Source organism: Scyliorhinus torazame, chromosome 12 (assembly GCF_047496885.1).
Source record: "Scyliorhinus torazame isolate Kashiwa2021f chromosome 12, sScyTor2.1, whole genome shotgun sequence".
In the NCBI taxonomy this organism is placed as follows: domain Eukaryota; kingdom Metazoa; phylum Chordata; class Chondrichthyes; order Carcharhiniformes; family Scyliorhinidae; genus Scyliorhinus; species Scyliorhinus torazame.
Window position 1 is genome coordinate 39,180,275 of NC_092718.1, and position 211,127 is coordinate 39,391,401.

General features: G+C 49.8%; 1 protein-coding gene and 1 long non-coding RNA gene across 2 annotated transcripts; both read right to left on the reverse strand.

The window, feature by feature from the left end:
* Window positions 1-12,386: 12,386 nt before the first annotated feature.
* Window positions 12,387-23,295, reverse strand: LOC140387162 (uncharacterized). Its single transcript, XR_011933745.1, has 2 exons — window positions 22,840-23,295; window positions 12,387-12,855 (listed from the first exon to the last, which is right to left on the reverse strand). It is a non-coding gene; the product is annotated as an uncharacterized lncRNA (long non-coding RNA).
* A 2,194-nt stretch (window positions 23,296-25,489) lies between these two features.
* On the reverse strand, window positions 25,490-168,455 carry aqp9b (aquaporin 9b). Its single transcript, XM_072470715.1, has 6 exons — window positions 168,099-168,455; window positions 162,677-162,803; window positions 71,159-71,296; window positions 70,958-71,076; window positions 53,198-53,415; window positions 25,490-27,496 (listed from the first exon to the last, which is right to left on the reverse strand). The coding sequence occupies exons 1-6, from the start codon at window positions 168,201-168,203 to the stop codon at window positions 27,304-27,306; spliced, it is 900 nt and encodes a 299-aa protein (XP_072326816.1). The 5' UTR covers window positions 168,204-168,455; the 3' UTR covers window positions 25,490-27,303.
* Between the last annotated feature and the right edge of the window lie 42,672 nt (window positions 168,456-211,127).

Genomic DNA, 211,127 nt, shown 5'->3' on the forward strand with positions numbered 1-211,127 from the left:
AACGGGAAACAGGCAGACAGAATAGGAACAGGACGAGCCCAGCCCAGGGAGGGGAGCCACCCTACTAGCAGTGAGGGCTAGCACGGGAAGACAAGCAGTAAAGGGGGCCGCGGCACACCTCTCAGGGGAGAGGGAGCATCTGGCCAAGTGGGAGGGGGGGTGCAGGACAGAAAGGGGGGGTGATTACAGAGGGGGACACGGAGGGGGGCATGGATGGGAGAGGAACGGGGGAGACTCACAGAACAGAAAAGGGGCCGAAAGACAGGAAAGGGTTGGCAGCGAGAAAGGCTCAGGCCTCGCCGGGCAGCTTGAACGTAGGGAAAAGTGAAGTGTTCCCAGTCAACGAGCTGGGTTGGAGAGCCAGCCTGGGGTGGGGGGTTACCATTAAAGTTTAGATACCTGGGGCTTCATGTAACGGGAGAGTCTGCGACACTGCATAACTGGAATCTAACAAAGCTGGTCGAGGAGGTTAGGGAGGATCTCGAGAGGTGGGACATGCTGCATCTGACTCTGGCAGGGAGGGCCCAAGTGGTGAAGATGAACATTGTGCCAAGGTTTCTATTCATATTCCAGACACTTCCGAATTATGTACCAAAGACCTTTTTCCTGAAGCTGAATACGACTATCTCAGAGTTTGAATGGGCAGGGAAGGTAAAGAGGGGCATGTTACAGAGACAGAGGCAGAAGGGGGGGTTGGCGTTGCAGATCCTGCTACATTATTATTGGGCGGTGAACGTGGAGATGGTGAGGCGGTGGTGGGAAGGGGCGGGTCAGAATTGGTTAGGATTGAGGGAAAATCCTGCAGGGGGTCCAACTTGAGGGCTATGATGACCGCGGCATTGCTACTGCCACCAAGGAAAACCTAGCAATCTGCAGTGAAGGTCTGGAACGTGTGACTGGTTAAGGTGAGGGATCTGTACCAGTTGATCTTGGCCAGTTGGGATGAGTAAGCACATAATCCTCCTGTAAGGACCCCCAGTGTTAGTGAACTTAAGGGAGGGGAAACCCATTCTGAAAGCTAGAGGTGGTTCTAAGTGGACGATGGCCTAGGCCAGCGCCAGCTCTGTTCTGAGGGCACCTGAGCTGTGAGTGTGTGATCGCTTCTGGCGAAGCTCTGGGACTGACTGCTTCCAGGTCGGGAAGGTCAATGGGTCAGAGGAGATAATGATGGTCAGCCGTGCAACACTAACCTGACTCTCTCTCTCTCTCTCTCATCCCTCGTAGGATTCCGAGTGATATCAGAATGGAACCAGTAGAGTTGGCTATCTTACTAATCACTGCGCTGGAGGAGCAAAGCCTCAGCATGCGGCGGCTCTGAGGGAAGAACCTGCAGAACAAGACCAGGGGGCAGCAGGGCAGGATCAGGGATCTTTGTTCAGGCAGCACAAAGGCCCTGAAGAAGATCATGGGTCTACTGGACTTGTGTGACCTTCCTGGAGCTGTCCAACACCATGTCCTGATGAAGACTCCGTCTTATGAAGGACACCGTGCATCACCTGTGTCATGTCTTTGCGGACTTGGCGCATGTGACGGCAGAGGACAGTCACTCCCTGTGCCTGTCAAGGTCACAGCAGCCCTGAACCCCTTCACCAGGGGGTCTTTGCAAGGCTCCACAGGGGACCTCTGTGATATTTCCAGACATCTGCCCATAAGTGCATCCCTGAGGTCACTGATTTAATAATAATCTTTATTGTCACAAGTAGGCTCACATTAACACTGCAATGAAGTTATTGTGAAAAGCCCCTAGTCGCCACATCCCAGCGCCTGTTCGGGTAATGAGCCGGACAGGAATTGAACCCGCGCTGCTGGCCTTGTTCTGCATTACAAACCAGCTGTCTAGCCCACTGAGCTAAACCAGCTCTTGATTTGGAAATATATCGCTGTTCCTTCACTGTCGCTGGGTCAAGATCCCGAAACTCCCTCTCTAACCTCATTACGAATGTACCTACACCTCATGGACTCCAGCAGTTCAAGAAGACAGCTCACCACCAACTTCTCAAGGGCAATTAGGGATGGACAATAAATGTTGGCCGAGCCAGTAACACAGATATCCATGAAAGAATAACTAAAAAAAAAGCCTTGCTAGGGCCAGTTGGTGTTCCCCAATTGGGGAGTGTGCCCCTCTTTGTCTGATCTTCCTGTATTCCCTGTGGTCTGACCATCCCATAACTTCAGGAGCCAGGAAAGAAAAATCCACTCCGATCATTTAAAAAGAAATTCCAATTAAGGGGCAATTTAGCGTGGCCAATCCACCTACCCTGCACAGCTTTTGGATGTGGGGGTGAGACCCACGCAGACACGGGGAGAATGTGCAAACTCCACACGGACACGGGGGTCCGGGGTCAAGCCCGGGCCCTCGGCGCCATGAGGCAGCAGTGCTAACCACTGCACCACTATGCTGCCAATCCTGATCATTTTAACCACAAAATATGTCAATTGTGGCATGGTTGAGAGAGGGTTCTGGGGAGACAGGGAGGAAGGAAGACATTTGTTTGGCTTATTTTGACACTCTTTTTCTCCCCTGTTGGAAAATGGCGCGGAGTGTCGGAAGGATTCTGCAGGTCGGTTAGCAACCTGCTCTGTGGCGTTTGAGTGTTCGGTCTGTGGACATTGATTCCTGAAGTGCGATCTGAACCTGCCGGCTGCCAGCTCAGAGGCAGGGATGATAAGGAAGGAGAAAAGTGCCCTAGTGCCATCTTTCAGAAACGGAACTTCTCCTATCATCAATTACTTTCAAATGCTTCAATATGTGTTGTTGGCAAAGGCGTCTCTTCACATCGCCTGTGTTCACAAGTTGTGCCATCTTCTCCGCGAAACAGGAGCCAATAATTCAAAGTTAGGGAATCGTTCTGTGTTTATACATGCAGCTTAATGCAGACTTAAAAAAAATAAATTTAGAGCACCCAATTATTTATTTATTTTTCCAATTAAGGGGCAATTTAGCGTGGCCAATCCACCTAACCTGCACACCTTTGGGTTGTGGGGCTGAAACCCACGCACACACAGGGAGAATGTGCAAACTCCACACGGACGGTGACCCAGAGCCAGGATTCGAACCCGGGTCCTCAGCGCCGCAGTCCCAGTGCTAACCACCGTGCTGCCCTCCTTACTGCAGACTTACGTCGAGTGGATCGTGGTTGTGGCTCCTTCCTGGTTTTCCTGATCCCCTGAAGTGCCGCAAATACAATTAGGGCGGCACAAACAATATCTTCCGACATCAGCTGTGTCGCTCTTCTCCTCAGGGTTGCCACAGTTTATGGGCACCAATGTTTCATTTCACACTTCGCTGTGTTTTATTATCACTGGCGATGCAGTTTTTAATCTGCTCCAATCTCACAGTGGTGACTGTGAAAAAAATAAGCAGGTCAGTGATGCTCCATCTCAGTTTAGCAGTGGCTGCTTTGGGCTGATGAGTCTTTTCTTAATCATAACAAATTTCAAGCAATCACCAGGCCTGAAATCACCATAGTAACCATCCATCCCAAGCCAACAACAGGGCTTTGGCCAATCCAATTTCTAACTGTACAAACTTAATTGCAGCAGCGAGTATTTTACCAAACACCCATTGTAACCCCCGCAACGCAAATCCTGCCCCCTCACCCCACCCCCTCACTGACAAGTAGGGCCAACCTCTCTCCCCCCCACCCACAGCATGTATGCATGAGGGTGACCTACTCCCTCCCCATGACCCTCCCATCAGACCCCCCCACCAGAGACCCCATTAGTCCCACCACCAGAAACCCCCACCAGACCCTTCACCAGAAACCCCCATCAGAAATCCCCCCAGCACAGACCCCCACCAGACTCCTATCAGAGACCTCCCCATCAGAGAACCCACACCAGACTCCCCCATCAGAGACCCCTCACCAGAGACTTCCCGGCAGAGACCCTCCCCCCCCACCAGAGACCCCTCCCACCAGAGTACCCTGTTGTGAATCTAATCAAAATGTTTATAAATATCAAGCTATGATTGAAAGCTCCTGACCATATCAAAAGCAGCTAAGTGCTTTCTGCCTAGCAAAGGAAAAAGTGAAAGCACTTAACTCCTCGAAGTTTATAAACATCTGGTTAGGTTCACAGCGGGATACTTGAGTTGCATTAAAGCGTGAAGGGAAATGAAAATAAACAATCCAGACATCTGGCTGTCTGGAAGCTATTACACTGTCAATTGCACACTACTAAACACTATTTATCTTTGAAAGTGAACAGATGCCTTGCTGATCAACGGATCTCAGGGGGTTGTGATATGTTTTGACTTTCTAAAAGCTGCTGCTTTCTAGACATCTGTTTGAGTGTCATTTGAGAGTACCTTTAAAAAATGGGTGTTTATAAATGGGTGTGTATATAAGTATTTGTAGTGAGAGTACCTTTAAGAAATGGGTGTTTATTCCTGCAATGATGTCAGAGATTGGGTGGAGCTGGGCTGTCTGTCAGCTTTTTACTTTCTTTTTAGGCTGTTTGCTGCAGGGTGTGTTTTAGTTTCGTTTTCAGAGCTGGATAGCTGCAGTCACAGCCAGAAGGTGTATTAGAGTCTCTCTCTGTAATCTAAAGAATGTAAATCGATCCTTTGGTGATTTAAAACTAATAGCTGCTCTTAATAGTGACTTTAACTTATGTGCTTCTGCTGAAAGTTTAAAAAAAGTCTTCTGGATGTTAAAAGGACAGCTTAAGAATTACTTAGTGTTGTATTCTTTGGGGGTTGTATTTGAATAAATGGTTGCTAAGATGTTCACTGTATGTTTTAAAAAGGTTAACTTGAGTTCATAGAATAAACATTTTGCTTTAAAAAATACTTTTCCATTTATGCTGTACCACACCTGTAGAGTTGGCCGTGTGCTCCCCATACACAATCTATTAAAAGTTGTAGGTCAGGTGAACTCCATGACACACTTTGGGGTTCTCTAAACCCTGGCCCATAACAGATTGGGGGCTCGAGGCAGATAAAAGTCTATCTATTGGATTGGCTTAGTGAACTTAAAGACAGTGAGGGGTGAGCATATTGAGGTTGCTCTTCAGGTGTGATATTCTAGTTTAAGTAGGGGCTGTGTTGTGGACAATGGCTCATTCAGAGGCTCTGATGTTTTTGAGGGTGGACACGGTCACCTGCAGTACCTTATGGACAGAGACTAAAAGCATACTGTTAGATTTGGCAAAAACATTGCAATTAACATTACCTGGCAAAATGCGGAAAGATGAGGTAATTATGGCGGCGGCTAAGAATTTAAAGTTGCCTGAGATACAGTTTGACTCACTGGACATGGCAAAAATTCAGTTACAAATTAAACAAATGGAACATGAGAAAGAATTAAAGCAGCTTGAATACGAAAGAGAGGGATAAGAAAGAGAAAGAGAGGAAAAAGAGAGAGAGAGAGAGGAAAAAGAAAAGGAGCGAGAAGAAAGGAGAAAAGAAAGAATAGCCCTAGCAGAACAAAAAGAAAGGGAAAGGGAGATACAAATCAGTGAAAAAGATAAAGAGAGAGAGTTTGAACTTCAGAAAATGGCCATGAAACACGACAATCAGTTAAAATTGGCAGACATAAAGGGAAACGTACAGTTGGATGATAGTGATGAGGATAGTGAGAAAGAGCGTCAAAGTTGAAGGCTTGGTGGGAATCTATTTAAATATGTCCAAGCATTGCCAAGGTTTGACGAGAAGGAGGTAGAAGCCTTTTTCATTTCATTTGAGAAGGTAGCTAAACAAATGAAATGGCCACAGGATATGTGGGTATTACTGATTCAAACAAAGCTGGTAGGTAGGGCTAGTGAAGTGTTTGCATCACTACCGGAGGAGGTATCTCGGACGTATGAGGAGATGAATAAATCCATCTCAGGTGCATATGAACTAGTGCCTGAAGCTTACAGACAAAGGTTTAGAAATTTAAGGAAATAATTTGGTCAAACATACATGTAATTTGAAAGGCTCAAACAGAGTGATTTGGATAAGTGGATAACGGCTTTGAAAATACTCCTAACGTATGAAGCTCTCAGAGAAATTATACTTTTGGAAGAGTTTAAAAATTCAATTCCTGATGTAGTGAGAACTCATGTGGGAGAGCAGAGGGTTAAAACTGCGAGATTAGCAGCAGAAATGGCAGATCATTATGAATTAGTTCATAAATCGAAGCTTGGTTTCCGACATCAGTTTCAGCCTATGAGGATAGAAAATGGGGCCATGAGAAATACTCAAGTGAAGGTGATCTGATGGGAGTTAATAAGGAGAATGTACCTCAGATTAAAAAAGAAATCCAGGAGGGTGGAAGGGACATGAAAAGTTTCAAATGTTTTCACTGTAATAAACTAGGCCATGTAAAGTCACAGTGTTGGTGGTTGAAGAAAAGCACTGGGAAGGCTGATGTGGTAAAACAGGATAAGACAGTGGGGTTTGTTAAAGTGGTAAAGGAAAGCCCAAGTGAAGCGAAGGAGGTGCAAAAGATTGTACAGTCTGATCAAGAGGTGATTGATAAGAAGGTGCCAGATCCCTTTAAAGAATTTACTTGTGTGGGTAAAGTTTGTTCATGTGTATCAGGAGGAGCATGTAAAGAAATCACAATTTTATGAGGTATGGGAGCTAGTCAATCTTTAATGGTAAGAGATGAGGAATTATGTAGTTTGGAAAGAATGTTGCCAGAAAAGGTGGTGATATGTGGAATTCAGGGTGAGAGGAGTAGTGTTCAATTATATAAGGTAAGGTTGGAAAGTCCAGTGAAGCGTGGTGAAGTGGTAGTAAGAGTAATAGAGAAACTATCTTGTCCAGGAATACAGTTTATCTTGGTAATGATATAGCTGGATCGCAGGTGGGAGTGATGCCTACTGTGGTTAATAAGCCAGTGGAAAATCAGACAACTGAAGTGTTGAAGGACGAATATCCTGGGATTTTTCCGGATTGTGTCATAACAAGGTCGCAAAGTCACAGGTTAAAACAAGAGGAGAAATCAAAGAGTGAAGATGAAGTTGAAGTGCACTTATCAGAAACGATTTTGATCAGATGGTTGAAAAAGAACAAGAACAGATGGAGGATGAGGCAGATATTTTTAGTTCAGGAAAATTGGCGGAGTTACAACAAAAAGGTGTAGCAATAAAACGGATGCATCAGAAAGCATACACGGAAGAGGAATCTGTGTGTATACCAGAGTGTTATTACCGAAAAAGTAATGTCTTGATGAGAAAATGGAGACCTTTACATATGCAGGCGGATGAAAAGTGGGCAGACGTTCATCAAGTAGTATTGCCGGTAGGGTATAGAAAGGAGATGTTGCGAGTTGCACATGAGGTACAAGTGGGAGATCATTTGGGAATAAGGAAAACTCAAGCTAAAATACAAAAACATTTTTATTGGCCTGGACTACATAAAAAGGTAGTTAAATTTTGTCAATCATGTCACACATGTCAAGTGATAGGGAAACCTCAAGCAGTGATAAAACCAGCACTCTTAATACCCATTCCAGCATTTGAGGAACCTTTTACAAGGGTCCTAATTGATTGCGTAGGACCGCTTCCTAAAACGAAAAGTGGGAATCAATACCTTTTGACTATAATGGATGTGTTTACTCAATTTCCAGAGGCCATTCCAGTTCGTAATATTACAGCTAAAAAGATTGTGGAGGAATTACTTCAATTCTTTAATAGATATGGACTACCCACAGAAATACAATCGGATCAAAGACCAAATTTTACCTCAAAGTTATTCAAAGAAGTTATGGATAGCTTAGGAGTAAAACAATTGAAATCAACTGCGTACCATCCAGAATCGCAGGGAGCATTAGAAAGTTGGCATCAGACATTAAAGACAATGTTGAGGGCTTATTGTCAAGGTTAGCTAGAGGATTGGGATAAAGGAATTCCATTCGTACTGTTTGCAATTAGGGATGCACCTAATGAATCAACCAAATTTAGTCCTTTTGAACTAATTTTTGGTCACGAGGTAAGAGGACCACTTACATTGATTAAGGAAAAATTGGTGAGTGAGAAATTAGATTACGTGTCAAATTTTAGGGATCGATTAAATAGAGCAGGTGAATTGGCTAGACAACATTTAAAAGTTGCACAAAATGTGATGAAACGGGTAGCGGACAAGAAATCCAAAGTTAGTAGTTTTGCCAGTGGGGATAAAGTTTTAGTATTGTTACCAGTGGTAGGTGGACCTTTAAAAGCTAGGTTTTGTGGACCTTATCAGATTAAAAGGAAATTAAGTGAGGTGAATTATGTGGTAAAAACACCAGATAGAAGGAAAACTCACCAAGTGTGTCACGTGAATATGCTTAAAAGGTACTTTGAAAGGGAAGGAGAGAAAAAGGAGGAGGTTTTAATGATTCTAACTGAAAGTGACGAACCAAATCCAGATGACTGTGAATTTGACATACCTCAAATTAAATTGGAAAACGAGGATGTTCTTAGTAATTGGGATAAATTGTTAAGTTACCTTCCAGAGGAAAAACAAACTGACCTGAAAGAGTTATTGATATCACATGGACAAGTTTATGGAGATAAATTGGGAAATACTAAAATGGCTGTACATGATGTAGATGTGGGAAATGCTGTTCCAATCAAACAACATCCATACAGACTTAACCCTTTAAAATTGGCACAGGTTAACAAAGAGATTGAGAGTATGCGTAAAAATGGCTTAATTGAAGTGGGTTGCAGCCAATGGAGCTCACCCATAGTGATGGTACATAAACCAGATGGTACCCACGGTTGTGTGGACGATGGAAAGGTTAATGCAGTTACAAGACTGGACTCTTATTCTATCCCACGTTTGGAGGATTACATTGAGAAAGTGGAACAATCAGCTTTTATTTCCAAACTGGATTTACTTAAAGGTTACTGGCAGGTACCTTTATCTGAAAGGGCAAAGGAGATTTCAGCTTTTGTGACTCCAGATGGTATATACCAATTCAAAGTTATGCCATTTGGCATGAAAAACACCCCAGCCACATTTCAACGGTTAATTAACAATGTCGTTTCAGGATTACCCAATTGTGCGGTATACATTAATGATCTGGTAATTTTCAGCCAGACAGGGAAAGAACATTTAAAACATCTGATGGAGTTCTTCGATCGACTTCAGGAGGCGGGTTTGGTGATAAACCTAGCCAAAAGTGAATTTGGAAAAGCCCAAGTCACTTTCCTTGGCCATACAATTGAACAGGGTTGAATGGTCACACTGGATGTGAAACCAACAGTTATTGAGGAGTTTCCGATACTCTCAAGACGAAAGGAAATAATGCGATTTCTTGGCATGAGTGGATTTGTTCGAACATTGGTGAAAAATCTTTGTAGCGTGATTGCTCCACTGACGGACTTGCTCAAGAAGCGTAACAAATTCCAGTGGACAGCGGAGTTTCAACAGGCATTTGATGGTCTGAAAGCTGTGATAACCAATGCTCCTGTGTTGGAGAATTACAAGGGACTCTGTGATCAGATTGAACTAAAGTATCTGACTTTAAAGAGAAATGCCGAGGTGTAGAGAAATGGACGGATCATACAAGGACTTTATGTTCAAAGAGACAGTCAATCGAGAAGGATTTCAGTTGGAGGAAGAAGAACAAAAAAAAATGGACTATATTATTATACCTGTTTGCGTGTGTTGTTTTTTTAAAACAATAAAGTATATTTACTGTGTGCATTTCTTAAAAGGTGAAAAATCAAACCATCTTGAAGTTGATGGTTTATTTATTTTTTCTTGGGGGGAGGTGTCATGTGAGAGTACCTTTAAGAAATGCGTGTTTATAAATGGGTGTGGATGTAAGTATCTGTAGTGAGAGTACCTTTAAGAAATGGGTGTTTATTACTGCAGTGATGTCAGAGAGTGGGTGGAGCTGGGCTGTCAGCTTTTTACTTTCATTTTAGGCTGTTTGCTGCAGGGTGTGTTTTAGTTTTGTTTTCACAGCTGGATAGCTGCAGTCACAGCCAGAAGGTGTATTAGAGTCTCTCTCTGTAATCTAAAGAATGTAAATCGATCCTTTGGTGATTTAAAACTAATAACTGCTCTTAGTAGTGATTTTAACCTGATGTGCTTCTGCTGAAAGTTTTTTAAAAAAGTCTTCTGAATGTTAAAAGGACAGCTTAAGAATTACATAGTGTTGTATTCTTTGGGGGTTGTATTTGAATTAATGGTTGCTAAGGTGTTCGCTGTATGTTTTAAAAAGGTTAACTTGAGTTCATATAATAAACATTTTGCTTTAAAAAATACTTTTCCATTCCTGCTGTGCCACACCTGTAGAGTGGGCAGTGTGTTCCCCATACCACAATCTATTAAAAGTTGTGGGTCAGGTGAACTCCATGATACACTTTGGGTTTCTCTAATCCCTGGCCCATAACATGAGGCAGCAGGTGTAAGAGCCATTTAGATGCTATTTCACTTTCTGCCTGGAGTGCTCTTTAGCTTCTATGCAGGGGTGACTGATGGGAGGGGGGGGGGGGTGATCTCTGAAATGGAGGTGTGGTCTCTGATGGTGAGATCAGGTGGGACCCCCTGATAGGTGCCTGGTGGGTGTCTCTGATAGGGGTCTGGTGGGTGTCTCTGATAGGGGTCTGGTTGGTGTCTGTGATGGGGGGGTCTGGTGGAGTCTCTGAGGGGGGACGTCTGGCAGGTAGGAATCTGATAAGGGGACTGGTGGGAGGTCTGATGAGGGGGCTGGGGTATGCATGATTCACGTTGTGGGGGGAAGAAGGGTGGCCCACTGATGGACTTTGGGGGCACCTACCTTAAATACTTACCCCCTTGGCCCACCGTGAGATCCAGTGCGTCAGTGCCATGCTGGCAAATACTTGTCCCATTCCATGCCTGTGTGAATCCAGGCCCGGTGTCCAGCCAGTTAATAAGATGCAAATGGTTTCAAATTAGCCATTTTTATCCTCCCACCTGCGCCGAGCGCAAACCTCGATGCCACCGCTAGCGGGGGACTGGTGCATCCCAATGGGTTTGCCGCCCGTCACCAATCCCGTTTTTCCCCCGACATGAGATTCTCCGCCGTATCAGGAACTCCTCCAGCGGCAGCGGAAGGGAGAGAATCCCCATCCCCCCTGTTGGCTGGTTTAGCACATAGGGCTAAATAGCTGGCTTTTAAAGCAAACCAAGGCAGGTCAGCAGCACGGTTCAATTCCCATACCAGCCTCCCCGAACAGGCGCCAGAATGGGGCGACTAGGGGCTTTTCACAGTAACTTCATTTGAAGCCTACTTGTGACAATAAGCGATTTTCATTTAATTTCATTTCATTATTTTTATAAATACTTTTGTTCAAATTGCTATTCCTTTCTCAATTATGTGACTTTGTAAAAGTGACTTGATTACTGCATTGTTATTTAGCTTTTGTGGCAAATCTATTTTTTTGACAGGTGCTGTGGCTGTGGATTCTCTTTGCTACATCACGATCTCTGTGCTTTACCCCCGCGTTGCACTATGCTGCAGAACGGAGTGGCAGTGTTAGCCTCGAGGGAATTCTAGTGTCTTCCCATTGAACTTCTTGACACGAACATTGCGTAAGGTAATTGGACACATTAGGTCAAGGTCAGGGCGAGTGCCATCGATTCACTATCTGACTGCAGGTTAAAAATTAATCAGTAATGGTGAAAAGCATCCTATGCAAGACTAGAAAAAGCAACCAAAGGACAACTCTGACATTTGCCCAAATTTTGCAATAGGAAGACATTTTTAAAAACTTATTTTTCTGTCACTTATCTCTCTCTTATATTTCGATTCCTTTCTTTACCTTCCTTTGCAGGATTGCCAAGTGATTGAACCATTATTTCCTGGTTCAGACTCTGCGTGTCTCAGTCAGGATTCTTTAATCTGATTGGTTAAGGAGATACAGTTGCTTGCCCTGTTTACACAGGTCGCAGAATCCCTGAACTGAAGAGTTTCTCTAATCATGGGCAGGATTTGGGGTTTAGGGCCGGGTCCCCCAATGTCAGGGGGCAAATGGGGTAACTAACCCTGCACTGTGTGGGGAATAGTCACCCTGCAGTGATTTTCCCCGAATTGGGAATTGGCTAATTAGTAGCCAGAGGGCACAATTTACATCCAATTAACGAGAGAGGGCAGGCTCGTGAAGCTGGGGGGCTCAGAGGATGCCGTCCAGCTCAAAAGGAGGTGAGGTCTGCTGTTTCAGGTAAGATTGAGAGAGACGAAGAGGTAGAGAGAGAGAGAAAGAGAGAGAAAGAGAGAGGGAGGTTAGCTCCATCTTCGGATGTCTACGGGGTCTTCTAGACGAATGTTCTGTCCCATAGTAAATTCCACTGGAAAGGCCCATAGAAGCCTGTAGGTGAGTGTAAGGAAAAGAGTAACTGGATTCAACATCTGACCCCATTGTTGTAACAGGTAAACATTTCAAATTGGACATGGCAGCGAGTATTCACTACTCCAGTCACATCCAAACACTTCACGTTTTTAGTTCCAAATTTATTTTTCCGTCTGGGAAATAATTATCGCATACATTTTTGCTTCTTTTTCACTTTGCAGTTATTTGACCCTCGGCCCAGTGGACAATTTATAGCAAAGCACCAGTAATTAAACCATGCTTTAGTTCCACCCCTTCCATGCGTATGAATTGAGGATGCCCATGTCTCTGAGTCTCCCCTGTGGAACTCGCTGCTGGTCGCTGGCCTTTTCTGCTGCCCTGCAGCACAGACGGTCCAGCAGTTGCTGCAGCTTTTCGGGGCTAAGTGCCTTGTGCTTTTGCTCTGATTCTGCCTCCGTCGGCCCGCTGTGCCGCTGGTATCCACAGAGTGGTGCTCTAGCTCCTCTGCCACTGTGCAGCCGCTCCACTGCTTGGTGAATCTCATGCCTTGTCATTTTCTGGTGGCCAAGAGGGAAAGGGGCTGCCGTGATGGAGCCCCATGGCTTTTTTGACATCCTGATGAAACAACGGAAATGTGTTAACCTAATTAAACTCCTGTTCTATTTATAGTTTTGGTATTTAGAAGTTTTTAAACGTCTGGATCTTTCCGGAAAGACTATTTGTGATAAACAGACTGCATCGGACCCAGAATAGTTAGCCATTCTAAGCAGGGTTCCCTCCTATTAGAGGACCATTGGACTATGTTTTAATGATGCAGCAGAAGAGATAACAGACGTTAACCCCGACCTGCATAGGCATTCCTGCATACTTTGTCTGGAAACGTAAGATGCTCTCAGGATGTTATTGGACAATAAAACATTTATAATTTATGTTTCAGTGGGTGACCCACTCAGAACTGATTCAGAAGGTTGTGGGATCAAACCCCATTCCAGGCCCTAATTACGATCTCCGAGACTGATCAACAGATGAAGCACCGGGAGACTCAGGGCTACACCGTAGCACAGTGGTTAGCACAGTTGCTTCACAGTGCCAGGGTCGCAGGTTTGGTTCCCGGCTTGGGTCACTGTCTGTGGGGAGTCTGCACATTCTCTGCGTGTCTGCCTGGATTTCCTCCGGGTGCTCCGGTTTCCCCCCACAAATCCCAAACGACGTGCTTGTTAGGTAAATTGGACATTCTGAATTCTCCCTCAGTGCACCTGAACAGGCGCCTGAGTGTGGCGACTAGGGGATCTCCACAGTAACTTCTTGCATTGTTAATGTAAGCCTGCTTGTGACAATAATAAAGATTATTATTAAACAAAGATTATTATTACACTGCTTTGGAGGAGGAATTAAAACAAGACGCTGTCCGTCTGTTTCTGGTAGTTTACTTGAATGGTTGCACAAGAGCAGTTACTGTGTCCAGTTGTAGAGCTTGCTAGGAAAACGTGACGAGTAGATGTCAGTGTACCTATCTCTGTACCTACAATGGATGGGCTGCTGTTCGTTCTGGCTGGGGTGTAGCAGAAGGCTTCGCAGTCAGAACAGATTCATTCACTTTCGCAGTGGCAGAGAAACTCTAACCAATTAAAGCATTTTATAAAAGTTACTGCTGGAATGCACCCAGTCTTATTTGCAATATGGACCCATAGAATTCCGAGACCGCAGAAGGAAGCCATTCAGCCCATCGAGCCTGTACCGACCCTCTGAAAGAGCACCCTACCCAGGCCCACTCCACCGCCCTATCCCTGTAATCCCACCTCACCTTTGGACATGAAGGGGCAATTTAACATGGCCAATCCACCTAACCTGCACATCTTTGGAGTGTGGTGGGGAACTGGAGCACTCGGAGGAAACCCACGCAGACACGGGGAGAACGTGCAAACTCCATGTCATAATATACACCAGTATATCATGGTGCAGACACACACTGATGGACACACAGTGGGACCAATCAACATACACAACACCGCAGCCAATCACCAGTGAGAGCACAGGCACTATAAAGACAGGGGACATCAGAGTTCCCGCTCATTCGAGTAGCAGCTAGCTAGGAGCACAGAGCTCACAGCCTGCAACACAGACATTCACCATGTGCTGAGTGCATCAACTGGTTAGGACAAGGCAAAGGTCTTTAGTTAAAGCTGGTATCGTATTTACCCACAGTTCAAGTATATTTAAATAGTTAACCTTTTAATAAAATAGTGTTGCACTACTTCAAGTGTTGGTGACCTATATGTGATCCAGAACACCCAACACATCATGATACCAGGAGTGGTTGCATACTAGCTCTTCTTAGACTTACCTGCAAGAGATCTGCCTTTTGCCAGCATTCCGTCATTCTGCAACATGGACAACATCAGCCCGCCGCCACTGCTCCGCATCGCCGGCAACCTCGGGACAAACTGGAAGATTTTCAAACAGCACTTCCAGCTCTACCTCAAAGCCATGGACAGGGAGGGCACCTCGGACACCAGAAAGGTTGCTCTGCCCCTCTCCACGGCCGGGGACCTTGCCATCCACATTTTCAACTCTCTCACCTTTGCAGATAACGAAGACAATAGTTACATAGATACATAGAACATACAGTGCATAAGGAGGCCATTCGGCCCATCGAGTCTGCACCGACCCTCTTAAGACCTCACTTCCTCAAGTTCAAGGCGGTTCTCCTCAAATTTGACACTCACTGCAGCGTAGAGGTGAATGAAAGTTTCGAACGCTACGTGTTCCAGCAGCGTTTGCAGGGAAAGGACAAACCTTTCCAATTCTTTTAATTGCACCTCCGCATCCTTGCACAATCTTGCAGCTACGGGCCCACCTCCGACTCCATGATACACGACCAGATCATTTTCGGTGTTCAGTCGGACCGCCTACGTCAGCAGCTCCCCAAAGTAAAGCAAATCACCCTAGCGACCGCCATCGAGACCTGTGTCCTACATGAAAATGTCACCAGTTGGTACTCCCATATACAAGCGGCTGAAACGGCGCGGCAAGGTCCCCACGAGGCGGAACGGGTCCAAGTGATTGTACTTCTGAAGCTTTATAAAGCATTAGTTAGGCCCCATTTAGAATACTGTGAGCAATTTTGGGCCCCACACCTCAGGAAGGACATACTGGCACTGGAGCGGGTCCAGTGGAGATTCACACGGATGATCCCAGGAATGGTAGGCCTAACATACGATGAACGTCTGAGGATCCTGGGATTATATTCATTGGAGTTTAGGAGGTTGAGGGGAGATCTAATAGAAACTTACAAGATAATGAATGGCTTAGATAGGGTGGACGTAGGGAAGTTGTTTCCATTAGCAGGCGAGACTAGGACCCGGGGGCACAGCCTTAGAATAAAAGGGAGTCACTATAGAACAGAGATGAGGAGAAATTTCTTCAGCCAGAGAATGGTGGATCTGTGGAATTCATTGCCACAGAGGGCGGTGGAGGCCGGGACGTTGAGTGTCTTTAAGACAGAAGTTGATAAATTCTTGATTTCTCGAGGAATTAAGGGCTATGGAGAGAGAGCGGTTAAATGGAGTTGAAATCAGCCATGATTGAATGGTGGAGTGGACTCGATGGGCCGAATGGCCTTACGTCCGCTCCTATGTCTTAGGGTCTTATGGTCTTAACACCTCCAGGGCCTCAGCATTGATGAGGGCAGCCATTTCGCATGCTTTACGCAGACTCCCGCGCTTGTACGCTCCAAACAAGGGGACGGCGACGTGGAGGAATGTAATGAGCAGGTGTGCACCATGCAGGACCGCACCGTGCATGCGCGGTGGCGCAGCGAACGTGCTGACGTCATAACGTGCGGCAACTGTGGCTCCGCCTATTTAAAGTGGCATTGCCCCGCAAAATCTCGACAATGCCTACATAAGAACATAAGAACTAGGAACAGGAGTAGACCATCTGGCCCCTCGAGCCTGCTCCGCCATTCAATGAGATCATGGCTGATCTTTGTGGACTCAGCTCCACTCTCCGGCCCGTACATCATATCCCCGAATCCCTTTATTCTTTAGAAAGGTATCTATCCTTTTCTTAAAAACGATGTGGAAGACTTGGCCATTATGCTGCCTGCTGTCGAGCAGCTCAGCCTTCCATTTCATATCGCTTCAGCCAGCCTCGCAGGAATGTTCGGGCAATTCAACCCACTGTCACCGAGTCCGATTCCGACCTCCCACACAGCAGTGACACCGAGGACCCGAAGGCGCCTTTTCGAGTCGGTGTCATCACGAAAAACAGGCTGTCCCCGAAGCAAAGACACCAGCCGCTGTCGGTATACAGCATCGATCCAGACGATGAGTGGTGTGCCACCCTGACGGTCAACCAGAATTTGTCGCCCACCTCAGAGACTTAATTTGTGAACTTTGCACTAATGGACTTTCTGGTCTGTTCTGTTCTTCCGTTTAATCGTTCAAGTGGTTTGTATATAGTGTTCATCTCGTTATTTGTATGATACACTGTTTTTTCTGCACCAGGCACCTTCCCATGTAAATAGCTTAGTTTTATGTACATAGTCCTGTAAATATTTCGCACACATGTAGTCAGGAACATTCACCACACACTATTTATTGTCACGCAGGCACATTTTTTTCTATAAAAGGGGGGATGTCATAATATACACCAGTATATCATGGTGCAGACACACACTGATGGACACAAAGTGGGACCAATCAACATATACAACACCGCAGCCAATCACCAATGAGAGCACATGCACTATAAAGACAGGGGACATCAGAGTTCCCGCTCATTCGAGTAGCAGCTAGCTAGGAGCACAGAGCTCACAGCCTGCAACACAGACATTCATCATGTGCTGAGTGCACCAACTGGCTAGGACAAGGCAAAGGTCTTTAGTTAAAGCTGGTATCGTATTTACCCACAGTTCAAGTATGTTTAAATAGTTAACCTTTTAATAAAATAGTGTTGCACTACTTCAAGTGTGGGTGACCTGTATGTGATCCAGAACACCCAACACATCACTCCACAATCACCCAAGGCCAGAATTAAACTTGGGTCCCTGGCGCTGTGAGGCAGCAGTACTAGCCACTGTGTCTCCCTTTTTAAAGGATTCCATAGAATTCCTATAGTGCAGAAGGATGCCATTCGACCCATCGAGTCTACACCGATCCTCTGAAAGAGCACTCCATCTAGGGTCACTCCCCTGCCCTATTCCCGTAACCCCATCAACCTGCACATCTTTGGACACTAAGGGGCAATTTAAACATGGCCAATCCACCTAACCTGCACATCTTTGGACACTAAGGGCCATTTAGCATGGCCAATCCATGTAACCTGCACATCTTTGGACACTAAGGGGTAATTTAAGCATGGCCAATCCATCTATCCTGAACATCTTTGGACACTAAGGGAAATTTAGCATGGCCAATCCACCTAACCTGCACATTCCTGGACTATGGGAGGAAACTGGAGCACCCGGAGGAAACCCGCGCAGACACAGAGAAAACGTACAAACTCTGCACAGAGAGTCACCCAAGGCCAGAATAGAACCCACGTCCCTGGCACTATGAGGCAGTTGTGCTCACCACTGTGCTACTTAAAGTGATCCCAGTATAGTTTGCCCTCTGCCTGGAATGCCACAAAGTCCCATTGTATATTTACTTATTTCTCTTCATCTTTGAATCCACACTATTAATTGTATATCGATTGCGTTCATTTTTATGTGGGCGGAGGAAATTAATTGGGGTTTTAAATGAGCACATATAAGGAGAGACTAGAGTACCCAATTCTTTTTTTTTTCCAATTAAGGGGCAATTTAGCATGGCCAATCTACCTACCCTGCACATCTTTGGTTTGTGGGGGTGAGACCCACGCAGACATGGGGAGAATGTGCAAACTCCACACGGACAGTGTCCCAGGACCGGGATCGAACCCGGGTCCTCAGCGCCGTGGGGCAGCAGTGCCAAACACTGCGCCATAAAGCTTCCCATACAAGGAGAGACTTATCAAAACTGTGGTGTGGTTAAGTTAGAAGGTGCCTGCTTGTAATGTTTAAACTCTGTAAATAACACGGAGTAAAAATTGGCTCCAGTTCTACCCTTCACCATCTGGATTTCCAGACTAGAACAACAATGTTCTTGCGTTTCCTGTCTGCCAATTTGAAATCAAATCCTGGGTGGGCCAAGACTTCCTTCAGTTCAATGTTACCAAAGCAAAAACCTTCTGGATCAGCTCCTGTCGGAAAATCCCTACCCCAATTTCCAAGTCCATCTTTCTGATCGTCTGCTTTTAAAAAATCATTTCATCGGATGTGAGCGTGGCTTGGCCAGGGCAGCATTTATTGCCCGTCCCTAATTGCCCTGAACTGAGTTGAGGTTCTTGGCCATTTCAGTGTCAATCACATTGCTGTGGGTTTGGAGTCACGTGTACCCCAGACCAGATAAGGACGGCGGATTTTCTTCCCTAAAGGACACTCGTGAACCAGATGGGTTTTTACCGACATTCACCAATGGTTTCATGATCATCATCAGTCTTTTAATTCCAGGTTTTTATTGGATTCAAATTTCTTTTTTTTTAAAGAAATATTCTTATTCAAATTTTTACATATTTTCAACAAACCCTTACAGAAAAAAAAAGAACACATAAATAAACATCTTACAACTACATCCCGAATTCCCCCAATATACAAACCCCCCATTAAGCAATAATAAACATAGTAGAAAACACAAAGTACACCCCCCCCACCTCTACGCCCCCCCCCCCCCCTCTGGGTTGCTGCTGCTGCTGACCACCTCCTAACCCCCTGCTAGAAAGTTTAGGAACGGTTGCCACCGCCTGAAGAACCCTTGCACAGACCCTCTCAAGGCAAATTTTACCCTCTCCAATTTAATGAACACTGCCATGTCGCTGATCCAGGCTTCCACGCTCGGGGGCCTCGCATCCTTCCACTGTAGCAGAATCCTCCGCCAGGCTACCAGGGATGCAAAGGCCAGAATACCGGCCTCTTTCGCCTCCTGCACTCCCGGCTCATCCGATACCCCAAATAGTGCTAACCCCCAGCTCGGCTTAACCTGGGTGTTCACCACCTTAGACATCGTCCTCGCAATACCCCTCCAGAACCCATCCAGCGCCGGGCACGCCCAGAACATATGTGTATGATTTGCTGTGTTCCCCGAGCACCTCCCACACCTGTCTTCACCCCAAAGAACCTGCTCAGCCTCGCCCCTATCATATGCGCTCTGTGAAGAACCTTAAATTGTATCAGGCTAAGCCTGGCGCAAGAGGAGGAAGAATGAACCCTACCCAGGGCATCCGCCCACGTACCCTCGTCTATCTCCTCCCCAAGCTCCTCCTCCCATTTACCCTTTAGCTCCTCCACCGAGGTCTCCTCCTCCTCCTGCATCTCCTGGTAGATCGCCGAGACCCTGCCCTCTCCAACCCACACCCCCGAGAGCACCCTATCCTGGATCCTGAGTGCTGGAAGCAGCGGGAACTCCCTCACCTGCCGTCTTACAAACGCCCTTACCTGCATGTATCTGAAGGCATTTCCAGGGGGAAGCCCGAATTTTTCCTCCAGCGCCCCAAGGCTCGCAAACGTCCCATCTAAAAACAGGTCCCCCATCCTTCTAATTCCTGCCCTGTGCCAGCTCAGGAACCCTCCATCCATTCTCCCCGGGACGAACATGGTTCTCCCGGATCGGGAACCAAACCGAAGCCTCAACTCACCCCTGTGGCATCTCCACTGCCCCCAAATTTTCAAATTCGCCGCCACCACTGGACCCGTGGTGTACCTCGTCGGCGGGAGCGGCAGCGGTGCTGTCACCAGCGCTTCCAGACTCGCGCCCACACAGGACGCCATCTCCAGCCTCTTCCACGCCACCCCCTATCCCTCCATTACCCACTTGCGTATCATCGCCACATTGGCAGCCGAGTAGTACCCACACAGATTAGGTAACGCTAACCCTCCTCTGTCCCTACCCCGCTCCAGAAACACCCTTCTCACCCTCGGGGTCTTTTTCGCCCATACAAACCCCATGATGCTCCTACTGACCCGCTTAAAAAAGGCCTTAGGGATCAGGATGGGGAGGGACTGGAATATAAAAAGGAACCTCGGGAGCACCGTCATCTTCACCGACTGTACCCTACCCGCCAGGGAGAGTGGCAGCATATCCCACCTTTTAAACTCCTCCTTCATTTGCTCCACCAGCCTCGTCAAGTTGAGCTTGTGTAGGGCCCCCCAGCTCCTGGCCACCTGGATCCCCAGATATCGAAAAGTCCTTTCTGCCCTCTTCAGTGGAAGCTCGTCTATCCCCCTTCCCTGGTCCCCTGGGTGTATCACGAAGAGCTCACTCTTCCCCATGTTGAGCTTATACCCGGAAAAGTCCCCAAACCCCCTGAGGATCCACATCACCTCCGGCATCCCCCCCAGTGGGTCCGCCACATACAGTAACAGGTCATCGGCATACAACAAAACCCGGTGTTCCTCCCCCCCCCACCCCCCCCCACCCCCCCCCCCCACCCCCGGACCAGCCCCCTCCAGTTCCTGGACTCCCTTAGAGCCATAGCCAAAGGCTCAATTGCCAATGCAAATAGCAAGGGGGATAGCGGGCACATCTGCCTCGTCCCCTGGTACAGCCATAAGTATTCCGACCTCCTCCGATTCGTGGCCACACTCGCCACCGGGGCTTCGTAAAGTAGCCTAACCCAACTTATGAACCCCTCCCCGAACCCAAACCTCCTCAACTCTTCCCAGAGGTACCCCCACTCCACTCTATCGAAGGCCTTCTCCGCGTCCATCGCCGCCACTATCTCCGCCTCCCCCTCATGATTATGTTAAGGAGCCTCCGCACATTGGTATTCAGCTGCCTTCCCTAACAAAACCCGTCTGGTCCTCGTGAATCACCCCCGGGACACAGTCTTCAATTCTGGTAGCCAACACCTTCGCGAACAGCTTCGCGTCCACGTTGAGGAGAGAGATTGGCCTATACGACCCACACTGTAATGGGTCCTTGTCCCGCTTCAAGATCAGCGAGATCAGTGTCTCTCGCCTCATTGAAAGTCCTCACTAATAGAGGGCCCAGCAGGTCCATGTACTTCTGGTAAAATTCCACCGGGAACCCATCTGGCCCCGGTGCCTTCCCCGCCTGCATACTCCCCAGCCCCTTAGTCAGCTCCTTCAGCCCTACCGGTGCCCCAAGCCCAGCCATCTGCTCCTCCTCCACCCTCGGGAACCTCAGCCGATCCAAAAATCGACGCATCCCCCCCTCCTCTATCGGGGGCTCAGACCTATACGGCTCCTCATAAAAGCCTCTAAATACCCCATTTATTCCCATCACACTCCGCACCGTGTTCCCCACTTTATCCCTAACTCCCCCAATTTCCCTCGCTGCCTCCCGCTTCCGAAGCTGGTGTGCCAACATCCGGCTAGCCTTCTCCCTGTACTCATACACCGCCCCTTGCGCTTTCCTCCACTGCACCTCTGCCTTCTTGGTGGTCAACAGGTCGAACTCGGCCTGGAGGCTTCGTCGCTCCTTGCATAGTCCCTCCTCGGGGACTTCTGCATACCTCCTATCCACCCTTAAAATCTCTCCCACCAATCTCTCCCTCTCTCTCCTCTCCTTCTTCTCCTTGTGGGCCCTAGTGGAGATTAGCTCCCCCCTAATCACCGCCTTTGGATTCAAATTTCAACATCTGCCATGGTGGGATTCGAACCCGGGTCCCCAGAGCATTATTCTGGGTCTCTGGATTATCCTGTGATAATATCACATTTGCTCCCCTGAAACTGAACTTAATGATGTACCATTTCTGTTGGACCTTCAGCTGAATTCCAAATCCTACATTTCCAGTTCCTGAACATGGTTTCTTCCTGATGCTACTGAAAACCTCAGTGTAGTATAAGGGTCTGGCACACATGAGGTTAACGTGGGACTGAGTACAGTACCACCCAGACTGTGATGTAAGAGAACACATGGCCCACACCTAGAGGTCAGCCTAGTGTTGGATGGATCCCTGTGTACAAGCAAGCATGGAGACACCTCCAACTTGAACCCTTTACTGTTTAAATATACATATTTCTTGTAGTTAACAAATACATAAAGTTACTTACTTAAGACTTCATTAAGACCCATCGAATGGTATTCAACGCCCCTAGAACATGGTGGCAGCGATGACACCCTACAAAACGCATCATTAATGAAATCCCGTGACATGCGCTCATCGCATCAAATCTACATTTGTCCAATGACCTCTTTACCATCCTCCCAAACTTAATCTCAAACAACTCCTACTCACCTAAAATTTTGAAGTCCATATCCTATTTCCACACCAGTCCGCTTCACTATGCTGGTTGACCTCCACTTGTTCCATGTCCTCCAGTACCCCAACCCTACAACCCATCATCGCATCCTCCCCCCCACCCCACCTCCCGCGCTCTCACTCTGCCCAAACTCCCCCACTGTTAGCAGAACCGTCATTCTCCGCTGCTCTGGATTCTCTTCCTTCACCTCTTCGTCTTGTTCCCTCTCTCTTCCCACATTCTTGAAAACAAATTTCCTCGACCACCCCTCTAATTTTGACCCCAACAAAATGCTCTGCAGCTGCTGTTCCCACCTGTAAGGTGATTTTGGACCTTTCAACACACAGTGGAGGTGTAAGTTGTTGGGATATGCCTGGAGTGCTCAGTCCACCACAGAAAGTGACTTTCGCTCGCCTGCTTGTAGCTTTAGTGTGATCTGAGCTTCTTTGTGTTCGACACTGAAGAACTCAGGTTACCTGGGTTGTCCAGATATTATTGTACAACCGACTGGGTTGCTATGCCCTGTCCTCTTCCTCATTGGCTCCAGGGTCTGATTTCTAAGCTAATGGTTATGTTTGTGCAAATATCCCACTGCAGTGCCATTACAATAAACGGAAACACAACCAAACACATCACAGCTTCGACTGAAAATGCATGGAACTTGACCAATATGCTGAAATGAAAAGTAAGCGGATTTTTCAATAACTGTAACTAATCCGATTGAGTCAGCTGGTTGCTAGGTTACATCAAATACAATTGAGCAGGATAGATAGAGCAAGCATGATCAGTGGGCTGCACAAGTGTTCATAGGTGGAGCCATGCCAGTGTCAGGTTACCAGGCAACAAGATAGTAAATAAACCAGCAGTAAAACTTGGCAATACAACATCTTTCAGGAGGAAAATCTCAGTACAGACAGATTCAATAAAGAGCTGGGAGAGGCGAACAATCTTCGATGGATTTGCATCATTGGATCACTGAATTAGCATTGTAAAATGGTAATGCTCCCAAAGCCAGTGTGCAGGGGCCTCTGTAAAATAGTCTCATCGGCTCAGCTGGTAGCCACTTCTGATTGGCTCAGCTGGTAGCCACTTCTGATTGGCACAGCTGGTAGCCACTTCTGATTGGCTCAGCTGGTGGCCACTTCTGATTGGCACTGCTTGTAGCCACTTCTCATTGGCTCAGCTGCTGGCCACTTCTGATTGGCTCAGCTGGTAGCCGCTTCTGATTGTTACAGTTGGTAGCCACTTTTCATTGGCGCAGCTGGTGGCCACTTTTGATTGGCACAGCTGGTAGTCACTGCTCATTGGCTCAGCTGGTGGCCACTTCTGAGCCACGATAGGCTTGATAGGCTAACACTTTAGTGCGTTTGCTCGAGAGTGCTGCATTATCAGAATCGCTGGCTACGGTCATTATTGGCGTGGGATTTCCAAGTACTGGGGAGGATTTCTCGTCATTTGGGCTTTTGTTAATGCTGTGGAGGTTTGATTCTGCAACGTGTAGGTTTTCTTTAACAACAGGATCACAGCCTAGAAGTCCCCAGACCAAATCGTAAAAACCTGAACCCTTATTAGATGGGGAACTCTGTAGCAGACAAGGGCTGGATTCTCCCATTCTGAGGCTATGCCCTCATGCCGGCGTGGGAACAGTGGCGTTTTACGCCCAAACATTTGGCTTAAAACGGCCACCGATCCTCCGTTGGGCCGGGAGCTAGCATGCCGGCAGCGTAGAGCACCTGGCTCTAGTTGCCGATACGGCCCGGAGAATTGCCGGGTCCGTGACTGCGCATGCCCACGGCGGTGGCCTGCAGCGGCCATGTCGTACAACATGGCACCGTCAGCGCAGTGACCCGGCCTGTAAAATAGTGCCCCCCCTTTGGCCGGCTCGCGAGCCCCGGCCCACTCCCCAACAGTGCCCCCAGCCCCTGACAAAGTCCCTCCTGCCCGACTCTGGAAGCGCCGGACCGAGTCCGCAGCCGTCACGCCGCGTTCCCGACGGATGATAGCACACACAACCGACGCCATCAGGAACTCGGCCAGTCGGGGGCGGAGAATTGGGGGTGGGCCTCAGGAACGTCCTGAGGCCGTCGATACGGCGTGCGGCATACTCTGTGAGTACGGCGCTTTGGAGGGGGCGGAACATCGTGAAAGCGGCGCCGCCCCCGATTTCGTCAGGAACGGGTATTCTCCGGCCGATTGCCGAATACGGTTTTGGCGTCGGCGACCGGAGAATCGCGCCCAGGAACAGGTTGGGTTAAAGACTGCAAGGGGCTTGTGGAGTTTGGGGATGATTGAGGAGGTAGATCAACAGCAGAGTAGGGGGGGGTTTTGGTGATAGTGCAGGGAGCCGAAATCGCGGTCGGCGCCGTGGCGGATAATCCAGTTTGGCGTTGTAATTGTGCCCTGTGGCGGTTCGGCAGTTCTCCGGGCACCGAAAATCGCCGTCACCGGGAAGTAAGCCGTGCCGCCGGGGGGCCATTGCCAGAGGCCCGCTCAGCAATCCTCCGCCCCTGACTGGCCGAGTTCCCGACGGCGAGGAACTAACCTGCTATTGCTGGTCGGGATGCTCGCGTGGTGGCTGCGGACTCAGTCCACAGCCGCCCTGGTTGGGGTGGGCGGATCAGAAATCAGGGGGGGGCCTTGTAGGCGACTGGGGATTTAATGTGCGGGGTTTGAAGTCGGGCGCGTGGCCGATCGGGGTGTCTCTTTCTTCGGTCTGGCTCCGCAGTCCGAGTCCGCCATGGAGCATGGCGAGGCCGCCGCCACGCGCATGTGTAGCCTCTGACCCGGACGTGCAGGGCCCCTTTCTGCAGCAACAGCTGCGAGATTCACTCCGGGTCCCTGCTAGCCCTCTACAGGGCTATGAATTTGTTTCACTTTTTTGCAGGAATTTCCGGAGTAAAACTCCACCATTTTGACGCCGATGTGGGGACATAGTCTCAATAATGGCGAATCCAGCACAAGGTGTAAGTTTATTTTAAGCTTTATTTGTGGTTTCTGTATTTGTGTGCCAAGGGCTAGTACATTAGTTTAGCTTCATGTCAAACACAGGTGCCTACAAGTCTTTAGGTTTTAGTTTTACCTTAAACTTAGCCTGCATTGTAATGAAAAGTTTACAACGTAAACGTAATTGCAGGATTTTAAAACTAAGCTGTTGCTTAGCAACCAGAGGCTCGCACTGAAAAGCAGAAGCAGTTGTCTTCAGCCTGGAACCAGGTCACCCAGAAGGAAGACATTTTTCACAGAAGCTGCCAGTGCAGGGTGGGCAGTAAAGTAAGGTGCAGAAATAAATGTGCGCTGTCAGTGTGGCTGGGCACCTGAGAGATTGTGTGGAAGCTTGAATCAAGTATTGATCCAAGAGAGAGGAATGCCGAAAGGAAAGGTTGAAATCCTGGATTTGGATCCTTGGTGAAGGCACTTGAGAGAAAGCTATGTGTGGGATAAAATTCCAAAGTGTGTCCTTCGAGAGCGGAGATTGGAAGCCCTCATATGGAAGCCAGAGTTCCAGTGAGACCAGTTGGACTGGGTGGCATCTGTCACTTGAGTTCAAAGTGTGGTGCGTCTGACCATATTTTGCCTATTGGCTTACTTGGACTGTGTACTTAGCGAGAACATTAGAATATAATAAGAAGTCATGAATCACACAAGCTCCTTCACCTGAGGAAGGAGCAGTGCTCCGAAAGCTAGTGTTTGAAACAAACCTGTTGGATTTTAACCTGGTGTTGTAAGACTTCTTATTGTGCTCAGCCCAGTCCAATGCCGACATCTCCACATTATTAGAATATAAGGTATATAGTGTTGATTGTGTAATCCCTAGAAATTTGTGTATACCTGTATAAAGGTATAACTGGGGTGAAGGAATAGTGTATTATAGTTAATATTTTCTTGTTAAATAAATGTATTTTTCCGTTGCTAAAAGTTAATCAGCAGTTCTGTGACTCTATTCATCCACATCTTTAAAAATATTAAAAATGAAAGTTAAAATCTACTGAGCTGGGATCGTAACAAAAAGTTGCAATAATTTTAACTTTAATTGATATAATTTATTCAAGTATTTGTTTTGGTTATTCTATGAAGCAACAAATAAAGAAACGGTTTGGTATGGGTCTGTGGAAGTAAAACTATCATACACGAGATTTGTATAAACTGATAAAATACACCATTAATACTCTGATAAATGTAAATTCATCTTGTAAATTGAAAGTATATTTTTACTTCACAATTCTTCACAGTGTAGTTGGCATGCCATTCTTTTGTACAGTGGTTGGAGCTTCCAAGACAGTTGTGACATGACCCTGCATGAAAGCTGGACACCAAAATGTATAAATAAATGTATGTGTGTGATATAAACAGAGTACACAGCAGGACAAGGTGGTTTGAGGTATAGTATGTACTTGTGAAACAGCTGATGTAACTCCTGTGCGCCTGTGAGTTGTGAATTGTTAGGCCTGTGAATTACAGAGTCTTGTTCCCTACACGTATTCTCCAAGCAACTTATTCATGACTTTGTGAAGCAAGAGTTTATAGGGCATTCCTCAATTCTGTCTCATCTCCATTTGGGTGGGAAGCAGCCTGTCAAGGTAACATTACATAATATTGGATTGGCTGTTATAACAACTTGTGTGATTCACGACTCGGTCCCCTATCGATAACATTAGAATCATATTCCCGTAACTCATTTGTCAAGGTGAGTAATGAAGCTCTTTCTGAAATTAATCATTATTCTCCTCACAGACACAGATCCCAACCCTAGTAGATGGCGTTGCACTCAACGTTCAGCACTATTTGTTACACTGCACAGAAATCATTTCGTATTTTGCCTTCGCCTCCAGTTGCTGTTCTGAGGTACAGGACCTCTCCTTTGGGACTGTCTCGTTGTGGTGCAGCTCGATGATCAGGACATAAACAAGAGTCCCAACAACTCCGCCGATCATTGGTGCGATGACAGGAACCCACCACCACCCGTCGCCGGCTCTGCGTGGACAAACAACAGGTAAAGGTCAGATACAATGGCAGACCAATGCACTCACCCCATATCTCAAGTTAGGATCTGCCAGATACCACATGCTGTATTCGCACAACTGCCCGGTGTGTTTGGGGTACGGTGACGTTCAGGAGAGTGACGTTTGAGTGGTTTGGAACAAATGAACATACAAATTAGGAGCAGGAGTAGGCCACTCGGCCCCTCGAGCCTGCTCCGCCATTCAATAAGATCATGGCTGATTTGATTGCAACCTCAACCCCACCTTCCTGCTTACCCCTGATAACCTTTCACCCCCTTGTTCATCAAGAATCTATTTACCCCTGCCTTAAAAATATTCAAAGATTCTGCTTCCCCTGACTCTTGAGGAAGAAGGGGCGAGATTCTCCGACCCCCCGCCGGGTCGGAGAATCGCCGGGGGCTGGCGTGAATCCGCCCCCGCCGAATTCTCCACCACCGGATATTCGGCGGGGGCGGGAATCACGGCGCGCTGGTTGGCGGCCCACCCCCCCGCAATTCTCCGGCCCGGATGGGCCGAAGTCCCGCCGCTAAAATGCCTGTCCCGCCGGCGTAGATTAGACCACCTACCTTACCGGCGGGACAAGGCGGCGCGGGCGGGCTCTGGCGTCCTGGGGAGGGCGCGGGGCGATCTGGCCCCGGGGGTGCCCCCACGGTGGCCTGGCCCGCGATCGGGGCCCACCGATCCGCGGGCGGGCCTGTGCCGTGGGGGCACTCTTTCCCTTCCGCCTTTGCCACGGTCTCCACCATGGCGGAGGCGGAAGAGACTCTCTCCACTGCGCATGCGCGGGAATGCCGTCAGTGGCCGCTGACGCTCCCGCGCATGCACCGCCCGGAGATGTCATTTCCGCGCCAGCTGGCGGGGCACCAAAGGCCTTTTCCGCCAGCTGGCGGGGCGGAAATTCGTCCGGCGCCGGCCTAGCCCCTTAAGGTTGGGGCTCGGGCCCCAAAGATGCGGAGCATTCCGCACCTTTGGGGCGGCGCGATGCCCGACTGATTTGCGCCGTTTTGGGCACCAGTTGGCGGACATCGCGCCGTTTCCTGAGAATTTCGCCCAGGGTTCCAGAAATAAATTTTCTCGCCTCTGTCTGTGATATATATTATTAGGTTTTTTCAATTTTTTTTACAATAAATGCAACAATGCAACAAAATAAATCAGTACAAAATAGGTACAGAACAGAACAAGAGTGAGAGTAAATGGAGAAACAAGCAAGACAGGATTCATTCAGAACAATATGCTCAAGGAACTGGTGCCTCGAGTTTATATATTGGATCCATTCAACAACAGATTAACAAATTGAGTGGGGGGGATGAGGAAAAGATCACGACACATGCCTTTATGTATTGTGATCTCAAAACTAACAAACTGAAATGAAATAGCTCACGGAAACTCCAACAGGAGTCAGTCAGCCAAGGCGGAGCCTGTGAATTTAAGATAGGGGTTCCATACTTTACAGATTGCACCAGACTTAGAACGGAACAAAGAGGTCAGGAATTCTATAACCAGCCTATGCCAGTTTTGAATTGAAGGCTATTTGCCACTACTCCAGCAGCATAGGATATTCTCATGAGCTGAAAAATTTTGTACAATCTTTCTTTTCGTTAGAATCAATAATTCTCCCATCTGCAAGACCCAGAATCAGGAACACAAGATTAGGCTCTAAGGCTCTCAAAGATCTTCCCCAGCTGCCTGACTACACCAGACGAATAGGATTGAATCATAACACAAGTCCATAAACAATGGGCTGGATTCTCCCAAAATGGGGCTATGAACCCATGCCAGCGTAAACGCAGGCATTGCACTCCCGAGTTTCCAGAAACAAATACCAGGCGATTCACTTACCTTCAGGGGGCTAGCAGGGACCAGGAGTGCTTCACGCAGCTTCGGCTGTGGATACGAATCCCCGCACGTCTGGTTCCGGATCGGGGCATGCGCACGGCGGTGGCCTTCAGTGGCCGCGTCAAGCGCCATGGCTGACTCGGATTGCAGACCCACAGAAAGAAACTAGGCCCCCCCCACGCGCCCTTGCATCGGAACGGCCTGATCTGTGCCCCGGCCGCCCATAAGCCCCCCCCCCCGGTGCCCAATACCCCCGCCCACTATGCCATGTTGTTTTTTTTAAAAGAAAATATTTTTATTGAAAATTTTTGGCCAACCATCACAGTACATTGTGTATCCTTTACACAGTAATATAACAATATAAATAACAATGGCCAGTTTTATAAACAAGAAATAAATAATATATAAACAAAAACAAAACTAAATGGCAACTGCCTTGTCCCAGATAAATATTCTCCAAAAGTATGTTTTAACAGTCCAATATACACTTATCTATAACAACAACCTATACATATTATACTTATATATTAACATCCCTGAGAATCCCTCTGGTTCCTCCCCCCCCCTCCCCCCCTGGGCTGCTGCTGCTGTCTTCTTCTTTTCCATTCCCTCTATCTTTCTGTGAGGTATTCGACGAACGGTTGCCACCGCCTGGTGAACCCTTGAGCCGATCCCCTTAGGACGAACTTAATCCGTTCCAGCTTTATAAACCCTGCCATGTCATTTATCCAGGTCTCCACACCCGGGGGCTTGGCTTCCTTCCACATCAACAGTATCCTGCGCCGGGGTACTAGGGACGTAAAGGCCAAAACATCAGCCTCTCTCGCCTCCTGCACTCCCGGCTCTTCTGCAACCCCAAATATAGCCAACCCCCAGCTTGGTTTGACCCGGACCCCCACTACCTTCGAAAGCACCTTTGTCACCCCCACCCAAAACCCCTGTAGTGCCGGACATGACCAGAACATGTGGGTGTGATTCGCTGGGCTTTTCGAGCATCTCGCACACCTATCCTCTACTCCAAAAAATTTGCTAAGCCGTGTTCCAGTCATATGTGCCCTGTGTAACACCTTAAATTGTATCAGGCTTAGCCTGGCACACGAGGACGATGAGTTTACCCTACTTAGGGCATCAGCCCACAGCCCTTCCTCAATCTCCTCCCCCAGCTCTTCTTCCCATTTCCCTTTCAGCTCGTCTACCATAATCTCCCCCTCGTCTCTCATCTCCCTATATATGTCTGACACCTTACCGTCCCCCACCCATGTCTTTGAGATCACTCTGTCCTGCACCTCCTGCGTCGGGAGCTGCGGGAATTCCCTCACCTGTTGCCTCGTAAAAGCCCTCAGTTGCATATACCGGAATGCATTCCCTTGGGGCAACCCATATTTTTCGATCAGCGCTCCCAGACTTGCAAACGTCCCATCTACAAACAGATCTCTCAATTGTGTTACTCCTGCTCTTTGCCATGTTCCAAATCCCCCATCCATTCTCCCCGGAGCAAACCTATGATTATTTCTTATCGGGGACCACACCGAGGCTCCCGTCTTTCCCCTATGCCGTCTCCATTGCCCCCAAATTTTCAGAGTAGCCACCACCACCGGGCTTGTGGTGTATTTCTTCGGTGAGAACGGCAACGGCGCCGTCACCATGGCTTGTAGGCAGGTCCCCCTACAGGACGCCTTCTCCAATCTCTTCCACGCCGCTCCCTCCTCTTCTCCCATCCACTTACATACCATTGAGATGTTGGCGGCCCAGTAGTACTCACTCAGGCTCGGTAGCGCCAGCCCCCCCTATCCCTACTACGCTGCAAAAATCCCTTCCTCACTCTCGGGGTCTTCCCGGCCCACACAAAACTCATGATACTCTTCTCAATCCTTTTGAAAAAAGCCTTTGTGATCACCACCGGGAGGCACTGAAACACAAAGAGGAATCTCGGGAGGACCACCATTTTAACCGCTTGTACCCTCCCTGCCAATGACAGGAATACCATGTCCCATCTCTTGACGTCCTCCTCCATCTGTTCCACCAACCGCGTTAAGTTTAACCTATGCAATGTACCCCAATTCTTGGCTATCTGGATCCCCAAGTAGCGAAAGTCCCTTGTTACCTTCCTCAACGGTAAGTCCTCTATTTCTCTGCTCTGCTCCCCTGGATGCACCACAAACAGCTCACTTTTCCCCATGTTCAGCTTATATCCTGAAAATTCTCCAAACTCTCCAAGTATCCGCATTATCTCTGGCATCCCATCCGCCGGGTCTGCCACATACACCAATAAATCGTCCGCGTAAAGAGATACCCGGTGTTCCTCTCCTCCCCTGAGTACTCCCCTCCACTTCCTGGAACCCCTCAATGCTATTGCCAGGGGCTCAATCGCCAGTGCAAACAATAATGGAGACAGAGGACATTCCTGCCTCGTCCCTCTATGGAGCAGAAAATACGCAGACCCCCGTCCATTCGTGACCACGCTCGCCATCGGGGCCCTATACAGCAGCTGTACCCATCTAATATACTCATCTCCAAAGCCAAATCTCCTCAACACCTCCCACAAATAATCCCACTCCACTCTATAAAATGCTTTCTCGGCATCCATCGCCACCACTATCTCCGCTTCCCCCTCTGGTGGGGGCATCATCATTACCCCTAGCAGCCTCCGTATATTCGTATTCAGCTGTCTCCCCTTCACAAACCCAGTTTGGTCCTCATGGACTACCCCCGGGACACAATCCTCTATCCTCATTGCCATTACCTTGGCCAGAATCTTAGCGTCTACATTTAGGAGGGAAATAGGTCTATAGGACCCGCATTGCAGCGGGTCTTTTTCCTTCTTTAGGAGAAGCGATATCGTTGCCTCCGACATAGTCGGGGGCAGCTGTCCCCTTTCCTTCGCCTCATTAAAGGTTCTCATCAGTATCTGGGCAAGCAAGTCCACATATTTCCTATAAAATTCGACTGGAAATCCATCCGGTCCCGGAGCCTTCCCCGCCTGCATACTCCTAATTCCTTTCACTACTTCCTCTATCTCGATCTGTGCTCCCAGTCCCACCCTCTCCTGCTCCTCCACCTTAGGAAATTCCAGCCGGTCCAGGAAGCACATCATTCTCTCCTTCCCACCTGGGGGCCGAGCTTCGTATAATCTTTTATAGAATGCCTTGAACACTCCATTCACTCTCTCCGCTCCCCGCTCTATCTCTCCTTCCTCATCCCTCACTCCCCCTATTTCCCTCGCTGCTCCCCTTTTCCTCAATTGATGGGCCAGCAACCTGCTCGCCTTCTCCCCATACTCATACTGTACACCCTGTGCCTTCCTCCACTGTGCTTCTGCAGTACCCGTTGTCAGCAAGTCAAATTCTACGTGTAACCTTTGCCTTTCCCTGTACAGTCCCTCCTCCGGTGCCTCCGCATATTGCCTGTCCACCCTCAGAAGTTCTTGCAGCAACCGCTCCCGTTCCCTACTCCCCTGCTTTCCTTTATGTGCCCTTATTGATATCAGCTCCCCTCTAACCACTGCCTTCAGCGCCTCCCAGACCACTCCCACCTGACCTCCCCGTTATCATTGAGTTCCAAGTATTTTTCAATGCACCCCCTCACCCTTAGACACACCCCTTCATCTGCCATTAGTCCCATGTCCATTCTCCAGGGTGGACGCCCTTCTGTTTCCTCCCCTATCTCCAAGTCTACCCAATGTGGAGCGTGATCCGAAATGGCTATAGCCATATACTCCGTCCCCCTCACCTTCGGGATCAACGCCCTTCCCAAAACAAAAAAGTCTATTCGCGAATAAACTTTATGGACATAGGAGAAAAACGAAAACTCCTTACTCCTAGGTCTACTAAATCTCCACGGGTCTACTCCTCCCATCTGTTCCATAAAATCTTTAAGCACCTTGGCTGCAGCCGGCCTCCTTCCAGTCCTGGATCTCGACCTGTCCAGCCCTGGCTCCAGCACCGTATTAAAATCTCCCCCCATTACCAACTTTCCCACCTCTAGGTCCGGGATGCGTCCTAGCATGCGCCTCATAAAATTGGCATCATCCCAGTTCGGGGCATATACGTTTACCAAGACCACCGCCTCCCCCTGTAATTTGCCACTCACCATCACGTATCTGCCCCCGCTATCCGCCACTATGGTCTTTGCCTCAAACATAACCCGCTTCCCCACTAGTATAGCCACCCCCCTGTTTTTCGCATCTAGCCCCGAATGAAACACCTGCCCCACCCATCCTTTGCGTAGCCTAACCTGGTCTATAAGTTTCAAGTGCGTCTCTTGCAACATAACCACGTCTGCCTTAAGTTTCTTAAGGTGTGCGAGTACTCGTGCCCTCTTTATCGGCCCGTTCAGCCCTCTCACATTCCACGTGATCAACCGGGTTGGGGGGCTTTTTACCCCCCCCTTGTCGATTAGCCATCCCCTTTTTCCAGCTCCTCACCCGGTTCCCACACAGCTGTGTCCCCCCCAGGCGGTGCCCCCCCCGCCCACCCCACCCCATTCCGGCTCCCCCCTCTCCCCAGCAGCAGCAACCCAGTAGCTCCCCCCTCCCACCCCCCCCCCCCTCCCCCCGCTAGATCCCCTACTAGCGTAGTTACACACCCCATGTTGCTCCCAGAAGTCAGCAAACTCTGGCCGACCTCGGCTTCCCCCCGTGACCTCGGCTCGCACCGTGCGACACCCCCTCCTTCCTGCTTCCCTATTCCCGCCATGATTATCATAGTGCGGGAACAAAGCCTGCGCTTCCCTTTTGGCCCCGCCCCCCATGGCCAACGCCCCATCTCCTCCACCTCCCTTCCTCCCTCCACCACCACCTGTGGAAGAGAGAAAAGTTACCGCATCGCAGGATTAATAACATAAAATTCATCTTTCCCCCCCTTTTCCCCCCCCCCTCTTTGCCCCCCATACTCGCCCCACCACTTTGTTTCAAACGTTCTTTTTAATAACCCGCTTATTCCAGTTTTTCTTCCACAATAAAAGTCCACGCCTCATCCGCCGTCTCAAAGTAGTGGTGCCTCCCTTGATATGTGACCCACAGTCTTGCCGGTTGCAGCATTCCAAATTTTATCTTCTTTTTGTGAAGCACCGCCTTGGCCCGATTAAAGCTCGCCCCCCTTCTCGCCACCTCCGCACTCCAGTCTTGATAAACGCGGATCACCGCGTTCTCCCATTTACTGCTCCGAGTTTTCTTTGCCCATCTAAGGACCATCTCTTTGTCCTTAAAACGGAGGAATCTCACCACTATGGCTCTAGGAATTTCTCCTGCTCTCGGTCCTCGCGCCATCACTCGGTATGCTCCCTCCACCTCCAGCGGACCCGCCGGGGCCTCCGCTCCCATTAACGAGTGCAGCATCGTGCTCACATATGCCCCGACGTCTGCTCCTTCTGCACCTTCAGGAAGACCAAGAATCCTTAAATTATTCCTCCTCGCGTTATTCTCCAGCACCTCCAGTCTTTCCACACATCGTTTATGGTGTGCCTCGTGCATCTCCGTCTTCACCACCAGGCCCTGTATACCGTCCTCGTTCTCGGCAGCCTTTGCCTTCATGACCCGAAGCTCCCGCTCCTGGGTCTTTTGCTCATCCTTTAGCCCTTCGATCGCCTGTAATATCCTTCTTCATTTCCTTTTTAAGTTCTTCCACGCAACATTTCAAAAACTCTTGTTGTTCAGGGCCCCATGTTAAACTGCCACCTTCCGACGCCACCTTGGTTCTTGCTTGCCTTCCTTGCCGCTGCTCCAAAGGATCCACTGCAATCTGGCCACTTCCCTCTCCTTTTTCCATCCGTTTCCAGGGGGGATTCCCTTCTGGTTTACCGCACAGTGCTTCTAGCCGTTAAAATCCTATTAAGAGCCCAAAAGTCCGTTCCACCGGGAGCTGCCGAAACGTGCGACTTAGCTGGTCATCGCCGCACCCGGAAGTCCCACTATTCCATGTTGTTGACATAGCTGCTCAAAGGAAACATCTCTGAATATGTCTCCCAGCCTCCATCTCTCCACGTGTTGAATCCATGTGCGATTAGAGAGGGGGGAAAGTCTGGACTGCCCCTCCATTCCCTCAGGCAGACCGACAACTCAGATATTCTTGTCGGACCTCGGCTCTCCAAATCTGCCGGGATTTCTGACATTCCACAGAGCTGGTTTTCCAAGGATTGAATTCGAGCTTCCATCGAGGAAGCAACATGCTTGACGTTCAGGATTCTCTCCTCCATATCATCAAGCCTTTTATTAGTATTCTGCACACAGGGTTTGAATTGGCGCGCCTTGCTTCCGATCAATAACATGGATGATATCGGCAGGCATCTTTTTAGCCGCCTTCGAGAAAGACCTCTTGGGGATCAGGCCGCCATATTGTAACGGTGACTCTGGCCCCGCTGAATCCGCCTGCTCCCCTTTATCGCCGGATTCCTTGACATTGTTTGGAATATTCTTACCAATACTAACTCAGAAGTCTTCCAGGGACATAATATCAATTACTAATTCAAGAATTAGGCAGACGAGTGTTGGGAAATCAGGATAAATGGCAGATTATGAACAGGTGGTGCCCGAACCTGCAGAAAAGCTGCTATTCCCGTGCCTACACCGTGTGGTTCTCCCAACCCCTTATTTTTAAACAGTGGCCCCTACTTCTAGATTCTTCCACAAGAGGAAACATCCTCTCCACATCCACCCTATCAAAGCCATTCAGGATCTTGAAGATATCAATTAAGTCGGCTCTTTCTCTTCTAAACTCCAGTGGATACATGTCCAACCTTTACTCATAAGGCAACCCACATACTTCTGGTATGAGTCGAGAAACCTTCTCTGAACTGCTTCTAACGTATTTACATCCTTCCTTAAATAAGGAGACCAAGGGCTGGATTCTCCCGTCACTGACGGCAAAATCGCGTTCGCCGATCGGCCAGAGAATCAAAATTTCCGACCAAACCGGGGGCAGCGACGTTTTGCGATGCTCCACCCCCTCCATCGATGTATCGATGACCTCAGGACATTGCCTCAGGGCTGCCCCCCGATGTTCCGACCTCGCCTGGCCGAGCTCCCAACGCCGTTGGTCGCGGATGGTTTCATCCGTCAGGAATTCGGCATGGCGGCTGCGGACTCAGTCTAGCACTGCCACAGTCGGGGGAAGGGGCGATCTGCGGGCTCGGGGCACTGTGGGGGGTGTGGTCCAGGGCAAGTGAGCCACCTGAAGGGGGGACTATTTCGCGGACCGGATCCGTGACTGGCCGGCGCCTTGTCGCAAGGCACGGCCGCTGCCGTGTGCATGTGCGGCCAGGTGCTCTATGCTGCCGTCCTGCCTGATCTTCTGTTGTAAAACCCCACCGTTCCCACGCCGGTATGGGGACATAGCCTCAGAATCAGAGAGTCCAGTCCCAAATGAGATGCTGAGTGCAATTTTCCCATTGCGTTGCGCTCGATGCCAATCCCGTTATTCCTGGTGAATAGCGGGAGAGCCAAAAAGGGTATTTGCGCCAGGCGCCAAGTGCAATGCAACCAGCCCACGGCACCCAATGCGATCCGGATCACACCCGCGTTAGGGTGGCATGGTAGCACTGTAGATAGCACTGCTGCCTCACAGCTCCAGGACCCCAGGTTCGATTCCCGGCTTGGGTCACTGTCTGAGACTATGTCCCCACATCGGCGTGGGAACGGTAGCGTTTCACGACAGGGAAATAGGCGTAAAACGGCCACCAATCCTCCATTTGGCCGGGGCTAGCAGATGGCAGCATAGAGCACCCAGCTCTAGCTGCCGATACAGCCCGGAGAATTGCCGGGTCCCCGGCATCGCATGCACACCGCGGCGGCCCAGCGCGGCTGCTAGCCCCTCAATGGTCCCGGCATCGGTGAGGATTCGGCGCTGATTTTGGAGTCGTAAGATGCCACAGTTCCCACGCCGGCGTTGGCACTTAGCTGCAGAATCGGAGAATCCAGCCCGCAGTTTTCTCAACAATCTCTTTCAACACATGGGTCCCAGAGATTTAGCAACTTTTAGTCGCATTAATTTCGACAATTCCACTTTTTTTACTAATACTAATTTCCTTCAGTTCCTCATTTTCTCTAGCCCCCGGTGCGCTCTTCATTTCTGGGAGATTTCTTATATTTTCCTCCGTGAATACAGACACAGAGAAGTTGTATAGTTTCCCGGCCAATTCTCCATGATAAATTCTCCTGTCTCAGCCTGTAATGGACCCAGATTGGTCCTTGCTAATCGTTTCCTTTTTACATAGCTATAGAAGCTTTTACAATCCATTTTGATGTTGTTTGATAGTTTGCATTCATATTCTGTTCTCTGTTTATCAGTTTTTTAGTCTTCTGTTACTCAGATCTAAAATGCTCCTAATCCTCAGGCTTACTAGATTTTTTGGCAACTTTATAAGCTTCTTCCTTTGATCTAATTCAATCTTCCTTTGTCATCCATGGTTGATGCACTCTTCTTGTTGGGCTTTCGTGCCTTAAAGGATTGTATATTTGTGGTAAGCCACGTATTAATTCTTGAAATACTAGACATTACCTATCTAATGTCATACCTTTTAATGTATTTCCCAGTTCACCACAGCCAACCTGTTCCTCATAACGTTATAGTTTCCTTTCTTTAGGTTTAAGACCCAGGCCAAGATTTAAGACCCCTCCCCTGGCGCAATATTACGGTCCAGCTGAACTGAATGGATGACGTGGCAGCGTCCTAAAATCTTGGCCCTAGCTTTGGTTTGAACTCATTTTCAAATTTAATGCAAAATTCCATCATATTATTATCACTCTTCCCTAAGGGTTCTCTTACAACAAGATTATTATTATTTTAAAAAAAAATGTTTTATTGAAATTTTTTCGAACAAAATTTTTTCCCCTTACAGAACAAACATAACAGTAAAGAAAGTTTAACAATAAACAAATGGCTAATCAACATAGTCATTTAACATAAACTAAAACTTCCACCCCCCCCCCCCCTCCCCCCTGGGTTGCTGCTGCTGGTCATCTGTCTTCCCTCTAACGTTCCTCTAGGTAGTCGAGGCTGCCACCGCCTGGTGAACCCTTGAGCCGATCCTCTCAGGGCAAACTTTATCCGCTCCAGTTTTATGAACCCCGCCATATCGACAACAAGATTATTAATTAGCCCACTCTCATTGCATAAAACTGGATCTAAAATAGCTTATTCCCTAGTTGGTTCCTCAACATACTTCCGTACTACAAAACCATCTCATGTAAATCTCCCCTCCACAGCATTAGTGCTCATTAGATTTACCCAGTCTATCTACAGATTGAAGTCTCCCATGATTATTGTGTCAGCTTTGTTACAGTTTCCTGATTTATACCGTGCCCAACATTATCACTCTTGTTTGGTGACCTGTAAATAACTCCTACCAATGTTTGCTGCCCCTTGCTGTTTCTGAGCTCCATGCAAATTCTTTCTACATCTTTGTTCTTCCATCTTGATCTAAGATCCTCTCTCAATGTACTGATTCCATTCCTTATCCTTATTATCAATGATACACCATCTCCTTTTCTTTATTGCCTGTCTTCCCCAAATGTCGGATATCCTTGAATATTCAGTTCTCAGCTTTGGTCACCCTGCAGCCACGTACTCGCTTACTTCTATTTATGCCATCAATTCACTTACCCTGCTCCGAATGCTGTGTACATTCAGATAGAGTGCCTTCATTTTGCCTTTTTAACACTATTCTGGAGCTTGACTCTATTTTATCCTGAGCTTTGTTTCCACTATCTTCCACTTTCATTTGCTACTTTTATACCTTTTTGGAGGGTGAGGGTGAACAGCTTTGTTTTCCTCCTCTCTGAATTCCCTCTCAGGTTGCCACCCCCCATGCCAAGTTAGTATAAGCCCACCACAACAGCACTAGCAAATCTCCCCACCAAGGATATTAGTCCTGGTCTTGCTAAGGTATAACCCGCCCTTCTTGTACAGGTCCCACCTGTCCCAGACCTGGCCCTAAAGCCTCAGACACCATCTATCCTGCACCATTTCTCCAGCCACATGCTCATTCGCTCACCCCTCCAAACTTCTATCCTCGCTCTCTGTGGTAGTCACCACTAGCAGTATTATATGTATTACGGTAAGACACATATATTAGAGGTACATGGGTAAAGCCCTGCCTGCTGCAGCCATTCTGATAGCAGCTACAGGAGGCCACACATCTTTGCTCAATAAAGCCTTGATTATTCACTACTCTCGTCTTTGTGGTAATTGATAGTGCATCAATTTATTGAGCAAAGATTTTTTAAATGATGGATCTTCGCATCAAGCCTGATCGCCTGCAGCTGAGCCCTCAAGCAGGAAATGCTACGTCTGCTTTTGACCACTGGCTAGCCTGTTTTGAAAGCTACCTCCGAACATCCGCTGAGGAACACTCGGACGCGCAGAAGCTCCAAGTCCTTTATTCACAGTTGAGCCCTGACATTTTTCCTCTCATCCGGGATGCGCCCACTTACTCCGAAGCAATGGAGCTCCTGAAGGGACATTACGTTCGGCCAGTCAATCAACTATACACCAGGCACCTCCTGTCCACGAGACAGCAACTCCCCGGTGAGACCCTGGACGATTTCTGGCGTGCCCTGCACATCCTGGGGAGGAACTGTGACTGCCAGGCAGTTTCGACAGTCCAGCACACAAAAATCTTAATCCGAGACGCATTCGTTACGGGCATGAGGTCCGCGTACATCCGCCAGCGCCTATTGGAAGGGGGTACGCTTGATCTTGCGGGAACTAGGCAGCTTGCGAACTCGTTAACAGTGGCCTCCCGTAACGTCCAGTCGTACAACCTGACCGCGCGGCACCCTCATGGGTACCGTGAGCCCCACCAGCTTCCGACCCCAGCCCACCGCAAGCCTGCGCCACGAGGCAGCCAGCCGACCCCGGGGGGGGCCCAAATGCTATTTTTGCGGGCAGAACAAACACCCCCGGCAGTGCTGCCCAGCGCAGAGCGCGACCTACAACGGATGTGGAAAGAAGGGACATTTTGTTTCTGTTTGCCAGGCCCGGTCAGTCGCCGCTGTTTCTAGGCCCAGCGTCCCTGCACCCCCCATGTGCGACCCAGGGGTGCCGTCATTTTCCTCCTCACAAGCCACGTGCGGCCCATGGGCACCAACATCTTTGATGCCATGTGCGCCCTGTGGGCGCCGCCATCTTCGGCGCCATTTTGGACGGCGCATCAGGACCCCTGCTCGCCTGGAAGCTCGTCACGCCATTCATCGCCTGCCGCTACCCCCACCACCGCTGACCAGCCCAGGGCCTCCCAGCATCTGCCGCAGCTCGCCTCGATCACCCGGGACCAGTCCCGGCCCCGCAACCTCGCGACCGCAACGACAACGGTGAATATCGATGGGCACGAGACGTCCTACCTTTTTGACTCCGGGAGCACAGAGAGCTTCATCCACCCACGACGGTAAGGCGCGGTACACCCCATCACCCAGAAGACCTCCCTGGCATCCGGATCCCATTCTGTGGAAATCCAGGGGTACTGCATTGCGACCCTCACTGTCCAAGGTGTAGAGTTTAGCAACTTCCGGCTCTACGTCCTCCCCCACTTCTGCGCTGCCCTGTTACTCGGCCTGGACTTCCAGTGCCATCTCCAAAGCTTAACCTTAAAATTCGGCAGACCCCTACCCCCCCTCACTGTATGCGGCCTCACAACCCATAAGGTCGATCCACCTTTCTTGTTTGCGAACCTCACCCCGGATTGCAAACCCATCGCCACCAGGAGCAGACGGTACAGTGCCCAGGACAGGACCTTCATCAGGTCGGAGGTCCAACTGCTTCTGCGGGAAGGGGTCATTGAGGCCAGCAACAGCCCCTGGAGAGCCCAAGTGGTAGTAGTACAGACCGGGGAGAAGCACAGGATGGTCATTGACTACAGTCAGACCGTCAATCGGTACACGCAGCTCGCCGCGTATCCCCTCCCACGCATATCTGACATGGTCAATCAGATTGCACAGTATTGGTTCTTTTCCACAGTGGACCTAAAGTCCGCCTACCACCAGCTCCCCATCAGCTGGGAGGACCGCCAATACACTGCGTTCGAAGCAGATGGCCGCCTCTCTCACTTCTTTAGGGTTCCCTTCGGCGTTACTAATGGGGTCTCGGTCTTCCAACATGAGATGGACCGAATGGTTGACCGGTACGGACTGCAGGCCACCTTCCCGCACCTAGACAACATCACCATCTGCGGCCACGATCAGCAGGACCACGACACTAACCTCCTAAAATTCCTCCAGTCCGCCAAACTCCTTAATCTCACATACAATAAGGAGAAATGCGTGTTCCACACCAACCGCTTAGCCATCCTTGGCTATGTCGTGGAAAATGGAGTTCTAGGGCCCAACCCCGACCGCATGCGCCCCTCATGGAACTCCCCCTCTCCCACTGCCCCAAGGCCCTGAAACAATGCCTGGGTTTTTTCTCCTACTATGCCCAGTGGGTCCCTAACTATGCGGACAAGGCCCGCCCACTCATTCAATCCACAGTTTTCCCCTAACGGCTGAGGCCTGCCAGGCCTTCAACCGCATCAAGGCAGACATCGCCAAGGCCACGATGCATGCGGTCGACGAGTCCCTCCACTTCCAGGTGGAGAGCGATGCATCGGACGTAGCTCTGGCCGCCACCCTCAACCAGGCGGGCAGGCCCGAGGCCTTCTTTTCCCGCACCCTCCATGCCTCCGAAATTCGGCACTCCTCTGTTGAAAAGGAGGCCCAAGCTATTGTGAAAGTTGTGCGGCATTGGAGGCATTACCTGGCTGGCAGGAGGTTCACTCTCCTCACTGACCAATGGTCTGTTGCCTTAATGTTCAATAATACACAGCGGGGCAAGATCAAAAACGATAAGATCTTGAGGTGAAGGATCGAGCTCTTCACCTATAATTACAAGATTTTGTATAGCCCCGGGAAGCTCAACGAGACCCCTGACGCCCTATCCCGCGGTACACGTGCCAGCGCACAAGTAGACCAACTCCGGGCTCTCCACTATGACCTCTGCCACCTGGGGGTCACCCAGTTCTTCCATTTTGTCAAGGCCCGCAACCTGCCCTACTCCATTGAGGAGGTCAGGACTGTCACCAGAGACTGCCAGGTCTGCACGGACTGCAAGCCGCACTTCTACCAGCCAGATCGAGCGCACCTGGTGAAGGCCTCCCACCCCTTTGAGCGCCTCAGCATGGACTTCAAAGGGCCCCTCCCCTCCACCGACCGCAACACGTGGTCGATGAGTACTCCCGTTTCCCTTTCGCTATCCCATGCCCCGATATGACTTCTGCCACGGTCATTAAAGCCGTCCACAGCATCTTCACTCTGTTCGGTTTCCCCACCTACGTCCACAGCGATCGGGGCAACCCCCCCCCGGTTGCCTCATTAACCCCTGCGCCACGCCCCCTCCCCCCAGTGAACCTCACCGCAGCCCCGCCCCAGGAGATCCGTCCTCCCACTTGTTCCACTCAGGGGTGACGAAGACGAGGGCAACACGCTCCCGGAGTCACAGGTGACCAAGTCGGCGCCCAAATCACCACCAGGACTAAGGCGATCCCAGAGGAGGATCAAGGCCCCCGACAGACTGAACTTGTAATTTTTTTCCACCACTCCTGCCGGACTCTTTTTTAACAGGGAGTGAATGTGGTAGTCACCACTAGCTGTATTATATGTATTACGGTAAGACACATATGCTAGAGGTACATGGGTAAATCCCTGCCTGCTGGCTCCGCCCAATAGGCGGCGTATAAATATGTGTGTCACTGGTGCTGCAGCCATTCTGGTTCCAGCTACAGGAGGCACAACATCTTTGCTCAATAAAGCCTTGATTATTCACTACTCTCGTCTTTGTGGTAATTGATAGTGCATCACTCTCATGTGCGACCATGAAATTACTTCCTTCGAAGACTTGATTTTTCACTCTCTCCAGCTCCCTAAAATCTGCTTTCAGGATCTCATCCCTCTTTCTCCCTGTGTCGGTGGTGCCAATGTGGATGATCTGGCTGTTCACCCTCCCCCAAAATAATATCCTGTAGCCTTTTGGCAACATCCTTGACTTTGTCACCAGCAGGCAACACACCATCCTGGAGTCACGCCCACGGCTGCTGGAATGCCTGTCTGTTCCCCCGACATAACGAATCCTCGACCACTATCCTTCCACTCTTTCTCCTCCCCTCCTGTGCAGTTCAGCCACCCGTGATGCCATGGACTTGGCTTCTGATACACTCTTCTGCGGAACCACATCACCAGTATCCAAATTGGAAAACAGGCTAGTGAGGGAGATTGATTCAGGGGACTCCTGCACTGCCCCCCGCCCCCGCCCCCCGAGTCTATCCGGTGCCCACCCATTCCCTCTCTGCCTGCACAATCCAAACCTGTGGTGTGCCCACCTCCCTAAACGTGCCATCCAGGTGGTTCTCAGCCTCCCCGATGCGCCACAGTGCATTCCGACTGCTGCTCGAGTTACGAAACCTGGCTCTCAAATTTCAGCAGCTGGTGATATCCCTTGCAGACGTGGTTGCCTCGGCCACAGGAAAATGTCCATGACTTTCCATGTGTTAAAGCCGAGCTACCTTGCCATCCTTTCCTTCTCTCGTGTCACTTAATTAATCTTCAGTAGCTGCCTTTAACGAAAATAAAAGATTAAAAAACCAATCAGCAATATACTGATACTGTCTAGCCACAGTTGCTCACCAACCAATCAAATTACTGTTTGTGTGTGAGGTTACTGTTTTTTTTTAATGTCACTCAGATCCTGACGGCTGCCGATTGGAGAAGCTCCTGTGGTAAACCACTGTGTTCTGATATGAGAGGTTGTACGGTAGAACCTGCACTACAGGTTCGCCTGTGGCCCCTGCATGCTAGCTCCACCCAGGAGGCTGGGTATAAATATGCGTGTCCTCCTGCTCGCAGCCATTTCACCAGCTGCTGTGGGAGGCCACACATCTGATACTAATAAAGCCTCAGTTTGGATTCAACTTCGTCTCCAGTCAAATTGATCGTGCCTCAGCTCCCGAGCAAATCAGGTTCTTCACAGCCCACAAAGGGAAGATGTCTGTCTAACGCAGCCTAACCAAATGACATCACATAACGTCGCCAATTACTTGCCCAATAGCTTCCACTGTATTTTTAAAAAGTGTATATTTTTATTCAAATTGTTGCATATTTTCAACAAACCCCCCCCCCCCTTTACAGAAATAAGAAAAAACAAACAACACATAAATAAACGTCTTGGGCGAGATTCTCCAACCCCCCCCCGGGTTGGAGAATCGCCGGGGGCTGGCGTTAATCCCGCCCCCGCTGGTTTCCGAATTCTCCGGCACCGGAGATTCGGTGGGGGCGGGAACCACGTCGCGCCGGTTGGCGGCCCACCCCCCCCCGCGATTCTCCGGCCCGGATGGGCCGAAGTCCCGCTGCTAGGATGCCTGTCCCGCCGGAGTGGATTAAACCACATCTCTTACCGGCGGGACAAGGCGGCGGTTCCGGGGTCCTGGGGGGGGGGGAGGCGCGGGGCTATCTGGCCCCGGGGGGGGTGCCCCCACGGTGGCCTGGCCCATGATCAGGGCCCACCGATCCACGGGTGGGCCTGTGCCGTGGCGGCACTCTTTTCCTTCCGCCTTCGCCACGGTCTCCACCATGGCAGAGACGGAAGAGAGTCCCTCCACTGCGCATGCGCGGGAATGCCGTCAGCGGCTGCCAACGCTCCCGTGCATGCGCCGCCCGACAATGTCATTTCCGCGCCAGCTGGCGGGGCACCAAAAGCCTTTTCCGCCAGCTGGCGGGGCGGAAATCAGTCCGGCGCGGGCCTAGCCCCTCAAGGTTAGGGCTCGGCCCCCAAAGATGCGGAGGATTCCGCACATTTGGGGCGGCGCGATGCCCGACTGATTTGCGCCGTTTTTGGCGCCGGTTGGCGGCGATACCGGAGAATTTCGCCCGTTATATCTATGTCACGTATTCCCCCAATATACAAGCCCCCCATTAAACGATAATAAACACAGTAGTAAACAGAAAGTACGCCACCCCTCCCCCCTTCCCCCCGGGTTGCTGCTGCTGCTGTCCACCTCCTAACGCTCCGCTAGAAAGTCTAGGAACGGTTGCCACCTGCTGAAGAACCCTTGCACAGATCTTCTTAAGGCAAATTTTACCTTTATAGAGTCCCACCTATAAACAAGTCCTCCATCCTTCTAATACCTGCCCTGTGCCAGCTCAGGACCCCCCCACCCATTCTCCCCGGGACAAACCGATGGTTCTCTCGGATCGGGGACCACACCGAAGCTTCTGCCTCCCCCCTGTGGCGTCTCCACTGCCCCCAGATTTTGAGGGTACGCAGCCACCACTGGACTCAGGGTGTACCTTGTCAGCGGGAGCGGCAGCGGTGCCTTCACCAGCGCTCTCAGGCTGGTGCCCACACAGGACGCCATCTCCAGCCTCTTCCACGCCGCCCCCTATCCCTCCATTACCCACTTGCGTATCATCGCCACATTGGCAGCCCAGTAATACCAACACAGATTAGATAACGCCAACCCTCCTCTGTCCCTACTCTGCTCCAGAAACACCCTTCTCACCCTCGGGGTCTTTTTCGCCCATACAAACCCCATGATGCTCCTGCTGATCCGCTTAAAAAAGGCCTTAGGGATCAGGATGGGGAGGCACTGGAATATAAAAAGGAACCTCGGGAGCACCGTCATCTTCACCGACTGTACCCTACCCGCCAGGGAGAGTGGCAGCATATCCCACCTTTTAAACTCTTCCTCCATCTGCTCCACCAGCCTCATCAAGTTGAGCTTGTGTAGGGCCCCCCAGCTCCTGGCCACCTGGATCCCTCGGTACCGAAAACTCCTTTCCGACCTCTTCAGTGGAAGCTCGTCTATCCCCCTTCCCTGGTCCCCTGGGTGTATCACGAGTAGCTCACTCTTCCCCATGTTGAGCTTATACCAGAAAAAGTCTCCAAACTCCCTGAGGATCCGCATCACCTCCGGCATCCCCCCCACCGGGTCCGCCACATACAGTAACAGGTCATCGGCATACAACAAAACCCAGTGTTCCTCCCCCCCACCCCCCCACCCGGGACCAGCACCCTCCAGTTCCTGGACTCCCTTAGAGCCATAGTCAAAGGCTCAATTGCCAACGCAAATAGCAGGGGGGATAGGGGGACCCCCTGCCTCGTAAAAATCCGGCATCGTCCCAATTCGGGGCATACACAAGACCACCCACACCCCCTGCAGCTTATCACTCACCATCACGTACCTACCTCCATTGTCTGCCACGATGCTCAGCGCCTCAAACGACCCCCGCTTCCCCACCATAATCGCCACCCCTCGATTCTTTGCGTCCAGCCCGAGTGGAAAACCTGCCCTACCCACCCCTTTCTCAGCCTATCCTGGTCGGCCACCCTCAAATGCGTCTCCTGGAGCATGACCACATCTGCCTTCAGTCCCTTCAGGTGCGCGAACACACGGGCCCTCTTGACCGGCCCGTTCAGGCCTCTCACATTCCAAGTTATCAGCCGGATAAGGGGGCTGCCTGACCCCCCCCACCCCAAACCCCCTGCCGATTAGCCATCTCCCTTTCTAGGCCAGCCACGTGCCCGCGGCTCCCGCACTCTCCATGCCCCCCAGCAGCAGACCCCCGCCCCAACTCTCTCTTCAGGCTCCAGCTCCCCTTTGGTCAATGCAGCAGCAACCCAGTCCTCCCCCCCCCCCCCCCAGCTAGGTCCCCCCCTAGCTGTGTTGCTCCCCCCATAGCACTCCCGTAAGTCAGCTAACTCCTGCTGACACCGGCCGCTCCCGCCACTCCATCGACCCCCCAGTGTGAGAATCTCCCCCCCCCTGTCCATCATCACGCTCCTCTCCAGCACCACCCCTCCCCCCGAACCCGCCCCCTCCCTTCCCTAGCGTGGGAAAATGCCCGTGCTTTCCACCAAGCCGGCCCCGCCCCCTCTGGCACAGCTCCCTTTCGCGGCCTGATCTTAGCTTCCGCACCTCGGGCCTCCCCTCTTCCCTCCCCCCAATGGGGCCCCCTCTTCCAACCACTGACGCCCACACTCTCACCAAACCTCCACTACGAACCATTTCACCCTACCCCACCCAACACCCAAAATAAAACGGCACCAAACAGAACAGACCATCCCCCCAAAACACAACAATCACATCAATCCCCTCTCGACATCCCCTCGCAACCGACCCTCAATCCGAGTCCAACTTTTCGGCCTGGATAAAGGTCCACGCCTCCTCCGGCGTCTCGAGGTAGTGGTGGCGGTCCTTGAAAGTGACCCACAGTCGCGCCGGCTGCAACAATCCAAATTTCACCCCCTTCCGATGCAGAGCCGTCTTAGCCCGATTGTAGCCGGCCCTCTTCTTGGCGACCTCCGCGCTCCAGTCCTGGTATATCCGGACCTCTGCATTCTCCCACTTGCTGCTCCGCTCCTTCTTTGCCCATCTTAGGACACACTCCCTGTCCACAAAGCGGTGGAACCGCACCAGCACCGCCCGCGGCGGCTTGTTGGACTTGGGCCTCCTCGCCAAAACTCGGTGGGCCCCCTCCAGCTCCAGGGGCCTCGGGAAGGCCCCCGCGCCTATCAACATGTTTAGCATCATGACCACGTATGCTCCAACATCCGACCCCTCCACTCCCTCCGGGAGACCCAGAATCCGCAGGTTCTTCCTCCTCGACCGAATCTCCATGACCTCGAACTTCTCCTGCCATTTCTTATGCATCGCCTCGTGCACCTCTACCTTCACCGCCAGGCCCAAGATCTCGTCCTTGTTTTCCGAGGCCTTTTTCCGCACCTCCCGGATCGCCGCCCCTTGGCCTTCTGGGTCTAGACCAGCTTGTCAATCGACGCCTTCATAGGCTCCAACAGCTCTGCCTTCAATTCCGTGAAGCAGTGCTAGAGAAACTCCTGCTGTTCCTGCACCCACTGCGCCCACGCTGCCTGGTCTCCACCCGCCGCCATCTTGGTTTTCCTCCCTTGCACTTTTCGCTGCTTCAAAACTACTTTTTTCACCGCTCCACTCCTGGTCCAATCCATACAGTGCCGGGAAATGTTACTGTCACCTTCCCACACTGGGAACCGTCGAACAAATGTCGCTGGGGGCCCTAAAAAGAGCCCAAAAGTCTGTTTCTTGCGGGAGCTGCCGAACGTGCGGCTTAGCTCTGCATAGCCGCAACCGGACGTCCAACTTCCACTGTATTAAGGTGCCTCATCGAACCTGCCAGAAAACCGCCATAAACGGAAAAGGGGGGTGGAATTCTCACCGCAGGCCAGGTTCGAGAATCGCCGGGGAGCCGCGCGAGTCCCGCCACACCGCCCCGGCACCCGCACGCGATTCTCCCACCTCGCCAGACCGGCACAGCGCGAATCACGGTTGGTCGCTGGGAGAATCGCCGCTCGCCGCTTGCAACGGGCGAGCGCCGATTCTCCGGCCCGGATGGGCCGAGCGGCCTGCCCAACACGCCGGGTTCCCTCCGGCGCCATCAACACCTGGTTGCTGCCAGCGGGAGCAGCGCGGGAATGCTGGGGGGCGGCCTGTGGGGGGGGGGGGGGAGGGGGGTTCCTGCACCGCGGGCGGCCTCAAATGGGGGTTGGCGCTGACCAACCCGCGCATGAGCGGGTGACGTCATTTACACGACTCCGCTTTTACACGGCGCCAAGGCCTGGCGCGCGTAAATGAGGCGACGCCGCTCCTAGCCCCCAGGGGCGGGAGAATAGGGGGCTGGGAGCGGATTCCGACGCCAGAGTGAAACACTCCGGTTTTCACTCCGACGTAGGGACTTAGTCCCCCGATGGGAGAATTGCGCCCAGGGCTTCCCGAGCTGGGGAAACCTGTGCAGCTCATTGACACAACGCCGCAGCCCACTAACCTTGGCGAAATTCTCCGGAAACGGCGCGATGTCTGCCGACTGGCGCCCAAAACGGCGCAAATCAGTCGGGCATCGCGCCGCCCCAAAGGTGCGGAATGCTCTGCATCTTTGGGGGCCGAGCCCCAACCTTAAGGGGCTAGGCCGGCGGCGGATGAATTTCCGCCCCACCAGCTGACGCGGAAATGACATCTCTGGGCGGCGCATGCGCGGGAGCGTTAGCGGCCGCTGACGGCATTCCCGCGCATGCGCAGTGGAGAGAGTCTCTTCCGCCTCCGCCATGGTGGAGACCATATGGCGGAGGCGGAAGGGAAAGAGTGCCCCCACGGCAGAGGCCCGCCCGCGGATTGGTGGGCCCCGATCGCGGGCCAGGCCACCGTGGGGGCACCCCCCGGGGCCAGATCACCCCGCGTCCCCCCCAGGACCCCGGAGCCCGCCCACGCCGCCTTGTCCCGCCAGTAAGGTAGGTGGTTTAATCTACACCAGCGCGGCGCGATTCCAGACCCCGCCTAATATCCGGTGGTGGAGAATTCGGGAACCGGCGGGGGCGGGATTCACGCCAGCCCCTGGCGATTCTCCGACCCGGCGGGGGGTCGGAGAATCTCGCCCCTGGTTACTCACGTGTTATTTTGTTGTGTTGGAGAATTCAATCAAAATAAATATCAGCGGGACTCTCCCTATGCTGCTGAGCTACCCTGTTCTTCCCATGTGCCTCGATGGCTGGGGGCAGTTTCTTTATCGCAAAAAATGTACGGGTTGGATTCTACGCTGCCCAACGCCGAAATCGCGTTCGGCGACGGAGCGGAGAATCCGTTTTGCCGCCACTATCAGGAGCGGCGCCGGTTTTTGTATTCTCCTCCACCTGAAGAGCGGAGTACGCTGTGCCGATTATCCACGGCCTCAGGCCACTGCCTGAGGCCCTCCCCGCAATGCTCCGTCCCCGACCGGCCGAGTTCCCGACGGTGTGGGTTACGTGTGCTCACACCGATCCGGAACTTCGCTTGCCGATTCAGTCCGGCACCGCCACAGTTGGGGGAGGGCTGATCGGTGGGCAGGGGGGGTTTCATTTGGGGCTGGTGGCACTGTGCGCGGGCAGTCCGAGGCATGCGAGCGGCCAAAGGAGGGCACTACTTCTGTGGTCCGGGACTGCCATGGAGTACGGCGCGGCCGCGGAACTGGAAATGCTCAGGGCCGTAACGGCAGCTAGACATGCGAGCTCCATGCTGCCTCCCTGCTGGCCCCCAGCGAAATGGCGAATTGGTGGCCTTTTTGCATCAGTTTTCCTGGCGTAAAAGACCACTGTTTTCACGCCAGCGTGGGGAGTTAGTTTCCAAAACGGAGAATCCAGCCCATAGATACAGGTTGCACATCACCATGAAAATGCAGCAGTCAATTTATTGCGTATTTTGTCATGAGGGCAGCAAGGTGTCAGAGTGGTTAGCACTGCTGCCTCATAGCGCCAGGAACCCAGTTTTTCATTCCAGCCTCAGGTCACTGTCTGTGTGGAGTTTGCACGTTCTCCCCATGTCTGTGCGGGTTTCCTCCCACAAGTCCAAAGATGTGCAGGTTAGGTGGATTGGCCATGATCAATTGTCCCTTAGTGTCCAAAGATGTGCAAGTTAGGTGGGGCTCCAGGGTTACAAGGATAGGGCCAGGGAGAGGGACAGGGTAGGGTGCTCTTTCAGAGGGTCGATGCAGACTTGATGGGCTGAATGGCACTGTAGGGATTCTATAGTTCCATGTCCCCCTCAGCCAAAAATGTGACGATGACCAGATTATCTCTTCTAGGCGTTGGTTGGTGGAAATAGGGGAGGAACTCCTCTGCCCTTCCTCAAAGGCTGTCCTGGGATCTTTGGCATCCACCTGAGAGGTCAGAGAGGGTCTTGGGGTTGACGTTCTCCTCGAAGGATGGCATCTCTGACAGTGTAGCACTCCCTCAGTACTGCACTAAATACGGTTCTGCTTCATTAGGCAGCACGTTTTGGAGGCAATCATTACTAAATTAGATTTAGTTTCAATGGAAACATCACTTTCTGGTAAAAGTTTTGAATTTGCGTTGTTGCACATTGCTTGTCTGGCTGCGAGTCACTGTGCAATTGTTCGAACATCCTTGTTAGACTAATCGGGGTAATGGGCCTGAGACGTATTAAAGAACACGCAGCATTTGTGTGGTCTGAATGCAAACAGGCACTCCATCTTTCCCTCCAGCTCAGGGCACTACAAAGCTTGCACGGGCACAGTACACACTGCCTCGTTCTATTATGCAGCGAGGAGTACCTGGCATGAAGACATTCTGTTTATCTACCAGCACATCAGGTACCGAAGAATAGATATAATCAGAGTGTGTGCTGCCAGGCTAAACAAGCCCGAGGAACTGAGCTTATGTCAGTTGTGGCTGCAGAGTAGCTCATAATATCATCAATCGCACTAGATTCTGGAGGAAAGGCTGTCACCAGCCTCCCTATGCCAACGTAGCAGATGGCACCATATGGCATCCTTGAATCAGAAACTTCCTCAGCATTAAATGTATAATTAATCATTTGTCCTCAGCCCTCCTATGGTCAGCCTGAGGGGGAAAAGAAACTGGGAGTTCGTAATTTCAGGGTTATTAACAGAATATCACATTCTGCCTCCTGAATCGAGAGCAGAGAGGGCGGGACAGTAACGAAGCAGGAACGGCGATAGTGGCAGAAGGAGGTTTGGTGCAATGGGCGTCCACACAGCTGGAGCCTGAGAGATTTATCGGGGGAGGTCCGTACATACACCTTGTAATTTCCTCAGTCGTCTAATTTTAGGGGAGAAACAAGGCACGTAGAAACACACAGTTACTCTTTCACTGGGGTGAGAGAACAGAGGAAGATGTACCCCCCCCCCCGATTCTTCTCAACCACGAGAAAGGACTTTTTGGAGCTGGAGTTGGAAAATTTACGAAACTCTTCTGGGTCAGGGAGCGTAATTGTTGTGAGCCATTGGCTTATCAGCTGTGGTCCGTGCAGTGAACCTCTCATGGAAAGAAAAATCAAAGCAGAGAGAGCTCCCGGGACAACAGCTCATGGCAAATGCTGAAGTCTGACAAAGACTTTATCACTTGCCAGGGCAGTAATTAAATCAGGAAGAGATTTGTTTTGTTTCTAAATGTAAAACATGGCTAGCTGCGGGACTGGTGTATTGTGGGGGAGGAGAAAGGAACGTCGAGTGTAAGGGCATTTACGCAGTTGGATTCCGAAGCTTACAGGGAGAAGGCTGAAAGTCTTGTACCCTATAGGCAAGGTTGCCTAAGAGATAGGAGCAGGAGCAGGCCATTCGGCCCCTCGAGGCTGCTTCATCATTCAATACGATCATGACTGATTTGATTGTGGCCTCGACTCCACTTTCCTGCCTGCCCCCCCCCCTCGCACCCCCCCCCTTACCCTTTGACTCCCTCGTAGATCAACAATCTAACTCAGCCCTGAATATGTTCAATGACCCACAGCCAGCCCTCTGAGGGAGAGAGTTCCAAAGATTAATGAGCTTCCAAAAGAGAAAATTCTTCCTCATCTCTGACTTAAATGAGAGACCCCCTGTTTTTAAACTGTGTGTCGTCCCCCCGCAGTTCTAGATCCTTCCACAACGGGAAACATCCTCTCAGCATGCACCCTGTCAAGTTCTCTCTTGAATCTGAGATGTTTCAATAAGATCACCTCTGATTCTACTAAACCCCAATGAGCATCGGCTCAACCTCCCTCTCACAAGACAACCTTTCATCCCAAGAATCAAATTTCAGGGACTTTAGAAATCTAGAGGCTAGGAGCAGGAGTAGGCCATTCGGCCCTTGGAGCCTGCTCCGCCATTTTGCGTGATCATGGCTGATTTTCAATCTGAGCGCCATTCTTTAGCTGGACGATGGCTCCACCCACAAAACTGGCCACGCCCCCAAAAACAGAATAAGGAGCGTAACAGGTTTCTGCCGATTGTGGCGTTACTTTCAACGTTTCAATTAGATTTCCTTCTGGTGCAGTGTTAGTGGATTTCCTCATTGCCACGTACCTGAATACCCCAAATCCCCACCCCGCCATGGCTGTGAAGAGCCGCGGCGCAAGGTCACGAGCTGGGTTGATAGGACCACCACAGTTGAAGCTCATTGAAAAACCGATGACCATGATGATCAGGCCAATGACCACCGGCTCCAAACCCTTGGGTACACCGTCATTCTTCGAGTCCAAGATGGCCAGAATGGAGAAGAGCAGAGCTGCCGTACCTATGATCTGTTTAAAACAGCAAGCAGGTTTCATTAATACAAAAAGCACCATACCGGTGAGGATGGAAACCTGAAATAAAAACGAGAAAGGTCATTGGCCTGAAATGTTAACTCTGTTTCTCTTCCTAGAAATTGCCCCACCTGCCGCCATCAAACACAAACATGCACCATGTCTGCTCCGAGATACAATGGCTGGGATGCTCCGTTTGGGAGACCATGGGCAGCATTTTCCTTCCCCGACGCCGACTTCAGAATAGGAGATCAGGCGGAGAATCTCTTTTTCCGGTGGAATCGGGGGCGGTGCCTGTTTTTGCACGCTCCGCCTCCTCCAAAATGGCGCATGCCGTTGGGACGGCCTCAGGTCTTATCTGAAGGCCCTCCCCTGATGCTCCGCCCCCGATGGGCCGAGTTCTCGACCGCGCGGTTACTCCTGGTCTCAGCACTCGGGAACCGGGTGTGGCGGCTGCGGACTGTGTCCAGCGCCACCAACAGTTGGACGGGAGCCATGCTGCTGGCCGGGGGGGGGCTTCGGAGAGGGCTGGGGGGACTGGTGGGGGTTGGCCTGGGGGTGGCGAGGGGGTGGCCAGGGGGGCACTATCTGACAGGCCGGGTCTGCGCATGGCCGCCGCCATGTTGTATGGCGCGACTGTTGCAGGTTGTGGCCGATTCTCCAGTCAGTTATATCGGGAAGGCCGTGCGTTTTACATGGTGCGGCTGCTCGCCCCTCGCCGCTCGGAGGATCGGTGCTGGGGCCTTGCCGTGTAAAACGCAACGGATCCTGCAAAACGCCGCAAAATCGGAGATTCCAGCCCTATGTTTTCCCGCCAGAGAAGAATTGCTACTGATTTGCGCTCCCAGGAAGCAATTCAGTATCCCTCGCCATGCAAATTGACGCAAGGCTAGGAATACGAGCGATTCCCGAGGGAATCCCGCTATAGGGCTGATAGCCAATAGCGAAGTACAGCGGGACCCCCTAACTAAAGGGACCCCCCACAGGAACCCCCTAACCAAAGAGACCCTCCGAAAGACCTCCCTAACTAAAGGGACTCTCCGCAGGGATTCCCTATTTAAAGGAATCCTCCCAGAGACCCCCTCACTAAAGGAACCCCGACAGGGACTCTGTAAATAAAGGGACCCCCCCCCCCCAGAGACCCCCTCACTAAAGGAACCCCGACAGGGATTCCCTAAATAAAGGGACCCCCCCCTCCCAGAGACCCCCTAATGAAAAGGACCCCCTCACAGGGACCCCCTAACCAAAGAGACCCCCCAGAGACTCCCCTAACTAAAGGGACCCACCACATGGACCCCCCTAACCACAGGAACCTCTCCAGAGACCCCCTAACTAAAGGGACCCCCCATAGACCACCCCACGCCCCCCCCCCCCCCCCACCGTGTTGCCGGTGTTCCTTAATCTATAATACTGATGCTGTCACAAGTTAATGGTGTATCTGGCACTTAATAAGTAAGGATCAGTTGCTTAATGCCATTTACATTTTCACTCTTTCCCACCAAATGTGAATCACAGAATTGTTACAGTGGAGAAGGAGACCATTCAGCCCATCATGTCTGCACCGGCTCTCCAAACAAGCGTCATGACTTGGCGCTATTCGCCTGCCTCTTCCCTGTACCCCTGCACAGTGTTTTATTCAAACAATCTCTTTTCTTTCTTTTTTTAAAAATAAATTGATAGTACCCAATCCTTTTTTTTTCCAATTAAGGGACAATTTAGCGTGGCCAATCCGCCTACGCTGCACATCGTTTTGGGTTATGGGGGTGAGACCCGCGCAGACGCGGGGAGAATGTGCAAGCTCCACACGGAAAGTGACCCGGGGCCGCTATCCAAATAATCATCGAATAATCATCGAATGCCCATTGAATGACTTGCTGGACCTGCCTCCACCTCACTTCCAGGCAGCGCATTCCAGACCAGTTGTGTGAAGGACGTTTTTTTCTTACATCACATCTGCTTCTTTTGCAAATCACTTTAAATCTGTGTCCTCTCATTATTGCATGAACAGTTTCTCTCTATTTATACTCTGTCCACTTCGGACATGATTATGAACATCTCTATCAAATCTCTTCTTGGCCTACTTCTCTCCAAGGACAGCCGTCACAAACTCTCCTATTTATCTACATAACTGAAGTTTCTCAACCCTGGGACCATTTTTGTAAACCTCTCTTGCTCTCCCCTCCAATGCGTACACCCTTCCTATAGTGTGGCACCCAGAACTGCCCACAATATTCCAGCTGAGGTCTATCTAGCATAACCGCTTTGCTCTTGTACTCCATTAATAATGCCTAGGATACTGTATAACTCACACAGCAAAAATAATATCTTACAAGTTAAATTTTCTGTATTTTTGCTTGAATCATTTTAAAACATGACGTGAGAGGCTTTTGTTTCCTCTTTTGAGGATGTGCTGCTGAATTGGCAATATACAGTTCGCAATGATGTTCAAATTTGCATTTATATCATGGAGAGGTGTAAAGATATCCTTTGACTGACAGGTGGAAGTTCATGCAACTGCTTTTTGGAAATCATTGGAGAGTGTTGTCATGGAGACCAAGGCTCCAGTCCAAAGAATAACACAGGCGAGTCATCCAGACTCGAAACGTTAGCTCCCTCCTCGCTCCACAGATGCTGTCAGACCTGCTGAGATTGTCCAGCATTTTCTCTTTTGGTTTCAGACCCCAGTAATTTGCTTTTATCATAACATAGGTTACTTGGGTTTTTGCATCTCAGGTTAAATTTATTTCATAATCCCACTGCATTCATGTTTACAGCATGCAATTCAAATTAAATGTTAATGTTTACATTATTTAATTAAATGCCAGATACACCGTAATTATGTGACAACATCGAAATTATAAATGAATGAACTGAACATAAAATATTTAGGGCGCGATCGGCCCTGCTGCGCTGGGCGTGAAAACGAGCGGGCCGGTTAGATAGCGAGAGAGGCCGAAATCAGGAATTACGTCGGCCGCCGATTGGTTTCCGATTTAACCGGCTCGTTGCCGAAGGTGTGGCGAGAAACCAATAATGACCAATTAAGGCCAAAGTCCATCCCATTAATGGGAAGGACCCCCTATCGAATGGCCACCCGTGATCTAACTGCCTCCCCATGAGCAGACACGCAGGTGCCGTTTAGCACACCTATTTAAAACCGCAAAGTTAGCGGAATGGCTGTTGTGGGGGTCTGAGGAGGTGAGTAGCCATCTTGGAAATCAGGCGGTCAGCCCAGGGCACGGGGGATCCTCCGGGGTGGGGGGGTGGGGGGGGGGGGGGGGGGGGGGGGGGAGTGCAGGGCTTGGTTGGGGTTTAGGCCGTTTTTGTGAGGGCCACAAAGAATCCAGCACGAGTTTGTAGAATCAAAAGGAATAACTTTATTTACAATTACATATATACAACAGCGGCAGCACTCCACCACTGCTCCTTCCTCTCCAGCTGGTTCCATACTGGTCAACTCTAGTTGGGGGTCCAGGGGGGGTCCAGCACCCATGGGTCCGTCCGTCATGCCACCCTCGAATCGTGTATACCTATAACTGGGACAACTCCAGCTGCTGCTCTCTGTCCCACCGAACACTCCCATGACAGAGCCTCGTCCGTGGTAATATGGTGAAGGTCATTTTAACTCCCACTGACTGTGGCAGCCGCTGCCCGCACAGCTAAAAGCCATTACTGACAGAGAATTGGCAACTCTAGTAATGCAAATACTTCACAGCTCCGGAGTGGATCCCCGTTGGTAGGCATGCCATGAAGCAGCTGGTTGTTGCTGCCTAGCATCCCAATCAGGCTGTGAGGCTTGGAAATTCCACCTTAACTCTAGAGGCAGCAACACCACTGAGGCAGCAGCCATATTCTGACATCCAAGAGCTGGGCTGCAGCACTGGGGAGATCCCCGCGAGCAGAGGGTGGGTGTGGGGAGGGGACCAGTGACCGGTCCAGGTAATATTCATGGCGGGTGTCTGGGGTACAGGGTCTGGGGTTGGTGCGAAGGGACCACTGTTGCAGTCGGGGGTTTGTGTGCAGGGCATGCTGGATGGCACCATGAGCGATGGCACGGGATGTGGGCGTCGGGGTGACCTGGGGCATCCGCGGGTCCGGGGTAGATGCCATAGCTGATTGTTTGTCCCTTGTCCTCTCCAATTCCTTACAGATATCGCATCGTGGATGATATTGTGGACTTCGGGGAAGCCGCCCTCATGGTGGCCGGGCGCCGGAGAAGGCGGCAGCAGCAGCATCGACAGAGGCTCAAGGCGGCTGGCCATGTGCAGGGCCCCGCCCCACACCCTGCGGACTCGGTCGGCCCTCAGGCCATCCAGTGAGGGAGGCCAGTGATGGCCTCAGGTGTACAGGTGCCGCTGGTCTTTCGAACTGATGTTGCTCCGCATGTGCCGCAGAAGGGCCCACCTCAACAAGGCGATGTTGCGGCACCTGTGCCATGTCCTTGCAGTCCCGGAGTCTATCTGTTCCTGGTGGCCATCAAGGTCACCGCAGACCTGAACCTCTACAGCTCGGGATCATTCCAGGGCTTGAACAGGGACTTAAGAATAATCGTTATTGTCACAAGTAGGCTTACATTAACACTGGAATGAAGTTACTGTGAAAATCCCCCAGTCGCCACACTCCGGCGCCTGTTCGGGTGCACGGAGGGAGAATTCAGAATGTCCAATTCACCTAACAGCACGTCTTTCGGGACCTATGGGAGGAAACCCATGCACACACGGGGAGAACGTGCAGACTCTGCACTGACAGTGACCCAAGCCGGGAATCAACAGTGCTAACCACTGTGCTGCCGCGACTTGTGTGGAACCATCAGTGCTGAAGTGCATCTGTAAAGTCACAAATGCCTTGTTTGCCCGGGCAGCCAACTACATAAACTTTGACTTAGACCAAGTCCAACATGATGCCCAGGCAGCTGGTTTCTCTGCCATCGCCGGGAAGCCTGAGGTCCAGAAGTTAATGGATGCCACGCATGCCGCCTTGCGCAAACTGGCGATCTGGGAATGCCCTTCATCAGCAGGAAGGGGTTCCGCTCCCTAAAAGTCCATCTTGTGTGCGACCACCACCTGAAGATCATGCATGTGTGCGCACGACACCTACATCCTGGGGCAGTTGGAGATCCCTGGCATCTTCAAGGGACACCCCAGGAGACTGGTTGGCTCTGGGGGCAACAGGGGGAGGGGGTGCAGGCCGGCTCGCAGAGCGGAATAACGTGATGGAGGCTTCACATGTCTCGGGTGTAACGTGTTTTATCTGTGTGCAAGTACAATAGACACACCAACTATCTCTCGCCTCTGATGGTGCTGCCCCCCCCCCCCCACCCAGTGCCCTATCAGTGATCCGCAATGTGCTTAGCTCTCCGCGCTCTACCAGTACGTCTAGGTGTGTCCCCAGGGTGCACATCAGGGGTGGAGGCAGCCTGTTGTTTACCACGACCTGTGGCTAACCCTCTGACCCCTTCTGGGGAACAGGGTGTCCCTCCTGGACTTCACTGTTTCCACAAGCCTGGCTAGGTCGGCATCCCCAAATCGCAGAGCTGTCTGGTGCTTGCTCTGTGGATCAATTTACGTGTTGCTCTCCCTCGTTAGCTGGGATCTGCCGGGCACAGTCCCAGCGAATCAGCTGGCAGGGCAGTCATTTGCGGCGTAAAGCCTGTGGGGCATTGCTAAGTGGTCTAATTAACGTTAGATACCGGTGACGGACATCGGGAAACACCCAGCGATTCCTGCTCGCTACCACACTCAGAAAGAATTTGGGTAGATTGTACCCTTAATCGCAGACCAGGCATGGTACATGTGAATGTATTTGAGCTTGATGATGGCGTATTCATTCTCACAATTGTTAGGTGCTTGACTTGCATGTTGCAGAGTTTCTTTGATCAGTGTTTCTCTTTGGCTTCAGTTTTTCCCTGTGTTTCTCATTTCCTCTTGTTGCATAGCTTTGGGATTTGTTGGCAAATGGGAGTGCAACTGGAGGTTTTTCATTGAACAGCTGAAACTCTGTGTTTATTTCCCTGTGCATGTCTCAGTCGGTTCTGCTGGGTCTGAGAGGCTAGTTGACCAACTCTCAGGCTTCCAGCTCAGTAATGCTTCACCTGGGTGCAGTCAAGGTCATTTTTGTAACTCGAATGGCAGCAGTTTGCACAAAAGGTGAGAATGGTAGTCGCAACAGCCCAGTGCAGGCACACTGGGCTCATGTCTCATCTTCCCCAGTCAGCAGGAGTGGGTCATCGGCACAACGAAAGTGACCCAATTCTCCCTGCAGCGACCCTTAAACTGGGCAGCCTAGGTGCACACACCAGGAAACAAGAGACCACCTCCTTAGCCTAGGCACACTGGGTTCAGAGGATCCTTATTTACTTCTGAACTATTAACGGGAGTGGCGCCTGCCACACAGGCCCCACCAATTGCCACTAGGCAGCCTAACCAGTAGTGCTTGAAAGGGGCACGACAGTACAATTGGAAACGTTAGATAGTTTGTGAATCATTTTTGTGGGTTTAATGATCCTCCTGATCCCTCGCCGATGTAAGCGTTCCTTAGCGGTGGCTATGATGACCCTCGAGAGGAGAAGGAAGAATGAGGACAGTCTGAAGCAAAGGAGAGTCTGTCAAATTTCAAGGAGGCTTCAACCCAGCAAATATTACATCTCCCTAGAGAAACATCAGCAGCACAAGTTATATCAGAGCTATGTTGAGGAGACATTTCGTGCACTTCATCAAAGAGGAATAGGGCAGTTCTGTCACATACTGAAGTGTGAGCCACGACCACTCTTATCAACCTGTATTGCTCTCTGTGGCTATGAATGTATTCACCACTGAATTCAACCAGTGCACACCACCTCGTTTCATGAAGCTATGGATGTCGTCTATAGTACAGGCAGCATTCATCAGGTCACCGGAGAGTTGGAAAATTAACCACCTTTGACCTCACTGCAAGACAGAAACAATGGGCGAGATTCTCCATTGCCCGATGCCGATTTCGTAATCGGCGATCGGGCGGAGAATCCCTTCCCACGCCCAAATCAGGGGCGGTGCCGGTTTGACACCAGTTTTCGCGTCTCCGCCCCCTCCGACATGGCGTCATCGCTTACTGGGGGGGCTTCCACGAGGGATGGGGGACTGGTGGGGGGTGGCCAGGGGGTGGTCTGTGGGGTCGCATTTGGTGGGTCGGGTCTACGCACGGCCGGCGCCATGTTGTACGGCGCGACCTTGTACGACGTGAACTTAGAAATGGTGAAATTCACTTTAAGAGGGATGAATGAGGGGTCCCATAAAGGATGGGGTTTGTTTCTACTACATTTCGGGGAGCTGCTGGGGGGGTGGGGAGGGGCCGAGTGGGGGGAGGTTGGTTGGGGTGTTGGGGGGGGGGGGGGGTTCAGTGGTTGGTGTTGGGTTTATTTTGTTTTGTAATGTTATGTGTGTTAAATGTAAAAATGGAAACATTTGAATAAAAATACTTGAAAAAAAAGACAGCAACAATGTAAAGCCATCCACTTTTATATTGCAACCTATGATCCCGCTATTTTGCTGTGGGCGCTCACAATGAACATCCTCAGCTACCTCAACAGGAAGAGCTTCCACTGCCTCAATGTGCAGGTTGAATATGACAAACACGCAAAGTATTGTACTTGTCAATCTCAGATCAGTTGGAAGGGGTTAGCATACCGTCATCCTTGGCAATGGAGCTCTCCCTGACCTCTTCAAGGTAGAAAATCACATTGACAGATGATTTCTGGTTCCAATTGTTAGCCCCAGTCCTGCAATAGGAGATGACCGCACTACCAGGAGCCCCAATAGCAGCAAGTGAACATCGTAAAGAGGGCCCATTGGCTCTTCAAGAAATACTATCACTGCCACAATGTGTCAGGAAAGGATCTCCAGACCACGTTCCAAGAATAGTTATAGCCTGCTGTGTCCTTCACAGCTTCACCTTTCAAGAAAAGCTGGCATTTAATGTTGATGCTGAGGAGATCTTGGCTCTGTTGGCCAGAGCTGGGTGTTGGAGACCACCATAATAACCTGCAGTGGATACTGAGAGAGGGGCACCAGAGCACATTTCATGACTGAAACCTTTCCTTCAGTCCTTCTTTGGCTCCACTACCTTTCATCCTTCTTTCCAACTTCCCAATAAAGGAGGATCCTTTCAATTGACTACCTAACGTAACAACACACCTTTGTCCCGAGGTATGGCTGTCAGCATACTGGCATGATGATCACCTGAGTGAATGAATCAACACTCAATGAATGGACCCTAACTTGTAAGATTTAACATGTGATTAGGCATGACCATGCTAATCTTTAGCACCATCCTTCGCACAGTTACCTACCTGCATCTTTCTCTCATCTATTGCAGTATTTCTTGTAAATGCAACTCATGGGCCAGGATCACATGTTCTACCAAAGGTTAATGGTACTAAAATGACCCTCATCTCTGCAGGAAGCAAGTTGCTCCTGGCTCCATTTCCAAGCTTGCTGTGGGGTTGCCTGGCACTGTATCCCGCAGAACATCGCCACGTCCTCTGAAAGTGGGGGGGAGCTGAAGGTTCTAGTGGCTGTTTTGAGAGACAGCAGAATAAGGCTCCTGCCGTTATCATTCCTCTGAGTCCTGGAAATGTGGCTTCACTAAACAGGCGATGAACTAGGGTCTAAAGGAAATTTTCAAATGCTGAGAGACAGGTCAGCATGATCTGGAATCTAGTACGCAGGGCGCTCTGTATTCTCTCCACTATTACCACCTGCGCTGGAGCCTACGTTAAAGTGAATGGAGAGGCACCAACAGCTCGTTGGTCATTTTTTAGCTGAGTGTCCACTGCCAATTCTGGAGAACCTGCCTAACAGCCCATTAATTCCTGAAACCAAGACGAAGCTTTTGAGATGTTTCTGCAAAGAACAGCTGTAGACTTTCGAGCCACGCTTGCCAGTTGTTGCATGCAGTCCCTCCATGCAGGCAAGCTATTTCTTGAAGATCCTCCTTTTCAGGCAAGCACCCAAGCATTCGAGATCCCAAATCTCTTCAAATATAGAGCAACGTTCACCTCAACCTCAGCTGAGTTACCTTCTCCCAGTCCTCCAGCTTCCTCGGCTCTGTGAATCACCCACTGGTACACCTCTGCCCCTGAATGAAAGTAACTGAGCTGGTGTCAGAGTTTGAGGAAGCAGGGTGGGACAGAAAAGGTGACATTGAAAGTGTTGGGGAAAATAAACATGGTACAGGTGCAGATTCCAGGGACTCCTGTGTGGCCTAGAACCCTGTCATATTATGTGCCTGCATGCCATTGTAATGTAAAGGTTCTCAGCACAGTAAGGGTTAACGTGGGACTGGAGAATAGCACTGCCCACAGTATGATGTATAGGGTCGCACGGTTAGAGAACACCCTAGAACAAGCCTACACCTCAAGGACTGCAGCTGTTCAAGAAGACAACTCACCACCATCTTCTGGAGGGCTACTCGGGATGGGCAATAAATGCTGGCTTAACCAATGACGCCCACATCCCGTAAGTGAATTTAAAAATAATTCATGCCATTCACTGGGATCTGCAAATAGTTAATGGTTAACAATAAACGGTTTATGTTTAAACATACAAGCCTCAAGATCTCATCAAATGAACCCATGGTGTTCAACTGCATTGGCGCCATAACACAAGATGGTTGGCAACAGTGGTTTGCTAAAGGATATCCTGGCGGTGGAGGCATCATAATGCAATATGGCGATCAGCGGTGATATGAAGGGTGACATTTTAAACAAGGAACCTGGAACGGAATCCCAAGATCTGAAAGACTAAAAGCAGCAAGCCTGACCAGAGAGATCTCTGCCTAAGAAATTAAAGAATCAATTGCAAGACCCTGAGTGACGCAGCATGAACAAAGCTGGTCAGTTCACAAGACGGTGAGCAGAAATATAAAAAGAATTGCAACACTCTGACACAAGACCCTGAATGATGCAGAGCCAAAGAACCTGGTCGGTTCACAAGATGGTGAGCAAAGAAATTGTACTTATTTCGTATAATAGATGGCAGTCCCAGGATTCAGCATCCACAGCACAGCTGAAAGAGAGATGCAGAAGGGGACGAAAGTGATGCAACAGCTCATGGTGGCTAGGCTAAGGTTAAAACGAAAAGTCTAAAGTTTCAAAAGGAAAAACATATGGAGTTGAAGATTGAAACCTGCAGGCCACAGTTAAAAAAGAAAGGAAAATGCCTGCAGCGTGTGAGAAAGGGAATCCTTTTCAGTCGGGTTCCTAGCTTCCCGTACAGAGGAGAAACGTGCTGCAGGGTTAACAACTCATAACTTTTTTAAAGAACGTGCACCAGGCAAAATTCCCAAAGCACGGGATATTCAAAATGAAAAGAATGAGGGGAAGACCAGTAAATGAGAAGTATGTGCTAAATGACATGGAATTGCGGAAGAAGGAGATATGGGATGTTGACTGGCTGAAAAGGTTTAATAGTTCCGCCTGTAAGAATTTGTTGTTTGGGGAGATGGTTTGGAATGGTGCAAAATACCAAGTTCGGTCCTCCATTAACCAGAATGCATTGTGAAATATTAGTTATGCGTGTGTGCTGGTGTACAGAGTGGGCAGCCAAGGGAAGAAGGACTATCTAGTCTGTTACGTTATCTGCCCCAGTCAGATTGCTGAACTTCTGAATTGCTGAACTAGGTGTACAGGTCCACAGGTCACTGAAAGGGGCAACACAGGTGGAGGAGGTAGTCAAGAAGGCATACGGCATGCTTGCCTTCATTGGCCGGGGCATTGAGTATAAAAATTGGCAAGTCATGTTGCAGCTGTATAGAACCTTAGTTAGGCCACACTTGGAGTATAGTGTTCAATTCTGGTCGCCACACTACCAGATGGATGTGGTGGCTTTGGAGAGGGTGCAGAAGAGATTTACCAGGATGCTGCCTGGTATGGAGGGCATTAGCTATGAGGAGAGGTTGAATAAACTTGGTTTGTTCTCACTGGAACGAAGGAGGTTGAGGGGCGACCTGATAGAGGTCTACAAAATTATGAGGGGCCTAGACAGAGTGGATAGTCAGAGACTTTTCCCCAGGGTAGAGGGGTCAATTACTAGGGGGCATAGGTTTAAGGTGCGAGGGCCAAGGTTTAGAGGAGATGTATGAGGCAAGTTTTTTAGACAGAGGGTAGTGGGTGCCTGGAACCCGCTGCCGGAGGAAGTGGTCGAAGCAGGGACGATAGTGACGTGTAAGGGGTATCTTGACAAATACATGAATAGGATGGGAATAGAGGGATACGGACCCCGGAAGTGTAGAAGATTTTAGTATGGACGTGCAGCATGGTCGGCGCAGGCTTGGAGGGCCGAAGGGGCTGTTCCTGTGCAGTACTTTTCTTTGCTGTTTGTTGTTCTTGCAGCTCTGCAGTCTGGGAGGTGAGGGAGTTGGCACTCAGTGGAGGGGGTGATATTCGTGGCTTGCTGAAACACACATACAAGTCTGTCCCTTCTGAATTTCAGTTTCTATGAGGCTCTGGTCTGTTGACATTCTGTTTTTTTTGCCACTTGCTTGATGCAAGTGCTGCTATGTAAAGAATGATGGAAAGATTGATGAAAGATCCCGCAAAGCAGTGAGAGTTGAGTGAGTCAAGCACTGTCCCTTCCTGTCTCTGAGGTCCCACCTGTCTTGATGTTGTGTCGTGTAGACTGATCTGTCCTTTTAAAGGATACACTCCACTTTCCATGTGCTGCAGTCAATTAAACCTAATTTACATGCCATTTCCATCAAAGACTACCCCAATCCAGGGTGGCACGGTAGCACAGTGGTTAGCACTGTCGCTCCACAGCTCCAGGGTCCAAGATTCGATTCCCGACTTGGGTCACTATCTATGCTGATCTGCACGTTCTTCCCGTGTCTATGTGGGTTTCCACTGGGTGCTCTGGTTTCCTCCCACAGTCCAAAGATGTGCAGGTTAGGTGGATTGGCCATGATAAATTGCCCCTTTGTGTCAAAAAAAAGGTTAGGTGGGGTTGCTGGGGTACGGGGATCGGGTGGAGGTGTGGGCTTAAGTGGGTGCTCTTTCCAAGGGCCTGTGCAGACTTGATGGGCCAAATGGCCTCCTTCTGCATTGTAAATTCTATGATTGTCTAAGAGCTTGACCAGAAAGCTCTTGTGCAATTGCCTGTCCGGCAGGGTGTAAATCTCTCTATCATTGGCGTAACATTGACACAAGTCACTATGAGGAAACTAGCCCCAATGTGCCACCTGCTCAGAAGCCTCGTTGGTGAATGCATCATTTGGGGTGCTATAAAGTTTTTTTAGATGGGGAGCTCCTCATTTTGATCCTCGATGAACAATCTAAATAAACTCAGCCATTATCTCGGTATGATGAAAATCTTTAGCAGCAGAAAATTGGGCATGAGAGGCTCACAGTCTTCCATCCATTCAAATTGTGAGCAGCTTCTGCTAGTCCATGTGATAACGACTTTCTTTGTAACAAACTCTTACCCTCCTGTACTGAGTAAGGAATTCAACCCCAGGAGACTGAGGCTAGCACATGACGCCTGAAAAGTGTATTTTTATAAAATGTTGTGGAGATTTGTAATTATTGCACGCAAGCAAAATTGTACAATGATACGATCTAAATCACATGCTGCATCAAATGAAAACAGGATCTGGAGTAAAAATAAGACCATATGGGACAGTTGATTCCAAAATTTCTTCAATAGCTGTTTACCAGCTGGAATTCATGTGAAACTTTTATAAAATGTCGATAAAAGTACCATCGTTGTATAATTAAGAATATGGCACATGTCAAAGAAATGATAAAAGGAAGCCTTTTATTTAAGAAAATGTCAAACTATTTTATAATGTTAGGAAAACGAAAGCATTTAAGGGAATTAGATTAGTATTGGTAACCATCAGAAATGAGGTATAGTTTTAAGTGTGTAATTTAATGTTTCTGCGCTTGGAAGGGTAAAACCTATAGTTAGATTCATGTTGGACAAAGGTGTTTGTATATGTGGGGGTTGCCTAAGTTCCAACTGGGGTTCTATTGTGTTTAGAGAGGGCTGTGGCATGAACAACAAATATGTCAACAGAGGAATGTGCTTAGCAACTGGAGCCTTGTAAGATAGAGAAACAATTAAGTTTTAGTTTAGCTAATTTGATTGCAGTTGGAGGCAGATAGTGAAAGAGAAGGTAGCTTTGCTAGAAGTGGTTGGTTTTGAAGGCGAGAGGGGGAACATCTCTCCCAGCTTTGCTAGAAGAAAAGCCATACCATGGAGTGATGGTTAAGAAAACAAGTGCCGAGATCTGAAGAGCAGCTAGTTAAGGAAACTAGAGAATTGGAGAGAGGTTTCCAAGAAGTCTGAGGTTAAAGGCACTAGAACAGATAACTGTTCAGTAAGACAGACAGAGCTGAGAAGAAGGCTAAGATGGCAGAAAGATATTGATTTTCAGGTTTGTGAAATTTTACAACAGCCTGTGGAATGTGAATTGAAATAACTATGGAAATTGGTAGCTGGATCTTGGAGTTTGTGTAAAAGCAGTTAAGCCAAAGGAAACCTAAAAGGAGGTGGTGTAAAATCCTGGACTGGATTTCCTGTTAAAAGTGGAGTGGAGCTTTGCTTAAAAGAGGTCATTTGTAAAAGCTGTATGGCTCGGTGAGGCATATAGGCAGAAATTACATAATTCAAGAAATAGACTGGACAAACTCATTTTGATTTTGAGACGGTAAAGCAAAATAATTTTAACTTTTGGATACAGGAGTTAAACATAGCGAGAACATATGAGGCACTTAGCGAGGTGATTTTTCTAGAAGAGTTTAAAAATTCACCTCCTTTGGTTATTAGGGTGAATGTTGAGGAACAAAAAGTTAAAACTGCTAGCCAGGCAGCAGAGTTGGCTGATGATTATGAACTTGTCCACAGAACAAAACCATTTTTCAGTCATCCTTTTAAACCAGAGGAGGATAGAAAGTCGGAAGGAGAAAAGGAAACAAACAGCCAAGAAAAAGATGGAACAAGACTGTGTCCCAGGAGTGACAGGGGAATCATACAATTTACAGTGCAGAAGGAGTCCATTTGGCCCATCGAGTCTGCACCGGCTCTTGGAAAGAGCATCTACTTAAGCCCATGTCTCCACCCTATCCCCGTAACCCAGTAACCCCACCTAACCTTTTTTGGACACTAAGGGCAATTTATCATGGCCAACCCACCTAACCTCCACATCTTTGGATTGTGGGAGGAAGCCGGAGGACCCGGAAGAAACCCACGCAGACACAGGGAGAACGCGCAGACTCTGCACAGACAGTGACCCATGCTGGGAATCGAACCTGAGATCCTGGAGCTGTGAAGCAACTGTGCTAACCACTGTGCTACCCTGCTGCCCTAGAAGACCAGGCGGGGTTTGTTAAGGGTAGACAGTTAACGGCCAATGTTATAAGGCTCCTGAATGTGATCATGATGCCCTCTGAGGGGAGGGAGGCGGAGGTGGTGGTCGCTATGGACGTGGAGAAGTCATTCAATTGGGTGGAATGGAATTATTTGTGGGAGGTCCTGGGACGGTTCGGGTTTGGGCGGGGCTTCAGTGACTGGGTTTGATTGCTGTACCAGGCACCAATGGCGAGGTGAGCTCGGATTATTTTAGATTGCACCAAGGGACGAGGCAAGGATGTCCCCTCTCCCTGCTGTTGTTTGCCTTTGCTATAGGGCCATTGGCCATGGCGCTGAGAGCGTCAAAGGATTGGAAGGGGCTAGTCCGGGGAGTTGGAACACAGGGTCTCGCTATATGCAGATGACCTACTCCTATATATTTCCGACCTGTTAGGGGGAATGGGGGCGATTATGCGGATCTTAGGGGAATTTGGCTGGTTCTTGGGGTACAAATATGAGTAAAAGTGAGGGTTGTGTGATCCAAGTGAGGGGAGGGGGCAGGAGAGAAGGCTGGAGGAGTTGCCGTTTAAGGTAGTGGGAGATAGTTTTCGTTACCTGGGTATTCAGGTGGCAAGGAGATGGGAGCAGCTACACAAATTAAATCTGGGCCGATTAGTGCAACAAATGAAGGAGGACGTCCGGAGGGGGGACATGTTCACCTTGTGACTGGCGGGGAGGGAACAGACCATAAAGATGACAGTTCTCCCAAGATTATTGTTTGTTTTTCAGTGTCGTCCTATTTTTATTCCAAAGACCTTTTTAAAGTGATATCTGGGTTTGTGTGGGCGGGTAAAACCCCGCAAGGAAAGAAGGTGGTGTTGGAGCGGAGCTGAGGGGAGGGAGGGCTAGCACCCAGAAGAAACCCACGCAGACACGGGGAGAACGTGCAGATTCCGCACAGACAGTGACCCAAGCGGGAATTGAACCTGGGACCCAGGGGCTGAGAAGCAACAGTGCTACCCACTGTGCTACCGTGCTGCCCTTCTGAGTCACTGTTAGCTTAATCCTAGTGGAACCATCCAAAGTTAGCGATTTAAATCATCTTGTTGGGTGGTTCACAGCACAGCTCAATTGTCCAGAGGAAACTAACGCATCCAAAAGACATTCCCCAGCCTACCTTTGGGGTACTCCCCAAAATCCGATGTGGGGGAGACCAGAAGTTGTGGCCCATTGTCATGATTGTTTATTGCTTTGTGGTTTTCTTTGATCTGCCATTCAGCGTGGTGACATTGGGGTTAAGTTTCTGAGTTCACACCAGCATTGGGAAACATTGCCAATGGACACAAAATCAAAGGCAATGCAGCCAATATGCCCGCTTTGGAGTGCAAACTTCTTCAGCCAGTATGCAGTTAGAAAATCACACCATTTCAATAATGCCCCTTTCCCTTTCGCACTTTAGTTCCACAAATTAAATCTGTGAATTGGATAGATACTTTGCACAGTTGGAGATCATGGCCGGGATTCTTCGAGCCTCCAAGCCGAAATCGTGCTTAGCGCAGGGGCGGAGAATAGGGTCTCAGACCCATGATTGGCTCCGATGCCGGGACGCGAACCTCCGACGACCGGAGAATCGGCGCCGGTTGTTCGTGCACAGTCGACGCGGCGCCGATCGGGGGCCGTTGAAAGAGGCCCCCCGCGGCGATTGGACGGACGAGTTCCCGCCGAGTTCCGCCGGCGTGGCTCCCGTATGGTTCCACCCGGCGTGGTGTGCTGGCCGTCATAGTGGGGGGGCGGGGGAATCAGTCTCCTGGGGGGTGGGGGCCTCCACGACGGGCGGGCCCGTGATCGGGGGCCACCGATCGGCGGGCGCGCACGATCTGGGGGGGGACTACCTTCTTCCGTGCCGGCCCGCTGTGTGGCCCCGCCATGTTGTGCGGCCCCGCCGCCGCTGAAGCTGACCGTCGCCCGCATGCGCAGACCCACGGCCAAAAGTGTAGGGCCGCGTATCGGCAGCAGGAGCTGCGCGGCGCATGCTGAGGCCCTGCTATCCCTCTTAAAACCGGACAATCACTCCGGACTTTTTGAAAAAGTCTGGAGTGATTCGCACCCGTTTTCTGGCGGGCGTGGGGACATAGCCCCATTTTTGGAGAATCCCGGCCCATGAATCTGTCCTGATGAGTGCAAGACAAAAACCTTCTACAGTCTGTCTCTTTTTTCATCAATTCTGTTTTACCAAGCGACGATGGTTTTATTGTAGCCTTCCTTCAGAAGTCAGTTATTCTGAAATAAGAGATTAATATTTACAAGATGAAATTACTATGTAATTCAATCCAGACTGGCAAAAAAAAGCAAGTTGTCATTTGTAACAGAATTTTATTTTTTTTAAAGTAAAAGATTCAAACAGTCAATAGCGTTACTGAATATATTTCAATGAGATACTTATGGATGAAGCATCGGTGTCTCAGTAAAGACCGTGAGCTGGATTCTCCGCAGCCCCGCACCAAAATCGTGTTTGGCGCTGGGGCGGAGAATCTACTTCTACGACAGGAATGGGTCCGGCACCGCATCCGCGATTCTCTGGTCCCTGGAGAATTGCTCGCACACGATTTATGGCTGTGGGGCCACTGCCAGAGGCCCTCCCAGCGATGATCCGGTCCCGACCGGCAGAATTCCCGACGGCATGGTTCTGACCAAGTCTGGCCGGTCGGGGCTCTCGCGCGGCGGCTGTGGACTCAGTCCGCAGCCGCTCTGGTGGGGGGTGGCGGTATCAAGTACTGGGGGGAGGCCTGATGGGCAGAGAATCCAGCCCCGTATCTCGCTCCTTTCACGTCATACACTTCACACTTTGAGTTAAACTGGAAGAGGCAATTGTGGCAGCTAATTTGCACAGGGCGGAATGCGCAACAAGAGAAGGGAAAATGGGATGCAGGCTGCTACAACGTGGTGAAGCTTCATCCCACTGAGTCACAAATTGGTTGGAGTTCCACATTTCTGATCCGATACAGAGAGCGTGTGCTTCCCATGGGGTGTGTGAGGAAATGAAAAAGATGCATGACCCCAGACTGCACTCAACTAACTTCGAACTCACCAGTGGCAGCAGTTACTGGATGTTTCCCAAAGCGCTTCTCGCATTAATGAAAAGGAGTGAAAAATGGAACATGCCAGAAGCAGTCGACAAGGAAGGGGGTCAGGGTTAGTTTGGAGGATTCTGTGTTTACCTGGTCTGCAAAGCCATTCGCAAAGGATAAATGTGGAGCTGGATAAGAGGAGAAAATCTGCGCTGTTGCATTTTGGCCCGTTATTGCCAAGTTTCCGCCATCAAAAGCCATGAATGCATCTAAAAAGCACACAAAGGTTATTGGAGCAGGCGGGGATTTCCATTGGTCTCTCAAGTGTAAATTTAAAAATGACGGACTTACCGTAATAAAGCCCAAAGACTGTCGCTGAACCGACAAAGGCTCCAATAAACTGAGCAATGCAGTAGACAGGCAGTTTCAACCATTGGAGCCTTCCCAACACACACATGGAAAGGGAAATAGCAGGATTCAGATGTGCCCCTGTAACAATATTAGACATATTTACTGTTTGGCAGGGTGGGGGGGCAGATCCATATTCTGTACCACATTGTCTAGTGATAGCTATCACATTCCATACATTAACCACATGGCAGTCATACTGCGCAGGTCCACTATTTCGACTCACAGCTCGGGGAAACGCTCAGAAGTATGTTAATCCATTGGCATCAAGCGAAGTCTAAGAAATGACACGTGTGAAGATGACTGGTCATCTCAGAAGCCGATGTCAGACATTTCACAAAGGACATTCACCCCCGCCCCAAGTTTCGAAAGGGAACCAAAGAGTTTCTTCCGATTGCTTCTTTATTTTAAAAGTTTTTTAAAAATTGATTTTCGTTTGTATTTTTAACCATAAAGAAATGATAAGAAAACACAGGAAACATACACAGGAACACGAGGCATATTAACAGTAAAATCCAAATGATCGGCAACAGCAGCTATACCATTAACTATATACATGCTGCCCCCTTGTATTAGAACATACTAGGGGAGTGATTGAGGTAACAAAGGCATAACCTATTGGTTGCCGTGGCAGCATCAATGGTTTTCCCCCCATCCTCAGCACGCCTTTAATCCCCCTGTACTTGTTTCCCTTGGATTCTCTGTGTTGCCTCCTTTCCTTGCCTCACCTCCCCCCCTCTTCTTTTCTCCTGTCTAGATTGGCTACCGCACCCCCTCCGCCCCCCCCCCCCCCCCCCACTGTCTCTCTCTCCACCCCCCTACCCTCCCTACCCACCCACCCATGCCCCACCCCCACCTCCGGCCAATCGTTGGCTGCTGGTCACAAACAGGTTCTCGAAGAGGTTGGTGAATCGCCTCCATGTATTGTGGAAGACTTCTTCCGGTCCCCTGATGAGCAAATTTTTCTTTCTCCAATTTGAGGAATTCCGCCAGGTCGGACGGCCAGCCTGAGGCCTTGTGTGGCGCTGCTGATCTCCCGCTGAGCAGGAGTCTCCAGTGGGCGATCAGGGAGGCAAAGGCGAGGGCGTCTGCCCCTCTTAGCTGTTCTGACACACTCAACAAACTACCACTAGCAGTCATGGCTCCACCCTCACTCCCACAATCCCGGACATAGCTTCGAAAAAGGCGGTCCACTACCCGACAAGTTTGGGACAGGACCAGAACATGTGGGTGTGGTTGGCCGGGCCTCCCTGGCACTGTTCACACTTGTCCTCCACCCCCGAAAAGAACCCCTTCATGCGTGTTCTGGTCAAGTGTGCCCAGTGCGCCACCTTTAGCTGCGTTAGGCTCAGGAGGTGGAGTTCACCCTATGCAGTGCTTTGATCCAGAGTCCTCCTCCTATCTCTATGCCTAGTTCTTCCTCTCATCTAACTCATGTTTTGTCCAGGGAGGCCATTACCTCCTCTAACATTTGTCCGTAAATGTTGGCGCACTTGCCATCCCCTAACTCACCTGATGGTAGTAGTCTGTCCAGTAGAGTGTGTCCAGGTAGCTGGGGAACTTTGCGGTCTCCTTGTGGAGGAAGTTCCTTAATTGTAGGTACCGGAGCTCATTCCCTTTCAGGAGCTGGAGCTTTTCTGTTAGTTCCTCCAGGGTTGTACTCTACCTCTACAGTCTCCGTACAGGTCCCTTAATGTCGGCATCTCTTCGTCCTCTCTCCACCCCTTCGTCCTGTCTCCACGTTTTGAAGGACGGGTCTATTGCTGCCAGGAAGAATTTATGGTTTTTCCAGATGTAGGACCTGGTGGTCATTGGACTAAGATTGAAATGGTGCCTGAGCTGGTTCCAGGTCCTTAACGTGACCACCACCACCACCAGGTTTCTCGCATTTGTCTGGGGGAGATGGGAGTGGGGCCGTGGCCAGTACTCAGAGGGTTGTCCCCATACAGGAGGTCTCTTCCATTCGCACCCATTCCACCTCTGGTTCTCTCACCCACCCCCGTACCCTTTCTGTGTTTGCAGCCCAGTGGTAGAGGAGGTGGTTTGGCAGTTCCATTACTCCTCCCATGCTGACTAGGGGAGCAGGTCATCCACACAGAGTGGGACTCTGTGCTCTCTCTTTCCCCTTTGGATGCCTTTCCACCCCTTCGACGACCTGAGGATGAGAGCCAGTGGCTCGATTGCCAGAGCAAATAGCAATGGGGACATTGGGCATTCTGGCCTTGTGCCTCTGTGCAGCCGGATGTATTCAGAGCCGGTAGCTGTACAGTTGATTCACCCACGACGTGAACCGTGGCCCAAATCCAAACCGTTCCAACACCTCCATGAGCTACTTCCATTTGACTCTGTCGAAGGTCTTTTCTGCGTCTAGATGATCACTTCTGGTGTCTCCTCCCCAAGTGGGGTCATAATCACGTTCAGCAGGTGCCGGATGTTCGCTCTTAGCTGTCTGCTCTTGATAAATCTCATTTGATCTTCCAGGACTACCTTTGGCACGCAACTCTCCAGTCGCCTCACCAGAGCCTTCGCCAGACTTTGGCGATGGTGTTCAGGAGTGAGATGGGTCGATATGATCTGCATTCTGTTGGGTGGTTGTCTTTTTTTGGGATCAGCAGTTTTGAGGCCTACGCCAGTGTAGGCAGCAAGGCCCCTCTTGACAGTGAATCGCTGACATCTCCCACAGCGCAGGACCAGTGCTGCCGCAAACCTTTTAGAGAAGTCCACTGGGCATCGATCCGGACCCGGTGCCTTCCCCGACTGCTCTCCATGACCTCCCCTAGTCCTAGCGGTGCTTCCAGTCCCCATTTCTTTTCCTCCCCCTGATGGGCTTTCCAGCCCCTTGAGAAACATTTCATCTTCGAGTCCACCTTCAGGGGCCCGGAGATGTACAGAGCCCTGTAGAAGGTCACAAAGGCCTCGTTGATCTTATTTGGTGCTGTGACTAGCTTGCCGTTCCCGTCCCTCACCTGCGTTATTTCCCTCATGGCGGCCTGCTTTCTCCGCTGGTGTGCCAGTACACGACTGGCTTTGTCTCTATGCTCATGGAAGGTCCCCTTCTGATTGCTTCTTGAACAAGTCTCGCTGCCAACTGTTCATTTTCAAAATCAGAGGCCAGCAGCAACATTTTAACAAAAGGTATTAATGACTGTGACCTTCCTCCTTGCTGCTCCCAGTCCACCACTGGATCCTCACTGCAAGTATATCAGAAGCAGGAACTCAAGAAATAGGAACAGAAATAACCAATCGACCATGCTCCGCCAGTCAAAAAGATCAGGGCTGATTGTAGGCACTTTCCTGCCACTAGTAATCATTCTTGAGAGACTAAACATCTGCCTATCACAGGCTTGGATGCTTTCAACGATGGAGCATTCACAACAGTTTAGAATCCATACAGTGCAGAAGGAGGCCATTCGGCCCATCAAGCCTGCACCTCTGAAAAAGCACTATACCTAGGCCCACTCCCCTGCCCTATCCCCGTAATCTAACCTGCACATCTTTGGACACTAAGGAGCAATTTAGCATGGTCAATCCACCTAACCGGCACATCTGTGGACTGTGGGAGGAAACCGGAACAAACCCACGCAGACATGGGCGAACATGTAAACTCCACACAGTCACCTGAGGCTGGAATCGAACCTGGGTCCCTAGCGTGTGAGGCAGAAGTGCTAACCACTGTGCAACCGTGCCTAAACGATCGGCCCCCCACATCCTGAGACTGGGCCACCAGTGGAAACAATCAAACCCCTTCTGAGTCTTGTATGGTTCTATGAAATCTCCTCTCAGTCTTCAAAACTCTACAGGATGTAGGCCCAATTTACTCGGTCTCTCATCATAGGATTCAAACTGTTATCAGAGACCCAATTCAAACACACCAAGGAAACACCCAGTTCATGTTTTTTGAACATCTGCTCTTTTAGCAAACGCTCAATGCGCTTTGGTATCTAAATGTTTGTTTAATCTACATGAATGAATGATGAATGGACATCAGACTGCACCATTACCATGGAGTGCAGCTTAAATGCTATTCCGCTGAGCTCTCATTCTTAATTGTGCTGGAACATATCCATAAATTTGCTGTAAGGCTAGGAAAAGAAAGAGAGGATGATAATTTACATAGCATCTTTCACCACCTCAGGATTTCCCAAAGTGCTCCACTGTCAGGGAAGTACTTTTGAAACATGGCCAGGAGATGGACTAAGAGGAGCGGTTGGTAAAATGGTGGAGGAAGGCCAGTGGTACACTGCCCGACAGCGGGTGTTGGGCGGGTAATTAATCCAATTAACTGGCCTTTACATGGCCATTTTGCATTCCTGCTCGCATCCCATGGAGCGGACCCCAACAGAAATGGCCGCCCCTGTAACTTTGTCTCTGCTGCTGGAACATTCTCCTTCTGATAGTCACTGACGCTCACTATGGGTTCCGTCAGGGTCACACAACTCCTGACCTCGTTACAGCCCTGGTTCAAACATGAACAAGATTGCTGAGCTCCAGAGACAAGGTGACAGCGATTGCCCTTGGCATCAAAACAGCATTTGACTGAGTATGGGTATCAAGGAACCCTCGCAAAGCTGGGGGTCAATGGGAATCAGGGGGGAAACTCTCCACTGGTTGGAGTCATGCTTGGTACAAAGGAACATGTTTGTGGTGGTTGGAGGTCAATCATCTCAGCTCCAGGACATCACTTGCAGGAGTTCCTCAGGGTTGTGTCATAGGCCCAACCATCTTCGGCTGCTTCATCAATGACCTCCCCTCCAACATAAGATCAGAAGTGGGGATGTTCGCTGATGACTGCTAAACGTTCAGAACTATTTGCCTCCTCAGATACTAAAGCAGTCCATGTCCAAATGCAGCAGGAACTGGACAATATTCAGGCTTCGGCTGGTAAGTGGCAGGTAACATTCCCGCCACACAAATGCCAGGCAATGGCCATTTCCAACAAGAGAGAATCTAACCATCACCCCTTGGTGTTCAATGGCATTAACATCACCGAATCTATCAACATTACAGGGGTTACCATTGAACAGAAATTGAACTGAACTAGCCATATAAATATTGAGATTACAAGAGCAGGTCAGAGACTTAGAATTCTGCTGAGCATAACTCACCTCCTGACCCCAAAGCCTGTCTATCGTCTACAAGGCACAAGTCAGTGTGTGATGGGATACTCTCCATTTGCCTGGATGGGTGCAGCTCCAACAACACTCGGAAAGCTTACCAGCATCCAGGACAAAGCAACCCTCAGATTGGCACCCCCAGCCACCACCTTCAACATTCACACCCTCCACCACTGGCAAACTGTGGCAGCAGTGTGTACCAGCTACAGGATTCACTGCAGCAAATCATCAAGGCTCCTTCACCAGCACCTTCCAAAAAAGCAACCACTACTGCCTAAAACGACAAGGGCAGCAGATACCTGGGACCACCTCCACCTGCAAATTCTCTTCCAGGCCACTCAGCACCCTGACTTGGAAATATATCACCGCTCCTTCACTGCCACTGGGTCAAAATCCTGGAACACACTCCCTAACAGCACTGTGGGTGTACCTACACCTCAAGGAGTGTAGTGATTCAAGAAAGCAGCTCAGCATCACCTTCTCGAGAGCAATTCGGGATGGGCAATAATTGTTGGCCTAGCCAGCGACACCCAAAACCCATAAACATATTTAAAAATGTCGGAACATGCCTTCCTGGCCCGGGCATATTCACAAAATGTATCGCCAGCCCTTTGTGAGCTCTTCAACATGGGGGCGCCCCCTCTTTCCCTCAACAATGGCCACCTCTATCTACCCCTCTGATTGAGTCATCCGCTTATTGTGGGAGATTACTTACCTGCCTTAATTGAATGGTGGACCTGGCAGTATCTCCACTCTGGTCCCACCATTGGCCTGTGTGGGATCGGAACCCATAATTAGTCTTGGCGGAGGGACCCACAGTACACCAGTAAAATTCCGGCTATAGTCACAGCAGGGAATGGAGGGAAATATTGGAGCCAATCTGCACACAGCAAGGTCCCTCAGGCAACAACGATATAATGATCGGATAATCGGTTTCTTTCTAGTGATGCCAATTGAGGTATATATTCGTCCAGACGCTCCAGAACCCAACCACTAACCCCACCGGTATTTTTATTTGAATAATTTCCTTCTACAGGGGGGGGGGTTGGGGAGACAGAACCTCAGTTTAACGCCTATCCAGAAGGCAGCATCACTGACAGTACGGCACCTCCCTCAGTTCTGCGCTGCAGCCAGTGTCAGGCTAGATCACAGAATCACAGAATTTACAGTGCAGAAGGAGGCCATCCGGCCCATCGAGTCTGCACTGGCCCCTAGAAAGAGCACCCACCCAAGCCCGCACCTCCACCTCATCCCCACACTTCCACCCTATCCCCGTAACCCCACCTTACCTTTTTTTTGGACACTAAGGGCAATTTAGTATAGCCAATCCACCTACCCCTGCACATCTTTGGACTGTGGGAGAGAACCGGAGCACCGGGAGGAAACCCACGCAGATAGGGGGAGGACGTGCAGGCTCCGCACAGACAGTGACCCAAGCCGGGAATCGATCCTGGGACCCTGGCGCTGAGAAGCCATTGTGCTAATCCCTGTGCTACCGTGCTGCCCCCAGATTATGTGCTCAAGTCTCTCTAGTAAGTTGTTTCCACCAAGCCGCACTTACCTTTGTCTTGTGGGAGTACTTTTAAGAAATGGGTGTTTATAAATGGGTGTGTATATAAATATCTGTAGTGAGAGTACCTTTAAGAAATGGGTGTTTACTACTGCAGTGATGTCAGAGAGTGGGTGGAGCTGGGCTGCCTGTCAGCTTTTTATTTTTGTTTTAGGCTGTTTGCTGCAGCATTTCACGGCCTCACTACTCTTTGCGTAAAGAACCTACCTCTGACCTCTGTCCTAAATCTATTACCCCTCAGTTTAAAGTTATGTCCCCTCATGCCAGCCATATTCATCCGCGGGAGAAGGCTCTCACTGTCCACCCTATCCAACCCCCTGATCATTTTGTATGCCTCTATTAAGTCTCCTCTTAACCTTCTTCTCTCCAACGAAAACAACCTCAAGTCCATCAGCCTTTCCTCATAAGATTTTCCCTCCATACCAGGCAACATCCTGGTAAATCTCCTCTGCACCCGCTCCAAAGCCTCCACGTCCTTCCTATAATGCGGTGACCAGAACTGTACGCAATACTCCAAATGCGGCCGTACCAGAGTTCTGTACAGCTGCAACATGACCTCCCGACTCCGGAACTCAATCCCTCTACCAATAAAGGCCAACACTCCATAGGCCTTCTTCACAACACTATCAACCTGGGTGGCAACTTTCAGGGATCTATGTACATGGACACCTAGATCCCTCTGCTCATCCACACTTTCAAGAACTTTACCATTAGCCAAATATTCCGCATTCCTGTTATTCCTTCCAAAGTGAATCACCTCACACTTCTCTACATTAAACTCCATTTGCCACCTCTCAGCCCAGCTCTGCAGCTTATCTATATCCCTCTGTAACCTGCTACATCCTTCCACACTATCGACAACACCACCGACTTTAGTATCGTCTGCAAATTTACTCACCCACCCTTCTGCGCCTTCCTCTAGGTCATTGATAAAAATGACAAACAGCAACGGCCCCAGAACAGATCCTTGTGGTACTCCACTTGTGACTGTACTCCATTCTGAACATTTCCCATCAACCACCACCCTCTGTCTTCTTTCAGCTAGCCAATTTCTGATCCACATCTCTAAATCACCCTCAATCCCCAGCCTCCGTATTTTTTGCAATAGCCTACCATGGGGAACCTTATCAAACGCTTTGCTGAAATCCATATACACCACATCAACTGCTCTACCCTCGTCTACCTGTTCAGTCACCTTCTCAAAGAACTCAATAAGGTTTGTGAGGCATGACCTACCCTTCACAAAGCCATGCTGACTATCCCTGATCATATTATTCCTATCTAGATGATTATAAATCTTGTCTCTTATAATCCCCTCCAAGACTTTACCCACTACAGACGTGAGGCTCACCGGTCTATAGTTGCCGGGGTTGTCTCTGCTCCCCTTTTTGGACAAAGGGACCACATTTGCTGTCCTCCAGTCCTCTGGCACTATTCCTGTAGCCAATGATGACATAAAAATCAAAGCCAAAGGTCCAGCAATCTCTTCCCTGGCGTCCCAGAGAATCCTAGGATAAATCCCATCAGGTCCCGGGGACTTATCTATTTTCAGCCTGTCCAGAATTGCCAACACCTCTTCCCTACGTACCTCAATGCCATCTATTCTATTAGCCTGGGGCTCAGCATTCTCCTCCACAACATTATCTTTTTCCTGAGTGAATACTGACGAAAAATATTCATTTAGTATCTCGCCTATCTCTTCAGACTCCACACACAATTTCCCATCCCTGTCCTTGACTGGTCCTACTCTTTCCCTAGTCATTCGCTTATTCCTGACATACCTATAGAAAGCTTTTGGGTTTTCCTTGATCCTTCCTGCCAAATACTTCTCATGTCCCCTCCTTGCTCGTCTTAGCTCTCTCTTTAGATCCTTTCTCGCTACCTTGTAACTATCCATCGCCCCAACCGAAACTTCACACTTCATCTTCACATAGGCCTCCTTCTTCCTCTTAACAAGAGATTCCACTTCCTTGGTAAACCACGGTTCCCTCGCTCGACGCCTTCCTCCCTGTCTGACCGGTACATACTTATCAAGAACACGCAGTAGCTGATCCTTGAACAAGCCCCACTTATCCAGTGTGCCCAACACTTGCAGCCTACTTCTCCACCTTATCCCCCCCAAGTCACGTCTAATGGCATCATAATTGCCCTTCCCCCAGCTATAACTCTTGCTCTGTGGTGTATACTTATCCCTTTCCATCATTAACGTAAACGTCACCGAATTGTGGTCACTGTCCCCAAAGTGCTCTCCTACCTCCAAATCCAACACCTGGCCTGGTTCATTACCCAAAACCAAATCCAACGTGGCCTCGCCTCTTGTTGGCCTGTCAACATATTGTTTCAGGAAACCCTCCTGCACACACTGTACAAAAAACGACCCATCTATTGTACTCGAACTATATCTTTTCCAGTCAATATTTGGAAAGTTAAAGTCTCCCATAATAACTACCCTGTTACTTTCGCTCATATCCAGAATCATCTTCGCCATCCTTTCCTCTACAACCCTAGAACTATTAGGAGGCCTATAAAAAACTCCCAACAGGGTGACCTCTCCTTTCCTGTTTCTCACTTCAGCCCATACTACCTCGGAAGAAGAGTCCCCATCTAGCATCCTCTCCGCCACCGTAATACTGCTCTTGACTAGCAGCGCCACACCTCCCCCTCTTTTGCCTCCTTCTCTGAGCTTACTAAAACACCTAAACCCCGGAACCTGCAACATCCATTCCTGTCCCTGCTCTATCCATGTCTCCGAAATGGCCACAACATCGAAGTCCCAGGTACCAACCCATGCTGCCAGTTCCCCAACCTTGTTTCGTATACTCCTGGCATTGAAGTAGACACACTTCAAACCACCTACCTGAACACTGGCCCCCTCCTGCGACGTCAAATCTGTGCTCCTGACCTCTATACTCTCATTCTCCCTTACCCTAAAACTACAATCCAGGTTCCCATGCCCCTGCTGCATTAGTTTAAACCCCCCCAAAGAGCACTAACAAATCTCCCCCCCCAGGATATTTGTGCCCCTCAGGTTCAGATGTAGACCATCCTGTCTGTAGAGGTCCCACCTTCCCCAGAAAGAGCCCCAGTTATCCAGAAATCTGAATCCCTCCCGCCTGCACCATCCCTGTAGCCACGTGTTTAAATGCTCTCTCTCCCTATTCCTCATCTCACTATCACGTGGCATGGGCAACAACCCAGAGATAACAACTCTGTTTGTTCTAGTTCTGAGCTTCCATCCTAGCTCCCTGAAAGCCTGCCTGACATCCTTGTCCCCTTTCCTACCTATGTCGTTAGTGCCAATGTGGACCACGACTTGGGGCTGCTCCCCCTCCCCCTTAAGGACCCGGAAAACACGATCCGAGACATCACGTACCCTTGCACCTGGGAGGCAACATACCAAACGTGAGTCTCTCACGCTCCCACAAAATCTCCTATCTGTGCCCCTGACTATAGAGTCCCCAATTACTAATGCTCTGCTCCTCTCCCCCCTTCCCTTCTGAGCAACAGGGACAGACTCCGTGCCAGAGGCCCGTACCCCATGGCTTACCCCTGGTAAGTCCCCCCCCCCACAAGTATCCAAAGCGGTATACTTGTTTCTCAGGGGAACGACCGCAGGGGATCCCTGCACTGACTGCTTTTTCCCAGTCCCTCTTACAGTTACCCACCTATCTCCAATCTTTGGTGTAACTAATTCCCTGAAGCTGCTATCTATGACCCCTTCTGCCTCCCGAATGATCCGAAGTTCTTCCAATTCCAGCTCCAGTTCCCTAACTCGGTCTTGGAGGAGCTGGAGATGGCAGCACATCCTGCAGGTAAAATCAGCAGGGACACTAACTGCATCCCTCACCTCAAACATCCTGCAGGAGGAACATTGCACTCCCTTCCCTGCCATTCCTCTTACTTTCTACCAAGATCTGGCTAACAACTAAATTAAATTTTTATTAAAAATAATAATAATATAATAAAATATGGTACTTAACTCAGACAAAGACTCCATACTTTCCGACACCGGAAGGCTTCACCTTCATCCAACAGGTTCCATTGGAGGAGCGTGTACGAGGGCCAAAGGGACCAAAAACATTTCCTCCATTTTTGTCAGCAGCAAACAAGGTAAGAGAAAATGGTGGGTCGCGCAGGTCGGCCGGTGTGGGTCGCGAAGGTCGGCCGGCGTGGGTCGCGAAGATCGGCCGGGTTGGGTCCCGAAGGTTGGCCGGGTCGTAAAAATGGGTCCCCGGGAAAAAAGTTTGAAGAACACTGCTCTAGACAAAGGGAAATAATGCAATTTCTTGGCATGAGTGGATTTGATCGAACATTTGTGCAAACGTTTTGTAGCGTGATTGCTCCACTGATGGACTTGCTGAAGAAACGTCGAAAATTTCAATGGACAGCGGAGTTTCAACAGACATTTGATGGTCTGAAAGCTGTGATAACCAATGCTCATGTGTTGGAGAATTGCAAGGGACTCTGTGATCAGATTGAACTGAAGTATCTGACTTTAAAGAGAAATGCCGAGGTGTAGAGAAATGGATGGATCATGCAGAGAGTTTCTTGTTCAAAGAGACAGTCAATCGAGAAGGATTTTAGTTGGAGGAAGAAGAACAAAAATGGACTATATTATTATACCTGTTTGCGTGTGTTGTTTTTTGAAACAAAAAAGTATATTTACTGTGTGCATTTCTTAAAGGACAGTGAAAAGGTGAAAAATGAACCCATCTTGAAGTTGGTGGTTTATTTTCTTTTTTGGGGGGGGAGGTGTCATGTGAGAGTACCTTTAAGAAATGGGTGTTTATAAATGGGTGTGTATATAAATATCTTTAGTGAGAGTACCTTTAAGAAATGGGTGTTTACTACTGCAGTGATGTCAGAGAGTGGGTGGAGCTGGGCTGTCTGTCAGCGTTTTACTATCGTTTTAGGCTGTTTGCTGCGGGGTGTGTTTTAGTTTCGTTTTCAGTGTTGGAGCTGAAGCCAGACCAAGCAGGTGTACTGCTGTTCTCTCTGCCATCAAAAGACTATCTCTTGATCATTTGGTGAATTCAGAATTATAAATGTTTTCAGTAGTGACTTTAACATGATGTGCTGCTGATAAAGGTTTTGTTTTTAAGTCGTATGGATGTTAAAAAGGAAAGCTTAAAGGTTTACTTAGTATTGTATTCTTTGGGGGTTGTATTTGAATTAATGGTTGCTAAGATGTTCACTGTTTGTTTTAAAAAGGTTAACTTGAGTTCATAGAATAAACATTGTTTTGTTTTAAAAAATACTTGTCCATTTCTGCTGTACCACACCTGTAGAGTGGGCCGTGTGCTCCCCATACCACAATCTATTAAAAGTTGTGGGTCAGGTGAACTCCATGATACACTTTGGGGTTCTCTAAACTTTGGCCCATAACGCTTTCCTTCTGTAATCCAATGGGGAAAGGGGGAAACCATGGAAAAAGGAGAGAGCGTCCAAATGTTAAAGAGCAATACATCTTCAGTTAAAAAGAACTGCACTGTGCACTGTCAATTTTTTTTTTAACCTAGAAAATGTTTCACTACAAACCCTCAAGCAGTGCTATCTTTCCTCGTGGTGGCAAAGCCAGGTACATAAATTTGGGCCCCCAATTTAAGGTAGAGAAGCATTGATCATTTATATTTCAAATGATTTAAAAAGATTCAAACCCAAATCCTGTACATTAAACAATGCTTTTATAGGTCCCATTTAACATCTTTCCAGTGCAGGCAGAAAGTTCAAAGTTAAAAAGACAGCAGACCAGACTGTCAGCGATAAACTTAAAACACCACAGGCCCATTTAAAATTGCACCAAGCATTTCAGTCACTCTTTAGAAAGCAAGTTTCTGGTACAGTCACACATGGTACTGAAACGTTCCTCAGCTCCTTGATGGGGATGAGTGTGGTCTCGCACAGAAGATGAATATGGAATCGCTGGCAAGTCAAGTTAATGATCAGACAGAACACGGGAGAGGTGCTGAGTGCTTAGCTGAGCTTGTCGGAATCGTGGGAAACGAGGATTCCAACTCTCCGCCTGGGGTCCTGCTCATCCATTCCCGGCTCTGACAGCAACAATAATGCCCTCCACCCCTGAATGATTCTGAAAGCTGCTAATTAAAAGAACTCCAAAGTTGGGATTTTGAGCTCAACTTAGCCAAAACAGTGCAATTAAACAGCATGGCATTGTCTGGAAGAGTCCAGGGCTGAATTTTAACCAGAGAAAATCCATTCATTTAAAGGGCTTAGATTCAATTGAATCTACGACTGACTTCTCACTGAGAATACGGACAAGCTTGCAACCAACACCCTGGGGGTTTCATTATATCCAGAAAGAAATATATTTCCCCCCCCCCCCCCCCACCCCACGACACATACACTCACAGACCCAATAGTTCCCTTCTTCATTCTTTTCCCACTACTCTCTCTATTCATTCTCCCACTTTATCATACTGAATTTGATGTTTCCCCATGCTCCTGCTCAGGCCTCTGCCGTAACCATTGAATTCCCTCTGATGTATCATCCCCTTCATGTTGTCCAGGCCATAACCACTGTATAAGTCTCTGATCGCGCCCGAGTATTCAACACTGCCCACCAGTACTGCCCACTGCTGGGTATAAAAGCTGGTGGAATGAAGCAGGGGTACTAGATATTGCTCCTGACCTCTGGAGTCTGCCCAGGTCACTCACTGGAACATCAACAAAATGGGCACTCTTGGCCTCCTGGCTCAATTGTTTGTCTTTCCCTGCCCATTTATCACCTTCTGATTAATCTGGATCTCACTTGATATTTAAAAAAGCCACATGTAACCCTGCCATGCTTACTTGTCTGGCACTTTCTGGTGCATTTCCAACGCGTTTGAGCGTGTTGCCAACAGCGCCATAAAAAGCACAGGCCAACATCCGGTGGCAGCCATGGAGGAGTACGTCGCACATTTGACAGCTCCCGCCTGTAACGGACTTTTGGACCTTTTTCACCCGTTTCTTTCTGGATTTTATGGGATAAATCGGTGAAGAGTGAGACGGTGAGGAGAAATCCCCCTCCGGTGTATGGAGAACTGGACCAGAAGTGGCCGTGTGAGAAGACAAAGTCCTATAAGGGAGACGCAAGTAGAGCTGGTAACAGGGGACAGCATGGCGGGGCAGCAGGGCCGCAGGGTGACGACACAGTGGTCGACGGAGCAGCTGGTGAAGTTTTTCAAGGATTGCTTCGCCAAGCTGAAGAAGGACACGCTGGACCCGATTAAGGCTTTGAATGATCAAGTGGTTCAGAATCAGGAAACCCACGGGAGAGCGATCCAGGAGGTGGAACAAAAGTTGTCTGAGCACGAGGAGTAGATAACCTGTCATGAAATGCAGACACACACATAATGATATACAGACAAGCAGCTAATGGACACAGAGAACAGGACATGGCCAATAAGCAGGCAGGACACTCAGGGGTGGGATCTGACTATAAAAGACACAAGGCACTCACACTCTGCCTCTTTCCACTGATGAACATCTAGAGAGTCAGTCAAGGGTGTTGTTACAATATCACACCTCCTCCACATGGCTAAGAGCTAGTCTGGTTCAGTCAGACAGAGTAACCACACTTAAGTTAGCAGGGAGTCGAACTCACAGAGAACTGTGCGAACTGTGCTATTAGTTCAATAAACCTGATTGAACTAACTGCAAGGTCTGGAGTATCTTTCTGATCTAAGCTGCATCCAGTTGCAGCCAGTGTTAGACCAGTGTACCTAACACGACATGATACCAGGAGACTACTAATTTAAGGTGGCTTACCTCAGTCCATTCCGTGGCGACCAGCAAATGTATCCCGGCACCATGGAGAAGACTCAGGCGCCTCACCCGCTCAGGACCTCCGGCAATCTCAGTGCCAACTGGCGGTCATTCAAGCAAAAGTTTCTGCTGTACATCACAGCCTCGAGGGTGCGTCTGATGCAAGAAAGATCGCGCTTCTCCTCTCAACAGCGGGTGATCAAGCCATCGAACTCTTCAACTCGTTTAACTTCACCGAAGGCCAGGACAAGACAAAGTTTCAGACCATCCTGGACAAGTTCGATAGTCACTGTGAAGTGGACACCAATGAAATCTTTGAGCGCTACATATTCAAACAACATCTTCAAGGTAAAGATGAATCTTTCAATGCCTTCTTAACTAGCCTCCGCCTGCTAGCACTGTCCTGCAGCTTTGGTGATATTGCTGACTCCATGATCAGAGACCAAATCGTGTTTGGAGTTCACTCTGATCCTCTGAGAGAACAGCTACTGAAAATCAAGCATATGACCCTGCCAGTCGCGATTGAAACATGTACAGTGCATGAGTACGCAAAACATCGGTATTCCCAATACAAATCGGCTGAAAATGAGAAACATGCCTCCCGCTAGGCAGTGAGTGTGCAGGCCGTCTCCCGGATGCAGCGCCTCAGCATTGAAGACAGCGGCCATCTCGGGCGCTTTTCCCGGAGCCCCACGCATGCGCGATGCGAACGGGATAACGAAGCGGCCGACATCCACACTGCGCAGGTGCAGATGTCTGCCGACCACACTGCGCATGTGCGACGACGTACGCCGCGTCACGACACCGAAGTCATGATGTGCTTGAACTGTGGCAACGCCCACTTAAAGCGACACTGCCCTGCAAGAGGCAGGCGATGTTTAAACTGCAGGAAGCCTGGACACTATGTAGCCTTGTGCAGGTCTGCACCACCAGTCAGAGGCCAGCGCTCCCAATTCCGATGACGGCGTGTCCAGAATGTGCAACGACGATTACAGGATTCTGATCCTGGCTGTACAACGGATCCAGAGGACGAGTGCCTGGAGTCCGCCGGTCGCGTGGGCATCATTACCACACGTGAACATGCCACACCTAACTCATCTCGCATTCAGTCCATCCTCGCTGTGGATTCGGAGGACGAATGGCGTGCGGTGATGCAGGTCAACCGCTGCTCCATCCAGTTCAAGCTGGACACAGGTGCTTCTGCCAACCTCCTCTCACAGGCAGACTTCAAACGCATCAAGAAGCCCCCCAAGGTCCTTCCAGCAGCCTGCCAGCTCCTGGACTATAACGGTAATGCCATCACGGCACTGGGATCCTGCCATCTACTCGTCCCCAACCGGAGTACCCATGCACGGCTAAGGTTTGAAATTGTCAAGCCGGACAGGGCATCCCTACTGGGCGCGCATGCCTGCAAAAAGCTAAACCTGGTGCAGCGGGTTTATTCAACGACATCCTCCGACGTGGATCTTCAAGCTGGCATTGATGACATCCTCATTCAGTATCCAGATGTGTTTGACGGGATGGGCACTTTGCCATATCGGTACAAGACCCTACTGCGACCTGATGCCAAGCGAGTGGTCCATGCACCATGCCGGGTCCCGGCTCCGCTGAAGGAGCGCCTGAAGGAACAGCTCAAGGAGCTGCAGCAGCAGGGGATCATTTCCAGGGTAACCGAACCGACTGACTGGGTCAGCTCGATAGTGGTAGTTAAAAAACCCTCTGGAGACCTGCGCATCTGCATTGATCCTAAGGGTCTCAACCAGAATATAATGCGTGAACACTACCCCATCCCGAAGCGGGAGGAACCCAGTGAGGTGGCACATGCACGGTTTTTCACGAAGTTAGATGCGTCACATGGATTGTGGCAAATCCAGCTGGATGAGTCCAGCAGAAGGCTCTGCACCTTCAACACACCATTTGGCAGGTACTGCTATAACCATATGCCGTTCGGCATCGGAGATATTTCATCACATCATGGAGCAGATGATGGAGGGCATCGAAGGGGTTCGTGTGTACATAGACGATATCATCATGTGGTCCACGACCCCTGAGGAGCATGTCTCCAGCAGGTATTCTGCCGTGTCCATGCCAATGGCCTGAAGCTGAACAGGACCAAATGTTGCTTTGGCATATCGACACTCAAGTTCCTAGGAGACCAGATCTCTCAGCAGGGCATGTGCCCCGACACAGACAAGGTCAAGGTCATCGCAGCCATGAAGATCCCGGAAGACAAGAAGGCAGTATTGCGCTTCCTCGGCATGGTCAATTTTCTGAGCAAGTTCATCCCAAACATGGCCTCACACACCACGGCCCTACGAAACCTAGTGAAGAAGTCCACTGCCTTTGAGTGGAAGACGGCCCATCAGGCAGAGTGGTTGGAGCTGAAAGCCAAGCTCACCACTGCACCCGTATTGGCATTTTTCGACCCAGACAGGGAAACAGAAATTTCGTCAGATGCAAGCCAGGATGGCATCGGTGCGGTCCTGCTGCAACGCGATGACATTTCATCCTGGGCACCGGTTGCCTACGCATCAAGGGCAATGACACCCACCGAACAAAGGTATGCACAAATCGAGAAGGAATGCCTGGGCCTTCTCACTGGCATTCTCAAGTTTCACGACTATGTCTACAGCCTGCCGACATTCACAGTCGAGACGGATTACAGGCCCCTGGTCCACATTATCCACAAGGATCTTAATGACATGACGCCTCGGTTGCAGCGCATCCTCCTCAAACTCAGAAGGTACGACTTTGACCTGGTCTACACGCCTGGCAAGGAGCTCATCATTGCCGATACACTGTCCCGCTCCATCACCGTGCCTAGTGAACCACTGAATGTCATCCGGCAAATTGAGTCACAGGTGCAGCTGTGTGCTAGCACCCTCCCGGCATCTGATGAGAAGGTGATTCGGATCCGTGAGAGGACAGCCAAAGACCCCCTCTTGCAGCGTGTTATGCAACACCTAGCCAATGGCTGGCAAAAAGGGCAGTGCCCTCCATTTTTCAATGTAAAGGACGGCCTGACGGTAGTTGATGGTATCCTCCTCAAACTGGACCGGATTGTAATTCCACACAGTCTCCAAAGCTTTGACACAGAGTCATCGGACTCGAAACGTTAGCTCTTTTCTCTCCCTACAGATGCTGCCAGACTTGTTGAGATTTTCCAGCATTTTCTCTTTGGTTCGGGGGGGGGGGGGGGGGAGTATTGCGAATCTTGGGGGATTTTGGCAATTTTCCAGGGTATAAATTGAACATGGGGAAAAGGGAGACGTTTGCGATCTAGGCAAGAGGACTGGGGAAGAGACTGGGAGAGCTGCCGCTTAGAATGGTAGGAAGGAGCTTTCGATATCTGGGAATCCAGGTGGCCCGGGAATGGGAGGTACTGCACAAGTTAAACCTATCCTGGTTGGTAGAACAAATGGAAGAGGACTTTAAGAGATGGGACATGCTCCCACTATCACTGGCGGGGAGGGTACAGACCGTGAAAATGACTGTCCTCCCCAGATTTCTGTTTGTCTTTCAGTGCCTCCCCATCTTCATCCCTAAGGCCTTTTTCAAGCGGGTTAATAAGATTATTTTGGGCTTTGTGTGGGCGAGTAAAACCCCGCAAGTGAAGAAAATGTTGCTGAAGCGCAGTCGGGGGGACGGTGGGTTGGCGCTGCCGAACTTCTGTAATTACTACTGGGCGACTAATATAGGCATGATTAGGAAGTGGGTAGTGGGGGAGAGGTCGGCATGGGAGCGGATGGAGGCGGCGTCATGTAAAGGCACCAGTTTGGGAGCACTGATAACGGCACCTCTTCCATTCTCGCCGGCCCAATACTCCACAAGTCCGGTGGTGGTGGCAACTCTGAGAATCTGGGGGCAATGGAGGAGACATAAGAGAGTGGAGGGAGCATCGGTTTGTACCCCGATTTATAATAACCATAGGTTTGTACCAGGTAGGCTAGATGGCAGGTTCCTAGATATGCCAGGCTTAGCCTGATGCAATTTAAGGTAGTCCACCAGGCACACATGACAGCAGCTAGGGTGAGCAGGTTTTTCGGGGTAGGTGTTCGAGGTGCGTGGGAAACCCAGCAAATCATGTCCACATGTTTTGGGCATGCCCAAAGCTTAAAGGGATTTGGCAGGATTTTGCTAAGGCAATGGCCACTGTGCTAAAAACACGGGTGGTGCCGAATCCGGAGGTAGCGATCTTTGGAATGTCGGAAGAGCCGGGAGTCCAGGGGGCGAAAGAGGCCGACGTCTTGGCCTTTGCCTCCCTGGTAGCCCGGAGACGGATCTTGTTAATGTGGAGGGACTCTAAGCCCCCCGAGTGTAGAGACCTGGGTTAGTAACATGGCTGGGTTTCTCAGTCTCGAGAAGATAAAGTTTGCCTTAAGAGGGTCAATGTCAGGGTTCACCCGGAGGTGGCAGCCGTTCGTCGACTTTCTCGGGGAAAATTGAAATGTCAGCAGAAGCAGTATTTCAGGGTGGGGGGGGGGGGGGGCACGGGACTCATTAAATTTAAATAGTCGGAATTTGCACCCCCATTGCGATTTCTACCCTGAGTTCACTCGCCCTGCACAGTCCTGGACCTGACAATGATAACCGTGGGTCATACAAGGCAAACATGGGCCTCCCTTTGCCCAACCAAACTCCCTCAGACCTTCTCCCCAACCCCTTTTTGCCAGGGGCCATTGCGTCGGGATCCCACCCACCTGCTGCTCTCACCTAGTCGACGAGAGTCCATCTGCCCAATTCAGGTAACTTGGGCCTGGAGTTCAAATGGTCCAGGCCTCATGCCTTTAACCGCCTGAGACGTTTCTCATCTACCATGGCTTTCAAACACTGGGACTCACTTCACAAGATGGAATCGGGCCTAAAGTTTCCAAGGTCAAATTTAACCCAATCTGTCTGCCACAAGTGAGGCCAGCCTCTCCACAGATTAGGATGGGCCCGATGATAATTGGATAACTAGGTATACCTGAGGACATCCCAATTTGGAAGAGGTTCCCTCAGTAACATATTCTAAGGGCTTGGTGCCAGTTTTAGGCAGCCACCAGGGATGCCTGACCCATATGGGATAGAGGCATTTGAGGTGTCCTTGGGGCAAAAGACATACCTCCACAAAATTGGTATTTTTGTGCCCAAGATTTTCACCTAGAAAACAGGCACAACAAGGATTGATTTCTATCCCATTGCGTCTGGGCCATGTTGTATTGGAAGTGACCAATTTTTGCTGCGGGAGCGAAAGTGTTATCACCCAACCAGAGGCCACTGGGTCTGCAACCTCCCTGTGGCCTCACTAGATGAGGGGGTGCAGCTACACCCTTAAGCCAGGGGCCTCATGGGACATAAATACCCCGGCCTAAGTGTGGGCTGGGCACGGGAGACCCTTCGGGGAGTAGGAGCTGTAACATAGAGGTAAAATAAACTTGCGTTTTTCTTACAGTCATCGCTTCTTTGTGGTCGCTCACCTGGAACTTTACAGAAAGGTAGAAACAAATTCAGTTCCTTCAAGTCCCATCCTTAGTTTTATAAGAACACATGAACTATCTGGGGCGTCATTCTCCGACCCCCCGCCGGGTCGGAGAATGGCCGTTTGCCGCCGTGAATCCCGCCCCCGCCCCCGCCGAAGTCTCCGCTCCCGGAGATTGGGCGGGGGCGGGAATCAGGCCGCGCCGGTTTGCGGGACCCCCCGCTGGATTCTCCGGCCCGGATGGGCCGAAGTCCCGCCCAGAAATTGTCTGTCCCGCCGACGTAAATCAAACCTGGTATTTACCGGCGGGACCAGGCGGCGTGGGCGGGCTCCGGGGTCCTGGGGGGGGCGCGGGGCGATCTGACCCCAGGGGATGCCTCCTCGGTGGCCTGGCCCGCGATCGGGGCCCACCGATCCGCGGGCGGGCCTGTGCCGTGGGGGCACTCTTTCCCTTCCGCCTCCGCTACGGCCTCCACCATGGCGGAGGCGGAAGAGACTCTCCCCACTGCGCATGCGCGCGAAACTGACAGCGGCCGCTGACGCTCCCGCGCATGCGCTGGGAAACTGACAGCGGCCACGGACGCTCCCGCGCATGCGCCGCATTTCCGTGCCAGCTGGCGGGGAAACAAACGCCATTTCCGCCAGCTGGCGGGGCGGAAATCCCTCCGGCGTCGGCCTAGCCCCTCAATGTTGGGGCTAGGCTGCCAAAGATGCGGAACATTCCGCACCTTTGGGCCGGCGCGATGCCCGTCTGATTGGCGCCAGCTTTGGCGCCAGTCGGCGGACATCCCGCCGTTGGGGGAGAATTTCGTCCCTGATTCCTAGATTTTCCTCCCTGTTTTTTTTATGACCCTGTCCCATTGTGTGTTGCTGCAACTCAGACTTGGGTCAAAGTCTATCCCTCCCACATTCATTTTCCAAAACTCTCCCTGTTTTCAAATACCTTGTAGAAAGCAATACCATTCAACATTGTTCTCAGTTAACTCCCCGAATTCCATTTCGAAAGCCTATCCAACATCTAGCTTCCTTTAAGTGAAGTACCTTCACTGGGACATTTTGGACTTGGGATCCGGGGGACTTTGTGGGTTAATGTGTTAAAGAGCATTTCCCCATGTCCTCTGTGGCTGAAGGTCTTCACACTGGAATTGAACCAGGATGTGCTTCAAGCTTCTTTGACTTTTGTACAAGATCATATTGGAATTAAAGCTGACCATTCACAGTTTTCTAATTGGACTTTGAATCCGCAAACTCTCATTGTTGAGGTGGAGACGGACCTTGCCTGCTGTGACAATCTCTGAGTTTGCTAACTGACCACAGCAGAGGGGTCGGAACTCTCCGGTCTTTGCGATTCACTTTTCCTGTTGGCAGCGCATCCCTGCCAGTGGGTTTTGCGGCCGAGTGGGGTGGTTACAATGGAAAATCCCATTGACGAGGGGCTGGAAGATGGCATCCTGCCGCCAGTGAATGGTGCACTGCCTAAAAATACGTGGCTGGTGGACTGGAGAATCCCAGGATGTCAAAAAATATAAATGTCCCTGCTCCAAAAGGAAAGCTTCTGCTCCACAATGGAATGTGTGGTCTATAATCATGAAAACAATATTACAAGGAGCGTATGAAAGGTACCTCTCCCTCCAAAGGGTTTAGAGTAATTTAGCGACAGCAACTTGTAGAAATAAGATGGTCACATTGCTCCAATCACTTCACAGGAGCTTTATCAAAACACAATTGACATTGAGCCAGATAAGGAGATATTAGAACAGAAGGGGCATCTTGAAGGAAGAGAGAGAGAGAAGTAAATATACGGTGAGATTTAGGGAGGGGATTCCACAGCCAAGAATCCAAACAGCTGAAGGGACAGCTGTCAGTGGTGGAGCTTTGAAAACCAGGGATATGCAAGAGGCACAAATTAGAGGTCTCAGAGTCGTGGGGCTGAGGAGATCACAGAGGTTAGCAGGGAAGAGGCCATGGAGGGATTTGTAAAATGGCAGGTGTCCACCTTTGACCTCTGCTCATCTCCAGGGAACTACAGTACTGGGATATAAACCCACTCCTGCTTTATTTCAAATTGTCTACATTCCATAGTCTAAAGTCTGCAGTACTCAAAGTTCTGCAATCCTTGACCGACAGTGGCAGCAGAATGTTGTTCCAGAGCCCTTTAAGATCAGTATATAAAAGACACAGGGCGAAATTCTCCGGAAACGGCGCGATGTCCGCCGACTGGCCCCCAAAACGGCGCCAATCAGACGGGCATCACGCCGCCCCAAAGGTGCGGAATGCTCCGCATCTTTGGGGGCCGAGCCCCAACATTGAGGGGCTAGGCCGACGCCGGAGGAATTTCCGCCCCGCCAGCTGGCGGAAACGGCCTTTGTTGCCCCGCCAGCTGGCGCGGAAATGACATCTCCGGGCGGCGCATGCGCGGGAGCGTCAGCGGCCGCTGACAGTTTCCCACGCATGCGCAGTGGAGGGAGTCTCTTCCACCTCCGCCATGGTGGAGACCGTGGCGGAGGCGGAAGGGAAAGAGTGCCCCCCACGGCACAGGCCCGCCCGCGGATCAGTGGGCCCCGATCGCGGGCCAGGCCACCGTGGGGGCACCCCCCGGGGTCAGATCGCCCCGCGCCCCCCCCAGGACCCCGGAGCCCGCCCACGCCGCCTTGTCCAGCCGGTAAGGTAGGTAATTTAATTTACGCCGGCGGGACAGGCAATTTATCGGCGGGACTTCGGCCCATCCGGGCCGGAGAATCGAGCGGGGGGGGGGGCCCGCCAACCGGCGCGGCGCGATTCCCGCCCCCGCCGAATCTCCGGTGCCGGAGACTTCGGCAACTGGCGGGGGCGGGATTCACGGCAGCCCCCGGCGATTCTCCGACCCGGCGGGGGGGTCGGAGAATGTCGCCCACAGGGTGGAGCCTTATCAGAATTTGGCAAAAGTATCTGGGCTGGATTCTCCGATTTTGATGCTTTGTCCCCACACAGGCGTGGGAACGGTAGCGTTTTACGACAGGATAAATGGCGTAAAACAGCCACTGGTGCTCCATTTGGCTGGGGGCTAGCAGGCAGGCAGCATAGAGCACCCGGCCCTAGCTGCCGATACGGCCCAGAGAATTGCCGGGTCCATGGCCACACATGCGCACGGCGGGCTGCAGCGGCCGTGCCGTGCAACATGGCGCCGGCCGCTTGCGGGCCCGGCCGGTGAAATAGTGCCCCCCCCTTTGGCTGGCTCGTGCACCCCGGACCACCCCCCAACAGTGCAACTAGCCCCTGGCAAAGTGCCCCCTGCCTGCGAATCGGCCCTCCCCCAACTATGGCAGCGCTGGACTGAGTCCGCAGTTGCCACGCCGCGTTCCTGACGGATGAGACCGCATGCGACTGACACCGTGGGGAACTTTACCGGTCAGGGGCAGAGCATCGGGGGATGGGCCTCAGGCAATGTCCTGAGGCTGTCGATACGGCGCGCGGATACGCCGCTTTGGAGGGGGCGGAGCATTGCGAAAGCGGCCTGCTCCCGATTCGGTCGTGAATGGGGATTCGCCGGCCGATTGCTGAACGCAATTTGGACGTCGGCGACCGGAGAATCCCACCCTCAGTCTCGGATAGAAAACTGCCGTGTTACTCCCCAATTGCACAGACCTGGGGCTAGATTCTCCGATTTTGAGGCTATGACCCGAGGAAGTGTCTCCGCCTGGTGCGGGGCAAGCACCCGCGCCACGTAAAACACCCGGAGTTCCTGACATAAACGGCCAGAGAATTGACAGGTCCGTGGCCGTGCATGCGCACGGTGACGACCTGCAGCAATGGCGACGTACAACATGGCGCGGCCACGCGTGGACCTGGCCCACCAAATAGTGCCCCGCCGGACACCCCCCACCAGTCCCCCCAGCCCTCGCCAAAGCCCCCCTGCCAGCAGCACGGCTCCCGCCCGACTGTGGCTGCGTTGGACACTGTCCGCAGCCGCCATGCTGGGATTATGAAAACTCAGACCACAAGCCACCCGCGCGGCTAGGAACTCGGCCCATCAGGAGCGGAGGATCGAGGGAGGACCTCAAAATGACCCGCTGATGCCGTCGCAATGGCGGGCGCCGCATGTCTCAATGACGGTGATTTGGAGGGAGCGGGCACCCAAAAAACGGCGTCAGCCCCGATTCAGTCGCAAACGGGGATTCTCTGCCTGATCACCGAATACGATTTCAGCGTCGGGCATGGAGAATCCCACCCAGTTTTCTCATGGAATCTTGAGTCTTTTTGCCAAACAAATGGGTGGGCGAGTTTACGCCGTCACTCTGGAGGAGGCTCATGGAGCTGGGGACCGGCTCCAAAGAGATCGGGTGCCATCTTTAAAGGGCACCCTGATCTGCACTGCAGCCTAATGCCTCCCGCCCAGCCCTCATCACGGAGGCATTCTGTGTTCTCCCCCTACCCCCAACAATCCTTGCCATCAAATCCCCCCCTAACAATCCTCGCCGGCATCCCCCCTCCAGGAAATCCTCGCCGGCATTGCAAGCCCTCACTAATACCACAAATGTCTAGCCAGCTTTCCCCCCGTCCCCCCACCCCCCTCAGTGTCTGATCTGCCCACCATAGATCAATGTACCCCCGCCCACTCCCCCGTGGGCCTTCCACTAGGGTCTGGCCCGGCACTTCCCCCTGGAACAGGTTGCCACTGCCAGGTTGGCACTTCCCCCTGGAACATGTTGGCACTGCCAGGTTGGCATTTCCCCCGGAACAGATTGGCACTGCCAGGTTGGCGCTGCCAGGTTGGCACTGCCAGGTTGGCACTACCAGGTAAATTGGCCGTTCACATGTAGAAATTTGTCTTTTCACTGGAGAAAAAAACTTGAGTAATGCTTTGTTTCATTAACATAAAAATTGCTGTCAGCAATGCTATCATATCATAAAATTTACAGTGCAGAAGGAGGCCATTCGGCCCATCGAGTCTGCACCAGCTCTTTGAAAGAGCACCCTACCCAAGCCCACACCTCAACCCTATCCCCATAACCCAGTAACCCCACCCAACACTAAGGACAATTTATGACACTAAGGGCAATTTATCATGGCCAATCCACCTAGCCTGCACATCTTTGGACTGTGGGAGGAAACCGGAGCACCCGGAGGAAACCCACGCACACACGGGGAGAACATGCAGACTCCGCTCAGACAGTGACACAGGCCGGGAATCGAACCTGGGACCCTGGAGCTGTGAAGCAATTATGCTAACCACTGTGCTACCGTGCTGCCCTATGTACTAAAAGTATTTATATTCACAATTTAAATGAGTAAATATTACTTTTAAATGTGGGGGCTAACTCTCACTCCCCATGGAAATGGCACAGGGAGCACAGAGGTAAATGCCCCACCTGTGATTCTCCACTCAACATGGCAGGAAGTGCTGACCTAAGCGCCTGCTCTCACAGTGCATTGTCCATGACAGCCAGACCTGGCTATCAGGCAGATTGGTTGCTTAATGCAAATATGTTCAAAACTGAAACAATGGGCGGGATTCTCCGGCCGCGTCCGCCTGGCGACCAGAGACTCCCGCCCGAGGTCAGTGGACTTCTCCATTGTCCGCGTCTCGCCTGTGGCGTTCTTACGGTGGGCTGTTAGTGGTTCTGTGTTCAGCGGTCCTGGGGCGGTGTAATGGTGTTGCGGGGGTCCGTTTGCTCACTCTCATAGCTCTTGTTCTTGCTCTCTTTTCATTTTCTCTGTGGGAGACCACGGGCGGGATTCTCCGGACACCGGCGGGGCGGGCCGTAACGGCGCTGAGGAGTGGCGTGAACCACTCCAGCGTCGGGCTGCCCGGAAGGTGCGGAGTCCTCCGCACCTTCAGGGGCTAGGCTGGCGCCTGCGGCGCCGAAGGGCTTGGTGTCACGCCAATCAGCGCCGAAGGGCCTCCGTCAGCTGGCGCGAGTTGGCGCATGCGCGGGAGCGCCAGCGTGTGCTGGCGTGATCCCAGCGCATGTGCAGGGGGGTTCTTCTCCTCGCCGGCCATGGCGAACTGGTAAAGCGGCCGGCGCGGAGGGAAAGAGTGACCCCACGGCACAGCCCCGCCCGTGGATCGGTGGGCCCCGATCGTGGGCCAGGCCACCGTGGGGGCACCCCCCGAGGCCAGATCCCCCCGCAGGCCGCCTGCAGAGCCAGGTCCCGCCAGTAAGGACCTTGTTTGATTTATGCCAGCGGGACTGGCCGAAAATGGGCGGCCACTCGGCCCATCGCGGAGCGGAGAATCGCCGGGGGGGGGCCACTGCCAACGGCCCCCGACCAGCGCAACGCGATTCCCGCCCCCGCCGAGAAACCGGCGCCGGAGAGTCCGGCAGCCGGCGTTGGGGCGGGATTCACGCTGCCCGTGTAGTTAGCATGGGTCTGGTTGTGCCCAGTCCTCTCTTTGAATTATCTTTGTGTTTGCCACCTGGATTGTGAGGGTGGATGCCCATTGCAGCCTGGGTCTGGAGAAGAATTCAAATTGCTCTGTAAGAGTTAACCAAATTCCCCTTCCTTCTGATTTAAGCTATGGATGTGATGAAGGCCTAGGTTGTTGCCTGTGTCCTGTTTGGGTACAGAGAGGTCATTTATCTGCGAGGGGAACCTATTGTCCCTGATTTATCTGGTCTTGCTGTTCCTAACGCTGTAGTGACTGTTGCTCTGGGCTGTACCTGTTGTACACTGACACCTGTAGCTGTCTTTTTGCCGTTGCTTGTCTTGTGCAAAAATAGAAAAACTCTAATAAACAGACGTTTAAAAAACCAAATTCTCAGCCTTGTTTTGAAATCCCTCCGAGGCCTTGCTCCTCCTCCCTATCTCTGTGATCTACTTCTGGCCCACAACATTCCGAGAAATCTGCTCCTCTAATTCTGACCTCCTGCACATCCTCAGTTATAATTGCGCCAACATTGAGGGCTTGACCTTCCGTTGCTAGACCCCATGCTCTGGAATTCCTTCCCTCCACCCCTCCATCTTCCCACCTCGCTTGCCTCCTGTAAGACTCTACTTAAAATGTACCTCTTTGTCCAAACTTTTGGTCATCTGACTTCTGATGTCATTCAGTGTCATACTTTGATTTTTAATGGCCCTGGGAAGCACCTTGGGAGTTTCATTACATTAAGGGTGCTGGATAAATGTGGGTTGGTGTTTTCGCTGTTGGCTGTATCACGTGATTGCCACGTGCTCCAGTGGAAAATGATTCCGTTGAAGTACTCAGAGGAGAAAGGGGCTAAAGGCTAATTCCATCAGGAGCACAGGACTATTTGGGAAGCCACTTCAGGACATACATTGACTATGATCGGACGGATAATAGTGGAAACATGGTTGGGTGTTGCCAGACGGTTGGGCCACAGTGATGGGGAAATTCAGTCGACTGTGTCGAAAGTTGGAGATTGATAAAGGATAGCAGACAAAGAAAAGAGAAGGAATTGCATTTATTTAGTGCTTTTCATGACTACCAGATGTCTCAAAAGCGTTTTACAGCCAATGAAGACCTTTTTGAAGAATTTGCAATGTAGGAAATGCACACAGCAAACTTCCACAAATAGAAAGGCGATAATGACCATATAATCTATCTTTTAGTGATGTTGATGGAGACACTTTGGACCAGTATTCTTATTTCCTCATTTTACTGGCGTTCCATTTTAAAATACATGAGACCAGTATTTGTTTCTTCCTCATTTAACTGTATTCCCTCTCCTGGAGGGGTAAATATTGGTCAGAACACTGGGAGTGACTCCCCACATTTACTTCGAAGTAACACCATGGCTCCTTTGACATCCACCAAAGCAGGCAGCATCAGCACTCCCTCAGTCAAGCACTGGCATGGCAGCCTGGATTGCTTGTACGCAGGCACTGGAGCGGAACTTGAACCCGGGAGCTTGGGACTCAGAGGCAATCGTGCTATGAACTGTGCCACCAAACCAAACTGAAAAGTGTGGAGGCTGGGAACAGATGATTGGCGCACTAAGAATATATCAAACCCTTACTCATGATTTCACCAATAATTGATAGGATGGCAGTTTGAAATGCTCCAATTTATAATCAGTTATACCACTGGTGCAGGTTTATTCCAATGTTTTATTATCCTCGTTAAGCTCTGCCAAATACTTCAGTGACACTTTCATTTTTTCAAATCAATTTCTATGCCTAGATTTCTTCCCGATGTACTTTGCTTCATGATCTCACCTTTATTGTGCAATAATATTTACTATTTTTAGTCTAAATACCTGAAGTCTCTCAGCTATCTCAATAAAGTCACATCCCAGAATAACTCCCTAAAATAACCTAGTTTAGTATTTGTGGAAAAGGTGTCCTCCCACTATTTCCAAAATTCACAAAGAAAAAATGTTTATTTTGTCCTCATTCTTCTCTGCACTGATGCAAGGTGCTGAGGACCCGGGTTCAAATCCCAGCCCTGGATCACTGTCCGTGTGGAGTTTGCACATTCTCCCCATGTCTGTGTGGGTTTCATCCCCACAACCCAAAGCTGTGCTGGTCAGGTGGATTGGCCATGCTAAATTGTCCCTTAATTGGAAAAAGAAATACTCTGGACTTATAAAAAAAAGTTGGTGTCTCATAAATTGGTCTGTCAAGCAATTAAACAAAATGATAACACTTCATTCTGTGGTTGAAATGCTCCTTAATACGACAAGTCTCTAAAATAGGCACTCTGCAACCTGATCGAGCCATCATCAAAGATACATCCATTCGGAGCATGTATTCAATCAAATCAGCAAATAATAGGTGCTATTTAATCAGCCTGACTGGGTCTTGCCCACTGGTCAAGGAACAGGCATGGAGTCTGCTCAGTTTGAGAGGAGGGGCCCTACTTCAGGCACCTGGGTGGCCAGCTTCTGGTCTTCTGCAGGACAAAGGACCTCAGCTGCAGGGCACCTGCCTGCCGAGGAGTTGCCAGGCAATATGAGGGCAGTAACTCCTCATTGCCATCAGCAACTGTTGGTAATGCATCAAATACAGTCCCGGGATCAACGAGGGATCCCAGAGCAGAGGTGAGTGAGGGTAGGTTGGGGCTCACGCGGAGAGCCCGCAGGTTAGGGGTCAGACTTGGGGGAGTGGGTGGGGGGGGGGTGCAAAGGCAGCAAGATGGCTTTCAGCAGCCGCCCCCTCCAAATTCCAGAGCCGGGATTCTCTAAAATCGCGGCTAAGTGTTGATGCCGACGTAAACACCGGAGTGTTTCACGCTGGGGTCAACGGGTCTACTGGCCCAGCGATTCCGTGGCCCACAGGGGGCCAGCACGCGCCGGAGTGCTGCATGAAGCGCCGATGGCGAACGCGGCCCTGCAGTGCCAGCCGCGGGTCCGTACATGCGCTCGCTGGCCGCTTCCGCGCCGGGCCCGCGCAATATGGCAGAGCCCCGATCGCGGGCCTGGCCGTCGTGGAGGCCCCCCCCAGAGTCTGATCCCCCTGCCCCCATACCAGGACGGCCACCGTGGCCGCGGGTTCCGTGCTCCCGCCGGGTGGAACCATGTTAGAACCACGCCGGCGGGAACTCGCCCGTTCGACTGCAGAGAATCACTGCGGGGGCCTCTTTCAACGGCTCCCGACCGGCGCCGCGTCGGCCGTGCGCGTACGGCTGGTGGCGATTCTCCGGTCACCGGAGAATTGCGTCCCGGCGTCGCGGGCCGTGTCGGCGTAGGCTCGGAGAATCCCGGCCCAGGTCTCCCAAATCAGGTACCGAGTGCCTGACAATGAAGGCTCCTCAGGGAGGGCGCTGGCAAACCTGACAGGGTGTGCTGCGTGGTCTTTGGGGGAGTGTGTGGAAGCCGTGCACCTTCCATTTAATCTCTGAGTCACCACTAAATTTTGCTAGGTTTATAATAATAATAGCTTATTGTCACAAGTAGGCTTCAATGAAGTTACTGTGAAAAGCCCCTAGTCGCCTCATTCTGGCACCTGTTAGGGGAGGCCGGTACAGGAATTGAACCCACATTGCTGGCCTTGTTGGTCATTACAAGCCAGCTGTTTAGCCCTCTGTGCTAAACCAGCCCCTAGGGATAATGGGCGTCAATTGTGGTGAAATGCGTATGCAGGTCATTCCTGAAGTCGCAAACCTGCCTGCAACTGCGAAAGTGTGCAAAAGTATGCAGACATTGACTGTCTCACCAGTTGATGGGCAGTACATCGATCAAGCACAAGAACCACAGATCAACCAAAACTCCTCAATCCAGCAACGGCTCCAGATGAGCCAGAAACGGCTTTCACAGCAGACGCTCCGCAGACAACTAGTACAGTAGATGCTCCACAGACAGTGGGTACAGCAGCAAATCCAGAGACAGCGAGTACAGCAGCAAATCCAGAGACAGCGAGTACAGCAGCAAATCCAGAGATAGCGAGTACAGCAGCAAATCCAGAGATAGCTATTACAGCAATGAGTCCAAAACTAGTTAATCCCTTGGCTGAGACCAGTAGCAAAAATGATGCTCTAGGTGCACAGGCAGATCTGAGTGTGAACCACACCAACTTCACAAATGATGCCACTAAAGCTAAGAAGAAAAGGAAAGGGAAAGAGCGGGTTATAAAGAGAAGGAAGGAGCTAATTCTAAAAAAAGAGAGGGAAGGGTAAGATAAGAGTCGAGGACACAGTTGGTCAACCGGGTAGCAGCCACGGCAGTGAAGACACAAGCATCGGCAAGAAAGTCAATATACAAGAACACACACGGAGTAGGAAGCATCGCTTCAAAAGGCTGAAAGGGTTGGTGACTCAAAGACCAGCCAGAAAACAGGGGCGGGTGATGCACAATCAATTATATGACGAGATGAGAGTAGAGAGTAATCGAGGCTTTATTACGCAGAGATGTGTTGCCTCCTGCAGCTGCTACCGAAATGGCAGCAGCTCAGTGAGCACACACATTTATACTCCGTCTACTGGGCGGAGCCAGCAGGCAGGGATCTACCCCTGTACCTATAGTACAGGAGCCTTACCGTATTACCTCTAATACACATATTATACAAACAGTGGTGACTATCACATTCACCCCCTGTTAAAAAAGGAGTCCAGCGGGGGTAGTGGAAAAACTATTTACAGGTATGTGAGAATTTTTAAAGTGTACAGTTTGGTGGAAGTTTACAAATTTAGCCGATCGGGTGCCTTGATCCTCCGTTGTGAGCGCGCAGTCCCGGTGGTGATGCAGGCGCCGGCTTGGTCGCCTGTGACTCCGGGAGCGTGTAGTCCTCATCTTCATCCCCGGGTGGAACCAATGGGAGGACGGATCGTCCTGGGGCGGGGGCTGTAGTGAGGTGCGCTGGGGGGAGGATGGGTGGCGCCGGGGCAATCGGAGGGGGGGGGGAACCAGCTGGTGCCAGGTCCCTGAGGGAGACTGTGTCTTGGCGGCCATCAGGGTATGCCACGTAGGCGTACTGCGGGTTTGCATGCAGCAGCTGTACCCTTTCGACCAACGGGTCCGCCTTGTGAAGCCGCACGTGCTTGCGAAGGAGGACGGGTCCTAGAGCTGCCAGCCACATTGGGAGCGAAACCCCGGAGGTGGACTTCCTAGGGAAGGCAAGGAGACGTTCATGGGGGGTTTCATTAGGCTCAGTGCAAAGTAGCGATCGGATGGAGGGCCTTGGGACAGTGGGGGAGGGGGAGTTCCATGAAGGGGTGCATGCGGTCGGGATCGGCCCCTAGAACTCCATTTTTCACAACATAGCCAAGGATGGCTAAGTGGTTGGTGCTGAACACGCACTTCTCCTTGTTATATGTGAGGGTCATGAGTTTGGCGGTGTGGAGAAATTTGAAAAGGTTAGCGTCGTGGTCCTGCTGGTCATGGCCGCAGATGGTGATGTTGTCTAGGTATCAGAAGGTGGCCCGCAGTCCGTACCGGTCAACCATTCGGTCCATCTCCCGCTGGAAGACCGAGACCCCATTAGTGACGCCGAAAGGAACCTTAAGGAAGTGGTAAAGGCGGCCGTCTGTTTCGAACGCAGTGTATTAGTACTTGGAACTATGATGTTGTTGCCATTACAGAGACCTGGTTGAGGGAAGGGCAGGATTGGCAGCTAAACGTTCCAGGATTTAGATGTTTCAGGCGGGATAGAGGGGGATGTAAAAGGGGTGGCTGAGTTGCGCTACTGGTTAGACGGGACAGAGTTTGTAAGGAGCATCCAGGAGGGCTTCTTAAAACAATATGTAGACAGTCCAACTAGGGAAGAGATGTTATTATAAAAAATATGTATATTTAGAGGAATTTGCTTCCAGCATCTTTACATTAGACAAATGTTTTTCAAAAGTCCAAGCCACAAATCTTGCAAAACTGTTCCTCCCTATCGAATGACTGTGTTTTATGACTGATTACATGATTACAATATTGTAAAACAACTGTCTTTGTGTCAAGCCTTGTAGGCCAGCAAAACAATAATCAGCAGGCGTTGTATTTTTGAAACTTCTTTCTGTAAAGGTCAATGAGAGGGGTCGGGTGGAGGAGGGGGGAGAGGGGGGGATGGAGGAGGAGTGTGAGTTTCAATAGCCCAAATTAGCACTGCAAAGCTTTTTCTATATTGCAATGCTTACTGTGTTGGTTATGGAGCACGGTTATCAATCGAACTAACTTTAGCAATGATCATGAAAAGCAGGCCACAATTCAAAAGAAAAGGTGATATAAATTACAGCTAGGAAGACAGATTTGTCGGCTGAAAGACCACTTTAACATCTACTCTTTCGCTCATTCTCCAGGCGTCCATCTTTGTTCTTCTTGGTAACAATTCCACATCAACAGCAGGTCTGCTCTCTGTTTCATTTCCAATGTTGCCTCCAAAATCATTGTTGCTCTTTCCCAGTGCAACCACTTCCCGTTTGGAGACCACCCCCTTCCTAATCATAGCAATTTCCTGACCAAGCTTATCACCGTTTCCTCCACTGTTTTGCTCCATCCATTTTATCCTCCCTTTAAGCTTTGCTCATCTTTTCATTTTGGATTTCATAAATTCTTCATACTTGTCCTGGTTTGGAATTTTATTGCTCATCATTTAAATGCTAAATTGTGCCAATTGGTTCGGGAAATCCCAGGATCTCTGATGCTCTTTGTCCCCCTCATTGGAATGTTTAGTTTGTTCCCTTTAAAGGTGGCATGGGGGCGCATTGGTTATCATTGCTGGTTCACAGTGCCGAGGACCCGGGTTTGATCCCGGTCCCGGTCACTGTCCATGTGGAGTTTGCACATTCTCCCCATGTCAACATGGGTCTCAACCCCACAACCCAAAGCTGTGTAGGGGAGGTGAATTGGCCACGCTAAATTGCCCCTTAATTGGAAAAAAGAAATTGGGCACTTTATATTCATTTTTAAAAAATAGTTTGTTCCCTTTCCTCTTTAAATATGTCCCATTGCTGAATTATATTTGACAAATTTTCCTAATTTAAAAAAATAATCTTTATTGTCACAAGTAGGCTTACATTAACACTGCAATGAAGTTACTGTGAAAATCCCCTAGTCGCCACATTCCAGCGCCTGTTCGGGTACACAGAGGGAGAATTCAGAATGTCCAATTCACCGACCAGCACATATTTTGGGACATGTGGGAGGAAACTGGAGCACCCGGTGGAAACCCACTCAGTCACGGGGAGAACGTGCAGACTCCGCACAGACAGTGACCTAAGTCGGGAATCAAACCTGGAACCCTGGCGCTGTGAAGCAACAGTGCTAACCACTGTGCTACCGTGCCACCCATAGCGTGTAATCTTGGCAAAGTCAACTTAATGTTTATATAATTGTGTGTTTCTTTTCCAGTTTTCTTTTATTTATTTCCATTCTTGGCCGTGAGGTTTGCTAGTGTCACACGGGACGGTTTAAACTTGTATGGCAGGGGGGTGCGTACTGGAGCAATAGGTCAGAAGGTGAAAGCATTGAGGGAGAACTAGGGAATAGGGCCAGTATGGCTCTGAGGAAGAGCAGACAGGGAGATGTTGCTGAAAACAGCGGGTCTGGTGGCCTGAAGTACATATGTTTTAATGCAAGAAGTATTACGGGTAAGGCAGATGAACTTAAGAGTTTGGATTAGTACTTGGAATTATGATGTTGTTGCCATTACAGAGACCTGGTTGAGGGAAGGACAGGATTGGCAGCTAAATGTTCCAGGATTTAGATGTTTCAGGCGGGTTAGAGGGGGATATAAAAGGGGTGGCGGAGTTGCGCTACTGGTTAGGGAGAATATCACAGCTGTACTACGGGAGGACACCTCAGAGGGCAGCGAGGTTTTTGGGTAGAGATCAGGAATAAGAAGGGTGCAGTCACAATGTTGGGGGTTTACTACAGGCCTCCCAACAGCCAGCGGGAGATAGAGGAGCAGATAGGTAGACAGATTTTGGAAATGAGTAAAAACAACCGGGTTGTTGTGATGGGAGACTTCAACTTCCCCAATATTGACTGGGACTCACTTAGTGCTAGGGGCCTGGATGGGGCAGAGTTTGTAAGGAGCATCCAGGAGGGCTTCTTAAAACAATATGTAGACAGTCCAACTAGGGAAGGGGCTGTACTGGACCTGGTATTGGGGAATGAGCCCGGCCAGGTGGTAGAAGTTTCAGTAGGGGAGCATTTCGGGAACAGTGACCACAATTCAGTAAGTTTTAAAGTGCTGGTGGACAAGGATAAGAGTGGTCCTAAGGTGAATGTGCAAAATTGGGGGAAGGCTAATTATAACAATATTAGGTGGGAACTGAAGAACCTAGATTGGGGGAGGACGTTTGAGGGTAAATCAACGTCTGACATGTGGGAGGCTTTCAAATGTCAGTTGAAGGGAATTCAGGACCAGCATGTTCCTGTGCGGAATAAGGATAAATATGGCAAATTTCGGGAACCGTGGATAATGAGAGATATTGTAGGCCTCGTCAAAAAGAAAAAGGAGGCATTTGTCAGGGCTAGAAGGCTGGGAACAGACGAAGCCTGTGTGGAATATAAGGAGAGTAGGAATGAACTTAAGCAAGGAGCCAGGAGGGCTAGAAGAGGTCACAAAAACTCATTGGCAAATAGGGTTAAGGAAAATCCCAAGGCTTTTTACACATACATAAAAAGCAAGAGGGTAGCCAGGGAAAGGGTTGGCCCACTGAAGGATAGGCAAGGGAATCTATGTGTGGAGCCAGAGGAAATGGGCGAGGTACTAAATGAATACTTTGCATCAGTATTCACCAAAGAGAAGGAATTGGGGGATGTTGAGTCTGGGGAAGGGTGTTTCGATAGCCTGGGTCACATTGAGATCCAAAAAGACGAGGTGTTGGGCGTCCTGAAAAATATTAAGGTAGATAAGTCCCCAGGGCTGGATGGGATCTACCCCAGAATACTGAAGGAGGCTAGAGAGGAAATTGCTGAGGCATTGACAGAAATCGTTGGATCCTCACAGTCTTCAGGTGATTGGACTCCAGGACTGGAGAATAGCCAATGTTGTTCCTTTGTTTAAGAAGGGTAGCAAGGTTAATCCAGGGAACTACAGGCCCGTGAGCCTTCAGTCAATGGTAGGGAAATTACTGGAGAGAATTCTTCGAGACAGGATCTACTCCCATTTAGAAGCAAATGGACGTATTAGTGAGAGGCAGCATGGTTTTGTGAAGGGGAGGTCGTGTCTCACTAACTTGATAGAGTTTTTCGAGGAGGTCACAAAGATGATTGATGCAGGTAGGACAGTGGATGTTGTCTATATGGACTTCAGTAAGGCCTTTGACAAGGTCCCTCATGGTAGACTAGTACAAAAGGTGACGTCACACGGGATCAGGGGTGAGCTGGCAAGGTGGATACAGAACTGGCTAGGTCATAGAAGGCAGAGAGTAGCAATGGAAGGATGCTTTTCTAATTGGAGGGCTGTGACCAGTGGTGTTCCACAGGGATTAGTGCTGGGACCTTTGCTGTTTGTAGTATATATAAATGATTTGGAGGAAAATGTAACTGGTCTGATTAGTAAGTTTGCAGACGACACAAAGGTTAGTGGAATTGCGGATAGCGATGAGGACTGTCAGAGGATACAGCAGGATTTAGATTGTTTGGAGACTTGGGCGGAGAGATGGCAGATGGAGTTTAATCCGGACAAATGTGAGGTAAGGCATTTTGGAAGGTCTAATGCAGGTAGGGAATATACAGTGAATGGTAGAACCCTCAAGAGTATTGAAAGTTAAGGAGATCTAGGAGTCCAGGTCCACAGGTCACTGAAAGGGGCAACACAGGTAGAGAAGGTAGTCAAGAAGGCATACGGCATGCTTGCCTTCATTGGCCGGGGCATTGAGTATAAGAATTGGCAAGTCATGTTGCAGCTGTATAGAACCTTAGTTAGGCCACACTTGGAGTATAGTGTTCAATTCTGGTCGCCACGCCACCAGAAGGATGTGGAGGCTTTAGAGAGGGTGCAGAAGAGATTTACCAGAATGTTGCCTGGTATGGAGGGCATTAGCTATGAGGAGCGGTTGAATAAACACGGTTTGTTCTCACTGGAACGAAGGAGGTTGAGGGGAGACCTGATAGAAGTCTACAAAATTATGAGGGGCATAGACAGAGTGGATAGTCAGAGGCTTTTCCCCAGGGTAGAGGGGTCAATTACTAGGGGGCATAGGTTTAAGGTGAGAGGGGCAAGGTTTAGAGTAGATGTACGAGGCAAGTTTTTTACACAGAGGGTAGTGGGTGCCTGAAACTCGCTACCGGAGGAGGGGTTGGAAGCAGGGACGATAGTGACATTTAAGGGGCATCTTGACAAATACATGAATAGGATTGGAATAGAGGGATACGGACCCAGGAAGTGTAGAAAATTGTAGTTTAGTCGGGCAGCATGGTCGGCACGGGCTTGGAGGGCCGAAGGGCCTGTTCCTGTGCTGTACATTTCTTTGTTCTTTGTTCTTTGTTCTTTGTATTGGCAATCCGCCTTGCGGATGGGGAGTTGGTGGTAGGCAGATTTCAGGTCCACTGTAGAGAAGACCCGGTACTGTGCAATCTGATTGACCATATCAGATATGCATGGGAGGGTGTACGTGTCGAGCTGCGTGTACCGATTGATGGTCTGACTGTAGTCAACAACCATCCTGTGTTTCTCCCCAGTCTTAACTACCACCACTTGGGCTCTCCAGGGGCTGTTGCTGGCCTCAATGATGCCTTCCCGCAGTAGCCGCTGGACCTCCGACCTGATGAAGGTCCTGTCCTGGGCACTGTACCGTCTGCTCCTAGTGGTGACGGGTTTGCAATCCGGGGTGAGGTTTGCAAACAGGGAAGGCGGGTCGACCTTAAGTGTCGTGCGGCCGCATACGGTGAGGGGTGGTAGGGGTCTGCCGAATTTGAGAGTTAGACTATGGAGGTTGCACTGGAAGTCCAGGCAAAGTAGCAGGGCAGCGCAGAGGTTGGGGAGGACGTAGAGCCGGAAGTTGCTGAACTCTACGCCCTGGACAGTGAGGGTGGCGATGCAGTACCCCCGGAATTCCACGGAGTGGGATCCGGAGGCCAGGGAGATTCTTTGGGTATAGGGGTGTACCGCGAGGGAGCAGCGCCTTACCGTAGTGGGGTGGATGAAGCTTTGCGTGCTCCCAGAGTTGAGAAGGCAGGATGTCTTGTGGCCATCGACTTTCACCGTCGTCGTCGCGGTTACGAGGTTGTGCGGCCGGGACTGGTCGAGCGTGATGGAGGCGAGCTGCGGCTGGTGTTGGGGGGCCCTGGGCTGGTCGGCAGCGGTGGCGGGCGATGAGCGGCCAGATGAGGTGCCCGACGAGCAGGGGTCCTGAGGCGCCGTCCAAAATGGCACCGAAGATGGCGGTGCACACAGGGTGCACATGGCGGGTGGCGTTAAAGATGGCGGCGGCCACGGGCCGCACGAGGTCTGATGGGGGGAAGATGGCAGTGCCCACGGGCCGCACATGGGCTGCGGGGACGAAAATGGCGGCGCCCAAGGGTCGCACGTGGGGGGTGCAGGAACAATGGCCCTGGATACAACGGCGATCGACCAGGCCTGGCACACGGCAGCGAAATGCCCCTTCTTCCCGCAGGCCTTGCAGAGTGCACTCCACGCCGGGCAGCGCCGGCGGGGGTGCTTTGTCTGCCCGCAGAAATAGCACTTGGGCCCCCCGGGGTTGGTTGGCTGCCGCGCGGCGCAGGCTTGGGGTTGGCTGGGGGCGGCCGCTGGTGGGGCCCACGATGTCCATGAGGGGGGTGCCGTGCGGTCGGGGGTGTACGATTGTATATTACGGGAGGCTACCGTTAGTGAGGTCGTGAGTTGCTTGGTCGTCGCGAGGTCGAGCGTACCCCCTTCTAAGAGGCGCTGGCGGATGTACGCCGACCTCATGCCCGTAATGAAAGCATCCCTGATTCAGTATGTTCAACAGCCGAAACTGCCTGGAAATTGCAGTTCCTCGCCAGGATGTGCAGGGCACGCCCAAAATCATCCAATGACTACCGGGGAGTTGTTACTGCGTGGACAGGAGGTGCCTGGCGTTGAGTTTGTTGATCGGCCGGATGTAGTTCCCTTTCAGAAGCGCCGTGGCCTCAGTGTAGTTGGGCGCATCTCGGATAAGGGGAAAAATATCAGAGCTCACCGTGAGTACAGGACCTGGAATTTCTGTGCTTCTGAGGGTTGTTCTGTCGCTGATCCGATGTAGGCTTCAAAGCAAGCTAGCCAATGGTCGAAGGCCGACGTGGCATTGTCTGCTTGAGGGTGCAGCTGTAGGCGTTCTGGCTTGATGCATAGTTCCATCGCTGTAATATCTCTGCTTAATAAATTGATGCACTATTAATTACGACGCGACGAGAGTAGAGAGTAATCGAGGCTTTATTAAACAGAGATGTGTTGCCTCCTGCAGCTGCTACCGAAATGGGAGCAGCTTGGTGAGCACACACTTTTATACTCTGCCTACTGGGCGGAGCCAGCAGGCAGGGATCTACCCCTGTACCTGTAGTACAGGAGCCTTACCGTATTACCTCTAATACACGTATTATACAAACAGTGGTGACTACCACAGCGGGATTTTCCGACTCCCAGCCGGGTCAGAGAATCCCCGGGGGGCGGCGTGAATCCCGCCCTGCCGCTCCGACGCCGGCTGCCACATTCTCCAATTTTTGGGCGGGGCGGGGGTCACGCCGCGCCGGTCAGGGGCCGTTGGCAGCGGCACCCCCCGGCAATTTTGCGGGCCCCGCTGGGCCGAGCGGCCATCCGTTTTCGGCCAGTCCCGCTGGCGTGAAATGGACATGGTCCCACATGGCGGGACTTGGCTGGTAGGACGGTTGGTGCGGTTCTCGGGGGGACCCGGGGGGCCTCCACGGTGGCCTGGCCCGTGATCGGGGCCCACCGATCTGCGGGCGGGCCTGTGCCGTGGGAGCACTCCTTCCTTCCGCACCGGCCTCTGTAGGGCTCCGCCATGGGCGGCGCGGAGCAGACACCCCCCTGCGCATGCGCCAGAACACGGCGGCTGTTCTGCACATGTGCGGAACCACGCCGGCCCTTCGGTGCCGTTTGGCGCGGCGCCAACCCCTCCGGCGCCGGCCTAGACCCCGGAATTGCAGAGGATTCCGCAACTTCCGGGTGGCCCGACGCTGAAGTGGTTCGCGGCATTTTTTTACGCCAGCGTCGGGCCATCGGGGGATTCAGGAGAATCCCGTCCCTTGTCTTTCTAAAGATGAAACAAGATCACATTTTCGGTCAAGATTCAGGAGACCAACAAGAAAATCTCGTTAACCTGAAAGACTGAACGTGTGACGAACTTTGTACAAGGGACACATATGAAATTATTATGCATAGCATGTTTTGTAAAGCACAGTTAGATTTGTGTATGTGACATGTTTAAAATTATTATGCATATCATGTTTTGTAAAGCAGTTATATTTGTTAAACATTCACATTTCCAAAGGAAGGGGGATGTGGTGATATGCATATGCATAGCAATGTATATAGTTGGCCAAACAACCTCTAATTAGTAGGACACAGTTGGGCAACCGGGTAACAGCAGCAACAGTGATAAAGGTCCATCATGTGACTCCAGAGATCCAATAGTTGGTAGTAAGTCATTCTAGAGGATAGACCCTCTAGATGTAGCTCTAGGAGAATTCACCAAATTTGTTTACTCGCTACCGTTTGTATCATAGTTTGTTAGTTATCTTTCCACGTGTTCATCTTGTTAATAAACTATCTTACTCGTCAAAGAACTAGATGTTCTGTGTGCATCTGTACTTTGACCACAACACAGAACGTAACACATTAGTGAACCTAAAATTAACTGTTGGCATCTGGGAATCCCACACCAGCTCCTTCTGCTCTCTGCCTAAATGTGCAGAGATGGGTGCAGTCTGGCTGCCACGGGAAGACTCACATGGGACCTCTCCTGCGATCAATTGGTTGCCATGATTCACACCATAATGGGCTGGATTAAATACTGATCAATAACGGAACGATGGTACAGTGGTTAGCACTGCTGCCTCACAGCTCCAGGGTCCCAGATTCAATTCCGGCCTTGAATGACTGTCCGTGCGGAGTCTGCATGTTCACCCCGTGTCTGCATGGGTTTCCTCCGGGTGCTCTGGTTTCCTCCCGCAGTCCAAAGATCTGCATGGATTGGCCATGTTAAACTGCCCCTTAGTGTCCATAAGGTTAGGTGGTGTTACTGGGTTACATGGACAGGGTGGAGGCATGGGCTTAAGTAGGGTGCTCTTTCCAAAGGCTGGTGCAGACTCGATGGGCTGAATGGTCTCCTTCTACACTGCAAATTCTATACGCAAAGTAGAAATAGACCATAAATGGGAAGCTTCAGGGCAAATCTTCTGTTCTGGTGTCGAAGTCTGCTGGTGGACAGGAAGATCCATAGCAATGTCAATGCAATTCTTGTTGGGCAGCAGATGTCTGAATGCACACCATTCCGCTGAACAGCTTATTAATTTGTGGCCGCAGCTCGTCCTGGAGAAGCTGATAGATGTGAACAACGATGTCTCAGGACATATGAAAGTGCCTCCAACATTGGCCTTCGCACATCTCCAGATAAGAACACGGCTTGTGGTGCACCCACGGTCAGGCTGTCGAGGGTGCGAGGGCAGGGGCCAGGCCAGGAAACCAGCAGCAGCCAGACCGCCAGCCAGGAGCTCAGGTGGTCCTCGAGGTTTGGCCATCCGAGCGAGGTGTGAGCAGTCAGGAGGTGCGAGGGTCACGCAGGCACCGGTGTCCTGGTTTTCAGGGAGAACTGAACCAGAGTCCAGTGCTGGGTGGCAACAAGACCCACGAGGGAAAAAGCAGAGGTCAGGGAAGATAACATGTAGGGGCCCTGCAAAGAAGAACAGCGCTAGGGCCCCCGAATGTGTAAGTCCTCCTTTGGGTCGGGCCAATGCCCACTGTTGCAGTGGGCCATTTCACCAGTATCGTGATGTTCTTTGGACCTGCTGCCTCTTGCTGCTCAGGCCTTAGATCCTCCTGGCTCTGTGCCTTCTGGGCATGGGCCCTCCTTCTCCTCATCTGGATGAGAGTCATTACCAAGGCAGGGTTGTCTGCAACTTGTACAATCAACATCCCAGTGGATTGTGAACAAATTGAAGTGATGCAGTAGTGAGTATGTCCCCCCACCCCATCTGAAAGCCGGCAAGCCTGTGCTCCCAGCCACCACAATAATAATCTTTATTAGTGTCACAAGTAGGCTTACATTAACACTGCAATGAGGTTACTGTGAAAAGCCCCAAGTCACCACACTCCGGTGCCTGTTCGGGTACACGGAGGGAGAATTCAGAATGTCCAATTCACCTAACAAGCTCTTCTTTCGGGAGGAAACCGGAGCACCCAGAGGAAACCCACATAGACTTCGTACAGACAGTGCAGACTCCGCACAGACAGTGACCCAAGCCAGGAATCAAACCCGGGTCCCTGGTGTTGTGAAGCAACAGTGCTAACCACTGTGCTACCGTGCCTGAGAGATTCTGCCCTCAGATGTGAATCTTAACTTGGAATCTTTAAAGAGGGAGAGTAGAAGTGTAGTGGACCATCTGCACAAATCAAGATATTCCAAACATTTTCCTGGCCTTGGCAGCTCCTTCCCATATTAATAACCAGAGATTTGACAACCTTTGCTACAAGAGAACGGGATATTTGCACAATTGAGTTGGTGACTGTTAATTTTGTGTTGTCGTTTAAGGGTTCTATGCAGAGTGCTTCCAAACTGATTCTGGATCTGGGGAGGGCCCAGGGTAACAGTTAAATCAATGGAGTTTGTCACCCCTCCCCCATTCTCCACGTAGAATATTGCCCGGAACAAATCACACTCACATGGCTTCATTGGCTGCATCGCCCATACTATCATCAGGCCATTCCACTTTGCTGTGGATTTGTATACCAACCACAGGCTTCATGCCATAATCTCTCTGATTAATGTGTAAAAGGAGTAATCGCAGAAGTGAGTCAATTAATCAAGTGCTCGGCTTTGAGCACTTCATAAGAAATGTACCTCCTATCTTCCCTCATGCCCTCTCCAAATGACCTTGTCCATGAGACCTATCTTCTGCTCGCTTACATTTGGTTTTGATTTATTTATTGTCACGTGCACCAAGGTACAGTGAAAAGTATTGTTCTGTGTACAGTCCAGGAGCTTCGCTCCATACATGAATACATGTTCTCATGGACAAGATATTTGGAGAGGGCTTTGCTGCTGAATTAATGAGCTCCCTTCCTGGCCCCATGTTAGCTTCTATTGGAACTGGCTCCCTTTCCTCAGACGCTAACCACCCCCTTTCAAATCTGCCATCCTCACACATCGTGCCTGTCCTTGCAACCAACGGCTGCATCTCGAACTCCATTTCTTCTCCAAAGTCCTTCCTGGTGACTCCCAAGCTCTTGCCGGCATTTCTCTCAATTAAGTGTCTGAAGCTCTCAATTTAGTTCCCACCCTGCCGCAACATTGAAACAGTCAGATCAAAGTCACAGACGACATCCTCGTGATCGTGGTTACCCCCGCATCCTTCTTGACCTGTCTGCAGAACATTGACATGGTCGATCACATCATCCTCCAATGTCTCTCTGTTGCTCTGATAAATGGATTTGCCATTGCCCAGTTCAACTCTAATCTAGCCAATCATAGCCTGTGAATCTCCTGCTTCTCTTCCGAAACTTTTACCATGCTGTCGCAAACTCCCTGAAGGATCTATCCTTGACTCTGTCTTATTTATCATTTGCACACTGCCCCTCGACAACATCGTCCAAAGACACGATATGAGGTCACACACAAATGCTGAAGACACCCAGCTCTGCCTCACCACAGTTCTCCCAACCACTCCCCTGCCCTGGCGTTGTCAGATTGCTGGACCGAAATTTGGTTTTAGATGATCTGGAATTTCACCCAATTGCACATTGCAAAGACTGAAACCATTGGCTACAGCGGTGCTGGGTAATCTACGTCCTGTGGGCCACGTGTAGCCTATCAACATTCTGAGTGCGGCACACGCTGTTTTTCCGACTGCGCATCGCCCCTGTGCTTCATGGACTACACCTAGATTTGCAAACTCTCGCCCTCATGTTCAAATTGCTCCACAGCCTTGCTCCTCCATATCTCTGTAACCATCTCCAGCATACAAGCCTTGGAGCACTTTGCATTGCTCCAACTCCAGCATTTTATCCACCCCCCCCCCCAATTTTGTTTGCTCCCACTATTGGACGTCTAAAGCAAGGTAGGCTTGAGACTATAATTCCTTCTCTTCGCCGCGCTCCCTCCTCTCAACGTGCCGCTGAAGACCAACCACTTTGACCAAGTATTTGGTCACCTCTTCTTTGCTTTGACATCTAGTTATGCTCCCATGAAGAAGTGTGGGATGCTTTAGGCTAAAGGCACTATACAAATGCACCTTGCTGCGACAACATAAGGAACAGCTGCCTTTGCAAAAAAGCTTTTATTTTTCTATCTTTTACTGTTTTGATTCTATGTTAAAACATTTTCTTTCTCTTAAGTATTCTTTGCTTAGATTTATTGGTGTCCAATCCATGAACAAGCTGTAAAAAAGATATTCTTGACTGCAATCCTTTCAAATTACCTCACAAACCCTCATATCAGTGTGACCTTCTGATAGCAACTAAGGTGAATGGATGTTATTGGGCTATCACCCAGTCATAAAATACATGCTAAAGATTAGTTCCAATAACCTTTAACCTGCGCAAAATCTAAAAATCCATTTAAGTGCATGGCTGAAATCTCTCTGTGACCATCTAGGGTTTATATATCACTTAAAAAATCTGATAGCCTTATAGTGAATCCCTTTACACATAAACAAATCAGTTCGCAATCTGAAAGCAGAACAACAAGGAATGTTTTGCAGGTTTTCATCTCAGTGAACCTGTGTGCAATCGGTGGATGCGGAAGGTGCAAGGAAATGGGACAATGTCGGTCACTCACATGGGTGTAACATTATGGGCAGGATTCTCCATTAGCCGCCGGCAAAATCGGGAAAGGTGATTGGGCGGAGAATCGGTTCCGACGCCGAAATCGCGGCAGGTGCCGATTTGACGCCAAATCGCAATGCTCCGTCATCTCGACAGTGGCGTAAATGCGTTCTGGAATGCACATACAGTAGACACCGTTTGCATACCATTAGTGGTCCCAATCCGGAATTCTCCGGGGCCTCCGCGATTCTCCGCCTCCGATGGGCCATGCTCCCGACGGAGAGGTTCACTTGAGCTTTCAAAAATCGTGAAACCAGCGTGGAGGCTGCTGAGGGAGAGTGAGGGGGTACGGAAAGGGTCCAACATGGCCATAGTTTGCTGACAGTTGCGTCGCTGGCCAGGAGGATTCTGCCGCGGCTTGGGGGAGTAGTGGGGGGTGGCCAGGAGGTGGACTATGCGGTCGGGGTGGAAGGGCATGCAACACCATTGCCGCAGCCGGCAAGGCAGCCACAAGGCGCATACAGCTAAGAGCCCACTTTGAACTTAGTGCCATGGGTTGTTTAGGTATCCCCCCAGGCCACTCCCCTGGGTGACCTCTGGCCCCAGCCGACCCGTTAGCTTTACGGGCGTGCTCCAGCACAACCAGTGCCATCTTGTTGGCTTGGATGAGTGTGTGTGGGGTTTGTAATGTGTATGTGCATCTGCAGATTGTCAGCCACCCGAGTGACAATCATGGACCCGGCGAATCCCACACCGCTTTTCATTGGAATCGACTGTGTGCCACGTGGCACTGGTGCGGCAACGGTAGCGGAATCGGTCCAGATGCGTCGCCAGTTTTTCTGTCATAAAAGTCCACGGGTTCTGCGTTGGCATCAACACACTAGTCTCAGAAACTGAGAATCCAGCCCCTGATCTTTGCCTATATTTCACCCTTCTTAACTAAGTGCATTACTAGGGAAACCTGTCTTCCCATTGCCTTAATTCAATATTTCTTTAATTAAGTCCTCACTCTATGCATTTGTAACATGTTTTAAATCACAACCGTTTAAGACTTTTTATTATGGAAAAAGCATTCCATTTTCCCTGAGCCGGTGTGACAAATGAAATGGCAATGGGAGATTCAACACTGTCGGGCAGTGATGGGCAACCTGGGATAGCGAATGGGCCGCAGGATTGAAATTGTGCCTGTTCACTAACCATGACCCCATGAATAAGATTAAATACATTTAATACACGGCAAAAAATTTATACCGAGTTGCAGAAAATGCTTAATCATTCATATATTAATAGAACGATCATCAACTTCAAATGGTAAAAACCAAAGAGATGTTTACACGTTGGACGCAGAGGGAGTGCACGATTCTCACAGTCAGTGTTGTGATCATTCAGCAAGCATCCCACTTCACTTGCCCTTGCTTTGTATGCATATCACTTCGGTCATAGCAGTAGGAAAGAAAACTACGCGGGTGAAAATCAGCGGAATGTGGCGACCCTGCGCGTGGGCAACGGTCAACAAAATGTCTCATGGGCCGCACTAAGAACCCAGATGGGCCGCATGTTGCCCCGGGGCCACAGGTTGCCCACCACTGTTAAAGTGGTACAACAAGGTAAATGGACCCAGGTTGCAGGAGTCCCCCTGTTCTACCCGTCATCTCACTGCCTCACCCAGCTCCTGCTCTTACCCCTCCAGTGAAAAATAAAAGCTCTGCAAGTGCCAAAAGTATTATTCCACATTTCCCTTTTATTTCAAATGCGCACACTTGATCCTTTCCTCCCTTCCTCTGGTATCCTCCCCCTCAGAGGATCAGGTGTATTTGGAACTCTGTTCCCCAGGAAGCAGTGAAGGCAGGGTCATTGAACGTTTTTAAGGCAGAGATTAGATCGATCCCTTATTAGTCAAGAATCTGAGGATGCCATGGGCAGGCAGGAATGTGGAGCTGAGGCCACATTCAGATCAGCCACAGAACGGGTGTGCAGGCTCAAGGGGCCGAATGGCCTACTTCTGATTCGTATATTCGTACCCCCTCCTTGTGAGCCTAGAGGACAAGTGTTGACAAGTATTTCAACTATGGGGTAAGCGCGGGTTAAGGTGGGGGGGGGGGGGGGGGGGGGTGAAGGAGGGAATGTCAAACTCAATCAGCAATATATTCCAACACGGTTCACCGATTGTAAGCTTAAGCTTTTTAGCATATTGTTTTTAAAAATGATTTTAGCGAGGGCACATTCAACACCGTCTATTTTCCTAACTTCCAAAGTGATTCAGTCACCAAGACTGCACAACAAAGGCACAAAGTCTGCCGCCAATAAAGGCCACATTCTAAAGTTAAACCGAGTTCACTGGCTCCTCTGGCACCAGCATGTCTTAGTTAGTCGTCCTTTGAAATCATAACACACCCTCCCTGCTCAAGCTGAATGAATATAAAGTGATTATTTCATTCCCTCAAGACCAAAACCGAAAGAGTTACAAAACCACTTCACAACTGCTAAAAATAACTTCACAGAATATACAGTAATTTCATCAGCATGAGGTACAGCACAGCACACATGATGGATAATACATGTCTACAGGCATTCAATGCGCCTCACACGTTTACATTTTTGTCACCAAGGACATGGCCCTTCTGTTAGATCTTTAAGTATGTTTACCTCAGACCCTATCACTAATAAAAGCTGAAATTCTTTATGGCCTCAGTTGATGGTATTACTGTTACAAATTATTTACTGCACATAGACTGATTGTTCGGCCCAACAGGTCCATACCGATGTTAATGGGGAGGTGCTGGCATAATGGTAATGTCATTGGGCTAGTAATCCAGAGGCCCAGGCTGTTGCTCTGGAGACGGGTTCAAACCTCACCACAGCAGCTAGTGGAATTTAAACTCAATTGATGAATCTTGAACATAAAACTAGTCTCAATGAAAGTGATCTCGAAACTATGGATGCATGATTCAGTGAGATCACCTCTAATTCTTCCAAACTCCAGACTAAACTCTGGTGGTTGTGAGATCCACATTTTAACCATCTTTGGTCAAAGAAGCTTCTCCTGAAAGCCCTATTTTGATGTATTAGTAGCGGCTTTGTATTTCTGACTTCTAATTCTTCACCTAATTCTTCCACTGGACCTGTCGTTCCACAAATTATTTTTCCCCCCAATTATGACCTTGGTTTAATAAGAAGACAATGCCCCTCAGTAATCTCAAGGTCTTGTTCTGATTGAAACAGGGTCAGATCTATTTCTTTTTCAAGTTAAGCATCCATCTGGCATGCAGTGAAGTCACAGATTGTAATGAAAACTCGAATTCCATTTTCCAGACAATGTACTTTATGTTGCCTGATTTTGAACTGTGCCATTCTGGTTGACCAACATTATAGTCTAACTAGGAACGGATCAGTCCGCCACCAATAGTTCAGTGAGCATGCATTTGGTCGGGTTTGATAATGGGCAGGAGGGTATCCTTTATCTCAATAAAGGATCAATTTGTTTTTCGCCATTGAAGTCAGTGGAAAAGTAAACCAAACGTGGTCGAAACATGAGCTGCTGATTTTACGATGAGTTCATTTTCCTCTTCTGGCTTAGGTCAATTTCATCAAAGACTAATTTCATCAACTGCATTTGGAAATTCCAACAAATATTCCTGCCATTTCATTCAAACTGAGACAATAATGTTTGGATAAGCTGGGTTTTATTCAAGTACACATTAAACATTTTCAAATTCTTGGACTGTAACCTGAACACCATTTCCTGAAATTAGTTTGATTAGTAAACTGCAATGAAAATCAATGTGATTGTGGATGTTGTACAGTGACTTCAGGCCAATTATATTTAATATCCGTCAAATAGGAAATAAGTGGACCTACAAAGATAGTGGGCCCATTGCCATAAATTAAGAGGCCAAATCCTGAAGGGGTTAGCTGGACTAGTAATAGTTATGATGAGAAGGGCGAGCTCATATCATCTGATCAACATCAGAATTCAAACATAGTCACTAGACGTACATTTCTGCCAAGACTTTCATGGATATCGTAACAAGATGGAATTAATTTAAGTATGCAAGAGCTCCACTCTGATGCTAAACTGGCAGCCATCCCAAATAATTCACATTAGACAGCACTTTGTCTATGTGTTTCATCTGTCGCTATCGCATTCTTCTCACCAGGCTAGTGTTGTGAAGTAACATCTACGATTTGTGACTGAATTCTGTCTGAGCATAATCTGATGGATTTCTCCAGTGGTGCTGGAAACATTTGCAGCGATAAAGAGTTCTTCTAGTCAGCCAGATAGAAGCCTCCATTTTCCAATTATCCATCAGTACTAATGGTGCAAGCAGTAGTTCAGGATAAGGCTGAAGAGATAATGGCATGTGAAAACTGAAAAGTTGGTTTAGGCATGGAGACGTTAAGGGTTTAACCTGACCTCGGTGCTAACATACTTTCCTCTGAGTCAGAAGGTTATGGTACACTTAACCCCCACACCAGGGCCCGGGTTTCCCTGTCCCATGGGAGGCCAGTGGCTTACAAGCCAGGACAGTTGGCCCAGGACCTCAGCGCACAATCTCAGCTGACCAGTCCAGTGCAGGACTGAGGGGAGTTCTTTCTGTATCCTGGCCAAGGTTTATTCCTCAACCAACACTCCTGAATATTTCAACTGGCCATTTCAGAATCTCACTCCTGTTTATAGGACAGGTTGCAAATTGGCTGCTGCATTACAACAGCACTTCAAAATTAATGAATTGGCAAAGGCCATGAGAGATGCAATATAAATGCAAGATTCTCTTTCATGACCCAGTGTGACAGCGAAACAGGAGGCGCTGCATATTTTGACATAGTTTCAATAAGAAACCCAGATGATATAAAGGGAAAGGTCTGGTATCCTTGGAGATAGTGACCATAAAATGATAAAAATCCAACATGTCGGGTCTTAGAAGCACCAAGGAGCTTGAATCAAACAAGGCCTTGAGTTCCACTGCTATGTGCTGGGTTTTATCAGCGCAGCCTGCCTGAAGGAGACCAAACCAGGACAAGACATAAAATAAATAAATCAATAATCTTTTATTGTCACAAGTAGGCTTACATTAACACTGCAATGAAGTTACTGTGAAAAGCCCCTAGTCGCCACATTCCGGCTCCTGTTCGGGTACACGGAGGGAGAATTCAGAATTCTCAGCTGGTACGGGAATTGAACCCACGCTGGTGGTCTTGTTCTGCATCACAAACCAGCTGTATAGCCTACTGAGCTAAACCAGCCCCACGTCACACGTATTTGAATGCAAGCTATGTTAAAACACAAATTGGGTTTCTGCGATTTATACTGTTGGTTTAAAAAAACCTTGCGCTAGAAGGTGGCATTGCCCGCAAAAGTGGCAATGCCCTCAGAGTGACGTAATGAACATGGCCGGAGGGTGTTCAAATTGTGCTCTCCAAAATCTCCAAACGAGCATCATGACTTAGCGCCACTCCCCTGCCTTTCCTCCCATACTCCTGGACATTGTTTCTATTCAAGTAATCATCTAGTGTCCTCTCGAATGCCTCGATTGAACCTGCCTCCGCCACACTTCCAGGAAGCACACTCCAGACCCGAACCAATTGTTTGAAAAAGTTTTTTCTCACATCAGAGAATTTTTCTCACTCCCTTAGAGAGGGCCGATGGAGGAGGGAGTTCAAATTGTGCTCATCTGTTAAGCGAAAGGCACCAGTGCACATGATTTATAATTATTTACATATTTTTAAATATATAGTGGGCGGGATTCTCCGGTCCCCCAGCTGCCTATTTCTCAGCGGTGAGCTGTTCGCCGGCAGCGGAATTCTGTCTTCCCGCTGCTTGTCAATCGGATTTCCCATTGAAACCACCCCATGTTGCCAGGAAGCCCGTGCTGGCGGGACAAGGGAATCCCAACGGCCGGAGAATTCTGGCCATAATTTAACAAGAAACTGACTGGCTAGTGAAACCAGACTAGTTTTAAAAAACATTTTCAGTTACTTAAAATGAGGCGCCTCACCAGTGGAGGGCTAGACACTCGTTAAAAATGCTTTTACTTTGTGATAAATCCATCTCGAGCTGCATTATTGAAACTGCACCAGGTTATCACTCTTAAATATGCCAAGGAACATTTTGTCACATTCAGGGAAAATATAAAGGATTGCATTCTGTTACGCTGCCCAATCGTGCTGTGTTCATGAAAGATATGCCGAACTTATACAAGACACTCGTTAGATCTCAGCTAGAATCTGGGGCTCTGAAATGGAGACAGAGCGTTCGCCCTGTCGTGAACGCCGTCGCGATTCACGATGGCGCGAAATGGGCATGGGCACTACCGATTCGGGGGCCAGCATGGCACTGGAGCGGTTCACGCCGCTCCAGCCTCCCTTCCCGGTGCAAAATGGGCGGCGCGCCAACCCGCGAATGCGCAGTTGAGCCGCTCCAACCCGCGAATGGATGGGGGACTTCCTCATCGCGCCAGCCCCGACGCAACATGGCGCGGGGGTTCAGGGGCTGGCCGCATAATAAAATAGGGCCGGACTTGGAGAGGCCGGCCCGCCGATCGGTGGGCCCCGACCGCGGACCAGACGCCATCGGAGGCCCCCCCTGGTGAAGGAGCACTTTCCCCCGCCCCACAGGCTGCCCCCTGACCCTACGTGCAGAGTTCCCACCGGCTGCGAGCAGGTGTGAACGGCGCCGGCGGGATTCTGCCGTTTCCGCGCGGCCGCTCGGCCCATCAAGGCCAGAGTGTCGGCGGCCCGGCCGTGGACAGCAGCCTGCGACCGGCGCCATGCCAAACGCGCCGGCGCAAATGGCTCCGGTTCTCCGCTCCTCGGAGAATCGCGTGCCGGCGTCAGACCGGCGCCGCGGGAAAAAATGGCGTGAACGGCGATTCTCCCATTTGGCGCGGCATGGGAGAACCGCGCCCATTGTGTCCAGTTCTGGGTGTCACACTATAGGATGGATGGGAACGCATTGGAGAGAGTGCAGAAGAGATTTACAAGAATATCTCCAGGGATGGGAAACTTCAGTTATGAGGGTAGATTGGAGAGGTTGGGTCTGTTCTCCTTGGAGAGAAGAACGCTAAGAGGAGATTTGATAGAGATTTTGAATTACATGAGGGGGCTGGACAGAGTAGATAGGGAGAAACTTCTCCCACTCGTAAAAGGATCAAGAAAGAGAGGGTGCAGAGTTAAAGTGATTTGCAAAAGAAGCAAATGTGATGTGCTTCCTGGAAGTGTGGTGGAGGCGGGTTCAATTGAGACATTCGAGAGGACACCAGATGATTACTTGAATAGAAACAATGTCCAGAGGTAGGGGGGGAAAGGCAGGGGAGTGGCACTAAGTCTTGATGCTTGTTTGGAGAGTCGGTGCAGACACGATTGGCTGAATGGTCTCTTCCTGAGCCGTAACAATTCCGTGATTTAACATTCAGTAAAATGCAAATGAGCTTGGGTGAAAACCTGAACCTTAACTCCAACATGGGGAAAAAAACAAATTTCGAGTGCAATTTGTGCCCAGTCTTAAGTAGACAATCTATCTCAAAGTTTGTAAAAGTTAATTTCAAGAAATGAGGAAAGAGTTTATCCAATTTGAACGGAGGTCGGAGTGCCACTTCAACACGGAACAAATGGAACACCTTTAAGGCACAATGTAGATTGGGCAGAGTGAACTCACATCTAGGATTAGTGAACGTAGACTAAACAAAGGCAGCCTTAAATAAATAAACATTTCAATTAGAATAAAGTACTGAGGAAACAACCTCGAAAACTCTGAAGAAAGAAAGTTGAAGAATGAATATAGAAATAGGAAGTCACAATTTAAAAGGGATTTAAAAGTGATCAAAGAAGAAAAGGGAGACGCTTGGGAGTATTTAACTATCGGCGCAAAACATAATAAGAGTTTATCTTTAGTACCTTAAAACTTCAGGGAACCATAAAAGATGCTATAGGTTTAAAATTAAGAATAGGCATAAAATAGCTAACTTTCTCAATGATTGCATCCTTCTTAGAAATTACGGGAAAAGGTAGGAGTGGCATGTTTTGCATACATAGCTTCATTTCATTTCAAGTAAAATTTAAAAGATTTCAAATTAAATAAGATTGAGATCCTATGCACATTATCAACACTAAAAACAAAGTAGTCCTCAGATAATGTTGGTATTTATCTTTGAGTATTCTGTGAGGCAAGGAATGAGATGTGCGAGGTTTTCATTATAGGAGTGCTGAGGCACACTGAGGAACTCTCATTAGATTGGAAGCAGATTAATGTGGTATCCATCGTCAAACGTGCAGGGTAGAAGCAGGCCAATCGGCCCAACTGATTCATGCTGGTAAACGCCTCACCCACCCGCCTTCATCTGACACAACAGCTTAACCCTCTCTTCCTTTTTTCCTCATGTTTATCCAGCTTCCTCCTAAATTCGCCCTTGTTATTCACCTCAACTAGTCTTTGTGATAAGCGGTTCCATATTCCAATCACTCTCTGGAGAAAGGTATTTCTCCTGAATTCCCTGTTGGATTTATTAGCAAATATCTTAAACCTCTGGCCTGTGGTCTTGACCTCACCCATGGTGTAGCCATCTGGGATGGCCACTTACAACCAGGAGCAGAGAAACTCGCAAAGCCTGGCGGGTAAAATGGACAAAGCAAGATTCAGGCAGGCCCAGAGCCTGAAATGTACATTTACAAGCAAAGAGTCCAGACGGTATCGAAACTCCGACCAATTAGCATTTTGATGGGGCCGATTAGCATTTGATGGCCCATCTTCACCAAGGCAAAGGACTGGTACTCGAGCGACTGGTACAGTCCCAGACAGATTGGAACAGCCTTTAATAGTGGTGCCCAGATCTCTTGAAGGCAGAGGCTGCTGCCGGGAAAGGCCTATTTCTGTAGAAATCAATGGTCTAGATGCAGACTTTGGCCTTTTTCAACCTCCTTTTAAAGTATGCGAAACAACATTTCCACTGCCACAATGATTGCTCAGGTATGGTCAACAATACACCACATCGCCCAACATTGAGGCCTCTTTTAACTGTTGAGAAATACTTTACACTGACCACTTTGTTGTGTTATGTAATTTGGAATAACAAAAGCTGCCACTTGATGCAGTTTTGAGTAAAAGATGCTCCAGACTTTGAAGTGAGTTCAATGTGTTTTATTGAACTAATAGCACAATTCTCAATGAGTTCAACTCTCTGCTAATCTAAATGCAGTAACTCAGTCTAACTGAACCAGCCTTGCTCTAAGCCATGTGCTGGGGTGTGATGCTGAGGATCCACCCTGTCTCACTCTGTAAATGTTGGTCTGTGGAAAGAGGCGGGGTGTGAGTGCCTCATCCCTTTTATAGTGAGATACCACCCCTGAGTGTCCTGACTGCTCATTGGTCGTGCCTTATTCTATGTGTTCATTCGCTGCTTGTTTGCATATCATGACATCTCCCCTTTTTAAAATATGATTTGTTGGCGTATGTGAATGTTTTTACATGTGAATGAGTCTGTCTAACGTGACTGACGGAGGACAACAGAACAGAGCAATCAAAACAAATGTTCACAAGTCCAGTCTCTGAGGCTTGCGTCTGATCCTGGTCGACTGCTGGAGAGGTGGTGGAGGGGACGACGGCACCTTGACAGGCGGGATGGAAGCCTGACTGGTGGCCTCATGGTGCGAGGTATCAGGAGATGGCAAGTCAACATACGGAAATGGAGGAGAAAGTGGTTGCGGGCAGGCGACTTTGTGCAGTGCCCATCGATTCCTTCGCATGATGGAGCCATCAGCCATACGTACAACATAAGAGCGGGGCGCGGCCTGTCAAACAATGACAGCCGGGGCACACCACCCACCATCCGGTGTCTTGATCCTGACAGCGTCTGCCGGGGATAGCACGGCCAGATGACATGGCACGGTGGCATGGGCATCATAGCCCTGCTTTTGATGGTCTCTGAGCTGCTGCATCTTCTGCAGCGCCGGGAGGTGATCCAGGTCAGGCAGGTGTATGTCTAGAAGCGTCGTCCGCAGGTCCCTGTTCATCAGGAGTTGAGCCGTCGACATGCCAGTGGACAATGGAGTCGCCGTGTTCGCGAGCAGTGCAAGGTGTATGTCAGAAGCAGAGTCCTCGGCCTTGCAGATGAGCTGTTTCACAATGTGCACCCCTTTCTCGACTTTTCCATTGGACTGCGGATAGTGCGGACTGGAGGTGACATGCTGGAAATTGTATGACCTGGCAAACGTGGACCATTCTCGATTGCTAAAGCACGGGCCATTGTCGCTCATGACGGTGATTGGGATGGCATGCCTTGAGAACGTCTCCTTACAGGCTTTGATGACGGTCCGAGAAGTGAGGTCCTGGAGCTTCAGCACCTCAGAGTGTCGTGTTATTCACCCTGGGGTAACACTAACTGCAACTGGATGCAGTTGTACTGTAAAGTAGACACCAAACTTAGACATTAGTTCAATACGTTTTATTGAATTTCTGGAGCAGTGCACACAGCTTGCTGTGGGTTGACACTCTACTAATCTAAGTGTGCTAACTATAACTAACTAGACCAGACTAGCTCTGAGCCACGTGTAGAAGGTGCTAACTGATATATACACCCTGACTGTCACTACAGTTGTCACCAGTGGAAAGAGGCAGAGTGCTGATGCCTCGTGTGTTTTATAGTGGGAAACCACCCTCTAGTGTTCTGTCTGGTGATTGGTTGTGTTCTGTCCTGTGTGTTGATTGGCTGTACTGGGTGTCTGTTACTGCCTGGGTCTGTATCTCATTATGTGCATGAGTGCATATCATGACATCCCCCCTTTTAAAAAAAAAAATTGTCAGTTGCTTAGAGCATATGCGACTGTATGTACATGTACAACTATTTACATTAAATGGTGAGTGACTGAATATGTACATGAAAGGTGTCTAGCGTGCAGACACAGAACAATATTTACAAGATAAATGTCTATAAGTTCAATCTTTGGGGCTTGCGTCGGATCCTTGTCGACCGCCTGAGAGGTGGAGGTGGGGTCGACGGGGCCTTGACAGGCGGGATTGCTGCCAGAGTGGTGGCCTCGTGGTGCGAGGTATCCAGAGGAGGCATAACAACATCTGGAAAGGTGAGATTTGGTGGTGGGCAGGCAAGTTTGCGTAGTGCCCTTCTGTTGCACCTGACAATGGAGCCATCAGCCATATGACCCACAAACGATCTGGGAGCAGCCTGTCGAACAACAACAGCTGGGGCTGACCAGCCTCCATCATGTAGCTTGATGCGAACAGCATCTTCCGGAGATAGCACAGGCAAATCGGTAGCATGAGCATCGTACGTCAGCTTTTGCCGGCTCCTGAGTTGCTGCACCTTTTGCAGCACTGGGAGGTGATCCAGGTCTGATAAGTGTATGGCCGGAATAGTCATCCGCAGATCTCTATTCATGAGGAGTTGTGCCAGAGGCATACCGGTGGACAGAGGGGTTGCCCTGTACGCCAACAGCGCATGGTTGAAGTCAGAAGCAGAGTCCGCAGCCTTGCAGAGCAGTTGCTTCACTATATGGACCCCCATTTTGACCTTCCCGTTGGACTGTGGGTAGCGTGAGCTTGAGGTAATGTGGTTGAATTGGTACGACTTGGCGAAATTGGACCACTCTTGGCTGTGGAAGCAGGGACCATTGTCACTCATGACAGTGAGTGGAATACCATGCCTGGCAAATGTCTCCTTGCAGGCCTTGATGACTGTCCTTGATGTGAGGTCTGACAGCTTCACAACTTCCGGGTAACTTGAGAAGTAATCTATGATGAGCACATAGTCACGCCCATTGGCGTGAAGAAGGTCGATTCCCACCTTGGACCACGGAGAGGTCACGATCTCGTGTTGCTGGAGTGTTTCTTTTGTTTGAGCAGGCTGGAAGCGCTGGCAGGTCGCACAATTGAGGACCATGTTGGATATGTCCTGGCTGATTCCAGGCCAATAGACAGCCTGCCGGGCACTGCGCCTACACTTTTCAACACCGAGGTGTCCCTCGTGGATTTCTTTGAGCACTAAGCTCTGCAGACTGCGAGGAATAACAATATGATCTAGTTTGAGGAGGATCCCCTCGACGACTGTCAGGTCGTCCTTGACATTAAAGAACTGAGGGCATTGCCCTTTTTGCCAACCATTTGCGAGGTGATGCATTACACGCTGCAGAAGAGGGTCCTTGGCAGTCTCTTCTCGAATGTTGATCACTCTTTCATCTGAGGCCGGGAGGTTGCTGCCACACAGTTGCACCTGCGCCTCAATTTGTCAACCTGTTCGTAGGGCGAGGTGATGGAGCATGACAGGGCATCCGCAATTATTAGCTCCTTGCTATATAGTGTGTATACTAACTCAAAATCTTCCTGCGGAGTCGAACAAGAATGTGCTGAAGCCTGGGCGTCATGTCATTCAGGTCCTTATGAATGATATGGACCAAGAGTCTGTGGTCAGTCTCCACTGTGAAGGTTGGTAGACCGTAGACATAGTCATGGAACTTTACAATGTCGGTTAGGAGGCCCAGGCACTCTTTTTCTATCTGGGCATACCTCTGCTCTGTAGGAGTCATGTCCCTTGATGCATAGGCCACTGGAGCCCAGGACGAGGAGTCATCCTTCTGGAGGAGCACCGCACCAATGCCGTGGAGATTTTTGTTTCCCACTCTGGGTCAAAAAACGCTAGTACCGGAGCAGTGGTGAGCTTTGCCTTTAACTCAAACCACTCTGCTTGATGTGTGGGTAGCCACTGGAATGCAGTGGACTTCTTCACCAGATGCCTGAGAGCCATGGTGTGTGATGCCAGGTTGGGAATGAACTTTCCCACGAAGTTTATCATACCGAGGAAGCGTAATACCGCCTTTTTGTCTCCCAGGGCCTTCATGGCGTTAATGGTCTGGACTTTGTCCGAATCTGGTTGCACACCCTGCTGGGATATCTGGTCGCCCAAGAACCTGATGGATGACATGCCAAAGGAGCCTTGTTCAACTTTAGGCCGTTTGCATGGGCACGTCAAAAGACTTGTTTGAGACGAGATATATGTTCCTCGGGGGTCGTGGACCATATGATTACATCATCTACGTAGACAGGCACACCCTCAATGCCCTCTATCATCTGCTCCATGATCCTGTGGAAGATTTCAGAGGCTGATACAATGGCGAACATCATCCGGTTATAACAGTCCCTTCCGCAAGGTGTATTGAACTTGCAGAGCTTTCCGCTGAACTCGTCCAGTTTTATCTGCCAGAAACCATGCGATGCATCAAGCTTCGTGAAGAATTTGGCATGTACCATCTCACTGGTCAGTTCCTCCCGCTTCGGGATCGGGTAGTGTTCCCGCATTATGTTCTGGTTTAGATCTTTGGGATCTATGCATATCCGCAACTCTCCTGAGGGCTTCTTCACACAGACCATTGAGCTGACCCAGTCAGTCGGTTCCGTCACTTTAGAGATTATGCCCTGGTCTTGGAGCTCCTGCAGCTGTGCCTTTAAATGTTCCTTCAGAAGAGCCGACACCCTGCGCGGTGCATGGATTACAGGCTTGGCATCAGGCCTGAGTAGGATCTTGTAGCGGTACGGCAGAGTACCCATTCCACTAAACACATCTGGGTATTGCGCCAGGATGTCATCAATGTCAGCCTGAAGATCCTCATTGGAAGAGGACATGGCATGGACTCGCTGTACGAGGTTGAGTAGCTTGCATGCATGGGCACCAAGCAGGGATGCCTTGTCAGGCTTGATGGTTTCGAATCGCAGTGTGGCATTGATGGTCTTGTTGGAGACAAACAGATGACAAGATCCTGATGCAGTTATGGCATTGCCATTATAATCAAGGAGCTGGCAGGCTGGCGGAAGAATTTTGGATTGCTTTTTAATGCGGTCAAAATCAGCTTGAGAGATGAGATTGTCAGAAGCACCAGTGTCCAGCTTGAACTGGATGCTGTATTGATTAACTTGTATGACAGGAAGCCATTCGTCCGCAGAATCCACTTTGAGAATAGATAGGCGGCTTGCTGAATTTGAGGAGGCATATTCACATGTAGTGATGATGCCCACACGATATGGGGACTCCAGGCAGTCGTCCTCTGGATCCGTAGTGCTACCAGGATTAGAATCCAGTAGACCTTGCTGTACACATCGAACGTGTTTGCGTTGGAATTGGGATCGCTGGCCCTTGACTGGTGGTGCAGACGTGCTCAAGGCTGCATAATGGCCAGGCTTCCCACAATTTAAACATCGCCTGCCTTTTGCAGGGCATTGCCGCTTTAAGTGGGCGGTGCCGCAGTTCAGGCACGTCATGACGTTGACGTCGTTACGCTCCGTGCGTCGTCGCACATGCGCAGTGCGGTCAGCCGACGTTCGCACTTGCGCAGTTTGGTCTTCGGACGCTTCGTTCTCCCGTTCGTGGTGCGCATGCGTGGGAAAAGCACGCGAAATGGCCGCCTTCATCGATGCTGAGGCGCCGCATCCGGGCAATGGCCTGTACACTCTCTGCTTCGTGGGAGGCAAGTTGTTCCTGTTCTGCCGATTTGAAACGGAAGTACCGATTTCTCGCCTGTTCATGCACTTTACACGTCTCGATTGCGACTGGCAGGGTCATGTTTTTAATTTTGAGGAGCTGCTCCCGCAAAGAGTCAGAGTTACCCCAAACACGGTCTGATCCGTTGCAGGACTGAGCTAATATATGGGGATTAGTTATAAAGGATTGGAAAGGCTCATCCTTACCCTGAAGGCATTGCTGGAAGACATAGCGCTCAAAGCTCTCGTTCATTTTGACTTCACAGTGACTGTCGGATTTCGCCAAAACGGTCTTGAATTAGGTCTTGTCCTCGCCTTCGGCAAAAGTGAGCGAGTTGAAAATTTGGATGGCTTGGTCCCCCGCAGTTGATAGGAGCAGCGCGATTTGTCTGGCATCGGACGCATCCTCGAGGCCCGAGGCCTTAATGTAGAGAAGGAACCTCTGCTGGAAGACCTGCCAATTGGCACCGAGATTGCTGGAGATCCGTAGCTGTGGAGGGGCCTGGATCTTCTCCATGCCGCTGGAAGGCACTCGCTGGTCGTCACTGAATCACTCGAGGTGAACCATTGATGCACACTCAATTACTCTCAAGACAAGGTGAGTCATAATTAATAGGCTTTAATCAGCTAGAACTGTACCCAGCAGCTTCGATACAGAAAGTGAAGGCTGCTGGGACGGCATTGGTTCTTATACCCTGCCTCTCAGGGCGGAGCTATGTACGTTAGCCAATGGTAGACTCCTAGGTCTAGCCAATGGTCATCCACCTCTCAGGTACTGCAATACCTGGTATTACCACAACCACTTAGATAAAGTAGACGACTGGTACCATGTCGTGTTATTCACCCTGGGATAACACGGACTGTAACTGGATGCAGTTGTACTGTAAAGTAGACACCAAACTTAGACGTTAGTTCAATACGTTTTATTGAATTTCTGGAGCAGTGCACACAGCTTGCTGTGGGCTGACACTCTGCTAATCTAAGTGTGCTAACTATAACTAACTAGACCAGACTACCTCTGAGCCACGTGTAGAAGGTGCTAACTGATATATACACCCTGACTGTCACTACCGTTGTCACCAGTGGAAAGAGGCAGAGTGCTGATGCCTCGTGTGTTTTATAGTGGGAAACCCCCCTCTAGTGATCTGCCTGGTGATTGGTTGTGTTCTGTCCTGTGTGTTGATTGGCTGTACTGGGTGTCTGTCACTGCCTGTCTGTATCTCATTATGTGCATGCATGCATATCATGACACAGGGTAATTCGAGAAATAGTCGATGATCAAAACGTAGTCGCGACCATTCGCATGAAAGAGGTCGATGCCAACCATGGACCACGGAGAGGTCACTATGTCATGCTGTTGGAGTGTCTCCTTGCTCTGCGCTGGCTGGAACCGCTGACAGGTAGCACAGTTCAGGACCATGTTCGTGATATCCTGGCTGATGCTGGGCCAGTAGACAGCTTGCCGGGCTCTGCGTCTGCACTTCCCGACGCCCAGGTGTCCCTCATGAATCTGGCGCAGCACCAAGCTCTGGAGACTGAGTGGAAAGACAATCCGGCCCAGCTTGTGGAGGATACCATCAATCACCATCAGGTCATCCTTCACATTGTAAAATTGTGGGCACTGCCCTTTCTGCCAGCCATTGGTGAGGTTGTGGATGACGCGCTGCAAGATGGGGTCTTTGGCTGTCTCATCATGGATGAGAACTACCTTCTCATCTGTCGCCGGGAGAGTGCTAGCACACAGCTGCACCAGCAATTCGATGTGCTGGATGATCTCCAGCGGCTCACTGGGCGAGGTGACAGAGCGGGTCAATGCATCAGCGATGATGAGCTCCTTGCCAGGTGTGTACACCAAGTTGAAGTCATACCTCCTAACTTTAAGCAGGATTCTCTGCAACCGAGGCGTCATGTCGTTCAGGTCCTTGTGGATGATGTGGACCAGAGGCCTATGATCCTTCTCGACTGTGAATGTCGGCAGGCCGTAGACATAATCATGAAATTTGAGGATGCTGGAGACCCAAGCACTCCTTCTCAATCTGGGCATATCTGGTTTCAGTGGGCGTCATTGCCCTTGATGCGGAGGCTACTGGTGCCCAGGATGAAATGTCATCTCGTTGAAGCAACACCGCACCGATGCCGTCCTGACTCGCATCTGTGGATATCTTTGTCTCCCGGTCCGGGTCGAAGAATGCCAGGACTGGTGCAGTGGTGAGCTTGGCTTTCAGCTCCGGCCACTCTGTCTGGTGTGCCGCCTTCCACTCAAAGGCAATTGCCTTTTTCACCAGGTTGCATAGGGCCATGGTGTGTGTGGCCATGTTTGGAATGAACTTGCCCAGAAAATTGACCATACCCAAGAAGCGCAGCACCGCCTTTTTGTCCTCAGGGACCTTCATCGCCTCGATGGCCTTGATTTTGTCTGTGTCCGGGCGCACACCATGCTGTGAGATCTGGTCGTCTAGGAACTTGAGCGTCGATGTGCCAAAACAACATTTGGACCTGTTTAACTTTAGGCCGTTGGCATGTACACGGCGGAATACCTTCTGGAGACGGGACACATGTTCTTCAGGTGTCGTGGACCATATGATGATGTCGTCCACGTACACACGAACCCCTTCCATCATCTGCTCCATGATGCGATGGAATATCTCCGATGCCGAGATGATGCCAAATGGCATGCGATTGTAGCAGTATCTGCCAAAAGGCTTGTTGAAGGTACAGAGCCTTCTGCTGGACTCTTCCAGCTGGATTTGCCAAAATCCCTGTGATGCATCCAATTTGGTGAAGAAGCGCACGTGTGCCATCTCACTCGTGAGTTCCTCCCGCTTTGGGATGGGGTAGTGTTCCCGCATGATATTCTTATTGAGATCCTTGGGATCAATGCAGATGCGCAGATCCCCCGAAGGCTTCTTTACGCACACCATCGAGCTGACCCAGTCAGTTGGTTCGGTGACCTTGGATATGATGCCTTTTTGCTGAAGATCCTTGAGCTGTGCCTTCAGGCGCTCTCTCAGTGGAGCAGGGACTCGTCGTGGTGCGTGGACCACTGGCTTGGCATCAGGTCGTAGCAGAATCTTGTATCGATATGGCAGCATGCCCATCCCTTCGGACACATCTGGATACTGGGTGAGGATGTCGTTGATGCCGGCCTGAAGATCCACATGGGAGGATGTTGTGGTGTAAACCTTTTGAATGAGGTTCAGCTGCTTGCAGGCATGCGCACCTAGTAGGGATGCCCTGTCCGGCTTAACAATTTCAAAGCGTAACCGTGCTTGTGTGTGTCGGTTGGATACGTGCAGATGGCAGGGTCCCAGTGCCGTGATGGCATTCCCGTTGTAATCCAGGAGCTTGCAGGCAGCTGGAAGGACCTTGGGGGGCTTCTTAATGCGTCTAAAGTCTGCCTGTGAGAGGAGGTTGGCAGAGGCACCTGTGTCCAGCTTGAACTGGATGGGGCAGTGGTTGACCTTCATCACTGCTCGCCATTCGTCCTCGGAATCCACAGCTAGGATTGACTGGACTTGCGATGTGTCTGGTGTGGCATATTCACGCGTTGTAATAATGCCCACACGGTAGGCGTTGTCCAGGCATTCAGCATCTGGATCCGTTGCACTGCTGGGATCAGAATCCTGTCGGCGTTGTTGCACACTCCGGATGTCCGTCGTCGGAATTGGGAGCGCTGGCTCCTGACTGGTGGTGCAGATATGCACAGGGCTGCATAGTGGCCTGGCTTCCCGCAGTTTAAACAGTGTCTGCCTCTTGCAGGTCAGTGTTTCTTTAAATGGGCAGTGCCACAATTCGAACACGTCATGACGTCAGCGTCCTGACGCTCCATGCGTTGTTGTGCATGCGCAGTACGGTTCTCAGACGTCTGCACCTGCGCAGTGCGGGTTTCGGCCGCTTCGTTATCCCGTTCGCATCGCTCATGCGTCAGGCCCCGGGAAGAGCGCGCGAAATGGCCGCTTTCGTCAATGTTGAGGCGCTGCATCTAGGAGATGGCCTGCCCACTCTCCGCCTCGTGGGAGGCTAGTTTATCATTTTCTGCCATTTTGTACTGGGAATGCGATTTTTAGCGTGCTCATGCAGTGTGCATGTTTCAATCGCGACTGGCAGGGTCATGTGCTTGATCTTCAGTAACTGCGCTCTCAGAGGATCAGAGTGGACTCCAAAAACGATTTGGTCTCTGATCATGGAGTCAGTGATATCACCGAAGTTGCAGGATTGCACTAGCAGTCTAAGGTTAGTTCAATATGAGTTGAAGGATTCGTTTTTACCTTGCAATCGCTGCTTGAATATGTAGCGCTCGAAGATTTCGAAGTTGGTGTCCACCTCACAGTGGCTGTCAAACCTGTCCAGGATTGTCTGAAACTTTGTCTTGTCCTGGTCTTCGGCGAAGTGAAATTAGTTGAATATTTCCAAGGCGTGATCACCCGCTGTGGTGAGGAAAAGAGCTATCTTCCGTGCATCGGACGCACCATTGAGGTCTGATGCTTCGACGTAAAGCTGAAATCTCTGCTTGAATGTCCGCCAGTTGGCACTGAGATTGCCGGAGGTCCTGAGCTGGTGAGGAGCCTGAATCTTTTCCATTGTGCCGGTATACTTTGCTGGTCGTCACGGATCTTGCTGAATTGAACTAACTAGATTGAACAGACTCATGTTGTGTTACGTAATTTGGAATAACACAAGCTGCCACTTGATGCAGTTTTGAGTAAAAGATGCTCCAGACTTTGAAGTGAGTTCAATGTGTTTTATTGAACTAATAGCACAATTCTCAATGAGTTCGACTCTCTGCTAATCTAAATGCAGTAACTCAGTCTAACTGAACCAGCCTTGCTCTAAGCCATGTGCTGGGGTGTGATGCTGAGGATCTACCCTGTCTCACTCTGTAGATGTTGGTCTGTGGAAAGAGGCGGGGTGTGAGTGCCTCGTCCCTTTTATAGTGAGATACCACCCCTGAGTGTCCTGACTGCTCATTGGTCGTGTCCTATTCTATGTGTTCATTAGCTGCATGTTTACATATCATGACACACTTCACTTCCACAGTAGTTTTCCCAAAGATGCTGGACATAAACACGGTCAGCTTATAACTGATGGTTTTCTGATTAAGACTCTGCTGCCACCCAGGACTGTGCTATTGTGTTGAGTTGGCACATGCCTCATTTAAATGCAATTTATGGGTCTAATAACCCGAGCAAACTACTTGTGTGTTGTCTTCCAGCCCAGAGTGGGCTGAACGCCTTCAGCACATTGTGGGCCTCATGACTCCAGATCCAACTTTCCAGGGAATGCACCAGGTGCCTGGCATCATATTATCAGCCCTTATATGTTTCTCAGAGTAGTGGATTTGAATAAAACTATTTTGAAACTACTTCTTTGCTGAATTTTGCTATCACGAATTACAACTAATGTTCCACTAAACAATAAAGCAACTCACACGAGCAGACAAATTAGGAGCAGGAGTAGGCCTCAAGCCTGCTCCACCATTCAGTAAGGTCATGGCAGATCTGATTGTGGCCTCAACTCCACATTCCGCCTGCCCCCGATAACTTAAATTAATTGGCTCTGGCTCCGAAGCTGGCTTGGGAAGAGAGTTTCAAAGATTCGTGACCCTCTGCGAGAAAATATTTCTCATCATTTCCATCTTAAACGGGGGGTGCCCCTGATTTTTAAACCACGTGCCCTAGTTCTAGTCTCTCCCACTGGGGGAAACATCCTTTCAACTTGCACACAGTCAAGTCCTCTCAGGATCTTATGTCCAGTCACCTCGGGGCAGGCGCAGGAAGTTTATGCCTCCCTGTCAGAGGGGGTGTCCAAGGATTAAGACAAGGTAAAGAAGACAATTCTGGGTGCAAATGATTTAGTTCTAGAGGCAAAAGTTTTGGAATTTAAAGAAGAGCCAGGACAGACCTGTGTTGAATTTGAAAGGGACAATTTGAATAGGTGGGTACAAGCATTAGGAGTAGAAACTATCTAAGAGGCTCTCAGAGAAACCATTCTCTTTGGAAGAATTTAAGAATTCACTACCTTCTGTGATAAGAAACCATGTTGAAAACCAAAGGTTTATAACTGCTGGACAAGCAGCAATAATGGTTGATCCATTATGAGCTGATCCATAAATTCAACCCTTTGTTCCGTCACCCCATCATTTTGAAAAGGATAGGAAGTGGGAGAGTGAAAGCCAGGTTGGTAGCCAAGGTAAGGAATGGATAGCTGGGACTGCTCCGAGATCCCCTCTTCAGACCAGGAAGGAAGGTACCTAGGGTGGAGGTGTGACTCAAAGGTCTAAGTCTTACCATTGCAATAAAGTGGGACACATTCATCCAGCATGTTGGAAGCTGCAAGGAAAGTCCATGGAATTCATAAGGATGATTCTGATAAGAGAACGAAAGTGAAGAATACTACAGGGCAGACACTAGCGAGAACTGGGGAACCTGAGGTTAACACTGTTGTGGGAGCAGTTGTGGCATTGAGGTAAATGGGAGATCTGCAGGGTTTTTGTCGAAGAGGAAGATCACCCCATGTAGTCAAACCCATATCTATTTTAAGAGGCACATATGCTATGCAAACTCTCTTACTGGAGAGAGATTTGATTTTCCCTCCAGAGAGTTCAGTGAAAGCTAAGATATTAGTGAATGGGAAATAGGTAAACCACAACATGTGATTAGGCCAGCATCTGTGATACCCATATCAGTCGGGTAGATTGTGTAGGACCATTGCCTAAAGCGAAGGCAGGGTATCGGTACGTTCTTACGGTTATGGATAGGACGACCCAATTTCCGGAAGGAATGCTTTTAAGAACAATTACAGCTAAGGTAATAGTGGAAAAGTTGATGCAGTTCTTCACATGCTAATCCCTACTCTTAGAAAGTACAATGTGATCAGGGTTCTAACTTTATATCTAAAATTTTCCAGGACATAATTCATAGTTTAAATATCAAGCAACTAAAGTCGACTGCCTATCACCCACAAACAAAGGGAGCTTTGGAGAGATATCATCAGACTCTTAAAACCATGATTACGGCCTATTGCCATGAATATCCAAGAGATTGGGACAAGGGATTGGATTTTTTACTGTTTGCCGTCAGGGATTCTCCGAACAAATTTATTGGGTTTAGTCCAGTTGACTTGGTCTCTGGTCATGAATTACGAGGTCCATTCAAGTTTATGAAAGAGTAGTTTTGAAAACAAAAAGGCAAATCCTCATTGTTGGATTACGTGTCCACGTTTATGGAAAGACTTTCAGGAGCTCGTCAGGTAGCCCAAGAGCATTTAAAGGTTTCGGGAGCAAGAACAAAAATGTGGGCAGACAAACATACCAGGTCCAGAACATTCCAGGCTGGAGATCAGGTACTGGTATTGTTTCCATTGCAGGGTGAACCTCTGAAAGCAAACTATCCTATTAGGTAGTTAGGAGGGTGAATAAGGTGACTTACCTGATAGATACTCCAGACCATAGGAAGAAGATCCGATTATGCCACATAAATATTTGTAAGGAAGGAAAAAATGTGTCAGGTGGAAGGAGTAGTGGAAGAAGACCACATGTTCCCCTCTGTGTTGTCTGTGCGTGTGTGTGTGTGTATGTTTGTGTGTATGTCTGTGTGTGTGTGTGCGTGTGTATGTTTGTGTGTATGTGTATGTCTGTGCGTGTGTGTGTATGTTTGTGTGTATGAGTGTATGTCTGTGTGTGTGTGCGTGTGTATGTTTGTGTGTATGAGTGTATGTCTGTGTGTGTGCGTGTGTATGTTTGTGTGTATGTGTATGTCTGTGTGTGTGTATGTTTGTGTGTATGAGTGTATGTCTGTGTGTGTATGTTTGTGTGTATGAGTGTATGTCTGTGCGTGTGTGTGTGTGTGTGTAGAGAGCGGGGTGAGTTAGGAAGTGGGGTTGGGAAAGGGGTAATAGATAATCAGTTACACTTTCTATCCATTTAATTATAATACTGTACATAATAAAAGGTTACTTGTGTTTTTTAAAGCTACAAACCTGGTGACTGTAATTTATTGGGCTCAACAAAGGACCCCGGGTATTTTAAATAAAATTTAATTTCACCTGTGTTGGGTCAAGTGGGGCTAGAATTCATTACATGCTAGCCCAGGGTGTCGTGACATTCAATAAGATCACCTCTCAATCTTCTAAACTGCAATGGATACAGACTCAGCCTGTGCATCCTTTCCTTATAAGATAACTCCACCTATCCCAGGAATTAGTCAAGTGAACATTCTCTGAACTGCTTCTAATGCATTTATATCCTTTCTTAAATAAGGGGACCAAAGCTGTACGCAATACTCTCACCAGCAATCCATCTGTTTCATGTACCAGGACATCCAGATCCCTCTGGACTTCAGAGTTCTGCAATCTCTCCCGATTTAAATAATGATGTGGAGATGCCGGCGTTGGACTGGAGTGAGCACAGTACGAAGCCTTACAACACCAGGTTAAAGTCCAACAGGTTTGTTTCGATGTCACTAGCTTTCGGAGCGCTGCTCCTTCCTCAGGTGAATGAAGAGGTCTGTTACAGAAACACATATATAGACAAATTCAAAGATGCCAGACAATGTTTGGAATGCGAGCATTAGCAGGTGATTAAATCTTTACAGATCCAGAGATGGGGTAACCCCAGGTTAAAGAGGTGTGAATTGTCTCAAGCCAGGACAGTTGGTAGGATTTCGCAGGCCAGATGGTGGGGGATGAATGTAATGTGACATGAATCCCAGGTCCTGGTTGAGGCCGAACTCATGTGTGCGGAACTTGGCTATAAGTTTCTGCTCGGCGATTCTGCGTTGCCAAACATGGGACACAACCGACAGAATACCCTTCGTCGTCCAGTACTTCCCCGGAGTGGAGAAACTACGACATCTTCTTCACAGCCTTCAACACGTCATTGATGACGATGAACATCTTGCCAAGGTCATCCCCACACCCCCACTACTTGCCTTCAAACAACCGCGCAACCTCAAACGAACCATTGTTTGCAGCAAACTACCCAGTCTTCAGAACAGTGACCACGACACCACACAACCCTGTCATGGCAATCTCTGCAAGACGTGCCAGATCATCGACATGGATACCACTATTACACGTGAGAACACCACCCACCAGGTACGCGGTACATACTCGTGCGACTCGGCCAACGTTGTCTACCTCATACGCTGCAGGAAAGGATGTCCCGAAGCGTGGTACATTGGCGAGACCATGCAGACGCTGCGACAACGAATGAACGGACATCGCGCAACAATCACCAGGCAGGAATGTTCCCTTCCAGTCAGGGAACGCTTCAGCAGTCAAGGGCATTCAGCCTCTGATCTCCGGGTAAGCGTTCTCCAAGGCGGCCTTCAGGACCCGCGACAACGCAGAATCGCAGAGCAGAAACTTATAGCCAAGTTCCGCACACATGAGTGCGGCCTCAACCGGGACCTGGGATTCATGTCACATTACATTCATCCCCCACCATCTGGCCTGCGAAATCCTACCAACTGTCCTGGCTTGAGACAATTCACACCTCTTTAACCTGGGGTTACCCCATCTCTGGATCTGTAAAGGTTTAATCACCTGCTAATGCTCGCATTCCAAACATTGTCTGGCATCTTTGAATCTGGCTATATATGTGTTTCTGGAACAGACCTCTTCATTCACCTGAGGAAGGAGCAGCGCTCCGAAAGCTAGTGACATCGAAACAAACCTGTTGGATTTAAATAATAAGCTGCTTTTCTATTATTCCAGCCAAATTGGGCAAGTGCTCATTTCCCACATTCTTCTCCATATGTGATGGGCTGGATTCTACCAAAGTGGGGCTATGTCCCCACGCTAGCATAAAAACGCTAACGTTGCACTCCCCAGTTTCCTGCAAATAATAAAAGGCAATTCACTTACCTTCTGGGGGCTAGCAGGGACCAGGGGAGCTTCGTGCAGCCTTGGCTGCGGATACGGACCCCCGCACTTCCGGTTCCGAGTCCACGCATGCGCATGGTGGCGGCCTCCAGCGGCCGTGCCGAGCACCATGGCGGACTCGGACTGCGGAGCAACACGGACAATGTAGGCCCCCTCGATTGGACACGCGCCGCTGTATCGGACCAGCCCGATCGCTGTCCCGGCCGTCCATAAGGCCCACCCCGATGCTCGATCCCCCCGCACCTCACCAGGGCAGCCGCGGACTGAGTCCGCAGCTGCCGAGTGAGAATTCCGACCAGTCATACCACATTAGTTCCACGCCGTCAGGAACTGGGCCGGTCGCGAGCGGAGTATCGCTGGGAGGGCCTCTGGCAATGGCCCCCCAGCCGCACGACGTAATTCGCGGGCGAGCGATTCCCCGGAGCCCGGAGGATTGCCGGAGCGGTGCTGGGCCACATTCGGCGGGAACTTTGATTTCGGTGATTCCAAACGTGATTTTGGCCTGGGGCTGCGGAGAATCCAGCCCCGGATTTTTGCTCACTCATTTAACCTCTCTGTCCCTTTGCAAACTCCTTATGTCCTCTTCCTAACTTACTTTCCTACCTACCTTTGTGCCATCAATAAATTTGGCAACTTGATTGCTGAAAAAGACATTTTGTTGAAGCTTTTCATCTTGCATTCATCAGGACAGTCATTATTTTTTTTTAAAACGCATTTTATTCAAACTTGTATCAAAGTAGGTTACAGCAAATAAACACCCCGGGAAACATTCTTCCCAACAATCAACCAAACAGTTTGTACAGATTTTTCTCCATTTTCTCCCCCCCTCCCCATAAACCGCACCCCCCCCCCCCCCCCCCCCCCCCGCCGCGACAAGCCGCTCCTCAAACACGGTCACAAACATCCCCCACCTTTTCTCGAACTCCCCTGCTCAGCCCCTTAACTCATACTTTATCTTCTCTAACTGCAGGAAGTCGTACAGGTCACCCAACCAAGCTGTTACCCCCGGTGACGATGCCGACCGCCACGTCAGCAAAATTCTTCGCCGTGCAATCAGAGAGGCGAAGGCCACGATATCGGCCTTCCTCCTCTCCATGAGCTCCGGCTTCTCTGAAACCCCAAATATCGCCACCAAACGATCCGGGTCCACCTCCTCCTCCACTATCCTGGCTAAGACCGCAAACACTACAGGGCAGCTCTACCCTCTCTCTTAGCTCCTCCAGACTGGCGAACCCTTCCTCCAAATACAAATCCTCACCTTGACCAGCCCCACTTCCCTCCACCTCCGATACACACTATCCATCACCCCCCCCCACTCCCAGCTCAAACCCATGATTCTCGCACAGCGGCGTTAGCACCGAACTCCCTTCCAGCCTAAAATGCCTCCTCAGCTGATTCCATATCTTCACCGTGGACTGCACCACTGGACTCCCTGAATGCCTACTCGGAGCCATTGGCAATGCTGCCGTCACCATAGCCCTCAAACTAGACCCCTTACAAGATTCCTCCTCCATCCTAACCCACTCTACCCCTTTTCCTTCCCACCACTGCCGCACCTTGTCCACATTCGGCACCCAATAATAATGAAGCAAGTTTGGCAACGCCAACCCCCCATGCTGCCTCTGCCTCTGTAGCAGGGTCCTCCCCACCCTCGGCACCTTCCCCGCCCATACAAAGTCAGAGATGATTGTATCCACTTTCCAAAAAAAGGCCTTTGGTATAAAGATCGGGATAGCCTGAAAGGTAAGCAAGAACCTCGGCAGAATATTCATTTTCACCACTTGGACCCTCCCCGCCAAAGTTAAGTGCAGTGTATCCCACCTCTTAAGATCCTCCCATCAGGACAGCCATAATGCCAGCAGAAACAACAGCTTTATACTATATGATAAGAGAATGCTGAGTGGTTTGCAAGTGGATTCTGATTGGTAGAGGTGTTGCCATGGAGAATGCACCAGTTAATGGTTACTGACAGTTAACTGCCAAGCATTGTTTAAAAATTAAACCAGGCAACTTGACTGTGATTGGGTAAGACATTGCCCTGAGGAATGAACATCACTTATTTTTTTAGCTGAAACAGGCGCAATGTGTGTATGTGTTCTTTCAGTCTGCAAAGAACAGGGCTCTGTGTATTAATATATGTAGATTCCAGTTCAGCAAATTTGACACACTGCACGCCAGACTGACAATCTTAAATTGATTGTCAACCACATTTTTAGCACACTGAGGAGTATTTAGTAAATGTTGTCCAATCGCAGAATCATATCTAATGTGTGATTTGCAATCTCAGGCTGGTTAGATATGATCTGTATCTTGCCTGTTGTGAACAATGGCTGGGACATGCTGTTGATATGATCTGCCAGTCTTTGGGACATACAGCCAACATACCTGACATCACACAGGCATTGAAATTCATATAACACATTACTCATTTGTCTAATGTGCAGGAGGTCTTTTTGGTTTGATGGCAGCAATCTGTTATCAGTGAATATCACTCATGTTGCTACTGCATGTTATCAGAGTCAAACAACTAAAGACTGCTATAAACCACTCCTCCAAATGATTTCTTATCGCTGCAATTTCTTATCTCTACCCAAACTGATTCTACTTCCTGATCTCCAGAACTAAAGTAATCTCTTTATTGTACCAATGTCATCCTGAATTAACAGAGCTACCCCTCCACTATTTCCTGGTTTCCCGTCCTTAATAAATGTCATGTAACCTTGAATATTCGTATCCCACTCTTTGTTATCCTTCAGCCATGCCCATGCAATGGCTACCAGATCATACACATTTATTTTGATTTGAGCTGTCAATCATCTATTTTCTTCTGAATGCCATGTGCATTCAGATACAGAACTTCTAGTTCTGTCTTATTACTTCTTTTGTAACCTACAGCCTTATGTGTTTAGCTGGTTTAGCTCAGTGGGCTAGACAGCTGGTTTGTGATGCAGAACAAGGCCAGCAGCGCGTGTTCAATTCCCATACCAGCTTACCCGAACAGATGCCGGAATGTGGCGACCAGGAGCTTTTCACAGTAACTTCATACTTAAAGGACAATAAAAGGTTATTTTTAAAAAATCTGCTGATGCACTATTAGGTTTGTACATGCTGACCCTTCCTGAAACGCTCTGATCATCATTTCTCTTATTCCCACCTTGTTCTGTTGCCTTGTCTTCTCTAGTTATTTTTTCATCTTTTGATCCCTTGCCCCCCCCACCCCACTACATAGTTTACAGCCCCCTCTGCCGTCTTAGTTATACAATCTACAAGAACACCAGTCCCAATACAGTTCAGGTGAATACCGTCCCATCGATACAGTTCCCACTTTCCCCTGAGTATTAGTCTGAGCGTCTGGATTACTTGTCCAGTGTCTCAGCACTCCTGCACCATCTTCATTTACCAAACTGTCAACAAGTCGATGCAGGCTGCCGCAGTTTGATAAATCACAAACAAGTTTCTTCATCCTCTGAGCAAACTCTCTGGAACACTGCAAAGGTCACTTTTCTGATGAATCATCAAAATGACTGATACTGGACTTTTAACATTTTTGCAACACGTCCATAATAATAAATTAGTACTGACCTGAGGGCCGTTCCATTTGATTTATGTGTTTCAAAATCTACTTTGAATTTCTTTCGATTTAAAATTTACAGAAAATCCTAGACTATTGTTGCTAATACTGTCGGAAGTCAGCAATACAAATCCCTGGTTAGGTGACATCTGGAGCTGTGAGTGGTTTTGAGTCGTGGGAAAGCTGTACTGATCTTGGAGGGAATGCAGGGTAGATTTACCAGGACAGTACATATTCCAAGGATTTAATGATGAGGTGAGATTATGCCAACTACTTTCTGGAATTTAGAACGTTAAGAGGTGATTTGATCAAAGTTTTCAAGAGTTTAAGGGGAACGGTTACAATAGGTGAAGAGACAATTGTTTCCACTGGTTGGAGTAAGGGACAGGATTCACCTTTTGCCCCATATTTCTAGGACAGCCCATGGGTGACTATGCCTGGAAGTCTCAATTGAGAGATTTACGCGAGTCTTCAAGTCTCTGAGTCAGCAAATTTAGAACTTCCCTTCCACAAATTGCAATCATGTTGTGTATTCATAATGTTTGTCGTGTTTCCTCACAAGCAGCCTTGTAGCTCAGCGGGGGCACCTTAAGAGAATGATTGTGTGACATTATCTCAGCCGTTTGCACAGGCAAACAGGCAGTCTAACATCGAAGCCTTTCTGCTAATATCTTCTAAATAAAGCTCTACATTTTGATTGAACCACCAAGGTCTGCAGACTCAATCTTGAATCCACCTCATAAAACCGGAAGACGAGATAGACGGACCCCGTTTAATAATAATAATCGCTTATTGTCACAAGTAGGCTACAATGAAGTTACTGTGAAAAGCCCCTAGTCACAACATTCCGGCGCCTGTTTGTAGGCATTAGAAGAAATAATAAAGAATTGAAATCGTCGCTACATGAAAGCTGGCAACGGGGCAGCCAAACAACGGTTCCAGCCACTGGAGGAACTGAACAATCACCTAAAATCTGAAGGAAACATCCTTGGAGAGAAGCCTGCCATGTGCTGCGTCTGAACCGAACTCGGTAGCCATGAGTAGCCAATACCCTGCAGCAACAAATTTAGAGCTGGGGGCATTGCAAAACACAAAAGGGAAACAGGTTGAGCTCGGTTTGTGCCTTGTTTTAGGGAGAAAGGAAGCAAGGTAATGTTAAAAATTCATGGCATATTGGGTCCATTCAGGTCCTGCCATAGAGAAAAATAGCGGCTGTTTTGGCACCTTGGGACCGTTTGATGAGAAAACAGAGCGATGGAGCTGATATACAGAACTATTCGAGGGTATCCCACAGCCTGAGTATCCTGCCTGAATGTTCCAGCCAGAAGAACCTTGTTAGCAATCCAACTGGTGGTTTCAACACTCCGGGTATTGGGAATATAGCCGGCTACAACGTTTTCAATATCAGCGACAAGGACACTCATCCCTCTTTCTTCCATTTTAATCCCTATCATTTTACCCCTTTTCCTTTCCCCTTTGTGTGTGTGTCTTGTGTGTGTTTGGGTAGAGTGTGCGACGGTAAAAGGGAGAAGTAACAGATTAGCCAGCCGATATCCCATTATAATTATTACATGCCTTGTCTCTATTATTGTTATAAATAAACAGTTTTTGAGTTTTACTTAAAAATCTGGTGCCTGTAAATCATTGGAGTAGTCGAGGGCCAAATATCTCAGAAATGTTATATGAATTATTGGTTAATTCACTTTTGTTGGGACTCCGGGGCCTGTGAGGCTGGAATTGACCGCACAGTCGCCCAGGGTGTCATAACAATAGGCATCGATTCCCTTGATCCTGAGGAAGGACAAGGATCCCCAGGAGTGTGGGTCATATCGACCTATTTGATTGTTAAATGCTGACACTAAGTTATTGGCTCAGGTGTTGGCAATCCATTTGGAGCTCTGCCCACCGGGGTGATTTTGGAGGAGCAGACAAGAATTGGTAAGGGCTGGCAGTTTTCAGCCAATATTAGGAGATTGTTAAATATTGTCTTCTTTCCCTCCTTAGGGACCGAACCACAGGTGATTATTTTGTTGGACGCGGAGAAGGCGTTCGGTAGGATTGAGTGGCGGCACCTCTTTGAAATCCTGGGGTGGCTTGGCTTTGGGCCAAAAATTATTTAATGAATTAGGTTTTTGTACAGGGCCCCCACCATGAGTTTGCGTACTAATGTCTTGAGCTCGGATTATTTCCAACTGAACAGGGGTGTCCATTGTCTCCGCATTTGTTTCCCTTAGCAACCGAGCCGCTGGTCATTGCATTGAGGTCGTCTAACAGATCATAGAATTTACAGTGCAGAAAGAGATCATTGGGTCCCTGGAGTCTACACCGGCCCTTGGAAGGAGCACCCTACTTAAGTCCACACCTCCACACTATCCCCATAATCCAACAACCCCACCGAACCTTTTGGACACTAAGAGGCAATTTAGCATGGCCATTCCACCTAACCTGCACATCTTTGGACAGTGGGAGGAAACCAGAGGACCCAGAGGAAACCCACGCAGACACGGGACGCAAGTGTAAACTCCACACTCCGAGGCTGGAATTGAACACGGGTCCCTGGAGCTGTGAGGCAGCAGTGCTAAGCACTGTGCCACCTTGCAGCCCCAGGTAGAGCATGGGGGAAATGAGCATAGGGTGCCCTTGTATGCGGACAATTTGTTACCAAGTATCACGGATCCACTCTCTAATGTGGGAGAGATAATGCAGTTGCTCAGGAAGTTTGGCTCCTTTTTGCGGAACAAGTTAAATCTGGGCAAAAGTGAATATTTTCTGGTGAACTCCCTGGGGAGGGGAGCTGATCTGGGCAGGCTGCCATTTTGTCCGGCCAGGTCTAGCGTCTGGTATCTGGGAATCCGGGTAGCCCATGACTGGTCCTTGCTCCATAAACTTAACTTGTCTAATCTGGTGGATGGGGTGAAGACCGATTTGGAACGGTGGGATGCCCTCCCTCTGCCTTTAGTGGGAAGGGTACAGACAGTGAAGATGGATATTCTCCTGAGGTTTTAGTTCCAGTGTCTCCCAGTCTTTCTTCCCAAGGCTTCCTTTGGCAGGGTTAATAAATTGATATCTGCTTTTGTTTTGACTGGTAAGACTGCTCGGGTTCAAAGGATGTTTTTGCAAAGGAATAGAGCGCCTCAGCCCCAGTGCTAACCGTTGCGCCACCGTGCTGCCCTCCTGGGCGGCAATTATTGATCAGGTGCGTGGGTGGTACAAGGAACTGGGGCTGGATTCTCCAATTTTGAGACTAAGTCTGCCAGCATGGGAACCGTGGCGTTTTACGACAGAGAAAACGGCGCAACAGCTGCACATATTCAGCTACTTTAAATGAGCTAGCACCATTGCCACGTAGAACGCAATCAATTCCCTTTTGGGATAATCGCGCCCATAATGTTTTTAGTGTTTCGTCCCAAGCAGCTATGCAGCTAAACAGGGGCACTTTAAGAGAATGATTGCATGACATCACCGGAGATGACATCATCGGCCATTTGCACGGGTAAACAGGCAGCCTAACATCACAGTCTGTAGTGTTAACCTCTTCGTTATAAAGCGCTATGTTTTGTTTGAACCTCCAAGGCCGGCAGACTCAATCTTGAATCCAAAACAGATCAATCGTTAATTGTAAATCTCCCCAAAGATACTACCTGAGTCGCTGAGTGTTTCTGGCAGTTTCTGTTTTTGTTTTGTTTAATTTATTGGCCTGGGTTTTGACTGAGTTGGATAAATTGCTGCACTTGGACAGTGCTTTTGATCCTTGATGTCCCATGATTTTACAACAAATGCAGTCATTGACTTTCATTTGTTCAGAGAGATTACTCAATTAAGCAACTCAGTCCTTCTCAAGAAAGTGGGCATTGGAAACAGATTCGACAATAACGTACCAATTCTTGAGAATCTAAGACTCGTCTCGGGTGGATGTGTAGCAGAACGTTATCATGTAACAGCACATCTTTCATCTTTGAGTCGTAACAATGTTTGGCAAATGTTCTGGGCCATTACATTAAAGTACAGCTTTTATCATCAAAAGCTCCCAATGTAAAGCTTCACGCAACAGACTGATATTCAGACTTAGAGCTCAATGCGTCTGAACCACAACATGCAATTTCCCATCTATTAAAACAAAAGGGCTTAAATCTAGGTTGTCATAAAGGGCGGGATTCTCTGATCCTGAGGCTAAGTGTTGACGCCGTCGTAAACGCCATCGCGTTTTACGACGCTGTCAACAGGCCCCCTAGGATCAACGATCCTGCGCCCTACAGGTGGCCAGCACGGCACTGGGGCGACTCACGCAGCTCCAGCTGCCGATACCGGCATCAAACGGGCGTCGCGAGTCTGCGCATGTGTGCTACGGCTGGCGTGAACTCACGCATGCACGCTAGTTTCCTTCTCCTCGCCGGACCCGACGCAACATGGCGGACAACTACAGGGGCCCGCCGCGGAGTAAAATAGGCCCCCACCAGGAGAAGATGTGCAGTTAGTTGGATTGGCCAGGCTAAATTGCCCCTTACTATCCAAAGATGTGCAGTTAGGTGGATTGGCCACGCTAAATTACCCCTTAGTCTCCAAAGTTAAAGTTTTTCCTTTTATTTAAGAACTGCTGAAGGGTTAATTTTAAAGCTATTTATTTGAGGTAATGTGGTTAATTCTGTGCTTACATTAAAGTTTGTTTCAACATAAAAGGTACCTACTGTCAGAGTCATCACTCCTGGGCTGAAATATCCTTTCCTCACAGTTTTACAAATTGCAAATTGTTCGGGTTTGTCCTCCGTTATATGAGCGGCGCAGTGGTTGGCGGTGTTGCTTTGCGGTGCCGGGGTCCCACGTTTGGCTCCCGCTTGGGTCGCTGTCTGTGCAGAGTCTGCCGTTCTCCCTGTGTCTGTCTGAGTGGGTTTCTTGCGGGTGCTCTGGTTTCCTCCCACAAATCCCGGACGACGTGCTTGTTAGGTAATTTGGGCATTCTGAATTCTCCCTCTGTGTACCCGAACAGGCGCCGGAATAGGGGCTTTTCACAATAACTTCTTTGCAGTGAAAATGTAAGCCCACTTGTGACAATAAAGATTATTATTATTATTATTATTAAAGATGTGCAGTTAGGTGGACTGGCCATGCTAAATTGCCCCTTAGTGTCCAAAGATGTGCAGGTTAGGTGGGGTTATAGGGTTACAGGGATAGGGCAGGGGAGTGAGCCTAGGTAGGGCGTTCTTTCAGAGGGTCAGTGCAGACTGATGGGCTGTATGGCTTCCTTCTGCAGTGTAGGGATTCTCTGGATTCCATGGATTGCTACTTTGGTGAATGCCAACGATTTCTAAAACACATTTTGTCACTGATATGGAAAGAGCCTCTTTGCAAAGTGTGCTTGCGAAATGATATGGTTCTGACAAATACTTGGATCGTGAACCATTTTGAGTTAGCAGCAGTGCTGGCCCAGTCATACAACCAAGCTTCATGCTTGGTATTTTTTTCAAGCTACTCACAAGTCTCTTTGGATGCTGATAGGACGTAATCTGAACTATCAGCCATTGCTTTGTCAAGTACTTTGAACTTATCAGTGAAAATGCCTGTGTCACTTGCTGCCATGGAGCAAGCTGCCTTTAACCTGATGCTGTTTTAACCAGCGCCACAATTGTCCATGGAAATAAAATTTGGGAGAGATGGAGAGCTGGCTGATTATTATTTATAATCGCGCATTTTACACTATCACAAAGGCAGGAATCTACCACAATTGGTCTACAACAGACCCAGACGTGAGACAAGGTAAGCAAAGTTATGGAAAGTTTTAACAACCATGGGCGAAATTCTCCCCCAACGGCGCGATGTCCGCCGACTGGCACCAAAAACGGCGCCAATCAGACGGGCATTGCGCCGGCCCAAAGGTGCGGAATGCTCCGCATCTTTGGGGGCCGAGCCCCAACATTGAGGGGCTAGGCCGGCGGCGGAGGGATTTCCGCCCCGCCAGCTGGCGGAAATGGCGTTTGTTGCCCCGCCAGCTGGCGCGGAAATGCGGCGCATGCGCAGGAGCGTCAGCGGCTGCCGACAGTTTCCCGCGCATGCGCAGTGGGGAGAGTCTCTTCCGCCTCCGCCATGGTGGAGGCCGTGGCGGAGGCGGAAGGGAATGAGTGCCCCCACGGCACAGGCCCGCCCGCGGATCGGTGGGCCCCGATCGCGGGCCAGGCCACCGTGGGGGCACCCCCGGGGTCAGATCGCCACGTTCCCCCCCCAGGACCCTGGAGCCCTCCCACGCCGCCTGGTCCCGCCGGTAAATACCAGCTTTGATTTACGCCGGCGGGACAGGCAATTTCTGGGCGGGACTTCGGCCCATCCGGGCCGGAGAATTGAGCGGGGGGTCCCGCCAACCGACGCGGCCCGATTCCCGCCCCCGCCCAATCTCCGGTAACGGAGACTTCGGCGGGGGCGGGGGCGGGATTCACAGCGGCCAACGGCCATTCTCCGACCCGGCGGGGGGTCGGAGAATGACGCCCCATAGCTCCAAAGCTAATGAAACTTAGTATTCTAACCGATAGTAGAATGACCCCCCTCTCTGGAGTATTGCTGGTTTATATTGGAGTTTGCACAAATGTATAGAGTGGATTGCACCTGTTCTATATCCCTACAGTGCAGAAGGAGGCCATTCGGCCCATCAAGTCTGCACCGGCCCTTCAAATGAGCACTCCACCCATGGCCACTCCCCCCATCCCTGCAACCCCAGAACTTAACGTGCACATCCCTGGTCACCATGGCCAATCCACCTACCCCGTTCATCTTTGGACTGTGGAAGGAAACCGGAGCACCCGGAGGAAACCCACGCAGACACGGGGAGAGCGTACAAACTCCACACAGACTTGTGGAGGTATCTTGAAGGTCAATGGTCAACTCTAAGTATAAGAGGTGATTGTTCATAAAACATACAAACGTCAAGAATTTCAACTTATTGAACTTATTGATAGAACGTAATCAGAGAAAGTTTCTGGAATTACAAGCACCATTTACCCTTGGAGTAAACAAACCATTTGTTCTTTTAAAGAACATTTCCAAAACAAATGAATTTAATTCCATGGAACATTAATCCAAGTCATTGGGCTCATTGTAAGATATTACATCAACCCAACAATTGACTATTTTACACTGAAGCTTTCGAAAGGACAATCCAATCTATTTATCCAGTAAACATGATTTGCATCAAATGAAAGAACAAACGAGCGCTTCATAATCTATCCAGCAGAATGTCTATTAACCCTGATTCTTCTACCTGTGGATTTCTAGTGTGTTCAAGGAATTGTTTTGAACGTGCTTTTACTCGGGGGGGGCAACCGCTCGCTGCACCATCATGCCAATCCCTGGATAGTGTGTACCCGTTCCGGAGGCAACCCTTGTCCCTGCCCGTCTTCCCCCGGACCACCCATACCCCACATCAGCTGCTGAGGTCTCTGGTCATGTAGCTGAAGGCTATTGCTGATTTGGGAATCATGGTTAACTTAATAATAATAATCGCTTATTGTCACAAGTAGGCTTTAATGAAGTCACTGTGAAAAGCCCCTAGTCGCCACATTCCGGCGCCTGTTCAGGGAGGCTGGAACGGGGATTGAGCCCACGCTGCTGGTCTTATTCTGCTTTGCAAGCCAGCTGTCTTAGCCCACTGTGCTAAACCGGTCCCTGATTCACACAACCCAAGTGGGTGGACAGGCCACGCAACATGTGGGAGTCATTGCCTGGCATCTCAAACAGACCGTGATGCCTGGACAGTGTACCTGAACACTGCGGTAGGCAACACCACACACGCAGCAGCCAACATCCGAACACCCAGGGAATGGGTCACAGCTCCAGTGGCATGTCCACGGCCGGAGGGTGGGTGAGTACCACAGGGAGGGGGCCAGCACCCGTTGTGGGTGGTTTGTGAGCGGGTGTCCGAGGAACTGGGTCTAGGGCCCAGTGATGGGGGACCGCTGCAGCCTGGGGTTGGGTTCCGAGTAGGGTGGTGGCGGTGGTGGGGGGGGGGGGCGTGGGGGGGGGGATCAGTGGGGGAATGGAGGGGGGGGGAATCAGTGGGGGAATGGAGGGTCCCAGGGTGGGAGCCAATGCTCTTTGTCGGTCTAACACCCTCTCCCAATGCCTTACAGATATTGAACGCAATGGCAGAGATGTTGGACGTAGAGGTTGTTCTTGAGATGTTGGTGCTACGCAATAAGGCGGCAGCAGCAGTAGCGTCTGCAGATGCTCGAGGCATGGCCCATGTGCCAGATCTCGCCCCACACCCTGAGGACTGGGCCGCCCATCAGGCCAGGGACGGACCCAGAGGGGAAGTAGTGTGATGGCCGAGGGAGTACAGGCGCCGCTGGTCATTCGAACAAATGACAGATCGTGCCTCAGGAGGCTCCGTTCAATAAGGGGACGGTGCGATACCTGTGCCACATCCTAGCGAACTTGACACCAATTGTAGGAGGAGGACATCCGCTCCTGGTGGCCACCAAGGTCACTGCAGCCCTGAACTTTTATGCCTTGGGATCATTTCAGGCCTTGAGCAGGGACCTGTGTGTCATCTCACAGGCCACAACCCACAGGTGCATCCGGCAGGTCATGAATGCCCTGTATGCCCGGGCAGAAGACTACATCGATTTTTACATGGACCAGGCCAAACAGGATGCCCGGGCAGCAGGTTTCTCCACCATCTTCGGGATGCCCCAGGTCCAGGGAGTCATAGATGCCACGCATGTTGCCCTGCGCTCACCGGGCCATCTGGAGATGCCCTATGTTAACCAAAAGGGTTCCACTCCCTGAACATACAGCTCGTGTGCGACCACCAGATGCAGATAATGCATGTGTGCGCCCACTTCCCGGGGAGTGTGCACAATAGCTACATCCTGGGCAGTCAGTCATCCCTGCCCTTTTCGAGGCCCAGCCCGGGTTGGCTCTTGGGGGATGAGGGATATCCGCTGAAGGCCTGGCTAATGATGCCAGTACGGAGGCCGGAGACTGAAGCTGGGACCCGGTTTAACGAGGTCCATGTAGCCACCTGGACTGTCATTGAGCGGTGCACCGGACTCCTCAAAAGGAGGTTCCAGTGCCTCGGCCACTCTGGTGGTGCACTCCAGTGCCCGGCCCTGAGATCGCCCGCTTTGTTGTGGTCTGCTGTGTCCTCCACAACCTCGCTCAGCAGCGGTGTGACGAGCTGGAGGTTGGTGACGAAGAACATGTGGCCACCTTTGAGGAGGAGGAGGGGGAGGAGGAGAAGGAGGAAGAGGAGAGGAATGGGGACGAGGATGATGAGGAGGCACTGGGCCATCAAGGCCTGGAGGATGAGGCCGGGGTGGATGCTGAGGCCCAGCCAGAGGCTGCAGGACAGGCGGGGGCGGTGATGAGGGTCCGGCAAGCCCGGAGGCTTGGTCCATCGTTGCATTCCTACCCACTCGCCGCCCCCTTTTCCCACCCTCCCAGGGTATGTATCATTCACTCCAGGGCGCTGGGACTGTGTCGGCACTGTCAGCGGGTCACTGTCGAGGGCAGGTGGGTGATGATAACCCGCAGAGAGTTGAGTGCCAGTGCTCCTCAGTCTATCCCACAGTCTGACCCCTGCCTGTCTGCTAAGTGCTTGCTCACACTCATCACCTGCACACGGCGATGCATTGAAGAAGAAAGAGACAGAGGCTTCCTACTGGTTGTGCACAAGGGTGTTTATTGTTCAATATATGCCCCCACTCTCCCGATGGTGCATTACCACTAGGTCACCATCTCCCCACAGGAATAGAGATCTTAGAAATACGTGGAGTGGAAAAGGAATTTCAAAATCATGAAAGTGAGGAGATATTGAAGATACGGTGGGAGAGATGGATTAGAGACTTGGGAGCCAAAAAAGGGGAAACTTGGAAACCCGACGTGGGCAGGAAGGGAATGTTCTCTCACATCTTGTTCCAAACAAATGGGATGGAGTGCCAGGTAGGACAGGGATCTTCTAACCAATTCCCAGGTGTGGGGATGGGTCAGAAACCAAACTCCAACATCCTGTGGGGACAGGAAAGAAATAAACGAACATCTAGATGTATAATGAAAAAAGAAATGTGAGCTGAATGGGCAGGAAGTACGAAAATGAATTTGTATCAAGCATAGCAACCCATGGCAGAGCAATAACGCAGGGTGTTCGCTACTTATTCCTGCAAAGGCATGCTGGTATATATAAGTAACTCTGATCAAACCTGCTGTTTATGTGCTATGGGTTTGTATGTTTAAAGAGCTGGATGGTCACTTATCAGGACTGCAACCAGCAAACTTTCATCACACTGCTATTGGTTGGATATAAACTCCAGAGGTGAATGCACAGTGTGCTAAAACCATTGCATCACTTCAACCCCACAAGTGTTTGGATGTTGGACAGGTGACTCACAACTGTCCATGTGGTGAGTTTTACATTGTGTAGCTTATCTGATGGGTGTGGAAGTATCATATTTCATATCTGATACAGCCTTGTGTGTTCTTATCAAATCATCCGCATATTCAGCAATCGTCCCTATCATGCCTTTGCGAGATTGGGACTGTATTTTGGGATTAAAATGTCAAATTATTTGGAGACTTCCGGCGGCGATCGCGAACAGAGCGGCCGCAGCAAAGACGCTCCCGCACAGCCACAAAATCACGGCTTTTTTGGGGGTGTTTTCCCGGGGAATTCTTTAGGCCCCGCGAATTTGGCCCTGCCCAGGCGCCAAAGCTCCGATCCACGGAGCTGGAGAGGGAGAGGAAAAAAAAGGAGAGACTGGTCCCGGTGAGCTGCACGTGGAGGAGGAGTGGGGATCGCTCAGAAACGGCCCGAAAGTCGGAGCACGGAGAGGATCACAAGAACAAAATAAGTTTTTTCAAAAATTCAACCTTCCTTATTCCTCTCCTGCAAATTTTTTTTTAAAAAGAAAAACTTAAGAGAAAAAAAAACTCCCCCCCCAAAAAAATCCCTTTTTACAAAAAAATAATTGTTTTTAAAAGGCCAAGGGTTTTTTTTTCTTTGGGGGCGAACAAAAAAAAAAAAGAATTTTTTTTTCGCACCAAAACCCAGGAAAAAAAGAGAAAGGCACTGACAGAAATATGCCTCCAAATAATAAATTGGGGGGAACGGCGAGATGGAAGAAGGAACAGCAGCGAAGGCGAAGGAAAAAGCCGCAGGCAGACGACCCCACGGGGCAATGCGAAGGTTCAGGCGAATCAGGAAGCGGAAACGGAGCAGGAGCAGGAACAGGACGTGGCGACCATCCCCCCCCCACCCCCGCACAGGGGGAGGAATGGAGAAGCGTGCTGAAAACGTAAATAAACGCCATAAAGGAGGAGATAAAAACGGAGATAAACGCCATGAGGGAGGCACTCAGGACGGAGCTCCACACAATGATGAAGGAGATGCTGGCGGAGACAACAGAAAAAATGCAGCGAACCATCAACGGCCTGGAAAGGAAGGTGGAGGTGCAGGAGAAAACTATTCAGGAGTTGGAGAGGGCCGCCTCGGACCAGAGCGACAGGATGGTAACTCAGGAAACCGAGGTGAAAAGGCTGGTAACGACCCAGGGGAGCCTAAGAGAGAAAGTGGAGGGCCATGAAAATAGGTCCAGACGGCAGAATGTTAAAATAGTGGGTCTGCCAGAGGGGATGGAGGGAGAGATCCAACAGGCTACGTCACCCAAATGCTGGGCAAGCCAGTGGGAAGGGAGAAGTTTCCAAACCCCCCAGAAATCGACAGGGCGCACAGGTCGCTCCGACCCAGGCCCAAAGCAGGGGAGCAGCCCAGAGCGATTATCGTGAAGCTGCACAGGTTCCAAGACAAGGAAAAAAATCCTAAAGTGGGCCCGGCAGACAAAAGCGAGCACGTGGGAAGGGAAGACCATAAGGGTGCACCAGGACATTGGGGCGGACCTGGCCAAAAGAAGGGCTGAATTCAACAGGGCCAAATCAGCACTCTACAAAAGTAATGTGAAATTTGGGATGTTATTCCCGGCCAAACTCTGGGTAACATTTGAGGGGAAGGAGCAGTTTTTTCGCACCCCAGCGGCAGCGGAGGAGTTTGTTAGAGCAAACAAACTGGGGGAGTGACAGCCGCAACGGCCATCATGAAAGCGACGGGGATGGAAAAGAAAGGAAGAATCAAAAACCCCCCACCAGGATTGTTACCTGGAACGTAAGGGAACTCAACGGCCGGGTCAAAAGATCCAGAGTCTTCACCCACCTAAGAAGCCTGAAAGCAGACATAATCTACCTACAAGAGACGCACCTGAGGGAGATGGACCGACGGCCGGTAAGGAAGCTGCTGGCCTGCCTTGGTCTGCTTTCAAAGCCAGCGATTTAGCCCTGTGCTAAACAGCCCCTCATACCACTCATGCTACGGGACGAGGGCTGGGGGAGTAGCAATATTAATTAGTAAGAGGACGAGGTTTACGGAAACCAAGACAGTTGCGGACCCAGGGGGACGGTACGTCATGGTCAGCGGTGTCCTGGAAGGGGAACCGGTCGTACTGGAAAATGTTTACGCTCCCAACTGGGACGACACATAATTCATAAAGAAGACCATGGCAGAAATCCCCGACCTTGACACACACTGACTGATCATGGGGGGCGACTTCAACTGTGTACAGGACCCACTGACTGACCGTTCAAACTCCAGAGCAGGGAAAACGACTGGCATGGCTAGGGAACTAGGAGCATTTATGGAGCAGATGGGGGCGGTGGACCCATGGAGGTTCCTGCACCCGGGAGAGAAGGAATTTTCATACTTCTCACAAGTACACAAGGTATACACCCATTATCGACATCTTTGCAGTGGGGAAATCGGTGCTTCCAGGGATCACGGGAACGGAGTACTCCGTGATCATTATCTCTGACCACGCTACACACTATATGGATGTGAGGTTGGAGACAGGCCGTGCCCAGCGCCCCACATGGAGGCTGGACACGGACCTCCTGGCCGACAAGGCCTTCTGTCAGAAAACATCGCGGGCCATAGGCGACTACGTGAGTAACAACCAAAATGGGGAGGTCTCACCCTCCACGTTCTGGGAGGCACTGAAGGCCGTGATTAGAGGAGAGATCATAGCCTACAAGGCAAGTAGAGATAGGGAAGAGAGGTTGGCCAGGCAACAACTGGTGGACTCCATCCTGGAAGTCGACAGAAAATACTCCGAGCCCCCGACCGTAGGGCTGCTGGCGGAGAGGAAAAAGCTGCAAATGGACTTTAACCTGCTATCCACTAGGAAAGCAGTGTACCAACCCCATCAGACACGGGGGACCTTCTACGAACACGGAGACAAGGCTGGCCGCCTATTGGCTCACCAGCTGAGAAAGCAGGCAGCCACAAGGGAAATAGCGCAGATAAAGGATAGCAGAGGCAGACTGGTAACAGAACCAAAGGATGTCAATCGGGCATTTGAGACCTTCTACTGGGGACTGTACACCTCCGAGCCCCCCAACGGGGATGCGGGGATGAAACTGTTCCTAGACGGACTGGAACTACCAGTTGTGGGGGAAGACAGACGGGCGGAGCTGGAAGCACCAATAGCCCTGGGAGAAATCATGGAGAACATCAGCTCCATGCAGGCGGGGAAGGCACCGGGACCCGACGGGTTCCCAGCAGACTTCTACAAAAAATTTGCACCAGTCCTGGCCCCACACCTAAGGGACATGTTCGCGGACTCACTGGCAAGGGGCACCCTGCCCCCAACGCTAGCGCAGGCCACAATTTCACTGATACCCAAAAAAGATAAAGACCTGACGGAATGCGAATCATACAGACTAATTTCACTGCTGAACGTGGATGCGAAAATACTCGCAACGGTCCTGGCCAAAAGGCTGGAGGGCTGTGTACCAGAGGTGGTCGCAGAGGACCAAACTGGCTTTGTCAAGGGTAGGCAGCTCACAGCGAACATCAGGCGGCTGCTGAACGTAATAATGACCCCCTCTGGGGAGAGAACACCAGAGGTGATCGTCTCCCTGGACGCAGAAAAGGCCTTCGACAGAGTCGAATAGAAATACCTCCTCGAGGTACTAGAACGGTTTGGGCTAGGAACAGGATTCACCGCCTGGGTGAGGCTCCTGTACAATGCTCCCAAAGCGAGCGTCCGAACTAACACCACCAGCTCTTTTCAAGTTCTAGGCAGTGCAAGGCTAGAGTGAATTAAACCACCATTTTGAATAAGTCTCTTAAAAGAAATCGCTATAGATCAGTTCACAAAACTACACTGAGGAACAAACAATTAGGTGGAGGGCATCTCAAGCTCTTTCTCACCCCAAATATGAACTTGGTTGAAGTTAATAACTTGACTGCACTTACTGCTCATTGACCAAGTTTGTTTGGATTGTGGCAACCCTGCTGGATTTGATACAATTTTCTGAGATTGACCTCCTCATTTCTTGACTTACTGAAAAAAGTAAACTTTGGGCACAATCTTCACCAAAAATGGGCCAATTTTTCTAATTCCTCTCATTGCCAAATAGATTGGAAGCCAAGAAGAGGTCGAAAGCAAGGATCATGTGACGATGGCAGATTTAGTCTGCGTAATGTTATAACTATACATTTTCCTATGAAGTTTAGTTAGTTTATGGTTCTGAGCTATTTAAAATATATACAAAAATAAAACACTTGACTACTGTTCTGCTATTTTTCTTTGTCCATTTTGGCTTTGAGCCTGTAGGCAAATATGTATACATTTCTGGCAGGGAGATGTTCTATCCAATTTGTGGCTTTTTGACAAGATTGGACTATATTTTGGTATTAACATGTAAAATTATTTGAAAAGATTGTTAAAATTATAATGATGTAGGAAAATAGATACAGTACCAAACAAACATAATTACGTACTGTGAACTACTTAATATAATGAGCATTAGCATTTCCATTTAGTTTTGCTGATTAAGTGACAATGGAAAAATATTAAAGAACATTTCTGAATTACTTGCAAGAAATTACTTTCTTCAAAAAATGCCTTCAGAAATCCGCCATTTTTCGAGGTTGTTGCAAAAATATTGACAAATCTGCGTTTCTGAGAATCAGCCTTTCCCACATATCACAGGATTGTTACAGTGCAGGAGGCCATTTGGCCCACTGTATCTACACCAGGGGCAAGATTCTCCGACCCCCCTTTCCGGGTCGGAGAATCGCCGGGGGCTGGCGTGAATCCCGCCCACACCGGTTGCCGAATTCTCCGGCACCGGAGATTCGGCGGGGGCGGGAATCGCGCCACGCCGGTTGGCCGCCCCCCCGCAATTCTCCGGCCCGGATGGGCCGAAGTCCCGCTGCGAGAATGCCTGTCCCGCCGGCGTGGATTAAACCACCTACCTTACCGGCGGGACAAGGCGGCGCGGGCGGGCTCCGGGGTCCTGGGGGGGGGGCGCGGGGCGATCTGGCCCCGGGGGGTGCCCCCACGGTGGCCTGGCCCACGATCGGGGCCCACCGATCCGCGGGCGGGCCTGTGCCGTGGGGGCACTCTTTTCCTTCCGCCTTCGCCACGGTCTCCACCATGGCGGAGGCGGAAGAGACTCCCTCCACTGCACATGCGCGGGGATGCCGTGAGCGGCAGCTAACGCTCCCGCGCATGCGCCGCCCGGCAATGTCATTTCCGCGCCAGCTGGCGGGGCACTTCCGCCAGCTGGCGGGGCAGAAATCAGTCCGGCGCGGGCCTAGCCCCTCAAGGTTAGGGCTGGGCCCCCAAGATGCGGAGGATTCTGCACCTTTGGGGCGGCGCGATTTCCCAACTGATTTGTGCCGTTTTTGGCGCCGGTCGGCGGACATCGAGCCGATACCAGAGAATTTTGCCCCGGCTCTCCATTCCCCTGCCTTTTTCCATACCCCTGCACATTGTTTCTATTCAAGTAATCATCTAATGCCCTCTCGAATCCCTCAATTGAACCTGCCTCCACCACACTTCCAGGCAGTGCATTCCAGACCCGAACCACTCATGTGAAAAGGTTTTCTTCTCACACCACACTTGCTTCATTTGTAAATCACTTTAAATCTGCGCCCTCTCATTCTTGATCCTTTTACAGTTTGGGAACAGTTTCTCCCTATCTACTCTGTGCAGCCCCCTCATGATTTTGAACATCTCCATAAAATCTCCTCTTAGCTTTCCTCTCTCCAAAGGAGAACAGTCCCAACCTCTCCAATCTATCCTGATAACTGAGGTTTCTCATCCCTGGACCCATTCTTCTGCACTCTCTCCAATGTGTCTACATCATTCCTATAGTGTGGCTTCCAGATCACAATATTCCTGCTGAAGTCTAACTAGTGTCTTGTATAAATTCAGCATAACCTCCTTGCTCTTGTACTCCACGTCTCTCAGAATAAATCCCAGAATACTATGATTTATTAACTGCTCTCTCCATCTGCCACGTCAACTTCAATGATCTATGCACATATACACCCAGGCCCCTTTCCTCCTGCACCTCATTAAGAATTTTACCCCTTGTTTTCTATTGTATTTCCATGTTCTTCCAACAAAATGCATCACCTCACACTTCTCCGCATTGAACTTCATCTGCCACCTATTTGCCCACTCCACCAACTTGTCTATGTCCTTTTGAAGTTCGACACTGTCTTCTTTTGCGTCATCCACAAACTTTGACATTGTCCCCTACACATCAACATCTAGACCATTAATACTTATCAAGAAAAGCAATCGCTCCAATACTAATTCCTGTGGAATACCACTACAAACCTTCCTCCAGTCCAAAAAATATTGATTGACCATTATTCTCTGCTTCCTATTATTCAGCCAATTTTGTATCCATGTTGCTACTGTCCCATTTATTCCATGAGCTATAACTTTTCTCACAAATTTGCTGTCTGGCACTGCATCAAATTCCTTCTGAAGGTCCATGTATACCATATCAACAGCATAACCATCATTGGCCCTTTCTGTTAATTCCTCAAAAAACTCCAGCAGGTTAGTGAAACATGATTTCCCCCTCTGATATCCATGCTAGCACTTCCTAATCAATCTACATTTTTCTATGTGACTACTAATTCAATCCAGATAATTGTTTCTAGAAGCGTGCCCACTACTGATGTTAAATGACTGACCTGTAATTGCTGGGTCTACCCTTACAGCCATTTTTGGACAAGGGCATAACATTTGCAATTCTCCAATCCTCTGACAGAGGGAAGAGTCTCCACAGCAATGGCAGAGATTAGACAAATGTTCTGTATTTACTCTTAATCTTAATGATACTTGACTCACTTTCACGTTCGAGGCAGTGCTAAACCCGGGTAGGATAGAGTTAATTAAACTACCATTTTAAATAAGTCTCTTAAAAGAAATTGCCATGGATAGCTCCGTTCACAAAACTACATTGAGAAACATACTCAATGTAGGGCAGTGGAGGGCATCTCAAGCTCTTTCCTTCCCCATTTACGAACTTGGTTGAAGTTAATAACTTGACTTCACTTGCTGCTCACTGACCAAGTTTATTGGGATAATGGCAACACTGTTGGATTTGATACAACTTTCTGAGATTGACCGCCTCATGTCTTTATACCTTGAGCTTTCGATTTTCTGATTAAAATAAACTTTGTGGTCAGTCTTCACCAAAAATGGGCCAACTTTTCTAATTTCCCTCATCACCAAATTGATTGGTAACCATGAAGAGATAGAAAGCAGGCCAGGATCATGTGGCAATGGCAGATTCTGTCTGCATAATGTTATGACTATATATTTTCCTATGAAGTTGAGTTAGTTTATGGTGCCGAGCTGTTTGAAATACGTACAAAAATAAAATACTTGACTATTGTTCTGCCGGTTTTCTTTGTCCATTCTGGTTGGAGAGCCTGTAGGCAAATGTGTATACATTTCTGGCAGGAGGTACGATGTGTTAGTAGATTAGATGTTCTATCTAATTTGCAGGATGTTTGCAGGCTTGTTGACAAGGGACCTGTCCAGATGTTAAATTCCAATGGCGTTACCTCAAGTTTCGTACAGCTTATCAGACTCCTAGAAGAGTAGCATTTTACTTCCCATCCACCAAGAACGAAAGAATGAATATTGATATCTAGGCTGTGAGAAAATGTTTCGATATCTGCCATATGGCTCAAAGTAATTGATAGGATACATTAACTCATCCGTTCTACCTAGGAAGTTTATATGTTTTGGAATACACAACATGTGAGCCTTGACATAGTGGTTATCTTGTGGCTGTAAGCATGAACAGAGACTTTGGGAGATGCGAAAATTGGAATAGAGTGAACATTTTCTGTTTTTTTTAATCAAAAATGATTTGAATAGGTATTGGGACAGACTATATTAAATGATGTAAAAATTATTGAAGCATTTGGCTGGATTTTGTTGTGATAGTACCAGTGCTCAGCATTATTTCTGTGTATATCAGACGGCAAGTTTGACAAGTGCCCAGGTGGATTTTATGCAAAAGTTCAGAAATCACGTCTGAGATTTAAAGCTGGTCAATGATCTGTGTGCAAATGGCATCTCATCATTTGGCTCCCCATTCAAATTTATTAAATATCCTGGAGTTCCTGTACTGACATTGTAGAGAAGGGTTAAACATGCCACAGAAAGTTGGGGCTTTCCTATTCTAGTCGACATACCTTTTATTAACATAGTAAGTTTTAATTACTGCAAAGCAACCTCTCTTGCAATGAAAATTACGTTCACCAGTGTGGAGTTTCATGCCTTCTGATTTTAATTCTTGTTGGAGATTAAAAAGATAAAACGTTTTTAATTTTATTTCTGACACGTAACCCATTTTTCTTTCCCTCCCTTTCTTTCACTTTCTAGACATGATTTGTCAGTGAATTGACTATTCTAAATAGCACCTCCTGTTTCTCTACTCTTGTGCTGTTCATTAACAAATCTTGGATCCGACTGGTTCAGGAGATACACAGTTGTTCACACAGGCCTCAGATGCTGTACCAAGTGGCTGCCCCACTGACAGCAACTTGTTATGCAAAACCCCATGGAAAGTCTACAGATAAGTGTAAAATACTGCCAAATTCAATGAAAAAACGCTTATTAGAATTGTTCAAAATTAACATTAAGTGAGGATTTTATTTGGAAAGGATTAATGATACATTGAGTTACTTGCGATATTTAAATTGTTTTGTTACAAATTATTAATGTATGACCTGAATATTTTATTAAAAAGGCAGGCTAGCCAAGAAAAACATTATTTTTGATCTGTTAACAGTCGGAGGATTATATCTGCCCTGTGTTCCCAAGGCTACGTTCAAACATTAAAGTATTTAATCTCTGTTATCTTCAAGAATGCTAAACAATTCAGGAGCTACAGTGGAATAGGAAAGTTTAGCTTTGCCTAAATATCCACCTGTTGTATCAACAATTAAAACCCACTAGTTTTGTCACTGTATCAAGGATAATACTCAACACCTACCTGACACTCCTATGGTAGCATAAACAGCTATGGTGAGTCCAAATGAGAAGCCAATGGAACCAGTCAGCATGTTGCCACTAACGCCTCTGCTCAGTACTGATTGGGCAAGTGAACCGCAACCAAAGAGCTGCAATATAGAGGATTTTGAGCAAAGTTTACAATTGTATTGTTTAAAAGATATTCCATGGAAGATAACATAATCTCTTTCCTTAATGCGCACAGAATTATGAAATTTGAAACACTTGACATATTACATAGAACATACAGTGCAGAAGAAGGCCAGTCGGCCCATCAAGTCTGTACCGGCCCACTTAAGCCCCCACTTCCACCCTATCCCCATAACCCAATAACCCCTCCTAACCTTTTTGGTCCCTAAAGGCAATTTATCATGGCCCATCCACCTAACCTGCACATCTTTGGACTGTGGGAGGAAATCGAAACATCCGGAGGAAACCCAGGCAGACACGGGGAGAACGTGCAGACTCCGCACAGACAGTGACCCAGCGGGGAATCGAACCTGGGGCCCTGGCACTGTGAAGCCACAGTGCCATCCACTTGTGCTACCGTGCTGCCCTCTTAACCTGAATGTGGTTACCATTCTTCACGCAGGAAAAATGCCTTTAATGCAAATGCCTTTTAATGTCTCCATTAAAAGGAAACAAGAAAGAAAAAAGGAGAAAAAAGGGGAAAACTAGGAGACCATTCAGCCCCTCGAGCCTGCTCCATGTTTTAATAAGACCATGGCTGATCTGAGAGTAACCACAAATCTGCATCCCGCCTACCCCCAGTAATGTAATGGCCCCTTGTTTACCAAGAAACCATCCTCCTCTGCCTTAAAAATATTCAAAGACTCCGCTTCTATTGCCTTTTCAGGAAGAGAGTTCCAATGACTCACGACCCACCGAGTGAAAATATTTCACCTCATTTCCATTTTAAATGGCAACCCCTTATTTTTAAGCAGTGACCCCTAGATCTAGATTCACCCACAAGAGGAAACATCGAGTCTGATTCTCCGGTCCCCCAGCCGTATGTTTCTCGGCGGTGTATTGTTCATTGAAAGCAGGATTCTATACTCACGCCGTTTGTCAAGCGGATTTCCCATTGAAGGCACCTCACGCGGTTGGAAAACCCATGGAAGGGGGGGCTGCACTGCTGGCGGGAAGAGGGAAATCCAACAGCCAGAGAATCCCGGCCATCCTCTCCACGTCCACCCTGTCAAGACCTCTCAGGGGGAGGGGAGGTGGGATGTAGGGGAGGGGAGGTGGGATGGGAATGTGGGGTGGGGAGGGGAAGGTAGGATGGGAGGGAGAGACGGGTGAGATGGGGAGGGAGGAGACTGGGATGGGGAGGGGAAGGTGGGATAGTATGGGGCAGGGGAAGGTGGGATGAGGCGTGGGGTGGGGAGGGGGAAGGTGGGATGGGAGGGAGAGGATAGGGAGGGAGGGGATGGGGAAAGGTGAGATGGGGAGGGAGGAGAGCTGGGAAATGGGGGGAAGGTGGGATGGTATGGGAGGGAGGTGGGATTGGGCTGAAAGCAAAGAGTGGGGATAAATGTTTTTTTTTTCTGGTTGGCAATCAGTGGCTAGTGGTCTGCCTCAGGGAACAGCTTTGGGACTGCAATTGTTTACAATTTACAGAGATGATTTGGAGTTGGGCACCAAGTGTCATGTGTGAAGGTTCGCAGATGACACTAAGATGAGGAGTAGAGCCAAGTGTGCAGAGGACACTGAAAGTCTGCAGAGGGATATAGCTGGTTTAAGTGAATGGGCAAGGGGCTGGCCGCTGGAGTTCAATGTTGATTGTGAGGTCATCCATTTTGGTAGGAATAACAGCAAAATGGACTATTATTTAAATGGTACAAAATTGCAGCATACTGCTGTGCAGAGGGACCAGGGTGTCCTTGTGCATGTTTTGCAGGTGCAACAAGTAATCAGGACCGGTTTAGCTCAGTGGGCTAGACAGTTGGTTTGTCATGCAGAGCCAGGCTAGCAGCCTGGGTTCAATTCCCGTACCAGCTGAGAATTCTGAATTCTCCCTCCGTGTACCCGAACAGGCGCCGGAGTGTGGCGACTAGGGGCTTTTCACAGTAACTTCATTGCAGTGCTAATGTAAGCCTAATTGTGACAATAAAGATTATTTACATTTACAAGAAGGCAAATGGAATGTTGTCCTTCATTGCTAGAGGGATGGAGTTTAAAAACAGGGAGGTTATGTTGCAGCTGTATAGGGTGCTGGTGAGGCCACACCTGGTGAGGCCACACCTGGAGTACTGTGTACAGTTTTGGTTTCCTGACTTGAGAAAGGATCTACTAGAAGGGGTGCAGAGGAGATTCACTAGGTTGATTCTGGAGTTGAGACAATTAGTTAAAGAGGAGCGGTGAAGGAGATTGGAACTATACTTACTGGAATTGAGAAGAATAAGGAGGGATCTTATCGAAACAAACAAATACAAGACCAGGAACTAGAATACAAGACCAAGGATGTACTTGTGAGGCTGTATAATTCTCTGATTAGACCCCTTTAGAGTATTGTGAGCAGTTTTGGTCCCCGTATCTAAGGAAAGATGTGCTGGCTTTGGAAAGGGTCCAGAAGAGGTTCCCCTGGAATGGAGAGCTTGTTATATGCGGAACGGTTGAGGACTCTGGATCTGTACTCATTGGAGTTTAGAAGGATAAGGGGGGGATCTTATTGAAACTTACCGGATACTGCGTGACCTGGATAGAGTGGATGTGGAGAGGATGTTTCCACTTGTAGGAAAAACTAGAACCAGAGGACACCATCTCAGACTAAAGGGACGATCCTTTAAAACAGAGGTGAGGAGGAATTTCTTCAGCCAGAGGGTGGTGAATCTGTGGAACTCTCTGCCACAGGAGGCTGTGGAGACCAAATCACTGAGTGTCTTTAAGTCAGAGATAAATAGGTTCTTGATTAATAAGGGGATCAGACGTTATGGGGAGAATGCAGGAGAATGGGGATGAGAAAGATATCAGCCATGATTGAATGGTGGACCAGACTCGATGGGCTGAGTGACCTAATTCTGCTTCTATGTTTTATGGTCTTATGGAAACATATAAAATTATGAAGGGGATAGGTAGGATAGAAGCAAGGAGGTTGTTTCCACTGGTGGATGAAACTAGAACTAGGGGGCATAGCCTCAAAATAAGGGAGAGCAGATTTAGGACTGAGTTGAGAAGGAACTTCTTCACCCAAACGGTCATGAATCTGTGGAGTTCCCTGCCCAGTGAAGCAGTTGAGGCTACCTCATTAGATGTTTTAAAGGCAAAGGTAGATAGAGTTTTGAACAGTAAAGGAATAAAAAGGTTACAGTGGGCGGGCAGGTAGGTGAAGCTGAGTCCACAAAAGAACAGCTGTGATCTTATTGAATGGCGGAGCAGGCTCGAGGGGCCAGGTGGCCTACTCCTGCTCCCAGTTCTTATGTTCTTGTGTAAGGTGGGATGGAGAGGGAGGGAAAGGTGGGATGGGGAGGAAGAAGAAGGTAGGATGGAGAGGGAGAGAAAGGTGTGATGTGGAGGGAAAGGTGTGATGGGGAGGGAGGGGAGGGGAGGGAGAAGAAGATGGGATGGGGACGGAGGGGAAGGTGGGATGGGGCTGAGAAAGGTGGGATGGCGGAGGGAGGGAAGGTGTTTCAAAGCTGTGTTATTTGATGCCCTGATTTGAGTAAGAACATAACCCAAGGCTGTTCTGGTGGAGGTAAAAATACCAAAGGCCGATTTGAATAGTAGGGGGTGGTTCTCGCAATATTCTGGCCAACATTTATCCCTTTAGGGTGGCACAGTAGGACACTGGTTAGCACTGTTGCTTCACAGCTCCAGGGTCCCAGGTTCGATTCCCGGCTTGGGTCACTGTCTGTGTGCAGTTTGCACGTTCTCCCCGTGTCTGCGTGGGTTTCCTCCGGGTGCTCCGATTTCCTCCCACAGTCCAAAGATGTGCAGGTTAGGTGCCTTGGCCTTGCTAAATTGCCCACAGTGTCCAAAAAGGTTAGGGTTCCTGGGTTACGGGGATAGGGTGGAGGTGTGGGATTAAGGAGGGTGCTCTTTCCAAGGGCCAGTGCAGACCCGATGGGCCTAATGGCCTCCGTTTGCACGGTAAATTCTATGATGATTCTAACTAACACCATGCAGACAGATGCTCTGTACTGGAGATTCCCTCCAACCTTCTCAGTCTTAGCAACCATAATTTGAATGGATGTTTGGTGGAAAATCCATTCACGTGTGTCATTGTGATTTGTGCTGGAGCCAAATACCTCCCCCCACTCCCAAGGCAATTCCTTTCATTGATGCTTCTGTCAATGTCCATTGTGGGAACTTAACTGTCCCCAAGTTGGTTATACAAGACCAAGAGTGGAGTTACGGGTAACCTTCCACCCTGAGTTGTTAGGTACTAGACTGGACTGTCAAAATGGTGATGGAAGCAGGTTCAAGAGCAACTTTCAAAAAGGAGTTGGATGAATATTTGAGAAGAAAAAAAAATGCTGGTGGTGTGGTGAGCAGGAGGATCAGGGAGTTGGCGAGCTCTTTCAAAGAGGCTTACAGGCTCCATGAACACAGTGTCCCTCCTCTGTGATGTAAGACTCTATGAGAATAATCGGGGAGACACTTCAAACAGTGTCTCCGTGTGGCCCAGGGAGGCCGGTTCTGAGGAGATGGAAGGCACCATGTAAATGCAACTTGGAAGTTTCTTTAATTGACCCTGAACGAGGGCAGCATGGAGGTGCAGTGGTTAGCACTGCTGCCTCACAGCGCCAAGGTCCCAGGTTCAATCCCGGCCCTGGGTCACTGTCCGTGTGGAGTTTGCACATTCTTCCCATGTCTGCGTGGGTCTCACACCCACAACCAAAAGACGTGCAGGGTGGGTGGATTGGCCACGCTAAATTGCCCCTTAATTGGAAAAAATGAATTGGGTACTCTAAATTTATAAAAAGAAAAGAAAATTGACCCTGAGTGTCGCTCCTGTTTGACTATCTGCTGGGAGGTATGCAATGACAATAACCACCTCATAACAATCAGCTCAGATCCTTATACACAAGGAGCAATCTACAATCGAATGGTGCTGCAGAACAGTATTACAGTGAATAAAACAGTGCATAAAAGATCATTCGCTTAAAAGTATAGAGTTAACAATTTGGGTTCTATTCTAAATAACAAAAAAATTCACTAATACACATTGACATATTGTGCATTTTTAAAAACATTTTACCTGTGTTTTCTCTAGACACGAAAAACAATTTCAAAACTTTGTCCTTACTGTCTCCTGATTAGTATTTCACTGGATAGATCTTGACCATAAACTTCACAACCATTGAAATAATAGTCAGGTCTGCCTGTGCTGTGGTCATCCTGCACAAGGTGCCTCAGCTGCTATGAACCAGCATGGAAATAAATACATCCTTGCCAATACTTACAATCAACATAAAGGTCCCCACGAACTCGGCGAGCCCTTGTTTTATCCAGCTGTTCTTTAACTTGTATTTGTCTGTCAGGCTGTGTTTCTGGGGTTCTGTTTCCATTGCTGCTGCCTCGGGGCTTTACTGCTGGAGAGGGAGGTTGGTCTCCCTCGCCTTTTTCACAATCCGCAGCTCTGAACTTCGACACGAGTTAAGAAGCCAGTGGGCACAGGCTGATAAGGATATTCCAGCGTCAGTCCTGAGCAGATCAATATTTGCACAAGTCCTCTAGTTGCGGCTGGGAACTAACCACCCCCGCCCCACTCCCCTGTCCCAGATACAGCGAGGTGGAAAATACTCGGACTGCTTTCGGCACTGGAGAAATAGGAAATCTGCACCTTTCCCGAAATATGAGCGAGCCCAGTGAGTTAATCATCAGCGCCTCTTGCAGAGCACACACCGTTCGATCAATTCTACCCTGCACCCGAGGTTAGAAAACCGCTCAGCTGCCCAAAGTCCCTGGTAAACATAGCGGACTCTTTCCAAAGTACTGATCGAAAAAGGGCAGCGATTTTCTCAAAAAAAGTTAACTTGGATATCAACTGCAGGCTAACGGGAGGCATCAGGCCATCAGATAAATCCAATTAACTGGCTGCCAGTTTAAGAGAGGCACTACATCTCATGAACTCACGTGTTAATTAATATCCCCCCTCCCATCTGGTCCAAAAATCATAGAATCCCTACAGTGGAGAAGGAGGCCATTCGGTCCATTGAGTCTGTACCGACCCTCCGAAAGAGCACCCTAACCACTCTATTCCTGTAATCCCGTAACCCCACTGAGCTTAACCCGCACATCCCTGGACACATAGGGACAATTTAGCACGGCCAATCCACCTATCCTGCGTATCTTTGGACTGTGGGAGGAAACCGGAGCACCCGAAGGAAACCCACGCAGACAGGAGAAAGCGTGCTCAGTCCAAACAACCACCCAATTCCTGTACCGGCCTCCCCAAACAGGTGCCGGAATATGGCGACTAGGGGCTTTTCACAGTAACTTCATTGAAGCCTACTCGTGACAATAAGCGATTATTATTATTAAGGCCAGAATCGAATTCCGGACCTGGCGCTGTGAGGCAGCAGTGTTTTTGTTTTTATAAATTTAGAGTACCCAATTCATTTTTTCCAATTAAGGGGCAATTTAGCTACCTGCACATCTTTGGGTTGTGGGGGCGAAACCCATGCAAACACTGGGAAAATGTGCAAACTTCACACGGACAGTGACCCAGAGCCGCGATCGAACCTGGGACCTCGGCGCCGTGAGGCAGCAGGGCTAACCACTGCGCCACCGTGCTGCCCTTTGAGGCAGCAGTGTTAACCACTGTGCCACCGAGCTGCCCCGACCCCCACCTCTCAGTATATCTTTAAGGGTTTGTTTTGGAGCACAGGTTGGATATTGAAATTAGGGGCGGGATTCGCCGGCCGCGCCTGCCCGGCAACCGGAAATTCCCGGCTGAGGTCATGGTCCGGCGTCCCGCCCGTGGCAAACTTGCGGCGGGCGGGGCAAAAGAATCCGGCCCCAGATCTCTGACTGATTTCCCTTGTCCCTTCACCACTCAAATAGGTCAACAAGGGGAGTGGGTTAACTGGGCACATCCTGAAGATGCATCAGTGGGAGTTTTCTGTAGGTGGGAAGTCGCTTCTGAGAGTACCAATTCCTGTCCTTAGGGAGACTCCCACAGGATAGCGATCCTGGGACACTTCAGATTTCAGTTTGAAATGCCATTAACCTGTCTGACTCTATCCAAATGCATTCATTGTGATTGGTTGATCTACAAATTTAACCGAAGGTAAATCAAATGAACCAATCGACCTCCTCATCCTTCTGACCCAAACCTGACTATAATGTTTCAAACAAGATTAAAATGGACATATTTCACATAAAAACCTGCTTGTAACTAACATTGTCTTCCATGGTTTCATTAAGCCCTCTGTCTCAAGGACCCAGCCTCTCTCAAAAGCTTGATTCTGGGGCTTCACATTTTGCCTTGAGCTGGAAGATAGATTGTAGGGAAATATGCACAGCTTTGAGAACAGGTGAAGTACACAGTTCCATCGATTGTAACAGTCGCATTTTCAGAGTTAAAGTGTCTTCTTTGTGCTAAAGGTTTCTAAGTTCTCTCCCACCCCAGCCATTGGTTTAAGAGCAAAGCTGCAGAATGAATGCATTTGGGCGCTATTTTAACTCAGTCAAAGCCTGACACAGGGTGAAGTTCAGGGTTGTCACCTCTGTCTTCAGTTGTTTATAGAACATAGAACATACAGTGCAGAAGGAGGGCCATTCAGCCCATCAGGTCTGCACCAACACACTTAAGCCCTCACTTGCACCCTATCCCCGTAACTCAGTAACCACTTCTAACCTTTTTGGACACTAAGGGCAATTTAGCACGGCCAATCGACCTAACCTGCATGTCTTTGGGCTGTGGGAGGAAACTGGAGTACCCGGAGGAAACCCATGCAGACACGGGGAGAACGTGCAGACTCCGCACAGTCAGTGACCCAGTGGGGAATCGAACCTGGGACCCTAGCGCTATGAAGCCACAGTGCTAGCCACTTGTGCTACCGTGCTGCCCAATTTAGTTACCAGTTCAGAAAGAACGAACACTCTAAACCTTTCAATCCCAACAAAGTTTTGTCCAGATGAACCTCATAGAAAGCTGGTTCAAAATGCCACCTTGGATTTTGCACACTCAGATGGTTATTCTCGTGTACACCAGGCAGCTGGGAGTGAAAACGGACGGGACTTCCATTGCCGCTTAGTTCCATTTTGTTTCCCGGTACAATTTCCATTGGTCTGGGAAGAACCTGTCTGTAAGAGTCAGGAACAAACTTCCCACAGTCACTGGGCCAGGGAGCATGTGGCATCAGTGGAGCAGATTAAGAACAGACCTAGCAGCTTAGAACTGGCCTGCATGAAGCTCTATGGTCCATCAGCATTTCCCCACAGGTTATAACCTCATGGTCTGGTGCATCTCTCACTGATTCAATGAGGGCCATCCAAGAACATGCTGGAGGCAGCACCAGACATACCTGAAGGTGCCAACCTGATAAAACCACAACACAGGTTTACTAGAAAGTGGAACCAGGAGATAGGCGGAGTTGACAATCCCACCATCAACTGCTGATGGACCACGCTGCTTAACGGAGGTCAGTTCTGAGCTGGTCCTGATTGTCGCGGGATGTCCGTTCATCCGTTGTCGCAGCATCTGCATGGTCTCACCAATGTACCACGGCACGGGGCACCCTTTCCTGCAGCGTATGAGGTAGACAACGTTGGCTGAGTCGCACGAGTATGTACCGCATACTTTAATTTTAATAACCTTTATTGTCACAAGTAGGCTTACATTAACACTGCAATGAAGCTACCTGGTATTGTAAGACTTCTTACTGTGCCCACCCTAGTCTAATGCCAGCATCTCCACAACAGAACTTTATATGTTTCAATGATATCAGTGAAGCCTCGTGCAGTGCTCATTTACAATCCAACCACAATCCTTATTAAGGCTAGGTGGGACAAACATCTCCAATCTGGTGTCCAGGGCTCTGTGGCAGCAAACTGGAAGGAGCAAATCTATCACTGAGGCCTCTGCTGCTGATATCCACAGAGCTACCATCTGCTCCAGGATTGACTACAATGCTGCAAGAGCATTTCCACATCATTGTATATCTTCCATCAGGCCAGTATCTGCGAAGAATTGTCCGACATTGGCCTTAGTGCTGGCAAAAATGTTTACTGCTGTGCGAGTACCCTTTACAAAGCAGAACCGATGAGATCTGTCCCTCCCTTACATACTTCAGCAGCACCTTTCAAACCAATTTAACCTCTTACTGCCATGTGGACCGCAGTAGGTCTATAGTATATTAAGATGACACATCAGCGAGATCACATTCAGACGTTATAGCATTTTACAATTATTAGAAATTAATTTAATGCCGATTTCTTTACTTTTGGGAAAAATTAACATGCATCTTATAATTTTCAGAGCTCGTTGACCAAACAATAATCATACGCTGAATGACTTGAACTTCACTTAACAACAGTTAGACTTAATTATCTTAAAGAGATATGCCTTATCATTGCAGAATAACACCTTTATATATACATTAAGAATTTTAAATCGGTGATCGCTTCTTACCTTCTTCCAGTTATCATATTTTTGCTCACTTCTGTGTCAACTATTGCCATTATATGTTCCAAACCCCATATTCATATTGGAACCTACCTGTGTGACATTACACTGTCTGCCAGTGGTTATGCCACAGTGCCTCAGAGTTGTGTCTTTCATCTGCTCAGACAGTACTGCAGAGAAATCCCCATTCTTCTCTTTTTCAAATTACTATGCCATTTGCTATCCAATATATAATATAAAGGACTTCCGGTTGCGGCTATGCGGAGCTAAGTCGCACATTCGGCAGCTCCTGCAAAAAACTGACATTTGGGCTCTTTTCAGGGCCCCCAACGGCATTTTTTCAACGTTTCCCGCAGTGGGAAGGAGAGTACAATAGTTCCCCGACAGTGTATGGCTTTTACCAGGAGCGGGGCGACTAAAAAAGTGGTGGTGGACCCGAAGAAAGTGCGAGGGAAGAAGAACAAAATGGCGGCGGGCGGAGACCAGGCAGAGTGGATGCAGTGGGCGGAGGAGCAACAGGAGGGTATCCAGCGCTGCTTCAGGGAGATTAAAGTGGACCTGCTTGAGCCGATAAAGGCTTCTATCGATAAGCTGCTGGAGACACAGACGGCCCAGGGGGTGGCGATCCGCGAGGCCCGACAAAAGATCTCCGATAACGAGATCTTAGTCCTGGCGGTAAAGGTGGAGGCGCACGAGGCGCTCCACAAGAAATGGCAGGAGCGGTTCGAGAAGATGGAGAATCGGCCGAGGCGGAAGAACTTGCAGATTCTGGGCCTCCCGGAGGGGCAGGAGCGGCCGGACATGAGGGCCTATGTGGTCACCATGTTGAACTCGCTGATAGGGGAAGGGTCCTTCCAGGGACCCCTGGAGCTGGAAGGGGCCCATAGAGTGCTGGCGAGGAGGCCCAAGGCTAACGAGCCTCCGCGGGCGGTGCTGGTGCGGTTTCATCGGTTCCCTGATCGGGAGTGTGTGCTCAGGTGGGCCAAGAAGGAGAGGAGCAGCAGGTGGGAGAACGCGGAGGTTTGAATATACCAGGACTGGAGTGCGGAGGTAGCGAAGAGGAGGGCCGGGTGCAATCGAACGAAGGCGGTGCTGCACAGGAAGGGGGTGAAGTTTGGCATGTTGCAGCCGGTGCGACTGTGGGTTACCTACAAGGACCGGCACCATTACTTTGAGTCTCCGGAGGAGGCGTGGGCGTTTGTTCAGGCCGAGAAGTTGGACACAGATTGAGAGTCGGGATGGGCGTTTGGGGATTGCGTTGATATGTTACTTTTTGAGGGGGGGTCCTTTGCTCTTGTTTTTTTCTTCCTGGTTTGGTGAGGGTGGTTAGGGCAGGTTGGGCACTGTTTTGATTGGGTTGGTCGGGGGGGCTCTTGGAGGGGGTAAGGAAATGGAACAGGGGTGGATGGCCGGCAGTGTGATGGGGCCTCGCGGGGGAGGGGGAGGGGGAGGCCCGAGTCGGGGGTGCGGGAACTGGGCCTGTGAAAGGAGCTGCGTCAGAGGTGGCGGGGCCGGGTAGGTGGTAAGCGTGGGCTTTTTCCCCCGCTGAAGACTGGAGGGGGCGGGTCCGGGGCGGGGAAGCGAGGGTTGTTTCCCGCGCTTGGGATGGAAGGGGGAGGTGGAGAGCCTGCGGATGGGGAATGGAGGAGGAGGGTGTGTCACACAATGGGAGGAGTCGAAGGAGACGCTGGAGTGGGCAGGGTCAGCAGGAGTCAGCTGACTTGCGGAAGTGCAATGGGGGGAGTAAAGCAGTTAGGAGGGGTCCTAGCCAGGAGGGGGGGAATCGAGTTGCTGCTGCAATGGTCAAGGGGGAGCTGGAGCGAGTGGGGGGGGGGGGGGGGGGGGGGGCGTCGAGACCGGGGTCTGCCGCCGTGGGGAACGGGCCGGGCGTGAGGTGCGGGCGCGTGGCTGGCCGAGGAGGGGTTATGCCTAGTCGGCGGGGGAGGGGGGCGGGTAGCCCCCTGATCCGGCTGATAACTTGGAATGTAAGGGGATTGAATGAGCCGGTCAAGCGGGCCCGCGTGTTCGCGCACCTGAAGGAGCGGAAGGCGAATGTGGTCATGCTCCAGGAGACACACCTGAAGGTGGCAGACCAGGCAAGATTGAGGAAAGGGTGGGTAGGTCAGGTGTTCCATTCGGGTCTGGATGCCAAAAATCGAGTGATGGTGATCTTGGTGGGAAAGAAGGTGTCGTTCGAGGCGTTGAGCATTGTGGCAGACAATTGCGGTAGGTACGTAATGGTTAGCGGTAAGCTTAAGGGAGAGAGGGTGGTACTGGTCAATGTGTATGCCCCGAACTGGGATGATGCGGGTTTTATGAGGCGCATGTTGGGTCAGATCCCAGACTTGGAACTGGGGGGCCTGATAATGGTGGGAGACTTTAACACGGTGTTGGATCCGGCACTGGATCGCTCCAGGTCTAGGACGGGTAGGAAGCCGGCGGCGGCTAAGGTCCTGAGGGGGTTTATGGACCAGATGGGAGGGGTGGACCCTTGGAGATTTGCAAGGCCGGGGGCTAGGGAATTTTCATTCTTCTCACATGTCCATAAGGCTTATTCCCGGATCGAATTTTTTATTTTGAGCAGGGCGCTGATAGCGAGAGTAGAGGATACTGAGTAATTGGCGATAGCCATTTCGGATCACGCCCCGCATTGGGTGGACTTAGAGCTGGGGGAGGAAAGGGACCAGCGCCCGTTTTGGCGTTTGGAGGTGGGGCTGTTGGCGGACGAGGAAGTGAGTGAGTGCGTCCGAGGAAGCATAGAGAAGTACCTGGAGGCCTACGATAATGGGGAGGTCCGAGTGGGGATGGTATGGGGGGCGCTGAAGGCGGTGGTTAGGGGAGAGCTGATCTCCATTAAGGCCCACAAGGAGAAGAGGGAGCAGAGGGAGAGGGAGAGGCTGGTGGGGGAGATGGTGAGGGTAGACAGGGGGTATGCGGAGGTGCCTGAGGAAGGACTGTTGAGGAGGAGGCACAGCCTCCAGGTCAAATTCGACCTGTGACCACCAGGAAGGCGGAGGTGCAGTGGAGGAAGGCCCAGGGGGCGATTTATGAGTATGGGGAAAAGGCAAGCCGGATGCTGGCACATCAGCTCCGGAAGCGGGACGCAGCTAGGGAGATCAGGGGAGTTAAGGACAGGGGAGGGAGTGTGGTGCGGAGTGGGGTTGGCATCAATGGGGTCTTCAGGGACTTTTATGAGGAATTGTATCGGTACGAACCCCCACTGGAGGAGGGCGCTTTCTGGACCAATTGAGGTTTCCGAAGGTGGAGGAGGGACTGGTAGTGGTATTGGGGGCCCCAATTGGGCTGGAGGAGCTGACCAAAGGGATAGGGAGCATGCAGGCGGGGAAGGCACCGGGGCCGGACGGTTTCCTGGTAGAATTCTATAAAAAATATATGGACCGTTGCTAGTTAGGACCTTTAATGAGGCAAGGGAGGAGGGGGCCTTGTCCCCGACGATGTCCCAGGCACTGATCTCCTTGATCCTGAAGCGGGACAAGGATCCACTGCAGTGTGGGTCTTACAGGCCGATTTTGTTGCTAAACGTAGATGCCAAGGTGCTGGATAAGGTCTTAGCCACGAGGATTGAGGATTGTGTGCCGCAGGTCATCCACGAAGACCAGACGGGGTTTGTGAAGGGGAGGCAGTTGAACGCGAATGTGCGGAGGCTTCAGAACGTTATCATGATGCCGGCGAGGGAGGGGGAGGCGGAGATAGTGGTGGCGATGGACGCTGAGAAAGCCTTCGATAGGGTAGAGTGGGGATACCTGTGGGAGGTGCTGAAGAGGTTCGGGTTTGGGGAGGGGTTTGTCAGGTGGGTCAGGCTGTTGTATGAGGTCCCGATGGCGAGTGTGGCCACGAACATGACGAGGTCTGAGTACCTTCGGTTGCATCGAGGGACGAGGCAGGGGTGCCCCTTGTCCCCCCTTCTCTTCGCACTGGCGATTGAACCACTGGCTATGGCACTGAGGGAGTCGAGCAACTGGAGGGGGTTGATGCGGGGTGGGGAGGAGCATAGGGTGTCGCTGTATGCGGACGACTTTCTGTTATATGTGGCGGACCCGGTGGGGGGAATGCCGGAGGTAATGAGGATCCTCAGGGAATTCGGGGATTTCTCGGGGTACAAACTCAACATGGGGAAGAGCGAGCTGTTCGTGGTTCACCCAGGGACCAGGAGAGTGGGATTGGCGAGCTCCGACTAAAAAGGGCGGAGAGGAGCTTCAGGTATTTGGGGGTCCAGGTGGCCAGGAGCTGGGGGGCCCTGCATAGGCTTAATTTTACAAGGCTGGTGGAGCAAATGGAGGAGGAGTTCAAGAGGTGGGACGCGTTGCCGCTGTCCTTGACGGGTAGGGTGCAGTCAGTCAAAATGACGGTGCTCCCAAGGTTTTTGTTCCTGTTCCAGTGCCTCCCCGTGTTTATCCCGAAGGCCTTTTTTAGGCGGGTCAACAGGAGCAAAATGGGGTTTGTGTGGGCGCAAGGGACTCCGAGTGTGAGAAAGGTGTTCCTGGAGTGGAGTAGAGATAGGGGGGGGCTGGCGCTGCCCAACCTCTGTGGGTACTACTGGGCCGCCAATGCGACGATGGTGCGCAAGTGGGTGATGGAGAGGGCTGCATGGAAGAGGCTGGAGATGGCATCCTGTGTGGGTACGAGTCTGGGGGCGCTGATCCTTATGCTTCACTGTTTTGGATCCAATGCAAAACACCTTGGAGGTGTGAAGACTTTGGAAGTGTGCAGTTGGATACTGGAGACACATCTTGAAAAGAAGAAGGCATTGTTTATCTGTGTTGTCCAAATATTTGTTCAGCATTAAATCATGGATAAGCAATACCTTTTATTAGCTCAACACAAAAGCCATTTCCTGCCGGAAATTGCACCGGCCTTTGATTCCAGCCCCTTTCCTAATTACTACTTCAGGCTGAAACCCCAACATTAGCCCATCATCCGATTGCCTTGATACCACCGACTTTGACTTTCCCTGTTGACTCCCCCAGCTTTACCCTGTGAACGTTTTGTAGGGCAACCTGCAATACGGGCAGCACGGTCACACAGTGGTTAGCACTGCTGCTTCTCAGCGCCACGGACCCGGGTTTGATTCCTGACTTGGGTCACTGTGCGGAGTCTGCACGTTGTCCCCATGTCTGCGTGGGTTTCCTCCGGGTGCTCCGGTTTTCTCCTACAAGTCCCGAAAGACGTGCTTGTTAGGTGAATTGGACATTCTGAATTCTCCCTATGTGTACCCGAACAGGTGCCGGAGTGTGGCGACTAGGGGATTTTCACAGTAGCTTCATTGCAGTGTTAATGTAAGCCTACTTGTGACACTAATAACGATGAATACTATTATTATATATCATTCCCAATCCTCATCAGCTCAAGGAAGCTCACCTCACCTATCATCTCTGCCTTTATCAACTGCCACTAACCTAATCCCTCTGCACTGAATTTAACATTCTCATCTGTAATAATTCCAGGAGGTGCGGAAAGGCCAATCTGGTTCCTTTTAAACCAAAATAAAGCCACAACCATGGCACACAAAAAAACATCCCAGCCCAGGACTATTGGGAACTGCCGCTCTGGGTCCGGAAGCTACATTTAAAGGTCTCACTAATGAGCCCCAGTTTGACGGCCCTCCACCCACTCACCACAGGAACTGGTATTCCGCAAAGCCCGGGGAGGGGTGGGGGGTGATCAATCTGAGATCCCCTTGTGAGGGTTTCCGCACCAGCTTTGATCACAAATCCCACCACAGTCCATAATAGTTTGGAAGCATTCAATCTCCAGTCTTAAACCCGCTCTGGAGTCCTCTGTTATTCTGAATCTGGTCTACCAGTACCCCTCCTTCCTTCTGTCTATTCAGTCAGTTCCTTTAACAATCAAACCCCTGTATTCTCGCCCCCCAAAACAAATAGAATTCCTCCATTAAACCCTTCCGCCTTCAAAAGCCACTTAAAATAGATCTTTTTCTTTAGTCAACTGTTGGTGATGTAACTTTTCCCCCCAACTTCTGCTTTGGTCCAACCTCCCATCCGTCCCTGGTGAAATACTTTGAGCTGTTTCGCAAAGTTAAAGCCATTCTCAAATGAACATTGTTGTTCTCTCGGTTATCTCATTGTTATATGGTTTTCCCACAGTCACTTTTATTTCATAGAACTGATTCCGAGAGAGATTGAGTAGCATTCTAATCTAATAGATAGTATGATTAATGAACTGTGGTATTCCTCTTAACGTGATTGGATAATGTGCAAGATTTTTTAAATTTCCTTTGCCTTTGGTTCAGTTTGCCAGAGTGTCACACAGTTGATCCAGTTATGGTTTTGACATGTCCCACCTGAACACGTCAAATGATTTGTCTCATTCAGGTTAGGTATGTATTCTTTATTTCTCATTTAAGTTTATAGAGTGCCATCTTTCACTTTATTCCAAAGTACATTATATTTGGTAAACATCTTGGGAGTTTGGAATAATTATGGTCCTATGGTCCAATTGAGATCACGCTGTAAAGTAATTCAATTAGGTTGTCAAGCAGTTTGTTCATTTATGGTCATTGTTTTTTTTCTATTTTGCGGCCTGGAAATTGCGTACCGAATTCTGCCACCTCAGCTTTCTCTCAGACGCTGGGGCCATTTCTGCATTGGCCACCCACACATGTGATTGGTGGGACGTCCAGCCCAATCTTCTGGGAAGGATCCAATTAACAACCAGTCAATTAAGGACAGTGGGTGGCATACTGAGTTGGCAGGGTGGCTGAGCTTGCGGTTTAGAGGGCTGCAGGCTGCCATCTAGGTGGATGCTTTGAGAGAATTGAGGTGGCGAGCAGAATCTTACATCTTTAGTCTTTGATGATGTGCGGGGCCATTCTCAGGTCAGGAAGCCAATCTTCTGAAGAGCAGACAATCCAGTTGCTCTTTGCCAGAGCAGACAAGGATGGAAGTGGTCAAGAGAGTGAGTTTCAGCAGTGTTTCCCTTTCAGATGGAGATCATGTACCAAGCAGGGCAAGGACCTCAAGAGGGTATGACAGGTAAGAGGCATAGCACTTTCTGGTGCCAATCCCCACACAATGACTTGCCTATCAGTCTCCTGCATACCATGCTCCAGGTCACCTTGCTGCTGTACTCATTCCTCTCCCTACAGGCATCTCACATTCCCACCTACCATCCATAACTCATACTTTCTCTCGCTCTATTGCCCTCTTGTACCCATGCCTCATGGTCACCCTTCACGAATGATGGCCTCACTCCTCTGGCAACAAGCCATTATGACCACTTTCACCTCTTTGTTGTATTGCCTTGCAGCAGAAGAGTACAGATGTCGAGTTGGGGGAAGGTGGAAGGGGTGGACCTCCATTAACTGGTACCTTGTTGGCCATTGGCATTGCATACCCCCTTGTCCACTGTGAAGGCAGTTTTGCACCAGAGGGAAGTCTGGCGAGCTGCCTTGAAATGTGGGTTTGGTGCCCACAGCTTGGCAGCTGCATACAAATGAGGCCAGTGTCTCACATGGCTCTGGGCTCATGGTGTTTGCAATAGACAGGCAGAAAATGTGCTCTACGCATCAACAAATCATCATGTGCCCAAACTTAAAATTAGCCCCTTGATCAGATAGATTAGAGATAGTCAACCTTTCAACCCGCAACAGCCAGGAAAGGAAATCCTACATTGAAAGATACACAGCATTGAAATGCTATCCACAAATATATTCAACAACATCCCCATTGTGATTGAAAGTGTAACATGTAAGACATTGTGAAATCTTTCCATCAATGTGACTTTTGGAGTACTTCATTTTTGGATTTTTCTTCAAATCAAAATTGTAGCCTCCCATTCCTCTCTGCCCATTGTTTCCTTTTTCCATTTCATTGTCTCTCTCTCCTTTCTTCCCCGATCCTCATAATCTTTTCCCACATGAGCCCCTTAATCTCATAACCTCTTTCTCATCTTCTTAATTCCTGATTCTATTTTTCACCTTTCCTAATGTCTCTCTTTCTCTCTATCACGCCTCCTCTCATTTAATTTGTTCTATCATTACTATTTACTTTGTCCTTGTCTCTCATTCCCTTGCTCCACACTGTTCTATTACAATTCGTTCTCATTTCCTGAATCCAGTTCTCTCATTCATTCACTTTAACGCATTCCCCCTCCTTTCCCTCATTCCTCTGTTCTCCTTTTGCTGTCTCTTGATCTCTATTGGCCTGTTTCTCATTTCATCTCTCCTTCCTGTTTGCACAACGGCTTGCCTCTCTCATTTCTTTTCCTGTCTCTTTCACTTTCTCGTTCTGTCACTTCCTCGGCCCTACCCCACTTCCCTGATCCTCATTCCTGGGATGGTTATGGCTGTGATCCTCTGGGTATAGCAGGCTGAGATGCTCCTGAAATTGCTGGAGTCATCTGTAACAATCGTCATGAGTGTGTTTTTGATTTCTGAGGTTTTTCACTGGTTGGATTTTAAACTAAAACTGTGTACAAACAATTGAGGTGTTTTTTTCTGAAGCAGCCCCAACAGGTCAGTTTAGCTCAGTTAGCCAGACAGTGGCTCATGATGCAGAGCAAGGCCAGCTGTGTGGGTTCAATTCCCGCACCGGCTGAAGGCCCCACCTCAACCTGTCCCCTTGTCTAAGATGTGGTGACCCTCAGATTAAATCGCCACCAGTCAGCTCAGTTGCTCTCTTTGGTTGGCTCTGAATATGGCGGCCAATACGGTCGCCTTCCTTAATCCTAATTATGTTTGCTCTCGAGTCGCCAGGTATCTTTCGATACCGCCACAAGGTTCAAAACCGAATACTGATCAAAGACTCGGTACACAGTTAGTTAGTTCAAATCAATGATTATTTATTTACACACACAGTTAAATCTACTCATGCGCGAAAACTCTACAGACTAAACTATCACTACTGCTAAAGCCTCTACTTAGCTTCGGGCGCCCACTCAGTCAGACGAACAAATGGCCGTTGTTCAGTTCTGAAGCTGCTGCGAACCTTAATGATACCATATTTCCTATCTTTAGCTGTCTCTAGGATATGCCGGAGTAAAGGGGCTTTCTGTCTGCGGAAACGAATCCTCTAGTTTCCCACAGGGGTAGGAATTCCGTTAAATTGTTACAGACATATAAACTGTCCGAATATATGTCCGCTGGGGTCGGAAACGAGTCGGGGTGATCAACAATGTAAGCTGTGGCTGCCAGTTCTGCTGCTTGCGAGCCTAGATGTCCTGGCAACTTTAATGAAATCTCTTCAAGGGCAAGTCCCTGCGCATCCTCTACATAAATGCTGCAACCGGTGATTCTCTTTCCATTCAAAACTGTGGAGGAGCCATCCACATAAGTTTTCAGGGTTGCGTACGTGTCTGTGGGCTGGGGTCTCTGGGGCGTATTACCTGCTTTCCTGGGAGCTGACTTAGGTATAAATGGGCCTGAATTATGGTTTGTGGCGATGATCTCACACTCATGTGGGGTTCCTGCATATTGCAAATTATCGGCTTGGAAGGTGTGGGTCTTGGTTCTTTTGACTGTAATGTCCTGTCCCTGAAAAAGAAATGTCCAACGGGCTGCGTGGTTTTGACTGACTGTGCCATCTTTAAGTCGACCGTCGAATAATAGCTGTGTTGGGGTGTGTTCAGTGAGAATGGTGATGGGGTTGAATCCTGTAACGTAGGCGAAGTACTGTACTGCCCAAAAAACTGCGAGCAGGTGCCTTTCGCAGGCAGAAAATCCTTGCTCGACAGGATCTAACACGCGTGAGACGTATGCCATGGGGCCTAATCAGTCATGGCGTTCCTGGAGGAGCACGACCGAAAGGGTTTGGAAGGTGCTTGTGACTTCGATTGCATACGGGGAAAGTGGATCTGGGACCTGTAATGCGGGGGCTGTGCTGAGGGCTCTCTTTAAAGCATCCACAGCATCTGCATGCTGTGGAAGCCATTCCCAAGGTGCCTGTTTCTTGAGAGGGTCGGATAGGGGCGCTGCTTTTGTGGTGAAACCTTCGATATGGTTTCTGCAGTAGCCAGCCAGTCCTAGAAATGACCAGAGGGCTGTGACATTATGGGGAAGGGACAATTTGACGATCGAGTCAATTCTCTTTTGCTCGATCTCGCGTTTACCATGTGTGATTACTGTACCTACGTAAATCACTTTTTCCTGCAAAATCTGGGCCTTCTTGGGGTTGACTTTACATCCAATCTGTTTTTGGAGTCCTAGGAATTCGGCGAGAAGCGAAATGTGCTCTCCCTTTGTGTCTGGCTGTAGTAGCAAGTCATCTACATACTGGAGCAGACAATTGGGTCGGGAAAATTTTGATAGTCCATTTGCCAGCTGTCGGTGGAAAATGGAGGGGGAGTTGTGGAAGCCTTGTGGAAGGCACGTCCACATGTATTGTTGTCCCTGGAGTGTAAAGGCGAATTTGTATCGGCACACTTTATCCAATGGAATGGACCAAAAGCCGTTGCTAATATCCAAAACCGAAATTTGTTTTGACTGGAGTCCCTGTTTGAGCATAGTCTTGGGACTCGTGACTATGGTGGGGGCTGCTACTGGGGTTACTTTGTTCAGTTCCCGGTAATCAATGGTCAGCCGCCATGATCCATCGGGTTTCCTGACGGGCCAAATTGGTGCGTTATTCGTGTAGGCTACTAATCTGAGTACGCCTTGATCAAGCAAACTCTGTATTACTTTTGAGATTTCTCCCTCTGCTTCTTGGGGAAAACCGTACTGCTTTTGGGGTCTGGGGTCGGGACCTGTAATATTCACTAAGCCAGCTATCTTGCCACAGTCGTGCTTGTGCTGTGCAAATGCTGCTTTGTGTTGCTGTAAGACTTCCCTAACCTGTTTATCCTGACTAATGGCTCGAGGATCGAACCAGAAGTCTCCTACTGCGCTGATTCTGTTTGCATAGTCTCCAACTGCGAGCGTGGCGGGGGCTCGTGCTGCCTTTGCCATTCTCCATACACATTTATTTACCGGATCAAATGAGAGGTTGTGGGAGCTCATAAAGTCAATTCCTAGGATGTGTTCAACTGTCTGGGGTAGATCGACCAAAACTACGGGATGTTTAGTCGTAATGTTCCCTATTTGTATCGCTACATGGGCTGTGATGTGTCCCTGTTGTAAATGACCTGTAAAGCCACTGAGTGTGATGGTGTCTGTTGTGGGCCACATGTCTCGTTAAAACATCGTGGAGGAATTGAGCGTCGTGTGGGGCCCTCCTGTGTCCCAAAGAAATTCTACGGGGTGTCCCTGGACTTTGCCTGCTACTACCGGTCTACCGGACTTGTCCCAAAGGATGTCGCAGACCCAAGTTGGGGAGCCCGAACACCGTCAGTCGGTGCCGTCCATGTCTGCGTTCTCTGAATGGGCGCTAACACTATGGATTGGCTTTGCCCTATTTATAGGGTGCCTCGCTGTTGGTTTCTCTGCTGCATTTGGGGTGTGTTTACTCTCGTGCATAAGTGTCCTAATTGTCCACAATTGTAGCGTTCCTGGGATTTGGGTTGCTGTGGACTGTTCCTGCCCTCATTTACCCATGCGGGGTTCTGGTGCGTACTAACTGGATGCATGTCTGCCTGCTCTTCCTCTGGTTTTGCCTTGGATGGATTGTTCCCAAGTGCGGGACAATCTTTCCAAAGCCCATTCCTCGTTGTGGGCCTCGTCTGAGGGGTCGTAATTTGCGCAAGCTCTCTGTCCTGCCTCTGTCGCATGAGAGACTAGGATTCAAGTCCATTTGGCCATATTATCCGCGGACAAATGGGTGCGGGCTAATTCTCCAAATACCGCTGTGAAATGTATCCACAAGCGTCCAGCAAACGCTGTGGGGTGCTCTGTTTTCTTTTGCCTACACTTGTTTAGGCCTTCTATGGGGTCTCCTCTGTTATGGCCGATCGCATCCAGGATCGCTGTGTGCATTTCTTGGAGTGTGCCTCCTCCTACATTCTGTGGGTCGGGAAGGGCTGCCACGACTGAAGGGTCGAGGCTTAAAACAGTGAGCTTCACTTGCTCCTTTTCGTCCAGGCCGTTACATGGTAGCCTGCTGTTTAACTCTTGCGAAAAACTGGTGGGGGTTTGATGTGGGAAGGAACAATGTAATTTCTCCACACGCGTCCCGTAATTGGGTCACGGTTAACGGAGTTGTATATAGGAAATCTGTGTTTCCTTCTGCTGCGGCCCTGCGGTGTGTGGTTACAGGATTCATGGGGTGTGTTCTGCCTGTTCAGTCAGGGGTTGGGGTGCTTTCCTTTTCTGGGGGTTTTCTTGCGCACATGTCCCATGTACGTATCTGTGGGCAGTTTCATTTAACTCCTGCCAATCGGGGCCGTTTCCCTGGTCTAACTGGGGTCCAAACATACTGTGAAACCCATTCTGGACAGAAAACAGAGATTGCAATTCTGCAGTTTGCTTCCGGCACTTTTCGTGATCTACGGAGCTCTGCCTTTGTTCCATCATGGAAGTGTGGAGCACTCGTAGGGCTGCTTTTAAATCATTGCACTGTTTCTGCAATTGCTCTACCTGTTGCTCGGTTTCTTGTCTTACCAAGGCCGCGCGTTGCGTGTCCTGGTAGGCCTTATCATACTGGGTCTGAAAACTACTCAAATGGGCGAGACAAGACTGGTGTGCCCGCTTGGCATCATCCACCTCTCTGTCCCTCGCTGCTAACTGTTCTCTTAACTCCTTATTCTCCTTCTCAAATTCTCTCACATCCCCCTCACTATTTCTGTCTCTCTCCTCAATCTCTCTACGGAGCATCCTAACGACCTCCTCTGTGCCACGCAATTGTGCCAAGCAGGACACAATTGCCATCGGTTTGCGAGCTTTCCCCAAGCTCTTCTTATGAATCTCTGACAGGTTCTCCCACCAAGTATGTCCTATACTCCCGGGACCTGTTTCATCATTGGCGCAGAATTCACTCCAAAGGGGCCACCCTTTCCCTTTGAGATATTTCCTGATCTCTTCTTCCCATACGGGACACTGTCCTACTCTACTGGTCTCTGTGACCTCAAATTCTTGGGGGTTCATAAGGCGTTCCATTGCCTTCATTGCCATTTTCTCTCTATCTCTGGGTTCTCTACTGAATTTGGAACAGGGGGGTGATAAAGTGGTGATGTAAACATGGGTACGGCCTACGCTATTTTCTGGCCTACAAAACTCCCGACAGTTTTACGCAACAAAATCTCTCAGGTTCACCTTATATCCCTGTTAGTACGCATGCATTAACAGTCGCCAGGTATCTTTCGATACCGCCACAAGGTTCAAAACCGAATACTGATCAAAGACTCGGTACACAGTTAGTTAGTTCAAAGTCAATGCTTATTTATTTACACGCACAGTTAAATCTACTCATGCACACAAACTCAACAGACTAAACTATCACTACTGCTAAAGCCTCTACTTAGCTTCGGGCGCCCACTCAGTCAGAGGAACAAATGGCCGTTGTTCGGTTCTGAGGCTGCTGGGGTCGAAGTGGTAGAGGGGAACAGCTAAGGTCGTCTGTCTGGTAGCGAGCGTTGACCTTGGACTTACTTGCTTCTGGTGCAGCTGGTGGACGGGTCTCTCCGCTGTGAGAGACAAGTCCAAGAGAACAATTCTCTGTTGGGGGCTTCTTCTTATACCCAAGGGGTGGGCCTTGAACTTGGCCCCAATCAACTGGGCCATTTCTTGATCATTCCTATTGATTTCACCCAATAAAGGGGTGGGTGCCCTGATGGCTGGGCGTGTCCTAGGTGGCCTGCTTTGTTTCGGTCTCCTCTGGCGCCAGGGTGTCTGCCTTAGTATCAGCTACTCAAATGTTACTCTTTTGTTCCCGGAGATGGGCCATTAGTGTGCTAATGGGTATACAGTTTTGGTCTTGTCTGGGAGCTGCGGTTCCAATATACAGACAAGCTCTGAACCTGTTTGTTTTCTCAGCATTGTCCATTTTCCCTGCAATCTTTGCAAAGTGTCCATTTTGTAATCAGGAAGTGGCCATCCCAGATGGCTACAGCTCTCCTCCTCAAAGCCTATGATTTTAGGACAGCACGGTAACACAGTGGTTAGCACTGTTGCTTCACAGCGCCAGGATCCCAGGTTCAATTCCCGGCTTGGGTCATTGTCTGTGCGGTGTCTGCACGTTCTCCCTGTGTCTGTGTGGGTTTCCTCCGCGTGCTGCTGTTTCCTTCCACAAATCCCGAAAGACGTGCTGCTAGATCATTTGGACATTTTGAATTCTCCCTCCGTGTACCCGAACAGGTGCCGGAATGTGGTGACTAGGGTATCTTCACAGTAACTTCATTGCAGTGTTAATGTAAGCCTACTTGTGACAATGAAGATTATTATTATGGAGACAATCAACTCCCTGCAGAGTGTGAAAGACCTATCTCCTGATTATTCACACCATGCAGGGACTTTGCAAATGTTTTTGAGTTGAGATGACAAAATTCATTTTCCTGTTCTGAAACAATAACTGCAGCAGACATGAACTAATCAAGCCCCCTGGAATATTCAACCTGCAAGGTATTTAAAGGGAAGCCCTGTCAGGCAACAGAGAGAAAGAAGTGAAAAGGACAATGCTGGACTGAAACAGTCTGTTGGAGCCGTGTGCCTGCTCTTTCTCTCTCTCTGAAAACACTGAACCTGGTTTATAATGTCACCATCCCGAGAGAAAACTATTGTGAGCTGAGATAATTAAAAATGTGGAAATCTCCTTAGTATGACTGTATCCATGAAAATAGCCAAGCGAAATGGCCACCACGTGGCAGCACGGTAGCATTGTGGATAGCACAATTGCTTCACAGCTCCAGGGCCCCAGATTCGATTCCGGCTTGGGTCACTGTCTGTGCAGAGTCTGCATATCCTCCCCGTGTGTGCGTGGGTTTCCTCCAGGTGCTCCGGTTTCCTCCCACAGTCCAAAGATGTGTAGGTTAGGTGGATTGGCCATGATCAATTGCCCTTAGTGTCCAAAATTGCCCTTAGTGTTGGGTGGAGTTACTGGGTTATGGGGATAGGGTGGAGGTGTTGACCTTAGGTAGGGTGCCTTTTCCAAGAGCCGGTGCAGACTCGATGGGAAGAATGGCCTACTTCTGCACTGTAAATTCTATGATAATCTATGTTGAACACCACATCGAGACAGAGTGAGAATTTGAAACTTGGTAATTTGGTGCAGTGAGGTAACCAGGAAAGGTAAGTGATAAATCTAATTCTGTTGTTTTTCAGTTAAAAGTGCAGTGTAGAATAGTGTCTGATTGGCTGAAGCTGCCCCCACCCAAATTGCTGAGAGGCAGTTATCTGGCAATTCACCTGAGGCCTGTTTAGGGGCACAAAGGTACACATTGTATTCTTCTCTTTGAAGTTTAAGTAGTGTGAGTCATCCTGAAGTCTGTATAAAAGACAGACAAAAGCGCACTCAGTAAGCGTTGCGCTGGTCAAAGAGGCACAGCCTGAGTGAGTGAGACACAGACAGAGTGAGAATTTGAAACTTGGTAATTTGGTGCAGTGAGGTAATTCGGTGCAGAGTGGGAGAAGGTGCTTTTTCCCGACTGTTTTGTTCTCTCTCTTCGGGCCTAATTTCGGGAGCCATTCGGAGGAGGAGGAACAGTCTCTGTGAGTATAAAAACCTAACGGTAACTTCCTGTTTTCCAGTTTTTCCCACCAAAAGTGACATCAGAGGGAAGCTGTGATCTGATTGGTTGATAGCAAATCTGCCCCAAATTTTTTTTAAAACACAGCTAAACTCGTAAACTTAAATTAAACTAATTAATTAATTAGAGATGGCTGGTCAGGTGATGTGCTTGAGCTGCTTGATGTGGGAGCTGGCAGATCCCATTGCGAGCTGCAGCGACCACATCTGCAGTAAGTGTTGGCTGCTCGAAGAGCTCCGGCTCAGAGTTGATGAGCTGGAGTCTGAGCTTCAAACACTGAGGCACATCCGGGAGGGGGAGACTTACCTGGACACTGTGTTTCAGGAGGCAGTCACACCTGTCAGAGTAAGTAGTATAAATCCTGCCAGTGGCCAGGGACAGCAGGGTGTGACTGCAAGTCAGGCAGGTAAAGGGAACCAGCAGTCAGGAACTCAGGAGCCTCAGCCCTTGACCCTGTCCAACAGGTATGAGGCACTTGCTCCCTGTGTGGATGGCAAACAGGGCTGCAGGAAGGATGAGTCAGCTGACCAAGGCACCATGGTTCAGCAGGCCATTCAAGGGGAGGGAGTAAATAGGCAAGTTGTAGTTGTAGGGGATTCTATTATCAGGGGGATAGATAGTATCCTTTGTGAGCAGGATAAAGAGTCCCGCATGGTATGTTGCCTGCCCGGTGCTAGGGTGCGGGACATCTCTGACCGGCTTGAAAGGATACTGGAGAGAGAGGGGGAGGATCCAATTGTTGTGGTTCATGTCGGTACCAACAACATAGGCAAGTCTAGAAAAGAGGACCTGTTTAGAGATTATAAAGAGCTAGGATACAAATTGAAAAACAGGTCCTCAAGGGTCATAATCTCCAGATTACTGCCCGAGCCACGTGCAAATTGGCATAGGGAGGCAAGAATAAGGGAAGTTAACACGTGGCTGAAAAAGTGGTGTGGGAAAGAGGGGTTCCTTTTCATGGGACACTGGCATCAGTTTTTGGACAGGGGGGACCTATACCGTTGGGATGGTCTCCACCTGAACCGAGCTGGGACCAGTGTTCTGGCAAAAAGAGTAAATAGGGTGGTCAATAGGATTTTAAACTAGAGATTGGGGGGGGAAGGGAAAGTCAGGGAACCAAGAGGTGAAGGAATCAGTGGGAAGCGTAGCTGCTTAGGAATACAAAAAAGCACGAAAAGACAAAACTCAGGAGAGGTCACGATAGTCCCCATCCCACAAAATATGACAGTGTATGGAAAGGCTCAGTAAACCAAGGTCCACCACACTAAGAAAACAAAAAGGGACGGTCAATAGAGAATTAAAGGTGCTATATTTAAATGCCGCAGTGTACAGAACAAGGTAGATGAGCTTGTGGCCCAGATTGTGACTGGCAGGTATGATGTGGTAGGCATCACAGAGACGTGGTTGCAGGGGGTTCAGGATATCCAGGGATTCACAACCTATCGAAAAGACAGAGAGGTGGGCAGAGGGGGCGGGGTTGCCTTGTTAATTAGGAATGAAATTAAATCAATAGCACTAAACGACATAGGATCAGATGATGTGGAGTCTGTGTGGGTAGAGGTGAGGAACCACAAAGGCAAAAAGACCATAATGGGAGTTATGTACAGGCCTCCTAACAGTGGTCAGGACCAGGGGCACAAAATGCACCACAAAATAGAAAGTGCATGTCAGAAAGGCACGGTCACAGTGATCATGGGGGACTTCAATATGCAGGTGGACTGGGTAAATAATGCTGCCAGTGGACCCAAGGAAAGGGAATTCATTGAATGTTTACAGGAGGGCTTTTTGGAACAGCTTGCGATGGAGCCCACGAGGGAACAGGCCATTCTGGACTTAGTGTTATGTAATGAGCAAGACTTGATTAAAGATCTTAAACTAAGGGAACACTTAGGAGGCAGTGATCAAAATATGGTAGAATTCAATCTCCAATTTGAAAGAAAGATGGTAGAATCAGATGTAAAGGTGTTACAGTTAAATAAAGGTAACTACAGGGGCATGAGGGAGGAACTGACAAAAATCGACTGGGAGCAGAGCCTAGTGGGAAAGACAGTAGAACAGCAATGGCAGGAGTTTCTGGGAATAATTGAGGACACAGTGCAGAGGTTCATCCCAAAGAAAAGAAAGGTTATCAGAGGGGGGATTAGGCAGCCATGGCTGACAAAGGAAGTTAGGGAATGCATCAAAGCAAAAGAGAAAGCCTATAATTTGGCAAAGAGTAGTGGGAAGTCAGAAGATTGGGAAGGCTACAAAAACAGAGGATAACAAAGAGAGAAATAAGGAAAGAGAGGATCAAATATGAAGGTAGGCTAGCCAGTAACATTAGGAATGATAGTAAAAGTTTCTTTAAATACATTAAAAACAAACGGGAGGCAAAAGTAGACATTGGGCCGCTCCAAAATGACGCTGGTAATCTAGTGATGGGAGACAAGGAAATAGCTGAGGAACTAAATAAGTACTTTGCGTCAGTCTTCACAGTAGAAGACATGAGTAATATCCCAACAATTCAGGAGAGTCAGGGGGCAGAGTTGAATATGGTAGCCATCACAAAGGAGAAAGTGCGAGAGAAACTAAGAGGTCTAAAAATGGATAAATCTCTGGGCCCAGATGGGCTGCATCCGAGAGTTCTAAAGGAGATAGCTGAAGAAATGGTGGAGGCATTAGTTATGATCTTTCAAAAGTCACTGGAGTCAGGGAAAGTCCCAGAGGATTGAAAAATCGCTGTTGTAACCCCCCTGTACAAGAAGGGAACAAGGAAAGAGATGGAAAATTATAGGCCAATTAGCCTAACCTCGGTTGTTGGCAAGATTCTAGAATCCATCGTTAATGATGAGATTTCTAAATTCTTGGAAGTGCAGGGTCGGATTAGGACAAATCAGCATGGATTTAGTAAGGGGAGGTCGTGACTGACAAACCTGTTAGAGTTCTTTGAAGAGATAACAAATAGGTTAGACCAAGGAGAGCCAATGGATGTTATCTATCTTGACTTCCAAAAGGCCTTTGATAAGGTGCCTCATGGGAGACTGCTGAGTAAAATAAGGGCCCATGGTATTCGAGGCAAGGTACTAACATGGATTGACGATTGGCTGTCAGGCAGAAGGCAGAGAGTTGGGATAAAAGGTTCTTTTTCGGAATGGCAACCGGTGACGAGTGGTGTCCCGCAGGGTTCAGTGTTGGGGCCACAGCTGTTCTCTTTATATATTAACGATCTAGATGACGGGACTGGGGGCATTCTGGCTAAGTTTGCCGATGATACAAAGATAGGTGGAGGGGCAGGTAGTATGGAGGAGGTGGGGAGGCTGCAGAAAGACTTAGACAGTTTAGGAGAGTGGTCCAAGAAATGGCTGATGAAATTCAACGTGTGAAAGTGCAAGGTCTTGCCCTTTGGAAAAAAGAATAGAGGCATGGACTATTTTCTAAACGGTGACAAAATTCATAATGCTGAAGTGCAAAGGGACTTGGGAGTCCTAGTCCAGGATTCTCTAAAGGTAAACTTGCAGGTTGAGTCCGTAATTAAGAAAGCAAATGCAATGTTGTCATTTATCTCAAGAGGCTTGGAATATAAAAGCAGGGATGTACTTCTGAAGCTTTATAAAGCATTAGCTAGGCCCCATTTAGAATACTGTGAGCAATTTTGGGCCCCACACCTCAGGAAGGATATACTGACATTGGAGCGGGTCCAGCGGAGATTCACACGAGTGATCCCAGGAATGGTAGGCCTAACATACGATGAACGTCTGAGGATCATGGATTATTATCATTGGAGTTTAGGAGGTTGAGGGGAGATCTAATAGAAACTTACAAGATAATGAATGGCTTAGATAGGGTGGACGTAGGGAAGTTGTTTCCATTAGCAGGGGAGACTAGGACACGGGGCAGAGCCTTAGAATAAAAGGGAGTCACATTAGAACAGAGATGAGGAGAAATTTCTTCAGCCAGAGAGTGGTGGGTCTGTGCAATTCATTGCCACAGAGGGCGGTGGAGGCTGGGACGTTGAGTGTCTTTAAGACAGAAGTTGATAAATTCTTGATTTCTTGAGGAATTATGGGCTATGGAGAGAGAGCGTGTAAATGGAGTTGAAATCAACCATGATTGAATGGTGGAGTGGACTCCATGGGCCGAATGGCCTTACTTCCGCTCCTATGTCTTATGGTCTTATGGTCTAATTAAGGAACAACTGACTGTATGCTCCATTTTTTCTTTCATGAACTGTGAAATCTTTATAAGCCTATCCTCTTACCCTACAATCTGTACTTAAATGTGCGTAGGTCCAGGCAAATGTGCGTCATCACATTAATGGTGTTGAAATTTTCTTCTGTGTTTTAGTTTGGGAATACTTTCAATCAACCTCGTTCTTTGTTTAACCGATGAAAACCTGTCTGAGTAATCCTCCACAACCGCGACATGTAAATGTTGTGACACTTGCAGAATTAACAAAGCACATCCTCTCTAGATTCTTTAAAAAGTACAAGCCAGTGAAACCAGGAGTGGGAGCATAGGGGAGTGATTTCACCCCCTCCCCAGGTTGTAACAGAATATTATTGCTACTGCTTGCTCAGCACATGATGTGACCTGATTGGAGTGGGAGGCAATTCTTCTTTCTTCGCCAGAATGAAGTTTTCTAGCAAACTTAGGTTAAGCATCAAACCTGATGTCTTCCAATATCACACTATCCCTGAGCTATGAGGGGGGCCTACCATAGCAATTTTAAAAGAGTTCTATTTCAATCACAATCAATTGGAGTTCAAGGGCAGAACTTATCGGAAACATTTTTAAGTTGATTTGTGGATTTTGCAGGGAGTTTCCCACCGGCTTTGCCAGCGAGTTCCAGGCCGCAACCAAACGACACTCGGTCACTTTTCTGGGCCCTGGGGAGTTTCTCTCCCGCTTGTCATAATATACATCTATGTATACAATGGAGTGCAGACAGGCAGTGATTGACACACAGGATGACCAGGAAGCACACAGAACAGAGCAGCCAATCACCAGACAGGACATGACCACTATAAAGCCAGAGGGCACCTGTTTTCCCGCTCTCTCGGGACCCTGCCTCTGAGACAGTCAGAGTTAGTGAGCTGGCCAGTGCAAACACCATGTGGTAGCTAGTAAGTCTGGTCAGGCTAGTGTCAGGTCTCCAGTCAAGTCAGCATTGTGTCAACCCACAGTTGAACATGTATAATAGTTTAGATGTTAAATAACATTGTGTTGCATCTTATCAAGTGTTGGAGGTCTGTCTCTCGCTACACTGCATCAAGTGCAGTCCACATCGACCCAGCCTATCCAACACATCACCGCTTAGACCACATTTAGGGCACGATTCGCCCAAAAGGGAACAAGGTCATCGGAATCAGACCATGATGCCTGGACACTGTGCCTGGACACTGCAGGATACAACACCATGGATGCAGCAACCAACATCAACACCCCGGGGTTGGGCCCCAGAACCAGGGATATGTCCGCGGCCAGAAGGTGGGTGAGTGCACCGGGGAGGGGACCAGCACCCGGTCCAGGTAACGTTACGTGCAGGTGTCTGGGATGCAGGGTGTGGGATCCGGTGACTAGGGGCCCCCGCTTGGGCTGGGGGTGTGTGGGCAGGGCGTGTCGGATGGCAGGGGATGTCGGGGGGCGATGGGGGACGTGGAGGGTCCCGGGGTGGAAGACACCGCTGGTTTTCAGTCTCACACCTTCTCCCAAATCCTTACAGATATGCCACGAGATGGACAATATCTTGGACCCCATGGCTCTTGCCCTACTGGTGCTGCTGGCAAGCCAGGCGGTCAAATGCAGGAAGAGGTGGCAACAGCTGCGTCGACAGAGACTCGAGACAGCAGCCCATGTGGAGGACCCTGCACCACACCCCGAGGGCCCGGCCGCCCAACAGGCCAGGGAGGGTCCCAGAGGGGGAGGCCCACGACAGCCCAAGGTGTACAGGCGTCGCTTGTCTTTCAAACAGATGATGGACTCCGTGTGCCATGTCCTTGTGGACTTGGCACCACGTGGAGCAAGAGGATACCCGCTCCCAGTGACCGTCAAGGTCACCGCAGCTGTGAACTTATGCGCTTCAGCATCATTCCAGGCCTCGAGTGGGGACATGTCTGGCATTTCACAAGCTGCAACCTCTACAAGTTCATCCGTGAAGTCGCGGATGCCCTGTTTGCTCGGGCAGAAATCTATATAAACATTGACATGGACCGGGCCCAACAAGATGCCCGGGCAGCACGATTCTCCGGTACCGCTGGGATGCCCCAGGTTCAGGAGCTAATAGATGGCACGCATGTCGCCTTGTGTTCACCGGGCCATCAGGGAGTGCTCTACATCAATAGGAAGGGGTTCCACTCCTTGACCATCCAGCTTGAGTGCGACCACCTTGTGAAGATCATGCACGTGCGTGCACACTTAACAGGGAGAGTGTACGACAGCTACATCCTGGGGCAGTCGGACATCCCCGGCCTCTTTGTGGACCACTCCAGGATGGCTGGTTGGCTCTTGGGGCACCAGCGCTGTCCTTGGACTGTTGAAAATGTGGTTCCGACGCCTCGACTGCTCTGGGGGTGCACTGCAGCACATTCCCCAGAGGGTCGCCCGCATTGTGGTGGTCTGCTGTGTCCTCCACAACCTGGCGCAGCATCTGGGCAATGTGCTTGAGGTGCAGGGGGAACATTATGTGGCCACCTCTGAGGGGGAGGTCAATGATGAGGAGGCATTGGACCAGGAGGGGCCGGAGGACGAGCCTGGGGAGGACCCCAGGACCAGCCGGAGAATGAAGTACAGGCAGGGGCGGCAACGATCTGGCGAGCCCGGAGGGCCAGGGAGGGGCTCCTGCTAGCCCACTTCACCTAGCACATGGCCTCATCCGCCATTCCTCCCCTCCCTTCCTGTCTCCCCTTCCCCCCTTACCCCTCCCGAACTGCCCCACTCTCCCGAATGTGCTGCACTACTTTCTCCACACCTCCCAGGCCGTCTCCCCACCCTTTCTTCCCCCCAATGCACCTTCCTTCCCCCCTCACTCCCTCCCCCCCAGAGCCCTCTCAGTGATCCTCGACATGATTAACATCCGTACTCCACCGCTGCGTTTAGGTGTGTCTCCAGGATGCATATCAGAGGTGGAAACAGCGAGCTGCTTATCATGTCCCATGGCCTCCAAAGCCCCTGGCGGGAGTTCTCTGGGGACTCTGGGGCTGGGGGGCCCCGGCAGGCCTGCAAGAGGCCCATGCCTCACCATGTACCGGATGCTGACGGCGAGATGCGCCGTTGCCAGGGGATGGAATTTGGGAGAGTTGGTGACCTCCTTCACCACTCCATAGGATGCTCCGAGTCGACACCCACACCCTCTCCTCCCAGTCAGTGCCCATAGGGCCCTGGGGTGCACGTCAGGACAGAGGGGCAGCTGGATCGAGTCCCAACTGCCCCTACGTCATCTGTCTCTGCCAACCCTGACTACTCCCCAATGTCTGCAGCCTGGTGTCGATGCCCTCAGCCATGCTCCTCAATGACTGGGACATGCTCTGCAGTGCCTCAACAATGTCCACCTGAGACTGGGACAAGCTCTGCAGCGCTGCATCAAGGTCCACCTGGTACTGGGTGACCTCCCTCAGTGACTGGGGCATGCTGTCGAGACCCTCAGCCATGTCCGTCACCAACTGCGCCATGCCTTGGACACCTCCACTCATGCTGCTGACATCATGCTCCAGGCTCTCCCCTGTGGTCACCACCCCAGCAGTATTGGCCTCGGTGCCATGAATGCCATCTCCTGCGCCCGTAGCCTCTGGGATTCCTCCAGCAGGCTATGGACCCGCTGGAGTGTCGCTGACATCCCTCTCTGAATCTCAACGCTGCACCCTATCGTCTGCATCAGCTCCGGGTAAACCTGATCCAGAGGCTCAGCATCTGACTGGGACCCAGCTGGCTCCCAGGATCCAGCATCCCTCCGACTGCTGTCTCGCCTGGACATTTCTGCCCCCATCTGATGTGCATCTGCAATTTGTGATGTTCACCAGAATGTGCTCCAGAAGCCTGTCCACTATTGTTGCCCACCAAGGTGTGTGTCTCTGCGCTGGTGGAGGGTGGGGATGACAGCTATGCCGCAAAAACAATGGTATCCTCGAGCGCTCCTCCGAGGTGTTCTCTTGGGAGGTGGGGTGGAGGGGGAGGGGGACAAGCTTGGATGGGCCGGCACCGTCGGCTGCATGTCCTGCGGAACAATGGACATGTGCTCAGTGGGAGGGATGGGTCAGGTCTGTATGTCATTAACAACTCACGTGTGACTGGTCATCTGGGTTGGGGCCGGAGGATCCTCACCTCTGCGCCATGCGTGACCTTTACGGTGCTCACTGATTTTTCCTTGGTCACCCTGGCAACCTCCAGGGCCCATTCCTCATAGGGAATGAGGACCCCGTCACTCATATGGGCCCTCACTCTCCGGTTGTGGGCCAACTTCTAATGTGGGGACACAGAGGGAGCATTGTAAACTAGACGGGTGGTTCATTGCGGGCGTGGGGCGGTGATGCTCAGGGGTTGGGGGTTTGGGGAGATGGGCCATACGGGAGGAGGTGATGGGGAGTATGGGGGGGGGGGAATGGGATGGCGTGAGCGCTAGTGTTGGACATGGGTGTGTGGGGGCACAGAATGGTGTTGGGCGGGGATGGTGCCAAGTGCATTCTCTTGGGGAGCGGAGGCCCGGTGCCAACTTAGTCAAGTGGCCCGGTAGAGGTCGTTGACCTTTTTGCGGCACTGGGTGCCAGTCCTCCGGGTCACATTCCCGAGCTGACTGCCGCTGCCACTTCCTCCCAAACGGCACTGGCTGCCCTATGGCTGACCCTTCCAGACCCTCGATGGAACAGAGCGTCCCATCTGGACTCGACCACTTCGAGTAGTCTGCCCAGATCGGCACCCCTGATTCGTGGGGCTGGTCATCTCGGCGGCAAGGCTGCGAGCAGAGTGGGGTTGGTTTAAGTGCTGCTCCCCCTTGTTAGTGGGGAGCTGGCATGCGTGGTCCCAGCAAATCAGTCGGCGCGGGACCACTATTTGGGTCGTGAAGCCCGTGGGGCCTCGTTAAGTGGACCAATTAACGTTTTATAGCGGCGACGGCCTCGCCGGGCCGTGGGTTGGGAAACTCGCAGCAGTTCCCACTCACTACCACACTTAGGAACTTTTTCGTAAAATCGCGCCCAATATTTCAGTATCTGTAACAGGTGCAAATTGGAAGAAGGGGCAGTATCCAAATAACTGGCATTTCACGATTGGTAAAGAAGAGGTAAAGAAGTAGTGGAAGCTAAGTCAGAAAATAAATGTCCTTTGCTTTAACAATAAAAAAAACTGGTCAATTTCTCTCTAAACTTGGGTTGTAAAGCCTAAAATTGACTAAACCTTTCGATGGAAACTGAAACTAAATGCAATACTCTTAAAATAAATTGTAACTATGCCTACAGAAGACCCTCTGCAATTCCATTTACTGTTGCAACAAAATGGACCATGGACCACAGTCACGGTGTAAGAAATACATATCGGTGTGTATATTGTAATGTGATTTGTCCATTGATATTAAATTACTTTGTTCTATTTCTAGTTTTATAGATTAACAACTGCTGAAAGCTTGGATGGACCTGCATGAGATGTTCCTCTTCTGTGAGTTACTCCTGAGTCTATGGGCTAACTCAGCTCCAGTAGAACTCAATCCTGTCCCTAGAATTCCAAGGGAAAGATGTCAAAGGACTCGAGAGAGAGAGAGAGAGAGAGAGAGAGAGGGGGAGAGACCTGAATGGCAATATTCTGAACCACTTTGGCACGGGCCTGTTGTTCTTGCGCTAATGTATTGAGCAGATTGACCAGAAAACCAACCTGTTGTGTTGAGTGAGTCAAACCAATTATATGGCATTCAGCAATGTTACTGTGACAGTGCTCATCTGGGAGTTGCTAGGATTGACAGTGGCTTCACAGAGCAGGGCCAGACTCTTATCGTTCTGCTCAGCGTGTGGGAGATCTGACATTTGTCTTATCTAAGACCGGCATTAGATTAAAATGCTGCTCTGGGATTTCCAGTGTTCCTGTCTGAATGACAGCTGCATCCTCTTAGCTGAACATAACCATTTAAAATACCTTAACACCTGTCCAGCACTAAAATCACTTAACACTGTCTGTGTTTTTATAACATGCACTGTTTCAAAGCTAGAAGTGCCCTGCTATTCTCTCTGTCTTATTTTCATGCATCCTGCCTGACAGCTTTCATGGGATTTTGTAGCTGCACAGATCTTCCTCAGATTTTCTTGCGACATTCGAAACAAGCGTAAACATGCACTAAGCTGCCATTTGAAAGCAGTCTCTTTAAATGGCACACCACAAGAGTGGTACGCTGTGACTACGCATTGAAAGTACTTTGTTGGATTTGGATTTGTCTATTGTCACGTGTACCGAGGTACAGTGAAAAGTATTTTTCTGCGAGCAGCTCAACAGATCATTAAGTAACACAGGGTATACAATGTAACTACATAACACTGGGATCAGGTGAAGCATACAGAGGTATAGTGTTAATGAAGTCAGTCCATAAGAGGGTTGTTTAGGAGTCTGGTAGCAGTGGTGAAAAAGCTGTTTTTGAGTCTGGTCATGCATGTTCTCAGACTTTTGTATCTCCTGCCCGATGGAAGAAGTTGGAAGAGTGAGTAAGCCAGGTGGGAGGGGTCTTTGATTATGCTGCCCGCTTTCCCCAGGCAGTGGGAGGTGTAGATGGAGTCAATGGATTGGAGGCAGGTTTGTGTGATGGACTGGGCTGTGTCCACGACTCTCTGACGTTTCTTGCGTGCTGGAGCGAGCAGTTGCCATACCAGGCTGTGATGCAGCCAGTTAGGATACTTTCTATGGTGCATCTGTAAAAGTTGGTAAGAGTTAATGTGGACATGCCGAATTTCCTTAGTTTCCTGAGGAAGTATAGACGCTGTTGTGCTTTCTTGGTGGTAGCGTCGACGTGGGTGGACCAGGACAGATTTTTGGAGATGTGTACCCCTAGAAATTTGAAATGTAACCATCTCAACCTCAGCCCCAATGATACTGACAAGGGTGTGTACAGTACTTTGCTTAGTATAGTAGAGGGATACGTACGCAGCCTTGCGGGGTCCCGGTATTGAGGACTATTGTGGAGGGGGTGTTGTTGTTTATTCTTACTGATTGTGGTCTGTGGGTCAGAAAGTCGAGGATCCAGTTGCAGAGTGAGGAGCCAAGTCCTAGGTTTTGGAGCTTTGATATGAACTTGGCTGGGATTATGGTGTTGAAGGCGGAGCTGTAGTCAATAAATACAAGTCTGATGTAGGAGTCCTTGTTGTTGAGATGCTCTAGGGATGAATATAGGGCCAGGGAGATGGCGTCTGCTGTGGACCTGTTGAGGCAGTATGCGAATTGCAGTGAATCAAGGGAGTATGGAGGTGATGCGCTTCATGACCAACCTCTCGAAGCACTTCATTACGACTGAATTCAGGGCCACCGGATGGTAGTCATTGGGGCAGGCTGCCTGGTTCCTCTTTGGCACCGGTATGATGGTGGTCTTCTTGAGGCAGATGGGGACCTCGGAGTGGAGTAGGGACAGGTTAAAGATGTCCGCGAACACATCTGCCAGCTAGCCCGCGCAGGCTCCGAGTGCACGACCAAGGATCCCGTCCGGACCTGTCGCCTTCTGAGGGTTCACTTTCAGGAAGGCCAATTTGACTTTGGAAGCTGTGACAGTGGGCATGGGTGTGTTATGGGCTGCTGGGGCACTCGACAGCGGATCGTTGGTTTCCTGCTCGAACCAAGCATAGAAATCATTGAGTTCATCGGGGAGGGGTGCTCCGCTTTGTAGCCCGTTATGTTGTTTAGGCCTATCCACAACCGGCAAGAGTCTGCAACGCGAGTCTGTGACTCCAGCTTGGTCTGATATTCTCTCTTGGCATATCAGATGGCTCTGCGGAGGTCATACCTGGATTTCTTATATAGGTCAGGCTCGCCTGACTTGAACGCCTCAGATCTGTCCTTCAGTAGGGAGTCACTCGCGATTGAGCCATGTTTCCGGTTGGGGAACGTACGTACTGCTTTCTTTGGTACGCAGTCGTCCACACATTTGCTGATGAAGTCTGTGACGGTGGTGGCATATTCATTTAAGTTGGTCGCTGAGCTCTTAAATATGGACCAGTCCACTGCCTCTATGCAGTCAATGCCAGCAGCGTGGGTTCAATTCCCGTACCGGCCTCCCCAAACAGGCGCCGGAATGTGGTGACTAGGGGCTTTTCACGGTAGCTTCATTGAAGCCTACTTGTGACAATAAGCGATTATTATTATTACGTAGGAGTTCTTCTGTTTCTTCGGGCCAGCACTGCACGACCTTTTCAGCTTGATTCTCCCGCTCGAGTTTCTGCTTGTGTGGTGGGAGAAGGAGCACCGTCTTATAGTCTGATTTCCCACAGTGCGGTCGGGGGATGGAACGGTAAGAACCCTTGATTTTTGAGTAGCAGTGGGTCAAGAGTGTTGTCGCCCCTGGTGGGACAGGAGATGTGCTGGTGGAATTTTGGCAGTACACTCTTGAGGTTGACCTTGTTGAAGCACGGCAGCACGCGTGGCTAGCACTGTGGCTTCACAGCTCCAGGGTCCCAGATTCAATTCTCTGCTGGGTCACTGTCTGAGCGGAGGCTGCACGTTCTCCCAGTGTCTGCGTGGGTTTCCGCCGGGTGCTCCGGTTTCCTCCCACAAGTCCCGAAAGATGTCCTTGTCAGGTGGATTGGCCACGCTAACTTAGTGTCCAAAAAGGTTAGGAGGGGTTATTGGGTTATGGGGATAGAGTGGAAGCGAGGGCTTAAGTGGGTCGGTGCAGACTCGACGTGCCAAATAGCCTCCTTCTGCACTGTATGTTCTATGTTCTTTAGACGTCCCCAGCCACGATGGACAAGGCCTCCGGGTGTTCTGTTTCGTAGTTGTTTATCACTGTGTACAGTTCGTCCAGCGTCTTCCTCACTTCTGCCTGGGGTGGGATGTAGACCGCTGTGATAATGGCTGAAATGAACTCACGTGGACGATAGTATGGGCGGCACTTCACGGTCAGGTATTCCAGGTCCGGGGAGCTGTAGGTCACCACGGTCGCCACATCAAAGCACCAGGAAGAGTTGATGAGGAGGCAAATCCCTTGGTTGCCTTGTGATGTCTTGAGGTTGTAAATATTTCTAAATAAAAGGGGTGGGATTCTCTGTCAAGAACTCCGGAATCGCGAAATGAGATTGGGTGGAGAATCGCGCGTGAGCCGAAAATCGTGGCTGGCGCCAGGCGCCCAATGGAATGCCATGCTCCGGTGCCCCGACAGCGGAGTCAATGCGTTCTACTCTGCATGTACAGTAAACGCTATTTATATATCATTCGTGGGCATGACCTGGTATTCCTGATATTCCCCTGGGCTCCTGCGATGGTCCGCCTCCGCCAGGTGGTTTTAAAAATCAGGAAATAGGCTGCTGAGCGAGAGAGAGGAGATAGGACATGTTCCCAGAGGTGCCTCTGGAAGGGCTGGCTGGGTGGGGGGGGGGGGGGGGAGTCTGCCAGGGCCGGCAGGCATGGGGGCGACCAGGGGATAGGCCTTGGGGTAGGGGTTACCCACCGGGACCACGGTGTCCAGGCATGGACTGCCAGTGCCATGGTCTGCAAGGCAGCCACCTTGCTGCGTACCCCACCGACAGCCCACCATGGCCAATGGTTGCGCGGGGTGAAAGTGACCGTATGGGTGCTGCCATCCCACCAGCACCACCCCCCCATACTGGGAGCCACCCATCGGCATGGCATCACCCGGCTCACCCAAGGGCTACACCCGCAGTGGCCCCCACAGGAAGGCGACGGAAGGGGGTCTCAGAGCATACCTCTGGCATGGGTAGGGTCAGCCACCTGTACCCCTGCTGGCAGGGACTGGTGCTGGGGCCAGAGACCCCCGTGGTGCCGGGCACCGATGGGCCAGGGGTGCGTTGCGGAGGGCAGAGTTCCGTGGGAATGGATGGGTGTGGGTGTGGGGATGGGGTGAGGGCAGGGGGCAGGGAGGGGGACCTGCAGGGGCAGGGGCTTCAGTGCAGGCTGGGGCCACCGTGTAACCCATTGGACCTCGTTGGGCATGTGGGTACATACTATGCTGTCATGTCTGCCTTTCACCCTCTGCAGAGAATGGACTTAGGAATTCAACCAGGAATAGTGGCCTTCATCCCAGCCGTCGCCCTGAGGCCTGAGGATGGGAAGCCATATGCCCAACAGGCTGAGGAGGAAGTGCCGCACCAGGCCTCGTATTTGCCGGCAGAGCCTGTCATTCGAGAACATGCATGACCGGGAATGCCGTCGAAGATACCCGCTGAGCTGGGGGACAGAGTGAAATATTGCCAGATCATGGTGCACCTGGCACCGCGGGGGAATGGGGGAGGACATCCACTCCCGGTGGGCATCAAGGTGACGGTCGCCCTGAACCTTTACACCATGTGGCCCTTCCACGCACCGAGTGGGGACCTGTCCGGGGTTACGCAGACCTCGGTGCACAGGTGCATCCGCACGATCGTGGAGGTCCTATTTGCCCTGTCAGCACAATATATCAAATTCCATGTGGACCGAGCCCACCAGAATGCCTGGGCAGTGGGATTAGCCGCCATCGCCAGGATGCCCCAGGTAGAGTGGAAGATCGACGGGATGCATGTCCCCCACGGGTACCAGCCCATGGCAGGCAAGCCTTCACAAACTGACAGGGGTTCCACTCGATGAACGTGCAGCTGATGTGTGACCAAGCTCTGCGATGCACGTCTGCGCCCACTACTCAAGCAGCGCGCACAATGCCTACATCCTGGCACACTCAATGATTCCTGACACCATCGAGGCGTACACTCGGGCGAGGAATTAGCTCCTGGATGGCAGGGGATACCCGCTACGGTCGTGGCTTATGATGCCGATCCGGAGGCCACAGGCCGACACGGAGACCCATCACAACGACGCCCATGCAGCGACCAGGGGCTTGATCGAGTGGTGCATCGACATCCTGAAGATGTGGTTCAGGTGCCTGGACTGCTCTGGAGGGGCCCTCCATTATAGCGCTAAGAGAATATCCCACATTTGCCTGCTGTGTCCTCCACTACATCGCGCAGAAGAGGGGCAATGTACTGGAGAAGGGGGAAGAACGGCAGGCCTCATTCGATGAGGAGGATGCGGAGGAGGGCCAGGGTGGGCAGGACATGAGGTTACACATCGTGTGCGCCAGGGCCGGCGCGCATGTGATGCTCTAATCATCTCTAAGTTCACCAACGAGGGGGCCTGGCAGACGGCACAAACATCCCACCCCACCCACGTCCTCCTGCCCCCCTCCACCCTAGCCAACCACCCACTCCCATGACCTCCCTGCACCACCCGTAACCCCTTGCAATCCTCTCCGTGATTCCTACCTGCCTCACTATGGGGTGCAGGCCCTGTGTTGGCAGTAACAGCGGGTCTGGTCCATGGGATGGAGGATGATGACGAACCGCTCTGCGATGAGCTCTGGTGCTCTGCGTCGTTTGACAATGTCTCACTCCTGCCCACGCAGCACGTTTCACCCTCTACCTGGGTGATCCCTGCATGCAAGCTGGCCATACCATCACACGGTCCCACCAAACCTTTGGGGTGGAGGAGGTGGGAACAGGTTGCAGAGGGGAGTTGGGATTGAGGGGGGGAGGGGGGCAGGTTACCATGGCCATGTGCGGTTTCTGACTTGGGGCCCCAGCCCATGCCCACCTCTAACATCCCCCGATCACCGCCCCCCCCCCCCCCCCCCCCCCACTCCAGCACCTCCTATGCAGCCCAGCCCATCCTTACACCCCTCTAAAAGAGCACCCTAATGCTACATGTAGGTCGATCCACAGACGATAGATACATCAGGAGAGGAGGCGGCCTGCTGCGATTCCCACCCTGTGACCTGGGTCCCCTTTGGCAGCTGACCTCTGGGACGACTGGGCCTGGATGACCTGGCAGTCGCTTGGGTGTCCCAGGTAGCCTGGTGCCACCCTGTTCTGCCCGCTGCCCATCGGATGCGCCAGGGACAGGTGGTGGGAGTCCAAGGCGCTATGGTGTTCCAGCATCTTCCCTGCGGGAGTCACCGGCACAGGCCCCATCACCCCCTCCCTGGGGCTCCCTCACCACCTGGCACTGCCAGTCCTGGAGGCCCTCTCTCATCTCGACCAAGCTCTCCATGCTGGTGGCCAAGGAGCACAGGAACTGGGCCACCTCCCTCAGTGACTGTGCCACCTCCCTCTGGGACTGGTTCAGGTCAGCCAGCGCCCGGGCAATGCCGCTGACACCCGCAGCCATAACCTGCTGTGCCTAACGTGCCGCTGCAATGTCTAGGTGTCCCTGGTACATAGGTGCCTGTGGACAGGTGCTCCAGGATATTGCAGGCTGGTGTTTGGGGGCTCGTGCCACTGTCCATTGCCGACTCCTCGGTGGAATCCGCTTGGGGTTGGGGTCGAGGGCTGGGGAACACGAGAAGGGCCGGCCTCGTCGCTAGGTGGTCCTGCAAGACATGATGCATGTTTGGATCATGGGTTGGGAGAGGTGGTGTGGTGTAGCGGTGGTGAGGGGGTGTTGTAGGGGTGGTGAGGAGGTGGTGTGGGGACCGCAACTCAGCGGGGGCTCACTTGGTTGACCGATACCCACCTCTGCCTCGGCCCACTGACCAGGTCCAGTTTCCGCTGCTCCATGATTGTGAGGGGCTGCAGATCTGGCAGTCCCCCTCCGGTCTTCTCTCTCTCTCTGCAGTTACGCGCTGCCTTCTCCTTGGGGAGGTGTGGGGCAGATACCGAAAGCATGGTGTTAGGCAGTCGGTTACGTGCAGTGCAGGGGTGAGCAGCTGGTGGCCTTTGTGGCCAGGGCACTCAGTCATGGCGGGCAATATGGGTGCTGACATGTGGTACAGGGTGGTGAGGGTGCGCACTGCTGGCGGGTGACATTTGGTCACCCTCTGGGTGGGGGGTGGGAGTTATGGGTGTGTGGGAAGGGGTTGGTACTGCGTATGGTGCTGGTTACTCACCCAGGTCGCCCTGAGGAGGTCATGCAACTTCTTCCTGCACTACACTGCTGTCCAGTCTTGGTGGTGGGGCCCATGGCACTCAAGGCCTCTGCCACCTGCGCCCAGGCCCGGTGTACGGCAGCGGGTGGCAGCCTTCTTCTCTCCCTGGGGAACAGGGTGGCCTGCCTCTCCTCCATAGCGTCCAGCAGGGTCTCGAGCTCCGCGTCCGTAAACTGGGGTACTGCTCACCGCGCTGCCATCTTGTTGGCTGGGATGATTGTGTGTGGGGAGTGGAGTGCGAATATGTGGCTGCAGCTTGTCAGCCTCTCGAGTGGCAATCCCGGCCCCAGTGATTCGGGCACCGTTTCTCATTGGCATCGAGCGAGTTGCGCGTGAGACCAATTTAATTGTTGTAGAAGTCTTGAAGAAGTCCACTGATTCAGTCCTGGCGTCAACACTTAGTTTCTAAAATGGAGAATCCTGCTCAAGTATTTGATAAGGTGTTGCATTGAAGGGTACTGCACAAGATAAGAGCTTATGCTGCTGGGGGGGAGGCTGTGTGAGACATATTGGCAAGGAGAAAGGACTGGCTAACGAACAGGAACAGAGTCGGGATAAATGGGCCATTTTCATTTGGCAAACAGTAAGCAGCAGAGTCCCAAAGCGATCAGTGCTGTGGTCTCAACTATCCATAATCCATATTAATGACTTGGATGCAGGGACCGACTGTTTTATATCGAAGCTTTCTGACGATACCAAGATAGGTAGGTATGCACATTGTGAGGATGATAGAGAGCATCTGCAAAGGGATATTGATAGGTTAAGTGAGTGGGCAAACATTTGGCAAATGGAGTATAATGTGGGAAAATGTGAGGTTGTCCACTTTGGCAGGAAGAATAAAAAAGCAGAGTATTATTTAAATGGAGAGACTACAGAACGTTACTGTACAGAGGGATCTGGGTGTCCTTGTACATGAATCACCAAAAAGTGAACATGAAGACACGGCTAGTAATTAGGAAGGCAAGCGGGGTGGAGGGGTGGAGTATAAAAGTAGGGAAGCCTTGCTGCAACTGTATAGGTCGTTGGTGCGACCACACCTACAGTACCAAGTACCTTACTTAAGGAGGGACAAACTGGAAGCAATTCGGAGAAGGTTTACTTGACTGATTCCTGCGATGAGATTTTTGCCTTATCAGGAATAGTTGAGTATGGTGGGTTTATACTCAGAGTTCAGAAGAATCGCGGTGACCTGATTGAAACATATGCCATTCTGAGAGGGCTTGTGGGAGAAGGTAGAGCTCGGGTACACAGCTTAATAATATGACATCTTCCATTTAAGATGGAGGTAAAGTGATATTTTCTATCTCTCAGAGAGTTGTCAGTCTGTCGAGCTCTCTTCTCCAAACAGTGGTGGAGGTGCGGGTCATTGGCTATTTTTACGGCTGAGTTCAATGGATGGTTGATCGACGCGGGAATCAAAGGGGGGTGGAAAGGGGGTGTTGAGGCAACAATCAGATAGCCATGATCTCACTGAATGGCAGAGCAGTACTGAGGGCCTGAATGATTCCTGCTCTCAATTCGTAAGTTGGCCGGTTGGATGCTGAAAAGATGTTTCCTCCCCTGTGAAAATCTAGCATCAGGGTACAAGGTTTCAAAATAAGAGGTCTCTCATTTCAGATGGAGACGAGGAAGAATTTGTCCTCTCAGAGGGCTATTGGGGTTTACATTTCTCTAATCCAGTAAGTAGTGGAGTCTGGGCCACTAAATATATTCAAGGCTGAGTTAAACAGACCTTTGATTGGCGAGGGTTAAGGGAGGCAAGCAGAAGAGTGGAGTTACGGCCTCAATCACATCAGCTGTGATCTTATTGATTAACAGGATACCCTACTCCTGTTTTGGTCGCTCTTAAGTCCTTCTTTCACAGTCAACCACTGAGGATTCACCTTTACTGTCACCTCCACAATGATACATGCAGTTTCCGCAAAGCTAGCAGGGAGTCGAATTTTTCTCAAATTATCTGCGAGCAGGTCTGACCCACAGCAACGGCCTCTGCCATGGGCAGGGCGAGGAGACAGGCCCATGAATCCACTCCAGCTGGAATGGGGATCGATCCCTGTGCTGTTGGCACCAACCAGGTCCACAGCAGCTGTCCCGACTAACCGAGTCAACCGGCCACCCCAGGAGTCTGAGTTTGTTGCGGCAACGTGGACTATTGCATGCATGTTGTAGTCTGGAGCTACAGATACTGAAGGTAGAGGCTGCAATTTCTTTCCATCACATGGCTAACCAGGAATCTCTCCCGCCCTTACTGCCTGTATTGGCGGCTGATGGAAGGATTTGCAAGTTGATACTCAACCTGTTCGACCACGTTTTGAACACAACTTGCTTGGCCATCAGATTCGACCCACTGGGCCTCCTACAGACTCAAATTAGTGTTCTGATTGTTGAGCACATTGTATCCTCAGGAGTGTACCCTGCTCCATTGGATACTTTAGCACTTATTCTGCTGCGGATAACCCGCTGGATAACTTCAGCTGCCCTGAGTTGGTGTACAAAGTCCAAAGACGTACAGGTTAGGTGGATTGGCCATGTTAAATTGCCCTTAGTGTCCAAAAAGGTTAGGAGGGATTATTGGGTTATGGGTATAGGGTGGAAGTGAGAGTTTAAGTGGGTCGGTGCTGACTCGATGGGCCGAATAGCCTCCTTCTGCACTGTGTGTTCTATGTTCTATTAGGGCGATTGTTCTAAAGCAGGCGTCAGTAATGGCGATGTTTCCCAGCGAAGTTTGTAACGACCTTGAGAGGTTTTTTAAAATAGTTTTTGCAAATCTAAATTAATCTTTTTTTTAAATTTGTGGGCGCATGTGCGCGAGAATATTCACTGTGCCTGTCCCAACGCTCTGACGTCAATCGTGTGCACAGGCGACTTGCAATGTCTTCTCAGCGTAATGCATGGAACTAAACCCCTCCAGGCTCTCTCTTAAAACACGGGCCACATTCAGAATAGCGTACGCCGTATCTGTGTGCACTTAATAACGCTTCAGTCGCACAAGCTACTGTGTAACACCAGATCAATAAGCCTGAATCATAATTAGTTTATGATTTGAAAATCTGACAATCGGAGAAACTATCTCATGATAATGGTTTTATGCGTTGTAAATATTTCAGATATTGATTGCGGTATTGGGTGACTGTGGTCACCTATTGTGTTGGTAATAAACCATACCGTTACCCTGGGCAGTAATAATCGCCCCATGCCCTCTACTAATCTTTGATATAATAGTTACATTCGTTCGAGGCTGTTTTACTTTGGTAACTATTGTTTTCGGCTGACACAGTGAGGGCTGTGAACATATCCAAAAGAAGCCACTGAGTGGCGCTAACTGTACAGCACACAAGTATTTACAGATGAGATGAGTCCCAGTTCTTGCAATGCAAGTGATTTCTTTTGTGATGGAGCCAGCGTTTGATGTGAACTTTGTTTTCTGTTCCTACAATATGGGACACTGTGTAGAATGTGATTTTCATACGCCACGATTGGACCGTAACTCAACTTCATTTTTATTTTAGCTTCGCCATTGTCAGTGAGATTTACAGATGCGGACTGACTGGAGAATGGGGCTGCTGCAAAGCACCAATTATGCGGCGCGGGGTCCTGCACATCTCTGGAATGAAGAGTCGGGTCAAAGAGAAAGTTCCATAAAACTGTCAGTTTTTTGTGGGAGGTCACATATTTAACATTAAATAAATCAAGTAACAAATTCAATTAAAATCAAACCTTTTTATAGCGAAGAAGTGGTGCTTGTGGCATTTTTTATACAATACAACTGGTGCTTGGAGACTCACAATGGTTTGAAAAACATTCCAATGACAGCTCAATGGAGACATAAACCATCAAGCGTATGCTATCACTATTGACAGAGTCTTCAATTATTGCTTGCTTGCACCAAACCTTGGACTCTGGATTAACTGAAAAACTTGCATGATGCCCATTATCAGTGCTACTTCCCTACCATTGGTTTTTATTGCTCACCATGTAATTATAGAAGAGATGTTATTATAAAAAATATATATATTTAGAGGAATTTGCTTCCAGCATCTTTACATTAGACAAATGTTTTTCAAAAGTCCAAGCCACAAATCTTGCAAAACTGTTCCTCCCTATCGAATGACTGTGTTTTATGACTGATTACATGATTACAATATTGTAAAACAACTGTCTTTGTGTCAAGCCTTGTAGGCCAGCAAAACAATAATCAGCAGGCGTCGTATTTTTGAAACTTCTTTCTGTAAAAGTCAATGAGGGGGGTCGGGTGGAGGAGGGGGGAGAGGGGGGGGGGGGGGGGATGGAGGAGGAGTGTGAGTTTCAATAGCCCAAATTAGCACTGCAAAGCTTTTTCTATATTACAATGTTTACTGTGTTGGTTATGGGGTACGGTTATCAATCGAACTAACTTTAGCAATGATCATGAAAAGCAGGCCACAATTCAAAAGAAAAGGTGACATAAATTACAGCTAGGAAGACAGATTTTTCGGGCACCGGCTGAAAGAACACTTTAACATCTACTCTTTCGCTCATTCTCCAGGCGTCCATCTTTGTTCTCCTTGGTAACAATTCCACATCAACAGCAGGTCTGCTCTCTGTTTCATTTCCAATGTTGCCTCCAAAATCATTGTTGCTCTTTCCCAGTGCAACCACTTCCCGTTTGGAGACCACCCCCTTCCTAATCATAGCAATTTCCTGACCAAGCTTATCACCGTTTCCTCCACTGTTTTGCTCCATCCATTTTATCCTCCCTTTAAGCTTTGCTCATCTTTTCATTTTGGATTTCATAAATTCTTCATACTTGTCCTGGTTTGAATTTTTATTGCTCATCATTTAAATGCTAAATGCCTGTATTTTGGATTTCAAATCTACTGTGCCAATTGCTTCGGGAAATCCCAGGATCTCTGATGCTCTTTGTCCCCCTCATTGGAATGTTTAGTTTGTTCCCTTTAAAGGTGACATGGGGGCGCATTGGTTATCATTGCTGGTTCACAGTGCCGAGGACCCGGGTTTGATCCCGGTCCCGGTCACTGTCCATGTGGAGTTTGCACATTCTCCCCATGTCAGCATGGGTCTCACCCCCACAACCCATAGGTGAATTGCCCACGCTAAATTGCCCCTTAATTGGAAAAAAGAAATTGGGCACTTTATATTCATTTTTTTTAAAAAATTTGTTCCCTTTCCTCTTTAAATATGTCCCATTGCTGAACTATATTTGACAAATTTTCCTAATTAAAAAAAATAATCTTTATTGTCACAAGTAGGCTTACATTACCACTGCAATGAAGTTACTGTGAAAATCCCCTAGTCGCCACATTCCAGCGCCTGTTTGGGTACACAGAGGGAGAATTCAGAATGTCCAATTCACCGACCAGCACATATTTTGGGACATGTGGGAGGAAACTGGAGCACCCGGTGGAAACCCACTCAGTCACGGGGAGAACGTGCAGACTCCGCACAGACAGTGACCCAAGTCGGGAATCAAACCTGGGACCCTGGTGCTGTGAAGCAACAGTGCTAACCACTGTGCTACCGTGCCACCCATAGCATGTAATCTTGGCAAAGTCAACTTAATGTTTATATAATTGTGTTTTTTTTCCAATTGTCTTTTATTTATTTCCAGTCTTGGCCGCGAGGTTTGCTAGTGTCACATGGAACGGTTTAAACTTGTATGGCAGTGGGGTGCGTACCGGAGCAATAGGTCAGAAGGTGAAAGCATTGAGGGAGAACTAGGGAATAGGGCCAGTATGGCTCTGAGGAAGAGCAGACAGGGAGATGTTGCTGAAAACAGCGGGTCTGGTGGCCTGAAGTACATATGTTTTAATGCAAGAAGTATTACAGGTAAGGCAGATGAACTTAGAGCTTGGATTAGTACTTGGAATTATGATGTTGTTGCCATTACAGAGACCTGGTTGAGGGAAGGACAGGATTGGCAGCTAAACGTTCCAGGATTTAGATGTTTCAGACGGGTTAGAGGGGGATGTAAAAGGGGTGGTGGAGTTGCGCTACTGGTTAGGGAGAATATCACAGCTGTACTACGGGAGGACACTTCAGAGGGCAGCGAGGCTATATGGGTAGAGATCAGGAATAAGAAGAGTGCAGTCACAATGTTGGGGGTTTACTACAGGCCTCCCAACAGCCAGCGGGAGATAGAGGAGCAGATAGGTAGACAGATTTTGGAAATGAGTAAAAACAACCGGGTTGTTGTGATGGGAGACTTCAACTTCC

Bases quoted from the DNA above. Each gene is read 5' to 3' on its own strand.
- aqp9b (XM_072470715.1), bottom strand. From the start codon at position 168,203: ATGGAAACAGAACCCCAGAAACACAGCCTGACAGACAAATACAAGTTA. The intron at 71,077-71,158 runs GTAAGTCCGTCA...TGTGCTTTTTAG, and splicing joins AGTCTTTGGGCTTTATTACG to ATGCATTCATGGCTTTTGAT. The intron at 27,497-53,197 runs GTACGTGGCAAT...TTGTCCACGCAG, and splicing joins TGGGGATTTGGGGTATTCAG to AGCCGGCGACGGGTGGTGGT.